Raw genomic sequence first — 243,793 nt, forward strand, 5'->3', positions numbered from 1 at the left:
TTCCTGAGCCTGAATTGGAACTGTGACTTCCCTAACAAACCGCATAATCGTTGAGTATGGTGTGTGAGTTCTGTGTGGCCATTGCAATGAATTATCAAACCCAGTAGAGCCGTAGAGAATGCTGTGGGAGGTATAGTTGGTGTCAGAATTGATAAAACGGCAAAGAGAGGAGGCATGACTGACCTCTCCAAGGGTTAGCCTTAGGCTGTTGATCTTGATTCTCCTTTCCCCTGTAAAGTTAGAAGAGGTCAGATGCCTCCCCCATGCCATTTTTCACCCATGCATGCATGTTGAGTGAGCTTCTGCCAGTGACTCCAGTGACCAAAGAGCCCCAGAGCAGGGAATGAAAATGCAGGGTGAATCCTTGAGGCAAAACATTGTCAGTTTGAAGTGTGACATAGCCCACACAAAACTATACACCCAGCCATAGCTGAAATCACAGCACAAGTTTTGTGAATGTTATGCTAGATGAGTCTACTAGAGAATGCACCCTTGTGTCTTTCTGATCTGAGGAAGAGAGTGTCGTGTGATGAATCCCTTTCGTGTGGCCTTTCACACCACAGACTTCTAACTCTCACCCAAGTGATTGGGGCAGACTGTGCAGATAGGGTAATCATGGCCCACCAAAGGGATAGGTCAGTTTTGCTATGCTGCTGGGCTTGAGGTGAGCTATCTGAAGTGAGATTAGTGGCAGTTATGTTAATGAGGCAGGACTCAATATACAAGATTAGGTAGTGTATTAAGCCAATTTCTTTTGAGATATAAAAGAGAGAAGCGAGCAGAAAGACACAGCGACCTCATACCACCAAGATAGTAATGCCAGGAGCAGAGTGCATCCTTTGGACCTGAGGTTCCTATGCTGAGAAGATCTTACACCAGGAGAAGATTGATGACAAGGACCTTCCTCCAGATCCAACAGAGAGAGAAAGTCTTCCGCTGGAGCTGGTACCCTGAATTCGGACTTCTAGCCTACTAGGCTGTGAGAGAATAAAATTCTGTTTGTTAAAGCTGTCCACTTGTGGTATTTCTGTTATAGCAGCACTAGATAACTAAGACAGAATTTGGTACCAAGAGTGGGGTGCTGCTCTAACAGATACCTAAAAATGTGGAAGCAGTTTTGAAAATGAATGAGGAGAAACTGGAAGAGTTTTCAAGTGCCTAATAGGAAAATCCTGGAGCCCTGGTGGTAAAGTAGTTAAGAACTCAGCTGCCAACCAAAAGGTTAACAGGTCAAACCCACCATCCACTCTTTGGAAACACTATGGGGCAGTTGGAACTGACTCAACAGCATCTAACAACAACAACAACAATAATAGGTTGACTTGAAGAGAAACTCCTAGACCAGGGAAAGGTTGATGAAGAAGGAGCTTCCTCCAGATAGAGAGAGAAAGCCTTCCCCTGGGCCTGGCACCCTGAATTTGAACTTCTGAACTACTAGACCATGAGAGGGTACATTTCTGTTTGTTAAAGCCAGCCACTTGTGGTATTTCTATTGCAGCAGCACTAGATAATTAAGACACTATCCAAGAGGTGGGAGGAAGAGAGGATCCCACCACCACCAAAAAAGGAGAGACGAACAGCAGAGATTGGCAGCAGATGGCATGGTGAGCTTCCTGGCCCATGGAGCAAGAAAGGTGAGTGCCTTTGGGCAGGAGAATTATTAGTGGAGTAGGGTACCTCCAGGCAGTTGGTGGAGTTAGGTTTGCCAACCCGCGCAGCTAGAGCTGAGCGCCTTCTGGCTGAGGTTTACTGGTAGAGTGGGGTGCCACCAGGCACTCATCAGAAGAGCTAAAAAGAGCTTTGTAACACTTGCCTGAGTGTGGCAGAGGCCGAGGGCCAGAGAGACACCTGCCTGCAAACATGGCTAGGAGGGGCCGTCCTGATGAAAGCACTGTATGCTGAACACTCCTCAGCCTGAATTATAACCTGTTACTTCCCTAATAAACCCATAATCATGAGTATTGTCTGTGAGTCCTGTGTGACCATTGCAATGAAATATCAAACTCACCAGAGAAGTAGAGTGCCCTGGGACCGTTGGTGTCAGAATTGGTAAAGACGGCAGAGAAAGGAGGCATGTCTGACCTCAGCCTCATAGGAATCAGCCCTGGGCTGTTGATCTTGATTCTCCTCCCCTCTTGTGAAGTTACAGGAGATCAGACACCACCCCCACACCGTTTTTACAGAAAGTTTTCAACATCTCAAGATTAAATATGATGTTTGTTGTGGGTCTTTGTAGATACCTATTAAGAACGAGTTACCCATCAATTCCTAGTTTTCTAAGATATTTAAAAAATCTCAATTTTAAAATATCAACTGTTGAGTTGATCATAGGATTTTCTCCTTCTGTTAATTTGGTGGGTTACATTGATTAGTTTAAAATGTTGTGCCCATACTACACTCTTGGAATAAACTAAATTTGATATATACATATAGATATGAAATAAGTTTATATATTTTTAAGTACATATACACAGGAGACCTTGAGTGGTGCAGTTAAGTTCTCCGCTAGCAACTGAAAGGTTCAAACCCATCTAGAGGCTCCTCAGAAGAAAGGCATGGTGATTAGCTTCTGAAAGGTCACAGCCTTGAAAACCTACAGAGCACAGTTCTACTCTGCACACATGTGGTTGCCATGAGTCGGAACTGACTTGGTAACTGGTTCTACATATATACATATACATATATATGTACATTCATCATTTCTTCCATTTGCTTTAGCTACTCTACATTCAAAAGCAAATTTCAGTCTCTTCTGAGGCCCACTTTGGCATTTTCTTTCTTTCCTGTCTTTTTAATGATCTTTTGCTTTCTTCATGTATGGAGTTCTTGATGTCATTCCACAACTCATCTGGCCTTTGGTCATTAGTGTTCAATGCTTCGAATCTATTCTTGAAGTGGTCTCTAAATTCAGGTGGGATCTACTCAAGGTTGCACTTTGGCTCTCCTGGACTTACTATAATTTTCTTCAACTTGAATTTGCATACGAGCAATTGATGGTCTGTTCCACAGACAGCCCCTGGTCTTGTTCTGACTGGTGATATTGAGCTTTTCCATTGTCTCTTTCCCCAGATGTAGTCGCTTTGATTCTTGTGTATTCCATCTGGCGAGGTCCACATGTATGTTGTTGTTGTTAGGTGACTTCAAGTCAGTTCTGATTCATAGTGACCCTGTGTACAACAGAACGAAACACTGCCCACTCCTGTGCCATCCTCACAATCGTTATGATTGAGCCCATTGTTACAGCCACTGTGTCAATCCATCTCATTGAGGCTCTTCCTCTTTTTCTTTGACCCTCTACTTTACCGAGCACAATGCCCTTCACCAGGGACTTGTCCCTCCTGATAACATGTTCAAACAATATGAGACAAAGTCTTGCATTCCTTGCTTCTAAGGAGCATTCTGGTTGTACTTCTTCCAAGACAGATTTGTTTGTTCTTTTGGGAGTCCATGTTATATTCACTATTTTTCACCAACACCATAATTCAAAGGCATCAATTTTTCTTCAGTCTTCTTCATTCATTGTCCAGCTTTTGCATGCATATGAGGTGATTGAAGACACCATAGCCTGGGTCAGGTGTACCTTAGTCCTTAAAGTGGCATCTTTGCTTTTGAACTCTTTAAAGGGGCCTTTTGTAGCTGATTTGCCCAAGGCAATGTGTCATTTGCTTTCTCGACTGCTGCTTCCATGGGTGTTGCTTGTGGATCTAAGTAAGATGAAATCCCTGACAACTTCATTCTTTTCTCCGTTTATCATGATATTGCTTATTGGTCCAGTTCTGAGGATTTTTGTTTTCTTTATGTTGAGATGCAATCCGTACTGAAGCCTTTGATCTTCATCAGTAAGTGCTTCATGTCCTCTTCAATTTCAGCAAGCAAGGTTGTACCCTCTGCATAAAGTAGGTTGTTAATAAATCTTCCTCCAATACAATACCCTGTTCTTCTTCGTATAGTCCAGCTTCTCGGATTATTTGCTCAGTATACAGATTGAATAAGCATTTTAGAAGGATACAACCCCAACGCACGCCTTTCCTGACGTTAAACCATGCAGTATCCCTTTGTTCTGTTCAAAAAACTGCCTCTTGGTCTACGTACAGGTTGCTTATGAGTGTTCTCGTGTTCCTGTTCTTCCCAGTGTTATCCATAATTTGTTATGATCCACACAGTTGAATGAATCAGTCAATGAAACACAGGTAAACATCCTTCTGGTATTCTCTGCTTTCAGCCAGGATCCATATGGCATCAGCAATGATATCCCTCATTCCATGTGCTCTCCTGAATCTGATTTGAATTTTTAGCAGTTCCCTGTCGATGTACCGCTGTAACCGCTTCTGAATGATCTTCAGCAAAATTTTAGTTGCCCGTGATATCAATGATATTGTTCAATAACTTTAACATTCTGTTGGATCACCTTTCTTGGGAATAAGCATAAATATGGATCTCTTCCAGTCAGTTGGCCAGGTAGCTGTCTTCCAAATTTCTTGACACAGAGGAGTGAGCACTTCCAGCGCTGCATCCATTTGTTGAAACATCTCAGTCGGTATCCCATCAATTCCTGGAGTCTTGTTTTTTTACCAATGCCTTCAGTGCAGCTTGGACTTCCTTCGGTACCGTCCGTCGTTGACCCTGTGCCACCTCCTAAAATGACTGAACATAGACCAATTCTTTTTGGTATAATAACTCGGTGTATTTCTTCCATGTTCTTTTGATCCTCCCTGCATCGTTCAGTTTTTTGCCCATAGAATTCGTCAATCCTGCAACTCGAGGCTTGAATTTTTTCTTAAGTTCTTTCAGCTTGGGAAATGTGGAACGTGTTCTTCCCTTTTGGTTTTCTAATTCCAGGTCTTTGCACATGTCATTATAATACTTTACTTTGTCTTCTCGAGCCACCCTTTGAAATCTACTGTTCAGTTCTTTTACTTTATCATTTCTTCCATTCGCTTTAGCTACTCTGTGTTCAAGAGGAGTTTTCAGAGTCTCTTCTGACATCCATTTTGGTCTTTTCTTTCTTTCCTGTCTTTTTAACGACCTCTTGCTTTCTTCATGTAGGATGTCATTCCACAATTCATCTGGTTTTTAGTCATTAGTGTTCAATGTGTCAAATTTATTCTTGAGATGGCCTTACGATTTGCAGCCTTGGAAACTCTATGGAGCATTTTTACTCTATCCTATAGGGTTGCTATGTGTGGGAATCAACTTGACAGCAATGGGTTTGGTTAGGGTTTTTGGTATGTTTAATATTTTTGCATCTATGTTTATAAGTGAAATTGGCCTACAGTTTTTCTTTCTTGTAATGTCATTGTCACATTTTGGTATCACAAGTTATGCTTTCCTCATGAATTGAGTGGCACAGTTTTCCTCTTTTTCTATTCTCTGAAGAGGTTTAAGATTAGGACTCTTTCTTTTTTAAGTCTTTGCAAGAATTCACCATTGAAGCTATCTGGACCTAGAGTTTTCTTTGTGGAAGGGTTTTAAATTACAGATTCAATTTATCTAAGAATTAGAGGATAACAAATACATTCTCCCTGTATCATTTTTGGTTGGTTGTATATTTCTAAGTATTTGTCCATTTCAACTAAATTTCCAGATATATTGGTATAAAGTTATTCATAGTATTCTCTCATAAATTTTTCAATATCTACAGGATCTATAATGATGATCTCTTTTTTGTTTCTGATACTGCTTACTTTTCCTTCTCTTTTTTTGTCTTGATCATTCTTGTAAAGGTTCATCAATTTTATTAGTCTTTTCAAAAGACCAGTTTTTGGCTTTGTTGATTGTTTTTATTGTAGGTTTGATTTCTATTTCATCAATTTCCATTCTCTTTAATATTGGCTTCCTTCCTCTTCCTTTGGATCAAATTACTGTCCTTTAAGTTTTTTCTTTCTTGAAATGGATTCTTACGTCATTGACTAACATGTTCTTCTTTTCTAATATATAATTAGGACTACAGACATTGCTTCTTGCATGGATTTAGAGGAATCCCATAAAATTTGATACGTGACATTTTCAATATCTACAGTTCAAAAACTTCTCTAATTTCCATTGTGATTTTTTTCTTTGATCCATGGATTCTTTAGATGTGAATTTCTTTATTTCCAAATATATAGATCTCTTTATATTGTTTGTTTTTTATAATGGTTATTTTCTGTTATTCAGTTCCACCTAGCCTGCTTTGAAATCAGTTTGCATTATTGTCAATTTTTGTAAATGTTTCATGTGTACTTGACATTTTAACAACAATGAGTCTTTCAATTCATGAACATGGTGTAGCTGTCTTTTATTGAGTCTTCTTTAATTTCTTTCAGCAGCATTAAATAGTTTTTCTGTTTCAAAGTCTTGGACATCTTTTGTTAGATTTGCTCCTAATTTATGATTTTGTGGGTAAATAAAATATTTAAATTTTATTTTTTAATTGTTTGCTAGTATGTAAATTACACTTAATTTTATGTAGTCACCTAGTATCTGTCATTCAAATCTGTGTGTTTACTGAATTTTTCTTGTAACTACTCTATCGAGTGCTAAGAAAAGTATATTAAAATCCTCTAATATGATCATGGATTTCTCTACTCTTTTTAATTTTGTTAGTGTTTGTTTCATGTATTTTGAAGCTCTGTTACTAGGTGAGTACACCTTTATAATTAGTGGGTTTTTTTTTTTCTGATGGATTATCTTTTTAATCATCATCAAAAGGAAAAGCCAATCAACTAGTCAAATTAATCAACAGGGCTTGAGCAAGAAGCTGTTGGAAAACAGGGAGCATCCACAAAGGGGGCTTGTTGAAGCAGCACAACTATAGGATTTTAAAGGCATTTAGGGTATTTCCGGCAATGAAATTATGATTGGGTTTTAGGTATGTCTTTAATTGAAGGGGAGAGTTTTACAAAGCAAGGGTCTTTCTGTCTTTGGTTTCAAAGGTGTACTTGTTTGGTGGGAATTGGTTGTGTCTGAAACATCCTTCAATATCCGGTTGTATTTCTGGGAAAGTCCCTGCAATTGTAACATCTTGATAACTTCCTATTCTTTCAAGGCTTGTACCTGGCACACATGGCCATTTTGATTTATTGTTCCTGGAATGTCCAAACCCAACACAGTCATTTTGTTCTTTACTTAACATCATTATTGATATGTACCTCTTTATCTATGGTGATGCTTCTTGTCTTAAAATCTATTTTATCTGATATTAATATACCAAAAAAATTCATTGCCATCAAGGTGATTCCAACTCATAGCGGCCCTACAGCACGGAGTAGAACTGCCTCCATAGGGTTTTCAAGGAGAGGCTGGTGGGTTCCAGCTGTTGACCTTTGGGTTAGGAGCTCTTGCTTGCCACGGCTCTTAACCACTGTGCCACCAGGGCTCCTGATATTAATTAAAAAAATATATTAATATAGCCACTCCAATTTCCTTTAACCTATTCGTGTCTTTGTATCTAAAGTGTCTCTCTTTTAAGTAGCATATAGTTGAGTCTTGGTATTTTACCCACCCTGACAATCTCTGCCATTTAATTGGAATGGCTAGGTCATTTGTGGTTAATGTAATTATTGATATATTTGAGTTTAGGTCTACCATTTTTTTTTTTCCTGTTTCTGCCCTCTGTTTCTTGTTTCTTTGTTCCTTACTTCTGCCTTCTTTTGAATTATTTGAATTTTTAGTTTTCCACCTTAATTCTTTTATTGCCTTCCACATGTTCTGGAAAAGAATGTATATTCTGCAGTTGTTTGGGTTAGTGAGTGTTCTGTATAAGTAGATTAAGTCAGTTTTATTAATTATATTATTTAAATATGCTGTATTTCTACTGAATTTTTTTTTGCTTGTATCAATTCCTGAGAGAAGTATTTTTAAAATTTCCTATTATAACGTGGATTTAATTATTTCTCCTTGTACTTCTGTTCATTTTGAGGCTATTTTTATTTGGCAATACAAATTTAGAATTATTATAACTTCCTGATATATTCACCTTTTGTCATTATGAAGTTTCCCTCTTTATCACTAACGTTTTTATTTTTTGCCTTGAAATCAGATGGTTTGTAATTAATGTAGCTATACCAGATTTCTTTTGATTAGTGTTTTTGCAACCATTTTCCTATCCCTTTGCTTTTAACTGGGGCCCTTACGTTTAAAGTGTGACTGATGCAAGCAGCATAGAATTGGGTTTTTTTGTACGCAGCCTTACAATCTTTGTCTTTTAAAGTGAGCACTTAGTGCATTTATACTTAATGTAATTATTGTTATGCTTATATATGAATTTACTATCCTGCTGTCTATATTTGTCCTGCTTTTTTTAATTTATACCTTTCCTTTCTTTTTTCTTTTGCACTAAGTTTGCTTATTCCATTTTCACTGTCTTCTAGTTTGGTGGTTGTTATGGGTTGAATTTTGTCCCCAAAAGATATGTGTGGTATATCCTGAACTCTATACCTGTGGTTATAGTCCCATTTAGGAGTGGGTGTTCTCTGTTAATGAGGCAGTATCAATTTAGGGTGTATTTTAAATCAAACTCTTTTGAGATATAAAAGAGATTAATCAAGCAAGGAAGAAAGCAGCAATGGAGGAAGATAAATGCCACGCCACATGAAGATCACAAAGGAGCCAAAGAATAGAAGCTGAAGTGACAAGGAGCTTCCTCCAGAGGGGACAGAGACAGAAAGCCTTCCCCTAGAGCTGCCACCCTGAATTTGGACTTCTGGCCTCCTAACTGTGAGAAAATAAATTTCTGTTTGTTAAAGCCACCCACTTGTAGTATTTTTGTTATAGCAGCACTAGGCAACTAAGACAGTAGTTGTACACTCTTTTACTATCCTTTTAGTGGTTATTTTAGAGACTAAAATGTGTATCTTTTACTTGCCAAAGACTTTTAAACTTAAACATTAGTATTTTTTGTCTTCCTAAACAATGGAAGAGTCTTAATGCCTTTTATTCCCTTTCCAACTTACGTGCTATACAAGTTGTATATGTTTTACACTACAAATATTATTCTGTTGTTGTTTACTGTCAATATGTACTTGTATTCACACACCTGTTTTCCCCTATTTGTAGCTCTTTATTATTTTATTCATCTTTGAGGCTCATATGTCATCATGTTTTTTCTGCCTGAGGAATAGTCTTTAGTATATCCTTTAATGAAGGGCTACTAAGAATGGATTCTATGTTTTATTTTGTTATTGTTGTTCAAAAAATATGTTAGAAACAATGTAAATGTCTATCAACATGAAAAGGGATACAAATCATGGTATACCTCAGAATTGAATACCATGCAAAGCTCATATTGAATTAGAGCTACCTAAAAGAAGATGGAAGGAATACACAGAGCCACAATACAGAAGATAATTGATTGGCATTTAACCATTTCAGGAGGTAGCACATGATCAAGAACTGGTGGTATTGAAGGAAGAAGTCCTTCGTTTGTGGAAGAGATCCATATTTGTGCCCATTCTGAAGAAAGGTGATAAAACAGAATGTAGAAATTATTGAACAATATCATTTATATCACAAGCAAGTAAAATTTAGCTGAAGATCATTCAAAAAGAGGTTACAACAGTACATTGACAGGCAACTGCCAGGAACCAGGGATATCATTGCTGATGTCAGATAGATTCTGGCTGAAAGCAGAGAATAATAGAAAGATGCTTCCCTGTGTTTTATTGACTATGAAAAGGCATTCGACTGTATGAATCCTAACAAATTATAGATAACATTGCAAAGAATGGGAATTCCAGAAAACTTAATTGTACTTGTTAGGAACCTGTCCATAGAATAAGAGGAAGTCATTCGAACAGAACCAGGGGATACTGTGTGATCTAAAGTCAGGAAAGGTGTGCATCAGGGTTGCATCCTTTCACCATACTTATTCAATCTATATACTGAGCAAATAATCTGAGAAGCTGGAGTATATGAAGAAGAATGGGGCATCAGGATTGGAGGAAGACTCATTAATGACCTGCGATATGCAGATGACACAACCCTACCTGCTGAAAGTAAAGAGGACTTGAAGCACTTACTGATGCAGATCAAAGACCACAGCCTTCAGTATAGATTACACCTCAACATAAAGAAAACAAAAATCCTCACAACTGGACCTATAAGTAACATCATGGTAAAACGAAAAAAGATTGAATTTGTCAAGGATTTCATTTTACTTGGATCCACAATCAACACCCATGGAAGCAGCAGTTAAGAACTCAAATGACATATTGTATTGGGCAAATCTGCTGCAAAAGATCTCTGTAAAGTATTGAAAAGCAAAGATGTCACTTTGAGGACTAAAGTAGGCCTGACTCAAGCTATGGCATTTTCAATTGCCTCATACACATGGGAAAGCTGGGCAATGAATAAGGAAGACCAAAGATTTGATGCCTTTGAATTGCGGTGTTGGTAAAGAATATTGAATAAATCCTGCTCTGCTAGAAGAACGAACAAATGTATCTTGGAAGTACAGTCAGAATGCTGGTTAGAAGCAAGGAGGGAGGGACTTAGACATCCTTTGGATATGTTATCAGGAAGGACCAATTCCTGGAGAAGGACATCATGCTTATCAAAGTAGACGGTCATTGAAAAATAGGAAGACGCTCAATGAGTTGGACTGACACAGTGGCTGCAACGATGGGCTCGACCATTACGGTTGTGAGGATGCTGCAGGAACAGGCAGTGTTTCATTCTGTTGCAGGTAGTTTAGACGTGAGTCAGAACTGACTTGACCACACCTAACAACAACGACAACCTTTATCAATACGGTTAAATCGGAAAAACATAATGTTTACTAAGGAATCATGTTGTAGAATGGTATGTGTGATACATTTGTACAGATTGTGAAATATACAAGGCAATATAAAAGCAAAAATTATAGGGCTGGGTTAGGGTTAGGGATTGACTACAAAAGGACATGAGGACGATTTTTGGAATGATAGAACTGTTCTATATCTTGATCCTGTGATGTGGTAGTGGCTATAAGACTATATATTTGTCAAAACTCATAGAATTACACACTAAAAGGGTGAATTTTATAATATGTAAATTATGCCTCACTAAATCTAACCAAGTGTTAAAAAATATTGCATGAGAAAGAAAATTTAGGGTACTGGTAACCTCTGGGAAAGCAGAGGGGGACTGGGATGAGAGAGGGACTGACGACACCAAGTTTTGGCAAAGATGTGGAGGAACTGGAACTTTCATACATTGTTGAGAGGAGTGTAAAACAGTCATTGCCTCTAGTGGGATGCTATTGACAGGAAGGGGGCCTGAGGGAACTTTCCGACGTGATGAATCTGGGATGAATATTTTGCTTGGGGTAGTAGTTACATGGATGTGTTTGTCACACTTATTAAACTCTACATTTACAATCTGTGCATTTTATTATGTGTAAATTATACTTAAATCTGTCCTTCAGTCCCTGCAGAGGATAGTCTACAATTGCCTTTACTCATAAACTGTAGCCTTTTTTGCACCCCATCCCCAAACATTGGAAACCCTGGTGGCGTAGTGGTTAAGTGCTATGGCTGCAAACCAAAGGATCGGCAGTTTGAATCTGCCAGGCACTCCTTGGAAACTCTGTGGGGCAGTTCTACTCTGTCCTATAGGGGTCACTATGAGTCGGAATCGACTCGACGGCGCTGGGTTTGGTTTCGTTTTTTGATTTTCCTCAAACACGGAAGCAGGGGCAATATGTAGAGGCAGAGATGGGAGTGATGCAGCCACAAACCACGGCACACCTGCAGACACCAGAAGTTGTAAGAGGCAAAGAACAGATCCCTCCCTAGAGCCTCCAGAGGGAGCGATACCCTGTTGACAGCTTTATTTTGGACTTCTGTCCTCCAGAACTGTGAGAGAATAAACTTCTGTTATAAGCCCTTCTGTGATTTATGTTTATGTTGTATCTCTTGTAAGCAGAATATGGTTGGATTTTCTTTTTCAAATCCATTTAGGCAATCTTATCCTATTAATTGGAGTGTTATTTCATTTATGCTAATATAATTACTGATATATTTAGGTTCATATCTACCATCTTTGTTTTCTATTTGACCCATTTGTTTTGTTTTCTTTTTCTCTCTTCTTTCTTGCTAGATCATTCAGTATTCTTAATTTAACTAGCTTTATTTAGTTTTTTTTTTTTTTTACTAAACTTTTGGTAAAAGACAAAAAAACCCAGACCCACTGCTGTTGAGTTGGCTCCGGCTCATAGCAGCCCTATAGCACAGTTAGAGCTGCCCCATAGGGTTTCCAAGGAGCACCTGGAGGATTCCAATTGCTGATCTTTTGGTTAGCATCCAAGCTCTTAACCACTACATGAAGAAGAAAGGGGCATCAGGATTGGAGGAAAACTCATTAACAACCTGCGTTATGCAGATGATACAACCTTGCTTGCTGAAAGTGAAGAAGACTTGAAGCACTTACTGATGAAGATCAAAGACCACAGCCTTCAGTATGGATTACACCTCAACTTAAAGAAAACAAAAATCCTCACAACTGGACCAATGAGCAACATCGTGACAGATGGAGAAAAGCTTGAGGTTGTCAAGGGATTCATTTTATTTGGATCCACGATCAACTCCCACAGAAGCAGCTGTCAAGAAACCAAAATATGCATTGGTTTGGGCAAATCTGCTGCAAAAGACCTCTTTAAAGTGTTGAAAAGTAAAGATGTCACCTTGAGGACTAAGGTGAGCCTGACCCAAGCCACGGTGTTTTCAATCGCCTCATAGGCATGCAAAAGCTGGGCAATGAGTAAGGAAGACTGAAGAAGAATCAATGCCTTTGAATTGTGGTGTTGGCAAAGAATATTGAGTATGCCATGGACTACCAGAAGAACAAACAAATCTGTCTTGGAAGAAGTACAGCCAGAATGCTCCTTAGGAGCAAGGCTGGCAGGACTACATCTCACATACTTTGGACATATTGTCAGGAGGGAGAGTCCCTGCAGAAGGATATTATGCTTGGTAAAGTGGAGGATCATCAAAAAAGAGGAAGACCCTCAATGAAATGGATTGACACAGTGGCTGCAATCTTGGGCTCAAGCATATTAACAATTGTGAGGACGGTGCAGGATCGGCAGTGTTTCGTTCTGGTGTGCATAGTGTTGCTATGAGTAGGAACTGTCTTGACAGTACCTAACAACAACAACGTTTTAGTAGTTATCCTAGAGATTACAACATGCAATCCTTGACTAATGTCTAATTCAACTACTTTTATTGCTTCCTTGAAAATGCTAGAACTTGAAAATAATTCAATTTCGTTTTTCTGTCACTCACCTTTTCTATTACAGGTATCATGCGTTTTAATTCTACATGTATTATAAACACTTAGTAAAGAATTATTGCTTGGTTTCCAACATTGACCTTTTTTTTTTTATGGTCAATGTTGGAAACCCTGGTGGCGTAGTGGTTAAGTGCTATAGCTGCTAACCAAGAGGTCAGCAGTTCAAACCCACCAGGCGCTCCTTGGAAACTCCACGGGGCAGTTCTACACTGTCCTGTAGGGTCGCTATGAGTCGGAATCGACTCGACGGCACTGGGTTTTTTGGTTTATGGTCAATGATAGTGTATTTTCCCCACATATTTAGCTTTTCCTTTAATCTTCATTCTTTTATTACCATCTGGAATAATTTTCCTTCTGTCTAAAGAAGTCCTTTTAGTATTTCTTTCACTGTAATACTGCTGGCAATAAATTCTGTCCATTTTTGTTAGTCCAAAAATACCATTGTTTTACCTTTATTCTTGCATTGTATATATATTTTCCTAGGTAAAAAAAATTATAGGTTGGCAGTTTTCTTTCAATGAGCCTCTGTCATTCCACTGTTTTCCAGCTTCATTTATGTCAAGAAGTCAACTCTCAGGAACGTGGTGGCTCCTTTGAAGGTATGTGAATATTTTCTCTGCTTTTAAGATTTTTTCTTTGTCTTTATTTTTCGGCAGTTTGAATATGATGTGCTTTGGTGTAATTTTGTTTGTATTTATCCTAGTTGGGGTTCACTGAGCTTCTTTTTTTTTTTAATTTTTATTGAGCTTCAAGTGAATGTTTACAAATCCAGTCAGTCTGTCACATATAAGTTTATATACACCTTACTCCATACTCCCACTTGCTCTCCCCCTAATGAGTCAGCCCTTCCAGTCTCTCCTTTCATGACAATTTTGCCAGCTTCCAACCCTCTCTACCCTCCCATGCCCCCTCCACACAGGAGATGCCAACAGAGTCTCAAGTGTCCACCTGATACAAATAGCTCACTCTTCATCAGCATCTCTCTCCTACCCTCTGTCCAGTCCCTTCCATGTCTGATGAGTCGTCTTCGGGAATGGTTCCTGTCCTGGGCTAACAGAAGGTTTGGGGACCATGACCACCGGGATTCCTCTAGTCTCAGTCAGACCATTAAGTATGGTCTTTTTGTGAGAATTTGGGGTCTGCATCCCACCGATCTCCTGCTCCCTCAGGGGTTCTCTTTTGTGCTCCCTGTCAGGGCAGTCATCGGTTGTGGCCGGGCACCAACTAGTTCTTCTGGTCTCAGGATGATGTAGGTCTCTGGTTCATGTGGCCCTTTCTGTCTCTTGGGCTCATAGTTATCGTGTGACCTTGGTGTTCTTCACTCTCCTTTGATCCAGGTGGGTTGAGACCAATTGATGCATCTTAGATGGCCGCATGTTAGCATTTAAGACAGCAGACGCCACATTTCAAAGTGGGATGCAGAATGTTTTCATAATAGAATTATTTTGCCAATTGACTTAGACGTCCCCTTAAACCATGGTCCCAAAACCCCCGCCCTTGCTCCGCTGACCTTTGAAGCATTCAGTTTATCCCGGAAACTTCTTTGCTTTTGGTCCAGTCCAGTTGAGCTGACCTTCCGTGTATTGAGTATTGACCTTCCCTTCACCTAAAGTAGTTCTTATCTACTAACTAATCAGTAAAAAACCCTCTACCACCCTCCCTCCCTCCCCCCTCATAACCACAAAAGTATGTGTTCTTCTCAGTTTATACTATTTCTCAAGATCTTGTAATAGTGGTCTTATACAATATTTGTCCTTTTGCCTCTGACTAATTTCACTCAGCATAATGCCTTCCAGGTTCCTCCATGTTATGAAATGTTGCACAGATTCGTCACTGTTCTTTATTGATGTGTAGTATTCCATTGTGTGAATATACCACAATTTATTTAACCATTCGTCAGTTGATGGACACCTTGGTTGCTTCCAGCTTTTTGCTATTGTAAACAGAGCTGCAATAAACATGGGTGTGCATATATCTGTTTGTGTGAAGGCTCTTATTTCTCTAGGGTATATTCCGAGGAGTGGGATTTCTGGGTTGTATGGTAGTTCTATTTCTAACTGTTTAAGATAACGCCAGATAGATTTCCAAAGTGGTTGTACCATTTTACATTCCCACCAGCAGTGTATAAGAGTTCCAATCTCTCCGCAGCCTCTCCAACATTTATTATTTTGTGTTTTTTGGATTAATGCCAGCCTTGTTGGAGTGAGATGGAATCTCATCGTAGTTTTAATTTGCATTTCTCTAATGGCTAATGATCGAGAGCATTTTCTCATGTATCTGCTAGCTACCTGAATATCTTCTTTAGTGAAGTGTGTGTTCATATCCTTTGCCCGCTTCTTGATTGGGTTGTTTGTCTTTTTGTGGTTGAGTTTTGTCAGAATCATATAGATTTTAGAGATCAGGCACTGGTCGGAGATGTCATAGCTGAAAATTCTTTGCCAGTCTGTAGGTGGTCTTTTCACTCTTTTGGTGAAGTCTTTAGATGATCATAGGTGTTTGATTTTTAGGAGCTCCCAGTTCTCTTCGTCATTTTTGGTAATGTTTTGTATTCTGTTTATGCCTTGTATTAGGGCTCCTAGGGTTGTCCCTATTTTTTCTTCCATGATCTTTATCGTTTTAGTCTTTATGTTTAGGTCTTTGATACACTTGGAGTTAGTTTTTGTGCATGGTGTGAAGTATGGGTCCTGTTTCATTTTTTTGCAAATGGATATCCAGTTATGCCAGCACCATTTGTTAAAAAGACTATCTTTTCCCCAATTAACTGACACTGGGCCTTTGTCAATACCAGCTGCTCATATGTGGATGGATTTATATCTGGGTTCTCAATTCTGTTCCATTGGTCTATGTGCCTGTTGTACCAATACCAGGCTGTTTTGACTACAGTGGCTGTATAATAGGTTCTGAAATCAGGTAGAGTGAGACCTCCCACTTTCTTCTTCTTTTTCAGTAATGCTTTACTTATCCGAGGCTTCTATCCCTTCCATATGAAGTTGGTGATTTGTTTCTCCATCACATTAAAAATGACACTGGAATTTGGATCGGAAGTGCATTGTATGTATAGATGGCTTTTGGTAGAATAGACATTTTTATAATGTTAAGTCTTCCTATCCATGAGCAAGGTATGTTTTTCCACTTAAGTAGGTCCTTTTTAGTTTCTTGTAGTAGTACTTTGTAGTTTTCTTTGTATAGGTCTTTTACATCTTTGGTAAGATTTATTCCTAAGTATTTTATCTTCTTGGGGGCTACTGTGAATGGTATTGATTTGGTGATTTCCTCTTCGATGTTCTTTTTGTTGATGTAGAGGAATCCAAGTGATTTTTATATGTTTATCTTATGACCTGAGACTCTGCCAAACTCTTCTATTAGTTTCAGTAGTTTTCTGGAGGATTCCTTAGGGTTTTCTGTGTATAAGATCATGTCATCTGCAAATAGAGATAATTTTACTTCCTCCTTGCCAATCTGGATGCCCTTTATTTCTTTGTCTAGCCTAATTGCTCTGGCTAGGACCTCTAGCACAATGTTGAATAAGAGCGGTGATAAAGGGCATCCTTGTCTGGTTCCTGTTCTTAAGGGAAATGCTTTCAGGCTCTCTCCATTTAGAGTGATGTTGGCTGTTGGCTTTGCATAGATGCCCTTTATTATGTTGAGGAATTTTCCTTCAATTCCTATTTTGGTGAGAGTTTTTATCATAAATGGGTGTTGGACTTTGTCAAATGCCTTTTCTGCATTAATTGATAAGATCATGTGGTTTTTGTCTTTTATTTATATGGTGGATTTCATTAATGGTTTTTCTAATATTAAAGCAGCCTGTATAAATCCCACTTGGTCATGGTGGATTATTTTTTGATATGTTGTTGAATTCTATTGGCTAGAATTTTGTTGAGGATTTTTGCATCTATGTTCATGAGGGATATAGGTCTGTAATTTTCTTTTTTTGTGATGTCTTTACCTGGTTTTGGTATCAGGGAAATGATGGCTTCATAGAATGAGTTGGGTAGTATTCTGTCATTTTCTATGCTTTGAAATACCTTTAGTAGTAGTGGTGTTAACTCTTCTCTGAAAGTTTGGTAGAACTCTACAGTAAAGCCATCCGGGCCAGGGCTTTTTTTTGTTGGGAGTTTTTCGATTACCGTTTCAATCTCTTTTTTTGTTATGGGTCTATTTACTTGTTCTACTTCTGATTGTGTTAGTTTAGGTAGGTAGTGTTTTTCCAGGAATTCATCCATTTCTTCTAGGTTTGCAAATTTGTTAGAGTACAATATTTCGCAATAATCTGATATGATTCTTCTAATTTCAGTTGGGTCTGTTGTGATGTGGCCCATCTCGTTTCTTATTCGGGTCATTTGTTTCCTTTCCTGTATTTCTTTAGTCAGTCTGGCCAATGGTTTATCAATTTTGTTAATTTTTTCAAAGAACCAGCTTTTGGCTTTGTTAATTCTTTCAATTGTTTTTCTGTTCTCTAATTCATTTAGTTCAGCTCTAATTTTTATTATTTGTTTTCTTCTGGTGCCTGATGGATTCTTTTGTTGCTCACTTTCTATTTGTTCAAGTTGTAGGGACAGTTCTCTGATTTTGGCTCTTTCTTCTTTTTGTATGTGTGCATTTATTGATATAAATTGGCCTCTGAGCACTGCTTTTGCTGTGTCCCAGAGGTTTTGATAGGAAGTATTTTCATTCTCATTGCATTCTATGAATTTCTTTATTCCCTCCTTAATGTCTTCTATAACCCAGTCTTTTTTCAGGAGGGTATTGTCCAGTTTCCAAGTATTTGATTTCTTTTCTCTAATTTTTCTGTTATTGATTTCCACCTTTATGGCCTTGTGGTCTGAGAAGATGCTTTGTAATATTTCGATGTTTTGGATTCTGCAAAGGTTTGTTTTATGACCTAATATGTGGTCTGTTCTAGAGAATGTTCCATGTGCGCTAGAAAAAAAAGTATATTTTGCAGCAGTTGGGTGGAGAGTTCTGTATAAGTCAATGAGGTCAATTTGGTTGATTGTAGTAATTAGGTCTTCCGTGTCTCTATTGAGCTTCTCACTGGATCTTCTGTCCTTCTCCGAAAGTGGTGTGTTGAAGTCTCCTACTGTAATTGTGGAGGTGTCTATCTCACTTTTCAGTTCTGTTAAAATTTGTTTTATGTACCTTGCAGCCCTGTCATTGGGTGCATGAATATTTAATATGGTTATATCTTCCTGGTCAATTGTCCCTTTTATCATTATGTAGTGTCCTTCTTTATCCTTTGTGGTGGATTTAACTTTAAAGTCTATTTCGTCAGAAATTAATATTGCTACTCCTGCTCTTTTTTGATTATTGTTTGCATGATGCATTTTTTTTCCATCCTTTGAGTTTTAGTTTGTTTGTGTCTCTAAGTCTAAGGTGTGTCTCTTGTAGGCAGCATATAGACGGATCGTGTTTCTTTATCCAGTCCGAGACTCTCTGTCTCTTTATTGGTGCGTTTAGTCCATTTACATTCAGCGTAATTATAGATAAGTATGTGTTTAGTGTCACTGAGCTTCTTGAAAGTGTAAGTTCCTTTAATCAATTTTAGCAAAATTTGCTTCTGTGACATTCTCTTTTCTCTCCTTTTGGGATTCTAATTACATGCTTGTTAGACCTTCAACGGTGTCTTATATGTTGCATATGTCTCTTAATCTCTTTTCTGTATTATCCATTCTTTTTTCTCTCTGCTACAGCTAGAATATTTGCTATTGACTTGTCTTCCAGTTAACTAATTCTCTTTTGTACTGTGTCTAATCTATTACAGGCAGTCCCTGGATTATGAAAGAGTTCCCCTCCTAAATCTGTCTTTAAGTCAAATTTGGACGTAAGTCAGAACAGTTAGGCACGGTTTGTATCTAACATCAGCTAGTCAGATGTCTGTCTTAGCATATAGTGTACATTTCTATGTGTAAAAACATTAAAGAAACACTTCCAGATACACTAAAACATCTTTAAGACACTAATATAGTAATAATGGTAATAATCTTTCAATTTGTATATCAAACTAGCACTGCTTTGTTATTATGCACCATTGCGCGTACCTCAAATTTTTAATGTAATGGGCTTTATGGTGGTTGGTTTGAAACTATGGGTTGTACACAAGCTGGACAGTCATAACCCAGCAACTGACTGTAAGTTAATTTATTGAGTTCTTAATTTCTGTCATTTTATTTTTCAGTTCCAGATTTTACATTTAGTTTTATTAATAGATTTCAGTTGTCAGGTGTGACAGTCTCCATCCTTTCATCCATTTTTGCCATCTTTTTCTATGTTTTCTTTAACATATTAATCATAGTTATTTTACTGTCCTTGTCTTCTAACTCCAATATGTAGATCACCTGTGGGCCTGCCTCTGTAATCTTTTTTCTTTTTTAGTCAAATGGCCTGGTGCCATGTTTTTAGGGCAATAAAAGTATCCTGTTTGATACTGTAACGGTGAACTTATGGCATTTGTCAAAAACCCATAAGCGTGTACAACACAAACTGAGCCCTAATGTAAACTATGGACTTTAGTTAATAAAAATGTATCACTGTTCGTTCACCAATTATAACAAATGTATCACAGGAATGCCAGAGGTTAATAGGAGAAGCAGTGGGCAGGGGAGAGGGAGTCTACCTTTACAAGTCTATGGGAGCTCTCTGTACTTTCTGCACAATTTTTCTACAAAACTGCTCGAAAATACTCTACTGAAAATTGCCCCATGCCTTTATATGCCTTGATATATTGAATTAAACGCTGAATTTTGCATATAAAAAATTGTAGAGGCTACAGATGCTATCTTCCTCTGCTAGGCAAATAGAATGGGAGCGGATCACCTTAATCCAATCACAGATTAAGCTGAGTTAGGGCTGTGTTGCAGTTTTGGTAAGGCTTTTTCTGCTTGTGGTTCACTTCCCAATAAGGATATCCTTCAGGGCTTCCCACTGAGCTCCAGGGCACCTCTCCCTGGTTAGTCCCAATCTCTATCCTTGTCTGAGCGCTAATCCTTTGGCAACCTGAGAAGACTAACAATACTTCTGGTCTGCTTTTCAGGGTCTTTCTGCCTTTTCTTTTTTTGCCTCCTGCCTACAGAACGTCAAGATTTGGCAATGTCTTGAGGGAGAAAATGGCCATATGTCAGGCTCAGAGATCTACTCATTTCATCTCACTGGGATGTTAGCTTCTAGTCTCCAATTTTGTCTCTCCAGCAAAACTACCACCAGTCTGCCCAGCCATGCCCTCTGCCCAGACAATGTCTGGATTCTCAGTCCATTGCCCTGAGAAATGGAAAACGGCCTCGGGGAAAACTGGGCTCCCTCTTCTGGTATAAGGAGCTCTGGTGGCGCAAAGATTAAGCACTTGGCTGCTCACTGAAAGGTTGGTGGTTAGATCCCACCCAGCAGCTCTCTGGGAGGAAGACCTGCTGATCTACTCAGCCCAGGAAACCCTGTGGGGTAGTTCTGCTCTGTCGCAGGAGGTCACTGTGAGCGAAAATGGACTCAACAGCACCCAGCAACAACAGCAGTTCTGGTAGAGTGCCTGGGTGGTGTAAGTGGTTAAGTACTAAGCTACTCACTGAAAGGTTGGTGGTTCAAACTCACCCAGAGGTACCTCATAAGAAAGGTGTGGTGAATCTGCTTCCAAAGGGTCACAGCCACCAAGCCCCGTTCTATTCTGACACACTTGGGGTGCCATGAGCTGCCCAGAAGTGGACACTAGTTTACGTTTGGTTTAAAATGTGTTTTGGGAGAGAAGACAGATGGTCATTTTCCCTTGCTTATCTCATTTCTAAAGAAAATGCAGATATTATTATTTCCTGATCAATTTTGCACATCATCTACTGACTTCCTGTTGCGATATAGGTGGATTTGGTTCTCTTACAGCACCCGACCCCTCCTTCCTTCCAATATACACGTATCGCTGTTTTAGTTTAATTAACACTCATGTTTACATCATGACTATGTACACTTCCTTATCAGATAGCACTTCGCTGATATGTTCCCTCAGATCTGCCAACGTTCTGTCCTTTTATCGCAATTTCAGGTAATATCAAAAAACTTCATATATCAATTATTGCTCTGAGTGTCCTTTTTCCACACAGCCTTCCAGCCTTTTTATCCAGTTTGGACTGGTTTCTTTCTTTGGCTCTTTATTTTGAGTCCTTGTGAGGCAGAAAGGATATGAGTCATCTCAGGGCAAGGCTTTTGAAGCCAGGGTCCCTTCTCCATCTCTCTCAAGATTGGGTGAACCTTGAGGTCACATTTCAGTTATAAGGTGGAGGAAGGTTATTTAACTGCTTCTGATTTTACGTGAGAAATAGACCCATTAGGATTTTAGAGTTCATTTGCCTGTTTTTTTCTTTCTTTTTACATAGTTTATTTTTGTTGTGGTTGTTGAGAATATATGCAGTAGAACATAGACCAACTCAACAGTTTCTACATGTACAATTCAGCGTCATCGTTACATTCTTCAAGCTGCGCAACGTTTTTGACCCTCCTTTTCCAAATTGTTCCCCCTCCATTAACATAAACTCCCTGCTCCCCCAAGATTCCCATCTAAACTTTCAAGTTGCTGTTACCACTTTGATCCCATGTAGATAGTTCTTTACAAGAGCACAATGCTATACAGCCTGTCTTTTACTGATAGATAGACCCCAATGTCCGAAATGTTGCTTGTCCCCACACGTAAGTAATTGACAACTTGGCTCGTGATAGAAATCTAAGTTGTAAATAATTTTCTCTCAGAATTTTGAAGGCTTTGCTCTACTGTTCAGCATCGAATGTTACTGTTAAGAAATTTAGTTTTTTTTTTTTTTTTACCTGCTTTTTAAAGAATGTAACTTGCTCTTCTCACCCTGAATGTTTCAGGCGCTTTTGTGTGTCCCTGCTTTTCTGCCATTAATGAGCACCCTAGGCAGGCCTCTCATGGATTCCCATGCCCTTTGTTTCTGAGGAATTTTATTATTTTTTTAAAAATTCATTCCCCCTCCCACCCCCCCACCCCCAATTTTTCCCCTGGAAATTCCTCTTAGGAGGTTGTCAGGCCTCTTGGATTGAGGTTTTAAGTCTCCTTTCTCTCCCCCCCACCTTTTTTTTTTTTAATTTTTATTGCACTTTAAGTGAAAGTTTACAAATTAAGTCAGACGCTCATAAAAAAATTTATAAACACCTTGGTATATACTCCTAATTGCTCTCCCCCTAATGAGAGAGCACACTCCTGCCCTCCTCTATTTCTTTTGGAGTCCATTTGGCCAGCTTCTGACCCCCTCTGCCCTCTCATGTCCCCTCCAGACAGGAGACGCCAACGTAGTCTCATGTTTCTACTCAGCCCATCTCGCCCACTTTCTAGCTTAGTGTTTTTGTTCCACTTTCTGCAAACCTTCTGTTGAATTTCTTTTAAAATTTGGCTATATTTTTAATTTCCATGACTGCTTTCTTATAGCTCTTGGAGGCTATCATCATTTTCTTTGGTATTTTTTTCTATTTCCGACATTAACAATTTCTTTGCCTGCCTCCTCCTTCCTTTTTTTTTTTTTTTTGGTGTCTGACTTTAAGGCATTTCTTAAATGTTGTGATCCTTGACTTCGTGTTCATAAGTGACATGTTTAAAAGTTGATTTGATGCTCCATGTGGGCAAAACTTACGGAACTGTGGACTTCAATTCTGGGTGAAGATCAAGAACTGTCTGATTCTTTGGGTTCCCCAAACACTAATGTTCCCATATCTCTTCTGCATTGTGGTGTCTGCGGAGAATTCCCGGTGCCTTACCCAGGGTGGAAGCCCAGGTGCTACGGTTTTGCTTGGGGCGGAGGTGGACAGTAGTGTCAACCATTTTTTCCTGCAGACTTTTAATAAAGTGAGGCATTAGAAAATGACGGCTTTTTAGGTAATGATTCACTATTATGGAGTGCTTCCTGGCTATGAATTGTGAGATAATTAACTTATCTTATTTCCCTTATAAAATTATCCTGTGTTGCTCGCACACATTCATATCTTGGTTAATAATATTTACTGCGCTTGAACACAATAAAATAGGACTTTTACAAAAATATCCAACATATGCCACATTTTCCTGGGAGCGAGTTCAGAGAGTGATCCAGGATTGGGAGAGTGCTCTGAGCAGCCTGGGATCCTCTCCAACGTTGCTGCCCACCCTCCCCTGTGACTGGCCCTGCTGGTGGCCACGCTAGTCACCTCCCACCCTGTCACACCAGCTACTGTCACTTCTCAGAATGTGCAAGACCCCTTTGGGCCCTATGCCATGCAGTCTCCCTCCAGAGGACGAACACTGGTTCTTAGGGGGGAAAATATCACAAATAGTGAAATGGTTTGTGTCTGTGGTCCTCCAAATTCGACCCTACCAGGCAAAATCTTATTCCTTAGTGTCTTAGTCATCTAGTGCTGCTATAGCAGAAATACCACAAATGGATGACTTTAACAAAGAGAAATTTATTTCCTCACAGTAAAGTAGGCTAAAAGTCCAAATTCAGGGTGTCAGCTCCAGGGGAAGGCTTTTTCTCTCTGTCAGCTCTGGAGGAAAATCCTTGTCCTCAATCTTCCCCTGCTTGAGGAGCTTCTCAGGCGCAGGGGCCCTGGGTCCAAAGGATGTGTTCTGCTCCTGGAGCTGCTTTCTTGGTGGTATGAGGTCTCCAGCTCTCTGCTTGCTTTCCTTTCCTTTTATCTCTTGAGAGAGAAAAGGTGGTACAGGCCACACCCCAGGGAAACTCCCTTTACACTGGGTCAGGGAAGCGACCTTAGCAAGGGTGGTGTTACCATCCCACCCTAATCCTCTCAACATAAAATTATAATCACAAAATGGAGGACAACCACACAATACTGGAAATCAGGGCCTAACCAAGTCGACAGCATATTTTTTGGGGGACACAACTCAATCTATGACACTTAGTATTTAACTTCTTTCCTTAACTTCTTGTAAATTCTTCTTTAGGGGAAAGTAATGAAAAAGGGGTTGAGAATACTACTTTATGCCTTTGCTTCATCAGTCTGTCTACAAGAGCATCCTTTCCACACTCTTCAAGGACTCCTGCCCCTAAGAGGCATTGTTGCTGGTCTCTCCGCCTTCATTCTCGCTTCTTTGGAGTCCATTCTCCAAGTAGTGGCCAGAGTTCTCTTAAAAGTGCACATCACACCATGACATTCCCTGCTCAGAACACTTCATGGCTCTTAGCTTTATTTATAATAAAACCCAACAACCTTATGAGGCCTACAGTTTCTGCCATTCTCACTTGCTCCAGCCACACTGACTTTTGTAGGGTTCTGTGACTTGATGAGCCTTTTCCCTACTCCAGAGTTTGCATTGCTGAAAAAGTCCTTTTCTCATTTCTGCCAGCAACTGGCTCTGGCTCACCTCCACTCCCCAGAGGCCTCCCCTGTCCCGAGTCCCCAGAGGAACTCTCGATTGCATCACCTTTTGCCCAGTGGGTACCCCACAGCCACACCTGAGTCATACCTGCGTTGGAATCTGTGCCCTGCTTCTGACTCCCTGGGTGACATCTCATCCATCACACAGGGCAATTGGTCCCTATCTTGAGAGTTGTGGTGTAGATTAACGGAGATGACACAGCAAGGCAGGAAGCAGGGTGGCTGATGCATAACTGCTTAACTAATATGGTCGTCGTATGTCATCCATTCATTCAGCAAATACTGCAGTGCTGTGTGCCCAGTCCTTTCCTGGTGGGAGCTGGGTTTTAGAGGTGCCTGAGCAGCACTCCTGGGCCTGCCCCCACCCCTGGGGATACTGGTGAAGACTAGGAAACCACTGTGCTAGGAGGAGGGAGAGCACAGGGGATGTGTGACCCTGAGGTGCCTGACCCCAGCCCCTGTGGGAGGAAGAGGGAGGGCAGCCCAAGACCCTGCCCATCCCAAGGAGGTCTCAAGCAGCCATCCCCTCCAACCTTTCAAACTCCAAGTTCAGTGGCAGGATCATCCAAGACTCTCCTGGTGGGCCATGTTACAGTGGTTGTTGGGTGCTGGCAAGTGGATTGATTTCTATTGAGCGACCCCATGTGACAAAGTACAACTGCCCCATAGGATTTTTAGGCTGTAATCTTCACAGGAGCAGATCACCAGGTCTTTCTTCCACAGAACCTCTGGGTGGGTTCGAACCTCCAACCTTTCAGTTAGCAGCCACCAGGGCTCCTAGACCATGGCGAAGGACCCATTATTCTGCCACAACCTAAATCTCAAAGGATTTTAAGCACCGATTTGACCACGTTTGCTTTAGAAGGCTCATCTGGTTGTGGCAGGAAGAATGGGGTCACAGGGCTGGAAGGCCCTGGCTGCAGAAGGCTGGGAGTAAGGGTAAGGCAGTGAGACCCGGGCAGGCTGGCAGGGGCGCCTAACCACTGTGGGGCCGCGAGAGGGTGCCCGTGGAGGTCGGCACATCACACAACCCCATACAAGCTCTGCTGCAGCTCGGCCCTGTACCGGCCCGTGGAACCAGAAAGGGGGTAAAATGCCTTTTGTGTCTCAGCATTTGTATAAGCAGGGCCCTGGAGAGCGCACGGTCCAGGCAGGGGTCCCTCTAGCCGGGATCTAATCTAAAGGCAGAACTGTACCTGGGGCGGGGCTGGCAAGGCGCCATCAGGAAGGGGCTGGAGGGTGCAGGCAGCGGCCATGGGTGCCCGCAGCGAAGGGCGTGGTGCAAGGCCCGAGGGGGCCTGGCCGGTTCCAGCTGCCCGTGAGGTGGGTGGATGCGCGGCAGAGTAATGGCTGTGCAGTCCTGGGGCTGTGCGGGTCGCCAGGCACGGGCAGCCCTGGAAGGCGCCCTAACCAGGGTGCAGGGAGAGGGTGCGCTCGGGAAGGGCGGCCTTTCGGGCAGAGGGTTCCCGAGACGTGGTTCTCGGTTAACGGACGCCTCTGCCCGGGCCCCGGGCCTGGGTGTGCGCTCTCCCGCTAGCCGTCACAGCCAGGCCCGTGCCCGCCAGGCCGGGGTGCTCTCGGGGAAGGCGCGCCCGGGCGCTGCTGGGCCACACGCTTTCCGGGCGCCCCCTTCAGTCCCGCACGGCCCCAGAGGGCAGGTAGCTCTGAGGTCCGCACACAGTAATCTGAGCCTCGGGCTACGGGCCCTGCCCAAGGTCACGCAACCACAGAGCGGCGGAGGCGGGTTCGAAGCCGCGGTTAGACCAAGGTCATCGGCTTCACTTCGGGCAGGGCCGGCGCAGGGGCTTCCCGCCTGTCGCATGAAGGCCGGGCCCTCAGCCCGGAACCTGGACCAGGTCTGCGGACCTCCTGGCCGGCCGCGCGGGGGCGTCTGGGTGTCTGTCCAAGAGGCGGAACTGCTCGCCTCTAGCCCTGTAGTTCGCCATCCCGGGCAGCGCCGCGGCCTCTCGCCGGCCCTGCCCCCGCTCGACTACAACACCCACAAGGCTGCGCGGCGCGGGGCGCGGCCGGCGGCGAGGAGAACGCGGTGACGTCAGCGCCGATCCGGCGCTCCCTCCTCAGCCCCTCCCCCGGCCCGGCCCCTCGGCCGCGCACGGCCTGACGGGAACTGTGGTCCTCCCCCCCGGTGCTCCCAGCGGCGGCTCCGGCAGTATGGACTTCAGCTCCCGGCGTGCCCTGCGCGCCGGGCGCTTGTTAACGGCGGGGGGAGAGGGCGAGGAAAGGGGATCCGGCCCTGGGGGGAGGAGGGAGGCGGGGGGAGGGCGCCCACACCCCTCCCCCTCCCGCCGCTCCTTCCCCCTCCCCGACGTAAACTGGGATCCCTTTCCCCTTGTGTCCGCCATATTGGACTCTAACTCTGGTCAGCGGCAGCGCCGGGCCCGCCGGACTCGCCGCTCCTCCTGCCCAGCGGCCTTGCCCGCAGCTCCTGCCCGCCCCAGGCCTCCCCGCCCGGCCGGCGACCCGCGCCGCCGCCCCCGCCCTCGGCCGGCCGGAGCGCCCCGCCGCCGCCGCCGCCGCCGCCGCCGCCTCAGCCCGCCCGCCTTCCCCGCCCTCCGCGCCCTCCGCCGCCGCGGCCCCCGCTCGGCGCTCCCTCGCCGCCCGCCCGCCCGCCCGCCCGCCCGCCATGAGTCCGGCCGACGCCAAGCGCGGGGCCAAGCGCCGGAAGAACAAGCGGGGCGGCGGCGGCGGCGGAGGCTCGGGCGGAGGCAACGGCGGCGCGAGCGGCGGCAAGGCCGGCCCGGCGGCGGCGCTGCGCGGCTCCCAGGCCGCGGCCCTGGCGGCCCCGGGCGGCGCGGCGGGCCTCCTGGGCGGCTCGGCGGCGGCCAACGGGCCCCACGGCGCGGGCGCGGGCGGCGCCGCCCCCGGAGCCTACTTCGAGGTAAGCGGCCGCCGCCCCCTCGCGGAGCCTGCCCGGCCTCCAGCTCTCGGCCGGCGCGGGCCTGGGGCGCGGGGGTGCTGCGCGCGGCGGGGAACGGGCGCGGCTGCGGCGGAGGGAGGCCGCGCCGCGCGGGCCCGAGCCTCGGGGCGCCCCGGAGCGCGGGCAGCTGCTGCGGGCCCCGGGCTGGAGGCAGGCCGGCTGCGGGCGCGCTGCTCGGACGTGCCCGTGACAGCGTTCTCCGGGGCGGGCGAGCGGGCGCGCGCGGTGCTGGCAGCGCAGACGGCTCGGGCAGGGCCCGGTGCCTGCGCCCGGGTGCTCGTCCTGCGGCCGCTCTGAGCAGCGGAGCCTGGGCCGCCTCCTGAACGAGGGGGACGGCTCCCAGGCCCTGCGCCCTGCGTGTGGCTGCTCGCCGCCTGCTGTCACAGCCCGGCGGGGGGATGCCCTGCGGGGACCTGGGCGCCCGGGCGGAGCGTCTTCCCCGCTGCAGAGCTAGCCATTGAGATGACTTCATGCACAGTTTGGGAAGGGTTAGGGTCCACGGGGTCAGCAGACCTCTCCTTTACAGTTTCTGGTGCTTTGGAACGCTTCTCTCTCCTCCCCACCCCCCACCTTTTTGATGCCTTTGCAAATAACACCTGGAGAAGTGCCTATCGAAAGTTTTCTTTTTCAGTGTGGCCATTTTTTAAGATAGTGTATTATAGTGTTTTAGGTGAAAGTTTACAAGGAAATTAGGTTCCCCTTTAACACTTTTTATACAAATTGTTGCATGCCGTTGGTTACAGTATTCACCATGTGTCAGCATTCTCCTTACTTCCATTCTGTTTGTTCTGTTTCCATTGATCTAGCCTCCCTTCTCCTCCTCGCCTTCTCATCTTTGCCTTGGGTAATTATTGACCGTTTGGTCTTACATAGTTAATTGTTTAAGGGAGCACATCACTCACAGGTGATGTTTATTTTATCAGCCAGTATATTTGGCTGAAAGGTGACCTGCAGAAATAGCTTGAAATCCAAGTTCAAAAAGTATCTTAGGGCAATACATAGTCTGGGAATTTCTCTAGATAACCCCCTCCTCTCTGCTGGTTCAGTAGGTCTGAACTTTTTCAGGAATTTAAATTTTTGTACATTTTTCTCCCAATCCATCTGGAACCTTCTATTGTGTCCCTGGTCAGAATGGTTGGTAGTGATATCCCAGCACCATCTAGTTCTTCTGGTCTCAGGTTGGAAAGATTGCGGTTCATGAGGGCTACTAGTCCTGTGACTGATTTCTTCTTTGAGCCTCTGGCTTCCTTCGTTCTCTTTTGCTCCAAGTGAGTAGAAACCAGTAGTTGTCTCTTAGATGGCTGCTCACAGGCTTTAAAGACTCCAGATGCAACTCACAAACCAGGATGTAGAACGTTATCTTGTGTACTATGTTATGCCAGTTGACTAAGTTGTCCCCCAAGACTAGGGTCCCAAGCCTTTTGACCCAGTAAACCAGTCCAGCAAGTTGTTTGCATATGTGTAGGAAGCCTGTGTAACTGCCTTTCCCATCACCAAAAGTAACGAGTGTCTACTGTCTAGAAAGTGATTCTTGTCCCTACCGTCCCTGGTAACCCATCAAAGAACTTTGCTTTCCATATGTGTATCTCTTCTTGACTTTTTGTAATTACAATATTTCTGTTTTTGTGATTGACTTATTTCACTCAGCATAATGTCCTCCAGGTTCATTCATGTTATAAAATGTTTCATGGACTCCTCATTCTTTATAGTTGCATAGTATTGCATTGTATGTATGTATGACAGTTTCTTTATCCATTCATCTGTGAGGGCACTTGGTTGTTTCCATCTTTTTGCTATTGTGAATAGTGCTGCAACGAACATAGGTGTGCATATGTCTGTTTGTGTCACTGCTCTTGTATCTCTAGGTTGTATACATAGGAGTGGAACTGCTGGATCAGAAGATATCTCTATTTCTAGCTTTTGAGGAAGCGCCGTACTGTTTTCCATAGTGGTTGTACCATTTTACAATCCCACCAGCAATGTGTAAGAGTTCCAGTCTCTCACAACCTCACCAGCATTTATGTTTTCTGTTGTTTATTTTTTTGTTTCCATCGCTATTTTTGCAGCGGTGAGATGGTATCTCTTTGTAGTTTTGATTTGCATCTCTCTAATGGCAGTGGGAAGCCCGGCTGGCGTAGTGGTTAACCAAAAGTTCGGGAGTTCGAATCCACAGTTTCTCCTTGGCAACCCTATGGGGCAGTTCTACTCTGTCCTGTAGGGGCTCTGTGAGTCAGAAAAAACTCGATGGCACCTAACAACAGCAGCAGCCATGGCAGTGGGTTTGGTTTGGGGTTTTTGGTAACGGCTGATGATCATGAGCATCTCTTCATGTATTTACTCTCTGCCTGAATGTCCTCTTTGGTGAAGTGCCCATGTCCCTTGTCCATTTTTTGATTGTCTTTTTGCTGTTGAGCTGTTGACATTTTTTGTATTTTAGACATTGGAACCTTATCAGATATGTTGTTGCCAAAGATTTTTTCCCAGTCTGTAGGTTCTCTTCTTAATCTCTTGGTAAAATTTTTTGATGAGCGTATCTAGTTTTTAGGAGGTCCAACTATCTAATTCATCTTGTGGTGCTCTTGGCATTTTTTGTTTTGTTTGTTAGACTATTTATGCCGAAAATGAGGTCCCCTGGTTTTGAGCCTATGTTATCGTCCAGGAACTTTATAGTCTTAGCTTTAACGTATAGGTCTTTGACCGATGTTGAATTTGTTTCTTTGCATGGTGTGAGGTGCCCGTCCTGACTGGTTTTTCCGCCAGTGGATATCCAGTTTTTTGCCAGCACCGTTTGTCGAAGAGACTGTTTCGTTCTCATTGAACAGACTTTGATCAGCTGCCTGTAAAAAAAAAAAAAACCAATTTGAGAATTCAGAAATAAATCCACCTGCCTGTAGATGGGTGGATTTACTTCTGAATTCTCAATTCTATTCCATTGGTCTGTGTGTCTGTCGTTAAACCAATACCAGGTTCTTTTGATTAATGCTGCTGTGTAGTAAGTTTTGAGATTGGGAAGGTCAGGGCTGCCTGCTCTGTTCTTCTTCGGTATTGCTTTAGCTATGTACGGCCTTTTTCCTTTCCATATAAAGTTGGAGATTAGTTTTTCCATTTCAATAAAGAATGTTGCTGGGGTTTGGATCGGAATTGTATTTATGTATAGGTTGCTTTTAGTAGTATTGACCTTTTTTCACAATGTTAAGTTTTCCAGTCCATGAGCCTGGAATGTTTTTCCATTTGTGTGGATCTCTTTTAGTTTCTTGCGGTAGCGCTTTACTTGTATAAGTTTTTTACAGCCCTGGTTAAGTTTATTCCTAGGTCTTTTATCCTTTTGGGGGCTGTCGTAAACGGTATTGATTTCTTGATTTCCTTTTCAGAATCCCCTTTGTTAGTGTAGAAGACCCAACTGATTTTTGTGTGTTGACCTTATAGTCTGTCACTCTGCTAAATGCTCCTATTAGTTACTGTAACTTTCTTGTGGAGTCTCTGGGATCTTCTATGTATAGGATCATGTCATCTGCAAGTAAGGATAGTTTTACTTCTTTCCAATTTGGATACCCTTTCTTTCCTTATTGCTCTAGCTAGGACTTCCAGTACAATATTGAATAAGAGTGGTGATAAAGGATGTTCTTGTCTTGTTCCCATTCTCAAAGGGAATGCTCTCAGTCGTTCTCCACTGAGAATAATGTTGGCTGTTGGTTTTACATATGTGCCCTTAATTATGTTGAGGAATTTCCCTTTGATTCCTGTTTTGCTGAGCGCTTTTATCACAATGTGACCACGTTAAGCTACCCAACAGTTATCTTGAGGAGGCAACCTTCGCCCTCCATCCTCTGCTGTTTTGAAGTTTTTAGGGGCAATTACTGACCTAGTTACTCAGACATGTATTTAGTGTTTGAACTTCAGGAATTTGAAAAGTCATTTTTTTCTGTTCTGTGAAGGCAGCTAGCGCACACTGCATCTATCGATTATGGATTGCTACCACTTGTATTCAGCGATTGGTTACAGCCTTTCAAAAAACACAGCACTTCTTGTATGACCGTGTGGAATTGGCGTAGTCATGTCAGGTCATCGTGTGAACTGAAAGATACATAGGATTTTTTGGAAGTTGTGTCAGTTCTTGCAACGTTGTTAGAACAGTTACGTTAATGTTACTTTAAAGACATTTATAGTTAAAAAGATAAATAAAAACAGCCACACCAGGAGTATTTGTGCCAAATTGTGTGGTAGAAATTGCAGGTTTCCAAGTAACGAGCTGGAACAGTGTTGCCGTGGAGTGAATCCTGTCCCCAGGTGAGTTGTGAATCCTAGCCTCTGTGCCTGTGGTTATAATCCCCCTTGGGAATGGGTTGTTTTGTTAATGACAGGATTTGTGTAGGGTGTTTCTTAAGTCAATTTCATTTGAGATATAAACCGCCCCTCCAAAAAAAAAACAAAACAAACTCGTTGCTGTCGAGTTGATTTCAACTCATAGTGATCCTGTAGGACAGAGTAGAACTGCCACATAGGGTTTCCGAGGCTGATAAGTCTTTACGGAAGCAGACTGCCACATCTTTCTCCCATGGAGCAGCTGATGGGTTTGAAGTATTGACCTTTTGGTCAGCAACTGAGTGCTTTAACAGGGATTAAACAAGCGAGAGAAGCAGAGATGGGGGAAGACACATGCTAAGCCACATGAAGATTGCCCAGGAGCAGAAGCTCAGAAGAGAGAAGGACCTTCCTCCACAAGCCTTCCCCTAGAGCTGGGACCCAGAATTCGGACTTATAGCCTCCTAAACTGTGAGAAAACAAATATCTGTTTGTTAAAGCCATCCACTTGTGGTATTTCTTTTATTGCAACACTAGATAACTAAGACAATTTGGTACCAGAGGAGAGGGGTGCTGCTGTAACAGATACCTAAAATGTGGAAGCAGTTTTGGAATTGGGTAATAGATAGAGGCTGGAAGAGTTTAAGGTGACTCGGTGGCAATGGGTTAATAGTAAAAGCCTAGGTTCCCTTGAAGAGACCGTTGATAGAATCATGGATGTCAAAGGCAATTCTGGTGAGGGCTCAGAGGGAAGTGAGGAGAGCTGTAGAAAAGTTTCTGTTGTCTAAGTGAATGCACACGGTGCCAGCAACAGACTGTTGCTAGAAATGTGGATGTTAAACGTGCTTCTGATGAGGCTTTTAAAAAAAACGATCGACGTGTGATTGGAAAATGGAGGAAGAGCCATGTTTTTTATGCAGTGGCAAATAAGTTGTCTGAATTATGTCCAGATGTTTCCCGGAAGGTAGAGCCTTTTAGTAATGAACTTGGCTACCTGATGAGATTTCTAAGCAACATTTTAAGGGGGCTGTGTGGTTTCTGCTTGCTGCTTAGAGTAAAATGCGATAGGAGAGAGATAGACTTAAAAATGAACTGTGTAAAATGAAAACAGAACTTAAAGATTTGGAAAATTCTGTTTTAGAAACTAAAGACATGTGTCCTAGAGTGTTCACCAAGGACGTGGCCACGCAGTCTTTTGTTAAAGAGATGAAGCCTGTGACTGATGGATCTAACCAACTACTGCAGCAGAAAACCCATCAGCTTAGACTGAAGGGGACAGAGAAAGAAAAAAGGAAAGAACACCGTCTGACTCTTGGAATTCTGTAGGCAGGAAACGGGCCAAAGGACCTACATTTGTTGTCCTCCAAGAAAAAAAAAAAAGGAAATACCTGGAGCAGCTGGGAGATCAGCAGAACTGTTGGAAGGAGCACAGGAAGCACGGCCTTCTTGGTTTCAAAGGGTGGGATCACAGCCTCCTAGGTTTCAAAGAGTGAAATTTTTGTCAACTCAGTTGTGGAGTGTGGGGCTGCTGTTAAGGTGTGCCAGGGGGATGGGACATTGCCCAAAGCTGATGGGGTGGGGCTGCCATGTCCAAGGGGCAGGAGAACGGGGCCTGCCGGGGCTGAGGAGGTGAGATGGCCATTCAGAAGGCCTCAGAGAATGGGGGTGCCCAAAACCTAGGGAGCAGAGTTGCCATCACAGTGGGCCTGGAAAGTGGAGCTGAGTCCCAGGGCAGAGAGGCCCCCACCCAGAATCCAGAGGGTATGACCAACACTCAGAGTCTGGAGGGTGGGGCAGTTGCCCAGATGGTCCTGGAGAACATAGGATTCTTTTCAAACCTTGAGAGCTAATGTAAATTGTTCTGCTGGGTTTTGGACTTCTTGGTGCCCATTATCCTTATTTCCCTCTATTTGCTCCCATTTGTAATGGAAATGTCTACCTTGTACCTGTTCCACCATTGTACTTTGGAAGCAGATAAGTTGTAGTCAAGATTCCATAGGCTCACAGGTGAAAAGGCACTTTTCCCTGGGATGGAATAAGTCCGAAGTCTCTCTGATAGTTGGTTTCGATGATTTGGAAGATGAGATTTTGAAAGTGGAGTTGAGTTAAGATTTCTGGGGCGATGTGATGGGGTGAATGTGTTTTGCATGTGGCAAGGACATTTAATTTTGGGGGGCCAAAGGGTGGAATGTTATGGGTTGAATTGTGTCCCCCCCAAAATATGTGTTGTAAACCGTAACCTCAATGCCTGTGGTTATACTCCCATTTGGGAATGGGTTGTCTTTGTTATGCTAACGAGGCAGGAGTAGTGCAGGGTGTGTTTTAAGTCAGTCTCTTGAAATCTGAAAGAGATTAAACCAGCAAGCCAAGAAAGCAGAGATGGGGGAAGGTACACCAAGCCACATGAAGATCACCGGGAACCGAAGCTCAGAGGAGGCCAGGACCTTCCTCCAGAGCCGACAGAGAAAACCTTGTCCTAGAGCCAGGACTCTAAATTTGGACTTCTAGCCTCCTAAACTGTGAGAAAATAAACTTCTGTTTGTTAAAGCCACCCACTTGTAGTACTTCTGTTATAACAGCACTGGGTAACGAAGACAAGCATTCAGTGAGAGCAGATAAGAAATCATTGCATTTGGCACGGCTTTCTGAGGCGTACACGTGTATGTGTACTTCAGTTTCTGTGTGAAGTCCTTCCAGTGTTGTCTGCCATGACTGGAGCTTCCTTCAGATGCCTAACATTTATTTAGTGTTCTGGATCATAGCCCCAGACTTCATTCTCCAGGGTTGCTCTTATCCAGTACACTTGGGAACAAGGACGAGGCTGGTATACTTGGGTCATTGGGGTTTTTTTCCTTTATTTTTAAATTGTGGTAAAAGATACATATAAAACAAATATTTGTCATTTCAACATTTTTTTAGTGTACAACTCAGTGACGTTAATTAGGCTCCTCGTGTTGTGTAACCATTGTTTTTCCTTCGCCCTTAACAGAAACTCAGTGACCCCCAAGCGGGGACTCCCTCGTCCCCCTGCCTCCCACCCCAACAGAAACTGAGTGCCCCCCAAGCGGGGACTCCCTCGTCCCCCTGCCTCCCACCCCAACAGAAACTCAGTGCCCCCCAAGCGGGGACTCCCTCGTCCCCCTGCCTCCCACCCCAACAGAAACTCAGTGCCCCCCAAGCGGGGACGCCCTCGTCCCCCTGCCTCCCACCCCAACAGAAACTCAGTGCCCCCCAAGTGGGGACGCCCTCGTCCCCCTGCCTCCCACCCCAACAGAAACTCAGTGCCCCCCAAGCGGGGACGCCCTCGTCCCCCTGCCTCCCACCCCAACAGAAACTCAGTGACCCCCAAGCAGGGACTTCCTCGTCCCCCTGCCTCCCACCCCAACAGAAACTCAGTGCCCCCCAAGCGGGGACGCCCTCGTCCCCCTGCCTCCCACCCCCGGTAACCACCAGTGAACTCTGGCGTGGGTGCGTTTGCCTGTCCTAGATGTTCTGTGAGAGCCGGATTACACAGCATTTGCCTTCTGTGTCTGACTTATTTCCCTCAGCATCCTGTGTTCTAGGTTCACCTGTGTTGTGTCATTGGGTTTTTAAATGCAGTGTATGCTACCACTGCGGAGGGGAGGCCAGGAGGCCAGGAGGAGGGCTGTTCCGACGTCAGCACAGTGTGGATTAGATTAGGTTAGCTGTAGCTGGATGTCGAGTACCCAATCCTGTTGATTCCGTAAAAACAAGTTGATGGCACAGTAAAAACCCTTCCTCCAGCTTTTCATACCATCTCAGGTTTTAATAATTCCCGTTTAGTTTGCTACGTTTAGCTAATCTATTCTAAGTTGTTATCCTAATCGCAACACAGATAATCACATGGCTAGTATTTTTGACAGAACTGTCTTACCGTATTAAACTATTATGCATGAAATTTCTTGACCATGGCCCACTGTAAGAAATAAAATGTGCCTTAAGTCCCAGTGTGCGCATGTACGTGCACAGATGTCAGTCTTTCCGTGTGTGTGTATATATGCATGCACGCGTGTATGTATGTGTGTATGTGCGTGTGTATGTATATATGCGTGCACGTGTGTATGTATGTGTGTATGCGCGTGTGTATGTGTATATGCATGCGCGCGGGTATGTATGTGTGTATGCGCGTGTGTATGTATGTGTGTATGCGCGTGTGTATGTATGTGTGTATGCGCGTGTGTATGTGTATATGCATGTGCGTGTGTATGTGTATATGCATGCGCGCGGGTATGTATGTGTGTATGCATGTGTGTATGTATGTGTGTATGCACGTGTGTATGTATGTGTGTATGTGTATATGCATGCGCGTGTGTATGTGTATATGCATGCGCGCGGGTATGTACGTGTGTATGCGCGTGTGTATGTGTATATGTATGTGCGTGTGTATGTATATATGCATGTGCGTATGTATATGTGTATGCACGGATATATAGGAGTCCCCGGGTGGTGCAAACGGTGAACGTCCGTGGCTCCTAACTGGAAGTTTGGAGGTTTGACTCTACCCAGAGGTGCCTCCAAGGAAAGGCCTGGCGATCTCCGTCTGGAAAGGCCTGGCGATCTCCGTCTGGAAAAGCCAGCCTCTGAAAGCCCCGGGGAGCGCCGTCCTTCTCTGACACGCATGGAGCTGCAGCTTTCTCTAACGTGTCTCTGTATGTGTGTGTTTATATGTGAAACACGTGTTCCGGAAGGTGGCGTTCTGACGGGCACTTTGAGACTTTTCGTTTGCTCTGTTTCATTGGTGAAGTCTTGGCTGCAGTTCCCGGAGTTTCTTCAGTGTGTGCTGTTGAGTTGTGACCTGCGCCTTGAGAAACATCTGCTCTTCCTGTATTTTAAACTTTTAAACCTGTCTTTTGTTTTTAAATTTCTTCGTAAACGTGTTGTTTTATTGATTGTGGATTTAGAAGTATTCTTAATGTAACAGGGCTAAAGACGTTCTTGACATGAGTCACAAAAAGCCTTCAGGCTGTCTTTCTGAAGGCTTTGACTCCTTTCCCACAGATGGTGAGCTCTTTGGGGTACATTGTCTGGATTGGAACAGGATCCCGAAGCATGGTTGTCAGCAAGTGACAGCAAGTGTGTACTGGCCCTGCGGCTCCCAGAGAGGCTCTCTGATTCCTGGGCTGGCGGGGGCGGGGGGGGGGGGATCCTGTCCATTCTGTGTGGAGTCACAAAGCCAGAAGGTGTCTAAAGAGAAGCAAGACTGGAGGACTGTCCTGATTCTCAGGAGTGGCCTTGAGCCGCACTGCCCGTGTGCTGGGCAGTACTGCATGTGATTACTGAGACCTCCTTCACCAGTGACTGCCTGAGGCAAAGAGGGAGGGACGGCTGTGGGAGATGTAAGAAAACATAACTTATAGCATCTTTGGCCCAAAACGAAACTCTGGTCCAGAAAGCTCCAGGGGACACACATTTATTAGGCTTTGGGACCTTGGGCAAGGTTTCAGCCTTGTGCTGCCTCAGTTTTCTAAATGACGATGACCCCCAGATCCTAGATTATTGTAAGAGTTAAAGAGAATTAAATGCAAGAAAAGTGCTTAGACGATTCAGTGACAGTACACGGTGACCTACTGGCACCTGGTATGTGCAGCGTGTGTTTACAATCATTTTTCAGGAGGCTAAGCTGGACTTTATTTGGTGCTCTACCTCAGGATTCTGTTGATCAAACGTTTTCTATTTGTGGAATGGGAACACTCAACCCAAAAACCAAACCTGCTGCTGTCAAGGCGATTCTGACTTCATACCAACCCTGTAGGATGGTGCAGGAGCAGGCAGCATTTTGCTCTGATGAACACAGGGTCACTGTGACCAGAACCGACTCAAAGACACCTAACAACAAGACAGAGCAGAACTGCCCCGTAGGGTTTCCAAGGCTGTAATCTTTATGGAGGCAGACTGCCACATCTTTCTCCCACGGAGTGGCTGGTGGATTCAAACCACAGACCTTTCAGCTAGCAGCTGAGTGCTTAACCACTGCACCACCTGGGCTTCTGTAGGGAACAAGTACGCACAGTGAAAACGTTAGGCGGGTTTTGGATGAGCTCTGCTTCACCATAGCCTTGCATGGTCGTTTGCCCTCACGTGGGCAGTAAAGGTGTTGCTTTTCTCCCCTTAAATGAAAAGTTGGTAGGTGAAGGATAGCCTGAGTATATTTTATGTTCCATTTCAAGTTTATGATTTTCGTAGTATTCCTGATAATTTAAGTAAAAAAAAAGCTCACAAAACAGAAAACCGTGTTTGTAGCATAGACCCATTTCTGTAAAATATCTGTCTGTGTGTGTGGATGTCTTTGCATGGGGAAGTCTGGTAAGGATAGATGTCAAAACACTTTGTAGTGGGAATTCTGATGACTTGATGTTTTTGCTTGTTGGTCGTTCCTCAAGTTTTAAAACTTTACTACAAAGAATATACTGTACTTATGGAGTAAAAGGAAACCCCGGTGGTGTAGCGGTTAAGCACTACGGCTGTGAACCAAAGGGTCGGCAGTTCAAATCCACCAGGCGCTCCTTGGAAACTCTATGGGGCGGTTTTACTCTGTCCTACATGGTCGCTATGAGTCAGAATCGACTCGACGGCACTGGGTTTGGTTTGGTTTGGTTTGGGATGGAGTAAAAAGGTAAACTGTACTTTTACAACCTGATACTATAACACTTTTCCTTTTTTAAATAAAACCAATTTTGGCTCTTTATATCTTTTGGCAGGCATTGCATATAGGATAAAAATATTTATACCATCAGAGTTCAATTTTCTGAACAAGCGTGCGAAATTAAGTCATACATTTGTTACTTATAAAAGCCAGTACTCCTCTATTAGGGAAGCGGACTGTGTCCCAGACTGTTGGAGTATCAAACTGTATATATAATTTATGCTTATGGGGTGCTCACATGGGAGTTTAGGGCTCTTTTGGGGATGCTGTTAGAGGTTCATGAAAGGAAGCTATGTGGGGAAGAGGTCGTAGTACCTTTAGACGGCACTATTAAAATTTTAATGTCAGAAACACAAACTGACTGGAGTGTAGGAGGCATTTGTAATAATGTAAATCTATTTTCATTCAAGGTGATAAGAAGGAGAGTACGGCTAATAATGTTTAAAGGCCACCATACAGGGTATCCCGTGATTGGCAGCTGTGATTATGGCTCTGCAGGTTTCACCTGGGTGTGCCTATAGGCCTGCCCTGTGTTGTAGATACAGAACCTTTGTGCTTTAACTAAAATTGATAACTTAACAGTTGAAATTATTATCAGTGGTGGATCTGGCGATAGCTCCTCTGCGGTTCGTTATTTTTATGTGTGTGCACACTGTGTAACCGCCTCCTGTGTCAAGACACAGAGCATTCCCAGTGCCCCAGAATGCTGCCCCCATACTCATCTGCATGGCTCTTCTGATCTGTAGCCTTCAGATTCGCTTTGCCTGCTTTTGAATTTCGTGTACAGGTTTCCCCTGCTGTCTGAAAGTAGAGCATTCCTGTGAAACCTTTCAGAAACCGAGAGGACATCAAGTGAAGCAGCAATTACCGTTAATTTATATGGGAAGAATCTGAGTGTTCCCAGACCCCACATCGTACCAATAACGCGTAAAGCCCAGAATACCACTGCCATGCAGTACAAGCAGGAACGATGGGGTGAAGGGAGTTGGGCAATGCCACTCTCGCTTCTCGGGGTGGGCGCAGCCTCTTCAATGGCTCCCTGAAAAGCAAACGCTGACTGCTGTTTCCGCCTTTTGCCTTTTTTTCTAAAAGCAAAGTTTACTTAGGATTTCTCTTGGTTTGCGAAAACAGGTACTAATGTAGGTATTTTGTAAAACTCGTTATTGTTGTTAGGCGCCGTCGAGTCGATTCCGACTCATGGTAACACCATGTAAAACAGAACGAAACACTGACCGGTCCTGAGCCGTTCTCACAGTCGTTATGCTTGGGCCCGTTGTTGCAGCCACTGTGTCAGTCCACCGCATTGAGGGTCTTCCTCTTTTCCGCTGACCCTGTGCTCTACCAGGCATGATGTCCTTCCCCAGGGACTGATCCCTCCTGACAACATGTCCAAAGTACGTAAGACGCAGTCTCGCCAACCTTGCTTCTAAGGAGCGTTCTGGTTGTGCTTCTTTCAAGACATTTATTCGTTCTTCTGGCAGTCCCTGGTATATTCAATATTCTTCGCCAACACCACAATTCAAAGGCATCAATTCTTCTTCGGTCTTCTTTATTCATTGTCCAGCTTTCACATGCTTACGATGCGATGGAAAACACCATGGCTTGGGTCAGGTGCACCTTAGTCTTCAGGGTGACATCTTTGCTCTTCAACACTTTAAAGAGGTCCTTTGCAGCAGATTTACCCAATGCAGTGCGTCTTTTGATTTCTTTATCGCTGTCTCCATGGCTGTTGATTGTGGATCCAAGTAAAATGAAATCCTTGACAACTTCAATCTTTTCTCCGTTTATCATGATGTTGCTCATTGGTCCAGTTGTGAGGATTTTTGTTTTCTTTATGTTGAGGTACAATCCATACTGAAGGCTGTGGTCTTTAATCTTCATTAGTAAGTGCTTCAAGTCCTCTTCACTTTCAGCAAGCAAGGTTGTGTCATCTGCATAACGCAGGTTGTTAATGAGTCTTCCTCCAATCTCGATGCCCCATTCTTCTTCATATAGGCCAGCTTCTCATATTATTTGCTCAGCATACAGATTAAATAGGTATGGTGAAAGAATACAACCCTGGCGCACACCTTTCCTGACTTTAAACCAATCAGTATCCCCTTGTTCTGTCCAAACAACTGCCTCTTGATCTATATACACGTTCCTCATGAACATTATTAAGTGTTCTGGAATTCTCATTCTTCGCAATGTTATCCATAATTTGGTATGATCCACACAGTCGAATGCCTTTGCATAGCCAATAAAACACAGGTAAACATCTTTCTGGTATTCTCTGCTTTCAGCCAGGATCCATCTGACATCAGCAATGATATCCCTGGTTCCACATCCTCTTCTGAAACCAGCCTGAATTTCTGGTAGTTCCCTGTTGATATACTGCTGCAGCCATTTTTGAATTATCTTCAGCAAAATTTTGCATGTGTGTGATATTAATGATATTGTTCTATAATTTCCACATTTGGTTGGATCACCTTTCTTGGGAATGGGCATAAATATGGATCTCTTCCAGTGAGTTGGCCAGGAAGTTGTGTTCCATATTTCTTGACATAGACGAGTGAGCACCTCCAGCGCTGCATCCGTTTGTTGAAACATCTCAATTGATATTCCATCAATTCCTGGGGCCTTGTTTTTCGCCAGTGCCTTCAGACCAGCTTGGACATCTTCCTTCAGTACCATCGGTTCCTGATCATATGCCACCTCTTGAAATGGTTGAACACCGACTAATTCTTTTTGGTATAGTGACTCTGTATTCCTTTCATCTTCTTTTGATGCTTCCTGCGTCATTTAATGGTTTCCCCATAGAATCCATCACTATTGCAACTTGAGGCTTGAATTTTTTCTTCAGTTCTTTCACCTTGAGAAACGCCGAGCGTGTTCTTCCCTTTTGGTTTTCCGTTTCGAGCTCTTTGCACATGTCGTTATAATACTTTACTTTGTCTTCTTGAGCTGCCCTTTGAAATCTCCTGTTCAGTTCTTTTACTTCATCAATTCTTCCTTTTGCTTTAGGTGCTCGACGTTTGAGAGCAAGTTTCAGAGTCTCCTCTGACATCCATCTTGATCTTTTCTTTCTTCCCTGTCTTTTCAGTGACCTCTTTCTTTCTACATGGATGATGTCCTTGATGTCATTCCACAACTTGTCCGGTCTTCGGTCTCTAGTATTCAGTGTGTCAAATCTATTCTTGAGATGGTCTCTAAATTCAGGTGGGATATACTCAAGGTCATATTTTGGCTCTCATGGACTTGCTCTGATTTTCTTCAGTTTCAGCTTTAACTTGCATATGAGCAATTGATGGTCTGTTCCACAGCCGGCCCCTGGCCTTATTCTGACTGATGATATTGAGCTTTTCCATCGTCTCTTTCCACAGATGTAGTCAATTTGATTTCTGTGTGTTCCATCTGGCGAGGTCCATGTGTACAGTTGCCGTTTATGTTGGTGAAGAAAGGTATTTGCAATGAAGAAGTCGTTGGTCTTGCAAAATTCTATCATTCGATCTCCGGCATTGTTTCTGTCACCAAGGCCATATTTTCCAACTACCAATCCTTCTTCGTTTCCAACTTTCGCATTCCAATTGCCAGTAATGATCAATGCATCTCTATTGCGTGTTCGATCGATGTCAGAGTGTAGCAGGTGATAAAAAAATCTCCGGTTTTTTCGTCTTTGGCCTTAGTGGTTGGTCCGTAAATTTGAATAATAGTCATATTAACTGGTCTTCTTGTAGGCTATGGGTATTATCCTATGACTGGCAGCGTTGTACTTCAGGATAGATCTTGAAATGTTCTTTTTGATGATGAATGCAACACCATTCCTTTTAAGTTGTCATTCCTAGCATAGTAGACTATTTAATTGTCCTATTCAAAATGGCCAGTACCAGTCCATTTCAGCTCACTAATGCCTAGGATATCGATGTTTATGTGTTCCATTTCATTTTTGATGATTTCCAATTTTCCTAGATTCATACTTCATGCATTCCAGGTTCCCATTATTAATGGATGTTTGCAGCTGTTTCTTCTCATTTTGAGTCGTGCCACATCAGCAAATGAAGATCCCAAAAGCTTTACTCGATCCATGTCTTTAAGGTCGACTCTACTTTGAGAAGGCAGATCTTCCCTAGTCATCTTTTGAGTGCCTTCCAACCTGGGGGGCTCATGTTCAGGTGCTGTGTCATACAGTGTTCCGCTGCTATTCATAAGGTTTTCACTGGCTAATGCTTTTCAGAAGTAGATTGCTGGGTCCTTCTTCCTAGTCTGTCTTAGTCTGGAAGCTCAGCTGAAACCTGTCCTCCATGGGTGACCCTGTTGGTATCTGAATACCGGTGGCATAGCTTCCAGCATCACAGCAACAACGCAAGCCCCCACAGTATGACAAACTGACAGACACGTGGGGGTTTGTAAAAGTGAGATGGCGTAAAGCAAACTTTTGAAAAACGGGGATCCTGTAAAAGGACCTCCTGTCAGGGCTCTTTGGCTCAACATCATATCTGAGATGCATCGGTGGCGTTCCATGTAGCAGTGGATTGTTCTTTTTCATGGCATGTGGTTTTCCAGTGTGTGACTATTTATTTATCTATTCCAATATTGACAGACATTGGGTTATTTCATTTTTATGGCTGTTAGGAATCAAGGCGATATGCACATTTCCATACATGTCTTTTGGTGGACGTGAGCACCAACGTATTCAACTAAGTTTCAGTTGAATATGTAACTGGGGGTGGAATTGGTGGATATACACATGGGATGACTGTAGCAGATTCTGCCAGGTAGTTTCCCTAAGTGGTTTAATGTTAAATTTTACAAGTTAATATATAGTACCGTTGGTTGTGTGTGTGTGTGTACAGTCGTTTAGATTTTACCTCACGTCTAGATTTGTATAACCATTATCACAGTTAGGATACAGAACAGTTTCATTGCCCACAAACGCCCTCCTGCTCTCCCTGTTCAGCCACACTCTCCCCACCCTACACCTCATTTGGCAACCACCGATCTGTTCTCTGTTATTACAGTTTCATCTTTTGGAGAATGTTGTGTAAATGGAATTATATGTTACAGGTAGTCCTCGATTTACTATGTATTCCAGTTACAATGAACCACACTTAGGGTCATCCCTTTTTTTTTTCTTTTTGGTGTATCTTATTGTTAGTAATATGTATTACGTGCAGTGTTGCAACATGTAATTTGCTGCTGTTATTCTCAGACGTAATGTTTCGAACCCCCAAAGACAAATAAAGGTTGGATTTATAAAGATACTGGTAATAAAGGCAATGATGAAAACTAAAAAAAAAAAAAAAATGAGGTATTTGACTTACATCAGAACCAACTTGCTACGAAGTAGCCTTCTGAATAATGCAACCTCGTTGTAAGTAATTATCCATTGTGTGGATGTCCCACAGTTTATCCCATCGGGGTTGTTTCTAGTTTTTGGTGGTTATGAATTGAGCTCCTATAAATACTTGTGTGTGGGTTTTTGTGTGAAAGTAAGTTTTTATTTCTCTAGGGTAAATGCCAAGGAGCGAGAGCTGGCTCATATGAAAATGTAAGAAACAAACTCTTTTTCAAAGTGGCTGTCCCATGTTGTGCCCCCACCAGCAGTGTATAAGAATCCCAGTTGCTCCTCATCCTTGTCAGCACTTGGTATCGTCAGTAGTTTTTATTGTGATAAATAAGCACGTAGTGGTATCTGTCATAGTTTTAATTTGCATTTCCCTGATGGCTAATGATAATGAACACTTTTCATGTGTTTATTTGCCATTTCTCTCGGGTGAGGTGTTTGTTCGAGGCTGGCTTCGCTATCTAGTGTTGCTGTAACAGAAATGCCACAAGGGGATGGCTTTGACAGACAGATTATTCTCTCACAGTTCAGGAGGCTCGAAGTCTGAATTCAGGGTGCCAGCTCAGGAAAAGGCTTTCTCTCTCTGTTAGTTCTGGGGGAAGGTCCTTGTCATCAATCTTCCTCTGGTCTAGAAGCTTCTCAGCACAGGGACCCCAGGTCCATAGGATGCACTCCGTTCCTGGCGTTGCTTTCTTAGTGGTATGAGGTCCCTCTGCTCTCCGCTCACTTCTCTCATATCTCGAAACAGATCAACTCAAGATAAAACCTAACCCTGTAGATTGAATCTTGCATCATTAACATAACTGCTTCTAATCCTACCTCGTTAACATTATGTTGTTACTTAGTCTTGAGTCAGTTGCAACTAGCAGCGACCCTGTGTACAATGGAATGAAACACTGCCTGGTCTTGCGCCATCCTCACAGTTGTTGTTACGCTTGAGCTCATTGTTGCAGCCACTTTGTCAATCCATCTTGTTGAAGATCTTCCTCTTTTTCACTCACCTATTTTATCAATCATAATGTCCTTCTCCAGGGACTGGTCCCCCCTGATAACATGTCCAAAATATGTGAGATGAAGTCTTGCTGTCCGTCAGTTCTAAGGAGCATTCTGGCTGTACTTCTTCCAAGACAAATTGGTCCATTCTTCTGGCTGTCCGTGGTATATTCAGTATTCTTTGTTAACATCATAGAGGGTTAGAATTTACAACACATGGGATAGTCATATCAGATCACAAAGTGGTGGACAACCACATAACACTGGAAATCATGGCCTAGCTAAGTGGACACACGTTTTTAGGGGAATCAAGTCAATCCATAATAAAGACTTTGCCTATCTTTAATTAGGCTCTTTGTTCTTTTCTTCTGAGTTTTGAGAGTTCTTTATATATTCTGGACACAAGTCTTTTGTTGGGTACATGATTTGCAAACATTTTCACATAGTCCATAGGTTACCTTTTTATTCTTGTTAACAATATCTTTTGCAGAGAGAAAAAAAATTTCGATGAAGATTAATTTATTGAAAAAAAATTTTTTTAATGGATCATACTTTTGGTTCCATATCTAAGAACTTTTTATTTTAGCTCCAGGTCATGAATTTGTTCCCCATTTTTTTCCTAAAAATTTTGTAGTTTCACATTTTACATTTAGATATATGACTTGTTTTGAGTAAATTGTATAGGGTGTGAGATTTAGGTAGGTGTTTTGTTTTTTTCGTATATGAATGTCAGGTTGTTCCGACCCATTCGTTGATAGGACTACCCTTTCTTTACTAAATTGACTTTTCACCTTGATCAAAAATCAGTGAGCCTTATTTGTGTGGGTTTAATTCTGATTTCTGTTCTGTTCCATTGATCTGTGGGTCTAGCCCTTTGTGAATATCACATGATCTTGATTATGTGTTTCTTTTTTTGGTAATTGACCATGAGCATGCTGAGTAATACGTGGGTTATTTTCCCTCTTTTTTTTTTCCTTGTACCTCTGATGAAAGTTTACAGAACACATATTGTTTTATGACATTGGTTAACAGTCCCATGACACGTCAATACTCTCTCTCCTCGACCTTGGGTTCCCTATCACCAGCTTTCCTGTCCACTCCTGCCTTCTAGTCCTTGCCCTTGGGCTGGTGTGCCCCTTTGGTCTTATTTTATGGGCCTGTCCAATCTTTGGCTGAAGGGTGAACATCAGGAGTGACTTCATTACTGAGTTGAAAGGGTGTCCGGAGGCCATACTCTCAGGGTTTCTCTAGTCTCTGTCAGGCCAGCAAGTATGGTCTTTCTTTTTGAGTTAGAATTTTTGTTCTCCGTTTTTTTCCATCTCTGTCTGGGACCCTCTATTGTGGTCCCTGTCAAAGCAGTTAGTGGTGGTAGCCAGGCACCAGCTAGTCTTACTGGACTCAATCTGGTGGAGGCTGTGGTAGATGTGGTCCATTAGTCCTTTGGACAAATCCTTCCCTTGTATCTTTAGTTTTCTTCATTCTTCCTTGCTCCCAAAGGGGTGAGACCAGTGGAGTATCACAGATGGCCGCTCACAGGCTTTTAAGACCCCAGACACTACTCACCAAAGTAGAATGTAGAGTGTTTTCTTTATAAACTGTTATGGCAGTTGAGCTAGGTGTTAACCAAGACCATGGTCCCCACAGCCCTCAGCCCAGCGGTTCTGTCCCTCAGGGAGTTTGGATGTGTTTATGGAGTTTCCATGACCTTGCCTTGTACAAGCCGTGCTGGCTTCCCCAGTACTGTGTAGTGTCTTACCATTCACCAAAGTTAACCACATAACTGTTGTCTGTTTAGTGTTTCGATGATGTCAGTCTTAAAATAGTGTCTGTGGGTGGTGCAAATGGTTAACATGCCCAGCTGCTCACTGAAAGGTTGGTGGTTCGAGTTCACCCAGAGGCACCTCAAAAGAAAAGCCTGTCATTCTATTTCTGATAAATCAGCCATTGAAAACCCTGTGGAGCACAGCTCTACTCTGACACGAGCCCAAAGCGGCACAGCAGCCCTGGGGCAGGGACTGGAAGGCAGGAGGGGTCAGGAAAGCTGGGAATAGGGAACCCAAGGTTCAGAAGGGAGAGTGTTGGGACATGTCGTGGGGTTGTTAAGCAATGTCATGGAACACTGTGTGTACTAACTGTTTAGTGAGAAACTAGTTTGTTCTGTAAACCTTCATCTAAAGTACAATTTAAAAATAAAAAAAAGGGCAACACAGGAAAAAAAAATTGTTTTGGCTATTTTAGTTTCTTGATTTTCCATACACATTTTAGAATCAGCTTGTCTGTGGTGGTGGCGTTGTTAGGTGTCATCGGGTCAGTTCTGACTCATAGTGACTCTGTACGACAGAAGGAAACACTGCCTGGTTCTGCGCCATCCTCAGAATTGTTGCTCTGTTTGAGCCCATTGTTGAAGCCACTGTGTCAACCCATCTCACTGAATATCTTCCTCTTTTTCGTTGACCCTCTCTCTACCAAGCATGATGTCCTTCTCCAGGGACTGGTCCCTCTTGATAACATGTCCAAAGTATGTGAGAGGAAGTCTTGCCATCCTTGCTTCTAAGGAACATTCTGGCTGTACTTCTTCCAAGACAGATCTGTTTGTTCTCTTGGGAGTCCTTGGTATATTCATTATTCTTTCACGTGCATATGAGGTGATTGAAAACACCAGGTCTTGGGTTAGGCACATCTTAGTCCTTAAAGTGACATCTTTGCTTTTTAAGCCTTTAAAGAGGTCTTTCACAGCAGATTTGCCCAATGAAACGCATCGTTTGGTTGCTTTACTGCTGCTTCCGTGGACGTTGATTGTGGATTCAAGTAAAATGAAGTCCTTGACAACTTCAGTCTTTTCTTCATTCACCATGATGTTGGGCATTGATCCAGTTGTGAGGATTTTTGTTATCTTTATGTTGTAATCCATACTGAAGGCTGTGGCCTTTGATTTTCATCAATAAGTGCTTCAAGTCTTCACTTGCAGCAAGCAAGGTTGTATCGTCTGCATATTGAAGGCTGTTAATGAGTTTTCCTCCAATCCTGATGCCCGTTCTTCTTCATATAGTCCAGATTCTCAGATGATTTGCTCAGCATACAGATTGAATAAATATGGTGAAAGAACACAACCCTGGCACGTACCTTTCTGTCTTTAAACCATGCGGTATTCTCTTATTTGGTTTGAACAATTGCCTCTTGGTCTAAGTAACAGGTTCCTCATGAGCACAATTAAGTGCTCTGGAATTCCCATTCTTTGCAGTGTTCTTCATAATTTCTTATGATCCACGTAGTTGAATGCCTTTGCGTAGTCAGTAAAACTCAGGTATTCATTTATGGTATTCTCTGCTTTTAGCCCAGATCCATCTGTCATCAGCAGTGATATCCCTGGTTTCACGTCCTCTTCTAAATCTGGCTTGAGTTTCTGACAGTTCCCTGTTGATGTATTGCTGTAACTGCTTTTGAATGATCTTCAGCAAAATTTGTGCGTAATATCAATGATAGCGTTCAATGATTTCTGTATTCTGTTGGATCATCTTTTTTTGGAATGGGAACAAATATGGATCTCTTCCAGTCAGTTGGTCAGGTAGGTGGCTTCCAAATTTCTTAGCATACATGACTGTTTCCAGCACTGCATCTATTTGTTGAAACATCTCAATTGGTATCCTGTCAATTTTGGGGGCCTTGTTTTTCACCAGTGCCTTCAGTGCAGCTTGGACCTCTTCCTTCAGTACCATCAGTTTTTGATCATATGCTACCTCCTGAAATGTTTTGAACATCAACCAATTTTTTTTTGTTGTTGTCTAGTGACTGTGTATTCCTTCCATCTTTTGATGCTTCTATGTCATCTAATATTTTCCCCGTAGAATCCTCAGTGTTGCAACTTCAAGCTTGAATTTTTTCTTCAGTACTTTTCAGCTTGAGAAATGCCTAGTGTGTTCTTCCCTTTTGGTTTCTTATTTCCAGGTCTTTGCACATGTCATTGTAATACTATAGCTTGTCTAGATCTACAAGCAATTCTGTGGGGATTTTGATTACAGTCGCCTTAAATCTATAGATCAGTTTGGTGGAAATTGATATGCATACCCTTTGAGCCTTCTAATCCATGAACACAGTATGTCTCCCCATTTATTTGGTTTTCTTTAATTTTTTTAACCAGCATGTAGATCCAGCATGTGTTTTTTGTTAGATTTATATGTATTTCATATTTTTGAGCTCTTTACTATTCTAAAATTTGTTTTTAATTGTTCATTGCTAGTATATAGAAAAATACTGTGTGGTCACCTATTTTTTGACCTTCCTAAGCTTATGTATTAGTTGTAGGAGTTTTGGTGTGCATTTATTGGGATTTTCCGTGTACACAATCATGTTGTCTGTGAATAGGAACAGCGGTTTCTCCTTGCTTTTCAATCTGTGTGCCATTTACTTCGTTTTCTTGCATTGTTGCACTGGCTAGAACTTCTAGTGTGATGTTGGGTAGTAGTGGTGAGAATGGGCATTATTACCTTGTTCCTGATCTTAGGGGGAAGCATTCAATTTTTCACCGTTAGTGTGATGGCTACTGTATATTTTTTGTAGATACCTGTTATTGAGTTGGGGCACAGTGGTTAAGAGCTATGGCTACTAACCAAAAGGTCGGGAGTTCAAATCCACCAGCTGCTCCCTGGAAACTGTATGGGGCAGTTATACTGTGTCCTACAGGGTTGCTGTGAGCCAGAATTGACTCAGTGGCAGTGGATTTTATTATCAAGTTGGGAAAGTTTCTGTTCCTAGTTTGTTGAGAGTTTTTGTTAATGTATATTGAATTTTGTTAAGTGCTTTTTTTTTTTTAATTTTTATTGAGCTTCAAGTGAATGTTTACAAATCAAGTCAGTCTGTCACATATAAGTTTATATACACCTTACTCCATACTCCCACTTGCTCTCCCCCTAATGACTCAGCCCTTCCAGTCTCTCCTTTCGTGACAATTTGGCAGCTTCGAACCCTCTCTACCCTCCCATCCCCCCTCCACACAGGAGATGCCAACACAGTCTCAAGTGTCCACCTGATACAAATAGCTCACTCTTCATCAGCATCTCTCTCCTACACACTGTCCAGTCCCTTCCATGTCTGATGAGTCGTCTTCGGGAATGGTTCCTGTCCTGGGCCAGCAGAAGGTTTGGGGACCATGACCGCTGGGATTCCTCTAGTCTCAGACCATTAAGTATGGTCTTTTTGTGAGAATTTGGGGTCTGCATCCCACCGATCTCCTGCTCCCTCAGGGGTTCTCTTTTGTGCTCCCTGTCAGGGCAGTCATCGGTTGTGGCCGGGCACCAACTAGTTCTTCTGGTCTCAGGATGATGTAGGTCTCTGGTTCATGTGGCCCTTTCTGTCTCTTGGGCTCATAGTTATCGTGTGACCTTGGTGTTCTTCATTCTCCTTTGATCCAGGTGGGTTGAGACCAATTGATGCATCTTAGATGACCGCTTGTTAGCATTTAAGACCCCAGACGCCACATTTCAAAGTGGGATGCAGAATGTTTTCATAATAGAATTATTTTGCCAATTGACTTAGAAGTCCCCTTAAACCATGGTCCTCAAACCCCCCGCCCTTGCTCCGCTGACCTTTGAAGCAATCAGTTTATCCCGGAAACTTTGCTTTTGTCCAGTCCAGTTGAGCTGACCTTCCATGTATTGAGTATTGACCTTCCCTTCACCTAAAGTAGTTTTAAGTGCTTTTTCTGAATCAACTGATACAGTCATGGTTTTTCTTCTTTAGACGGTTGTTATGGTAGATTGCGTGGGTTTATTTTTGAATAGTGAACCAGCCTTGCTTTAATGAAATATACCTCACTTGGTTATTATTCTTTTTAAATTGCTGGATTTGGTTTGCTCATATTTTATTGAGGATTCTTATCTATTTTCATAAGGGATATTTGTCAGTGTTTTCTTATACTGTCTTTGCCTGTTTTTGGCATAAATGTAAGGGTGGTCTTGTAAAATATGTTTTAATTGTCCCCTTCTCTTCTATTTTGGTAATTTGTGGTTTTTAAGGAATTGGTCTGTTTCATTAAGTTGTTGAATTTATGTGTGTAGAGTTGTGTGGAGTATTTCCACATTATCCTTTTAATGTCTGTGGGGATCTGTAGTGATGTCCCCTCTTTCACTTTTGATAATGGTAATTAGTCTTCTCTCTCTTTTTTTCCCTTTGTCAGTCTTGCTGGAGGTGTCTCAATGTTATTGATATTTTTGAAGAGGCAGCTTTTGGCTTTATCGATTTTTCTCTTTTTGTTATCAGTTTCGTTGATTCTTATTTTTTTTAAGTCTGCTTCATTACTTGCTTTGGGTTTATTTTGATTTTCCTTTCCTAATTTCTTGAGGTTTTGTTGTTGTTGTTACTTGCTGTCCAGTTGGTTTCGACTCATGGCAACCCCAAGTGTGCAGAGTAGAACTGCACTCCATGGGGCTTTCAAGACCGTGACCTTTAGAAGCTCAGACTATTGGTGTGAGGCCTTTCTTCTTTTCTAATGTCAGCGTTTAATGCTATAAACTTCTCTCTAAGCCATTCTTTTTATTTTTTTAATTTTTATTGTGCTTTAAGTGAAAGTTTACAAATCAAGTCAGACTCTCATATAAAAATTTATAAACACCTTGCTATATAATCCTAATTGCTCTCCCCCTAATGAGACAGCACACTCCTTCCCTCCACTCTCTCTTTTCGTGTCCGTTCGGCCAGCTTCTGACCCCCTCTGCCCTCTCATCTCCCCTTCAGACAGGAGATGCCAGCATAGTCTCATGTGTATACTTGGTTCCAGAAGCTCATTCTTCCCCAGTATCATTTTCTATCCCATAGTCCAGTCCAATCCCTGTCCAAAGAGTTAGCTTAGGGAATGGTTCCTGTCCTGGGCCAACAGAAGGTCTGTGGGGACCATGACCTCTGGGGTCCTTCTAGTCTCAGTCAGACCATTAAGCCTGGTCTTTTCACGAGAATTTGAGGTGTGCATCCCACTGCTGTCCTGCTCCCTCGGGGTTCTCTGTTGTGTTCCCTGTCAGGGCAGTCATCGGTTGCAGCTGGGCACCATCTAGTTCTTCTGGTCTCAGGGTGATGGAGTCTCTGCTTTATGTGGCCCTTTCTGTCTCTTGGGCTTGTAATTGGCTTGTGTCCTTGGTGTTCTTCATTCTCCTTTGCTCCAGGTGGGTTGAGACCAATTGATGCATCTTAGATGGCTGCTTGCTACCTCTAAGCCATTCTTTATCTGCGTTGTACAAATTTTGATATGCTGTACTTAACACTTTCATTTAATGCAAAACATTTTCTAATTTCCTTTTTGACTTACGGGTTACTTAGGAGCATGTTGTTTAGTTTCTTGTTACTGGTTATTGAGTTGTAGTCTAATTTCATTGTTTGAAAACATGCTTTGTATGATTTTAATTCTTAAAAAAATTTTAGGTTCTATGGTCTTTTTTGGTGGATATTACTCATGCACTTAAAATATGTGTATTCTGCTATTATAGGATGGAGTGTTCCCTGAATGTCAGTTAGATCCAACTGGTTGTTGGTTTTGTTCAGTTCTTGCATATCCTTGCTAATCTTTTGTCCACCAGTTCTATCGATGCTGAGACATTTTGACCTTTCTGATAAAATGGTGGGTTTATTGATTTCTCCTTACAGTTTGTTTAGTTTTTGCATCATGTATTTTGAATCTCTGTTGTTTGGTGCATATACATTTAGGATTGTCCTGTCTTCATGGTAAATTGACCCTTTTTTGAAATTGTGGTAAATACGTGTGTTCCAGACGTCGCCATTTCAGCATTCTCAACGTGTACAGCTTAGTGACGTTAATTGTATTCATCATGCTGTGTAACCATCACCATTACCTTTTCTCAGCTTTTTCCGTTACCATTAACAGAAGCTCAGTGTCTCCTACGCAGTGAGTCCCTTTTTATCCCTCCCTGCCACCTACCTCTGGTAACCCTAATAATCTCAGGTCTGTATATATTTGTCTGTTCAAATATTTCCTATAGGTGGAATCATACAATAGTTCTTTTTGAGCCTGACTTATTTCCCTCAGGTTAATTGGTGGTGTAGCATGTACCAGGACTTAATTTCTCTTTGTGGCTGAGTAATACTCTGTTTTTTCATCCATTTGTAGATAGACATCTAGATTGTTTCCATCTTTTTGCTGCTGTGAATATTGCTGCAGTGGAGGTTGGTATATGAGTATCTGTGTTCCTGCTTTCTGTTCTTCCGGACATATACCTAGGAGTGGATTTGCTGGATGGTATAGAACTCTATATTTAACGTTTTGAGGACCCTCCCTGCTGTTTTCCACAGTTACTGTACCATTTCACGATCCCACCAACTGAGGGTTCCAGTGTCTCCACATTCCAATACTTGGTGTTTTTCGTTTTTTTTAAATCATAGCCATCTTAATGGATGTGAAGTGATAATCTAATTGCGGTTTTGATTTACATTTCCCTAATGACTAATATGGAAACCCTGGTGGCGTAGTGGTTAAGAGCTGTGGCTGCTAGCCAAAAGGTCAGCAGTTCAGGTTCACCAGGCACTCCTTGGAAACCCTGTGGGGACAGTGCTACTCTGTCTTACAAGGTCTCTATGAGTTGAAGTCGACTTGATGGCAGTGGGTTTGGTTTTTTGGTTTAATGACTAATGTTAAGCATCTTTTCATGTGATTTTTGTCCATTTGTGTATCTTCTTTGGTGAAATGTGTCTTTATGAACTGACCTTTTTACTGATTAAGTTATAACCCTCTTTGGTAATTTTCTTGCCTCCGAAGTCTACATTGATAATAATATGGCTATTCCAGCTTGCTTTTGATTAGGTTTTGCATGGTATATATATTTTTTCTCCTTTTACTTTTAACCTACATATGTAATTATATTTAAGGTGAGTTTCTTGTAGACAGCTGCTTGATTAACTTTCATTAATTATGTATATCCATATTTCCACTTTTAATTGTAATGTAGATGTGAAATATGCTTACTAATTTGAGGTCTTTTTTTGTCTGGCTTAACTGCTAATTGAATATCTGTTTGGTGCTAGTACAGGATATATACTAGGATATAGCTTTCATTGTTGGACTTTTTGACCCTATAGACTTTTGGACATTGTCTTGCTGAATTGCACAAGTGTGAAAACGCAAGTGATCTTTATTTCAGAGGGAGTCTAACCGGTATGGCTTGGAGTTGAATAGCTTCTAAGGGCATGTGCCTACAAAACACATACTTTCTTTTTAATATAGAAATAAATTTTACTTTTCACTTGTGTTTGTGGCATTGAATGATCGTATTTGTTTTCCAGGGAAATTGACCTTTTTTTGCATACATTTGCAGATTGTGATATCAAGTGAGGAACATTTTTCTCTTGAATCATTGAGCACAGTATTAGTTACAGGTTGAAACTGAATGAGAAGATGGGAAATCTAACGTCTTATGACCCAGAATTATTTTTTTAATAAACTTTTTATCTTGGAATGCTTTTAGATTTATAGAAAAGTTGACAAAATTTCCATATTTTCTTCACCCAGTTTTCCCTAATGTTAACATCTTGTGTAACCTTGTACATTTATAAAATACTGTTAACTAAATTGCAGACATTATTTGGAATTGACTGATTTTCCCACTAATATCCTATTTCTGTTCTAGGATCCTATCCAGGATACCACGTTGCATTTAGTGCCCCCAGAATTTTAATTGTAATTTTTTTGGCTGCCTCATCTATGAAATGGGTAGATTAATTTTTGTCTTCCTCAAATGAGCCCTGCAAAGGATAATTAATATTCAAAGTTTGGTAGTGATTTTATGTTTATACTAAAATTCAGTGAAATTATTAACTATTTAATAGTTTACTACAATCTAATTTTTTTCTCTGGAAATATCTGGCAGTTTTTCTACTGTGGTCTGAAGGACACACACTCTCTAGAAGTTACCGTGGAGAGGACAGCTCCCTCCTCCGAGGCTCCTGGAGGGTGGCAACCTGCTCGTGCAGACGCTGCCCTAGTAGTGGTTGGGACAGCTCAGAGAAGGGAGGTAGTAGCTCCTTGCCAAAGCTGTTTGGTGGCCTTGGGTGAAGAAAATTCCATAGATGAATCCCTGACCATGTTCATAGTATTGCTGTCATTGTTTCCTGTTTTTAAAAGCATAAAAAAAATCATCTGTTGATTGGCTTAAATGTAAATTTTGGCCACTGTCAGTATTCTTCCTTCCATTAAAAAACCATAGAGTTTGGGTCTGTTAACCAGTCATTACAGCCAGACCCCCATCCACACGCAGTTTTTGAGTTGAACTGTTCCTTGTAATGTTTGCAGATTTACAGATGCCCCATTAGTATTCCAGTTGGAATGTGGGATTGGCAGTCCAGAGAATTATAGAACTTTAGATCTAGAAGGAATGAAAAACAGAATACTTATTGCTGAGACAGATTCTTTTATTTACTAGCTTGAGGAAACTGAGGCCCAAAGTGTTGAATTCAGCAAATTCCTCTAGTCTTTTTAGTCAGTATCCTCTCTTCCACCTTTCAACTCCTGGTGGTTTTTATCCCTGATCAGTAGTTACCGTAGATATCAAGACCCTTGTTTCATCTTATTCTTCCTTACTCTCCCTTTCCTCTCTCTCAGTCAGTCTTCATGTGCACACCCTGCTGCCTTCTCTGCCCGGGTTCTTCTGCCTGCTTGCCTGAAGGCCTGAAATGTTTTCCATCTCTTTGATGGTGCCTTCCTTACTCTGACCACTCCCTCGCCTGTCAGGCTTCCTGCCCAGTGGGGAGGAGAGGTCAGCGTCCCTCTGCACTCAGCTTCCTGCCACAGCTGCATGCATACCTGGTTTTTTCTGTCAGGTTGCTGTCCTGTGTGGAGGCCCTTCCTTCCACTGTACCACACACACACACACGGCTCTGCTGTCACGTTGCTGTCCTGTGTGGTGGTGTTTCCTTCCACTGTACCATGCACACCTGGCTCTTCTGTCACACACACTTGACTCTTCTGTCACACTGCACGCCTTATGTGGTGGCCTGGTACAGCCAGTGGGGCCAGCCTTTCCTCCCCTCTGCACCTTGCTGGGTGCTGGGTCTGCCTGGTGGTCTTCCCCTTCTTTGTGTAGGTGACTGCTGTTTCTCTCCTAAGATGTTGGCTCTTCTGGGCAGCCTTCCTTCACCATCCTAGGCCTGGTTGTTGCCTTCTTTCTCTGCTCCCTCAGTGCCTGTCCTTGGTTGGGTCACAGTGCTGAGGCTAGCTTGTCACTCCTGGTTTATTGGAAGATTTTTTCCCAGCTACTCCAGGACTCACTCAGTGCATGGTAAGTGCTCCTTACATGTTGCACTGAGAACAAGGCCAACTGAGATTAGCGCCTGCAATTCCTTTCTCTTTACCTTTTGTCATGGATTGAATTGTGTCCCCCCAAAATGTGTGTCAACTTGGCTAGGCCATGATTCCCAGTATTGTGTGCTTGTTCACCATTTTGTCATCTGAGGTGATTATCCTGTGTGTTGTAAAATCTGATGGGATTATCCTCTGTGTTGTAAAATCTGATGGGATTGTCCTGTGTGTTGCAAAATCTGATGTGATTATCCTGTGTGTTGCAAAATCTGATGTGATTATCCTATGTGTTGTATTTACAACACATAGGATAATCATGTCAAATCACAAAATGGTGGACAACCACACAGTATTGTCATGCATCTGTCAGTTTGTTGTACTCTGGGGGCTTATGTATTACTGTGATGCTGGAAGCTATGCCTCCAGGATTCAAATGCAAGCAGGGTCACCCATGGCAGACAGGTTCCAGCTGAGCTTCCAGACTAAGACAGACTAGGAAGAAGGACCTGGCAGTTTACTTCTGAAAAGAATTAGCTAGTGAAAACTTTATGAATAGCAGCGGAACATTGTCTGACACAGTGCTGGAAAATGAGCTCCTTGGGTTTGAAGGCACTCAAAATACAACTGGGGAAGAGCTGCCTCCTCAAAGTAGAAACCAAATCAAACCAATCCCACTGCCATGAAGTCAATTCTGACCCATAGCAACCCCGTAGGATGTAGTAGAACTGCCCCATAGGGTTTCCAAGGAGCGGCTGATGGATTTGAACTGCAGACCTTTTGGTTAGTGGCTGAATGCTTAACCACAGCGCCACCAGGGCTCCTTAATGACGTGGATGGAGTCAAGCTTTCGGGACCTTCTTTTGCTGATGTGGCATGACTCAACATGAGAAGAAACAGCTGCAAACATCTATTAATACTCGGAATGTGGGACGTACAGAGTATAAATCTAGGAAAATTGGAAACCGTCAGAAATGGAATGCATAAACATCGATGTCCTAGCCATTAGCGAGCTGAAATGGACTGGTATTGGCCATTTTGAATTGGACAATCATATAGTCTACTATGCTGGGAATGACAGCTTGAAGAGGAATGGCGTTGCATTCATCATCAAAAAGAATATTTCAAGATTTATCCTGAAGTACAGTGTCGTCAGTGATAGGATAATATCCGTACGCCTACAAGGAATACCAGTTAATATGACTGCTATTCAAATATACGCACCAACCATTAAGGCCAAAGATGAAGAAACTGAAGATTTTTACCAACTTCTGCAGTCTGAAATTGATTGAACATGCAATCAGGATAGACTGATAATTACTAGTGATTGGAATGTGAAAGTTGGAAACAAGAAGGATTGGTAGTTGGAAAATATGGCCTTGGTGATAGAAATGATGCTGGAGATCTCATGATAGAATTTTGCGAGACCGATGACTTCTTCATTGTAAATACATTTTTTCAGCAACATCCACTTGTGGTATTTCTGTTACAGCAGCATTAGATGACTAAGACAAATGGAGACTCCAGAACGCTTAATTGTGCTCATGAGAAACCTGTACAAAGACCAAGAGGCAGTCCTTCCAACAGAATAAGGGGATGCTGCGTGGTTTAAAGTCAAGAAAGATGTGCGTCAGAGTTTTATCCTTATACCGTACTTAATTCAGTCTGTATGCTGAACAAATATTCCGAGAACCTGGACTATATGAAGAAGAATGGGGCCTCAGGATTGGAGAAAGAATCATTAACAACCTGTGATATGCCGATGACACAATCTTTCTTGCTGAAAGTGCGGAGGACATGAAGCACTTACTGATGGAGATCAAAAACTACAGCCTTCAGTACGGCTTATACCTCAACATAAAACAAAATCTTCACAACTGGACCAGTAAGCAACATCATGATAAACAGAGAAAAGATTGAAGTTGTAAAGGATTTCATTTTACTTAGATGAATGCCCACGGAAGCAGCAGTCTAGAAATGAAAGGAGAATTGCATTGGGCAGATCTGCTGCAAAAGACCTCTTTTAAAGTGTTAAAAAGCAAAAACATCTCTCTGAGGACTAAGTGACGCCTGAGCCAAACCATGGTGTTTCCAATCGCCTCATATGCAGCGAAAGCTGGGCAGTAAATAAGGAAGACCAAAGAAGAATTGATGCCTTTGAATTATGGTCTTGGCGAAGAATATGAATATACCATGCATTGCCAAAGGAGTGAACAAATGTGTCTTGGAGGATGCTCCTTAGAAGCAAAGATGGTGAGACTTTGTCTCACTTACTTTGTACGTGTTGTAAAGAGGGATCAGTTCCTGGAGAATTATGTCATGCTTGGTAACCAAGTTAGAGGGTCAGTGAAAAAGCGGAAGACCCTCAACACAATGGATTGACACAGTGGCTGCAACAGTGGGCTCAAGCATAACAATTGGGAGGATGGTGTAGGACTGGGCAGCTTTTGTTCTGATGTACGTAGAGTCACTGTGAGTTGAAACTGACTTGATGGCACCTAACAACAACAATGCGACGTTGATAAGGCAGGATTAGTGGCTGTTATTTTAATGAGGCAGGACTCAGTCTACAGGATTAGGCTGTATGTGGAGGGAGTCTCTTTTGAGATATAGAAGAGAGGAGTGAGCAGAGAGGAGTGAAGAACCAGGAGGGGAGCATGTCTTCAAGGTCATAGCTGTCTGTCTCTTGGTTCCAGGAGTTTCTCAGGTGGGAATCCCGGGTTCAGAGGACATGCTGGCTCCTGGGTGCTATCTGCACACTCCTGCCCCGGTGACCATGGCTAGAAGGGTCACACAACAGTGATCCATTGTACCACATACTCACTAGAATGATGGTTGGGCCTTTTTTTTCTGCCCATCTGTGGCAAATGAACTCAACTTGTCCATATTTAAACTAAACTTTCTATACTAGAATGCAGTGGTTGGGAATTATTGGTTTGTGTGCTAATTTACCCAAAAGCGTTTTTGCTTAAAAATCTCAGTTCAGCTCTATTGGTTGTGTCTGTCATGAGAAAGTTGTATCCGATAATCTTGAAGGTCTTCTACAACCTTGTGATTCTATGATTGTCACACTTTTGGTCAGACTATTTCCGCGACAACTCATCATTTCTAAAGTGGGGCGTACTTCAGATGCTTGCTGGGGATTGTCGAAACTAGTGTTAATATTGTTAAATAAGAAATTTGTGAATGTTTAGCTTGTGGATTCAGACTGGTGTTCGCACCTGATCTGTGTTTCAAAGGTCCTAGGGTATCCTGAGACAAGAGAAGATGCCCCAAACGGCAGAGGCGATGTTCTTGCCTGGGGCAGTTAGCGAGTGCCCATTAAGTACATTTCGGAATCCTACTGTCTAGTTTTAATTAAGCTGGCCCCCATAAAATGGGCAGGTAGTCTGAAAAGAAACCCTGGGTTGTCGAGAATGCTAGTATTGAAAGAGCCAGGAAATACCTCCCTGCACAAACATTAGCCACAGGATGAAGTTCAAAAAATGATCCAAGCAGACCTGAGAATCGGCTCTCAAAGATTGCTCACCTTAATGAATGGTGACCCATGCCTGAAGTGGATATCTCTCCCTGAGATACTAGGCAAGGAAAGAATATAAAACCCACTGCCGTCGAGTTGATTACAACTCATAGCGACCCTGTAGGACAGAGTAGAACTGCCCTCTAGGGTTTCCAAGTCTGTAAATCTTTATAGAAGCAGACTGCCACATCTTTCTCCCACAGAGTGGCTCGTGGGTTTGAATCACTGGCCTGTTGGTCAGCAGCCATGTGTCTAACCATTGTGCCTCCAGGGCTCCTTAGGAAAGTATGTAGCCCTTCTTAAGAAAGTCAGCAAGGCAGTTGCAGTGCTGGTTAAAGTAATCATTGGGAAGAGGGACATCAACAGCTACAGTTACGCAGCAGTGTTTAAAGGCTTACGGTACTCAGTCCACTATTTTATAGAATTTCATTAAGCTTAAAGGTAAACCCCTTTTGAGGTTTCTAACTTGCATTTTTGAGTTGGTTAGGGTTCGGTTGCAGAAACTAGCTAGTTCTCATAGACAGGCATTTAATTTGGAGAGTTAGGAGCATATCACGTGTTCGAAAGGGCTGGTGGAACAGGCTCTAGGCTGGGTTTCCAAGAATGACTTACAGAACAAAAGGACAGCACTCAGCTGTAGAGCTGGCTGAGTCATATATAACACCTGCCACACACCACTGGGAAATGCTTCTTCCCCCAGCAGGGGCCGGGGAAGTGGGGGAAGAGGGGTGAAATAATAGACTGAAAACAAGGTGGCAACAAAGTAAATCCGTTACTTTGTCAGCAGAGTCTTTCCGATTGTTCATCAGAAGTATCCTGGAAGATTTGAAAAAATAAATTATTAGAATAAACCATGATATGTGGGTGGTTTGGTGTGTGATTGGATGGAGGTACAGGTATTTCTAACACCCTTCAACTTGTACTTTTTGCTACATTCTGATTGAATACTTTTTTTGTGAGTCAACTGAAGGAAAAATCTCCTAGAGCATGTATGTTCCTCAGTGATAAATGATTTCTTCGATAAACTAGATGTAACCAGCAATGGAGCAGTTATTTTGTAACGAAAACACACTCACTCACTCACTCACTCACTCACTCACTCACTCACTCACTCACTCACTCACTCACTCACTCACTCACAACTGTTCAGGGGTAAGGTAGGGTTACAGAAAGCAGCACATGTGAAATTCACTCACTGCATCATGCATGGATATGTTCGTACAATGAATTGGAGCCAGAAGTACATAAGGGCTCAGCTTGAGACCTTTAAAATGTAGTAAACCTTTGCAATATTTTGTGTTGAACTAGGAAGTAACTATGAAAATATTTGGCAAGATACAGAGATACGCTGGTTATCTTGTGGCAAAATACTTTAAAAATGTTGCTATTTAGAAAGTGAATTGTTTTTCCTTTACATAAACATAAGTGGTCTAAATTTGCTGACCTTTTCTGTAGTGAGTGGCTGCCACTAAGAACACTACCTAGAAAATGCAGTATTTTTGAAGAAAATAAACACTTAATCTGCCCCCACAAGAAGAATGGTGACACTTTAACAGCGCGTGAAAAACTGAAAGAAACTTGCTGTAGAGAAGGTTTTGACAATGGGTGTTTTAGAATTTTCCCCATTATTTATTTTTTGCTAAAAATCATGTGAATCATCATCTTATCCGAGCACTTAAACTTGGAAATGAATTCTTCAGCCCATTTAAAAGCTTCCTGTTGTAATGTTTAGTGGAGTTTTAATGTGTTTGTTAAAAATACAAAAATGTGATACCTTATGATATTATGTAAGAACCACTAACTCAGGAGGAAGATGTAAATTTACTTGCTGAATTTGTACAAAAACCCCTGCCTAACTGATTGATAGAATTGACAAGCATGATTTAGCATCCTTTAAACCGTTGCCGTGGCTTCGATTTCAACTCATGGCAAACCATGTATTGCAGGGTAGAACTGCTCCATGGGGCTTTCTTGGCTGGCGGCACAATGACTAAGTGCTCTGCTGCTAACTGAGAGATCAGCAGTTCTAACCCACCCAGTGGTTCCTTGGGAGAAAAGACCTGGCAGTCTGCTTTCGTAAAGATTACAGCCTAGGACACCCTGTGGGCAGTTCCACTCCGTCACATGGGGTTGCTCTGAGTCATTATTGACTGGCTGACACCCAACAAACAATAAGGTTGCCTGGCCTTTCTTCTTCCATACTGCTGTTTGGGTTTAACCATTAACCTTTAGGTTAGTAGGTAAGTGCAAACTGTGTAACAGATTATGGACAACACTGTGAAGAATGGGAACTCCGGAACACGTCATTGTGCTCATGAGGAACCTGTACATAGATCAAGAGGACAAGGGGATACTTCGTGGTTTAAAGTCAGGAAAGGTGTGCGTCAGAGTTGTATCCTTTCACTGTACCTATTCAGTGTGTATGCTGAGCATATAATCCAAGAAGCTGGACTATATGAAGAAGAACGGGGCATCACGTTTCGAGGAAGACTCATTAACAACCTGCATTATGCAGATGATAGAACCTTGCTTGCTGAAAGTGAAGAGGACTTGAAGCACTTACTGATGAAGATCAAAGACCACAACCTTCAGTAGGGATTACTCCTCAACATAAAAGAAAAATCCTCCCAACTGGACCAGTAAGTAACATCGTGATAAACAGGGAAAAGACTGAAGTTGTCAAGGATTTCATTTTACTTGGATCCACAATCAACACTCATGGAAACAGCAGTCAAGATCTTGCCTTGATCTATGTACAGGCTCCTCATTAGCCCAATTAAGTGTTCTGGAATTCCCATTCTTTGCAATGTTACCCATAATTTGTTTTGATCCACACAGTTGAATGCCTTGCGTAGTCAATAAGACACAGGTAAAGATCTTTCTGGTATTCTCTGTTTTCAGCCCAGGATCCATCTGACATCAGCAGTGCTATCCCTCGTTCCACGTCCTCTTCTGAATCCGGCGTGAACTTTTGGCAGTTCCCCATTGATGAACTGCTGCAACCACTTTTGAATGATCTTCAGCAAACTTTTAACTTGCGTGTGATATTAACGGTATTGTCTGAGAATTTCTGCATTCTGTCATATCACCTTTCTTTGAAATGGGTACAACTATGGATCTCTTCCAGTTCATTGGCCAGGTAGCTGTCTTCCAAATTTCTTGGCGTAGATGAGCGAGCACTTCCAGCACTGCATCTGTTTGTTGAAACATCTCAATTTGTATTCCGTCAGTTCTTGGAGCCTTGTTTTTCACCAATGTCTTCAGAGTAGCTTGGATATCTTCATTGTTTATATATGTCTATATTTTGTGTACTTTTTACTATACATAAATTACATTCCTTACCTGCCTCTGAATGCTGCTGTTACCAGTACGAGATATATGGTGACCTAAACTCCATGGTCCTGAGCCTCCAGCACAGTGTGTTATGGGGACACTGTCATCTGTGCTCAGGTCCCACTGCCAGAGTACTTCCAGAAAGGTGAGCCTGCTGGTGACCAAGCAGTGCCTTCTCGTGCCTTCTGCCAGCTTCCCAGTGGCCTCTTCCTCCTTTGCCTATATCCCGCTCCTGGGAAGTACATCCACTGTGGTTTCTTATCGAGTGTGTCCTGTGCTTTCTCCACTGGCACCTCTCTTCCCTGCCGTGGTTCTCCAGGAACCGTTTTTTCTCCCACTTGCCATCCCCTTCTCCCAGCTCTAAGAACCTGCCTGTCTGTCCAACTCAGCTGACCTTCCCTCAACTTCTGATGAAATACAACCCATTTGTATTTACCTACATCTTAATCGTCCTTGACCAGATTGATTGTAAGTTCATTGAGTGCAGAAGTTTTTTAAGGGATAGTAACTTGTTCATAGCTAGTCTGTGTTTGTTGAATGAATCAAATGAGATGTAGAGTTAAGACTTTAAGTTATTTAAAAATTTTGGCATGCCATTTGAAGTGTATTTTGGAATTTTCTACCTCGTGAATATAGAGTACAGGCAGATTATTCCTGATGTTCAAATATACTAGAGTAAAAGGTGCAGTAAAACACTTCAGCCAGTGTTTCCTACAGTGAGGGGTGTGTGGTATTATGAGGTACAGTGACCACATGTAATGGGGAGAATGAGGAAAACTGAGAGGTGGTACTGTGGAAAAAAACAAAAACCAGTTTCTGTCTGACTGAGGGCACCCTACGTGTGTCAGTGCGGAACTGTCCTCTGTAGGGTTTTCAGTGGCTGGTTTACTTGTAGATCACCAGACCTTTCTTCTAAGGTGCCTCTGGGTGGACTTGAACCTCTAGCCTTTCAGTTAGCAGCTGAGTGTGCTAATGATTTGCACCCCCCCCCCAGGGACTCCCACTTTGAAAAAGGAGGGGTCTTACTTGGAGAATTAGAACGCAGATCTTAGGAGATACTTGCGGGGATTTGTTTGTTGTGCACAGCAGCGTTGGTTCCAGTTTGAGTTAGCTGTTGTGGCTTACAGAAGGGTTGCTCTAAGATCATGCCCTTCCCTTCCTGTGGCGTGGAAACTCATGGTTGGGTAGGATTAAATTGTAACATCGTTTCACAAGTAAAAAAAGTTGGTTCAGTATTGTCCTTGTTATTTCTTGAAAGGCTTTTATGGGCTTACCCTTTCTGTTCCCGGTAAAGAACCAGCTGATCAGAAACCCATGTGTGGGAGTGAGAAATTGTAAGGGAGGTTCTGTTGGAATGATAGAATATAACTTTCTAAAAATTTGATTTTTCTTAGCAATAATACAAAAGCAGCCCAAAAAGAATTTATTCATAATTATGCAGATATGAGCTTTGTGCTGTTTATCAGTTTTGATAGTGAGAATTCTGGCGTTTAGTGGCCTGAGATACTCATGACAGCGTGGGGAATATCTGGGCTGGGCATACCTGAGATGGGGCTTCATTAACGGCTTGTTCATTTGTCATGTGTTCAGAGCATCTCTCATGTGTCTGGAGTTGCTGTGGCAGAGCATGTATCAGTGAACAAAACAGAAGAAGCTTCCCCTCCACTGTCCAGAGGGAGATGGTGAGTGCAGAGGTGAGAAGAGGAGAGGGGCAGAGATGTCTGCAGGGAGATGGTGAGTGCAGAGGTGAGGTGAGGAAAGGGGCAGAAATGTCTGCAGGGAGATAATGTGTGCAGAGGTGAGGAGATGAGAGGGGCAGAGATGTTTGCAGGGAGATGGTGAGTGCAGAGGTGAGGAGAGGAAGGGCAGAGATGTCTGCAGGGAGATGGTGAGTGCAGAGGTGAGGAGAGGAAAGGGGCAGAGGTGAGGAGAGGAAAGGGGCAGAGGTGAGGAGAGGAAAGGGGTAGAGATGTCTGCAGGGAGATGGTGAGTGCAGAGGTGAGGAGAGGAGAGGGGCAGAGGTGAGGAGAGGAAAAGGGTAGAGATGTCTGCAGGGAGATGGTGAGTGCAGAGGTGAGGAGAGGAGAGGGGCAGAGATGTATGCAGGGAGATGGTGAGTGCAGAGGTGAGGAGAGGAGAGGGGCAGAGATGTCTACAGGGAGATGGTGAGTGCAGAGGTGAGGTGAGGAGAGGGGCAGAGATGTCTGCAGGGAGATGGTGAGTGCAGAGGTGAGGCGAGGAGAGGGGCAGAGATGTCTGCAGGGAGATGGTGAGTGCAGAGGTGAGAAGAGGGGGCAGAGACGTCTGCTGGGAGATGGTGAGCGCAGAGGTCAGGTGAGGAGAGGGACAGAGATGTCTGCAGGGAGATGGTCTGTGCAGAAGTGAGGTGAGGAGGGGGCAGAGATGTCTACAGGGAGATGGTGAGTGCAGAGGTGAGGAGAGGAGAGGGGCAGAGATGTCTACAGGGAGATGGTGAGTGCAGAGGTGAGGCGAGGAGAGAGGGGCAGAGATGTCTGCAGGGAGATGGTGAGTGCAGAGGTGAGGCGACGAAGGGGGCAGAGATGTCTGCGGGGAGATGGTGAGTGCAGAGGTGAGGCGAGGAGAGGGGCAGAGATGTCTGCAGTGTTAATTGGGGTCAAGGAAGGAGAAGGAAGCAGCTAGCAAATGCCCAAAGGGAGTGAGGAAGCAAAGCTACGCCGACATCTGGGCTTATGGTATTCTAGACACAAGGAACAGCAGCTGCCAAAGCTCTGTCACGGCCAGCCTTGTTCTTTTAGCTCATGCTGTTAAAATAAACTATACTTTCCTAAGTAGTTGGACCCAAACATTATCTAGAACGTGATCATAAAATCACAGATTTCAGGATGGAGCTGGGACTCATATGTTCATTTCCAAAATTTTAGGACTGGCCTGTGATTGTCGTGACCACTGTTTGATTTCATCTCATTCAGTTGCTCTTGAAAATTGAGGCACACTCCCAGGGATAATTTAGATGCATCTTGAAGTTTTCCTACCTAAATATTTAAGTTACAGAAACTGAAAGCGTAACTTCCAATCTTCACTTCTGCATACCTTGTGAGATTGTGACTGACTTCCCGCTGAACAGCCCAGCAGCTCTTCGGGACTCGTGGCCGAGCTGTTTGGGCATCAGGAATCGGGGCTCCAGCCGCCATCTGCTCTGCCCGTGGCTGGGTTGTAGCCTGCACTTCTTGCATAACGTCTGTTACTCTCATTTTAACTGCAGGGTTGAATTCAGCATGTTCAGATATCTTATCTTTGTCAGAACGTAGTACATTCTTGTGAGCTGTTGTGAGTTGGATGGTTTAGATTCTTAAAGAGCCATTTAAGTTCAGAGAGTCATTCTGAGCCGAAGAAGCAACTCCTGTAAATCTTGTCAATAAAATTTGATGATGTGGCTCAGAAGATACCAAAATAAACCAAGTCTCCACACATCCTTAGCTTTTTCTAAGCATTCCATGAACTGGAGAAGGATGTGAACACTCTTGGCCACTTTGTTATTGCTCATCACAGGAATGCAGACTCTGGCGTGCGGAGCTCTGAGCACTGTCCTACTGGACACGCTACAGGAGAAGGGAACTCAGCCCTCGCTGTGCCAGGCGTCACTGACATCACAGGTGTTCCCTTCTCCCGTTCATCGTTCCAGCCCATAGCGACATGTGACGGCCGCTTCCCCAGGTGCTCTAGATGTGAGGCCGTGTGCAGGTGTGAAAAAGGGCTCTGTAGGTGGACCAGCTGCCCTGGCGCAGGACTTGGCCAGCTGTCGGCACCTCTGAAGAACGACGACACTGCTTCCTCAGAGCAGGCGTGGCTAAGGGGCTGGCTTGGTTTTTCTTTGAAAGAAGAACTGCTTTGCTCCTGTCTCAGCCTCAGGTAGGTTTATGGGGGTGTATTTTTAGTCGTGCACTTGGCCCTCCACGTGCTCAGCAAGGCAGCGTGGCGCTGAGAAGCCACCGAGTCTGACTTCAGAGCAGGTGGGGTGGAGCGGAAGAGAGGCTGTGGACAGCAGCCCTGGGCACCAGCTTCTCTGTGTCCTGTGGCTCCTCGCTCCGTGTTGACTTCTCTGAGCCTCTTCTGGCGGAGAGCCTCTTCTGGTGGGCTCACTTCACCCATAGGCTCTGCTCTTGGTAATTTAGCTCAGCCTGGCTCACCTCTTCCTGGCAGCCTCCAGTGATTACTGGTTGGTTTTGCTTTGTATTTCAGTTCACATTTCCCAGAAGGGGACCTGATCCTGTTGGTATGATGGCTGTGATGGGCTGCCTCGGGGCTGGTTGTTGGCCTGATGTTGAGTTCATTCCTTCCTTGAGGCCTGCAGTTGAGGGCAGGGCCTGGGAACCAAGCAGAGGACTGTGGGGGCATGTTCCCTGATGAGGCGCCCCCTGCAGGCAGGTGCGGGGATCGACATCTCTGTCAGGACCGTGAACTTTGGTTTGATTTTGTGTAAAGATTGTGTTAATATAAATTTGAAAGCGTGTGGCTTCCGAGGTAGAACACCTAATTTTAGTTAAAGGCGTTTTGGAAGAAGAGGATCTTGAGGGGCATGCATAAAGCGAAATTCTAGACCCAATTTTTACCGCTTTCTAAAACTTGGTGAGTACATCAAAGTAGATTATAAAGACTGAATTTTAATTTTTCATTTAAAAGTTAACCCCAAAGCAACATTTTAAACTTTCTGTCTGATGCTCTTTCCCCCTAAAGTGAGGTCGTATGTAGCCCCTCACTGAACCCAAGATTCTCTGAGAACACAGCCCAAGAGCACCAGGCTGGGCTGAGTTCTTAATCCAGCTTTGCCAGTATCTCACTGTGTGCCCTGGAGTAAGCCTCAGCCTCCTCTGATTTGTAATTTGTAAAGTGAGAGATTTAGGCTGAGTGTGGGTTGGAGTAGTCAGTGTTCCCGGTAGACGGGGAGGCATGTGCCACAGTACTGATGGTGAGAGGACACCGTGTCCCTTGGCTCGAAGCTAAGAAAGGGGCATAAAGGACGAGGGACTGGGAGCACTTGCTCACCTAAGACCTTGTGGGCAGGGTAAGGATCTTGGAAACAGTTGAAAGGCTTCACGCAGAGAAGGACAAATGTTTTCAAGGTCTCTGTGGCTGCAGTGAGGATAACACCGCTCACAGGGAGACACGTAGGAGACTGTTCAGTAAGCCATGGTGGTGGCACATGGTGGTGGCAGCAGAGGTGGGAGAGCACGGGACATGTTTAAGGGACACAGGAAGAGCGAGCGAGCCAGCACTTGAACGTGGCTTCACTATGCCAGGGTATAGCTAATTCTGAGGATCCTGACCTCCAGTGCTACTGTTGCCCCCAGGACAGAGAATACTAAAGATGGGCTAGAGTTGCGGGACAGGTTATGCGTTTTGTTAGTTTACATTCGTTTTGACCCCCATATTCTCGGTTCATAGCATACTCTCAGCGTCAGAGGAGAACGGGTCTCTTTTTTTCTTCACTTTTTCTCTGCTTCATTCTTTATACCCACTCCTCTTCCCCTCCTTCCGGATTTGTTCTCCTTGAATGGGGTAGTGTATTTGGGTGTGTTTGAATCTATGTTTGAAAAAAAAACCCTTGCGTGTATTTGTGTGTTTAAATTACCAAAACGGAGAGTGACGTGGATCTTACTCTTTCTTTTTCATGCAGCGTGAATTTTAAGACCTGTGTGTTGCTGTGTGCACAGCTCGTTTGCCCGTTCGTTCCACGAGTATCTGTTGAGTGCCTGGCTCTCAGGCACTACCTGTTGAAGGTGTCCTGCCTTCATGGAGCTTACCTTCTGGCGGCAGGAGTCTGATGGTAAATGACAGTGTACCCTGTCCCTCCGTGAAAGACAGAAGCAGAAGGGGTGGCGGCAGGGCTCAGGGAAGGTCTCGACAACGTGGTCCTGTTTGAACACAGGCCTGCAGGAAGTGAGGGGTGTCCCACGTTTCTTCTGTTCTTCTTTTGTAATCTGGGGAAGAAGCTTCCAGGCACAGGGAAAGCAGTGCCCAGGCCTTGGGTGGGAGCAGCCTAGGTATTCAGGTAACAAGGAGAGCACGTATGCTTTGCCTGGTGTGGTCACAGTTACCAAGATGTGACACGTGGAGCGGAGTTGGCCGTCAGCAGTAAGAGATGTAGGTAACAGTCCAGAGCTGTAATAGAAGAGGAATCAGAAGTTAGTTAATGTGGGCATTTTGGCGTTAGTTAACTGTATAGGCAATAATTACTGAGGAGCTCTGCCACAATCCCAGTGATTGATACCTGTTAACCTTAACTGACATTTATATCACACTTCCTGTCTGTCAGGCGCCGCTCTAGAAATTTGCGTGGGTGTCAGTATGCACGTGTAGGTGCCTTTTTAGCCTAATGGTAATCTAAAGACAGTGGTGTTGTTATTGCCATTGTGTGATGATACTGCCATTGTGTGATGAGGAAACACTCAGAAGGCAGAGGGGGACAGGAGCTGGTTGAATGGACCCGGGGAATACAGGGTGGAGAGGAGGAATGTGCTGTCTCATTAGGGGGAGAGCAGCTGGGAGTTCACAGCAAGGTGTATGTAACTGTACGAGAGACTGACTTGATTTGTAAACTGTTACCTAAAGCACGCACGCACACACACACGCACGCACGCACGCATGCAAAGAATGTCAGCAATCTTTTGTAAACAATAAATTGACTTCAGAATATCCATACTTAGTGGAACAATGCTGTAAACTAATAAGAAACATGGCCTTGGAATGTATGTGTACATTCTGCTTTTGAGGTAGATCAGTGTAGTGATAATATCAGTAGGCATTCAGTTCTGTTGTTGTTTGGTGCTGTTGAGTCAATGGCAACTCTTGGCGACCCCATGTATAACAATGAAATGTTGCTCAGTTCTGTGCCACAGTGGACGTTTGCAAGCTGTCCTTCTCATTTTGAGGCTTGCCACATGAGCAAACGAAGGTCCTGAAAGCTTTATCCCGTTCACATCATTAAGGTCCACTCTACTTTGAGGAGGCAGCTCTTCCCCAGTACTATCTTGAGTACCTTCCACCTAAAGTCGGTATTGACTTGATGGCAATGGGTTTGGGTTTTTTTTCCCTCCACCTCAATGGCTCATCTTCTGGCACTGTACCAGACAGTGTTCTGCTGCTATCCATAAGGTTTTCATTGGTTAAATTTTTTTCACAAGTAGGCTGCCGGGTCCTTCTTCCTGGTCTGTCTTAGTCTGGAAGCTCAGCTGAAACCTGAGTGACCCTGCTGGTATTTGAATCCCAGTGGCATAGCTTCCCGCATCACAGCAACATGCAAGCCCCCACAGTACGACAAACTGACAGGTGGTGGAGACGTTCAATAAATGGTAATTATTTTTATGTGCCATTCATCATTCAGAGATCTTTTTGTGATAGAGTATTTATTCTTCAACCCTATGTTAGCCTTTGGAAATATTCTCTTCCTTAAAAGATAACTATTACCTATTAAGCTAGGCCTGGAACTTTTAAGGGGGCAGGTCTTTGGTAATTTTTTCAGTTTCTTCATGGTGTTGGTTTAGGTTTAGTGATTTTTCCTGAGTCAATTTTTGTTTTTTTAAATTTATTGTGGTGAAAATATACACAAAATACTTGCAGTTTCCTGAATCAATTTTGATAATCGTTCACTTATGTAAAAAATTAAAAAAAGGAATTTACTTACTTAATCTTTCTTTTTTATTGTGGTGAAAATATACATAACAACATTTGCTAGTTCAGCGTTTTTTACACGTACAGCTCACCGACGTTGTGTTTGTCATGTTGTGCAGCTGTCTCTATGGCCTGTTCCACACTATCCCACCACAGTTAACAGAAACGCAGTGCCTCCTGAGTGGAGTCTCCCTTGCGCCCTTCCTCCCACTCCTGGTAACTACTAACAAACTTCATCTCTGTACATTTGCCTCTGTCACAAAGTGAGATCATAGAATATTTGTCCTCTTGGAACTCTCTTATTTCATTCAGCACAATGTTTTCAAGATTCATCCATGTTGCAGCGTGTTACTAGAACTTCATTTCTCTTTATGGCTGAATGATACTCCATTGTGTGAATAACCACGTTTTATTTATCCATTCATCAGTTGATGGACACTTGAGTTTTTCCACCTTCTGGCTCTTTGAATAATGCTGGAATGAACATTGGTGTAGAAGCTTCTGTTTGCGTTTCTGCTTTTAGTTCTTTTGGATATACACCTAGGATTGGGATTGCTGGGTCATATGATAGTTCTGTGGCTAACTTTTTGAGGAACCCCCAGACCCACAGTGGCTGTTCCATTTTGCGTTCGGACTAGCAATGGATGAGCGTTACGGTTTTTCCACATCCTCACCAACACCTGTTATTTTTCATATGTATTTTTAGATGTTCGTAGCAGCCTTATTCCTTATAGTCAAAAGCTAGAAAGAACTCCAATGTTCATTGACAGGAGAGTGGAGACTAATCCGTAATACGTAAGAACTCCGGTGTTCACTGACAGGAGACTAGAGACTAATCTGTGATATGTAAGAACCCCAATGTTCACTGACAGGAGACTAGAGACTAATCTGTGATATGTAAGAACCCCAATGTTCACTGACAGGAGACTAGAGACTAATCTGTGGTAACGTAAGAACCCCAGTGTTCACTGCCAGGAGACTAGAGACTAATCTGTGGTACGTAAGAACCCCAGTGTTCACTGACAGGAGACTAGAGACTAATCTGTGGTAACGTAAGAACCCCAATGTTCACTGACAGGAGACTAGAGACTAATCTGTGGTACGTAAGAACTCCAGTGTTCACTGACAGGAGACTAGAGACTAATGTGTGATACGTAAGAACCCCAGTGTTCACTGCCAGGAGACTAGAGACTAATCTGTGATACGTAAGAACCCCAGTGTTCACTGACAGGAGACTAGAGACTAATCTGTGATACGTAAGAACCCCAGTGTTCACTGACAGGAGACTATAGACTAATCTGTGGTATGTAAGAACCCCAGTGTTCACTGCCAGGAGACTAGAGACTAATCTGTGATACGTAAGAACCCCAGCGTTCACTGCCAGGAGACTAGAGACTAATCTGTGATACGTAAGAACCCCAGCATTCACTGACAGGAGACTAGAGACTGATCTGTGGTATGTAAGAACCCCAATGTTCACTGACAGGAGACTAGAGACTAATCTGTGATACGTAAGAACCCCAGTGTTCACTGCCAGGAGACTAGAGACTGATCTGTGATATGTAAGAACCCCAATGTTCACTGACAGGAGAATAGAGACTAATCTGTGATATGTAAGAACCCCAGTGTTCACTGACAGGAGACTAGAGACTGATCTATAATATGTCCAATGGAACACAACACGGGAGTAAAAAAGGTTGACACTCTGATACCTCGACAACATGGTGAATCCCATAGGTACTATGTTGAACGAAAGAAGACATACATAAAACTATGATTTCATTTATATTAAGCTCTAAAACAGGCAGAATGAATTGATGTTAATAGAAGAGAGAACTTTTTTTTTAATAATTTTTATTGTGCTTTCAGTGAAAGTTTACAAATCAAGTCAGTCTGTCACATATAAGCTTATATACACCTTACTCCATGCTCCCACTTACTCTCCCCCTAATGAGTCAGCCCGCTCCCTCCTTCCAGTCTCTCCTTTCATGACAATTTTGCCAGTTTCTAACCCTAGAAGAGAGAACTTTTAAGTGATTGAAATATTTTATATCTTGATTTGGGTGACGATTACTCAGATGTATACATATGTAAAAATTCATCAACCTGTACACTTGAGATTTGTGCACTTTCCTATCTCATTATATCTATTTTGGACATTAAAAATATGCTAAACCTCATTAATAAAAAAACGGAAATTTAGCCCTGACAGGGAACACTACAGAGAACCCCTGAGGGAGCAGGAGAGCAGTGGGATGTAGACCCCACATTCTCATAAGACCAGACTTAATGGTCTGACTGAGACTAGAGGGACCCCGGTGGTCATGGCCCCCAGACCTTCTGTTGGCCCAGGGCAGGAACCATTCCTGAAGCCAACTCTTCAGACATGGATTGGACTGGACAATGGGTTGGAGAGGGATGCTGGTGAAGAGTGAGCTTCTTGGATTAGGTGGACACTTGAGACTATGTTGGCATCTCCTGCCTGGAGGGGAGATGAGAGGGCAGAGGGGGTTAGAAGCTGGCGAAATGGACATGAAAAGAGAGACTTGGGGCGGGGGGGGGGGGGGCGGGCAGTCTCATTAGGGGGAGAGTAATTGGGAGTGTGTACCAAGGGGGATATGGGTTTTTGTGTGAGAGACTGACTTGATTTGTAAACTTTCACTTAAAGCACAATAAAAATTATTTTTAAAAAATGGAAATTTAAAAATTAGATTATATTATCAATCAGATTGGCAACGGTAAAATGTAGGCATTTGGGAGAAGATAGTCTTTTGTATATTGCCAGTGGTAGTGCAAAATGGTGCAAATTTTTAAGAGACAAATTAGTAATATAAATCAGAACCTTAATATACATACTCTTTGGCTCAGCAATTTCACTTTTAGCAATGTACTGTAGGGAAATAGTCGTACAAGTACTCAATGATAATCACTGGATCATTATTTATAATAGAAAAAAGGTTGGAAAAAACCAAAAATGCAATCAATAAGAGAATAAAGAATGTCCATGAAATGGAATATCTTACAGTCATTAAAAAACTCAAGGTACTTCCATATGTTTTGACTTCATAGAAATGAGACTATAAACTGGGTAAACCAAGATGGAAAAGCTCAGGGTTCTAGCCCCCACTCTATGCCTTATCCAGTCACTTAGCTATTCTTTGTCTCAGTTTCTTTATTTGTAAAATGAAGTTGATAATATTATTCCTCTTTATTCATTACGCATGTGAGGATCAAATGTAAGACGTGCTTGAAAAACAGAAAGCGAGGCAGTCTTTTTTTTTTCTTATTGTGCTTTAGGTGGAAGTTCACAGCTCAAGTTTATTTCTCATACAAACATTTATACACATATTGTTTCGTGACGTTAGTTGCAGTTCCCACAATGTGACAGCACACTCCCCCTTTCCACCTCAGGTTCCCTGTGACCATTCAGCCAGTTACTGTCCCTTCCTATCTTCTCATCCTGCCTCCAGACAGAAGCTACCCATTTGGTCTCTTGTGTCTGCGTGAACTAGGAAGCACACTCTTCACGAGTGTTATTTGATGTTTTATTGGCTTGTCTAATCTTTGTCTGAAGAGTGGGCTTTGGGAATGGTTTTAGTTCTGGGTTAACAGAGTGTCCGCAGGCCATAGTTTTGGGGGTTCTTCCAGTCTCTGACTGTTATCCTGGTCTTCTGCCTGCCTGGCTACCACTAGTGACTGCCCTGACAGGGAGCACAACGGAGAGTCCTGGATGGCGTGGGAGAAAAGAGCGGAGCAGAACTCAAATTCATGTATTTTTCGTATTTTTTGAGCATAACCGTTCTAGTGGGGGGTGAAGTGGTATCTCGTTTTGGTTTTGATTCGCATCTCTCTAATGATGAATGGGGCCTTGGTTGCACAGTGGTTAAGAGCTACGGCATGCTACGGCCGCTAACCAAAAAGTCAGTAGTTCAAATCCACCAGCAGCCCCTTGGAAACCCTGTGGAACAGTTCTGCTCTGTCCTGTAGGGTCGCTATGAGTCAGAATTGACTCAAGGGCAATTGGTTTTTTTTTTTTTTTAAATGATGAATGAAGGAGCCCTTGGTGGCATGGTGGCTAAACGCTTGACTGCTAACCAAAAGGTCAGTGGTACAAATCCACCAGCCACTCTGCGGGAGAAAGATAAGGCGGTCTGCTTCCATAGAGATTATAGCTTTGGAAACCCGTGGGGCAGTTTTACTTTGTCTTAATGGGTCACTGTGAGTCATAATTGACCTGATGGCACAGAACAATGGTGATGAATGACGTCAGGCATCGTTCTGTGTGCTTGTTGGTCATTTGTATATCCTTGTTGGTAAAATGTCTGTTCAAGTCCTTTGCCTATTTTTTGACTGGGTTGTTTGTCTTTTTGTTGTAAAGTTTTAGAAGTTCTTCATATATTCTGTAGATCGTCTCTTCATTTTGTTGATAAAGTCCTTCCATGCACAAAAGTTTCTAATTTTGGCAAAATTCAGTTTATCTATCTGGTCTTTTGCTGCTTGTGCTTTTGGGGTCATATCTAAGAATCCACTATTAAAAATTAGGTCCTGAAGCATTATCCCCGTTTTCTTCTATGAGTTTTATGATTTTATTTCTCACAGTTAGGCCCTTTATCCATTTAGAGTTAATTTTTGTATATGGTGTGAAGTATGGGTCCAGCTTCATTCTTTTGCATGTGGAAATCTTGTCCCGGGTCCATTTATTAAAGAGACTGTTCTTTCCCCACTGAATAGACTTAGCACCCTTATAAAAAAAAACAGTTGATCAAATATGTGAGGGTTTATTTCTGGATGTTCAATTCTATTCCATTGGTCTGTATATCTACCATTATACCAGTACCAGGCTGTTTTTATTACTGTATCTTTATCATATGTTTTGAAATCAGGGAGTGAGAGTCTTCGTATTTTGTTTTTCTTTTTTCAATATTGTTTTGGCTCTTGGGGGCCCCTTGCATTTCCATATGGATTTGAGAATTGGCTTTTCCATTTCTACAAGAAGGCTGTTGGGATTTTGGTGAGGATTGCATAGAGTCCATAGATTGCTTTCAGTAGTATTGTCATTCGAACAGTGTTAAGTCCTTTAATTTATGAACACAGAATGTCCTCACATTTATTTAGGTCTTCTTTAATTTCTTTTAGTAATGTTCTAGAGTTTTCAATGTACAAGATTTAGCAATGCTCTATAGTGTACGAATTGACACGACGGCACTGGGTTTCTATAGTATACAAGTCTTTCATCTTCCTGATTAAATTTATTCCTAAGTATTTTGTTGTTTTAGATGCTGTTATAAATGGAACTGTTTGCTTAGTTTCCTTTTCAGAATGCTCATTGCAGATGTATAGAAACCCAATTGATTTTTGTGCGTTGACCTTGTGACCTGCCACTTTTCTGAATTCATTTACTAGTTCTAATAGCTTTCTTATGAAATCTTTGGGGTTTCCTATGTGTAGGCTCATGTCAGCTGTAAAAAGGAATAGTTTTGCTTTCTCTTTCCTGTTGAGGGTACCTTTTATTTCTTTTTCTTGCAAAATTGTTCTGATCGTTAATCTTTATTTTTGAGATGTTAATATACTAAGACTCATCCATGGATTTGGTACTTAGGTAATATTTTCACTCTTTTTTTATCTGTTGTTTTTCCTTATTTCAGTATTCTCCCTCCTATTTAGATGTGCCATGTTGTGAATACTCTTCGTTGTTTAGCAGTTCTATTTTCTAATTTATTAACTTCTGTTTTAATATTTATTAGTAACTTGTTCCCATTTCTTTAGGACCTTTTAAAATCGATTTCTAATCTTGAGTTCAACATTTATTTTTTTCTCTTAAAATAGTTAAATGCTTAAAGATATGAACTTAACTTTAAGTACAGCTTTGGCCAGACATCTAAAGTTTTGATACATCTTTGTATCAAAGACATTGGCCAGACATCTAAAGTTTCTTTTGTTGTTTTTCTGAAATGATTCATTAAGCAAACATTCATTTAGTACCCCCACGTGTCTGTCAGTTTGTTGTACTGTGGGGACTTGCATGTTGCTGTGATGCTGGAAGCTATGCCACCAGTATTCAGAGACCAGCAGGGTCACCCATGGAGGACAGGTTTCAGCTGAGCTTCCAGACTAAGACAGACTAGGAAGAAGGACCCGGCAGTCTACTTCTGAAAAGCATTAGCCAGTGAAAACCTTATGAATAGCAGCGGAACACTGTCTGATATAGTGCTGGAAGATGAACCCCCCAGGTTGGAAGGCACTCAAAAGATGATTGGGGAAGAGCTGTCTCCTCAAAGTTGAGTTGACCTTAATGACGTAGATGGAGTAAAGCTTTTGGGACCTTCCTTTGCTGATGTGGCACGACTCAATGAGAAGAAACAGCTGCAAACATCCATTAATAATTGGAACGTGGAATGTACGAAGTATGAATCTAGAAAATTTGGAAATTTTAGAATTAGAATTTAATTTAATTTTAGAATTAGAATTTTGCAAGACCAATGACTTCTTCACTGCAAATACCTTTTTTTCACCCACATAAACAGTGACTGTACATGTGGACCTCACCAGATGGAACACACAGAAATCAAATTGACTACATCTGTGGAAAGACAAGATGGAAGAGCTCAATATTACCAGTCAGAACAAGGCCGGAGGCCGACTGTGGAACAGACCATCAATTGCTCATATGCAAGTTAAAGCTGAAACTGAAGAAAATCAGAGCAAGCCTACGGCAGCCAAAACCTGACCTTGAGTATATCCCACCTGAATTTAGAGACCATCTGAAGAATACATTTGATGCATTGAACACTAGTGACCGCAGACCAGACAAGTTGTGGAATGACATCAAGGACATCATGAAGAAAGCAAGAGGTCACTGAAAAGACAGGAAAGAGAGAAAAGACCAAGATGGATGTCAGAGGAGACTCTGAAACTTGGTCTTGAGCGTTGAGCAGCTAAAGCAAAAGGAAGAATTGATGAAGTAAAAGAACTGAACAGGAGATCTCAAAGGGCCTCTCGAGAAGACAAAGTAAAGTATTATAATGACATGTACAAAGAGCTGGAGATGGAAAACCAAAAGGGAAGAACATGCTCCGCATTTCTCAAGCTGAAAGAACTGAAGAAAAAATTCAAGCCTCGAGTTCCAATAGTGAAGGATTCCATGGGGAAAATATTAAATGACGCAGGAAGCATCAAAAGAAGATGGAAGGAATACACAGAGTAGTTATACCAAAAAGAATTAGTTGATATTCAACTATTTCAAGAGGTGGCATATGATCAGGAACCGATGGTACTGAAGGAAGAAGTCCAAGCTGCTCTGAAGGCATTGGCGAAAAACAAGGCTCCAGGAATTGATGGAATATCAATTGAGATGTTTCAACAAACAGATGCAGCACTGGAGGTGCTCACTCGTCTATGCCAAGAAATACGGAAGACAGCTTCCTGGCCAACTGACTGGAAGAGATCCATATTTATGCCTATTCCCAAGAAAGGTGATCCAACCGAATGTGGAGATTATAGAACAATATCATTAATATCACATGCAAGCAAAATTTTGCTGAAGATCATTCAAAAATGGCTGCAGCAGTATATCGACAGGGAACTGCCAGAAATTCAGGCCGGTTTCAGAAGAGGATGTGGAACCAGGGATGTCATTGCTGATGTCAGATGGATCCTGGCTGAAAGCAGAGAATACCAGAAGGATGTTTACCTGTGTTTTATTGACTATGCAAAGGCATTCAACTGTGTGGATCCTAACAAATTATGGATAACACCGGGAAGAATGGGAATTCCAGAACACTTAATTGGGCTCATGAGGAACCTTTACATAGATCAAGAGGCAGTTGTTCGGAGAGAACAAGGGGATACTGATTGATTTAAAGTCAGGAAAGGTGTGCATCAGGGTTATATTCTTTCACCATACCTATTTAATCTGTGTGCTGAACAAAGAATACGAGAAGCTGGACTATATGAAGAAGAATGGGGCATCAGGATTGGAGGAAGACTCATTAACAACCTGCATTATGCAGCTGACACAACCTTGCTTGCTGAAAGTGAAGAGGACTTGAAGCACTTACTAATGAAGATCAAAGACCACAGCCTTCAGTATGGATTACGCCTCAGCATAAAGAAAACACAAATCCCCACAACTGGACCAATGAGCAACATCATGATAAACGGAGAAAAGATTGAAGTTGTCAAGGATTTCATTTCACTTGGATCCACAATCAACAGCCATGGAAGCAGCAGTCAAGAAATCAAAAGACACATTGCATTGGGCAAATGTGCGGCAAAGGAGCTCTTCACAGTGTTGAAGAGCAAAGATGTCACCCTGAAGACTAAGGTACGCCTGACGCAAGGCATGGTATTTACCATCGCATCATATGGATGTGATTGCTGGACAATGAATAAGGAAGACCGAAGAAGAGTTGACGCCTTTGAATTGTGGTGTTGGCGAAGAATATTGAATATACCGTGGACCGCCAAAAGAATGAACAAATCTGTCTTAGAAGAAGTGCAGCCAGAATGCTCCTTAGAGGCAAGCATGGCGAGACTGCGTCTTACGTACTTTGGATATGTTGTCAGGAGGATCAGTCCCTGGAGAAGGACATCATGCTTAGCAGAGTACAGGGTCAGCGGAAAAGAGGAAGACCCTCAATGAGGTGGACTGACACAGTGGCTGCAACAATGGGCTCAAGCATACCAACTATTTTAAGGATGGCCCAGGACCGGGCAGTGTTTCATTCTGCTGTGCATAGGGTCGCTATCAGTTGGGATCAACTCGACGGCACCTAACAACAACAACAACGTGCTGGTAGGAAACCCTGGCGGTGCAGTGGTTAAGAGCTATGGCTGCTAACCAAAAGGTTGACAGTGTGAATCCACCAAGCACTCCTTGGAAACCCTGTGAGGCAGTTCTGCTCTGTCCTGTAGGGTCGCAATGAGTCAGAATCGTTGACTCGACAGCTATGGGTTTGGTTTTTTTGGTTTGTGTGCTAGTAACTGTGATAAGTACTGGGATGTAATGACTTTTCCTGTCCCCTGGTATTACATACTGGTGGAACTGTAATTGTAGATTTGATAATTTCTTTGTTACCGTATTTATTGAACAGAGCTTTGAATATGGAAGTGAATCAGATTTTAAAATATGTGGTTTCAGCTTCCTTATGTCTGACATTTCCCTTGCTTTTTGTTTTTGTTTAAGTGGATATAGCCTGTATAACTGGTGCGTTTTGGAATATAGGGTTTTTTTTTTTTCTTTGTTTTGGTAGCATAGTGTTTCATCAGTTTTTATGTTTTGTGGAGGTTGACAAAAACAGTATCTGGTCGAGTTTAAAGCTTGACATATATCTAACAATTAAGCCCTATTTAAATCTGCCATGTTATGTTTCAGTCTAAGGAGCCCTGGTGGTGCAATGGCTAAGCTTGGCTGCTAACCGAAAGGTTGATGATTCAACTCACCCAGCAGCTCCATGGCAGAAAGATCTGGTGATCTGCTTTGGTAAAGATTAAAAAACCCAAAATTACAGCCTAGGAAACCCTGTTGGGCAATTCTGCCCTATCACATGGGGTCACTGTGAGTCGAAAATTTAGCCAGTGGCACTTCACAACAACAATGTTTTGGTCCACTTGGTTTATTATCGATTAATAAATGCTTGTTTAACTGTTGGTAAATTCTGTTAACTTTTACCCAGAACTCTGACTTTTGCATTATAGAGTTCACATTATTTTGTATGTTAAGAATCATGAGTTTTATGTCTTCATTAAGATTACACCTTTTATTAACAAAGTAATCTTTGTTAATAATGTTTTTCTGATTTTAGTATTGCTAAACCTGTTGCCATTGGAATGTAAAAGCTGGAAACAAAGGAGAGGGAACAGCAGCTGGAAAATATGGCCTTGGTGATAGAAACCATGCTGGAGATCGCATGATAGAATTTTGGAAGACCAACGATTTCTTCATTGCACTTACCTTTCTTCGTATACATAAATGGCGACTATACACTTGGATCTTGCTGGATGGAACACACAGGTATCAAATAGACTCCATCTGTGGAAAGAGATGATGGGAAAGCTCGATGTCATGAGTCAGAACAAGGCCAGGGGCTGACTGCGCAACAGACCATCAGTTGCTGGTGCATAAGTTCAAGTTGAAGCTGAAGAAGGAAATTAAAACAAACCCATGAGAGCTGAAGTATGACCGTGAGTGTATCCCACCTGAATTTAGAGACTATCTCAAGAATAGATTTGACACATCGAATACTAATGACTGAAGACCAGACAAGTTATAGGATAACATACGTAAAAATCAAGAGGTCATTGAAAAGACAGGAAAGAAAGAAAAGACCAAAATGGATATCAGAAGAGACCCTGAGGGATGCTGTGGAACGTAGGATAGGTTAAGCAAAAGGAGTAAATGATGAAGTAATACAGCTGAACAGAAGATTTCAAAGGGCCACTTGAGAAGAGAAAGTAAAGTATTTTGATGACATGCGCAAAGAGCTGGAGCTAGAAAACCAAAGGGGAAGAACACACTCGGCATTTCTTAAGCTGAAAGAAATGAAGAAAAAATTCCAGCCTTGAGTTGCAATATGGAAGGATTCTAAGGGGAAGATTTTGAATGATGCAGGAAGCATCAAAAGAAAATGGAAGGAATACACAGAATCACTGTACCTAAAAGAATTGGTTGACATTTTACCATTTCAGGAGGTGGCATATGATAAAGAACCAATGGTACTGAAGGAGGAAGTCCAAGCTGCACTGAAGGTGTTGGCGAAAAACAGGCTTCAGGAATTGACGGAATACCAGTTGGGATGTTTGAACAAACGGATGCAGCACTGAAGGTGCACACAGAACTATGCCAAGAAATTGGGAAGACAGCCACCTGGCCGACTGACTGGAAGAGATCCGTACTGTGCCCATTCCAAAGAAAGATGGTCCAACAGAATGCGGAAATTATCAAACGGTATCATTAATACCACACACAAGCCAAATTTTGCTGAAGATCGTTCAAAAGCGGTTGCAGTAGTACCTCTATAGGGAACTGCCAGAAGCTCAAGGCGAATCCGAAGAGGATGTGGAATGAGGGCTATCGTAGCTGATGTCAGATGGATGTCGGCTGAAAGGAGAGGGGATACCAGAAAGATGTTTACCTGTATTTCATTGACTGTGCAAAGGCATGTGACTGTGTGGATCATAACAAATTATGGATAACATTGTGAAAAACAGGAATTCCGAAACAATTGTGCTCGTGAGGAACCTGTACATAGACCAAGAGGCAGCGGTTCGAACAGAACAAGGGGATGCTGAATGGTTTAAAATCAGGAAAGGTGTGTGTCAGAGTTGTGTTCTTTCACCATACCTGTTCAGTCTGTATGCGGAGCATATAATCTGTGAAGCTGGACTATATGAAGAAGAACGGGGAGTCAGGATTGGAGGAAGCAGATAACACAACCTTGCTTGCTGAAAGTGGAGAGGACTTGAAGCACTTACTGATGAAGATCAAAGAGTACAGCCTTCGGTATGGATTACACCTCAACATAAAGAAAACAGAAATCCTCACAACTGGACCAATAAGCAGCAACATCATAAATGGAGAAAAGATTGAAGTTGTCAAGGATTTCATTTTACTTAGATCCTCAATGAATGCCCATGGAAGCAGCAGTCATGAAATCAAACGACGTATTGCATTGGGCAAATCTGCTACAAAAGACCACATTGAAGTGTTGAAAAGCAAAGGTGTCACATTAAGGCCTAAACTACACCCGACCCAAGCCATGATATTTTCAATGCCTCACATGCGTGTGAAAGCTGGACAATGAGTAAGGAAGACTGAAGAAGAATTGATCCCTTCGAATTATGATGTTGGCAAGAATATTGAATATACCATGACCTGCCAGAGGAACAAACAGGTCTGTCTTGGAAGAAGTCTAGCCAGGTGGTTCTTAAAAGCAAGAATGGCAAGAACTTCATCTCACATACTGTGGACATGTTATCAGGAGGGAGCAGTCCCTGGAGAAGGACATCATGCTTGGTAGAGGATCGCCTAAAAAGAAGACGACCCTCATCGAGATGGATTGACACTGTGGCTGCAACAATGGGCTAAAGCAACCAACTCGACATCACCTAACAGCAACAACAAACCTGTTGGCCATCGAGTCAATTCCGACTCCTAGTGACCACATAAGCCAGAGTAGAACTGCTCCAGGGGTTTCCAAGGCTGTAAACTTTATGGAAGCTGACTGGCTTCCGACTCCTAGTGACCCCATAAGGCAGAGTAGAACTGCTCCAGGGGTTTCCAAGGCTGTAAACTTCACGGAAGCTGACTGGCACATCTTTCTCTTAAGGAGTGACTGGTGGGTTTGAAGTGCTGGTCTTTGATTTGCAGCCCGGCTTTTAACCACTGCACTAGTGGGGCTCCTTTTAGCATTGTTACTTGTTATTTTATTTCCTGTGCCTGCTTCGCTTATTCTTTTTAAAGTTCTGTTATTTTAGTAATATGAAGTAGCTGCCGTTTTGACTGAATGATTACTTTTTTTTTATATACTGTATTAAGCCCTTTCCTTACAATACCTCATTTAATCCTTATGAAACTTTTTGAGGTACTTTGCCCCCCTTCTTATAGATAAAGAAACAGGCTTAGAGGAGTTAATGACTTGCTCAAGGTTAAACTGTGAAAGTAGATTTTAGCCAGTTATACTGTTGAGTATTTTTTATATTGCAGTAAAATACAAAATTTACCTTTTTTTTTTTTTACCAGTTTGAGCTTACAATTTAGTAGCATTAATTAAGTACATTCAGAATGTTGTGTAACCATCACTACTATTTCTAGATCTTTTTTATCCTCCTAAACAGAAATTCTGTAGTCATTGAACAAAAAGGTTTTTTTTAAGGGTTGAACTATTTAGACGTTATCTCAAAAGCAAAAGGAGAAGGGAATGTAAAATTTAATTTTCACAAGATGGCTTTGGTCAAGATTTCAGGAATAAATCATGCAAGCAATAAATCTGATTTAGTAATACAACGGGCCCCCCTTAATGCCGTTTCGGTTTCCGTAGGTTCAGTTGACGCAGTAACTGAAAATTGGAAAATGTTTGACGACTCCATAACGTGGTGAAATCTCACATTGTACTTCTCCATCATTCACATAGCTGTGATGACAGTGTATTGGTACAATTGTTCTATTTTATTATTAGTTATTGCTGTTAATCTCTTACTGTGCCTAATTTATAAACTTTATCGCAGGTGTGTATGTATAGGAGAAATCATAGCATGTATAGGATTTGGTATTATTTGAGGTTTCAGGCATCTACGAGAGGTCTTGGAACATATCTCCCGCAGATAAGGGGGGACTGCTGTACCACATTTTTATGCAAATAACACACACCTCCTGTTTGTTTGCCAACTGCGCCTTCCCCTCCTGAGGTATTTTCATAAATGTCACTCTGCCAATTTTTTTTTACATCTTTCTTTAAAAAAAAAAAAAAAATGCACAGTGCGGTTACAGAAATACCTGGAGGGGGCAGGGCATGGTTGGCAAACAAACTTAGAAGGCACATGTTATTTGCATAAAAATGTGATAAGGTTGGGAAATGATAGGAATGGAGTAAACTGTTGAACAAAAACTCTTGAATATCTCTTCTCCTCAGATCCAGGTAACCTCTATTCTACTTTCTGTCTTTAAGAATGTCCCTATTTTAGGTACCTTATGTAAGTGTAATCATACTATACTTGTCCTTTTGTGTCTGGATTATTTCACTTAGCATTTCCTTGAGGATTACAATTAATATCTGAAATTTATAACAACCTAATGGAATAATAACAACTTATAGTGTTATACATACACCCTACCCCACGCATTTCATCCCTCCTCCTTTGTATTGTTATTGTCACAAATCACATTTCATGTGTTGTTTGACCACTAACAGATTTATAGTTTTTGTTTTATGCATTTATCTTAAATAGGTTAAAAAAAAAAAAGGAATTACGAGCCAAAAGTACAACAATACTGGCTTTTATATCTACCATATACTCTATGGCGCAGCTCGACTCTGTCTTATGGGGTCGCTATGAGTCAGAATCAACTCGATGGCAGTGGGTCTTATATAGTTCCCTTTACTATCGTTCTTTATTTTTTCTTATGTCTTCAAGTACTGTGTGGTATCTTTCATTTCAGCCTGAAGGTCCCTTTAGTGTTTCTTGTAGGACAGAACTACTGGTAATAAATTCCATCAGGTTTTGTTTATCTGGAAATGTTTTAATTTCTCTCTCATTCTTGAAGCGTAGTTTTGCTGGATATAGAATTCTTGGTGGACAGGTTTTTTTCTTTCAGAACTTTAGGTATCTCATCCCACTGCCTGCTGGCTCTTATGGGCTCTGATGAGAGTTCGGCTGTTAATCTTACTGAGGATCCCTTGTACATGGTGATTTGCTTCTCCCTCTTGCTGCTTTAAAGATTCTCTTTGTCTTTTGTTTTTGATGATTTGGTTATAATGTGTCTTGGTGTGAATCTTTTTAGGCTATGCTGGTTGGATTTTGTGGAGCTTCTTGGATGTGTAGATTCATGTCTTTCATTAGATTTGAGAAGTTTTTAGTCACTGTTTCTAACTATTCCTCCTGCCCCTTTCTCTCATTTTCTGGTACTCCTGTGATGCATAAGTTGTCTGGCTCTGTGCAAATTTTCTTCATTCTTTTTCTTTTTAATTTTCAGACTCGATAATTTCAATTGCCTGTCCTGTCAAGCTAATTTCAAGCTAATGTCAAGCTCGCCTGTCCTTTCTCTGCTTGCTCTAATGAACTGTTGAAGCCCTGTAGTGATTTTACATTTCAGCTCTAGAATTTCTGTTTGGCTTCATTGTATAATTCCTATGTCTTTATTAATAGTCCCATTTTGTTCACACATTGTTTTTCTACTTTAGGCCTCTGCCCATGGTTTTCTTTAGCTCAGTGGGCATACTTAAGATGGTTGATTTAACATCTTTGTTTGGTAATTCCAATGTCTGGGCTTCCTCAAGGTTGATTTCTGGCAAATTTTCTTCATGTGGATGGGCCATTCTTTCCTGTTTCTTTGTATGTTTTGTGATTTTTTTGTTGTTGTTGAGATCTGAACATCCTGGGTATTATAATGGGTATTATAATGTGATAGCTCTGGAAAGCTGATTTTCCCCCTCCTCAGGGATTGCTGCTGTTATTTGGTAAAGGCTGCAGCTGTCTGTTTTATTTAGTGACTTTGCCAAAGTACATTTACAACGTGTGTATTTCAGTTGTGTGTGGTCACCGAACTTTCTGTTCCCTCATTTCTACAGTCAGTGTCCTGACAGATTTCTCTCTCTCACTTGCACATCCATGGGCACCTGTGCACGTGTGTGTGTACACACAAAACACACACACACGCAGAGGCACGCTATTCCTTTAACCTGCTATGGTCAGGAGAAGTTCTTGCAGTGAGAGGGCTGAAACTACAGCATTGGTCTGCACTGGCCCTTCGGGGAAACACCAGACCAACCCAGCTGTGCAAACTGTGCCACCCCAAATCCTTGGAGGACCTCGTCCCATTCCCCTCCTGTGTTCCAGCCAGCCATTCTAGGAACCTGGCAATTGTCCCCACCACTGTGGCTGGGGCTGAGGTTGGTAGCGAGTGGAGTACACAGCTCACCTAGGAAAGATCAACAGCCTGTCCTTCATCAGGTACTCCTCTGGCTGGTAGAAGTGTCAGATCAGGTTCCAGAGTTCCAAAATGATTGAATCCAATTGCTCATTCCAGTTATTTTGTTTTGGTGGAGGGACTGGCTCCCAGAGCTTCCTAGTCAACTATCTTGTGTGACATCACCCAATTGCCTATTTTATTATAAGTATATGTTTTCTAAACAGCCATTGGACTCCACGTTTCTTTAAAAAACAAACAATGTTCTCAATGCTTTGAGATATCTCTTTCACAGCAAAAAAACTTGAGTTCTACAAAGCTTAAGTAACTTCTGGAGGTTACGCAACCTACTAGGAGATGGAGTTGGGATTCAAATCCAGGCAGCCTGGCTTCAACGTCCCAGGCTCTTAACGCTATACTGCCTTTCTGAAATATCTCCTTTTGGAAGCCCTGATGGTGTAGTGGTTAAGAGCTACAGCTGCTAACCAAAAAAAAAAAAAAGGTCAGCAGTTCGAATCCACCAGGCACTCCTTGGAAACTCTATGGGGCAGTTCTACTCTGTCCCATAGGGTCGCTATGAGTCAGAATAGACTTGACGGCAGTGGGTTTTTCTTTTTTTTAATGTTCAAACTATCTGTGTTAGCCTGCCATTGATGTGAATGGCATTGATACAGAATGGAAAAGCATTCTGCTCATCTGCCCCTATTAATTTATTCCAATATTTTCTTGATATATTTTAAGGCATATTGTATTTTGAAGCATGTGTATGTATAAAAACAAAATTGTAGTTGACTAAATTTTGTTTGGGGAGGGACATATGGTTCAGGGGTAATGCTTTATTATTTTTTTTTTCACTCTGTTTTATGGCAAATTCAGATGGTTAGGAAAAAATCTGTTAGCATTCATGTAGCTGTTCTTGGAAGATGTGTCAACATTTTGGAAGGAAGCTCAGTATAGAAATACATTTTTCTGTGACATACTTTTGGGGTTTCCACTATCTGTGTCATGTTCTGTTTACCCATAGCTCTCACCACATCTGGTCAGGGTACCTTCCAGAATATAATTCCCAAACATTTGTCTTTCGTCATTCTGCCTGCTTAGAATTTTTTCATTCTTTAACTGTAATCATTCCAGTCAGCATATTAAAACAACCTTTTTACCTGTGGATTCAGAGGCACAAGGAGTCCTGAATGTTTAGGCAGCAGGCTCAACTTCTGGTTTACTGAAACTATTACCACCTGGTGCTAGTATTTTCAACTCTCGGGTACTAAGAATTCTAAATGACCAGAGCCCAGAGCTGTGGGAATGAGAAGGAAAAATTTCATATATGCGTCATTAAGTATAACAGTGAAAGATGCTATTCTTGTTTAAACCCTTCTTCCTGGATCTATCTTTGTATCTGGCTTTTTATAGAGAAGTACCATGTATTGGTCATTTGTTCAGAATATATGCTGCATCTTGTGGGACAGCTCTTTAACCTCAAAAGGTCACCCGTCTGGTGCTGTTACTGAGTCCCCAGTAGGCCATTCCATCATTCTCTAAGGCCATTTGCTTCTAGGCGATGGAGTATATGACAAGACCATTAAATCTCATGATGATGAGCCCATTGCCTCATTTTTATCACAATACTCCTTGTTCAAGATGGTGTCAGTGAGTAAGGCATTCAATAAGTCCATGTTGTTAGGTGCCGTGGAGTCAATTCTGACTCATAGTGTGACCCTACGTACAAGAGAACAAAACGCTGCCCAGTCTCGCCTCATTCTCACAATCGTTGTTATGCTTGAGTCCATTGTTGCAGCCACTGTGTCACTCCATCTCGTTGGGGATCTTCCAGTTCTTCGCTTACTGGAGTAAGTCCATAGACAGCGACTTTCGGAAAAACATGGTGTATCAGTATGAGTCCAATCTGGAGACTAAACCATACAGTAATTTAAACAGGTTAAGTTTGAAGCCCTGGTGGTGCAGTGGTTAAGAGCTTGGCTGCTCACCAAAAGGTGGGTAGTTTGAATCTACCAGCCTCTACCTATGGAAAGTTCTGCCCTGTCCTATAAGGTTGCTGTGAGTCAGAATTGACTTGACAGCAATGAGTTTTTTCTTTTATTTTGTTTTCAGTTTAATGTATAAAGAGTTAATAATCCATGATAGGAAAATTAACTGTAAACTGGAATAATAACCCTAAAGGATATTGTAAAGTTGGGGGAGAGTACCCAAGGTAGGACAAATTTAGAAGGGTGCTTCTCCCCAAGGCTAGCTAGCGTTCAGACTTTGTGGGAGAAAGTATAGTTGCAGTCTACTGCTTGGCTGGGTTTCTTACTATGTTTTCTTCTATAAGTTTTATAATTTCAGGTTTTACTTGTAAGTCTATGATCCATTTTGAGTTAATTTTTGCATATGGTGTGAGATATCCGCCATATGGGTATCCCGTTGTATATCATCTATGGAAAAGCCTGTCTTTTCTTCATTGAGTTACCTTGTCCCTTCGTCAAAAACTGATTTATTTTGAGAAAAAATTTTGTTGTTATATATTCGAAAAATGTATAAAATGAGTGTATAGCTTTGTGACTTATTTATTTTTCACTATTATGGGGTTTATTAGGGAAGCAACAGGTTACAGTTCAGGCTCAGGAACACTCAGGATAATTCTTGCATCAGAACAGCCTCTTCCCAGCTGTGCTTATAGACACATCTCTTTCTGTCCCCTTGGCCTCTGCCCTACTCAGGCAAGTGTTACAAAGCTCTTTTAGCTCCACCAGTAAGTGCCCAGAGGCACCCCACTCTGTCAGTAGGCCTCAACCCCAATGTGATTTATTTTTTAAAATAATATTTTGTTGACATTTTGGTGAAAGTTTACACAAGGTTGGTTCCCAGTTGATAGTTTCCACACATATTGTTCAGTGACATTAGTTACATTTATCTCATTGTGTCAATATTCTCTTTAATTGTGTTCTGCTTGTTCCATTTCCAGTGCTCTGACTTCCTTGTCCCCTCATCTTCTCGTCTTTGCTTTTGAGTAGTTGTTGGTCTTTTGGTCTGATAGAGATGGTTTTTAAGTAGGTCACCGATCTTAAGAGTAATATCCTTTATTTTGCGTGCCACTCTGGTAACCTCAGGAGGTAAGTCTTGGTTCTAGTTTTAAAGAGGGTCTCAGGGTGATAGTCTCAGAGAGTCCTCTGTTCTCTACTGTTCCAATTTGTTTGGCTTTTTTCTTTTCTGTTTTTAAGAATTTGTGTTCTGCTTCATATTTTTCTCTTATTCTGTCCGTCACCATCTATTGTGACCCTGGCCAGAAAGGTCATTGGTAGCTGGACACCATCTAGTTTCTTTGGTTTCAGGGTAGATGAGGTCATGGCTCGGAAAGACTTGTTTCTTCTTTGAGCATTTGTTAACTTTCTTACTCTTTCGCTCCTGGCGAGTAGGGATCAGTAGTTGTATCTTAGATAGCTGCTCACAGCTTTTAAGACCCCAGACACTACTCGCTTCACTAGGATGCAGAACGTGGTTTTTGTGGATTATGTTATGCCAGTTGACTTGCATTGTCCCATGAGACCATGGTCCTAAGCTTTCAAACCCAGAAAACCAACCTTGGAAGGTGTTTGGTTTCAATGAATACGTGTGCTTGTACCCACATACATGTATTTATATGCACCTGTGTATACTCTGGAGACCCTGCTGGCATAGTGGTTAAGAGCTACAGCTGCTAACCATAAAAGGTTGGCAGTTTGAATCTACCAGGCACTCCTTGGAAACCCTATAGGGCAGTTCTACTCTGTCCTGTAGGGTTGCTGTGAGTCGGAATTGACTTGACAGCAATGGGTTTGATTTCTGGTTTGGTTTAGGGTACCTAGCTGAAAGGTCAGTGATTCAAACCCACCACCTGCTCCATGGGAGAAAGATGTGACAGTCTGATTCTGTAAATATTATAGTCTTGGAAACCCTATGGGGAAGTTCACCTCTGTTCTATAGGGTTGCTATGAGTCAAAATAAACTTAACGGCACTGAGTTTTGTTTGGTTGGGTAGGGTATATATGTACGACAAAGTAAAGTAATATAATGAAACGTGCAAAGAGTTAGAAAACCAAAGGGAAGAACACGCTCGGCATATCTCAAGCTGAAAGAGCTGAAGAAAAAATTCAAGCCTCAAGTTGGAATATGGAAAGATTCTCTACGGGCAAAATGTTAAATGACGCAGGAAGTGTCAAAAGAACATGGAAGAAATACACAGAGTCATTATACCAGAAAGAATTGGTCAATGTTCAGCCATTTCAGGAAGTAGCGTGTGATCAAAAACAATGATATTGAAAGGAAGAAGTCCAAGATCAACTGAAGACATTGGTGGAAAACAAGGCTCCAGAAATTGATGGAATACCGATTGAGGTGTTTCAAAAAAGAGATGCAACATTGGAAGTGCTCACTTGTCCAGGCAAAGAAATTTGGAAGACAGCTACCTGGCCACCTAATTGGAAGAGACCATTTTTGTGCCCATTCCAAAGAAAGGTGATCCAACAAAATGTGGAGATTTTCCAACAATATCATTAATATCACATACAGGTGAATTTTGCTGAAGATCATTCAAAAGCAGTTGCAGCAGTTCATCAACATGGAACTGCCAGGAATTCAAGCCTGATTCCAAAGAAGATGTTGAACAAGGGATATCATACCTGATGTCAGATGGATTTTGACTGAAAGCAGAGAATACCAGAAAGTGTTTTACTGACTATGCAAAAGCATTTGACTGTGTGGATCATAACAAATTATGGATAACATTGCAAAGAATGGGAATTTCAGAACACTTAATTGTGCTCTGAGCAACCTGTGCATATACCAAGAGGTGGTCGTTCGAACAGAACAAGGGGATACTGCCTGGTTTAAAATCAGGAAAGGTGTGTGTCAGGGTTGTATCCTTTCACTGTAGTTATTCAATCTGTATGCTGAGCAAATAATTTGAGAAGCCAGACTTTATGAAGAAGAAAGGGGCATCAGGATTGGAGGAAATTCATTAATAACCTGTGATAAGCAGTTGATACAACCTTGCTTGCTGAAAGTGAAGAGGACTTGAAGCGCTTACTGATGAAGATCAAAGACCACAGCCTTCAGTATGGATTACACCTCAACATAAAGAAAACAAAAATCCTCATAACTGGACCAATAAGCAACATCATGATAAACGGAGAAAAGATTGAAGTTGTCAAGGATTTTCTTTTACTTGGATCCGCAATCAGTGCCCGTGGAAGAAGCATTCAGAAAATCAAGTAACGTATTACATTGGGCAAATGTACTCCAAAAGACCTCTTTAAAGTGGTTGGGTTTAATTCTGAATTCTCAATTCTGTTCCACTGGTCTGTGTGTCTGTTGTTGAACCCATACCAGGCTATTTTGATACAGTGGGTGTATAGTATGTTTTGCTATCAGGGAGTGTGAGGCCTCTTGCTTTGTTCTTTTTCTTCAATATTGCTTTGGCTTTTCGGAATTTTTTCCCTTCCGTATGAAGTTGGTCACTAGCTTTTCCATTTCAGTAAAGAATGTTGTTTGGATTTATATTGGGACTGCATTTTGTCTGTAGATCCCTTTAGGTAGAATTGACATTTTTACTGTATTGTTGTTGTTAGGTGCTGTTGAATTGGTTCTGACTCACAGCAACCCTCTGCACAACAGAATGAAACACTGCCTAGTCCTGTGCCATCCTCACAATTCTTGCTATGCTTGAGCCCATTGTGGCAGCCACTGTGTCTCCATCCATCTCGTTGAGGGTCTTCCTCTTTTTCGCTGTCCCACTTCTCTACCAAGCACGGTGTCCTTCTCCAGGGACTGATCCCTCCTGATAACATGTCCAAAGTATGTGAGACGTAGTCTCGCCATCCTTGCTTCTAAGGAGTGTTCTGGTTGTACTTCTTTCAAGACAGATTTGTCCATTCTTTTGGCAACCCATGGTATATTCAATATTCTTCTCTAGCACCGCAATTCGAAGGTGTCAGTTCTTCTCTGATCTTCCTTATTCATTGTCTACCTTTCACATGCGGTGAGGTAATTGAAAACACCATGGCTTGGGTCAGGCGCACCTTAGTCTTCAAGGTGACGTCTTTGCTTTTCAACACTTTAAAGAGGTCTTTTGCAGCCGATTTGCCTCATGCAATATGTCATTTGATTTCCTGACTGCTGCTTCCATGGACATTGATTGTGGATCCAAGGAAAGTGAAATCCTTGACAACCTCAGTCTTTTCTCCTTTTATCATGATGTTGCTCATGGGTCCAGTTGTGAGGATTTTTGTTTTATGTTGAGGTGTAATCCATCCTGAAGGCTGTGGTCTTTGAGCTTCATTAGTAAGTGCTTCAAGTCCTCTTCACTTAAAGCAAGCAGGGTTGTATCATCTGCATAACGCAGGTTGTTAATGAATCTTCCTCCAATCCTGATGCCCAGTTCTTCTTCATATAGTTCAACTTCTCGGATTATTTGTTCAGCATACAGCATACAGATACAGCATAAACCATGCAGTATCTCCTTGTTCTGTTCAAATAACTGCTTCTTGATTCATGTACATTTTCCTCGTGACCACAATTAAGTGTTCTGCAATTCCCATTTTGTGCAGTGTTATCCATAATTCGTTATGATTCGTCCGCACAGTCAAATGCCTTGGCGTAGTCAATAAAACACAGGTAAACATCTTTCTGGTATTCTCTGCTTTCAGCCAGGATCTATCTGACATCAGCAGTGATATCCCTGGTTCCACATCCTTTTCTAAATCAGGCTTGAATTTCTGGCAGTTCCCTGTCGATATACTGCTGCAGCCGATTTTGAATGATCTTCAGCAAAATTTGGCTTGCATGTGATATTAATGTTTGATAATTTCCACATTTGAATGGATCACCTTTCTTCAGAATAGGCATAAATATGAATCTCTTCCAGTTGGTTGGCCAGGTAGCTCTCTTCCAAATTTCTCGGCATAGACAAGTGAGCACTTTAGCGCTGCGTCCGTTTGTTGAAACGTCTCCGTTGGTATTCCGTCAATCCTGAGCCTTGTCTTTCATGAGTGCCTTCCGTGCGGCCTGGACGTCTTCCTTCATACAGTCGGTTCCTGATCATAGGCCACCTCCTGAAATGGCTGGACATCGACCAATTCTTTCTGATATAGTGACTCTGTGTTCCTTCCGTCTTATTCTGACGCTTCCTGCATCATTTAATATTTTCCTTGTAGAATCCTTCAGTATTGCAGCTCAAGGCCTGAATTTTTTCCTCAGTTCTTTCAACTTGAGTAATGCCAACCGTGTTTTTCCCTTTTGGTTTTCTATCTCCAGGGCTTTGCACATGCTATCATAATACTTTACTTTGTCTTCTTGAGCTGCCCTTTGAAGTCTGTTCAGCTTTTTTACTTCATGGTTTTTTCCTTTTATCTTAGCTACTCGATATTCAAGAGCTAGTTTCAGAGTCTCTTCTGACATCCATTTAGGTCTTTTCTTTCTTTCCTGTCTTTTTAATGACCTCTTGCTTTCTTCATGGATGATGTCCTTGATGTCATTCCACAACTCGTCTGGCCTTCGATCATTAGTGTTCAACGTGTCAAATCCGTTCTTGAGATGGTCTCTAAATTCAGGTGGGATATACTCAAGATTGTACTTTGGCTCTCGTGGACTTGTTCTAATTTTCTTCAGTTTAAACTTGAACTTGCATATGAGCAGTTGATGGTCTGATTCACAGTGCGCCCCTGGGCTTGTTCTGACTGATGATATTGGGCTTTTCCATTGTCTCTTTGCACAGGTGTAGTTGATTTGATTCCTGTGTATTCTACCTCGTGAGATCCATGTGTATAGTTGTCCTTTATGTTGGTGATAAAAGGTATTTTTAATGAAGAAGTCATTGGTCTTGCAAAATTCTATCATATGATCTCCAGCATCATTTCTATCACCAAGCCCGTATTTTCTGACTACCGATCCATATTCTTTGTTTCCAGCTTTCTTACTCCGATCACCAGTAGTTGTCAATGCATCCTGATTGCATGTTCGATCAATTTCAGACTGCAGAAGTTTGGTAAAAACTTCAGTTTCTTCGTCTTTGGCCTTAGTGGTTTGTGTGTAAATTTGAATAATAGTGGTAATAACTGGTCTTCCTAGTAGGCGCATGGATATTATCCTATCAGTGACAGCATTGTACTTCAGGACAGATTTTGATGACGAATATTACGCCATTCCTCCTCAAGTTGTCATTCCTGGCATAGTAGACTATATGATTGTCCAATTCAAAATGGCCAATATCAGTCCATTTCAGCTCACTAATGCCTAGGATATCGATCTTTATGCATTCCATTTAATTTTTGACGATTTCCAATTTTCCTAGATTCATATTTTGTGTATTTCAGGTTCCGATTATTAATGGATGTTTACAGCTGTTTCTTCTTATTTTGAGTCGTGCCACATCAGCAAATAAAGGTCCTGAAAGCTTGACTCCATCCACGTCACTAAGGTTGAGTCTACTTTGAGGAGGCAGCCCTTCCCCAGTTGTAGTTTGAGTGCCTTCCAGCCTGTGGGGCTCATCTTCTGGCATGGTCCTGCTGCTATTCATAAAGTTTTTATTGGCTAATTCTTTTCAGAAGTAGACCACTGGGTCCTAGTCAGTCTTCGCCTGAAAACTCAGCTCAAACCTGTCCGTCATGGGTGACCCTGCTGGTATTTGAATACTGGGGCATAGCGTCCAGCTTCACAGCAACACAGAGGCTTGTGTGCTGGAAGGTATGCTACTGGTATAGTCAGTCACTATATTAAGTCTTCCAATTGATGAGCACAGGTATCTTTCCAGTTTCGTAGGTCTCTTTTAGTCTTATTTTCTTATTTTGAGTTGTTGAAATGTTTTATCATTTTTATTGTATAAGTCTCTTATGTTCCTCTTTAGGTTAAATCCTGGCTATTGATTTGGGGGCCGTTGTACATGGTATTGCCTGGAGTTCTGAGATCTCAGTCTGAGGTTGTTTTTATTCATTGTTCAGTGGGTTAGTTGCTGTGGGAGTAATTGGGAGCATGCACTCACTTCGCCATCTCTCTCCACCCTTTTGCAACGTATTTTTTTCTAAACTGTCTTGAGACTGTACGCAGCAAAATATACACCAGTTCACCAGTTTCTGTGTGTACAGTCTAGTGATATTGACCCTGTTCTTTTGAGTTGTGCAGCCATTCTCGCCTTCCTCTCTGAGTTTTCCTTCCTCACTGACATGGACTCACTGGCCCCTGAGTTTCCTTTTCTAAGCTTTTGAGTTGCTATTGTCAATTTGATTCCATATAGATAGCTATTAAAAGAGCATAATGTTCAAAGCAGACTTTTTTCTACGAGTTTTTTACTAGTTAAGCTAAACTATTGCTTGGTTGTAAGAAGACTTCATAAAGATTATATCAGAGTAGCAGTTTCAGGGGTTCATCCACCCTTTATGGCTCCAGGAAGTGTGGAGTGCATGAGAACTTGAAAACCTGTTCTGCATTTTCCCCTATTTTGCCAGGATTCTCCTATGGATCTTTTGATCAAAGTGTTCCGTGAGAGCAGCTGGCACCATCCAGGTCTTCGGGCCTCAGGCAGAGGAGGCAGCTGTTCATGGAAGCCACACATTCCATACCCACCTCCTAGTCCTGACTCTCCTTCCTCTGTTGCTTCGGTTGAATAGAGATCAATTGTTGTTCCTTGGATGGCCGTTTGCAAGCTTTTAAGACCCCAGGCACTACTCAACGAATTAGGAGGTAGAATGGAAGTACTAAACATGTTACTGAGCTAATTATCTGGGATGTCCGATGGAACTGTGACCCTAAACCTCCAGACCAAGCAGCCACATCCCATGAGATGTATGGTTGTACGTAAGCAGCCTCAGCAGCTACCCCTCCCTTTTTTTGTCGTCATTATAAATATATCTGTGACACACCTTTTGCCTATTCAACGTTTTACAGACGTGCAACTTATTGACAGCAATTGCAGCAGTTGGCTGTGCAACCCTACCTTAATCAACGTGGTTTTTCATCATTGTTAGCTCCCCTTTGCCCCTCCCTCCCGCTCCGGTAACCACTTATAAGATTTGGTCTGTGTATATCTGCTTTTTCTTTTCTTTTTAGGTAAGTGAGGTCATACTATACTATATATATATATATATTTATGATTGACTTATTTTCCTTAGCATGATGTCTTCAGGCTCCATCCATACCAGCAGTACACCTATCAAAATCAGAACATTACCATGATACAGTATTTGCTTCTAATCCATAGATTCTGTTCCGATTTACCAACTGTCCCAAAATATCCTTAATAGCAAAACCAAAGAAAGGAACTTCCTTCCCCGTTTTCTCTTTTCCTTTGTGGTGCAGAATAAGTCCAGGGTCACAGAGTGCATTCATTGCGATATTTTGTCACGTCTCTCAGTTCCCCTAATTCTGGAAGAGCACCTTAGTCCAGTCGTTCATGACGAGAGCAGGACGACCCTCAGCTTGCGTGTACTTGGTGTTTCCTCATGATCGGTCTCCAGTTTTGTGATTTCGCGGGAGTAGCCCACAAGCAGTGCTGTGGTCTGCGCAGCGCATCCTGGCAGGAGCATAAGGAGATTGATTTGTTCTGTTACAGGCGGTGATAACTATTACCATGTGGTTAAGGTGGGACCTGACTGGCTTTCCACCGTAAAGTCCATAGGAATTTTGTACTTAATAAGTAATTAATATGTCATTTGTAGGGAGATACTTAGAAATCAGTGTAAACATTCTGCTATACTGTAGCTTTTTCATAAGTCTTAGTAGTCCTGCCTCGTTCTTCAAGAGCATTTTGGCTATTCTTGGCCCTTTGTGTTACCATATACGTTTTAGAAGCACTGAAATTGATTTATTTGTATCTGAGCTGATGTGAGTCTTCGGGCTCACAGCTGCCCCCTTCTTGGGAAATTTGCCTTCTGTGAAGGAGCCACCTTCCCCCAGGGGGTTACCCCAGCACCTCCTCCAGTGGCCTGGAGCCAGCCTGTCTGGATATGAATCCCTTACCTGCTGGGACACGTTTCTTAGGCTCCACGCTGGAGTTTCCTCCTCAGTGAAGTAGGGGTAATGAGGGCACTAACAGACAGGTTCGTTTTGCTAGAAAACTCAGAGGTTCCCAGCTTACTGCAGACCCATACAAGTATGTGGTGCAATAGTTAAGTGCCCGTTTGCTAACCGAAAGTTGGTAGTTTGAACCTACGCAGCAACGCTGGGGGGGAAAAGACCTGGTAGTCTATTCCTGTAAGATTACAGCCTAGGAAGCCCTATGGGGCAGTCCTACTCTGTCCTATAGGGTCTCTCTGAGTCAGAATTGACTCGATGGCACACAACAACAGCAACAACTGTGTAGGGCTGCTGTGCTGGTTAGCAACCACTACGTCTATGTAGGAAATGAGCCTGCTCCCAATACTGTGTTTGTTTTTTTTTTTAAAGCTGTTTATGCCCTATCAAAAAAAAAAAAAAAAAAAAAACCCAGTGCTGTCGAGTCGATTCCAACTCACAGCAACCCTATAGGACAGAGTAGAACTCCCGTAGAGTTTCCAAGGAGCACCTGGCGGATTCAAACTGCTGACCCTTTGGTTAGCAGCTGTAGCACTTAACCACTACGCCACCGGGGTTTCCTATGCCCTATAGAAGTTTTAAATTCCTCTTACAAGAAAAATCTTTTATGACTTCTGGGTTTAAAAAAATTAAGCATAATATAGAGAGCTGTTGGCAGGTACAGGTCACTTCCGATTTTCTCACTGCTGCTTTTCCTGTTTATAAATTAATCGTTCCGCGCGCGCTTTTCCGGGCTGGCACTCCCACTCAGTGTGGGACACTTTATTCTTTGTCAGCACTCAGAAGATGCGACAGGGGAGGAATAGTGACACGCCAGTTTTGCACTGCGCGATGGAAGGAACGTAAGCCACGTGTGTAAAGCTTTCTGGTAACTGTGTTATAGAAGTAAGAAGAAGTTGGTATGATCGGTTTTTCCACATGAAATAAAAATAAAAATTATTACTGAGATATCTTACATTCTTCACAGGAAATCTCTGAAACATAGTGTGTCTTTTACACTTACCGTCCACCTCCGTTGGGGCTGCGGCCACATCCAGGTGCTGTGTGGCCGCCGCACGGCGTGAGCAGCTCTAGTCAGTTGTTGGTTTTGTTTTTTTTTAATATGTTAGCTGTTGTGTCAGAGTTGGGGATGAGCTTAAAGGTATCTAAGATTTCTTTTGACTTCGCTTTTTTTGAGTCATGGTACTATTATTGATTGAGATACGAGTATCAGGGTTAAAAATGATAGATTTCAAAGCTATTTGGAGTAAGTTTTTGTTAAACTTTTTAATGTTTATGTATAGTAGTGAGTATTGTTTTTTACAGGTATGATTTTATGCATAACGATGTAACACACTTAATACCAGAACAAAAGCTTAAGCATGTATAAAAGAAAATGCTTTTTTTTTTTTTTTTAATAAAAATACCGATTCCAACTCGTAGTGACCCTGTAGGACAGAGTAGAACTGCCTGCCCCGCAGGGCTTCCAAGGCTGTAGTCTTTGCAGCGCAGACCGCCACACCTTTCTCCCACAGAGCAGCTAGCTGGTGGGTGCTAAGCACCAACCTTTCCCTTAGCAGCAGAGCACTTAACTGTTTCGCCACCAGGGCTCCTTAATTACCTAAGTAAGGTTACTTAATTTTCAAATGTTGCCGTGCCCAGTTTAGGGGTTCTGGTTAAAAACCTGTCCCAGCTCTGTTAGAGTTTTTGTTTCTCTCGTAGTGATTTCTGGGTGTTGCTGCAAAGATGTTAACATCCTGTGCAAAATGATGTTACTGCTGTTTTCAGATACCTGCAGGTTTTGAAGGGGATACAAACTGCAGCCATTTAACCTTAGTAGATTGGTTGTATTTTAAAAATTAGCAAAGAGAAATATGTTATAAATAGGTTATTTCCAGAGCTGTAAGCTTTGTAACAGTCTGATTTGCTGCGGCTGATACAAGTCATTTGTACTCTCGCCGTATGCAGCTCAGACGCAGAGACCTGAAGGATTTTGTAAATAGTTGAAGGGACGATAGCTGTCTTGTCAGATTTCAGAGCAAGGGTGCTAAACTTGCCCTGACACCCTTACTTGTTAGGGGGCTTAGACATTCTCTTCCTCTGCGTGAGGGGCATCAAAACACACAGGGATTATATTATTTCATAGACTTGAAACGTTGCAACTACATTTGCTTAGTAACAGTTAGATGCTTAAAAACATTGTGTATAGCTGTCGTCCTGGCACATGGCAATTGCCAGTATGCCTTCATTAATGCTATTAAAAAAAGAAAACAAAACCAAGTCCATTGGCCTTGAGTTGATTCTGACTCATGGCAACTCCGCGTGTTACGTAGTAGAACTGAGATCCCTAGGTTTTCTTGGCTGTAATCTTTATGGAAGCAGATCACCAGGTTTTTCTTAGATGGTGCCGTGGGGCGGGTTTGAACCACCAACCTTTTGGGTAGTTGCTGAGTGCAAACTGTTTGTGCCACTCAGACCTCAAAAGCCATCCCTATCTATTTCCATAGAACCACTGACGGTTTAATAGCTAGGCTGATGCAGGAGATTAACTTGTAGCAGTAAGAAAAAATGGTTGCAGTTTTATGTTTTTAATATGTAAACTAAAATTAAAAATAAGTCCTAAAGAAAACTTATTTCCGCATTAGCTGTAAAAAGGATGCTACAATAATAATATGAAATCTTTATTAAATTTCTCGGGAACAACCTTAAAATCTGTAAATTACTAAAAATTTACTCTGCCAGATTGCATAAATTATAGATGAAATACTAAACACAGAGTAACTTTGTAGCGCGTCTAATTCACCTTGGATTCTGTTACCAGTTTTTGTAACCAGTTAGAAGGGAACATCGACGTATGATATTTTCAAGCCTATAATTTGCCGGTTGCAAGAGGAAGTACTTAATAAAATTGTGACTCTTACTGGCGGAGAAATCTGAGAGACGGAGTATTCCTGTTAATGATTATTTCACAAGCAGTGTCACTTGCTCAGACTCCGTGTGTTTTGGGAAAACCGAGCTCAGGAAGGGAACAGAACGTGGCAGGTGTTTTACTGACTGCCCGTGAAGCGGCCCCTGGACTTCCCTTCAGCCAGCCAGCCAGCCAGAGGTCACGTATGCAAGTAAGGAAGGGAGACTGTAATTTGAAGTAGGGAGGCAGGACGTGTGTGTGCAGAGCAGCCCAGCCGGGACTGTGCGCCGGCCGGGTGGAGGAGAGGGGCGGGGGCCATGAGTACAGAGCGGGGCCAGGAGGCTTCCGGCGGCCGTGGGCACGCGCCTTACCTCGACTGTGCTGGCGGTCTCACTGGTGTCTGCAGATGCTGGCTCTTTGGATTGTCTGCTTTAGATACTTGCGGTTTATTGTACTTCAGTTATACTTCAGTAAAGCTGTAGAATTAAAAAAACAATGTAATATGTATATTCGCAGCTCCCATTTAGCCCAAGTTCATTAGAAAACCAGTCACACTGTAGAGCGTTGGTATCGGGTAAATTTGATTTTTAGCCAGGTACTAGGAGACCTGGTGGCACGACCATTAAGCACTGGGCTGCCAAACAGAATGTCAGCGGTTTGAACCTATCAGTGACCCCACAGGAGAAAGACCAGGCTCCTATAAAGATTACAGCATGGAAAACCCTGTAGGGTGGTTCTACTCTGTCATGTGGGGTTATTAGGAGTTGAAGTTGACTCAGTGGCGCCTAACAACAACAACAACATTAGTTGCATACAAACGTGTGCATACTTAAATTCGTAACCTGTTACTTGCTTGTCTGAAAAAGATACGGCGAGTAGAATTCTAGCCCTCTCGAGGGCAAGCTTCGTACATGAGCGCAGTGGTCAAGCCTTGGACTTTTGCTTACATTCAGAGCCTTGTCTGCCCTCCCTCCCTCCCTGAGCGATCTCCTCTGGTCCCATGGCTTTAGAGATCATGTGTACCGGTGATTTTCAATTCATACATCCAGCTGTATGTAGCCTATGCCCTGAGTTTCTTACTCATGCAAATAAAAAAAAAAAAAGGCTCCATCTTGTTGGATGTTTAATAAGCATTTCATCCTTAGGGTAGCCAAAGCAAACCCTTGGTTCCCGCCACCGCCTCATCTCCAGTATCTCTGTTTTGGCACCTCCGTGGCTGGGGACACCCCCTGAAGTATTCGCTGCCCTTGTTCCATCCCCGAGTCCTGTGGCTGTACCTCACAACTGTCCTGAGGCTGACCGCTCTTCTTCCAGCCGAAACCACCCCAATCTTCTGCCTGGGTAGAATTCTAAGCCTTGCTTAGAGCTTTGCCTCCCCAAAGTCCGTTTTCATACAACAAAGTTTCCTTTTCACCTGAAAATTGGGTCATGCTATCCCCCTTCTTGGAAACCTTGAAACCTCATCGCAGGACCCACAGCCTGGGTGACCTGGCCCCACCTGCCCGTCTGTGCTGGCAGCTCCTGCCCCCTCCTCCCCTTGGTCCTGTTCCTTGCGTTGCCCCAGTGCACTGGGTGGTCTCTATGCTTTTGGACTGCTTCTCCTTGGCAGCCCTCTGTGGCTGCCCTTCCCGTCCGGCCCTGGGGCTCATCATGGCTTCACGCTCGTTACACCCACCGCTGGTGGACAGCGCCTGGCTCCACCTGTGTTTGGCGTATCGTGACCCCTCTGGAATGAAGGCCGGAGCAGGAGCTTTGTTTTCACCACTGTTGCATCCCTGTCATCTGATTCAAAAGAGTGCCCGGCACATAGTGTCTTTCAGTGTTTTTTGAAGGGGTCTTCCTCATCTCAGTTACTGGTGCCTGCGTTGTTCCAGCGTTGTTCCAGGTCTCAGCCTGAGAACCTTGGAGTGGTCCTTCACTCTCCTCATTTCTTGATCGCTGATGATCTTGTCAGCTCTTCCTTCAGAATATACCCAACATCTGGCTGCTGCTTTTTGCTGCCCTGGTTGAGCCACCACCTCCCTGCTCCTGACTGCAGATACCTCATCCTCCTTCCTTTCTCCCATTTGGTCTCTTTACACACAGCCACTCCTCAGCTCCAGGGGCTCTCGCCCTGTCCCCCCATTTCACCTACTTCTCCCTCCTTGTCCGCTCCGCTCTTCCCCCCAGGTATCTGTGCAGCTTCCTCCCTCACTCCAGGTGTCTCTTCAAGTCATCTTCTCAAGGAGGTCCTCGTGGGTCACCCCACTTCTAAAAGGACACCTCCCCAGCCCCAGATGTTCGTGTTCCCCTCCCTGCTTTGGGTTTTTGTCCTTAGGAGTTAGCACTATCTAATATTCTGTATTTTGTATTTATTTGTCTTAATTATTTTCTTTGCCTTTGCCAAGGATGTTGGCTCTACAGGGGCAGGATCTTTGTCTTACTCATGGTGTCCCCAGTGCCTGGAGCAGTGTCTGGCATGTGGCCAGCTCCCAGTACTGACTGACAGCGTGAACAAACAGATAAGACCCGAGCTGAGTGCTCTCAAGTTGGCTCTGGCTCTCACCGTATGACTTCAGGTGTGGGGACTTGTGTGGTGGTGTAGCTCAGCATCTCCTCTGTGGGCAGAAAGGCAGCCTAGAGAGGCCTCATAGCTGTTACGTTGGTGATGGGGGCTGATGTCTGGGACTGGGGGAAGGAGATGGCTTTACATAGAGTTGAATCAGGCTGATTCTTTGTCATGATTTAGACTCCTCTGATCTGTTGGTATGGAGGAGGACATCTGCTCCCTGGTACTCTGTGGCTTGGGGAGCAGCCTTGTGCTTTCTAGAACATGGCTGTGAGGTAATTCCCAGTTCTCTTCCCTTTGGCCTCTGACGTATGTGTGACTGCTGAGCTGGCTTCATTTACCCCGTAGAGCCCTGGCACATATGATGCAAGTCCAGCAGTTTTGAGCGCTGGTTTGTAGAAACACGTAGAAATAGATGTGAAAGTCTGGGAGTCTTCGTGGTGCTGTCGTTGATTCTTTCAATCGCTCATTCACTCCTTCGGCCTCATGTCTGAGTACCTGCCCTCTGTGACCAACACTTTGAGGTGTAGCAGTATAGCCTGGGGTTCACATGTGGCGTTCTCAGCTGTGTGCACGCTTGGTTGACATCCAGGTGAACAAGCGCAGTCAGAGCACGTGTTCCAGTGCCAGTGACCTGAGGAGAGGAAGTGAGCGAGTGGCTGGGGACACACCAAGAGACTGGCTGGACAGGGTTGTTAGACGTTGGAGGAGCCACTGGCTGGAGCTGTAGACTTTGTCCAACCCCTGCCATTCTAGCCAGAAAGCCTGGGCTCAAGGTCCTCTCTGCCGTTCCACTTGAGGGTACTGCAGTAGGGGTACCCCAGATGGTGACAGACAAAGAGAGGCTTTCTGCCATGGCGCCCTGCCAGAGGACACTGGCTCTGCGCGTTCTTCCCCTCCGCCCTTAGAATGCAGAGCAGGTGTTCTGTTTGGGAAGGCCGTGCCTGCTCTGAATGGTGTCACCCAGGTGACAGCGGGGTTTTTCCTGTGGGGGCAAGGCAGTGCTGGGTCATCCTGGGTCATGCTAATTTAGGCTAAAATCGGCCCCACTGCTTACTAGCCCTGTGACTTCAGGCAGGTTTCCAAGCCTGTGAACTGCACTTTCTTCTTTTTAAGGCTAATTTCAGTTTTCTGATAGGGTAGTTGATAATCTTTTGGGGAGGACCTAGGGTTATAATCTTGTCTCTTCTTCCTGGCTCTGAGGCCCCTACCTCGCCATTACCCCTAGCCTGTGGCTGAGGACCTACTGGAAAAAGTAGACATTGAGATCCGATGGCCAGAGCTGAATTCAGAGTTTCTACTGCTGAGCCTGGGAGGGGGGCTACATGGATGATGGGCCACAGTCAGGTCCCTGGACATCCATCTGGAATCCAGAGCTTGGACAGCCCATCTGATTGCGTTTGGATCTGCAGACACACTTAGCCTGGACTACTGCCTCAGGTCCATGCCCTCGTGTGCAGATCCTTCTAGAATGGCTGCTTTCTAACCTCACTGGTGATAAAAAGTACTGGTGCTTTTGGGTCGATGAGGCTGGCAGTGTCCAGCATGTGGCAGGAAGTGATACAGAAATCTAGGTGAGGGGATTCACTGGACTATTTCCTAGCTCCTACTAGGGTTTTCTTTATGGCGTTACTATCTTACTTGAAGTATTACCAGTTTCTAGAACACTAAACCCATCGCTGTTGAGTTGATTCCGACTCTCAGCGACCCTGTAGGGCAGGGTAGAGCTGCCCTGCAGGGCTTCCAAGGCTGTCGTCTTTACAGAAGCAGACTGCTACACCTTTCTCTCACGGAGCCGCTGGTAGATTTGAAGCGCCAATCTTTGGGTTGGCAGCTGAGCACTTCACCACTGTGCCACCAGTTGTATCCAATAAGCTCCCTATTTTGTGTTTTATGTAAACATACGTGTGGGTTTTAATTTTAGAACTCTATGTGGTACTTTTTAAGGATCTTGGGTTCGTGGATCCCGTTTTGAAAATGGAACCTTTTTTTCTTCTGTTTCAGACTCCTTTTAGTTTCGGAATGAACCACAGAACACCACCCTACCCCGCTGGGGATTACTGTCTTCTGTGCAGAAGTGAACGGAAGGACTCTTCATTCCTGGAGAGTGGGATTAAGACCGCGAGTAAGCTGGCCCTCTCCATGGCCCCCAAAGGCAGCAATGTGCTGCACCTGCCGCTGTGGGTGTGCCCAGACTGCCGGCGGACGGTGGAGAAGGAGGAGAGGCAGGGCCTCGACCAGACTGCGGTGAGTCGGCAGCAGGTAGCAGAGCGTGGTGAGAGCGCATTCAGCTGCTTCTCATCCTTTCAGTGACATCCTTAATTGGCCAGGGAAATAAATTTGGTTTTGCTTTCTGGAACTCCCTCCTGCACCATTTCTCAGACCCTTGCTCCACCCACTGGGAAGTTCTTCCTGGGCCAGACACAACTTTGTCAGCAAGCTGTGGGGTACCCGTAAAAAACCCATTCCCGTCGAGTCGATTCCGACTCTAAGCAACTCTATAGGTCAGAGTAGAACTGCCCCATAGAGTTTTCAAGGAGCAGCTGGTGGATTTAAACTGCTGGCGTTTTGGTTAGCGGCCGTAGGTCATTGTAGCTCTTAACCACTGTGCCACCAGGGCTCCAAAGGCACAAAGGGGGCACAGAGGGGGCTTTTAGCTTTTTCCTCTGGTCTGGACTGAGGGTTTGTTACCTTGAACAATACAGTTTCCTCAAAAGCTAGTGGACTTTCCATGTATTTCCAAAAATAAGACCAAACCCTAATGTCAAGTCGATTCCAACTCATAACGATCCTGTAGGACACAGCAGAACTGCCCCATAGGGTTTCCAAGGAGTGAGTGGTGGATTTGAACTGCCCACCATTTAGTTAGCAGCCGAGCTCTGAACCACTGTGCTACCAGGGCTCCCTCATGTATTTCCTTCTAGTCAATTCCATGTGTTATCAACTCAACTGAAATTCTTTCCCTGATGCCATTCTCGAGTTTGTTTTTTGTTTTCCTTCTTTCCTTGATCCCTTGCCCCAGTTTAACGGAGGCCACCTCTAGGCCATTAAGCTTGCGTGAGAAGACCAGATCCTCAATGTGATGTTTTGATACAGACCAAGTCTTCGTGTGCCCTTGTTCCAAAGTCTTCCAGATCTCCTATTTGGGTTTTAGGAGGAGTTGGTTTTGCAACCATTTGAGGCCCCATATTCGAAGGCTCTTCGGTTCCCTTTGGTTTTTGCTGGGTTAGTCTCTTTCTTCTAGTTCCTTGCAAAATGCAACCAATAACAACCAGCACATGCTACTAGTGTTTCCTAACCGGGTAGTGCTAGCCAAGTTAGTCCTAGTGGGGCTCTGTCTTTCTGGAGTCATCTATGTTTCCCTGCTACCTGCCAGCCAGCTGCTAAGCCACTGGCTCATGGCTTTAGTTTTCCTTAAGGCAGCACCCAATTCCAGTGGCCAGTTTCTGTGGTCATTAAAGTAACACTAACTTGCCTTAGTACCTAAACCCTGAGATCTCTTTGCTTATTAAAATAGAAATTGATTTCTCACTCAGCCCCTTCTCACCTGCCCCCTTTTTTTTTTATCTCTGGCACCCTGTATTCATTTTGCTTCTCTTCCTTTTCACTGGACTATAAACACCAGGAGGGCAGCAATTTTTGTCTGTTACCAAGAACAGTGCCTGGTCTGGGATATATTAGGCATTCAGAATATTTGATGAATAAGTAAATGAATGGCCAAAGAATGAGTGGACCCTGAAATTCTCCTCATTAATCCCTTAGGAAGTTGACATAAAAACCCATTGCTGTTGAGTTAATTCCTCCTCGTAGTGACCCGGTAGGAAAGAGTAGTTTCCAAGGTTGTCAACTTTACAGAGGAGAACAGTGGTGGCGTAGTGGTTAAGAGCTGTGGCTGCTAACCAAACGATCAGCAGTTCAAATCCACGGGGTGCTTCTTGGAAACTCTGGGACAGTTCTGCTCTGTCTCGTAGGGTTGCTGTGAGTCGGAATCGACTTGATGGCAGTGGGTTTGGTGTTGTGATCTTTACAGAAGCAGACTGCCCCATCTCCCCCATGGAGCAGCTGGCAGGTTCAAACCACCAGCCTTTCTGGTTAGCAGCTGAGCATGCTTACCGCTGCGCCGCCAGAGCTCCCTAGAAAGACGGCATAGTCGGTCCTAAATGTTCTTACCTGAACATCGTTTTGCTTTATCATTCTCCTATTCTGATTTCGTTTACTTTCTGTATTTGATCTTTTCCCCGTTGTTTCATAGAAGGCTGCTCAATATTATTTAAATTCACTTCGATTAGCATTCCTGAGTCTTTCTGCCGACTAATGGATTTTGTTTTCTTCGTTTCCTAAACTTTATTGCCTTTTCTTCTGTTTACTGTCCTACTCTCATGTTTTAGCCTGAGTGTACCCCTGGGGAGGCGATGGTATTGCTCACCCTGGTGTCCGAGGCAGGGACACTGCCTGGTTTCCTGTCACTGGGCTCTCCGCTTATCCTGGGTAATGGATTGTCTGTCAAGTGAGGCCTTCTCTCCTCACCAGATACAACCTCAGGGACCACAGAGGGGTAGCACTGACCTGTATTTGTAGACTGAGACCTTCTGTTACTTTTGTAAAATTGGCTTCTTTATTCTATTTGGTTAAAACTGCTGGCCTGTTTTTTTTTTTTTTTTTAATAAATGATATATAATTTGCATTTAGCAAAATTTATGTAAGTATCCAGTTCACTGAGTTATGACAAGTGTGTACAGTCATGTAGACACCACTACCACAGTCAAGACCGCGCTAGTATACAGTCATGGAAACAACCAGTACCACAGTCAAGACCGCGCCAGTATACAGTCATGGAAACAACCAGTACCACAGTCAAGACCGCGCTAGTATACAGTCATGGAAACAACCAGTACCACAGTCAAGACCGCGCCAGTGTACAGTCATGGAAACAACCAGTACCACAGTCAAGACCGCGCCAGTGTACAGTCATGGAAACAACCAGTACCACAGTCAAGACCGCGCCAGTGTACAGTCATGGAAACAACCAGTACCACAGTCAAGACCGCGCCAGTGTACAGTCATGGAAACAACCAGTACCACAGTCAAGACCGCGCTAGTATACAGTCATGGAAACAACCAGTACCACAGTCAAGACCGCGCTAGTATACAGTCATGGAAACAACCAGTACCACAGTCAAGACCGCGCCAGTGTACAGTCATGGAAACAACCAGTACCACAGTCAAGACCGCGCCAGTATACAGTAACGGAAACAATCACTGCCACAATTAAGACTACGTTAGTATATAGTCATGTAGACACCACTACCACAGTCAAGACCGCGCTAGTATACAGTAACGGAAATGTCACTGCCACAATTAAGACTACGTTAGTATATAGTCATGTAGACACCACTACCACAGTCAAGACCGCGCTAGTATACAGTAACGGAAATGTCACTGCCACAATTAAGACTACGTTAGTATATAGTCATGTAGACACCACTACCACAGTCAAGACCGCGCTAGTATACAGTCATGGAAACAACCAGTACCACAGTCAAGACCGCGCTAGTATACAGTAACGGAAATGTCACTGCCACAATTAAGACTACGTTAGTATATAGTCATGTAGACACCACTACCACAGTCAAGACCGCGCTAGTATACAGTCATGGAAACAACCAGTACCACAGTCAAGACCGCGCTAGTATACAGTCATGGAAACAACCAGTACCACAGTCAAGACCGCGCTAGTATACAGTAACGGAAATGTCACTGCCACAATTAAGACTACGTTAGTATATAGTCATGTAGACACCACTACCACAGTCAAGACCGCGCTAGTATACAGTCATGGAAACAACCAGTACCACAGTCAAGACCGCGCTAGTATACAGTCATGGAAACAACCAGTACCACAGTCAAGACCGCGCCAGTATACAGTAACGGAAATGTCACTGCCACAATTAAGACTACGTTAGTATATAGTCATGTAGACACCACTACCACAGTCAAGACCGCGCTAGTATACAGTAACGGAAATGTCACTGCCACAATTAAGACTACGTTAGTATATAGTCATGTAGACACCACTACCACAGTCAAGACCGCGCTAGTATACAGTAACGGAAATGTCACTGCCACAATTAAGACTACGTTAGTATATAGTCATGTAGACACCACTACCACAGTCAAGACCGCGCTAGTATACAGTCATGGAAACAACCAGTACCACAGTCAAGACCGCGCTAGTATACAGTAACGGAAATGTCACTGCCACAATTAAGACTACGTTAGTATATAGTCATGTAGACACCACTACCACAGTCAAGACCGCGCTAGTATACAGTCATGGAAACAACCAGTACCACAGTCAAGACCGCGCTAGTATACAGTCATGGAAACAACCAGTACCACAGTCAAGACCGCGCTAGTATACAGTAACGGAAATGTCACTGCCACAATTAAGACTACGTTAGTATATAGTCATGTAGACACCACTACCACAGTCAAGACCGCGCTAGTATACAGTCATGGAAACAACCAGTACCACAGTCAAGACCGCGCTAGTATACAGTCATGGAAACAACCAGTACCACAGTCAAGACCGCGCCAGTATACAGTAACGGAAATGTCACTGCCACAATTAAGACTACGTTAGTATATAGTCATGTAGACACCACTACCACAGTCAAGACCGCGCTAGTATACAGTAACGGAAATGTCACTGCCACAATTAAGACTACGTTAGTATATAGTCATGTAGACACCACTACCACAGTCAAGACCGCGCTAGTATACAGTCATGGAAACAACCAGTACCACAGTCAAGACCGCGCTAGTATACAGTCATGGAAACAACCAGTACCACAGTCAAGACCGCGCTAGTATACAGTCATGGAAACAACCAGTACCACAGTCAAGACCGCGCTAGTATACAGTCATGGAAACAACCAGTACCACAGTCAAGACCGCGCTAGTATACAGTAACGGAAATGTCACTGCCACAATTAAGACTACGTTAGTATATAGTCATGTAGACACCACTACCACAGTCAAGACCGCGCTAGTATACAGTCATGGAAACAACCAGTACCACAGTCAAGACCGCGCTAGTATACAGTCATGGAAACAACCAGTACCACAGTCAAGACCGCGCTAGTATACAGTAACGGAAATGTCACTGCCACAATTAAGACTACGTTAGTATATAGTCATGTAGACACCACTACCACAGTCAAGACCGCGCTAGTATACAGTCATGGAAACAACCAGTACCACAGTCAAGACCGCGCTAGTATACAGTCATGGAAACAACCAGTACCACAGTCAAGACCGCGCTAGTATACAGTAACGGAAATGTCACTGCCACAATTAAGACTACGTTAGTATATAGTCATGTAGACACCACTACCACAGTCAAGACCGCGCTAGTATACAGTCATGGAAACAACCAGTACCACAGTCAAGACCGCGCTAGTATACAGTCATGGAAACAACCAGTACCACAGTCAAGACCGCGCCAGTATACAGTAACGGAAATGTCACTGCCACAATTAAGACTACGTTAGTATATAGTCATGTAGACACCACTACCACAGTCAAGACCGCGCTAGTATACAGTCATGGAAACAACCAGTACCACAGTCAAGACCGCGCTAGTATACAGTCATGGAAACAACCAGTACCACAGTCAAGACCGCGCCAGTATACAGTAACGGAAATGTCACTGCCACAATTAAGACTACGTTAGTATATAGTCATGTAGACACCACTACCACAGTCAAGACCGCGCTAGTATACAGTCATGGAAACAACCAGTACCACAGTCAAGACCGCGCTAGTATACAGTCATGGAAACAACCAGTACCACAGTCAAGACCGCGCCAGTATACAGTAACGGAAATGTCACTGCCACAATTAAGACTACGTTAGTATATAGTCATGTAGACACCACTACCACAGTCAAGACCGCGCTAGTATACAGTCATGGAAACAACCAGTACCACAGTCAAGACCGCGCTAGTATACAGTCATGGAAACAACCAGTACCACAGTCAAGACCGCGCTAGTATACAGTCATGGAAACAACCAGTACCACAGTCAAGACCGCGCCAGTATACAGTAACGGAAATGTCACTGCCACAATTAAGACTACGTTAGTATATAGTCATGTAGACACCACTACCACGGTCAAGACCGCGCTAGTATACAGTCATGGAAACAACCAGTACCACAGTCAAGACCGCGCTAGTATACAGTCATGGAAACAACCAGTACCACAGTCAAGACCGCGCCAGTATACAGTAACGGAAATGTCACTGCCACAATTAAGACTACGTTAGTATATAGTCATGTAGACACCACTACCACGGTCAAGACCGCGCTAGTATACAGTCATGGAAACAACCAGTACCACAGTCAAGACCGCGCTAGTATACAGTCATGGAAACAACCAGTACCACAGTCAAGACCGCGCTAGTATACAGTCATGGAAACAACCAGTACCACAGTCAAGACCGCGCCAGTATACAGTAACGGAAATGTCACTGCCACAATTAAGACTACGTTAGTATATAGTCATGTAGACACCACTACCACGGTCAAGACCGCGCTAGTATACAGTCATGGAAACAACCAGTACCACAGTCAAGACCGCGCTAGTATACAGTCATGGAAACAACCAGTACCACAGTCAAGACCGCGCTAGTATACAGTCATGGAAACAACCAGTACCACAGTCAAGACCGCGCTAGTATACAGTAACGGAAATGTCACTGCCACAATTAAGACTACGTTAGTATATAGTCATGTAGACACCACTACCACAGTCAAGACCGCGCTAGTATACAGTAACGGAAATGTCACTGCCACAATTAAGACTACGTTAGTATATAGTCATGTAGACACCACTACCACAGTCAAGACCGCGCTAGTATACAGTCATGGAAACAACCAGTACCACAGTCAAGACCGCGCTAGTATACAGTCATGGAAACAACCAGTACCACAGTCAAGACCGCGCTAGTATACAGTAACGGAAATGTCACTGCCACAATTAAGACTACGTTAGTATATAGTCATGTAGACACCACTACCACGGTCAAGACCGCGCTAGTATACAGTCATGGAAACAACCAGTACCACAGTCAAGACCGCGCTAGTATACAGTCATGGAAACAACCAGTACCACAGTCAAGACCGCGCTAGTATACAGTAACGGAAATGTCACTGCCACAATTAAGACTACGTTAGTATATAGTCATGTAGACACCACTACCACAGTCAAGACCGCGCTAGTATACAGTCATGGAAACAACCAGTACCACAGTCAAGACCGCGCTAGTATACAGTCATGGAAACAACCAGTACCACAGTCAAGACCGCGCTAGTATACAGTAACGGAAATGTCACTGCCACAATTAAGACTACGTTAGTATATAGTCATGTAGACACCACTACCACAGTCAAGACTGCGCTAGTATACAGTCATGGAAACAACCAGTACCACAGTCAAGACCGCGCTAGTATACAGTAACGGAAATGTCACTGCCACAATTAAGACTACGTTAGTATATAGTCATGTAGACACCACTACCACAGTCAAGACCGCGCTAGTATACAGTAACGGAAATGTCACTGCCACAATTAAGACTACGTTAGTATATAGTCATGTAGACACCACTACCACAGTCAAGACCGCGCTAGTATACAGTCATGGAAACAACCAGTACCACAGTCAAGACCGCGCTAGTATACAGTCATGGAAACAACCAGTACCACAGTCAAGACCGCGCTAGTATACAGTCATGGAAACAACCAGTACCACAGTCAAGACCGCGCTAGTATACAGTAACGGAAATGTCACTGCCACAATTAAGACTACGTTAGTATATAGTCATGTAGACACCACTACCACAGTCAAGACCGCGCTAGTATACAGTCATGGAAACAACCAGTACCACAGTCAAGTCCGCGCTAGTATACAGTCATGGAAACAACCAGTACCACAGTCAAGACCGCGCTAGTATACAGTCATGGAAACAACCAGTACCACAGTCAAGACCGCGCCAGTATACAGTAACGGAAATGTCACTGCCACAATTAAGACTACGTTAGTATATAGTCATGTAGACACCACTACCACAGTCAAGACCGCGCTAGTATACAGTCATGGAAACAACCAGTACCACAGTCAAGACCGCGCTAGTATACAGTCATGGAAACAACCAGTACCACAGTCAAGACCGCGCTAGTATACAGTCATGGAAACAACCAGTACCACAGTCAAGACCGCGCCAGTATACAGTAACGGAAATGTCACTGCCACAATTAAGACTACGTTAGTATATAGTCATGTAGACACCACTACCACAGTCAAGACCGCGCTAGTATACAGTCATGGAAACAACCAGTACCACAGTCAAGACCGTGCTAGTATACAGTAACGGAAATGTCACTGCCACAATTAAGACTACGTTAGTATATAGTCATGTAGACACCACTACCACAGTCAAGACCGCGCTAGTATACAGTAACGGAAATGTCACTGCCACAATTAAGACTACGTTAGTATATAGTCATGTAGACACCACTACCACAGTCAAGACCGCGCTAGTATACAGTCATGGAAACAACCAGTACCACAGTCAAGACCGCGCTAGTATACAGTCATGGAAACAACCAGTACCACAGTCAAGACCGCGCTAGTATACAGTAACGGAAATGTCACTGCCACAATTAAGACTACGTTAGTATATAGTCATGTAGACACCACTACCACAGTCAAGACCGCGCTAGTATACAGTCATGGAAACAACCAGTACCACAGTCAAGACCGCGCTAGTATACAGTCATGGAAACAACCAGTACCACAGTCAAGACCGCGCTAGTATACAGTAACGGAAATGTCACTGCCACAATTAAGAGTACGTTAGTATATAGTCATGTAGACACCACTACCACAGTCAAGACCGCGCTAGTATACAGTCATGGAAACAACCAGTACCACAGTCAAGACCGCGTCAGTGTACAGTCATGGAAACAACCAGTACCACAGTCAAGACCGCGCTAGTATACAGTCATGGAAACAACCAGTACCACAGTCAAGACCGCGCTAGTATACAGTCATGGAAACAACCAGTACCACAGTCAAGACCGCGCTAGTATACAGTCATGGAAACAACCAGTACCACAGTCAAGACCGCGCTAGTATACAGTCATGGAAACAACCAGTACCACAGTCAAGACCGCGCCAGTATACAGTAACGGAAATGTCACTGCCACAATTAAGACTACGTTAGTATATAGTCATGTAGACACCACTACCACAGTCAAGACCGCGCTAGTATACAGTCATGGAAACAACCAGTACCACAGTCAAGACCGCGCTAGTATACAGTCATGGAAACAACCAGTACCACAGTCAAGACCGCGCTAGTATACAGTCATGGAAACAACCAGTACCACAGTCAAGACCGCGCTAGTATACAGTCATGGAAACAACCAGTACCACAGTCAAGACCGCGCTAGTATACAGTCATGGAAACAACCAGTACCACAGTCAAGACCGCGCCAGTATACAGTAACGGAAATGTCACTGCCACAATTAAGACTACGTTAGTATATAGTCATGTAGACACCACTACCACAGTCAAGACCGCGCTAGTATACAGTCATGGAAACAACCAGTACCACAGTCAAGACCGCGCTAGTATACAGTCATGGAAACAACCAGTACCACAGTCAAGACCGCGCTAGTATACAGTCATGGAAACAACCAGTACCACAGTCAAGACCGCGCTAGTATACAGTCATGGAAACAACCAGTACCACAGTCAAGACCGCGCTAGTATACAGTCATGGAAACAACCAGTACCACAGTCAAGACCGCGCCAGTATACAGTAACGGAAATGTCACTGCCACAATTAAGACTACGTTAGTATATAGTCATGTAGACACCACTACCACAGTCAAGACCGCGCTAGTATACAGTCATGGAAACAACCAGTACCACAGTCAAGACCGCGCTAGTATACAGTCATGGAAACAACCAGTACCACAGTCAAGACCGCGCTAGTATACAGTCATGGAAACAACCAGTACCACAGTCAAGACCGCGCCAGTATACAGTAACGGAAATGTCACTGCCACAATTAAGACTACGTTAGTATATAGTCATGTAGACACCACTACCACAGTCAAGACCGCGCTAGTATACAGTCATGGAAACAACCAGTACCACAGTCAAGACCGCGCTAGTATACAGTCATGGAAACAACCAGTACCACAGTCAAGACCGCGCTAGTATACAGTCATGGAAACAACCAGTACCACAGTCAAGTCCGCGCTAGTATACAGTCATGGAAACAACCAGTACCACAGTCAAGACCGCGCTAGTATACAGTCATGGAAACAACCAGTACCACAGTCAAGACCGCGCCAGTATACAGTAACGGAAATGTCACTGCCACAATTAAGACTACGTTAGTATATAGTCATGTAGACACCACTACCACAGTCAAGACCGCGCTAGTATACAGTCATGGAAACAACCAGTACCACAGTCAAGACCGCGCTAGTATACAGTCATGGAAACAACCAGTACCACAGTCAAGACCGCGCTAGTATACAGTCATGGAAACAACCAGTACCACAGTCAAGACCGCGCCAGTATACAGTAACGGAAATGTCACTGCCACAATTAAGACTACGTTAGTATATAGTCATGTAGACACCACTACCACAGTTAAGATTGTGCTAGTGTACTGTCATGTACCAGCACTCCTCTGTCAATGTTGTACTGTGGTGGCTTGCGTGTTGCTGTGATGCTGGAAGCCACCAGTGTTTCAAATATCAGCAGGTCACCCTTGGTGGACAGGTTTCAACAGAGCTTCCAGAGTAAGACACACTAGGAAAAAAGACCTGTCGATCTACTTGTAAAAATAAAACACCCAGTGAAAGCCTTATGAATAGCAGCAGAACGTTGTCTGATACAGTGCTGGAAGATGGACCCCTCAGGGTGGAAGGCAGTCAAAAAAGATGACTCTGAAAGTGGTATCGACCTTAATGACCCGAATGGAGTAAAGCATTTCGGACCTTCATTTGCTGATGTGGCATGACTCAAAATGAGAAGAAAAGCCACAAACATCCATTAATAATTGGAACCTGGAACGTATGAAGTGTGAGTCTAGGAAAATTGGAAATTATCAAAAATGAAATGGAACACATAAAGATTGATACCCTAGGTATTAGTGAGCTGAAATGAACTGGTATTGGCCATTTTGAATTGGACAATCCTACGGTCTACTGTGCCAGGAATGACACCTCGAAGGGGGATGGCTTCGCATTCATAGTTGAAAAGAACATTTCAAGGCCTATCCTGAGGTACAACACTGTCTGGTGACAGGATAATATACATACACCTGCAAGGAAGAGCGGTTAATTCGACTGTTACTCAAAATTTACGCACCAACCACTAAGGCCAAAGATGAAAAAACTGAAGATTTTTGCCAACTTCTGCAATCTGAAATAGATCCAACATGCAGTCAAGATGCATTCATAATTACTGGTGCTTGGAATGTGAAAATGGGAAACACAGGGGATTGGTAGTCGGAAAATATGATCTCGGTGATGGAAGTGATGCCAGAAATCGCGTGATAGAATTTCAGAAGACCAATGACTTGTTCATTGCAGATATCTTTTGTCAACAGCATACACAGCAGCTATACACGTGGGTGTCGCAAGATGGAATATATAAGAATCAAATTGACTACATCTTTGGAAAGAAACTATGGAGAAGTTCAATATCATCAGTCAAAACAAGACTGACTGTGGAACAGACCATCAGTTGCTCTTGTGCAGGTTCAAGTTGAAGCTGAAGAAAATTCAAACAAGCCCATGACAGCCAAAGTACAACCTTGATTATGTCCCAACTGGACTTAGAGACCATCTCAAGAATACATTTGACGCATCGAACACTAACGGCTGAAGAGCAGGTGAATTGTGGCGTGACGTCGAAGACGTTATGCATGAATAAAGCAAAAACCAAACCAAAACCAAACCCACTGCCATGGAGTCAAATCTAACTCATAGCAACACTACAGCACAGAGTAGAACTGCCCCATAGAGTTTCCAAGGAGCGTCTGGTGGATTCGAACTGCCAGCCTTTTGACTAGCAGCCATAGCTCTTAACCACTATGCCACCAGGGTTTCCAGAGAAAGCAAAAGGTCATTAAAAAGACAAGATAGAAACAAAAGACCAAAATGGATGTCAGAGAGACTCTGAAAGTTGCGCTTGAATGTAGGGTAGCTAAAGCAAATGGAAGAAATAGTGAAGTAAAAGAGCTGAATAGAAAATTTCTAAGGGTGACTTGAGAATGCAAAAAGTAAAGTATTATAATGAAATGTGTAAAGATTTGGAGTTAGAAAACCAAAGGGGAAGAACATGATTAGCATTTCTCAAACTGAAAGAACTGAAGAAAAATTCAGGCCTCTAGTTGCAATATTGAACAATTCTGTGGGCAGACTATTAAACGATGCTGGAAGCATCAAAGAAGGTGAAAGGAGTACATAGTCACTGCACCAAAAAGAATTGGTCGATGTTCAGTCATTTCAGGAGGTAGCATGTGATCAAGAACCGATAGTATTGAAGGAAAAAGTCCAAGCTGCACTAAAGGCCTTGTCGAAAAACAAGGCTCCAGGAATTGACGGAATACCAATTGAAATGTCTCAATAAATGGATGCAGCGCTGAAAGTGCTCACTTGTCTGTGCCAGGAAATTTGTAGGGTAGCTACCTGGCCAACCGACTGGAAGAGATCTATATTTGTGCTCATTTCAAAGAAAGGTGATCCAACAGAATGTGGAAATTAAATTATCAAACAATGCCATTAATATCACGTGCAAGTAAAATTTTGCTGAAGATCATTCAAAAACCGTTGTAGCAGTTCATCGGTAGGTAGCTGCCAGAAATTCAAGCCACATGCAGAAGAGGATGTGAAACAAGGGATATCGTTGCTGATGCCACTTGGGTCTTGGCTTAAAGCAGAGAATACCTGTGTTTTATTGACTATGCAAAGGCATTCGACTGTGTGGATCATAACAAATTATGGATAACATTGTGAAGAATGAGAATTCCAGAACACTTAATTGTGCTCCTAAGGAACCTGTACATAGAGCAAGAGGCAGTTGTTTGAACAGAGCAAGGGAATAAATACTGTGTGGTTTAAAATCAGGGAAGGTGTATGTCAAGGTTGTATCATTTCACCATACTTTTTTAATCTATATACTAAGCAAATAATCTGAGAAGCTGGACTATATGAAGAAGAATGTGGCATCAGGATTAGAGGAAGATTCGTTAACAACTTGTGATGTGCAAATGACCCAGCTTTCTTTGCTGAAAGTGAAGAGGACTTGCAGCACTTACTGATGAAGATCAAAGACCACAGCCTTCAGTATGGATTATGCCTCAACATCAAGAAAACAAATATCCTCACAATTGTAAACAATATCATGATAAATGAAGAAAATACTGACGTTGTCAAGGATTTCATTTTACTTGGATTCACAGTCAATGCCCATGGAAGCAGCAGTCAAGAGATAAATTGATGTATTGCATTGGGCAAATCTGCTGCAAAAGACTTCTTTAAAATGTTTAAAGCTAACGTGTCAGTTTGAGCACTAATGTGCGCCTGACCCAATCCATGGTATTTCCACTCACCTCACATGCATGGGAAAGCTGGACAGTGAATAAAGAAGACTGAAGAAGAATCGATGTCTTTGAATTATGGTGTTGGCGAAGTGTATTGAATTTACCATGGACCGCCAGAAGAGCGAAGAAGCCTGTCTTAGAAGTACGGCCAGAGTGCTCCTCAGAAGCAAGGATGTCGAGTCTTTGTTTCATGTCCTTTGGACTTCATGTTTGGTGAGGTGGAGAGTTAGCAAAAAAGAGGAAGACCCTAAACACAGCAAGAGGCCATCTAAGATGGATCAACTGGTCTCAACCCACCTGGAGGAAAGGAGAATGAAGAACACCAAAGACAGAAGGTAATTATGAGCCCAAGAGACAGAAAGGGCCACATAAAGCAGAGACTACATCAGCCTGAGACCAGAAGACCTAGATGGTGCCCGGCTACAACCGATGACTGCCCTGACAGGGAACACAACAGAGAACCCCTGAGGGAGCAGGAGAGCAGTGGGATGCAGACCCCAAATTCTCGTGAAAAGACCAGACGTAATGGTCTGACTGAGACTAGAAGGACTCCAGTGGTCCTGGCCCCCAGACCTTCTGTTAGCCCTAGATTGGAACCATTCCGTGACTCATGGCAGAACAAACAGCATGAGTGTTAGCATATTTTTGCCATTTCTCCTTGTGCTACCTCCCCGCTAAGTCCTGTAGAGGTGACACAGAAGGGCCTACGTATGTGCCGCATGCTGTGGACACAGGGAGTTTGTGTCACAGCTTAGGAACACTGAGCTTAGGGAATCCATTGCTCTTATAGTAAGCTCCACTTTTATAGTAAGCTTACTTTTTGTTCGAGGGGATGTGTTACCTCGTCTCTCCAGGTTATCAGCTGCATAAACAACCCTGAGAAATAGCTGAAGGAAAAGAAAGGTCAGATCCTCACACCTTGGCATTTCCAACAAGACTTGGAGGAGCACAAGAAATGCATGGAGCATTGTCACCCAACTGTCCTCTTAGCAGACATTAAAACAAAGTCAGCCAAGAAAAAACAGAAGGTATTTAACGTGGCAACAAAGAGAGTGTTTCTGACCTTGGCTAGATGTTGTTGGTGTAGGGGTGGGAGCAGAAGCCGGCTGAACTGTGTGGAGAATAACTTAGTGGGGCAGTTGCTGAGGTGCTGATTCTCAGCTGGACTGATGGTAGAAGAGGGCAGACCCAAAGGAGAGGGTGGAGCTGGAGGAAGGGGCTTGGAAATGCTCAAAGAAAGAAAGAGCTGGGAGTTGGGGAGGGGTCTTCCCCCATTCAAATTTTTATTTTTTAATTATGTAATTTTGATGTACACATGAATACGTGTTTATGAAGCTAGTAAGAAAAAAAAAACGCCATCCTGCGTAAGAATCAAACCATTCCTCACGCTCCAGCTGTGTACAGTCAGTTCTCGTTATTCGTGGTAGTGATGTTCTGTAAAGTCCCGGCGAGCAGGGAACTAGCCAATGCCAAACCCAGCTTGTTTGACCTCTGGGGACTCTTGCCCACTCTCACACGCGCTTGTCTGTGAACGACCGTGAAAGCATGGTGCGTATTTCTAGAAGACAGGCAAATTGGTAAATATGGGGTCTGTAAAGAGTGAGGATGAATATTTCTCCCTTTCCCATCCTTCTGCCTCCCCATCTCCAAAAACCACTGACCTGAATTTTGTATTTATCATTCCTTACTCTTAAAAAAGATTTCCTTTTAAATGACACATCCTATCAGCTACATGTGTATCGCTGAATGATATTTTGTTCAACTTTGAACTTCATAAAAATGGTGCTATGCTTATGTTGTCTTCTGTGTCTCGCTCTTTTTTGATTCATTCGTACTGTGTAGGCAGCTGCATACCCACTCCTCACTTAGTGACATAGTTAGGTTCCAGAGGCCACGTTGTTATGTGAAAATCGGTGTTGTGTGAAATACTCCTGCCCCGGCTCCCCACATCCCTGGCCCAACCTTCTCAGCTGGGTGGCGGCACCTCTGTAGCTGCGGTGGTCACTGGCTGACCCTGGTTCTGCTTGCTGGAACCGGGATCCATGCTATATATAGGGTGCTGGCTGAGCATCCAGACTCGGACTGTGTGATCCACTCAGTGTAGGAAACGGGGTGGCACAGGTGGGTGGGGCATGGCGGCCTCATCCAGGGGCGGCTCCACATGTGCCCACTGCCTTTGCCCCGCTCCCGGCACCTGCGGGACGGTGTCTGCTTGTAAGGTGAGTGTGGGGTGGAGGGTAGGGCACACTGGGAGAAAGCCAGGAAGGGGGAGGAGCGGCTCAAGGAACCGGAGCCTCAGGGTCCTGGGGTTCTAGACTGAGGTTAAATACCTCGGGGTGGTGCTGTTCCTACCTCTGCGTGTGCTGGACTAGCTGCTCACGGCGAAGGTGTTTGGGTCTGGGGTCGTTGATGTGCAAAACAGTTCGGTGGTAGATTTTTTACTATTGGTGTTAAGTGTAAAATGCCAGGTAATGAGACAGTTGACAAACGAAGAGCAGGCGCAGTTCATTCATTTCCCTTAGGACACTTCCCTGTGTGACTGCACTTCAGTTTATGCATGAGTGCTTTTTTTGGTTGGCATTGACTGACTTCCAGTTTTTTTACAGTTACAAGAAATGCCATAAGGGATATTTGTATACCTGTCTCTTGATGCTCACGTTTTGTGGGGTGGGAATGAGTAAGGGTGGACACGTTATGGTGCTAATGAGGCCCATGAAGGTAGGACAGGCTGTCTCCCCTCTCTTTCTGTCCCTGTGAGAGAATCATCCCTTTTGTTGAGACAGGAGGGAAGCAGGCAAGGCTGATAGGGGTATGAAGAAGGTGGGGATGGGGAGTGTACCAGTTGAGAACATTGCTGCCACAACTCCTATTTTTTGTGCATTTTTATTTTGAGGTGGAGAGTGTATTTAGTGGGGCAGGGAAGAACAGATCTTGCAAGAAATGGGTGAAGTGTGCTGGGAGGGATCTGGGATCGCTGGGCTGCCTCAGTCCCGGAGGACCTAGTGCCACCAGCTGCCTGGTGGCGAGGATGTCTCTGTTCTTTCTTCCTCCTCAGTAGCAGGTGTTGCACAAGGCGGTTGGGGTGGGCCGGGGTCAGGGTGTGCTGGATAGACTTAGTGGAAGAACAGCATATAGGGTGTTAGAGAGCAGTCACCTGCCTCTCCTTGGCCCTCTGGCAGCTCCCAGCCCCGTTGCTGTGAGTTCTCAGTCAGTCTGGCAGATCTCCTACCCAATCGGTTCACCCTGGGGCGTTTCTGCACAGGCCAAGCCTCCGCCGATGGTGCCAGAGATGGCTGCTGAATGAAGGGAAAAGCTGCCCTTGCTGAATCGTTGAGGAGAGTGTTGAAAATACTCCTCCTGACTAGTAGAGGCTTTGAGGCCTTGGGGGCCTGTAATGCACGTTCATGGGTCTGTCAGCTCTCTGATAGTTTTTAGAAATTTTGTTTCTTTTCTGATAGTTGAAAAAAATACATAAGCATATTCAGATCACCTGAAAGAATTCCCTGTATCAGAGGAAGTGGCCCTAAGTCCTGTGTCCTGGTGTGGTTTGACGTGCTTTCGGTTCACAGGCCACTAAGGAAAGAACAGAGGTGCTCTTAATACTACGTTCTCTGCTAAGGCCAAGGAAAGACCGGCTGCAGGCCTGGCCTGCTCTGTGCAGCAGAGTTCCCAGGGGAAGGGGCAGGAGGGCGGAGACACTGGCGGAGACCCAAGGCCCAGCCCAACACCCTGCTGCTTAGTAGCCAGAGCCAGACCTACATTGAATTTAGCAACTTAGTTTCAACTAAACATTCATCTGTTTCTTTAAAATAATGTTAATATGAATTTTATTGATTTTCAGTTTTGTTTGTACTAAATTATAAATCAGCTTTTAAAAGATAGTTGTATAAAGATTAAAAAGCATGAGTTTATATTGCATTTAAGTTTGTGTATGTTTAAGTACCCCCACGTGTCTGTCAAGTTAGTTGTACTGTGGGGGCTTGCGTGTTGCTGTGATGCTGGAAGCTATGCCTCTGGTATTCAGATACCAACAGGGTCATCCATGGAGGACAGGTTTCAGCTGAGCTTCCAGACTAAGACGGACTAGGAAGAAGGACCTGCCAGTCTACTTCTGAAAAGAATTGGCCAGTGAAAACCTTATGAATAACAGCGGAACATTGTCTGATATAGTGCTGGAAGATGAGCCCCCCGGGTTGGAAGGCATTCAAAAGATGACTGGGGAAGAGCTGCCTATTCAAAGTGGAGTCGACCTGAATGACGTGGATAGAGTAAAGCTTTTGGAACCTTCATTCGCTGATGTGGCACGACTCAAAATGAGAAGAAACAGCTGCAAACATCCATTAATAATTGGAACCTGGAATGTATGAAGTATGAATCTAGGAAAATTGGAAATCGTTAAAAATGAAAGGCATAAACATCAATATCATAGGCATTAGTGAGCTGAAATGGACTGGTACTGGCCGTTTTGAATAGGGCAATCAAATAGTCTACTATGCTGGGAATGACAACTTAAAGAGGAACAGTGTTGCATTCATCATCAAAAAGAACATTTCAAGATCTATCCTGAAGTACAGAGCTGTGAGTGGTAGGATAATATCCGTACATCTACAAGGAAGACCAGTTAATGTGACTATTATTCAAATTTACGCACCAACCACTAAGGCCAAAGATGAAGAAATAGAAGATTTTTATCAGCTGCTGCAGCCTGAAATTGATCGAACATGCAATCAAGATGCATTGATAATTACCGGCGATTGGAATGTGAAGGTTGGAAACCAAGAAGAAGGATCGGTAGTTGGAAAATATGGCCTGGGTGATAGAAGCAATGCCGGAGATGAAATGATAGAATTTTGCAAGACCAATGACTTCTTCACTGCAAATACCTTTTTTCACCAACATAAACGGTGACTATTTTTTTTTATACACATGGACCTCGCCAGATGGAACACACACAAATCAAATTGACTACATCTGTGGAAAGAGACGATGGAAAAGCTCAATCTCATCCGTCAGAACAAGGCCAGGGGCCAACTGTGGAACAGAGCATCAATTGCTCATATGCAAGTTCACGCTGAAATTGAAGAAAATCAGAGCAAGTCCACGAGAGTCAAAATATGACCTTGAATACATCCCACCTGAATTTAGAGACCATCTGAAGAATAGATTTGACACATTGAACACTAGTGACTGAAGACCAGATAAGTTGTGGAAGGACATCATACATGAAGAAAGCAAGAGGTTATTGAAAAGACAGGAAAGAGAGAGAAAACCAAGATGGATGTCAGAGGAGACTGTGAAACTTGCTCTCGAACGTCAAGCAGCTAAAGCAAAAGAAAGAATTGATGAAGTAAAAGAACTCAATGAAGGTTTCAAAGGGCGTCTCGAGAAGACAAAGTAAAGTATCATAATGACATGTGCAAAGAGCTGGAGATGGAAAACCAAAAGGGAAGAACACGCTCGGCATTTCTCAAGTGGAAAGAACTGAAGAAAAAATTCAAGCCTCGAGTTGCAATACTGAAGGATTCTATGGGGAAAATATTAAACGAGGCAGGAAGCATCAAAAGAAGATGGAAGGAATACACAGAGTCATTATACCAAAGAGAACTGGTTGATGTTCAACCATTTCACGAGGTGGCATGTGATCAGGAACCGATGGTACTGAAGGAAGAAGTCCAAGCTGCTCTGAAGTAACTGGCAAAAAACAAGGCTCCAGGAATTGATGGAATATCAGTTGAGATGTTTCAACAAACAGATGCAGCACTGGAGATGCTCACTCGTCTATGCCAAGAAATATGGAAGACAGCTTCCTGGCCAACTGACTGGAAGAGATCCATATTTATGCCTATTCCCAAGAAAGGTGATCTAACCGAACGTGGAAATTATAGAACAATATCATTAATATTACATGCAAGCAAAATTTTGCTGAAGGTCATTCAAAAACGGCTGCAGCAGTATATCGACAGGGAACTGCCAGAAATTCAGGCCGGTTTCAGAAGAGGACGTGGAACCAGGGATGTCATTGCTGATGTCAGATGGATCCTGGCTGAAAGCAGAGAATACCAGAAGGAGGTTTACCTGTGTTTTATTGACTATGCAAAGGCATTCGACTGTGTGGATCATAACAAACTATGGATAACATTGCGAAGAATGGAAATTCCAGAATAGTTAATAGTGCTCATGAGGAACCTTTACATAGATCAAGGCAGTTGTTTAGACAGAATAAGGGGATACTGATCGGTTTAAAGTCAGGAAAGGTGTGCGCCAGGGTTGTATTCTTTCACCGTACCTATTCAATCTCTATGCTGAACAGATAATACGAGAAGCTGGACTATAAGAAGAAGAACGGGGCACGAGGATTGGAGGAAGACTCATTAACAACCTGTGTTATGCAGCTGACACAACCTTGCTTGCTGAAAGTGAAGAGGACTTGAAGCACTTACTAATGAAGATCAAAGACCACAGCCTTCAGTATGGATTGCACCTCAACATAAAACAAAAATCCCCACAACTGGACCAATGAGCAACATCATGATAAATGGAAAGACTGAAGTTGTCAAGGATTTCATTTTACTTGGATCCACAATCAACAGCCATGGAAGCAGCAGTCAAGAAATCAATAGATGGATTGCATTGTGTAAATCTGCTGCAAAGGACCTCTTTAAAGTGTTGAAGGGCAAAGATGTCGCCTTGGGGACTAAGGTGCGCCTGACCCAAGCCATGGTATTTTCAATCGCACCATATGCATGTGAAAGCTGGACAATGAATAAGGAAGACCGAAGAAGAATTGACGCCTCCGAATTGTGATGTTGGCAAAGAATGTTGAATATACCATGGACTGCCAAAGAAGGAACAAATCTGTTTTAGAAGAAGTACAACCAGAATGCTCCTTAGAAGTAAGGATGGCTAGACTGCATCTTACATACTTTGGACAGGTTGTCAGGAGGGATCAGTCCCTGGAGAAGGACATCATGCTTGGCAGAGTACAGGGTCAGCGGAAAAGAGGATGACCCTCAATGAGGTGGATTGACCCAGTGGCTGCAACAATGAGGTCAAGCATAGCAGCGATTGTGACGATGGCTCAGGACTGGGCAGTGTTTCGTTCACTTGTGCATAGGGTCGCAGTGAGTCGGAACCGACTCGATGACACCTAACAACAACATGTTTAAATAACAGAATAGGCTGGGAGGGGTGATGCTTTAGAGAATTACTTGTTTTTTAAAGGCATGTGTATGACACCCATGCTTACTCTCACAAGGAAGACTACTTAGCAGATTATATTCTGTTTTTCTGTTTTCAAGATTAACCTTTTTGAAAGCTCTGTTTTGACTGTGGGCGTTAATAGTTGGGTCTGTGTTCTCCTATACTGTGAAAATGTAACAATTGCTTTTTTACACTAACTTAATCTAACTATTAGATTCTCTAATAGTTGTGGTGCCCATACCTTTAGTCAAAGCATATGGTCCCAATTTAAACCAACCGTTTAAAAGTTTACTCATATTCTTCCTTATTATGAATGTTTGGTCTTTTGTTTCTGGGATCACAATCACCAGAAAAAAATTCCTTTCTAATGAACTTGATAAAAGTGGTTGCTGATGTATTCTGTAGTACTAGCTAGAACTGGGCAGACTGAGGACAACTCTCACAGAAAGGCTGATCTTGAATGGTAGTGTTTGACATTTGTCACTTAAAGTATTGCTTTGAGATTCATCTACGTTCTTGCATGCTGTTGAGTTCTTGTTAGAGTTGGCAATGTTGTTGTTGTTGTTAGGTGCCTTCACCCAATTCATGGTCATCTCCGTCACAACAAAATTGGAATGTTTTCCAAAGTAGACTGCCAGGCCTTTCCTTCTAGTCTGCCTTAGCTTGGAAACTCCGCTGAGTCCTGTCCGGCCTCATAGCAGCATGCAAGCCTCCGTGGACAGGCGGGTGGCAGCAGTGCTGACGTGCATTGGCCAGGAATTGAACCTGGTGTCTGCAGCATGGAAGGTGAGACTTCTTCCACTGAACCACCAATGCCTTTGTAGTTATATGAAAAGTAGTTTTTTTTTTTAATTAATTCACCAGTAGTTAGATAATTGTGTTTCCCGTTTTTGGGTATTTTGAGAAAAGCTACTAGTAACATTTGAGTACAAGTCTTTGTGTGGACATAAGTTCATTTTTCTGTGATAAGTGCTGGTTTATATTAGAGTCAGTGTATGATTAACATCATAAGAAAATGCCATGCTGGTTTCCAAAGCCAGGTATGAGAGTTCCAGTTGATCGACACCCTTGCTGGCGCCTGATATTGACAGTCCTTAATTACAGCTGTTGTAGTGATTGTAGTGTTCTCTCACTATGGTTTTAGTGTCTTTCTTTTTTTTTTATTGTGATTTATTTTTCTAAGTTTAAACCAATCTTTTATTTGTTTATATTGCCTTGACTTCCTCTCCGTATGAAATACGTATGACTACATTATTTAGTTCCTAGTTTTTGTTGTCGTCTTTTAATATGGACATCTGTGTTTCCCTATTTTCAGTGTTTTAGCTTTGATTTATTTGTTATTTCTCTATCTGGTTTGATATCTCGATGTTCTGTCCTGCGTTCTAGTCTCGGGTTGTTATCTGATGTTACTGATTTTCTAACTGCAGGACTACCTTTAGTATTTCTTGTCATTTTAGTTTGGTTTTTACAAATTCCATATACTTAACGTTTATCTAGAAATCTCGTAATTTCCCCTTCATGTTCGAGAGACAGTTTTGCTGGATATATAATTCTTGGCTGGCAGTTTTTTTCCTTCAAAGCTTTATATATGTTATCCATTGGCTTCTTGCCTGCACGGTTTCTGCTGAGTAGCCTGAGCTTAGTCTTAATTGACTCTCTTTTCGTAGATTACTTTTCGCTTTAACCCTAACCGCTCCTAAAATTCTCTCTTTATCTTTGGTTTTGGCAAGTTTGATTATAATATGTCTTGGTGACTTTCTTTTGGGCTCTACCTTGTGTGGGATTTTATGAGCTTCTTGGATAGATATCTTCTCATCTTTCATGGTATCAGGGATGTTTTCTGCCAAAAAAATCTTCGACAGTTCTCTCTGTATTTTCTATTATCCTCCCTTGTTCTGGTACTCCCATCACTTGTAGGTTATGCCTCTTGATAGACTCTCACGTAATTCTTAGGATTTCTTCATTTTTAAAAAATTCTTTTATCTATTTTTTCCTCAAATAAGTTGGTATCAAGTGCTTTATCTTCAGTCTCACTAATTCTGACTTCCATTGCCTCAGTTCTGCTTCTGCGACTTTCTATTGAGTTGTCTAATTTTCTTGTTAATCTTTTGGATTTCTGTTTGCTGTCTCTGTGGATTCTTGCGGCCTGTTCAATTTGTCATTATGCTGTTGTATAACCTTCTTAAGTTCCTTTATTGCTTTGTGTGTTCCTTGACTTGTTATACATTTTGCCTGAACACCTTTCTGATCTCTTGAAGAGCTCTGTATATTAATCTTTTGAATTCTACCTCCAAGAGGTTCTCTTCACCTAGAAGATTTCTTGATTCTTTGTTTTGGGCACTTGCTGAAGCCATCATGGTCTCCCTCTTCATGTGATTTGATACTGACTGTTGTCTCGGAGTCATCAATAATTTATTTATTTTATGTTTGCTTACTGTGTCCTAGCTTCTTGTTTTGTTTTGATATGCCCAAATAGGCTGGTCATGTGATACAGTTTGATTATTGGTGCCTTCAAAGCGCTCATGTTCTGTCACCAGCTGGTTAGAGCTGTTACCAGGTATGTGAGGCCAGGAGTCTGTTTACTTCTCTTGGATGGATTCACCTCAGGTGTCCAGGTAGTCTGTCACCAACTGTATAGTATAGGCTCTCACCTAATGTCGTAGATGTGCAGGGGTGATTGGAGTAGGCACGGGTACCTGGCTGCAGTAGGGGGTAATGTGTTGAGCAAGGCAGGGGGCTGACAGCTGCTCCTGAGTGTCTGGCAGTGATGTGTGTCCTGTTCCCTAGAGCACGTAGGTGGGTGGGTTTTGCAGCTGGACTGTGGGCATCCAGTGCTGTTGGGTGTAAGGACTGGGAGGCACCACTTATTCTTGAATGCTTCGTGGGTGACTAGGTGGTGTGGGTGGAGCCACCAGTCCTCAGGCCCCTGATGTGGGTAGGTACGGACTCTGTTGAAAGGGCAAAGTGGTGTCAAATGTACGAGCCTACCACTTTACCTAATAGCTGATACAGTTGAAAATAGGCTTCAGGTATATACCCTATTGTAGTGTGCTTACGTGGGCCTTTGCTGTTGAAATGGGCCCACACAGGTCTTTGCAGGCGTCAAAGGCATTCAGAGTCTGTGGACCCCTTATGTCTGTGCCTCAGCAAAGGGGCTGTGGCTACCTTGAGTTCCTGGCTTAGGGGAGCTGGCAGATTATTTTTTCCTGTTTGTTAATTAGTTCCCTCTCCAAAGCTGGGAGAATGGCTCAGGGTGCATGACGAGTCCTACCTACTTCTGGTCCAGGGGATGCAGCAATCTCTGAAGCTTGTCTCAGACCCGGTGTAGAGGAGGGGGGACAGGTTAAATGGTAGAGAAGTTCTTCCCAGAGCAGGGTGTTTTTTGATCCACACAGTTGGTTAGACAAAGGTACTTGTCTTTTGCCAATTGAGCACCACTTTTCACTGGTTCTGGAGGCTTGAGTAGAATCTGTGCTGCTCAGTCTCTCCTGATGTGGAAAATACGTCCCAAGCGCCACTGTTTGCCTCAACACGCATGCCAGCAGATCCAGCCTGCAGGGTGCTGGTTCCCACTGGGTCAGGTCTGGTAACTGCTTGCTGGTTCTGAACCATCTTTCCCTCACCCTGCCACTCAGTCCCGTTCCTCAACTTTGCCTTTGATGTTCAGGGCTCCTAGATTGTCGTATATAATTGGTTCACTTGTTTTTTTCAGGTCTTTATTGTAAGCGGTACCACAGGAAGCGCCTGATTACTCCATCATCTTGGCCCCACCTCTGTTATTATACTTTAGATGAAGGTTTACAGAGCAAATTAGCTTCTCGTTTAACAGTTAGTATACACATTGTTTCGTGACATTGGTTACCAGCCCCACGAAATGTCAACATTCCCTTCTCGATCTTGGGTTCCCTATTACCCTTCTGTCCCTTTCTGCGTTCTAGTCCTTACCCCTGGGCTGGTGTGCCCCTTCAGTCTTATTTTGTTTTATGGGCCTGTCTAATCTTTGACTGGAGGGTGAATCTCAGAAGTGACTTCATTACGAAGTGGAAAGGGTACCTGGGGCCATGCTCTCGGGGCTTTTCCATTCTCTGTCAGACCAGCAAGTCTGGTCTCTTTTTGTTAGTTAGAATTTTGTTCTACATTTTTCTCAGCTCTGTTGGGACCTTCTATTGTGATCCCTGTCAGAGCAGTCAGTGGTGGTAGCTGGGCACCATCTAGTTATGCTAGACGCAGTCTGATAGAGGCTGTGGTAGTTGTGGTCCATTAGTCCTTTGGACTAATCTTTCCCTTGTATATTTGGTTCTTTTCATTCTCCTTGATCACGACAGGGTGAGACCAGTACAGCATCTTAGATGGCCGCTCACAAGCTTTTGAGACCCCAGGCAGACACTACTCACTAAAGTAGAATGTAGAACATTTTCTTTATAAACTATGTTATGCTAGTTGAGCTAGATGATCCCCGAGACCATGGTCCCCAGAGCCTTCAGCCCAGTAATTTGGTCCTGCAGGGAGTTTGAATGTGTCTATGGAGCTTCCATAACGTTGCTTTGGAAAAGCTGTGCTAGCTTCCGCAGTATTGTGTACCATCTTACCCTTCGTGAAATTTACCACTTATCTATTTTCTATTTAGTGTTTTTCCATCCCCATTAATGTGCATTTTTTAATGACTGTTGATGTTGAACATCTTTTCATGTGCTTGTTTTCCCATTTTTGTCTCTTTGATGGTGTAGCTGTTCAAATGTTTTGCATGTTTTTAATTGGGTTGCTTATCTCATTATTGGATTCTGAGAGATCGTTATATATTATGGAGATAAACCCTTTATTAGATGTATTTTACAAATATTTTCTCCTAGTATGTGGCTTACATTTTCATTAACAGTTTCTTTTGAGGAGCAGAGGTTTTAAATTTTATTAAGTCCAAGTTTATGACTTTTAAATGATCTGTGCATTTTGAGTTCTGTGTAAGAAATATTTTCTACCTGAGGTTATAAAGATTTTTTGCCCTGTGTTCTCTTTTAGATGTCTTATAATTTTAGCTTTTCTTCTTAAGGTCTATGATCTATTTTCAGTCAAGTGGTTTATTTGTTGTAAAGTAAGGGTTCAGGTTCTTTTTGGAGTATGTATTCCAGTTGTTCTGGTACTGTTTATTGGAAAGACTATATTTTTTTCATTGGAATTACCTGCATACCTTTGTCAAAGATCATTTGATCCTATGTGTAATTCTGCTTCTGGACTCTGTGTTCCACATCGCATAAATGTCTATCCTTTTGCCTATTTTGATAAGTGAAGTTTTTATAGCAAGTTATGACATTAAGTATTAGAAGTCCTCCAACTTTGTTCTTTTTCAAAAGTGTTTTGGCTATTCTAGCTCCTTTGCATTTCCATATAGATTTTAGAATCAGCTTGTTAGTTTTAATTCGTACTGTGTTGAATCTGTAGTTCAGTCAGTTTGGGGAGAATTGACATCTTAACAATAGTGGATCTTTTTGTCTGTAAACGTAGTAAAACACTTCATTTACTTAGGTGTTTTAAACTTATTCTCAATATTTTTTTGTAGCCTTCAGTCTTACAGGCTTTGCAGATTTTATTGAAAAATTGCCAGAGTATTTCATATCTTGTTGCTATTTGAAATGGTACTTTAAAAGATTTCTATGTCCAATTGTTCATTGCTGGTGTAAGGAAATACAGTTGATTTTTGTGTATTGACTTTGTATCCTGTGAAAACTCATTTATCCTAGTTGTCTTTTGGTAGATTTCTTAGGCTTCTCTACATAGACAATCGTGACAATCGTATCTACAAATAATTTATTTCTTCCTACCCAATCTGTATGTGTTTTATTCCTTATTCCATTGGCTAGGACTTCCAGTAATGTTGACTAAGAGTGCCGAGAGTGGACATCCTTCCCTTGTTTCCAGTCTCAGGGATCAAGACAGCATCAGGTTTTCACTAAGTATGATGTCAGATGTAGAATTTTTGTAGCTGTTGTTGATCGGGATGAGGAAGTTCACTTCTATTTTTAGGGTTTTCTTTGTGCGTTAGGTGAAAGTTTACAAAGCAAATTAGTTTCTCTTTAAACAGTTGATACCACAACGTGTCTGTCAGTTTGTCGTGCAGTGGGGGCTTGCATGTTGCTGTGATGCTGGAAGCTATGTCACTGGTATTCAGATACCAGCACAGTTACCCTTGGTAGACAGCTTTCAGCTGAGCTTCCAAAGACAAACTAGGAAGAAGGACCTAGTGGTCTTCTTCTGAAAAGAATTAGCCAGTGAAAACCTTATGAATAGCAGTGGAATACCGACTGATATAGTGCTGGAAGATGAGCCCCCCAGCTTGGAAGGCACTCAAAATACAACTTGGGAAGAACTGCTTCCTCAAGTAGAGTCAACCTTAATGATGTGGAAGGGGTCAAACCTTTGGGATGTTTGTTTGCTGATGTGACATGACTCAAAATGAGATGAAGCAGCTGCAGACATCCAATAATAATCAGAACGTGGAGTGTATGAAGTATGAATCTAGGAAAATTGGAAATTGTCAAAAATGAAACACATAAACATTGATATCCTAGGCATTAGTGAGCTGCAATGGACTGGTATTTGCCGTTTTGAATCAGACAATCATACGGTCTGCTATGCTGGGAATGAGGAAGAGAAATGGTGTTGCATTCATCATCCAAAAGAACATTTCAAGATGTATCCTGAAGTACAACGCTGCCAGTGATAGGATAATATCCATATGCCTGCAAGGAAGACCAGCTAATACAACTATTATTTAGATTTATACACCAACCACCAAGGCCACAGGTGAAGAAACTGAAGATTTTTACCAGCTTCTGCAGCCTGGAATTCATCAAACATGCTGTCAGGATGTGTTGATACTTACTGCTGATGGGAATGCAAAAGTTGGAAACAAAGAAGGAGGATCCATAGTTGGAAAATACGGCCTTGGTGATAGAAACAATGCCAGAGATTGCATGATAGAATATTGCAAGACCAAGGACATCTTCCTTGCAAATACCTTTTTTCACCAAGACAAACGGCAGCTATACACATGAAACCTGACAGATGGGATTCTCAGGAATCAAATTGATTGCATCTGTGGAAACAGACAACGGAAAAGCTCAATATCATCAGTCAGCACGAGGCCAGGGGCCGACTGTGGAACAGACCATCAATTGCTCATATGCAAGTTCAAGTTGATACTGAAGAAAATTAGAACAAGTCTGAGAGGCAAAATGTGACCTTGAGTATATACCACGTGAATTTAGAGACCATCTCAAGAATAGCTTTGATGCGTTGAACACTGATGACCAACAAGTTGTGGAATGACATCAAGGACATCATACATGAAGGCAGCAATACGTCTTAAAAGGAAAGAAAGAAAAAACCAAAATGGATGTCAGAAGAGACTCTGAAACTTGCTTTTGAATGTCGAGTAGCTAAAGCAAAAGGAAGAAATGATGAAGTAACAGAAGATTTCAAAGGGTGGCTTGAGAAGACAAAGTGAAGTATTGTAATGACATGTGCAAAGAGCTGGAGATGGAAAACCAAAAGGGAAGAACATGCTCAGCATTTCTGAAGCTAAAAGAACTAAAGAAAAAATTGAAACCTCGAATTGTAATAGTGAAAGATTCTACGGGGAAAATATTGAACTACGAAGAAGATGGAAGGAATACACAGACAAACTATTCCAAAAGAATTGGTCGACGTTCATCCATTTCAGGAGGTAGCATATGATCAGGAACCGATGGTACTGAAGGAAGAAGCCCAAGCTGCAGTGAAGACATTGGCAAAGAACAAGGCTCCAGGAATTGACGGAATACCAATTGAGATATTTCAACAAATGGATACAGCCCTGGAAGTGCTCACTCGACTATGCCAAGAAATTGGGAAGACGGCTACCTGGCCAACCAACTGGAAGAGATCCATATTTATGCTTATTAGCAAGAAAGGTGATCCAACTGAATGCGGAAATTATCCAGCGATATCATTAATATCACGTGCAAGTAAAATTTTGCTAAAGATCATTCAAAAGTGGCTGCAGGAGCATATCGACAGGGAACTGCCAGAAATTCAGGCCCGATCCAGCAGAGGACGGGGAACCAGGGATATCATTGCTAATGTCAGATCTATCCTGGCTGAAATCAGAGAATACCAGAAGCATGTTTACCTGTGTTTTATTGACTACGCAAAGGCATTCGACTGTGTGGATCATAACAAACTATGGATAACACTGCGAAGAATGACAATTCCAGAACACTTAATCGTGCTCATGAGAATCCTGTACATAGATCAAGAGGCAGTTGTTCAGACAGAACAAGGGGATACTGAATGATTTAAAGTCAGGAAAGGTATGCATCAGGGTTATATACTTTCACCATACCTATTTAATCTGTTTGCTGAGCAAATAATCCGAGAAGCTGGCCTATGTGAAGAAGAATGGGGCATCAGGATTGGAGGAAGACTCATTAATAACCTGTGTTATGCAGATGACACAGCCTTCCTTGCTGAAAGTGAAGAGGACTTGAAGCACTTACTGATGAAGATCAAAGACTATAGCCTTCAGTATGGATTACACCTCAACAAAAAGAAAACAAAAATCCTCACAACTGGACCAGTAAGCCACATCATGATAAATGGAGAAAAGATTGAAGTTATCAAGGATTTCATTTTCCTTGGATCCACAGTCAACACACCCATGGACGTAGCAGTCACAAAACCAAAAGACACGTTGCATTGTGTAAATCTGCTGCAAGGGACCTCTTTAAAGTGTTGAAAAGCAAAGATGTCACCTTCAGGACTAAGGTGTACCTGACCCAAGGCATGGTGTTTTCAGTCGCCTCATATGCGTGCAAAAGCTGGACAATGAATAAGGAAGACTGAGGAAGAATTGATTCCTTTGAATTGTGATGTTGGCGAAGAGTATTGATTATACACCATGGGCTGCCAAAAGGAATGAATAAATCTGTCCTGGGAGAATTACAACCAGGTTGCTCCTTAGAAGCAAGGATGGTGAGACTGCTTCTTACATAGTTTGGACATGTTGTCAGGAGGGACCAGTCCCTGGAGAAGGACACCATGCTTGGTAAAGTAGAGGGTCAGCGGAAAAGAGAAAGACCCTCAACGAGATGGATTGACACAGTGGCTGCAACACTGGGCTCATGCATAAGACTGATGGTAAGGACAGCGCAGGACCAGGCAGTGTTTCTTTCGTTCTGTGGTACATAGGGTTTCTATGAGTCTGAACTGACTCGACAACACCTAACAAGAATAACATATGTTTTTCATCATGTTCAAAATATTTTATAGTTGCCCTTATTGCAATTTATTCTTTGTCTCAAGGATTATTTGGAAAAATGTTGATTGGGGGATTTTTCAGATATCTCTTTAATTCTGTTGCTGTCAGAAAACATACTTTATATAATTTATTTTTTTCAAAAAATTTTTGAGATTTGTTTTATGGCCAGTGTTGGTTAATATTCCATGTGCCTTTGAACGGGATGTGTATTCTGCTGCTGTGGAGAGGAGCTGTAATGGTTAAGGTCATGTGTCAACTTGGCTAGGTTATGATCCTCAGTGGTTTGGGAGATACTGTGTAATCATTCTCCATTTTGTGACCTGATGTGAACAGCCAGTCACTTGAAAGTGGAGTTTGCTTGTGGGTGTGGCCAGCACCCAATATATATGGATGTTCTAGCAAAGCTCGCCCCTCTCGATCCCGCATTTGACTCGACATCCTTTGACCTCTGATTCTTGGAATATGAGCCAGCATGCGTCTGCCTGACCCTCTGACCTTGGGTACGTCAGACTCTGCAACCACGTGAGTCAGGAGATGCCGCCAACCTGATGCCTGACCCACAGATTTGGGGCTTGGCATTCATTCAAACAGAGACAAGGGGATACTTTGTAGATTAAAGTCAGGAAAGGTGTGCGTGAGGATCCTATCCTTTCACCATGCTTATACCGTCTGTATGCTGAGCAGATAATTTGAGAAGTTGAGCTATATGAAAGAGGAACTCACCCTCAGGATTGGAGGAAGACTTATTAATAATCTGCGATGTGTAGATGACACAACCTTGCTTGCTGAAAGTGAAGAAAACCCGAATCAGTTACTGATGAAGATTAAAAGACCACGGATTTCAGTGTAGATGACACCTCAACATAAAGAAAACAAAAATCCTCACAACTGGACCAGTAAGCAACATCATGATAAAAAAGGGGTAAAAATTGAAGTCATCAAGGAATTCCTTTTACCTGGACTCAAAATTAGTGTTCTGGAAGCAGGAGTCAAGAAATCAAAAGACGCATTGTATTGGGAAAATCTGCTACAAGAGAAATGTTCGAAGTTTTAAAAAGCAAAGATGTCACTTTAAGGACTTAGGTGTGCCTGACCCAAGTCATGGTGTTTTCAGTCACCTCCTATGGGTGTGAAAGCTGGACAGTGAATAAGGAAGACCAAAGAAGAATCGATGCCTTTGAATTATGGTGTTGCCAAAAAATAGTGAATATAACATGGACTACCGAAAAAACAAACAAATTTGTCTTAGAAGAAGTACAGCCAGATGCTCATTAGAAGCAAGGATGGTGAGACTGTGTCTCATATATTTTGGACACGTTATCAGGAAGGGACTAGTCCCTGGAGAAGGACATCATGCTTGGTAAAGTAGAGGGTCAGCGGAAAAAGAGGAAGATCCTCAGTGAGATGGATTGACACAGTGGCAGCAACAGTGAGCTCAAATACAACAACAATCATGGAGATTGTGCGGGACCAAGCAGTGTTTTGTTCTCTTGTACATAGGCTTGCTATGAGTCGGAACCCACTCGATGGCCCCTAACAACAACAACTACATAACAACCTCCACAACTGCATGAGTCATTTCCTTGAAATAAATCTCTATTTATATACATGCTTCACTGATTTTGCTTTTCAAGAAAGTCTAGCTTAAGGCAGGAGTGTACTATGAATGTCAGATAAAATTGATTGGTGGTGGTGTTCATGTCTTCTATATCCTTTCTGATGCTTTTTCTAGTGCCGTTAATGGAAGAGTGTTGAAATTTCCACATGTAATTTTGGGTTTGTCTATTCCTCCTTCTAGTTCCTACTTTAGTGTATTTAGAAGCTGTGTTATTTGTGTGCTTACCTGTTTAGCATTGTTATTTCTTCAGTTGTTTCTTTTGTCATTACTATTATATTCCACTCCATCAGTGGTAATATTCCTTGTACTAAAGGCAGCTTTGTCTGATACTGTTATAGACCCACCAGGATTTTTTTTTTATTAGTTTTTGCATGGATTATTTTTCTCAACCTTTTTTTTCAATCTATGTCTTTATATTCTCTTGCAGAGAACATAGTGGATCTTGCTTTGTAATCCAGCCCAGTCGTCTCGCCTACTTGTAGGAATGCTTGAACGATTTCCATTTAATGTAATTACTACTGTGTTTGGGTTTACACCTGCCATCTTGTTATTATTATTATTTTTTTCATATTTTTTCTATCTGTTTTTGCTGGTCTTCATTTCCTTTCCTTTTTTTGATTAATTGAATTTTCAATTACTGCCTGCATCACTTCGTTTCATGTTTTTTAGTGGTTACTCTAGGGCTGATAGTGTACATTTTTTACTTGTCAATGTCCACTTTCAAATAATATGCTACTGCACATGTAGTATAAGAACCAGCCTTATGGCGTTATACTTCGATCCCCACCATTTTTATTTTTGCTTTAAATAGTTAATTACCTCTTTAAAAAGACTTGTACATTGAGCAAACTGTCTTTAGTGTTTATCCACACCTTGACTGTGTCTGGCACTCTTCATTCCTTTGTGTGGATCCGTGTTTCCATCCGGTGTCCTTGTCCTTCTCACCTAAGTACTGTCTGGAACATTCATTTCTTATAGTTCAGGCAAACTTCTGTTTGTCTGAAAGCTTTTATATCGCCTTCATTTTTGAAAAATATTTTTGTTAGGTGTGAGAGTCTAGGTTGTTGATCCATTCTTTTCTGGCTTTACTAGTTTCTGAGGAAAAGTCTGCTGTCATCGTTCTTTGTTTCCATATGCGCAACGTGTCTCTGTGCACCTGCTTCCAAGATTTTTACTTTGTTACTGATTTTCAGCAACTTGATTATGATGTACAATGGTTTTCTTTGTATCCATTGTGCTTGGGATTAATTGAGCTTCTTATAGATGTCAGTTTTCAAAAAATTTGGAAATTTTTTGGGTTTGTAAAAACACAGCCTGTTTTTCTGGGGCAGCACTACCTGTGTGTTACACATCTTGATTTTGCCTCATAAAGGCTTTGTTCATTGTTTCAGTGTTGCTTTTCTCTGTGCTTCATTCTGGATTTTTATTGCATGTCTTCAGTTATTGATACTGTATTGTTTCTAATTTGCTCTTAATTCTATCTAGTGTATTTTTTCTCTTCTGATGTTTTATTTTTCATCTCTAGCAGTTCTGTTTTCTTGCTTTTCTATTTTGGCTTTCCTCTACTTTTTTGCACATAGGGAGCTTATTTATAACTGCCATTCTCAGATTCTTGTCGGTTAGTTGCGTCATCTCTGTTATTTTTGGGTCTGTTTTTTATTGATTGGTTTTCTTTCTGGGTCAGATTTCTCTGCATCTTTGTTTTGCTGTTGGATGCTGGACATCGTGAGTTTTATGTTGCTGAGTGTTGGATTTTGTTGTATTCTTTCAAAGTGTGTGGACGTGAACAAACTTAATGACAGATTAAATTTGCCTAAGGTGAGTACAGAAGGGTGACACATGTAAGGATTTATTGGATAGTAGCTATGCTTTCTATCTTAAAAGGCTTACATTTATCTCTTATCACCAGGAATGTTACTTACAGGTTCTTGATCACTCTTCAGACATTCCACAAATACTAATTGAGTCCGTTCCATGTGCCAGGTGCCCTTGTAGGTGCTGAGGTACGGGATGAACAGGTCAGAAAAGGTTCCTGCTCTCATGGAAGTTCTATTCCAGTATTGAAGGTGGACAAAAAACAAGCAAGCATGTGAAACGCCAGGATTTCAGATAGCAGTTTGTAATATTGGAGAGTTTAACTAGAGTGGTTAGGATTGGTGTGTCAACCAGAGCCAGTCAGGAAACGAAACCACACTGGTAATTTGAACAGGGAAATTTTAACAAAGAATAATTAACTAGTAAATAGGGTTTAGCTACTCAGATCTGTGACGCCAGTGCTGAAGAAGGTAATCATCGCAGGTTTAGGGAGCGGCCACTAACTTTGGGGCATAGGGAAAGAGATCAAGGAAGGTACAAGCCTAGAAGTGTCTTTACTTTCAGGCTTTTCCATGTGGAAGAAACCAGTGTTTTTGTGACCCCAAACTCCAATGGACACAGGCCCTTTGAAGAGCTTCCTTGTGCTTTGTCCAGTAGCAAAATGGGGTGGTACTCTGATTTCTGTATCTGAAAAAGCATTGAGTGATGAGTGAGAAGCCAGGCTCCTCCATGACAGGCTGATGCCTCAGTCTCTCTTAGGGGATCATCTAAAGGCTTTCAGTTGGCTTCAGGAGATGGATTCCTCCGTCCACCTTCCCCTTGTGGGGAGAGGAGAAGAAGCAATATGGTTCTCCTTACTTCTCTGCATCCGCTTCAGTAAGCTGGTCTCCCATACATCTCCAGTGCCTTTCTTTCAGGCCTTTGGGGTGATGACTACACAATGGTTGCCCTGCTAGTGAGCCCACTGGGGAGGCATCCATCACCTCTCTTCACACTGATGGGTCCTCACCTCCACTCTCCTCAGCCCCAAGACTTGAGCCAAAGCTCCTAGATGCCAGAATCCTGCTTAGGGGCCGTTCCTAGAGGACCCAGGATGCCTTCTGGGTTTTTGTGGGCAGCTCGGTGGAGAGTGATGTCAAGTTCTGAGACACGGAAAACAACACAAGGTGTCATGGGGGAGGAATGCCTGAGGCTGTATTTATGTTCTCCTTACTGGTTGGTAAAACCTTGGCTGACGTTAAGCTCGTGTTGGGTATTGAAAGGAAGAAGGCCTGGTTGTGCGTCCTCCTGCATCTTTACCCGGGAGTCCCAGGATTTAGTTTAGTGTTGGCTTTCTCACACCTCTGGATTTCTTACTTAGAGCAGGCAGCATGATTCTATGGGGCAGAGGGGCTTCTATGCCTGCTGTCCTGGCTAGGTCATAGGACGGTGCAGCATGGTCACTAGGCTTCACTGTGACAGACAGTGGGTCACTTCGCAGAGGTGCGCGCTGGGGGGTCAGCACAGGTGCCAATTAGGACATTGGAAGTAGAATTATTTTTTAAAGCATGGAAGAGATACATTGAACATCTTCACGTGATTATCATTAAAATGTCAGAGGGTAGAAAAGAATTGGTTCCAACAAAATTCTTGGATGTTAGAGAGAAAAAGTTTTCTGTGTAATGGCAGTTAAAGTATTTTTAGTGTCTAGGTTTTAAAATTTTTCTGAAAGGCATTTTTCTGCACAGATAATAAAAATTGTTGCCATGAACATTTGAACATAACTGGTCTATTAATAATCTATTTTCAAAGCAGGGCCAAGATTTTCTCCTGCACAACCCCCTTGGTGGATCGCCGCCGGAGGTAGGAGGCACCGGGAGACTAGCTCTGGGCGCTGAGACAGTCCCCTCCTCGGGGCTCAGCAACTCCACAGGCGCCGACGCAGCCTGCACTTGTGAGGCCTGCAATGAGCGCAGGTATGTGGTCTGTGTGTCCTGCTTTCAGGGCCTGATGCCACTCCTTCTTGTCTAGGAGGAGATACAGGTTCCAGAGAGGGTGAAACTAATTCTCGTTGGAGCTGTATCAGAAATCTGGGATATTTTGATAAATAACACAAACATTTCCTGCCACTCCTGAGAATAAGACAGTAGCCTGGTTATTGTGAGGAATAGCCAGAGGAAAAAGGCAAAGTTCTTGCCCTTGAGGAAGTTACACAGGAAGCCAGTCCTCTGAAAGGAGAGAAGACAGACATAAATAATTAGAGTAATAAGAGTAGTAGATTCGTGCAAGTAAACGTTAAGCGAACTTGAAGGAGAGGGAAATGGCTTCTTACCCGGAGTGATGGGTTAAGGCTGGTAAACAACCAAGGAAGAGAGACCCGGGGATGGGTGGGCTGCAGAAATGGACCTCTGTCCAGCTGGGGAAGGAAACCAAGAGGACCTAGTGCTGACCAAAGGGTTGAGAGGCACAGCCTTTGTGGAGAGTGAGAGCTGCTCGCATAGCCCCCTTGACAACGATGACCAGGTAGAACTGAAGGGACCATACGCATTCCCCTGTTGGGAAGGTAGTTGTAACGTTCACGTGGTGTGAGGAACTGAGAGAATGAGGGTGCCCTGGAGCTGTGCCTGGGGAAGCCGTCAGTCCTTACTGTAACGGAAGACTGAGATGCTGGCTCCTAGGAGTGGAGGAGATGGAGGAATGCTAGTAAATGGGAGTTTAAATTGAATGGGGAAAAGGTGGCTTCAGTGAAAGACATGAGCTTGAAAAAGGATGGGAATGGCATTTTGGAACAGGACGTGTGAACTGTTTCTCTGTCCTCCCACTTTGGGGAGTGCTTTGAGAAAAGTCTTCATACCCTGAGGTAGTATGTTAGGGTAAGGAGATAAAACAGATACGCTAACTTGTCTAATCCTAACTGTCTCTGTTCTTAACGTTGTTTCACAGAGAAATTTCAGCAGAGACAGACCGAGAATCTCAGCAGCTGCAGAATTACTGGTCAGAAGTACGCTACATGGTGCGCTGTATATACCGCCAGGCCGGGACCCCGCTAGCAGATGACCAAGACCAGACTCTCGTACCTGACAAAGAGGGAATGAAGGAGCTAGTGGATAGGTACGTGTGGCCCCTGAACCAGCTGCCCTTGTGTCGACGACAGTGTATCTTGTAGGGAGTCTCTCTCTCCCACTTGGAATGGGCGTTCTTTTCAGTATTTGGCAAAAGATCTCTGCTTGCTTAGGCCTTGGTGCTTTTCAAGGTCTTTAGCAGACAGGCTGGCAAAAGCAAGCCCTCTGGGTAAAAAGTTTTAGATTTCCTAATTCTAATGAAAATATTATTACCTGTAGAATAAAAAATGAATGGAAATGTTTATATCATTTTTGAGAACTAAAACCGTGTTCAAGGGACTATGCTAAGTGCTTTCATGAGCATCTTTGTATTTATCAACCCAAGGAAAGGAAAATGTAGACCTACCCACTTATGAGGTGAGAAAACTGAGGCTCAGTGAGGCGCGGAGCAACTTGTGAGTGAGCACATAGCACACAAGTGGAGAGCTACCTGGAGTCAGGTCTGTCCGTCTGTGTGTTTTCTCACATGCCATGCTGATTCTCCCAGGCTAAGTAGCACAGAAAATAGCAGGGTTAGGATAGGCTTAAGACACTGCATTTGTTTTTTAGCAGATAAATCATTCTCAGTAGCAGTAGAGAATTTGAGGTGGGCATAATTTTTGTTTTTCCTCATAGTTTGAATATAGCATCTTTTTAAATTTTTTTGACGTATTTCCAATGAAGGCAGTAAATTTGAGCCAGACGTTTAGTGGATCAATTCTCATTTTGGTGTCTTTTTCTCCCACATTTTGAATTCAGCTACTTCTGAGGTTTTATAAACTCTGGTTTGCCGTATAGTAGATTTTACCCCATAGACAGGAGTAGTCATTAGCTTTGGGTTATATTAATGTATTAATTAGTTGATGAATCTAGCCAGTGTGTCCAGGGTTGCAGGTGGTATGTGCCCTTATTTAGAAGTTAGGCTTGTTAATGAGTATCAGGAGAAAATATATAACCTGCACACCAAGCCCATGACTAAGTAGATTGTGAGTGCTCAGGGAAGAGGCTAAAATAAAGTTAAAAACAAAAAAAAAATAACAAAGTAACATCACACAAAATGGTGCAGTAGGAGGCTGTCAAGGTCAGTCCTTCCACCAAAGCAAAAACTGAACTGAAAAGAGCAATTGGGATCAGCTGTTTTGGAATTCAGGGAACTGATTGGACACTTCTAACACCTAGAGGAGTGCCTGATGAAGGAAGAAACTGCTGATCATTCGTAAGTGAGCGTCCCTCAGCCCTGCCGTAGTGGTGGAGTCGGTCTGCATCTTGGAGCGGCTGGCTGGTGCCAGGACAGGTAGTGGGGACCTCATCCTCCGAGGATTTACGGCTGTGAATCCTGGTTGGTCTGGTCACGTACACACTTGCTGCAGTTTCAGCCATCTTGACAGCAGTAGCATCACCTAGCAGCAGCTGCTTAAAGGGTCTGTATGCCCTTGCCTCCCTTTTTTTCTGATGAAATTCATGTCTGGTCACGGTCTGACTGCAGGAATATATACTTGAAAAAATGGCTTGGAAAAGTCACTAAACAGATGATTGGAACCATAATAAAGTACCAACAGCAATCCTTGAGGAGTGGGATAGTCAGATATCCAGAGTTAACACATATACGTAGAATGTCTAGCTCTCAACAAAAATATACAAATATGTACATATTTATATAAAAAAATGCGTATAAACACAAAGAATTAGGAAAATATGGCCCATGCTAGTAAAAAAGAATTTGACAGAAATCATCCCTGAGGAGACTCAGAAATTAGAATTGCAAGTCAAAGACATTAAATCAGCTATCTTAAATATGCTGAATGAGGTAAAGAAAATCAGGAAAACAGTGGATGAACAAAATGAAAATATTAATAAAGAGAAATTTTACAAAAGAAGCAAACAAATTCCAGAGCTGAAAAGTACAATAACTACAGTGAAGAATTTACAAGAGGGGTTCAACAGTCCATTGTAACAGGCAGAAGAAAAGATAAGCAAACTTGAAGATAAGACAGTTGAAATTATTCAGTCTGAGGAGCAGGAAGAAAAAATAATGAAGAAAAATGAACAGAGCCTGAGAGGACTGTGGGACAACCTCAAGACCAGCGTATACATTATAGGAGTCCCGGAAGAAGAGAAAGAGAAAGGGGCAGAAAGAATAGCTGAAAAAAATAGTAGCTGATGAAAGACATGAAATTACACATCCAAGAAGCCAAACGAACCGCAAGCAGCATGCAATCAAAGAGATTCACACTGAGACACATTTAGTCAAATTATCAAAAATCAAAGACAATCTTGAAAGCAGTTAGAGGGAAGAAGCAAATTGTCAGGTACAAGGGATGCTCAATAAAATAAACAGCTGAAATCTCATCAGAACTGACTGAGGCCAGAAGGCAGTCCTGAAAGAAAAAGAAAATTTCAATCAAGAATTCTGTATTTTCCAAAACTATTTGTCGAGAATAAAGACAAAATTAAGACATTTCCAGATAAGCAAAAGCTCATGGAGTTTATTACCAGTAGACCTGCCTGTTCAAAAAATACTAAAGGGAGTTTTTATGGCTGAAGTGAAGGGTCACTAGACAATAACTGAAGCTGTAAGAAAAAATAAATAATGATAAAGCTAACTACATAGATAAGTACAATAACCAGTATTGTACTTCTGGTTTGCAATTCCTTTATTTTTCACACATGATTTAAAAGGTGAATATGTAAAACAATAAGTATAAATTCATGTTAATGGCCACACGGTGTACAAAGGTGTAATCTATGATGATAACAATATGGGGGGGGGCAGAGATGTATAGGAGCAGAGTGTATACTAACCCAGTGCCGTCGAGTCGATTGCGAAAGATGGGTGTATACTAGTCATACTAAATTGGCATTATTTAAAATAAGTTGTTATGAGTTTAAGATGTTAATTGTAATCCTCAAGGTTAACCACTAAGAAAATAATTTAAAAATACATGGAAAAGGAAATAAAGGAATCAAAAAGATACACTGCAATAATCCAAAAAATAAAAAAAAGGTAGTAATGGAGGAAATGAGGAACAAAATATATAAGATATAACAACAAAAAAAAAATAGCAAAATGGCAGAAGTAAGTTCTACCTTATCAGTAACTACTTTAAATGTAAGTGGAATAAACTCTCAGATTAAAAGGAAGAGAATTGCAGATTGGTTTAAAAAAACATGCTCCATCTATCTGCTGTCCACAAGAGACTCACTTTAGGTACAGAGACACAGGTTGAAAATAAAAGGATGAAAAAAGATATTCCATGCAAAAGTGAGCCAGGTAGCTATACTGTTATCAGACAAAATAGAAATTAAGTCAGAAACATTTACAAGAGACAAAGCAGGACATTACATCAATTATAACAATGATAATCCTCTATGTATGTAACAACAGAGCCCCAAAATATAGAAGCAAAAATCGGCAAATTGGAAGGCAGGAATAGACAGTTCTACAGTAGTAGTTCGGACACTTCAGTTTCCCACTTTAATTACTGGATAGAACATTTACCTGAAAGATCAGTAAGGAAATAAAAGGACTCGGAAACACTACAAACCAGTTATACTTAACAAACGTATATACTACCCAACGATAGCAGAATACACATTCTTCTCCAGTGCACGTGGAATAATTTCCAGGATAGACCATGTATCAAGCCACAAAGCAAGTTTTAAGAAATGTAAGAAGATTAAAATCTTACAAAGTATCTTTTTAATCATTTTAGATTTTATATTTAGGTCTTTGATCCATTTCGAGCTCGTTTTTGTGCATGGAGTGAGGTGTATGGGTCTTGTTTCATTTTTTTGCAGATGGATAGTTATTCCAGCACCATTTGTTAAACCCCACCCCAGTGCCGTTGAGTTGATTCCGACCCATTTGGTAAAAAGACTGTCTTTTCCCCATTTAACTGTTTTGGGACCTTTGTCAAATATCAACTGCTCATATGTGGATGGATTTATGTCTGGATTCTCAGTTCTGTTCTGTTCCACTGGTCTGTGTATCTGTTGTACCAGTACCAGGCTGTTTTGACTGCTGTGGCGGTATAATAGGTTCTAAAGTCAGGTAGAGTAAGGCCTCCCACTTAGTTCTTTTTCAGTCATGCTTGTCCGGGGTTTCTTTCCTTTCCATATGAAGTGCTGATTTGTTTCTCCAGCTCATTAAAAAATGTAGTTGGAATTTGGATCGGAATTGCATGAAATGTATAGATATCTTTTGGTAGAATAGACATTTTTATAATGTTAAGTCTTCCTATCCGTGAGCAAGGTATGTTTTTCCACTTATGTAGTCTCTTTTGGTTTCTTGCAGAAGTGTTTTGTAGTTTTCTTTGTATAAGTCTTTTACATCTCTGGTAAGATTTGTTCTTGGGGGTACTGTGAATGGTATTGATTTGGTGATTTCCTCTTCGATGTTCTTTTTGTTGGTATAGAGGAATCCAACTGATTTTTGTATGTTTATCTTGTATCCCCATACTCTGCTGAACTCTTCTATTAGTTTCAGTAGATTTCTTCATGATTCCTTAGGATTTTCTGTATATAAGATCATGTCATCTGCAAATAGAGATACTTTGACTTCTTCCTTGCCAATCTGGATGCCCTTTATTTCTTTATCTAGCCTAATTGCTCTGGCTAGGACTTCCAGCACAATGTTGGGTAAGAGTGGTGATAAAAGGCATCCTTGTCTGGTTCCCCATCTCAAGCAGAATGCTTTCAGACCCTCTCCATTTAGGATGATGTTGGCTGTTGGCTTTGTATAAATGCCCTTTACTACGTTGAGGAATTTTCCTTCTATTCCTGTTTTGCTGTGAGTTTTTATCATGAATGAGTGTTGAACTTTGTCAAATGCCTTTTCTGCATGCATTGATAAAATCATGTGATTCTTGCCTTTCGTTTTATTTATATGATGGATTATATTAACTGTTTTTCTAATGTTGAACCATCCCTGCATACCTGGTATGAATCCACTTGGTGATAGTGAGTTATATTTTTGATATGTTGTTGAATTCCATTGGTTAAAGTTTTGTCGAGGATTTTTGCATGTAAGTTCATGAGGGATATAGGTATGTAATTTTCTTTTGGAATGAGTTTGGGAGTATTCTGTCCTTTTCTATGCTCTGAAATACCTTCAGTAGTAGTGGTGTTAACTCTTCTATGAAAGTTTGGTATATAACTCTGCAGTGAATCTGTTTTGGGGAGTTTTTTGATTATCTTTTCAATCTCTTCTTTTGTTATGGGTCTATTATTTTACCTCTTTGTGAGCTTAGGTAGGTAGTGGGTTTCTAGAAATTCATCCTTTTCTTCTACGTTTTCAAATTTGTTAGAGTACAATTTTTCATAGTAATCTGATATGATTCTTTTAATTTCAGTTGGGTCCGTTGTAATATCGCCCATCTCATTTCTTATTCAGGTTATTTGCTTCCTCTCCGGTTTTTCTTCTGTCAGTTTGGCCAGTGTTTTATCAATTTTGTTGATTTTTTTCAAAGAACCAGCTTTTGGTCTTGTTAATTCTTTCAATTGTTTTTCTGTTTTCCATTTCATTTAGTTCTGCTCTAATTTTTATTATTTGTTTTCTTCTGGTGCCTGAGTGCTTCTTTTGTTGTTCTTTTTCTGTTCACTCAAGTTGTAGGGATAATTCTTTGATTTTGGCCCTTTCTTCTTTTTGTATGTGTGCATTTATTGATATAAATTGACCTCTGAACACTGCTTTAGCTTTGTCCCAAAGGTTCTGATAGGAAGTGTTTTCATTCTCATTGGATTCTCTGAATTTCTTTATTCCATCCTTAATGTCTTCTATAATCCAGTTTTCAAAGTATCATTTTTCATTGCAATCGAATAAAACTAGAAACCAACAGAAGGAAAACTGGAAAATTCACAAATACCTGTAATTTAAGCAGCATACTCTTAAATGTTTAAATCAGTGAATCAAAGAAGAAATGATAAGGGAAATTAGAAAATACCTTGAGATGAATGAAAACAAAAACAAAACATACCAGAACTTATGGGATGCAGCAATAGCAGTACTAGGGGGGAAATTTATAGCTGTAATGCCTACATTATAAAAGAAGAAAGATATCACTAATCTAACATTACACCTTAAGGAGCTAGAAAAAGAAGAGCAAACTAGACCCAAAGGTGGCAAAAGGAAGGAAGTAGTAAAGATCAAAGCAGAGATAACAAGAAGAGAATAGAAAAAGAGTAGAGAATATTAATAAAACCAAAAGTTGGTTCTTTGGAAAGATCAACAAAATTGACAAACCTTAGCTATGTTGACTAACATAAAAAGAGAAGATTCATAATGAAAGTAGGAACATTACTACTAATTTTTCAGAAATAAAAAGGTCAGTGGGCAAAAAAAAAAAATGGACTCGACCATAGTAGTGATCATGAAGATGGTGTAGGACCGAGCAACATTTTGTTCTGTTACATATACGGTCACTAATAGTCAGAGCCAACTCAACGACAACTAACAACAACAAAGAATATTTTAAGATATTACTGTGAACAATTGTATGCCAACAAACTGGAGAACCTAGATTAAGTGGACAAATTTCTAGAAACAAACTATCAAAACTGATTCAAGAAGAAATAGAAATCTGAGTAGATATATAACAAGTAAGGAGATTGAATCAGTAATCAAGAACCTCCCAACGAAGAGTCCTGGATCAGGTGGTTTCACTGGTAAATTCCGTCAGTCCTTTTCAAACTCCCCCAAAATATTGAATAGGCATGAACACTTACTGAGTCATTCTGTGAGCCAACATTACCCTAATAGCAAAGCCGGAGAAAGGCACCACATAAAAGAAAACTAAAGACTAATATTTCTATGCATACAGATGTGAAAATTCTCGAAATACTGACAAACGAAATTCAGTAGCATATTCAAAAGGTGTATATGCCATGACCAAGTGAAATTTATTCCCAGAATGCAAGGACAGTTCAAAATATGAAAATCGATCAATGTCATATACCACATTAACAGCATAAAGTGGAGAAAAAATGCGTGATCATCTCAGCTGATGGAGAAAAAGCATTTGCATAATCTAACACCCTGTTATGATAAGAACAGTCAGTGGACGGGCATAGAAGGGAAGTTCCTCAACATTATAAAGGCCTTATATAAAAAACCCACAACTAACATCATAGTCAGTGGTGAAAGACTGAAAGTTTTTTCCCTAAGACAGGAATAAGACAAGGATACCCTCTTTTCACTACTTCTATTCAACATAGTATGAGGAATTCTAGCCAGGGAAACTAGACAAGAAATATAAATGAAGGATATTCCGTCTGCAGACAACATGATCTTATATGTAGAAGAGCCTACAGAATACACAAACAAGCACAAAAATGAACTTTCAGAGTCAATAAATTTAGCAATGTTGCAGGCAGCAAAATAAGGACAATAACAAGTGTTGAAGATGTGGAGGAATTGGAAGCCTTGTGCATTACTAGGAACCCTGGTGGCGCAGTGTTTAAGAGGTTGACCACTAACCAAAAGGTCGGCAGTTCAGATCCACCAGCCACTCCTTGGAGGCCCTATGGGGCAGCCCTACTCTGTCCTACATAGTAGCTATGAGTAGGAATTGACTCAACAGCGATGGGTTTGTGCATTACTGGTTGGAATGTAAAGTGGTGCAGTTGCTGTGGAAAACGGTTTGGGAATTCCTCAAAAAAAAAAAAAAAACAGAATGACCATATGATCCACCAGTTCTGCTCCTAGGTATGTACCCAAAAGAAATTGAAAGTAGCAGCACAGACAGACTGATACTTGCACACCAGTATTCATTGCAGTATTATTCACAATAGTCCAAAGGTGGAAATGATGCCAGTGTCTATCAGCAGATGAATGGATAAATTATGTCATATATATATAACGAAATATTATTCAACGATAAAAAGGAATGAAATTCTAATACTTGGTATAGTACAAAACAAGGCTTTAAAGGTAAATGAGCTCCAAGTCTGGAAGGAAATACATGAAAATGTTCGTTGCAGTTGTTGCCTGGTAGTGGGACATGTATTCATATTTCCCCTACTTTTTAGCTTACAAATTTTATTCTGTATGCTGTTAATTGCTTTTATGGTGAGGTAATTTAAGAATAGGATGAACCTTCTCTAAAGTTTCCTCTGATTATAAACATAATACGAACTCATTGGAGAATGCTCCTGCCTTCTGCAGTCCACTGTTGTCTCTGCGCGTGTTGTTGCCTTTTCATTTGTTAATGTATAAATATTCAGGAATCATTGTTTCAGTGTGTTATGTTTAATGATTTTGGGGTTGATCTAGCTTTGTTGTTGTTGTTGAGTGCTGTCAAGTCAATTCCGACTCATAGCGAACGTATAGGAAAGAGGAGAACTGCCCCAAGAGTTTCACAGGCTCTTATCTTTATGGGAGCGGATAGCAGGTGTTTCTTCCGCGGACTGGCTGTTGATTTTGAATGGCTGGCCATTTGGTTCACAGCCAAGCACTTAACCATTGTGCCACCAGGGCTCCTTCATCCTAGCTTAGTGGTTAGAACAGTGCTCTCAGAGCCAGGCTGCTGAGAGTGAGTCCACGCTCTGCCACCCGCTGGCTGTGGGATCTCAGAACAAATCACCCAACGTGCGTGTGCCTCAGTTTTCTCGTCTGTGAAATGGAGATGAAACGATGCCTGCCATGTGGGGATTCCGTGCATTAAGGCATGTGAAGAAATGGTGCTGCTCAGGGTACATTCTCAGCAGATGCTGGTTTTCAGTTAGTTGGCTGGTGACTTTGAACAAGCTCCTGAGGCACTCTGTGCCCGGGCTGCCTGCCTGTGAAGTGGGGTCCTGATCGCACCTCTCACAAGTAGTGAGGGTTAGGGTCATCAGCCCAGAATGTGACTCAGAAAAGGTGCTCACTACTACAGAACGTCATTCCCATCGTGCGGGCCGGCCCTGGGTGAGCCCTGACTCTCCTCTCTGTGCAGGCTCTGCGAGAGGGACCCCTACCAGCTGTACCAGCGGTTGGAGCAGCAGGCCAGAGAGTACGTGCTGGAGATGAAGGTGCGGCTCCTCAGGCAGCTTTCGGCAGCAGCCAAGGTGAAAGCGCCCTCAGCCCTCCCAGGCCCGCCCCAGGCGCACCAGTTCATCTCCCTGCTCCTGGAGGAGTACGGCGCCCTCTGCCAGGCTGCGCGCACAATCAGCTCCTTTCTGGGCACTCTGGTAAGAGAGAGACTCACCTTGTTTTGTTTTTAAGGCCTTTTAATGACGTGAAGACCATAGAGAGTGGCATATTGAAAGGCACTTGGCCACACTCCCCTGGCTTTTGTCCAGCAATTCAGATGCTAAGGCATCACCCCACCTTCAGGGCTCTCTCAGTCCTACCAAAGGAGACGGGCAGGTGTGTTCTCACTGGGGCCTCGGACCACCTCAGAAAGGCACTGAGTGAAGGTAACATGTGGAAAGAGATCTGGCCTCGAAATGTGGCTCACGGTCGCCGGGGGATCGAGCATAGACAGTCTCGGTGCACCTGCTGCTTGGCAGGAGGCGACCCCGCTCTCCAAAGACACATGCCTTTTAAGTTGTCCTAACTCTTACAGAAGCACCCCTTTACTAACAGTTTGCAGAAGTTTTCATCATCGCTTAAGATTTGTTATTACGTGACACTTCATTGTGCTACTTTGGGGCGCTTTCTTAGTGATAAAACTACATTTTAAAACGAATATCGTAGCAAGTGGCTACCACCTCACATTTTAAGCCCAGTGGTGTTTGAAAAGCAGACAAACAAAACGCATTGCTGTTGAGGTGATTCTGACTCATATCAACTCTAAAGGACAGACTAGAACTGCCCCATAGAGTTTCCAAGGAGCGGCTGGTGGATTCGAACTGCCAACCTTTGGTTAGCAGCTGAGCTCTTAACCACCATACCACCAAGTCTCCCAGTGATCTTTACCTGATTTTAAAGAAGTTAATGGATCATCTCTAGAAAAATTTATATTCATGCAGTTTTCACACAAGTAATTTCATGGGTTCTTGGGCTGTGATAGACCATTGCCATTGCTGTAGGCAATGTCCTAAAACCTTGGGGAAAGCATCCATTGTGAGGAAAGATAGCTAGGTAAATGTGTGTGGGGTTTGATTTCTGCTTCAAGACCCAAAGCTAAGAAATTGGAAATGAATCCCAGGTCTTTCCTTTGTGCCTGTTCCTTCATTTAGCTTTTCTTGTGGCATTCTGTCTCCCATCTCTGCCAATTGAAATTTTACCGCTTCTTCAGAGATCTAAGTCCAGTGCCACCTCCTCTGTGAGAGTACCTGGTCCCCCATCTCCTGGGAGGAGGCAGGGTGTGAGTACAGCCAGGGTCTCACCTGCCTGCCTGAACGTGGTGTTACAGAGAGATGCTGTTGTGCTGCTCAAGTCTAGACACTTCTCAGATGTTTGAGAAGAATGCTGCTTTATGAATTAATTTAAACCATGTTTATTGGCACCATCACCTACCAAATTACTCAGAAATGTTTTCTTGTGATTTGGAAAAAACTCCAAACTTTTAGTCCAAAATACTGCTATATTTTGGTCAGTGTTTTTACAGTTCCATTACAAATAGAGATATTCACTTTGGTTTCCAGTGCCATGGCAGACTAGATACCCTAAACTACTCCTTCCTCCAAGGGAAATAACAGAGTACTAGGTAACATAAAATCTTTTAAAACACATTGCTGTGATGGCACAAAAGAGAAGCCTTAGAAATGAAAAATAAGTTGAAAGCAGGAATCCTGAGAAAGACAACATTCACTCTGATGACTTCTGACCCCTGGAGACCCTCACTTTCTGCTTTGACAGCTGCATAGGAGACAGGAGATAAAAGCTAAGTCCAGCCCAAGGTGGGGTCAGCACATAATGCTGGTGCCACAAATGACTACAACCTGAGTATAGGGAGAAACTTTGCCCTGGAGGGGATGGCAAGGAAGCATGCCCATCGCGATCTGGTGGTGAGCAGAATGGGGAAATAAGACCTCCCCTGAGATTTCAGAGGGGTTTGTAGTCTGAGTTAGTGCTATTGGGGGTATGTGAGAGTTTCAAGCCTAGAAATTATTTAAAGTGGTCTGAGGTTGATAGAAATGTCAAGCACCTGGCAGAAGGTCATGCAGATCACCTCCAGAGGGCCCTGCCTTCAGTCTAGCTTTACAGAGTTTCCATAGATAAAAGTCCCAACAAAATATGAGCAGCTCTCAGTCAAAAAAAACAAAACAAACAAACAGAAAACCCAAAAAACAAACTACAGGCTTCAAGGAAGCATGATTGAGAGCCAGCATAAACAACAGGATCAGGTCCCAAAGACATTTAAATACTCAAAGAATATAAAATAACTATGAATTCTACATGTAAGGAAAAAAAAAGTTTGAAATTGAGTCAAGCATCAAGACTGTGAAGAACAGTCAAGCAGATTTGAAAAAGAAACAAAACTTAGAAAATACACAATTGTTAACTTGAAAACACTTATTGAATATATTAAACAGTGGAATAAAAACAGCTGAAGAGGGAATTAAGGAACTGGAAGAAAAGTAATTATACAGAATGTAGCTCAAAGAGACAAAGAAATGGGACGTATAAGAGATAAAATATATTAAGTCGTAAGGATTTAGGCTTAACCATAGCTCATCAGACTTTTCAGAGGAGATTAGAGAGAATAAATGTTTAGATCAAGGAAGCCTATCAAATTTCCTAAATAAGATAGATAATAAATCCTTACCTAGATACAGCATTGACAGGAAATTGCCAGAAATTCAAGCTGAATTCAGAAGAGGACATGGTACGGGGAATATCATTACCGACGTCAGATGGATCTTGGCTGAAAGCAGAAAATACCAGAAAGATGTTTACCTTTGTTTTATTGACTACTGAAAGACATTTGACTGTGTGGATCGTAACAAATTATGGATAACGTTGCTATCTTAGTTATCTAGTGCTGCTGTAACAGAAATACCACAAGTAAAAAAAGTAGATTGCTTTAACAAGGAGAAATTCATTCTCTCACAGTCTAGGAGGCTAGAAGTCTATATTCAGGGTGCCAGCTCCAGGGGAAGCCTCTCTCCCTCTCTTGGCTCTGGGGGAGGGTCCTTGTCATCAATTTTCACTAGTCGAGGAGTTCTCAGTGCAGGGACCCCAGGTTTAAAGGGCATGCTATTCTACTGGCTCTTGTTTCTTGGTCCCCTTGTCTCTCTGCTGGCTTCTTTTATATTTTGAAAGAGATTGACTTAAAACACAACCTAATCCTGTAGATTGAGTCCTGCCTCATTAACATAACTGCCTCATTAACATCGTAGAGGTAGTATTTACAACACAGGAAAATCACATCAGATGACAAAATGGTGGACAATCACACAATACTGGGGATCATGGTCTAGCCAAGTTGACACATGTTTTGGGGGGACACAATTCAATTCATAACAATTTTGAAGAATGGGAATTCCAGAACACTTAATTGTGCTCATGACCAGACTGTACATAGACCAACAGGCAGCCATTAGAACAGAACAAGGGATGCTGTGTAGTTTAAAGTCAGGAAAGGCATGTGTCGGGGTGCATCCTTTCACCATATTTACTCAATCTGTATGCTGAGTACATAATCTAAGAAGCTGGACTATATGAAGAAGAATGCAGCATCAGGATTGGAGAAAGACTTATTAACAACCTGCAATATGCAGATAACACAGCCTTACTTGCTGAAAGCCAAGAGAGCTTGGGGCACTTACTGATGAAGATCAAAGACTGCAGCCTTCAGTATGGATTATGCCTCAACATAAAGAAAACAGAAATCCTCACAACTGAACCAATAAGCAACATCATGATTAACAGAAAAGATTGAAGTTGTTAAGGATTTCATTTTACTTGGATCTACAGTCAACGCCCATGGAAGCAGCAGTCAAGAAATCAAACAAAGTATTTCATTGGACAAATTTACTGCAAAAGACCTTTTTAAAGTGTTAAAAAGCAAAGATTTCACTTTGAGGACTAAAGTATGCCTGACCCAAGCCATGGTATTATGCATGGGGAAGTTGGACAGTGAATAAGAAAGACTGAGGAAGATTGGATGCCTTTGAATTGTGGTGTTAGCGAAGAATATTGAATGTGCTGTGGACTGACAGAAGAACAAACAAATCTGTCTTGGAAGAAGTACAGTCAGAACGCTCCAAAGAAGCGAGGATGGCGATACTTTGTCTCACATACTTTGGACATGTTATCAGAAGGAATCAGTCCCTGGAGAAGGACATCATGTTTGGTAAAGTAGAGAGTCATCGATAAAAGGAAGATTCTCAAGGAAACGGATTGACAAGCGGCTGCAACAGTCAGCTCAAGCATGGCAACGATTGTGTGGATGGCGCAGGTCCAGGCAGGGTTTCATTCTGTTGTACGTGGGGTTGCTGTGAGGCAGAATTGACTCTGCAGCATGTAACAACAACAAAGATACAGCATAATGACAGCTACAGAACACCCCAGAAAAAGCTATCTCAAGAGCCAATTATAGGAATTCGTTTAAAATTGCCAATAAGATGTGATATGAAAAAACCAAACCCGTTGCTGTTGTGTCGATTCTGACTCATAGCGACCCTATAGGACAGAGAAGAACTGCCTCCATCGAATTTCCAAGGACTGCCTGGTGGATTTGAACTGCTGACCTTTTGGTTAGCAGCCGTAGCTCTTTAACCACTATGCCACAAGGGTTTCCATAAGGTGTGATATATGAGTGTAATTCTGGATTCAGGATAGAGAGCAATATAATGGATTTCTGTACGTCCCTTATCTAGATTAAGCAGTTATCAACATTTTGTCGGACTGGCTATGTTAGCCTTCTTTTCTTCCTTCCCTTCCACCCTCTTTCTCTTTTTGATGTAGTAACAAGTCCTGGACAGTGTGCCATTTTTTTCTAAAACCATTTCAATATGCATCTCTAAAAATGGACTATTTTACATAATCATAGTACCATTACCACAGCTGTGAAAACTGATAGTAGTTCCTTAACAGTGGCGAATGTTAAAAAATTTCCAATTATCTCAAAAATGCTCTTTTATAGTTGGAGCATTCAAATGAGGGTCCAACAAGGTTCAGTAGTCCTAGCAGCATTCTTAAAATGTTGTCCAGTGATCTGAGGTATATAGAGCTGTGGTAAGGCAAACTCGGTTCCGTCTCTTAAAGTCCATTTCTCAGAGCATCAGTTCTCGACATTGTGGTCGCAGGACCCTGTACGCTTAACATTGAGGACCCCAATGAGGATGTGATCTCCCGGGCAAGCTATGTGAGAGAGTTCCACTTTGATCCAGTGCATGACCTGCCGTTTCTCCTGCCGTGCCTCCCCCAAGAGTGTAATGCACAATTCATTGAAAAAATGAGATGTGCATTCCTGTGCTTCGGGACAGACAAGGCACCATGACTGCTCATAAACAGCACCCTGGGCAAGCGGAGATGGTGCAGACCTGTGTGTGCTGGTACATGTCGGGGGGTGGGGAAACTTCCCTCTGGGAATCGTTGAATCTTCATCAGTTCAGTATATCTTTATTATTATTATTTTTTACTCTAGGAAAACGAGCATTTGAAAAAGTTCCAGGTGACGTGGGAGCTGCATAATAAGCACCTGTTTGAGAATCTGGTCTTTTCGGAGCCTCTTCTCCAGAGCAACCTGCCAACGCTGGTGTCACAGATCAGGTACGAGGCTCCATTTCTGTAAATCCCATGTGGTCGCAGCATGTCGTTTCTCCGTGACGTAGCGTCCATGTTCCTGAAAATCCTTGCGGTGTGGAATTTCTTGCAGTAAAAATAACAGGGCTTAGGGAAAACATACAGTGTGGGCAGAAAAGAGTATGTGAAGAGTAATACAAGTGAACTTCCCTACCCAACCAGTTCAACCGTTTGTACGTGTGTAATTTAGGGACATTGATTACGTACTTTGAGTTGTGCAGCCATTCTTATCACCCTTTTCTGAGTTGTTCCTCTTCCATTAATATAAACTCACTGCCTCCTAAGGTTCCTGTCTAATCTTTCAAGTTTCTTTTATCACCTTGATCCCAGATAGATCTTAAAAGAGCGTAATGCCCAAGCCAGACTTTTTTTTTTTTTTTTTTGCTAATTAAGCTAGACTGTTGTTGTGAGGTGCCATTGAATTGGTCCTGACTCATAGTGACCTTATGCACAACAGAACAAAGCACTACCCTGCCCTGCACCGTCCTCACAACTGTTGTTATGCTTGAGGCTGTCATTGCACCCACTGTGTCAGTTCATTTTGTTGAGGCTCTTCCTCTTTTTTGCTGCCTGTCAACTTTACCAAGCATGATGTCCTTCTCCAGGGATCGGTCCCTCCCGATAAAGTGTCCAGAGTACGTGAGACGTGGCCTCTCCAGCCTTGCTTCTAAGGCACATTCTGGTTGTACTTCTGCAAAGACAAATTTGTTTGTACTTCTGGAAGTCCATGGTATACTCAATATTCTTCGCTAACTCCATAACTCAAAGGCGTCAGTCTTCTTCAGTCTTCCTTATTCATTGTCCAGCTTTTGCATACATATGAGACGATTGAAAATACCATGGTATGGGTCAGGTCAGCGTGAAATGGTATGTGGGATGGTATCTCAGCGTGGTTTTGTTTTGCATCTCTCTGATGGCTAATAACATTGAGCACATTTTCATGTGTTTGGTGGCCATTTAGAAACCCTGGTGGCATAGTGGTTAAGTGCTATGGCTCCTAACGAAAAGGTCAGCAGTTTGAATCCACTAGGCGCTCCTTGGAAACTCTATGGGGCAGTTCTACTCTGTCTTATATTGTCGCTGTGAGTCGGAATTGACTCAGTGGCAACAGGTGACCATTTTACAATTGGGTTATTTGCCTTTTTTATTGTTAAGTGTCGAAGTTTTATATATATATATTTTGGTTATTAGATTCTTATTGTATGTATGGTTTATGAATATATTCTGCCAGTCGATAGCTTGTCTTTCCACTTTTTTGGTAGTCTTTTTTTTTTTTTTTTTAATTTTTATTGTGCTTTAAGTGAAAGTTTGCAAATAAGTTAGTCTCTCTCACAAAAACCCATATACACCTTGCTACATACTCCCAATTGCTCTCCCCCTAATGAGACAGCCCGCTCCCTCCCTCCACTCTCTCTTTTCGTGTCCATTTTGCCAGCTTCTAACCCCCTCCGGTAAAGTCTTTTGATGAACAAAAGTTTTTACTTTTTATTATGTCCCATTTATTTACTTTGTCTTTTGCTGCTTTTGCTTTTTTAAAATATATTCGATTATCCATTATTAAAAGCTAGGCCCTGGAACGTTGCCCTTGCATTTTCTTGTAATAATTTTATGGTTTTAGATTTCACATCTCTGTCCTTAATCCATTTTGAATTTGTTTTTGTGTATGGTGTGAGGCATAGATCCTATTTCATTATCCTGCACATGGAAATCCAATTTTCCCCACAATATCTCCTTGCTAATTGAGTGGACTAGCACCCTTGTCAAAAATCAGTTCATCGTAGAAGTGTGGGTTTATTTCTGGACTCTCAGTTCTGTTCCATTCATTGGTCTTGTGTCTGTTGTTATACCAGTACCAGGCTGTTTTAATTACTGTAGCTGTATTGTGTGTTTTAAAATCAGGAAGCATGGGTCCTCCTGTTTTATTCTTATCTTTCAACATTGCTTTAGTTGTGTGGAGCCTCTTGCCATTCCATATAAAGTTGAGGACTGGTTTTTCCATTTCTGTAGAGAAGACTGTTGGGATTTTGATTGGAATTATATCGAATCTATGGATTGCTTTGGGTAGTATTGATAGCTTAAGTCTTCCAATCCATGGATGTGGATGATCTTTCCATTTTCTTAAGTGTTCTTTAATCTCCTCAGCAGTACTTGATAATTTTCATTGTTTAAGTCCTTCATGTCCCTGATTGGATTTATTCCTAATATTTTATTCTCTTAGATGCTGTCATAAATAAATGCTAATTTCCCTTTCAGATTTCTCATTGCTGGTGTATAGAAAACCAACTGATTTTTGTTTGTTCACGTTATACCCTGCAACTTTGCAAAATTCCTCTATTAGCTGTAGAAGTTTTCTTGCGGACTCTTTGGGATTTCTATATATAGGATCGTATCAGTCACAAATAAAGATAATTTTACTTATTTTCCAGTCTGGATACCTTTTACTTCTTTTTTTTTTTGTCTTACTTCCTTTGGCTAGTAGGACTTCTAATACAATAGGAATAGAAGTGATGAGAGCACACACACTTGTCTTGTTCCCGATTTTAAGGGGAAAGCTCCTGTCTTTCTCCATTAAGTGTGATGTTGGCTGTTGGCTTTTCATACGTGCCTGAGTCATACTGAGGAATTTCCCTTCTAGTCCAGTCTTCTTTAGGGTTTTTTTTCAAGACAAGGTGTTTAGTTTTGTCAGATGCTTTTTCTGCATTCACAGAGATGATCATGTGGCTCTTTTCCTGTGTTCTGTCGATGTGGTGTATTAACACTGATTGATTTTCTAATGTTGACAAGTGAACTTTCAAATAATAAACCCAGTATAAATGCTACTGTGGATTTAGCCCCACACAGCCCTCACAAATAAAGGAAAGCTACGGGAAATACGGCACTTTACTGTGACTGGAGACTGCTCTGCTGCCTGGTGGCGAGTGTGTTTCCACTGCAGCCTTGAGCCTGCAGGTGAGCTGGGGAGGCCCCAGTGTGTGTAGGGTGGGCTCCCCTGGGCCACGACATCCGCAGTAGGTGGATACTTGTAGTTCCATGGCGTTCCTCTTTGTTCACATTCGGGCTCTTCTTACTGGTGTGAAGACCCCTCTAACTCCCTCCTATTTGGGATGCTGGACTGTGTGCTTTTACCAAGACAGGTGTACCAAGTGCTCAGGACCAGACATTTGCACATGGGTACCTGGGGCTCAGTGAGATTGAGAGAGAAAGGGGATGTCATGTGTGTGTTCTTTGGGGCGCTGGGCTCCGTTGGGGGCATTCTCGGTGATCGGAGCAGAGCCTCCTGTGCAAGGTCACACCAGCGACCATGGCTGTGCATTTTGGTGGCTTTATTTCTTATCTGTTTACCTCAGATGGGCAGATTCCCACATTGTAGACACATTATAAGGCGCACTAGTGGTGCAACAGTTAGGTGCTTGGCTGCTGACCAGAAGGTTGGCGGTTCAAACCCATTTAGCTGCTCTGCTCAAGAAAGACCTGGCAATCTGCTTCCTTAAAGATGACAGTCAAAAAAACCCTATGGGGCAATTCTGCTCTGTCATGTGGGGTCATTATGGGTCGGAAGTGATTCGGTGGCACCCACCAACAGTCATGTTACAACAGAAGAGACTACAGTCCTCTTTGCCTGTCCATATTGAAATATATTGAGAGCAAATGCAGAAAAAGGGGGAATGGTAAGTAGATCAAATATTGTGGCATTTACTTATACACCAGTCACTGCTTTTCTCCCCTTCTTAAGCCCTTGTATTAACCCAGTCCTTGTTTTCTGTATTCCCAAATTCCATGTGAGGGTTCCCCCTGTCCACACCTCTGGAGAAGGAGGTATTCCCAAGCAGCTGGGGAACAGGCGACTGAGGAGAAAGATACCAGAACGAGATGTCATGTGGATGTGACTTGCCCTCTGCTTTGTTTTTGATCCTTCCAGCCAGCCTTTTCACAGCCTGCTTCCTGTCATACCGTGTCCCTTCCATGTCCACTGTTTGAGAGCATCCATGACATTCCGTAGGAATATGTGAGACCTGAACGCTCTCACCCCCATCCCACGGAAGAAAAGGAGTCAGGAGAACTCAAAGTAATGAGTTTGAAATGCAGAGCATGGTCTTGTCCCTAATCTATGAAGTTCAAAGTCATCAGGAGCATGCAGGGTCGTGTCCCTAATCTGTGACATGTGGAGTCATGAGGAGCGTACAGGGTCGTGTCCCTAATCTGTGACATGTGGAGTCACGAGGAGCCTGCGGGGTCATGTCCCTGATCTGTGATATGTGGAGTCATGAGGCGCCTTCAGGGTCGTGTCCCTGATCTGTGACATGTGGAGTGATGAGGAGCCTTCAGGGTCGTGTCCCTGATCTGTGACATGTGGAGTCGTGAGGAACCTGCACGGTCGTGTCCCTGATCTGTGACATGTGGAGTCATGAAGAGCCTGCAGGGTTGTGTCCCTGATCTGTGATGTGTGGAGTCAAGAGGAGCATACAGGGTCGTGTCCCTAACCTGTGACATGTGGAGTCATGAGGAGCGCACAGGGTCATGTCCCTAATCTGTGATATGTGGAGTCACGAGGAGCCTGCGGGGTCATGTCCCTGATCTGTGACGTGTGGAGTCATGAGGTGCCTTCAGGGTTGTGTCCCTGATCTGTGACATGTGGAGTCATGAGGAGCCTGCATGGTCGTGTCCCTGATCTGTGACGTGTGGAGTCATGAGGAGCCTGCGGAGTCGTGTCCCTAACCTGTGACGTGTGGAGTCACAAGGAGCCTGTGGGGTCATGTCCCTGATCTGTGACATGTGGAATCATGAGGAGCCTGCAGGGTCATGTCCCTGATCTGTGATGTGTGGAGTCATGAGGAGCCTGCAGGGTCATGTCCCTGATCTGTGACATGTGAAGTCACAAGGAGCCTGTGGGGTCATGTCCCTGATCTGTGACACGTGGAATCATGAGCCTGCATGGTTGTGTCCCTGATCTGTGATGTGTGGAGTCATGAGGAGCCTGCAGGGTCGTGTCCCTGATCTGTGACGTGTGGAGTCACAAGGAGCCTGTGGGGTCATGTCCCTGGTCTTTGACGTGTGGAATCATGAGGAGCCTGTAGGGTCGTGTCCCTGATCTGTGACGTGTGGAGTCATGAGGAGCCTGTGGGGTCGTGTCCCTAATCTGTGACGTGTGGAGTCATGAGGATCCTGCAGGGATATGTCCCTGATCTGTGACGTATGGAGTCTTGAGGAGTGTACAGGGTCGTGTCCCTAATCTGTGACATGTGAAGTCATGAGGAGCATACAGGGCGTGTCCCTAATCTGTGACGTGTGGAGTCACGAGCAGCCTGCTTGGTCATGTCCCTAATCTGTGACGTGTGGAGTCGTGAGGAGCCTGCGGGGTCGTTTCCCTGATCTGTGACGTGTGGAGTCATGAGGAGTGTACAAGGTCTTGTCTCTAATCTGTGACATTGCAGTCATGAGGAGCCTGCAAGGTCATGTCCCTGATCTGTGACGTGTGGAGTCATGAGGAGCCTGCAGGGTCATTTCCCTAATCTGTGACTTGTGCAGTCATGAGGAGCCTGCAGGGTCATGTCCCTAAACTGTGACGTGTGGCATCATCAGGTACGTGCATCTTCCAGGACAGTGTGCATCCTGCAGGGCTTCTTCAGGCCAGATGCCAGCATATTTACCTTTCACTGACCCTTTCTCGGTGTGCCAGTGTGTTCACTGGGTCCATCACCAAACTGCGGGTGGGTAACAGAGTGCATTGGAAGCCCAAAGTGTCTGATAAACTTCATTTTTTTCTGTGTCCTAGTTCTGGATTTTTCCATTCTTTCATCTCAAACGATGACCAGACTGCAAAGATGAGCAGTGTTTTAGGGTCTTGAATGTCAATTATGGGATTTAAGCTGCAGTAGGTAACCCTCGACTCCGCAGGGACAAGTGAGGGAGCAGGATTAACACAGATGGGGCTCGTGACCTCTGGAAGAGTGGTTTCCTGGGTGCTTCTCAGGCAGAAGCCCCTTACAGCCTAGAGGGCCAGGCAGGTACACTTGTGGACCTGAGTACAACCTGAGTCTTTAAAATCTTTAGAATTCACACAGGAGCTTTCAGTGTACAAGTATACATTTAGTAACTCGTAACGTTTTGTTGACAAATTATATGTGTACACTGCCCCCTAAAGTAATGTATTTTAATATTAAAACTTTATGTCTGGGCCTACTCATATTTGTTTAACTTTTTTTTATTATAGAGTAAGATACAGTTGGAGAAAACCACACAGAGCAAATGTATAACTAAATGAAGTGTTAGAAGGTGAATATCCCAACAGCCACCACCCAAGTCAGTTCCCCTGTGCGTCCACCCCAGGCGCTGATGACTCGGCCCAGGTGGTCACCACGCTGGCTCTCACTTCCATCATGCCTTGCATTTCTTTATTCTCTAAGCACCCATGTGTGCCTTTTCATCCTTAGCCTTGCCTGGTTTTTTATCTGGTGTGTCTTTGCCCTCACCCTCTGTCTAGGAAAGAACCAGGTTGATTGTCCTGTGTAGAGTCGCACAGACTGGGTTCTGCCAAGTGAACGCTCACGGTGCCGTCTGGCATGTCCTTCTGTCCTGGCTGCAGGGTGGCAGCGGGGTCCAGGGGGCTCCACCAGACACAGCTTCCATCTCTTGGGCAGGACTCTCGGAGGGTGTGCCTTTATCAGGAGTGCAATGCACATGCAGTTTGCCTTAAAGGCTGTCTCGGGATCCCAAGTGGCCACCAGAATGCTGGGGTGAGACTTCCACCCAGTGGCACCATTCGCTCCACGGCGTTATGTCCTTTCAGCCTGACCAGGTCATAGACACGAGCCACGTACGCAGTGTGGGCACTAGCAAAAACCGTTGTAATTACTCAGACGACAGACGGAGTGCCACAGGAAATGCTCCATGACCAGCAGCCCCCTGGCTGGAAAGCTATCAGGTGGAGATGGGAGGCTCTTGGACGCGTTCCCTCACTTTTGCACCTGTAGGCTGAAGGATCCAAAAGGGCCTACCTCCTGCCAGCTCCCACCCACTCCGGACAGGTAGGCTTAGTTAGTGGGCTGAGGGCTTGTGCTGTGCTCGCTCACCCTTTCACCATAGCTGAGCCAAACCAAACCAAACCAAACCCAGTTCCGTTGAGTCAATTCCGACTCATAGCGACCCTATAGGACAGAGTAGAACTGCCCCACAGAGTTTCCAAGGAGCACCTAGCGGATTTGAACTGCTGACCCTTTGGTTAGCAGCTGTAGCACTTAACCACTACCCCACCAGGGTTTCCCAGCATAGGTGAGGGGACAGAAAATTCCTTCCCCAGCTACTCTTCTACTTCCAAGCCTGTGTGACCCATTCCACACCTGCCTGACTGCCCAAGGAGAGGGTGGAATTATGTCTCTTTCAACTGCTGACATTTAGACAAACCATTCTGCCTCAGAGGGGCCAAAAATGCCTGCTTTTCCCTTTGTTTGTTCAAAATAGAATGTGTAGTCTGTAACTTGGAAGGAGCGCATCGAGGACTTAAGGCAGAGTGCACCGCAGGCGCTCCCTGCAGCCTCTGGGCAGGGCAAGAGGGCAGCGTGGAATTACAGGGGACGCGGGCTTGGCGTCCAGAAGGGACATGGTAATGTGAAGTGAGGAGACAGATTAGCAGGAGTGCTGGACCTCATTCAGAGATTGCCGTGTGGTAAGAGGAAGACTCTGTTCCCCCAGGCGTGTTGTCGGTTTGGGGCTGGGGTCACACCAGGCGTATTGCAGAGTCCAGGAGAGACACGGCTTCAGGAGTTTTGTTTCCTGTAAAGCAGAAGTTGTCTTAGGAGAACAGCCTTGATAGTTTAGATCACCTCAGTCACTGTGTGAGGTAATATTTTCTTCTTCCTTCCCCCCCCCACCGCCCCCGCCCCGGGCTTCCTTAATTCCTCAATTCTATCTTATTTCTGCTTGCTCCTGCTTTGGAGGGATTTGCATACGTGAAAACACGTGGGGACAGCTTCCGCAGCCACAGTTTGGAGGGGCTCCAGTTGTGCCCAGTATTCCCATGTGGTCACTCGACAGCAGACACAGGAAGGAGAAGGGGGTGATTTCCTCCCATCAAAGTGCTTTAACTTGAAAATAGCTCTTTTTTTTTAATATTACAATTTTATTTATTTTGTCGTTGAGAATATATACAGCAAAACATACACCAATTCAACAGTTTCTACATGTACTGTTTAGTGACACTTATAACATTCTTCAAGCTGTTTAACCATGCTTACCCTCCTCCTAAAAGAGCTCTTTAATGTTTGTTTCTTATTGTAAAATTTTGTTACATTGTTTTTGCAAATAAAATCCTGAAAATACAGAAAAGCGTGGGAAAACGGAGGTATGTAGTGAACAGTTTGGTGTTTCTTCTAGACATCTTTCCTATTTTTGCTTCTCTTAGACACATTTCTACTTACATGTTCCTGCACTCACGTCTCCACTTACGTGCCCCCACAGTCACGTCTCCACATACATGCCCCCACAGTCTAGTCTCCACATATATGCTCCCACAGTCTTGTCTCCACTTATATGCTCGCACAGGCAGGTCTCCACATACATGGCCCCACAGTCACATCTCCACGTACATGCCCCCACAGTCAGGTCTCCACATACATGCCCCCACAGTCACGTCTCCACATACATGCCCCCACAGTCAGGTCTCCACATATATGCTCCCACAGTCTCGTCTCCACATACATGCTCGCACAGTCAGGTCTCCGCATACATGCCCCCACAGTCACGTCTCCGCATACATGCCCCCACAGTCAGGTCTCCACTTATAGGCTCCCACAGGTAGGTCTCCACATACATGCCCCCATGGTCACGCCTTTACTTAACACGTGCATACGTTCATTTCGTAACCTATGTACTCACGGATGTGTGCGGGTATGTAGGAGTATATGCAGTTATTACATTTTCGATAGCCCATAACACCCGTTTTCTAGCTGCACTGTGATGTGTTTAGGGATCCGCTGTGGGAAGACTCCAGTTTTTACATGAACAACACTGATTGCTGGCCCGGCGCAGCCTCTCTGTGCTCTTTGGTGATTACACATGTCGTCTTTACTTTTGGAAAATTCTTGTCGTGATGTCTATTCAATCATTTTGGTTCAAATATTGATATATTTAGGTATTGTCTTAGTTATCTAGTGCCGCTGTAGCAGAAATACCACAAGTAGGTGGCTTTAACAAACAAGTTTATTCTCCAACAGTGTAGGAGGCTAGAAGTCCAAATTCGGGGTGCCAGCTCCAGAGGAAGGCTTTTTCTCTCTGTTGGCTCTGGAAGAAGGTCCTAGTCATCAGTCTTCCCCTAATCTAGGAGCTTCTCAGCACAGGGACTCCAGGTCCAAAGGATGTGCTCCCCCACTACTTCTTCGTTCTTGGTGGTTGGAGGGCCCCCTCATCTCTGCTCGCCTCTCTCTTTCATATCTCAGAAGAGATTGACTGAAGAAACAGCCTGATCCTGTAGTTGAGTCCTGCCTCATTAACATAACTGCTTCTAATCCTGCCTCATTAACATCATACCAAAAAACCAAAACCACACTTGTTGCTGTCCAGTGATTCCAACCCATAGTGGCCCTACAGGACAGAGTAGACCTGCCCTATAGGGTTTCCAAGGAGCGGCTGGTTGATTTCAACTGCCGACCTTTTGGTTAGCAGCCATATCACTTAACCACTGCACCACCAGGGCCCCCATTAACATCATCCCCAAGACCCAAAAACCCACTGCCATCGACTCGATTCCGACTCATAGCGACCCTATAGGACAGAATAGAACTGCCCCATAGGGTTTCCGAGGAGCACCTGGGGGATTTGAACTGCTGACCTTTTGGTTAGCAGCCGTGGCTCTTAACCACCATGCCACCACGGTTTCCCATTAACATCACAGAGATTAGGATTTACAATACATGGGATAATTACCTCAGATCACAAAATGGTGGACAACCACACAATACTGGGAGTCATGGCCTAGCCAAGCTGACACACATTTTGGGGGTACACAATTTAATCCATAACAGGTATTAAGAAAAATTTTTTATTTCTGATGGTAAAATATATATGTCTCCCCTCTTACCTTCCTCCTTCCTGTCCCCTCCCCGTCCTGTCTCCTTTCCCTGAACCACCCTCTTTTTCCAAAACCAAAGTGGATTTTCTCACGTCCACCTTGTGTGTCCTTTGTTTCCTGTTACATTCTCATTTTCCAACAGGAGATAATGCAGAATAAATTAAAACTGTCTTGTTCCTTCGGTTGATTCTAATTTTATATTTTACTTAATTTAAAAAACAGATCCAGATTTTATGTTTCTCATGAAATGCTGTATATTCTCTGGATTGGTGGGTTTCAAGAGGGAAAGCTCGTTGACAGCTCCATGCTTTAGTGACCTGAGTCGCCAGGACTTCGTCTTTTCTTCGTCACTGGTTGTTTTCTTAGGAGTGCTTGTTTCTTGATTATGTCCTCTGTGCCATGCTCGGTGCTTGGTGTGCCGCGTACATAATTATCGATCCGTCTCAGCAGGTAGCCTGGTTAAGTGCGCCTTGCCGTCCCCCTCACTCAGACTGGGAGGAGAGGGTCAGGACTAGACTCACTGGAGCAGAAGTAGCCTGGGCACTGAGCACCAAACGCTCTGTTCCCTTGTTAGAAGGCCTTCTCTCTTGCAGGCTGGGCACTACCACGCACGACACGTGCAGTGAGGACACCTACAGCACCTTACTGCAGCGCTTCCACCACGCGGAGGAGGAGCTGCACCACGTGGCTGAGGAGTGGCTGGAGTGCCAGAAGAGGATCGACGACTACGTGGACGAGCAGGTGAGCCAGGCGGGCACTCCTGTGCTGCACGGTGGGGCCTCACCTGTCCTGGCGAGGGGCTTAAGGTGAGCGCTTGGGGCAGTGGCAGTGGCTAGTCAGGTGCTGTGTCTGGCCGGGTCTTCGCAGTCTCCTTGGCACAGGCTGCTGCCCAGGCTGAGTGGCAACCCTGCTGGGGCCTGGACCCAAACAGCACCTGCCTGTCCCCATCTACTTCCTGACCCTCCCTGTCCAGAAAGGGGGTGTAGATAGACATGAGCTGCCACCCAGCAGGGGCTGAAAAGGGATTGAGGAAACAGAAGAGGGAGGGGAATGGTGGGAGGGGATGGTGGCACCGAGGGAAGTTGCCACACGTCCACAGACACCGAGCAGGGGCCTGGAGAGGGGGTGGGTCAGGTGGGAATGACCTGCTGGCCACCCTGCTGGTGGCCCCCTCCCTCAAACCTCTGGCCGAGTCAGGCAGGAATACATTAGGAGTGGCCTGTTTTAAAGGGGACACTGTGAGGAACATCCAAGAGGGAGTGACAGAGCTCTGCATTACACTCTGGGTGATGTTTGCAGGAAGTAGGACTCCAGTCCTGGCTCACACTGTGCAGGTCCCGGGTCCACCTGGGATTGTTGGTGCACTTGGATGCTGGTGTGACCCCTCACACTGCTGCCTGCCTGGGCCTGTGGAGATGCTGGGGAGGGGGCTGTCCTCACAGCACTGCCTGCCTGGGCCTGTGGAGATGCTGGGGAGGGGGCTGTCCTCACAGCACTGCCTGCCTGGGCCTGTGGAGATGCTGGGGAGGGGGCTGTCCTCACAGCACTGCCTGCCTGGGCCTGTGGAGATGCTGGAGAGGGGGCTGTCCTCACAGCACTGCCTGCCTGGGCCTGTGGAGATGCTGGGGAGGGGGCTGTCCTCACAGCACTGCCTGCCTGGGCCTGTGGAGATGCTGGGGAGGGGGCTGTCCTCACAGCACTGCCTGCCTGGGCCTGTGGAGATGCTGGGGAGGGGGCTGTCCTCACAGCACTGCCTGCCTGGGCCTGTGGAGATGCTGGGGAGGGGGCTGTCCTCACAGCACTGCCTGCCTGGGCCTGTGGAGGTGCTGGGGAGGGGGCTGTCCTCACAGCACTGCCTGCCTGGGCCTGTGGAGATGCTGGGGAGGGGGCTGTCCTCACAGCACTGCCTGCCTGGGCCTGTGGAGGTGCTGGGGAGGGGGCTGTCCTCACAGCACTGCCTGCCTGGGCCTGTGGAGATGCTGGGAAAGGGGCCTTGTAACAGCACTGCCCACCTGGACCTCAGAGAACCTGGGGGCGGGGGAGCCCTCACAGCGCTGCCCACCTGGGCCTTAGAGGGAGGGGGTGGGTCAGGTGGGAATGAAAGAAGGGGCTGGTATGTGCCGGATACCTTACATGATCTTGTTCCGCTGAGTTACAAAAAAGATGATACAAAATTTGGTATAATGTTTCTCTCACCACATCTACTACAACTGTGGCTACAGACGGCCTCTTGTTCAGAACGTGGGGAGAATTTCTCGTACCATCTTCTTCTGGTGTTGCATTTAACCTCTGTCAGTGTCAGTGGAATGAATTATGTAAACATCAAGATTTACTCATTCCATAGCCTGCCCCCTCCCCAGGAAGCCAATGCCCCGAGACGCCTGGTTTCCTGGTCCCTTCCCCTCGGTGTGTGGGTCTTCCTCTGCTGTAGTCTGGGAACTCCTTCGGTGCCAGCGTGGGGCACTAGGTGACTGTTGAATGTTCACCCATTGTATCGACTGATCAGCTAGAATACCTTCATTTCTCTTTTGAATGTGAACCCATCTCTGTAGTACTGCTCTTTTATTTTGTCTACATGTAATGTTTCTTGTATACGCCCTCTGGAAAGCTCCTCCCTTGGAAGATATCCTGTAAAAATATTGCTGTTGCTAATTTTTTTTTTTTAACATCCCCTCATTAGATGACGATGAAAACCAAACAGCGCATGTTAACGGAAGACTGGGAGCTTTTTAAACAGAGGCGATTCACTGAAGAGCAGGTGAGGCTGCAGAGAGGAAGGGGCTGAAGGTTTGGGAAGCAGACACCCTTGACTGCAATGTGGACGGCTCTCGTGTGTGTCGATGTGCTCTGCCGTGACAGACCAGCATTTGGAGACAACACAGGGCTGGCAGGCCACACTCATAAGTCCTCAGGGTCAACCCATCGCACCGATTGACCCATATCCTTACGTTCCATTACTCCTCACGGAAAACCCGTGTGTACTGGGCAGCTTGTTACAGCCTGTGAGGCTGCTGTCTCCTCTCTGCCCTTGATGCCTGCAACCTCCACCCCCGACCTGTGCACCGCTGAGGCCGTTCTTCCCCTCCTGCCTGCTGCTGGTTCCCACTGGGCCTCTCTGACCCATCTTGGGGCTCACTGTCCAGGTCTCCGTCCCGTGTCACCCTCTGGCCTACAGCTCCTGTCTGCAGCCCCGTGTCCTGCCGCGCAGTGCTCTCATTGCCGGCCCTTGATTTCCGTGTCACCCGTGAGTTCAGCCCAGGTGTCCTAGAATCTGCCAGTGTGTGCCTGGCCCAGTGCTCCTCCCCTTGTCTGAATTGCCAGCCTCAACTCCTGTCTGACCACTGGCTCAGGCCTCCCAGCCCCTGCCCCGTGGAGCCTTCTTTTCTGCTTCCCCGTCCCTGATTAGGTTGTAGCCCTAATACTCTTCATTCATCCTATCTTTTTTTTTTTTACATGACCTCTGGTTTTTGTCTGTTTCTCTGCCACATTGTAACCCCCTTGTAGGCGATGATTTCGTTCACCTCCCTGTACTCCTGGTACCTAGCCGGTACTTGCAGACACAGGGTAAATGGCAGGTGTCCGCTGCAACCCTGCCCTCCAGGGTGTTGGTGTGAGGTCACATGACAGCTAGTTTGCTTGAGAGGAAGCTTGTAGGGATTCCTGGCTCCCAGGGTCTGGGGTTCAGCCAGTGACCCTGGCTCCAGTCATCTGCCCCTGTCTTCCTGGCCTCTCCACCGTAGGACTCTGAGACCACTGGTTTCTTGATGAACATGACGTATGTTACCATAACAAAACAAAACCAAACAAAACCGTGTTGCCGTAGAGGCGATTCCGACTCATAGCAACCCTATAGGACAGAGTAGAACTGTCCCATGGCGTTTCCAAGGAGCACCTGGTGGATTCAGACTGCTGACCTTTTGGTTAGCAGCTGGAGCACTTAACCACTGCGCCACCAGAGTCTCCTGTATGATGTATTTATATAACTGTAGCTGCTTAAAAGTACAAGCTGTGTAATCGAGGGGCAGTGCCTGGCCGGGTTAGAACACTGTTTTGTAATTTCCTCTAGTTAACTAATAAGAAAGCAGTAGCTGGCGAGAACCACTTCACAGACACCATGAGGCACATGCTGTCGTCACGGCTGGGCATACCCGACTGCCCCAACTGTAACTACAGGAGAAGGTGAGCTCAGAGTCTGAGGCAGCGGGGGCGTGTGGCCGTGACCCGGCGTGACGGCTGCAGAGCACGTGTCTGCCCTTCCTATGGCTCTTGTGGTAACTGTCCTTCCTTCCCGATCAGATGTGCTTGTGATGACTGCAGCCTCTCACACATCCTCACCTGTGGTATCATGGACCCCCCCGTCACTGACGACATCCACATTCATCAGCTGCCGCTGCAGATGGACTCTGCTCCCGACTATCTCTCTGAGATGCGCCCACCGAGCGTGTCCTCAGCAAGCTCAGGGTCGGGCTCCAGCTCCCCCATTACAATTCAGCAGCATCCCAGACTCATCCTCACAGACAGTGGCCCTGCACCAACTTTGTAAGTTGTGACTTTGTCATAAAGGTTCAGTAATCCAACCGTGCACAATACAGACAGTAATGTCTACAGCAGTACGCCTGTCGTTTCAGTGCTTTTAATGGAGAAAGGACCCTTGTGTTTTTCAGGCAGCTTTCTAAACACATGAGATCAGCAAACCCAAAGTCTGACACTATTTCATTACCTGAGGAAAAAAATATGGTCAATTAATAAGCACCAGTAATGGAAAAAAGCATGTTTGTATGCAGGGGAGTGTCTATTCAATTATGGTTTCCCATTTTATTTGAGCGTAGCAAGTCCGCTTTTTTTACCATCTCATTGTCAACAGCCTCCATGCTTGCTCCGTGTCCTGCCGAGCACTCAGATGGTCGTGTTGGTGTGTGGTCTGCAAGGTTCTGTCTCCAGAGTTCCCACAGCGCAGAAGTCATTTCACGTTAGTGAGGGGGTTTTGCAGCCGTCACCAGTAGACATTGCAGATGTGGGTCCCACATTTCTTCTGTTACGACCCTGTCACTTGTTGAGGCTTCCCCCTCTAACTTCTGAAGGACTGCATACGGATATGTTTTTATCTGAGTCAGCCGAGGTGTCCGCTACTCACATGCTAGAGTGTGCGTGTGCCATGAGCCTGAGGAGAAGACTGGGCCCTGCTGCTCCCTGGTGCGGTGGTCACCCAGCCATGGGCACCTTGGCTCTTCTCACATTTCTCTGACAGATCCAGGTGTATTGTTACTACATCGGGCTCTCATGGCGGCTCTGAGGCTTTCCTTCAGATTTCTTTCCACTCTTAATTGGGACTCATTATCAACCTCAAAATAATTCCAAAGGAACAGGCCTGAACGTCATGGCTCTCTTTGTTCATAGTGAAAGACTTCACACTGTTTTGTAGCTTTAGAAATGCTGTGTGCTCTCTGGGAGCACAAGAGTCCTAAAGGTCTTACCATTACTTGTTACCCAAATCTTTATAGGAACATGTAGAAGTTAAGTAAACGTATGTTATCTAATAAAATTTCAGTTAGAGAATTCCATCTCTGTCCGCTTGATATAGCTGCTGATATAGGTTCTGAAGCTCCTGGGCTGCGCTTAGTGGGGAGAGCCTTCCGGCTATGGGGGCCTGCAGGTGCTGGGTGCCGTGGCTGCCCACTGCTGCTCTTGGAGGCAGCTGGGCTTGAGGCCGTCAGCAGATGTTGGTGAGGGCCTTCCTCATGATAAACTGCTATGGTTTGAAAACCTTTCAGGCTTATCTGGTTTGTGTTTTCCCTTTCTTGGTGCCATTTCTAAATTAAGTGAATTAGAGCCATGCTATTTTAGTAACTGTTCCTCAGTGCCTTCTGGAGTGTTTGGGATCTCATGTTGAAGAGGCCTGCATTTGTCACTAGACAGTTACCTACGTTTCTGAACCTCAGTTTCCTCATGGGTGAATGGTGGTGAGGATGGTGCCTCAGGAGAGGGTGTGTGCTGACCACAGGCCCTCAGCAAACCCGAGCCGTGTTCCGGGCAGCCTGCTGTTTGTCCTTTGCTTTGGTGAGCTCTCAGTTGTGTGTTGATTCTTGTTTTCTTAAAATGAGTTAGGTATTCCTGGACGTGTTTCTGAAGGAGATGAGGACACCAGCCCTTAGGGTCTTCACCCACTGTGTGGCATGTATGTGGGGACTGAGGGACGTTTGTTCGTGGTCACATTTTGACTATGGGCTCTGTGCCAGCTGTTTTCACAAACCAGGAAATCATACATTTTAAGCACCTTTCTAGAGAATAAAGCCTTGAAATCTGCTGGAAAAAAAAAATTAAATACAGTGAAACCTGTCAAAGTTGGAACCTATAAAGGCAGAAGCCTGTCAGAGAAGGAAAACACCAGTATTTTCCACTAAAAGGAGCAATAGAAGGTGTTGAGACTGCACCCTGTCAAAGGCCGGAAACTTTCGAGACCTGGAAAAACAAGGTAGTCCTGTCAAGTTCCGGCTCTCGCAGGTTTCACTGTATCCCATTTCCCATTGCTTTGATGTCTTGCTAAAGCGAATTTTTTGTTTAAGGTCCTGACTGACTTGACCACTGCTCCCTTTGTGGTAAAAGAGTATTTTGTCACTAAATGGCTTTTAAAGTTTTGTTCAACTGGCTATTTGTGAAATAATTTTGGTGGTTATAAAAATAAACACCCCTCTATACCCCTTTATCTGTAACTGAAAATTAAATGTTTCTGTTTAGGGATGGCAGAAGAAAATAGTTCTACATCAAGGCCTTTCAAATGTAGTGTTAAATGGAAATGTATCAATATATACGATCAAGTTTTTGTTGTTTAATAGTTGTACTTTGGGAGCTTTGTTTTCCTTGATTCGTTCAAGTAGTCCAAGTATTTTGTGTTCTGGTTACTAAGCAATGTTTAGTCTGAGTGGTACTTGACATAAAACTTTGTAAACGAGGACCTTCCTCTGTAAAGGAAACGCCCGTGCCCAGGCAATAGTTCACCCACTGTCCTCCAGCCCATGGCCTCATGGTGACTCTCTGCTTGGTCTCAGTTGTAGTGATGATGAAGATGTTGTGCCATTGTCGGCTAAATTTGCTGATATTTATCCGTTGAGCAACTATGATGACGCTGAGGTTGTGGCCAATATGAACGGAGTTCACAGCGAGTTAAATGGTGGCGGGGAAAACATGGCCCTGAAAGATGAGGTACGGGCTTGACTTTCTTTGTCGATACAATAAATGTCATGAAGTGGTGGTCTGACATTTTAATGTTTTATATAAATCTTCTGTTTTGAAAAGCATAAATTACAAAAGGTTGCTTTTAAAGTCCCCTCAGGTAAGCAGTACCAGTAGTAGCTCTTCAGAAGCTGACGATGAGGAAGCAGACGGCGAGAGCAGCGGGGAGCCTCCAGGAGCCCCAAAGGAAGATGTAGCTCTAGGAAATGGGAGCCTCGGGAAGGAGGAAGACAAAGTGGATAGTCCACCCCCGTCATACCCAGCTCCACAGGTACAGTTTTATTATTTTCACATTTTCTGTTTTGCATTGTGTGTATATTTTCTTTAAACATGAAACTTATTGTTATACGAGATTATTGCATTTCTAATAGTTTCTTTAAACATGAAATTTATTGTTATATGAGATTATTGCATTTCTAATAGTTTCTGAAGATTAGAAAAATGAACAAATATGGTTCGACTTATAACTCCATTGCGATATTGTTTCTCTTGCTTGAATCTGTAATCATCAACCTTGACTTGGCAACACCCCAGGGTAGCCCCCTATTATCTAGGTGTCATGGACCTTTTAGTCTGTTCAAAAGCAAGGGGAGATTTTTCATAAAGTAAAATGATGGAATATTAAAATTTCAGAAAAGGTTGGTATTAGAAGGGGACGTTTATTTCTGTTGGATATCTGTTTTTCTGTTAATGAAAAGTGAGCTTAACTTATTGGACATTCTTTTTAAAGACACAGAGTTTTAAAGTAGATGCTCAATAAGTAACTTTTAAATGAAAAGATGAACAAAAGGTTAAGATGCTTCTTAATTAATTTTAAAAGGTAATGTAAATAAATGGTTCAAAAGATAAAAATGATGTTAAAAAGTGCTAAGAAGTCTCGCTCCTTTCCCTACCCACCCTTGTACCTCGTCCAGTCAAAACCACAAACCAAACCCGATTCTGACTCATAATGGCCCTATAGGACAGAGGAGAACTTCATAGGGTTTCCAAGGAGCAGCTGGGGAATTTCAACTGTCGACCTTTTGATTCGCAGCTGAGCTCTTAACCACTGCACCATCAGGGCTCCCCCAGTTCCAATAGGCAGCTCGTTTTATTTGCTTATTGTGTGTCCTTTCAGTGTTTATTTAAGCAAATACAAATATTCTTCCTTCGTTATGAAAAAGGCTATCTACTATTACACACTCTGTTTTTCTACCTTGCTTTTTCACTTGACAGTGTATCCGGAGAGCCTTTCTCCATCTGAACCAAGAGCAGTTCCTCACTCTCCCTCACTAACCTCACTGTATTATATCGTGTGGCCATTTGGTTGGAGAGTACTCCCTCGTTCTCCATTACTGACCTCGCTGTATTACATCGTGTGGCCATTTGGTTGGTTGGTTTTTGTTTTTAATGAGTGCCCTGCTGATGGGCACTTCTGTGGTTTTCCGTTTTTTGTCATTATGAACGATTTCCTGAGTACCCTTATACATCTGCCATCTTGTGGAAAAGCAGAGGTACCTTTGGGACTTACCACCAGCAGTGAGTTTGCTGGGTCAGAGCATCTAGGGGGAGTGGGTGATTCACCATAGCCCCCCCACCAACAGGGCCCGTGCCCCCCTACCCCACCCGACAAGCAGGAGCACCATAGCTCTGATAGACAAGAATTGGTAACCCCTGTGATTTCAGCTTTCATTTCACTTTCTGTGGGCAGAACTGAGTGTCCTTTGATGTTTAAGGGCCATTTGTCTCCTTTTCCTTATCACCTGCCGCCCAGCTTTTGTCCTTTGCCCATTTGTCTGCTGAGTTGTCTTTAGCCTCTGTTCTGCGACCTCTTTGTGTATTTAGAGTGACTCGCTTTGCATAGCATAGTATTCGTTTATTATGTAATAGCACATGATCCTGTCCCATGAGTATTAACTATAGTCTCCTTTGAGGTTGTACCCCTTTCAATATATAATTGTATATATTGAGGTTTATATCTAGCTGGCTTAGAATTTGGCATTAGACTTTTAAAAAAAATGTTGTTTGGTGAAAGTGGCATTAGACTTCTTAATTTAATGACCCTTATTTTAGTGGTTGGTGACGTGGACTGAGTCGGTATTCCAGGTTCCCTTCCCAGTTATTAATTGGCGTATACTTGTGGGCAGTTTCCTCTCCTCTTCCTGCCTTCAGAGTTGGAATCACCATGAATAACATGTTCAAGAATTGTATAAGGTTGATAAACTCACCTGGAAACTGCACCAAAGGAAGCGGACTGATCTGATGCTCTTGCTGTCTCCTGTTCAGAGACGGAGCTTACGGCCTCTGCTTTAGCCCCTCTTGCATTGCTCACTTAAGTAATTAGAGGTTTGAATGTTTGTATTCAGGATTGTGGTATTCCACTTAAGTATGTCTGTCCCATCCTTTTTCTGACGAACACACGTAACTTTTGGCTATAAGAGTATCATTTTATGGAAGATCTTATTTTCTAAAAATAAGCCTAAAACAATACCAATTCTCCCTTTAGATTATGGGATTCGAATAAACCTGTTTTCAAACTTCTTTACCCAACTTTTCTTATAAATTTGCACACTGACTGAATTCTGGGTTTATAGGGTTTCTTGGCATCTTCTCCAGCCTGATCCATGCGGTCTAGTACATTAAATTTTAAGGTAAAGAGCCTGATTACTGTGTCACTCAGGGGTCGTGTAACTTTTGGAAAATGCGAATTCATATGTTTTTAACAGCTTTATTTATGGTTATGCAGCCATTACCACAATCTGCTATTAGGGTAGTTCTGTCACAGCAGTGGGTTTTTGTCACCCCAGGAAGTTTCCTCATGACCATTCAGCAGTCTGTCCCTGCACCTTCCCTCACCCTCCCACCGCCCGCTGCCGTCAAGTCGATCCCTCACCCTCAGAAGACCACTAATCTGCTTTCTCTCTATATCAGTTGGCCTTTTCCACCAATTTTATCCCAGTGGAATCATACACTGTTGAGCTTTGTATGTCTGGCTTTTTGAGTTTCATCCATGCTGTTTTATGTATCGATTGTTTTTTACTTGCTGGATATTATTCCGTTGTGTGAATACACCACATTGTGTTCATCTCTTTACCACGTGACGGACGTTTGGATGGTTTATAGCTTTTGGTTATTATGAATAATGTTATCGTGAACATTTGCGTGTAAATCTGTGTAGATACGTGTTTTGGTTTTTCTTGGGTGTATACCTTGGAGTGGATCGTATGGTAAATACGCACTTGATTTTTGAGGAACTGCCAAACTGTTTTCAAAACGATTGTGCCGTTTTACATCCCCGGCCGTAACACGTACAAGGGTTCCATGCTGTGCGCATCCTCAGCACTTGGCGTCAGGTGTCCTCTGGATTGTAGCCAGTTTAGTGGGTGAACAGTGGCATGACGTGGCTTTAATTTGTATTTCTCTAACTGTTAATGATGATAAGCATTTTTTCGTATGCGTATTAGCCATTAATGTATGTTCTGGGGTGAGAAATGTTCATTCGTACCTTCTGCCCATTAAAAAAATTGGGTTGTTTGTCTTCTTATTGAGTTGTGAGAGTTCTTTATATAATAGATACAAATCCTTTATCAAATATATGATTTTCGCCTACTTTGTGGCATGTCTGTTAATTTTTTTATTGATGTCTTTTGAAGAGCAAAAGGTTTTAATTGTAATGCATACCAAGTTACTAAAAAAAATTAATAGGCATGTTTTTGATGTCATATCTAAGAAAACTTTGCCTAAACAAAAACTTTGTTTTCTTCTAGAAGTTTCATAATTTTAGCTCTTAAAGTTAGGTCTATGATCCACTTGAACTTAATTTTTGTTTTTGGTGTGAGGTTAGGGTCTAAGTTCATCTTTTTTGCAGCTGGGTATCTAATTGTCCCAGCACTATTTGCAATGAAGATCCTTCCCCCATAGAATTGCCTTGATCATTTGTTGAAAATCGGTTTATTTGATCTCTGTTTATATCCTTACAGCCATGCTGTACTGTCTTGATTACTTCTGCTTTATAGTAAGTTTCGAAATTGAATAAGGTATGTCCTCCAGCATGGTGCTCCTTCCTTAAATTGTTTAGATTATTCGAGGTCCTTTGCATTTCCATGGAAACCCTGGTGGCGTACTGGTTAAGTGCTGCGGCTGCTAACCAAAAGGTCAGCAGTTCGAATCCTCTGGACATTCCTTGGAAACTCTACGGGGCACTTCTGCCCTGCCCAAAGGGTCGCTGTGAGTCGGAAATAACTCGATGGCAGCGGGTTTGGTTTTTTGGGTTTTACATTTCCGTATAAGTTTAGAATCACCTTGGCAATGGGTGTTTTCTTTTGTTTTTTGTTTTTTTTTTTTGGCAGTCTCTACAAAAAAGCCTGCTTTTTCACAGGAATTGCAATGACTTAAATATTTTATGTAATTCACCAGTGAAATTGTGTGAAGATATTGATCAGTTCAGGAAGAATGAAATCTTAACAGTATTGAATATTCCAGTTTATAAACATGGTGTATCTTTCTAGTTAATTGCTGGTATTGTGTAGAAATACAATTTCTTTTTTGAATGTTGTGCAACCTTGCCAAATTTGCTTATTGATTCTCGTAGGTTTATTTCTTGCTTCTCTCTCTCTCTTTGGTTAGATCTATGGATTTTCTACATACAAGATCATGTTGTCTGTGAATGAAAACAAATTTACATCTTCCTTTCCAGTCTGGATAGCATTAATTTCTTATTCTTGCCTTATTGAGTTGGCTAGCGCCTCTAGCGCAATAATGACTTAGAAGTGTTACTAGCGGACATGGTCGCCTTGTTCCCAACCTGAGCTGGACAGCATTCAGTCTTTGAACACTAAGTATGGTGCTAGCTGTAGCATCATATATGCCATTTTTCAGGTTGAGGAAATTTTCTCCAATTCCTAGTTTGTTGAGTGTTTTATCATGAATGTGTGTTAGATTCTTAAAATGACTTTTCTGTGTCTTTTGAGATGATCTTATAGTTTTTATCCTTTATCCTGTTACTGTGGTGTATTACGTCAGTTGATTTTTGGATATTAAAACACCCTTGCATTCCTGGAGTAAATTCTGTTTGATCACGATGTTTCCGTGTTGCTGGATTGGTTTGCTGACGTCTGTAGAGGATCTTTACATCTGTGTTTATAAAAGATACTGTTCCGTGGTTTTTAATTTTTGTGATGTCCTCTGGCTTTGGTATCAAGGGTAAAAATGGCCTCCTGGAATGAGTTGGGAAGTATTTCTTTTCTGAGGCAATGTGTGTGGGATTGGTGTTACTTCTTTCTTAGATGTTTTTTAATTCATGCATTTTGGGACTATGTTGTTGAATGTGTATATATTTTTTATAATTATTATATTTCCTTGGTATGTTGATGCTTGTCATTATGAAACGTCCCTCTTTTTCTCTAGTTATATTTCTTAAAGTTCATTTTATTGTGTATAGATATAGCGACTCCAGCTGTCTTATAGTTACCGTATGTGTGTTATGCCTTTTTTATCCTTTTAACCTATTTGTATCTTTGATTTTAAACTTTATTGCTGAATCTAAAATAATTGGGTCTTAATTTTTCATCTCAGTTTTTTGTTTGAAGTGCTTATTCCATTTACGTTTAATGAGTTATTGATTAGTGATATTTACATTTGTCATTTTGCTATTTTCTATATCTCATGTTTTTTTGTTCCATTTTGTAGTAAAAAAATTTTTTTAGTGTATCGTTTTAATTTCGCTGTTCAGTCTTTTTTTTTTTTTTTTAGTTATTTTCAGCTCTAGGAATTACAATATACCACTTATCATAATCAGCTTCAGGTTAATACAGACGTAACTTCAGTAAAATGAAGAAGCTTCGTTCCAATATAATTCCATTTCCTTCTTCCTCCTTTTACTGTTATTGTCCTTTGTATTGCATTTGTATACATCATAAACTTAGTAATACAGTGTTACAATTATTTGTAGAATTTTATAGTTTTCTAAGAAGAGAAAAAATATTTATACAATCTTTGATATTTACGAACTTATTTACCATTTCTGGACTTCTTCATGTCTTCCTTTTGACTCAAGTCTACTATCATTTCCTTTAAGCCTGAAGGACAGCCTTTAATATATATTACAGGGACAGTATGCTAACAATGAATTCTTTCGATTTTTGTCTGGAAATGTCTTTACTTTGCCTTCATTTTTAACGGATAGTTTTGTTGGAGATAGAATTCTTGGTTGTTTTTTTTTTTTTTTTTTCTTTTAGCATCTCGAACATGTCATTCCACTGTCCTCTGGTCTTCAGTGAGTTTGATGAGAAGTTAGCTGTTAATTGTATTGTTGTTTCTGTGATCACGATGAGTCATTTTTCTGTTGCTGTGCCTGCTCAGGATCTTCTCTTTATCTTTCAGCACTTTCACCATGATGTGTCTAGGTGTGTATATTCATATCTGTCTTAGGGTTCTTTGAGCTTCTTGGTTCTGTAGGTTGATGTTTTTCATCAAGTTTGGGAGGTGAAATTTTCAGCTGTTATTTCTTCTTATACTTTTCTTAAACCTTTGTCTCTACTTTCCTTCTGGGGTTTTACTGCATATATGTTGATACTCTTGATTCTTTCCCACAGGTCTCTGTGCCTCTGTTTACTTTTCTTTAATCTTTTTTTTTTTTTTTCCTTTTTGTTCCTTAGATGGGATCATTTATATTCCTTTGTCTTCAAGTTCATAGTCTGTCTCTGCCATCTCAAATCTTCTGTTGAGGCCTTCTAGTGAAGTTTTCATTTTGGTTATTATATTTTTCACCTCTAGTGTTTATATCTAGTTCTTTGTATACTTTCTTTGTTGATATTTCCTATATGTTGGATCTTTGTCCCCATATTTTCCTCTAATTCTATGAACTTAGTTTCTTCTCATTCTTCCAATATATGTATAATGGCTTCTTTGAAATCTTTGTGTACTGAATCCAGTATCTGGGCTCAGTCAGTCAGTTTCTGCTTTTTATTTTGACTCTTTTTTTGTGTATGGGTCACACTTTACTGTTTCATTGCATGTTTCGTGCTTTTTTGTGGTTGTTGAAAACCAAACATTTTAGATAATATAGTAAGCTTGCGTTCTGATAGTCCCCTCTGAGGGTTGTTTGTTGTTTTATTGTTTTTGTTATTTTCCAGAACTTAAATTGAAGAATTTGTATATACCTATTTTTATGTGGCTGCTGAGGTCTCTGCTCAGGCTGTTCCTTCTTTTTGTTTTTAAGCTTTGCTTTCTAAAGGTTGCCATGTGTCTCCATAGCTTATTGGTCATCCAGTGATTTGGGCAGAGGTTCACTCATATACATTGAGCCCATGGGACCTCTGCTTTTTGCTCATGCATATACATATGGGTTGGGAAATGCACCAAATTGTCAGCCAGCTGTCAAGTCAACCCAGGTGCTAATTTTCCTCTGGGCTTTCAGGTTTCCCCTGTACGTGTGCTGTGATCTTGTAATCAGTTAGTGATGTGTGGAGAGATAGGCAGTTCTTCCATTATGCTCTCCTTTCCAGGTCTTCCTGTTAGATTTCCCTCTGGCCAACCTCTCATGCCAGCCAGGACCCTAGCCTCCAGCTAACACCTTTTCCTAACAACATTGCAGTGGTCTTTTGCTGTCTGCTAAAATCAAGCCCACTCTGTCTGTCAGCAGGCACTCTGCTCTGGTGGGGCTGCTATTTCTGCTGATTAAACTGGGAGGGGAGCCCTCGCGAGTGGAACAGCTCCAGGCAGGAAGGCTAGACCCCTGTTGTTCTAGACTTTGGTTGATTTCTAGAGTCTCAAAATGGTTGTTCTGGGCAGTTTTGTTAAGTTTTACATTTGTTTTGGGAGAGAGGGTTCACTGGCCTCTTCACCATAACTGGAAGTCTTACCTCTCTGCTCACATTTTGACAAATCTCTGTGTAACTGTTGGTCAAGCAGTGTGATCCCAGTGGAGTATAACCATCTAATGGTTTTGTTTTTCTTGATCACAGCTCTCCCCTTTTCACTGTGCTCTCTTTCCTATTCTTTTCTCCGTGCTCAGATAGGCACAGGACACAGATTCCTATGGCTTCTACCTCAGCAAATACCCAGCAGGGGGCCAAGGTGCTCATCTTGCCCTTACAGGCTTCTTCAGTCCCAGTATCTTGGAACCCCTCATTTTTCCTCTCAGGGAGGGACCTGGTCTACTCGGGGAATCGGGACGAGCCCTGCTCCTTTGTGTTTGCTGTCTAACTGCTCTGCAACTTTTATTTGTCATTTTCAGCAGGTACCTATTACAGATCTAAGCCAGTACTATTTTTTCTCTCCTTTCAGGCTGAACAAGCTCAGAACACTTGTGAATGTCATGTCTGTAAACAAGAAGCCTCTGGGCTGACGGCATCAGCAACAACAGCAGGAGCTCTTCCTTCTGGCCACCAGTTCCTGAGCCCCGAGAAGCCTACACACCCTGCACTTCACCTCTACCCCCATATCCATGGACACGTACCTTTGCATACCATCCCACATCTGCCTCGCCCTCTTATCCACCCCACCTTGTATACTGCGCCCCCCTTCACGCACAGTAAGGTAAGTCAGGTCAGAGAGGGCCCGCGTGTCACCCCTTGCTTAGAGCTTATAGGAGCACATATTTAAAAAGACAGAAATCTATAAATTGGCAACTTGAATGGGACAGCATCTGCTTTTGATAGGAAGGTCTGCAAATGTTTTCTTTTACCATAATCTCTTAAGCTCTTGGAATTTGAATCTTTAGAGTTGTAAACCCAGTTATTGAAAAAAAAAAAAAAAAGGAAGTCATGGCTTGTTTATTCAGAATTAACTAGACTGTAAAGAGTTTTTCAGGTGATGCTGGTGATAACAGGTTATACTCAGGGATACTTCATGGACGTGGCTTCTGTCTACCTGGGCGTCATTCCCATTCTCTCAACTCCGAGTCCCAGTGACCTGGTTCTTTTTCTTAATGAGATGGGTAAAATTGTTTGAATATAGGATGGATTCCCTAACACTGGCTGGGTTCTACAAAAAAAAAAAAAGTTTTTTTTTCAGGCTCTGTTAAATGATTCTCTATTCTAAGCACAAAAACTAAGGGCTTTTAGAAACACAAAGCTTAAAGGAGGAACAGTCCAAACCCATCTTATATTTTGCTTCTGGAGTGAAAAGTCTGCTATTTTCTACTTTAGTTTGGAAGACTTTGGTAAATTTTGCATAGCAGAACCTTTGTCCTGACCCTGTGTTGGCCATTGGGAGAGCAGCAGTGCAGTAGAAAACTGTGATGCCGTGTGGCTGACCGAGAGGTAGCTAGAGGGCAGGCAGCGTGGAGCCTGCCGGAAACCATGGTGCTAAAAGCCTTTGCAAGAAATAGAGTGAGGATCTCCAAAACCTACGTGTTTGATTTTTGTGTATTCGGAGGACCCCATGCTGTGTATGGTCCCTTCAGCTTTGCAGGGAAGTTTTTAGGTTGATTTCATTTTTGTACCTTAGCTGGCTTTTGGCTTTGCCTCTCTAGCTGTTTTAAACTGACCTTTGTTGACTCTTATCATGAATTCTGATTTTTTTTTTCTACCACTGATTTCGATTCAATGGTAGTGGTAATTAATCAAAATTTCCCCCAAACTCTGCTAATTTACTATTTGTCACAGTGATTCTCAACTGGGAAGGAAAGGAAGAACATGGCACAGAATGGGCTTTTCGAAGCTACACGTTGGTCTTCCTTTCCCAGGAAGCATTGCTGGGAACAAGCTCACATTACCAGTGGGAGTCTGTAGCCCATACCTGGGGTTTGTTGTTTGGATGGGAGGGACCCAGGTGGGAGATCAATAACCACTGGTTTAGAATAGAATAGAATCAGTCACTTTCCTTTATGAATACTCAGTACTATCGTGATTTATACTTAAATTTTATCAGATTGAATGTTGCTCACTCTGGACATTTTTATGATGTCTATTGATAGGACATTTTTAAACAGCAGTTTTCAGGTATGCATTTAAAACCAGGCTGTTTTCATGGTCTGCGTAACCTATAGGCTCTTTTCTCTTGGTTGAATGTGTGAGATTAGGATGCTGTGCATACCTTATTCTGACCTGACTGGAGCTCTATTTTCTAGCACAAAGGAACTGCCTCAGGTGAAGATTATAGAATGTTCTGTTGTACTTCTTTTCTGGTATAAACTATTCAAGAATCTGTTTCCTAAAAATCTTTAAATGAACTAGTGAAATCGAGTATTCCTAAAGACTATTGGGATTCCATAGCTTACTTAAAAATCAATTCTTTGACATGATTTTTGGCTTTTTCTCAGAAAGTTATGGGTAGTCTGCATAAGGGTAAAAAGAGAAGAAAAACATTTTTTAGAAGCATTATTTGTATCTAGTATCTATTTATTTTATACCTGTTAAGCTCTGATCTAGTAGATAGATGTGAAGGATTCATGGGTAGGGAGGCAGATAATGGAGCTGAAGCCACGTGTGTGATGGACGTAATATAGAGATTTTGGAATTTATGATTTTTAACCTTTTTTTGACACTTTGCTATTAATGCCAAAAATGTTTATCAGTTCATTTCAAAATACATTAGCTGGGTGACATTTTTATTTGGAAAGATGAGATTTAATTGGCAAAATACTTAGCAGATCTTGCAATAAGCAGTGTTGTTTGAGTTTGTTCGAGTTAGCTGAAACGCTATGGATGTGTGTGTCGTGATGACACAATGTGTTAACAAGCCCGTGGGAGTTGGTAGAAGCCCCTTCTAGAGAATGAATGCGCTGTGTTTCGATGACACAAACTTATCTTCAGTTATATCAGATGACAGTGGATTGTTGTTGTAATGTTTGAAATATAAGGCTTCCAGTTGAGGCCAATTCAAAGGTGGCAGGCAAAGATGGGTGCTGAAGATGGGGTAGCCGTTGCGTTGAGGCGCTTCTGACCTGCCTCTGTGTCTGCAGCCATTTCTGCATTGCTGGGGCTGTACAGAGTTTCTGTCCTGGTGAAATCTTAATGAACTCTTTTAAGACTTTATTTCATAGTAGTTTTAATTCATACCTTGGCCATTGTGGGCATATATTTAATACCTCAAATGCTTAGAATGAGTACTATGAAAATTTTATTTTCTTGAAAACATTTTGATATTTTGAAGACTCTTTTCAAATTTCTTACTACCAATGATACTTTTAATTTATATGTTGAGATATAGTTTATTTAAAAGTTAAATATAGTTGGAAGTGAAAAGTATAATAATGACTTAATAGAATAAAAATGGTCCCATGGAATTTAATTTCCAAATATTTGGGGATTTTCTAGCTATCTGTTATTTATTTCTAGTTTAATTCCATTGTGATCCAAAAAGATACTTTGTATGATTTCTGTTTTCTTGAATTTGTTAAGGTGTACCTTATGGCCTAGAATGTGGTGTCTCGAAGAATGTTCCATGTGAGCTTGGGAAAAATGTATATTCTGCTTTTGTTCAGTGGAGTGTTCTATCAGCGTCTGTTAGATCAGGTTGATTGACAGGTCAATGTGTTCTTAACTGATTTCTGATTGCTTGATCTCTCAGTTCCTGACAGGGTGGCGAAGTCTCCAACTGTAGTACTGGGTGGATTCATTTCTTTTTCCTTTCCGTTCTGTCGCTTTTGCCTCATGTATTTTGATGTTCTATTGTTGCTAGGTGCATACACGTTTAGGATGTTATGTCTTCCTGAAGAACTGACCCCTTTATCGTTATGTGATGCCCATCTTTATCCCTGATAATTTTCCTTGCTTTGAAGCCTGCTTTGTCTGAAATTAATTAAATGAATTAATCAAAGCTTTCCTTTGATTAGTGTTAACATAGTGTAATTTACTCTGTTTACTTTTAATCTACCTGTATCTTTATACGTAACGTGGGTTTCTTGTAGGCAGTATATATTGGGGTTTGTCTTTTTATCCACTCTCATAGATAGTCTCTGTCTCTTAATTGGTGTATGTAGACCATTCACATTTTTTATTATTGATATAATAGGGTTAATATCTACCATATATGTAACTGTTTCTGTTCTTGCCCTTGTTCTTTGTGTCCTTTTTTTTTTTTTTCCAGGCTTTTTATGCCTCTCTGCTTTTAGATGAGCATTTTATATTACATGTTATCTCCTCCCTTAACTTGCAATTATACTTTTAAAAGTATTTTTAGTGGTTGCTCTAGAGTTTACACTGTATGTGTTAAACTTCACTAAATTTATCTTCAGATAACGTTATTTCACGTCTCATGCTTCATCTAGGGCATTCCCAGGGCCTCCCTCTCATCTCTTGTGACATCATCATCATTTTCACTTATCCATATTTTATAATCACACAATGTGCTGTGGTTATTATTCTAAACAATCATTTTTAGATAAATTAAGAATAAGACAAGTAAGCTATTTTGTTTTACTTTTGAAGGGTAATTTCACTGGATACTGAATTCTGGGTTGGTTCTCTTCTTTAAACACATTAAATATACTTTATTCCACTATCTTCTTACTTGCGTGGTTTTTGACGGGATACCTGTAGTAATTCTTATCCTTCTCCACTATAAGGAAGGAGGTTTTCCCTCACTGGCTACATTCGAGATTTTGTCTTCGGTTTTCTGCCCCTGAATATTTACCTAGTTGTAGTTTTTTGTTATTTATTCTGCTTGGTGTTTTCTGACCTTCTTGCTCTGGTGTCTGTCCTTAATTTTGGAAAGGTCTTGGCCATTATTCAAGTATTTTTTCTGTTCTCTCTTCTCCTCCTAGTATCCCAGTTACACACATGTTGTGCTTTTTGAAATTGTCCCACAGTTCTTAGATATTTTGTTCTTTTTGGTTTTGGGGGGGAGGGGCATTAATTTTTTTTTTTTTCTTTTCACTTTTTGTCTTGATTTGAAAAGTTTCTGACCTGTCTTCAAGCTCACGGATTGTTTCCTCAGCTTTGTCCAGTTTACTGATGAGCCCTTCAAAGGCATTCTTCATTGCTCTTATAGTGGTTTTGTTTTCTAGCATTTCCTTTCAAATCTTTCTTAGAATTTTCATCTTTCTGCTTAAGTTACTTGTCTGTTTTTTCATGTTGTCTGCTTTTTCTGTTAGAGCCCTTAATATGTTAATCATCCAAAAAACCAAACCAAACCCGATGCCATTGAGTTGATTCCGACTCATAGCAACCCTATAGGAGAGAGTAGAAATGCCCCATAAGTTTTCCAAGGAGTGGCTGGTGGATTCAAACTGCTGACCTTTTGGTTAGCAGCCAAGCTCTTAACCACTCTGCACCAGGCCTCCATGTTAATCATAGTTATTTTAAATTTCCCATCCGATAATTCTAATACCTGTGCCATATGCGAGTCTGGTTCTGATGCTGGCTTTTGTCTCTTCAGGCTGTGTTTTTTCTTACCCTTTGGCATGTCTTGCAATTTTTTGTTGAAAGTCAGACATCTTGTATTGGGTAATATGAACTGAGGTAAACAGACTTCTAGCGTGGGAATTTATATTAATCTGACTAGGAGTTGGGCTTTGTTTAATGTTTGCTGTAGCTGTAGGTGCAAGAGGCTTCATACTTCTCTAGTGTTTGTGTTTGTGTTTGTGTTTGTGTCTTGCTTCCCTGAGTACCCCCCTTAGAGAAGAGTGTGTCTTGCAGCTCTTGCAATTCACTTGTTGTTATTTTGGAGCCTTTGTTATGAAATATCCCACAAGGGCGTCTCTCTCAGACCTTTACCATGAGAACTTGGTGGGGTTCCTGGAAGTAAAACCCATGAAAGTGTGGGGATCCCCCTAAAACTGCAGCTCCAGGAGTTTCTCACTCTCACATGGTCCACACTTAGTCTCTGGCAGTTGGTGAAAATTATCATTATGTGTTCCTGCCAGTTTATGGCTCCAGCTTCTCTGCTTCAGGTAAGCAGATAACTGCTGTGACTGTGGGTTCTTCTGTCTCTCCAGATTTCAGAGCAGCAGTTTGCCCTGCAAGCCAGTTCTCTCATGGGTCCAAGAAAGGTTATTGGTTTTCAGTTTGTCAAGCTTTTTCTTATTGTAAGGATGAAACTTCCAAAGTCTTTACGTGTTGGAGCTGAGACTGGAAGCCTAAGTGCCATGGAATTTAATTTAATGTTTTTTTACACATCGTTTTTTCCCCCTTGAGATTCTAAGGGCCTACACACAGAATTTTAGATCTTTCTGGTTCATCTGTTGATTTCTTTCTACCTGAAGGTGTACGTGATATGAATTATCTTGAATCAGCTTGATTATTCCAACTTAATTTTGTTCTATATTTGTATTGAATTTCCTTTTTGCCATCCTTTTGCTTTTAAGTTTTCTTTGTTTTTATGTTTTAGGTATGTCTCTTTTAACAGCATATTTCTTTTCACCTAGTCTGACCATCCCTGTTTTAATGAGGCAGTTTAGCTCATTTATATTAGTTGTGCTTATTGATGCACAGGCAGTCCAGTCCCCGGATTACAAACGAGTTCTTTCCTAAGCCGGTCTTTAAGTTGAATTTGTACATAAGTCAGTACAATTTGTATCTACTGTCAGTCAGATGTTTGTCGTAGTGCACCTTTCTGTGCATAAAAAACATTAAAGAAACGCAGATACACTAAAAATCTTCAGCATGATAATAACAATGATATTTTGACGTGCATCACAAAGTAACATCCGTTTGTTTTTACGAACCATTGTATGTACCTGGAATTTTTAACATAATAGACTTGACGAGGTTTGGCTCGTAACTTCGGGTTGTACATAAATCAGACTTTTGTAACCTGAGGTCTACCTGTATTTGGAATATGCTTGCTGCCTTCTCTTTTTCTTGCTTTTTAAACTATGCTCCTTTTTTGTTTCTTGCCTTTTTTTGTTTTTTGAGATTTCCCCCATTATACCATTTCCCCCCTCTACTAACTTGAAAGTTATATTGTTCTATTATTTCTGTTTTATTAGTTACTCTTGAAATTTTACCATGCATTTTTGCCCTCAGATCCTAAGTTAACATCTCAGCCCTGCTTCCAAATAAAGAAGACCTTAAAACACTAACTTAATCAGGGCCCTTCTAGACTTAGGTGTTGTCGTGGTCTAATATTTTAGTTTGGTCCTTTTTGAACTCACTACTTTATTATTTTTAATTATCATCACCATTACCAATATTATTAGTAATGCCATTATTTTATACAGATAGTGTTTAAATTTACTTATGTGCTTACCATTTTATTTGCTCACCATCCTTAAGTCTCAGACCATACTTATGGGACATTTTACTTTTTCATCGGAGTATATCACTTAGAAGTTCCTTAAGTAAAAATTTAATTCTGGTAAAACTCTGGTTTAGTTTGTCTGAAAATGTCTTTATTTTGCTCTTGAATGATTTGCTTTGCCGAGTATAGAATTCTAGATCGATAGTTATTTTTACTTACTACTTGGAAGATAGTCCACAGGCTTTCATTATTTCTGTTGAAAAAAATCTGTCTTTATTTTAATTGTAAAAACAGGGACATAAATCTGTTCCAATTTGGAGATGGTATCATAATCTTTGGTCTGTGTCCTATTTTAGAGGTACTGTTCATTTCTTTGGGCCTGAGAAATAGCAAGGCCAAAGCAAAGGTGGTACTTCCTGCCTCTTTATCATCTCTGGGAGAAATATTGAAAAACCTCAATTGAGCAGTAATGCAGAATAGTCAGCCATCTTCATTTTCTGGTTAGCTGGGGTATAGTTAGAGCCCCTTTTTGTTTGAATGTGCAGTGTTGGACGCCTCTCTCCAGTGTGCGTGCACCTCCTGACTTGGTCTTCCTCTCTCTTGGCTCATGTTTGAGCACACAGGCCCATGGTGTCTGGAGAGGTGCAGGAATGTGTACTTCATGAAAGCATCTGTCTTTGTTTGAGCTTGTGTCAGAGGTATCACTTAGAGCAAAAATTTGCTTTCCTGTGAATAACTTCTTTGTGTCAACGTTGGAAGACAATTTAAAACCACTGTTAATTGAAGCTTTGTGTATTTGTATAAAGAGTGAAATCAGTGTTCTAATTCAATTGCATTATCCATTTGAGAGACTTATTTTATGGCTAAATTGTTGCTGTACTTATGTGACCCAAGAATGGTCTAGTTGACAGATACTTTCTTTTCCTGAAGAAGACCCTTAAGCTGTTGAGGTCAGTAGGCATTTTGTGCAGAATTGTTTATAAAAATACAACTTGTTGTTACTGACCCCTCCTCGTTTCTGCCTTTTGTCTCTACAACTAGAATTGCTTTTGAACAGATGGGCTTCTGAAGAAGTATATATATGGAATTGTAGAGTCATTAACTTAAGTTTCCAACATTACTGTTTTGTAGATGCGTTCCTATAGAACACCTGCCCTGCACAGTCATGCTGCTTTATTCTTCTCAGCTAAATCCTGCTCAGCAAGCATTTATTGAACATCTAGTATGTGCCAGGCCCTGTGCTACATGCTAGGAAAACAAGAATTAGTCAATCCTGGTCCCTGTTTTCGATGCGCCTGCAGTCTAAGGAGAAGACAAAATAATAAGCATAATAATAAATTTAAAAAACTAGAAACTATGACAGGTCCTAATAGAAACTGTAGCTGCAAAGTAAGAGTAACACCAAAGAGGGGGACTGTTGAAATGAGCGCAGGGAATGGTGTTGCAGAGGAGACAACGGCAGATGGGGCTTTGAAGGGTGAACAAGAGCCCTCTGGACACCAGCTGTCCATTCAGAGTGGCCAGCCGGCCCTGAGCCGTGACATCCACGTATTAAAAGCAGACAACTGACGACCTCTCTTAGGAGGCTCTTGATAAATATTTAAGTAGCTTCAGAGCACTGGCGTTGCCTCTGCTGTTCAGAGTTTACCAGCTGGACCAGCTTGGGGGAGCTGCTCTGAAACCCAGAGGCATGCAGTGCGAGGACGCTGACTGGTTTACATCTGTCAGGAATTTCTGCCGCTCCTATATAGTCCCTACTTGTCATCACTTCCCTCTTAGCTAGGCAGCACTTAGCTTATCACTCCTTTGTAGAAACTGGTATCTCTTGAAACACGATTTTTTTGTCTTCCTTGCTCTTTGCCCTATGGGACTCCCCTGCCAAAATAATATCAGGCCCTTGCTTTTATCCTTGGTGGCCACAGAAACAGGAAGACCTGTCTTTTTCGGGTTTCCAGTCTTAAGATGTCTGCTCCAGACTCCCCTCCCCTCATTCTCCTCGCTGAGTCCTTTCCCGGTCAGTGGGTGCCCTAAGTCATCCCAGCCCCAGGTTACTCCCAACTTCATCCCTGCGTTCAGAGCACTGGCTAGAGCTCGTTTTTTTGTTTGCTTGTTTCTTCCTTTCTGTTCAGGGAATGCAGTCGTGTAAAACGATGATAACCCTCCTTAGCACTCATGAACACTTACTTCGGGTTAGATAGTGTGCCAGACCCTCAGTATATGCTGTCTGTTTATTCTTACCACCACCCCTGAGGTAGGTACTACAGATGAGAAAACTAAAGCCCAAAAAGACTGAATAATTTGCCTGAGGTCACACACAGTAATTACTGACCTAGACGTTCAGCCGGTAGCTGTCGTCTTGGTAGCACCAGGGTTCACCCTCTCCTCTCCGCCTTCACCCCATTGCGTCATCACTGTGTGTCCCCTGACTGACTCCGTAATCGCTCACCCTCTGGCTCACCTACCGTGTTTCTCCCAGCTGATATTGCGCAAAAAACCGTCAGATCCTGTCACTCTGCTACATAAAACCCTCTGTGGGTCCCTACCCCCTTCAGGACAAAAGTCATACAGAGTTGCCCCTAATTTGGCCCCCACTGCTCTTGCCCTGGAGTGTTCTCAGTGCAGCCAAGCAGAGCTGAAGGGCACCCAGTCCTCACCCATCTGAGCAGTGCTGCTGTTCACATACACGTGCCATCCCTGTCCTCCAGGCCTCTTCCCTGCCACCCTCTCCCCCCAAGCCTGAGCCCTCAGGATCTGCTGAAGTGTCACCGCTCTTGGGAATCCTTCCCAAACCCTCCCACCAGAGTTTATAGCACTCACTGCTCCTGTCTGCCGCAACTGAGGGTCATCCTCTAGGGCAGGGTCTGTATCTGGGCCTTCCTTTGTTCTTGCAATAAATAAATACCTGTTGAGGAAAAAAGTGTGTGCTTAGCGTTGACACATGGCTGGGAACAGCGAGGGCCAGCAGCCCCCAAATGTTCGGTTCCTTCATGATGCTTATGTAATTTGGAAGCTGAAACCAGTAGGTATACAGTGAGCCTTGAATTAGAGCTGTGGTACATGCTCAGAGGGAGAAGTTTGGGTTTCAGTGTGTTCTGTGGGCCCTGGGCTGGGGAGGGAGGGAGCAAGGGCAAAGCAGCTTCTCTGGGGCAGCGCTGTGTAGGCTGAGGCCTGAGTGGAGCACAATGTGGGGTTGAGAAGGAGCTAGAGAGCTCAAGGGCCGAGAGGTAGCCGAGGTAGCCTAGCGGGGGCCGGGCTCCGTAGGTCCTCTCGGCCACGTTAGGGACTTTGGATTTTATCTTACGCGCAGTGGGAAGCCATTGCCGCCTTCTAAGCGGGGGAGTGACATGATCGTATTTACATTCAAAAAAGATCACTCTGGCTGCTGTGAGGAGGTGGATTGGGAAGAGGCCCGAGTGCAAATGTGGAGGCTATTGCGCTAGTGCAGATGGAGGCAGTGGAGCTGCCCAGAAGCGGACGCTCAGGAGCTCCTAGGAGGTAAACAGACAGGGCCTGGTGCCTGGGGGTGGAGGGGGAGGGCGGGCCCGAGCAGCTGGCCACTCAGGCAATACTTGAGGTGGCCGCTGGGCCACCGTCACCCTCCCTCGTCACCCTCCCTTGGTGCCTCCAGACCAGGGTCCGCCCAGCAGGCCCCAAGGGGATGTGGTGACGAGGTGGCTCCTGGGCAGCAGCCTCGGCTTCAGAGCTCGGCGTAGACCCGGTCAGTTCTTCAGACCTAAGTGGTACCCTCCCCCACGCGTAAGAGAACAGGGAACAGGATTTACCATTTTCATCAGTGATTCCAAAGCTGACTTTTTAGCAACGATCATTAACATGTCAGATGGAGAATAAGCCACAGGAGCAGATCTTCTGCAAGTGGACCATGTCGGAAGTGTGATGAGGGAGGACCATTAGACATTACCAAATTGTCGCAAGCTTGTTCAGGTGTGTTCCTTGAGGCATCGCTGCTTTCAAACCCTTGTCCGGTTGGAATCTGATGTGTGATGTAACTTAGAAACACCTCACGCCAGCACTTTGTGAAATGCTCCCCTACACGGGCACCGGCGCCCGTGACCACGCGTCTGCTTGTAGCGTAACGACGTAGGTGAACAGAATATTAATTTTGATATGTGATTAGAACATTTTTTTTTGTAGGCTTTACCGCCAGCACCTGTTCAGAATCACACAAATAAGCATCAGGTATTCAGTGCATCTCTTCAAGACCATATTTATCCGAGCTGTTTTGGGAATACTCCAGAGTGGAATAGTTCTAAATTTATAAGTCTTTGGGGATCAGAAGTGATGAATGATAAGAACTGGAATCCTGGCACTTTCTTGCCAGATACAATTTCTGGTAAGGAATTTGTTAAAAATTTCTTAAAAAGTTTTAAAGTAACCCGAGCTGAGTAGACTGCCACCATTGTTGTTGCCTTCCGGTAGAAGGCCTAGAGCTGTCCAGAGCCGGCATGCAGCGGGTCTGGGCTGTGTCTCGCCCTGGACTCTGTGTCTAGTGGGGGCCCCATGGGCCCCGCCATCCCGCTCCGTCCCCGCGAGTCTGCCCAGGCTGGCCCACCGCGCTCACTGAGCAGAGCAGGCTGTGGGCTGCATGGTGCTTGGAGGCACAGTGAGCCTTTCCCTCAGCCCCGCCCCTATTGGGGCCTCTCCCCCCACCCCCCCTTACTAAGGGCTGTGTCTCCAGGGTTCTGAGTTTGGCTTTTGACATTAACTTGGCTTCCTAGCAGTGGTGACCACCAGACCCAAACCCCATGCACAGGAGGTGGGGCACAGGCAGCTCAAGTCCTGGGACTTGCCTTCCGTCCTCTGATGCCTGCACTGACCCTACATGGGACCTGTCCCCTCAGACAGCTTCCCCCGCACCCCTCCCACATGGCCTCAGCTGCTGAGGCTCAGCTGTTACCGCAGTGGCAGGGCCAGTGTACACTCAAGAGGGGCCAGCACCCACGCCTCATCTGTTTTCATGTGGCGGGAGCCTGCGGGGGTCTCTCCCAGCCCCTGCATGTGCTCAGAAAACAAGCTGGACTGTGCATCCTGATCTGTGCTTGGGAAGGATTTCTAGCTGTGTGACCTTGGGCAAGTTGCTTAGCCTCTCTGAGCCTCAGTTTCTTCATCTTTTGGATAAGAATAATAGTACTGACCTCAGAAGTTAGTTTCAAGACATTCAATGAAATAACTTTTGAAAAGCACCTAGCACGGGAATTGGCACATAGTAGGTGCTCAATGAATCTGTCTTAGATGAAGAGCTAGTTGACTAGCACTATCCCTGGAACCCCAGCTCCAGTAGCAGCCCCAGCGTTAACGTTTAGTCAGCAGCATGTTCTTTAGGTTTTGGCTAAATTTTATGTCTCTTTGGAGCCTTAATTTTCCCGTTCTTCTCTGAAGGGAGTGATCTGTTAGGGGCAACGCTCTCAGAAACAAGGCCTGAAGCCCTTCCACCTCCATCTAGCAGTGACACACCTGCAGTCTCGGATAGTAAAGAGAAAAAAAATGCTGCAAAGAAGAAATGCCTGTACAATTTCCAGGATGCTTTTATGGACGCTAACAAAGTTGTCATGGCAACCTCGTCTGCCACATCCTCCGTCTCCTGCACGGCCACCACAGTGCAGTCCAGCAACAGCCAGTTCAAGGTGTCGTCCAAGAGACCGCCTTCCATAGGTAAGGCTGCCGGCTGCTGGGGTCCTGGCCGTTGTTCTGCCTTTTTGGTTCCTTCTTTGTCATTGGCCTAGCCAGAGGTGTGAATGTCCTCAAAGTTACTCACCTGCAAAGAGTGTGGTAGTTAGGACTCGGGTGGGAATTTTAGTGGTGGTCCCTTGAGGCTCTGCGATGCAGTATCTGGAGGGCCTCTGTACCAGTTGTTCTGTGATGAGAGAGGCTGTCGTTACCTTTTGGGCACAAGGAGGCCTTCACTGGAAGCTGTGTCAGGAAGACAAGATGGGTTGTAGCATACTAAATAAAGTCAGGGACCAGAGGACCTGTGAGGACACGCGGGAGGGAGTAGGGTGTGCAGGCTGCTCTTTGCAGAAGCTTGCCGGCCACTAGCAGCATCAGAGAAGTAGGGACGCAGAAGTCACCATCACGCAGCCATCATTGATTCAGGTAAGTGCCACCTGTGACGTTGAAACCTCTGGATATCCGCTTGGGAACGCGCTTGATCCACAGTCTGAGAGCACGGCCCTCACATGACTGGTCAGCAGTATGTGAGCAGACGCATCCGCACCAGCATGGACCAATGGACAGAGGTGCTCCCTGTTGCAGCTGGGTGGATTCACACCAAAAATGACTCACACGAATCTACCTAAATTGATTAACGAGGAGACAGGGAAATCAGATTGTGGGGCAGCTGGCCCAGACTCAAAAAAACGTCAGTGTAGTGAAAGGGGGAGAAAAAATGGTTAAGAGGCTGGGTTTGGGAAAAAAGCTGAAAAGGACACTTGGGATAATTGGAAGCGTGAGCGCGGACTGCACATTAGGCAGTCACATTGTGTCCCTGGTAAATGCCTTGACGTGGCGATGGTACTGTGATCACACAGAGAAAAGGCTGTCTTCTCAGGCTCACACCGCAGTGCTTAGGGGTGAATACAGCTTCCTTCCAAATATTACACCAAGAAAAAAGTGGGTATGAGAAATACCATGAACATGACAAAGTGTCAGCAACCAAGGATGTTAGGTAAGGCTTAGGGGTGCTCATGTGTTGTTCCTTCAGATTGCCTGTAGGTCAGAATATTTCCCAAACAAAAAGTTGGTGAAAATTTTTTCATTAAGAAAAATATGGATGACTGATGTCTTTTCTTCAGCCATCAGAAGTGACTCTCGTGGCATCTTTAAACACAGGTGAGGTCTTCCACGGCATCAGCAAGGAGGACCCCAGACACTCGGCCCCAGCCGCGCCAAGGAGCAGCCCCACAGGGCTCGCGCCACTTCCTTCTCTCTCTCCTGCTGCGCTCTCACCGGCTTCCACGCCTCATCTCGCAAATCTCACATCCCCGTCGTTCCCCAAGACTGCTACCCCAGCTCCTGGCTTCGTGGACGCACGCAAGAGCTTCTGTCCTGCCCCTGTGGCACCCCCACCCCCCACCACGGACGGCCCCCTCAGCGCACCTCCCAGCGTGTGCAGGTGAGCCCTGGAGGCCCTTCCGGAAACGGAGTGTTGTTCCAGGACAATGCAGTGGGGGGCAGGCAGGGCACCCCAGCAGAGGCCACAGTCAGGGTCAGGCCCTGTGGAGGGCAGTCTGCCCACAGGCAACAGCAAGGTGTGTGCCTGGCGTGGCCCTAAGCTGTATTTGTTGTACATTGAATAGAATCAGAGGCAAATGTGTAAAGTGTGTCTAGAGAAGCACCAGGTGACAAACACCCAGGAGTTTACAAAGAAAACCACCCTACCCTTGGACTCCCCTGTTTGACAGCCCTCCCTTTGAGCCCCCTGTTTGAAGTGGTGGTGGGAGGGGCCGTCGCGGAGAGCAGACACCGTGCCGCAAGCCTTTCCTGAGCGAGACGCCTGCCTGGTACGCATGGTGTTTATTTTCTGTAAAGCCCTGGTGCTGAGTCCACCTCGCCCACATCCCCATATCGCCCTTCCTGTGTGACTGTGGCCGCCACTGGCCTTCTGCACCCACCACTGCTCTGGGAAACAGGCGCGTGGCAGGTGCTGTGGGGCGGGGCGTGCTGCTGCGTCGTGGTCCTGCGGGGCGGTCTGCTCGCTTACCAGCCTGTGCGCCTTTGCAGCGACCCTGACTGTGAAGGGCATCGGTGTGAGAACGGGGTCTACGACCCACAGCAGGATGACGGGGACGAGAGTGCAGACGAGGACAGCTGTTCCGAGCACAGCTCCAGCACCTCGACCTCCACCAACCAGAAGGAGGGCAAGTACTGTGACTGCTGCTACTGTGAGTTCTTCGGCCACGGCGGGGTAAGTGTCCCCCCAACTCGGGGCTCCATGCGGGGGCAGGGTAAGTGTCCCCCACTCAGGGCTCCATGTGGGGGTGGGGTAAATGTCCCCCAGCCAGGGCTCCATTTCACGTGGGGGCAGTGTGAGTGTCCCCCCCACTTAGGGTTCCATGTGGGGGAGGGATAAGTGTCCCCCCCCGCCACTCGAGGCTCCATACGGGGTGGGGTAAGTGTCCCTCCCACTTGGGGCTCCACACCAGGGTGGGTAAGTATCCCTCTCATTTGAGGCCCTACCCAGGGGTAGCATAAGTGCCGTCCCCCACTCAGGGCTCCATGTGAGAGCACCAGTTGGGACTCACACTGGGGGCAGGGTAAGTGCCATCCCCCCCACTTAGGCCTCCATGCGGGAGGGGAGGTAAGTGTCAGCCTGCTGATCAGGGCTCCACGTGGGGATGGGGTAAGTGTCCCCTCCACTTGGGGCCCACACGAGGGACGGGGTAAGTGCTGCTTACGGCTCCGTCCGTGATGGGGTGTGGGTGCTGCCCCAACAGTCAGGGCTCCATGTGAGGGGTGGGGGCAAAGGGGAAGGGGCAGGTCCTCCTGCGTGTTTTCTGAGTTTCCCGAAGAAGCCAAATGCGTGTTCAGGGATGAATGTTTTTAAATTGCATGTTGTACTTAAATTAGAGTAGAATCAGGGTATGGTTATGTTATGTGTAAAACCATTTGCTCTACAGTTAAAATCAAGATATGATCTGAACCAGCAGTTCCACTGGTAGGTTATGTTTATCCTCAAGAAATAATTAAATACTGGTCCAGAGATTTAGCTAAAAGGATTTTCATCACTGCATTTTTTTTCTTCATTTGTGTTTTTTTAAATAGTTGGTGAGGTGGGGGACATACTGAATGCCAAACAGTAAGATATTGCTGAGTTACAGAACAGCCACACAGTGGAATACCACGTAGCCAATTGCAACAGTTTTCTGTGTGTACAGTTTGATTCCTCGTATTTCAGTATGAGGATATTAGAACACATGCGGTTGATCCTTATTATTTGTAGATTCCGTATTTAGGAATTCACCTACTCTTGAACATTTACAACCCAAATCAATACCTGTGGGGCTTCCACGGTCCCTCGCGGACGTGAGCAGCACAGCAGAAAACTTGAGTTGCCCGACACGCACGCCTTTCCCGGGTGAGGGTGAAGGAGGCTGGTTAGGTATTCACTATGTTGGCGTCCACAGCACCTGTGTAGAACGTAGCTACTGAGAATGACGGGTATCGGCTGTATGTACTTGCAGGCCTTTGCTGAGCAGTGATTTTATATAAGAAAATGCTGGCCATGGTTCCTTCTTTGGCAAGAGGCAATAGGAAAGGTGCGAGGCTTGTAGCTTTTCTTTCTTACCTCAGTCCTGTTTGCCTTCTCTAAACGTGTGTGTGTGTTTTAATAGTCAATAAGAAATAACCTGGCAGTGGAGTTAAAGGTATTTTTTTCTTTTCTGGCCCTAGACAGGAAGCAATAAATGGACACAGAGGCACTATAGACACCAGCCGTTGTCACGGGAGGATAATCATAATAAGTGAAAAATAATCAGTGTACATAATTGTTTCTTTGTCAGGTTAAAGTATCCATTTGTGTACATAGATGTACATATTCTATCAGACTTCCCCTGAGTACGTAAAAACTGGGGGGTAAGTGCCAAAATGCAGCCTTCCAGCGACTTGGTGGCGAGCATGTCGTGCCGTTGGCTCACCTTGCAGCCTTCCTTTCACAGTGAACACGTATTACTTGAATAATAAGAGTGATTTTTAAAGGTGTGGTCTGTAATTGTTACATTCAAAATTGTTAAAACGTGGAGCTTCATTTAGTTGTGTTCTTATTTAACTGTCTTAGCCTCCAGCTGCACCAACAAGTAGAAATTATGCAGAAATGAGGGAAAAGCTTCGTTTACGCCTGACCAAGAGGAAAGAAGAGCAGCCTAAAAAAGCGGATCAGATCTCAGAAAGGGAAAGTGTTGTTGACCATCGAAAGGTAGAAGACTTGTTACAGTTTATAAACAGCTCAGAGACCAAGCCGGTCAGCAGTACCCGAGCAGCCAAGCGAGCGAGACACAAGCAGAGAAAGGTAACAGCACACCTGTGCTTCTGTGGCCACTGCCCTGCGGGCGTTTCTCCAGGGCGCTGCGCGTGTCAGGAGGTCAGGGTTGGGAGAGCCCCTATCTGTCCCTCGAGGCCTGAACTGGAAGCTGATTGAGGAGTCCCCTTTGTTCATGTTTTCAGAAAACCACTTGCCCTTTGTTAGCAGAGATTTGTAAACAGCTGAAAGCAAGTCTTTAAGTCCTTGTCCCACGGGGTGGATCTTCATGGACTGTGGAGACTAGGGGTGAAGAAGGGGTGACTTTGCCCTGGGGCTGTGACAGGGCCTTTGCACGGCGGCTCCTCCGGGCGCAGGCCGAGGGGCCCCACACCTGCACCTCTGATACTGCCACAGCTCTCCTCAGAGCAGAGAAGGATCAGGCAGCCACTTTCCAGAGGGGACACTGGGTGGCGTGGGCATGAGGGCTGCAGAGTAAGGTGAGAGCCCCGGGGAGCCAGGAGTCCACACTTCCCGAGGGGCAGTAGTGTCACACAGGCAGCTGCCTACTGAGACCAGACAGGTCATCCAGTGGTTGTGGCCCGGGGGCATGAATCGACTGGACCTGAGGTCTGACGACCAGTCATGACGTGCAGAAACTGCCTTTTGGCAAATGGGATGTTGTGTTCCTCACTTCACATTTTGTGGAAAGTGATAGAAACAGCATCTGCTCTGTGATTCGGTGTGACTTTTTTTGTTTGGGGATTTCCCACAGAGCAGTTCCTGGGTTCCTGCTGCCAAAAGTTGCCCAAGAGCCAGACCTCAGAGATCTGGGCTCAGTGTGAGGGAATGTGGGAAAATGACAAGGGCACTAGCCGTGGAATAGATGGCTTTGGGGAGAACTGAAGGCCCTGTCCTCAGCGTGGGCAGTCTGCCAAAGGCACTGACCAGAAGATGCCCGTGGAGGCCGGGCCTTGTGACCCGTGGTGTTGCTTCCAGCCCAGCAATGTGAGATTCTAGGATTGTTGTGATTATTCTGCCCAGTGGATTAAACATCCAGGGCTCTGCTTGTGCCTTAGGATCCTACGCTCAGTCTGCACTGGCTGCCGGGTATGTGTGGAAGGCTGTGGGGAGAAGATACACAGGGATGGGGGAGAACCTGCAGGAACCCAGGGACGTTACAGCATTGGGGGGCCCAGAGGGGCTTCTCCAAGCCTACCGCTCTCAGCCCTTGCCTCCCGTCCCCTGTCCTGTGGGCCGTCTGGGCAGAGCCTCGTGCTGCAGTCACATTGGGCTCACTGAGGCCAGGCTGTCTTTCTAGCAGGTGCCATAGGCCCTCCCTAGCAGCCGGTCTCACCAGGGACACTTCTTGGGTATTCTTCGCCTTGCACCAGTTTTTAAGTGCCTCCCCTAGACCTGTTTTGAGACTTTGACGGCAGGCTGGTTGTTGAAATAAGGCAGTGGACACTGAATTCGCCTCTAGGTTCTGTACTGTAGCAGCTCCCCCTGCAGGCCTGTGTGGGAGGTGCACTGCTGGGTGCCGGTGCGGAAACAGGCTGTGGTTGTGACTGGTCCAGGGCTGAGAAGGAGTTTGCCCTAGAGCCGAAGCTACTTCCAGTGCTCTCCGTGGAGACAGTCTTACCGTGAGGAAACACATCTGGCCGGGGTGTGCCAGCGTGCGTGGTGACAGAGCTCCTCACGCTCAGGCGCCAAGTCCGCGGCTCGTAGCAGACGTGGCCAGTGACCGCCCCAGGGGCCTCATCTCTGTGACCGTTTCCCGAGAAAGGCTTCCCTTTTACCATGGAGGAGCAAGGGCTTTAAATCGTTTTCACCTAAATTAGCATACTAAATTAAAAAAAAAAAGCGTGCAACCGTTAAATCTTTTGACATAACTTTAATAAGATGAGTAAATTTGTCTCTTAAAATATATTCCTACTGAAATATTAAGGCATCGCGAGAAGATAATTTAAACTTGAAAGGTCCTTTAAAGCTTCCCGCAGAACCTGTTTTTGCCAGAGTTTCTCATAAACCCACCTTTTCGGGACTGAGTAACCAGAGGAGCTGGGTAGGAGGGAGGACGCCTTGATGACTCCTGTTTGTCTTCTAAACAGAAGAAGCGGCTCCCCTTGCGCCCCGGGTCCCCGTCACTAGTAAACACACACTGGGGCGGACGGACTCCGGGGGCTGGTGGCAGAAGCACGCCAGTCCATTCGCCCTGTAGTAGACGCTGTTGCGTAAAGCCAGGTACTCTGTCGCGCTAGTGAAGACACACCGGAACCTTTGCTTATCTACTAGGTGCGAAGAAATAATCTTTAGTCTCTTCGGCCACACGTCCTGCATGCCCTGTTTATCCGTGGTGATGCGCTAGCGTGACCTTCATCTGGAAAGGTGTGCTTGCAAGGCGTTCTGGCGGGACACGGGCAGCCGTTTAACTGTGGCCCAGAGAATCTGCAGTACCGCGGACCTCATCACACAGGCCGCCGGCAGGCTTTTCTGCCCGGTCATGGAGGGCAGAGCCGGTGGGAGGGGTGGCCACGAGCACAGTGGCTGACGGGACCTTGTTCAGTGCCCCTCACCCCAGGCCAGAGGCTGCGAGGAGCTGTTGGCTAAGCCCCCCTGTCCCCTGCCCCAATAAAGGAAGTGTACAGCATGGTAGATTTATATACCATGGTAAACCCAAAACCAAACCTATTGCCATCGAGTCAATTCTGACTATAGTGACCCTGTAGGACAGAGTAGAACTGCCCGACAGGGTTTCTAAGGGGAAGCTGGTGGATACCATGGTAGGTAGAAGGAATCTCACCACTCTGTAGAATAAAATCATTTGGGGTGTGTCTTAGTTGTCCAGTGCTGCTATAACAGAAATACTACAAGTGGATGACTTATAACAAACAAATTTATTTTCTCACAGTTTAGGAGGCTAGAAGTCTGAATTCAGGGTGCTGGCTCTGGGGGAAGGCTTTCTCTCTCTGTTGGCTCTGGGGGAGGGTCCTTGTCTCTTCTGAGCTGCTTCTCCTGGGCACCCTTCATGTGGCTTGGCACGTCTTTCCCATCTCTGCTTCCTTTGCTTGCTTGTTTAATCTGTTTTATATTTCAAAAGAGATTTACTCAAGACACACCCTATACTAATCCTGCCTCATTAACATAACAGATAACCCATTCCCAGATGGGATTATAACCACAGGCATAAACCACAAATCCCCTTGCCATTGAGTCAATTCCGACTCAAAGCGACCCTATGGGACAGAGTAGAACTGCTCCACAGGTTTTCCAAGAATGGCTGGTGGATTCAAACTGCCGACCTTTTGGTTTGCAGCCAAGCTCTTAACCACTGTGCCACCAGGGCTCCACCACAGGCATAAAGGTTAGGATTTACAACACACATTTTTGGGGGATACGACTCAGTCCATAACAGGGTAGGTGCAGTGTAAGCTTTCCGTTGATTCTAGCCCCTTCCAGAGTTGGTTACTGTCCTGTTATGTGGGTAGCTCCTGATATTACTTTGTGTTGTATGTGTCTTAATCTTTAGACTGCACACCGTGGTCCTAAGTTGCCTTTTCTTTTCCCACCTGCAGCTGGAGGAGAAAGCCCGCCTTGAGGCCGCGGCCCGGGAGCGGGAGCACCTGCATGTCCTGGAGGAGCAGCGGCGGCGGGAGGAGGAGGAGGAGGAGCAGCGGCTGCAGGAGGAGCTGCAGCGGCTGCAGGAGCTTCAGCAGCTGCGAGCGGTGAAGAAGAAGAAGAAGGACAGGCCTGGTAAAGACTGTCCCAAGCTGGACATGCTGGCTCGCAGTTTTCAGACAGCCGCAGAGCCTGTGCCCAGGTCTGAAAGCATCCCCAATGGCTCGCTCGCGCACACTGAAGAACCAGAAACTTCACCTCGCTCCCCTTCCAGACACGTGAACCACGCAGAGCCGAGGCCAGGGCCGGATGCAGATGCCGCAGACCCCGCGGGCACCAGAGACTCCAGGCTCTTGCTCCGGAAGGAGATCAGCGGGAAGCCGCACGAGCCACTCTCTTTCCTGTTTGATATCATGCACCACCACAAAGACGGGAGCAGCAAAGCCAAGCTTAGGCAGACTGGCAAGGCCAGCCCCAAAGCCACAGAGGCACCGCCCAGAGCCAGGCCCCAGACTGACGCGAAGGCCAAAGCTGTTGAGCTCACTTCCCTCACAGAGCAGAAGAGAGAGGAGAAGAAAGCCAACAGTAATAACAACAACAAAAAGCAGCTGAATCACGTCAAGGAAGAGAAGTCCACACCAGTCCCAGCTGAGCCCACCTCTCCCAGCGAGTGTCAGCAGAACGGCAAGCTGATCCTGGCCGAGTCTCCTCAGCCGAAGGGCAAGAACAAGAAAAACAAGAAGAAGAAAGGAGACAGAGCCAACAATTCAATTGGTAAATACAGAACAGGAGGCAGTATTTCTAGCCTGAGGCCTTTCATGTTCTGGGTGAATCAGATGACTGGAGGGCACAGTGGTTTGACACCCTCCTGCAGCCTGTCCGCCTCCTGCCCTGGCGGCTACCTTATCCGTCTTTGGCTTTGTGCTTTTTATGGCCTTTTCACAACAAGGGGGGACAAGTAGCCTTTGTTGTTACACTAACTTTTTATAATTTTACACTTGCCAAAAGCCTGCAGAAATAGTACAAAGAACTCGCATACGCTCAGCCACCCGTCGTCAGCATGGGGCCACCTTGGCATTCCCTCTGTCCCCTTCTCTCCCTCTCTCTCCCACTCTCTTCTTTTTCTGAACTGAGAGTAGGCTGTAGATGTTATGCCCTTTTACCCCTAAATATCTGGGTGTGAATTCCCTGAAAACAAGGACATTCTTTTACAAAACCACAGTGTAATGATCAAAGTCAAGAAATTTATCACTGATTTGATACGATCATCTAACTATAGACCGCACCCAAATTTCTCCTCTTGTTCCATTAGTGTCCTTTATAGCAAAAAAAAAAAAAAAGAGTGTGTTGTTTTCCTGGCCTGGATCTAGTCCGGGATCACAGGTGGCACTTAGTTGTTGTTCCTCCTTAATTTCCTTTAATTTGGATCAGTTTCTTTGCTTTTTATGACCTTAATATTTTTGAGGAGTACAGCCATTTATTTTTTTAGAAGGTCCCTCGATTTGGGTTGGACGGCTCCACACTATTGGATTCAAATTCTATGTTTGTCGCAGCAGTACCCTTCAAGTGGTGTGTCCCAGTGTGTTGTATCAGGAGGAGGTGACGTCTGTTTGTCCTATCACTGTGGATGCGGATTCTGGTCCTTGGGTGGAGAGGCACGTGTCCCACCATGAAGTTAACCGTTCCCCCGCTGCCAACTAGCAGACGTGCTGTGGGGAGAGGAATCCCCTACTTCTCATCAAGCGCTAACCACTAGGATTAGTGTCCTTGGATGGTTCTTGCCCCAGGTGATTGGTACTTTGTCGTTTGACAAACGGTGGTTTTTCTGATTATTCCTCCTGTTTCTGTGGCGTTCTGCTATACAGAAGAGCTTTCCTTCTGCCTATTTTTCATTGGTTTATTTGACTCCAGTTGGGTTCACAGGTTGATGTTTTATGCCAAAGCTGATAACCCTTTACTAACTCTTTGGATCTGGTGCTCTAGTGTCCCCGGTTTAATCAGTGGGCGCCTCCTGGGTCCCTTTGACACTTTCTGCCTTTCCTTGAGCACATCCTAACTTTCTGGCATAGTTATCTTAGACTTGGCCTGTCCCAGCCCCATAGTCAGGCGTTTCTCCAGGGAGCCTTGGTTCTTTTTAGTGGAGTGTGGGATTTAGAGATTGAGATCTAGGCGCTACCAGTGTGTCGTTCCTGCTAGGCCCACTCAGTCAACAGAGCTAGGAAGAGTGTGCGCGTGCATGTGTGCACATGTGTGGCGTGTGTGCGCGTACGCGTGTGGTGTGTGTGCACTTGTGGCGTGTGTGTGCACGTGCGTGGTGTTGTATGTGTGTGGTGGTGTGCGTGTGTGCCCCACAACACGTAGATCTATATCCATTTCTGTATCTAATTCTGAAATTAAAAGGCACGAGTTCGTACTGATACCTGCAATTCCACTCCAGTACCACAGGGTTCAAGAAGCCCTGTTTGCACAGTTAAGCACTTGGCTGCTAACCCAAGGGTTGGTGGTTCGAACCCACCCAGCAGCTTTTCAGGAGAAAGACCTGAGGACCTGCTCCCATAAAGATTACAGACTAGGAAACCCTATGGGGCAGTTCTGCTCTGTCACGTGAGGTTGCTCTGAGTCGGAATTGATTCAGCGGCACCTGACAGAGTTCGTTCTAACCTTCCCCCTTTCCTCACTTGTAACTCTGTTCTCTGACGGTAAAAAGCCAGGTTCCCCTTCCCCACAGTGTGTTTGCTTACTTGTTCACTCCTAGAATGTACGGCTTCTGAGCTGCTCCCCTTATTTGTCACCATGAGAACGTATGAACTCACTTTTAGTGTTTGCTCGCAACTCATTTTTAACTTTAGCCTGAGAGCAAGCAGTCAGAATGCTGGGTTAAAAGTCACTTGGATTATCCGCACCCCCCCCCGCCCCCTCCCCCCCAGTACAGTTATGGGATTCATTTGAAGTAAAGCTAGGCTCATCTGTTTCTGGTGTGTTCCATTCTGGTTTGGGTTCTCACCACATTCCCTTTTTCCCCCACCTCATTCCCATCCACCCCTTGTAGACAACTAATCAATTATTTTCTTACTTCCCTTTTTTTTTAAAAAAAAGAAACACAGAAGGTAATATAGATACTCTTGCCGTTTGCTCTTCTCTCCCCACTTAACATATTCAGGAGATCATTTGCTGCCACTTCACCGAGATCTTCCTCGCCCTCAGAGCTGCGTAGGACTCTCCTGCAGCTGCGTGGCTGTGTAGCCCCCCCTTCTCCTCTGTACAGGGATTTAGGGGGTTTCCAGTGACTTGTCATTGCGAACAGTGCTGCAGTGAGCAGGTCTGTGCGTCTGGGTTTTTGTTGTCAGGAGGAGTACCAGGAGAGGGATTTCTGGGTCAAAGGTACGTGCGTTTGTAGTCCTGCTGGATCGCACCGGTTCTTCTCCAAATCCCACAGTGGTGTAGGGCGCCTGCCTCCCCAGCCTCGCCAGCTGGCGTCTCCCCACCATTGTAATTTGTGAGGAATCGCACCTCGATGTAGTTTTAACGTGCATTTTCTTGTAATTAACAGTGAGATCATACTTCTTAGGGCTGTTTCCTTATTTCTTTTGGAAATTTTCTGTTCACATCTTTGTAAAACATTTTTAGTCTTTTTCCTTCAGTTGCTGCAGGCAGTTTACATTTTAGGGTTACCAGCCTTTTGACTGTTACACGCTGCAGGTATTTCCCCCCATGTCATAAGTTGTCTTTTGATTTTGTTTCTGGTGCTGTTGAGCCGTGCTGCTTTTGCGTGGGGGCAGTGGGGTTCAGTGGTGGGAGGCCCAGCTCAGTAAGTGCACCTCACGTGCATCCACCACCCGTCTGTCAGTCGTGGAGGCTTGTACGCTGCTGTGAAGCTGAATAGATGTCAGTGGAGCTTCCAGACTGAGACAGACTAGGAAGAAAAGCCTGGCAACCTGCTTTAGAAAATCAACAAATGAAAACCTTACGGATCACAATGGTCTAATCCCACAGCGCAGGAGGGACCAACTTGACAGCAGCTAATGATAACACTTCTATGCACAGGTAGCCCTTGACTGAGGACGGAGTTCAGTTCCGACAACTCTGTCGTCAGTCAGTCCTGACTTAAGTTGAATACCTCCTTTTTTAGTTTTCATTATCGTTGCCGTTTGTTAACAGCATCTGTATAAGTCTAATCCCTGAACATCTGAAAGTGAACATCTGGAATGATGACATCAGCAAATCACGTGCTACAGCATTGTTTGTTGTAGATATTACTAACAATAAGATGTCCAAAAAACCCAAAAAGAGATGGTCTTACTTGCGGGTCATCATCAGTTGAGGACTACCTGCTACCCGTAGTCAGTTCATCCATCTTTTCTTTTATTGCCTCTAGATTTTGAATAATCGTTAGAAAGCTTTTCCCTACACCAAGGTTCAAGAGGAACGCACCTGTGTTTTGTTTTCTCTGAGTATCGTGTGACTTTTTTTTTTCACTCTGAGTCTATTCTTAAAAAAGGTATGGATCCAGTTTAATCTTCTTCCAAATAATTAACCAGTTGTCCCACCACCAGTTACTAAAAAGTTTATCTTGCCCCAGTGATTCAAAATATCACCTTTATCATACACTAAATTTCCATGTGTAATTAAATCTGTTTCTGGAGTCTGTTCTTTTCCACTTTCTTTATTCATATGTCATCATTAATTAAAAAAATTATAAAAATTAAAAAAAAAAAGTCATCATTACACTGAGTCGTTTTTAGAGGCTGTCTTAGCTATCTAGTGCTGCTATAACAGAAATACCAAAAGTGGGTGGCTTTAGTGAACAAGTGTATTTTTTTCACAGTTTGGGAGGCTAGAAGTACAAATTCAGGTCCCCAGCTCTAAGGGAAAGGCTTTCTCTGTCAGCTCTGGAGGAAGGTCCTTGTCTCTTTAGCTTCTGTTTCCTGGTTCCTTGGAGATCTCCATGTGGCTTGGCATCTGGCTTCCCCCATCTCTGCTTGCCTAATCTTCTCGATTTATCTCTTACAAGAGATTAACTCAAGACACACCCTACACCAATCCTGCCTCATTAACATCACAGAAAACTTCTTGGCAATTATCACCACAGATACAGAGGTTGGGACTTACAGAGCGGAGTTTGGGGAGACACAATTCAACCCGTAATGGAGGAGTGAGAGTCTGTTTATGTGCCTCGCAGGGCTGTTCTTCTGATAGCTTTTCTTCCTCAGTGTTTTCCTGCCTGTCCTTTCAGGTTTGCCTTTGATTTGAACTCCCAGTGTCAACCTTCCTATGTTTGTAAGAAAGCCTGCAGGCGTCTTTATCAGGATTGCCTAACATTTATAATTTAGGAAGAACTAATGTCTTCATGATGTTGATCATCTTACCAGGAACAAGTGATGTCTTTCCGTTTGTGGAAGTCTGCTTTTGTGTCTTCAGGAATGTTTTATGTTTTCTCTCATAACGGGTTTTTCACATTTCTTATTCAGTTTGTTTCTGAGTGGTTAATCTCCTTTGTTTCTGTTTTCAATGGGGTCTTCTCTACTGTTGTATCTCCTGGCTCCAGAGTCCACTACAGTGGCGCTCCTGGGCACTGAGACGGGCTGGTCCATGTGGAGATGTGCAGTTAGTCTGCAGTGTACACCGGAGTCTGTAAGACCTAGGAGAAAAAGGGATGGAAAATACCTCAGTTACAATTTCTCATATTGATTATATGTTTACTGCTTTCCAATAAATTGAGTTAAGTAAAATATATTATTAAAATCAGTCACTTTTTTTTTTTTACTTTTATGTGGCTACTAGAAAATCAATTGTGAGGTTTGAGCAGGACCAGGCAGTGTTTTGCTCTGTTGTAGAGGTCGCTATGAGTCAGAACCAACTCAATGGCACCTAACAACAAAAATTAGAAAATTTTAAACTAGACAAGCAGCTCATGTTATATTTCTACTGGATAGTGCTGCACTGTTTGTCTATATTAAAGCTGTTTATTCTTGTTACCTTTATCTCTTCTGCCTTACTGAAGCCTGTCCCAGGATGGTATAAACAGTTACTCGCTCGACTACTAGCTGAAAGGTTGGTGGTTGACACCCACACAGAAGCGCCTCGGAAAACGTCCTGGCGATGGGCTTCCAAAAGGTGACAAGCTTGAAAACCCGGAAGAGTGGTTCTACTCTGCACACCTGGGGTTGCCACAAGTCAGAACCCACTTGATGGCAGCTGACAACAGCCTTAATGAATTATTTTACTGTTTGAGTCTTAATATTGGTTCTCTAGGATTTTCCAGATACTTTATCAAATATCTACAAAAAGAAAGCTTCACTTCCTTTTTTTTTTTAATTCTTCTGCCTCTAATTATTTTCTGCCTGTTTTGTTCCTGATATTAATGGAAATATAGTAAGAGGCTGGCTTTAGTACTAAAGTTTCTGTGTTTCATCATGCTAAGATACTACTGATTTCTGTTTTTCTTGGGTATTTTAATCAGTAATGTGTTGAATTTTATCAAAGGCTTTCCCCAACATCTGTGAAGATAATCATGATTTTTTTTCTTACCCATACCACTTGCCATCGAGTCGATCCTAACTCATAGTGACCCTATAAAATAGAGTGGAACTGTCCCATAGGGTTTCCAAGGCTGTAATCTTGGCGGGAGCAAACTGCCACATCTTTCTGCCACACGGGGGCTGGTGGGTTCAAGCCATCTTTTCAGTTAGCAGCTGAGCACTTAACCACTGTCCCACCAGGGCTCTTTTTTTCTTAGACGTATTTATATGGTATAGTATATAATTGGATTTCCTAATATTGTCCCAGCCTTGCATTCCTAGAATAAATACCACTTGCTTGTGGTGTATTACAGTCTTTATTTAGTTTCGAGTTGCTATTATTGAGTGTTTTTTTTTACATCAATATTCATGAAAGATAATGGTGTATAATTTTCTCCTTTTTTGTACTGTCTGTATTAGCTTTGGAAACCCTGATGGTATAGTGGTTAAGAGCTACAGCTGCCAACCAAGAGGTTGGCAGTTCGAATCCACCAGACGCTCTTTGGAAATCCTATGAGGCAGTTGTACTCTGTCCTGTACAGTCGCTATGAGTCAGAATCAACACGACAGCAGTCGGTTTGGTTTTTTGTTTTATATTAGCTTTGAGTATCAGTGTTACACTTACAAACAGGAAGTGTTCCTTCATTTTCAGCGTTCTAAAACCATTCACGCTGCTGTAACTGTCTGGGCTTTGAAGGTGTGATAGAAACCCCCTTTGTAACCGGCAGGGCCTGGTACTTCTCTGCGGGGTAGTCCTCGGTAACTCTCTCCTTCCTCTGTGGAGATTGGTCTGTTCAATGTTTCTGTCGCTGCTGAGGTTAATTTTGAGAGGCAGTATTTCCATAGTAAATTACCATTTGGGCCAGGTTTTCCAGTTGATTTGCATAGATGTCTGCAAAGTAGTCTGAAGACTGTAAACATTTTTCCAGTGATGATTTTTCCCCTTGTTGTTTATTGTCTTGTAGGTTTGTGCTTTCTCCCTAATTTTCTTCAAGTTAGTTAGTGGTTGGTCTGCCTTAATTTTTTTTTTTTTTAATAACCGGCCTCTTGATTTATTAATTATGTTTTACTTTTGTTCTTTCCTCTATACCATTAATTATCTTTATTTCCTTCCATGTGCTGCTTTTGTTTTACTTTGTTCTTTTTCTGACTTTTTGAGTTAGGAATTTAGATTGTTTCCATGCCTCCATTTTTGTTGAGAAAAGCTCTTTGAATTTTCCTCTGAGCATTGCTTTAAGCCTATCTCATAGCATCTGATAGGTTGTTTCCATTAATAATTATTATTAAATAATTTCAGAATTTCTGTAATTTCCATCTGTTTTCCCTATTTCAGACAATCACATGACTTAAATTTCCAGTTGGGAGAACCTTTTTTTTTTTTTTTTTGGCTAATAGTTTTTTTTACGTTGTGATCAGAGATAACCATTTGTAGTATTTCTGCTTCGTGAAATTTACTGATGTTTTCTTTGTGAGCAATATGTGCTCAACTTTGGTGAATGCTTCATGTCCACATCAGAGGAAGGCACATCCTCTCTGTTATCATGGTAGAAAGTTCTGTTGTTGTTGTTAGGTGCCCTCCAGTCAGTTGCGACTCACAGCTACCTGATGTACAATAGAAAAAACACGACCCGTCCTGCGCCATCCCATAATCATTGTTACGCTTGAGCCCAGTGTTGCAGCCATTGTGTCAGTCCATCTCCCTGAGGGTCTTCCTGTTTTTCACTGACTCTGTATTTTACCAAGAACGATGTTCTTCTTACAAGGACCGATCTCTCCTGGTAACACCTCCAAAGTATGTGAGACGCAGTCTCGCCGTTCTTGCTTCTAAGGAGCATTCTGGCAGCACTTCTTCCAAGAAAAATTTGTTCATTCTTTTGGCAGTCCATGGTATATTCAGTAGTCTTCACCAACACCACAATTGAAACGCATCTGTTCTTCAGTCTTCCTTATTCATTGTCCAGCTTTCACGTGCATATGAGGCGATTGAAAACACCATGGCCTGGGTCAGGCACACCTTACTCTTCAGGGTGACATCTTTGCTTTTCAACACTTGAAGGAGGTCCTTTGCAGCAGATTTCCCCAATGCAACGCGTCTTTTGATTTCTTGACTGCTGCTTCCGTGGCTGTTGATTGTGGATCCAAGTAAAATGAAATCCTTGACAACTTCAATCTTTTCTCCATTTATCATGATGTTGCTCATTGGTCCAGTTGTGAGGAATTTTGTTTTCTTTATGTTGAGGTGTAATCCATACTGAAGGCTGTGGTCTTTGATCTTCATTAGTAAGTGCTTCAAGTCCTCTTCACTTTCAGCAAGCAAGGTTGTGTCATCTGCATAACATGGGTTGTTAATGAGTCTTCCTCTAATCCTGATGCCCCATTCTTCTTCATATAGTCCAGCTTCTCAGGTTATTTGTTCAGCATACGGATTGAATAGGTATGGTGAAAGAATACAACCCTGCCGCACACCTTTCCTAACTTTAAACCACGCAGTGTCCCCTTGTTCTGTTCAAACGACTGGCTCCTGCTCTGTGTACAGGTTCCTAACAAGCACAGTTAAGTGTTCTGGAATTGCCTTTTTTTGCAGTGTTGTCTATAATTTGTCATGATCCACACAGTTGAATGCCTTTGCATAGTCAATAAAACACAGGTAAACATCCTTCTGGAATTCTCTCCTTTCAGCCAGGACCCATCTGACATCAGCAACAATATCCCTGGTTCCACGTCCTCTTCTGAATCCTGCTTGAATTTCTGGCAGTTTCTTGTCGATATACTGCAGCAGCCACTTCTGAATGATCTTCAGCAAAATTTTGTTTGCATGCGGTGTTAATGATATTGTTTGAGAATTTCTGAATTCGGTTAGATCACCTTTCTTGGGAATAGGCATAAATGTGGATCTCTTCCAGTTGGTTGGCCCTGCAGCTCTCCCCAAAATTTCTTGGCATAGATGAGTGAGCACCTCCAGCACTGCATCTGTCGAAACATCTCGGTTGGTATTCTGCCAATTCCTGGAGCCCGTTTTCACCAATGCCTTCAGTGCAGCTTGGACTTCTTCCTTCAGTACCATCAGTCCCTGGTCATACACTGTCTCCTGAAGTGGTTGAGTGTCCACCAGGTCTTTCTGGTGTAGTGAATCTGTGTGTTCCTTCCATCTTCTTTTGATGCATCCCACATCGTTTACTGTTCTCCCCATAAAATTCTTCACTATTGCAACTCGAGACTTGCGTTTTTCTTCAGTTCTCTCACCTTGAAAAATGCTGAGCGTGTTTTTGCCTTTTGATTTTCTATCTCCAGCTCCTTGGACGTGCCGTTGTAATACTTTGTCTTCTCGAGCCGCCCGTAGAAATCCTGTCCAGCTCTTTGACTTTATCACCGCTTCCTTTTGCTTTAGCTGCTCGGCGTTCGAGAGCAAGTCTCTCTTCTGACGTCCGTTCTGGTCTCTTCTGTCCTTCCTGTCTCTTTAATGGCCTCGTTTTCTTCATGTACGATGTCCTCGATGTCACTCCACAATTCCTCTGTTCTTCGGTCATTATTGTTCAGTGCGTCAAATTTATTTTTGAGGTGGTCTCTGAATTCAGGTGGGATGTACTCAGGGTCGTACTTTGGATCTCATGGACTTGCTCTAGTTTTCTTCAGCTTCAACTTGAACCTGCGTTTGAGCAGTTGATGGTCTGTTCTCCAGTCGGCCCCTGGCCTTGTTCTGACTGATGATATCAAGCTTTTCTATTGTCTCTTTCCACAGATATATTCAATTTGATTCCTGTATATTCCATCCAGTGAGATCCACATGTATAGTTGCTGTTTATTTTGGTGAAAAATGGTCTTTGCAACAAAGAAGCCAGTCTTGCAAAATTCTCTCATGCGATCTCAGACATCGTTTGTATCACAAAGGCCATATTTTCCAGCCAGTGATCGTTCTTTGTTTCCAACTTTCGCGTTCCAATCACCAGTAATAATCAATGCATCCTGATGGCAAGTTTGATCAATTTCATACTGCAGAAGTTGGTAAAAATCTTCAGTTTCTTCATCTTTAGCTTTAGTGATTGATGGGTAAATTTGAGTAATAGTCATATTAATTAGTCTTCCTTGTAGGCGTATGGATATTATCCTATCATTGACAGCGTACTTCAGGATAGATCTTGAAATGTTCTTTTTGATGATGAATGCAATGCCATTCCTCTTTGAGTTGTCATTCCCAGCATAGTAGACTATATGATTGTCCGATTCAAAATGACCAATACCAGTCCATTTCAGCTCACTAATGCCCAGGATATCAATGTTTATGCATTCCATTTCATTTTTGACGATTTCCAGTTTTCATGGATTCATCCCTTGTACATACATTCCAGGTACTGATTATTAATGGATGTTTGCAGCTGTTTCTTCTCATTTTAAGTCGTGCTACATCAGCAAATGAGGGTTCCAAAAGCTTGACTCCATCCACGTCATTAAGGTCGACTCTACTTTCAGGAGGCAGCTCTTCCCCTGTCGTGTTTTGAGTGCCTTCCACCCTGGGGAGCTCATCTTCCAGCACTATATCAGACAGTGTTCCGCTGCTATTCATAAGGTTTTCACTGGCTCATGCTTTTCAGAAGTAGACTGCCGGGTCCTTCTTCCTAGCCTGTCTTAGTCTGGAAGCTCAGCTGAAACCCGTCTGCCATGGGTGACCCTGCTGGTCTTTGAATATCGGTGGCATAGCTTCCAGCATCACAGCAATACGCAAGCCCCCACAGTACAACTAACTGACAGACTCGTGGGGGAAAAGTTCTGTGTGTTGCCTTCTTACTCTTCTGATAAAATCTTTTGATGACCGTAAGTATTTAATTTTTACCAGTTCCCTGTCACCTGTTTTGTTTTCTGCTGCTTGTGCCTTCATTCTGTCATTGAAAAAAACTAAGTCCCATAGCTTTCCTCTTATGTTTTCTTGTAAGAACTTTACGGTTTTAGGTTTCACATTTATGTCCTTTACACATTTTGAGTTAGCTTTTGTGTGTAGCCTGAGGTATGGATCTTGCCTAATTTTTTTGCATGTGGAAATCAGTTTTGCCAACACTTAGTTAGAGACTGTTTCTTTCCCATTGAATGGATTTAGATCCCTGCTCAAAAATCAATTCCCCATGGATGTTTGGGTTTTTTTCTGGGTTTTCAGTTCTGTTCCATTGGTCTATGTGTCCATCACTAACCCAGCACCAGGCTGTTTTGATTACTGTAGCTATGTAATATGTTTTGAAGTCAGGAAGTGTGAGACCTTCTACTTTGTTCAGAATTACTTTGGCTATTCAGCGTCCCTTGTCTTTCTGTATAAAAATGAGGATTAGTTTTTCCATTTCTGTAAAGAGTGCTTTTGATATTTATATCTGGATTTCGTCGTATCTGTTTTGGGTAATATTGACATCTTGACTATATTAAGTCTTCTAATCCACGAGCACAGAATGTCTTTCCATCTGTTTAGGTCTTCCTTAGTCTCTTTTAGCAGTGTTTTTAAATTTTCGTTTTGTAAGTCTTTCACATCCCTGGGTAAATTTATTCCTAGATATGTTATTCTCTTAGATGCTATGGGAAATGGAGTTGTCTTCTTAATCTCCTTTTCAGCTTTCTCATTGCTGGTGTGTGGAAACTGTTATGTCTTTTATTCTGCTGCTCAAATCTTTGAAACTCGAGGCTCACCTTCCAGAGTGGCTTTAAGTGGCCTGGTATGTCTGGGAGCTGTCCTCACATTCCCATTCACATGTGCCACCCTGTGCTGTGCAGTGAGGCCAGAAAATGGTCACTGGATGCATTTCCTTTGAACCTCATCTTTCCCATTCGTCCTCAGTTGAGATTCCCAAAGGATGATGCTCCTAGGCCTTGTTGGTCCTTCTCTAGAGGCCCAGCCTATGACGTGAGGCCATGAGTCAAACGTGGGGCGTCAGGTCAGCTTGGGCCTCAGACCAGCTGTGTGGCCTCCTGGAAGGGAATGATTTCCTGAGCCTTTTTCTTTTCATCTAGTAGAGACTGTCACAGCAGCCACACGATGGGCTCTGAGGGACTCCTAGTCCTCCACTCACCAAGAAAGAAGGGACAGCAAAGTGCCAGGCCCCAGCCCAATGAGGGTATGATGAATGGGAAACAGGAGGATCATTTCTAGGTCAGTGGTGTAGAGGTGTGGTGCTCAAGAAGAGGAGCAGGCTTGTAGCCAAGTACTAGGGATGCTGTTTTGCCCTGGTTGGGGGTCAGGTGGCTTTGTAGATGGAGTTCTGGGGTGTGTGTGGAAGCTTGGGAATTGTCAGAATCGGGAATTGTTGAAACCATGGGGATACAGTGGAGAGAGGGAGGGCCAGTGCAGGGTAGGATGAGAACTGAGAGTGGGAGACCTGGATGCCAGCAGGCCTTCATGGGGGCTTGTCTGTGTGGAGGGACTGTGCTCTGGGAGCTTTCTCAGGTGGTGTTGCTGTGAGCTAACAGGTATGAAGGCATTTTGCCTGGTGTGCTGTGTGGGTCATCAGAAATCTTACCTGTGATTTTTCAGGGAAGACATGCCTTAATTGTGCTGGGAAAGGCCCAGCGATGGGAATAAAAGACGGCAGTGGGTTTGTTTGTGAAGGATTCCTTAAAATCATCTCCATGCTAAGGTATGGTGGGCAAGTGCAGACGCACCTTTAACGTAGAAGTTAAGTGGTTTCTACGTCCTCCCTCTGAACATGTCAGGTGCCATACCTGCAGTAGCAACCTGAACTCGTGCTCACGGGGTCCTCAACTGGCACATGAGGCCCAGACAAGGCCTGGGTGCCAGAGAGTTGGCCTGCTGCGAGGCCTTGCCTTCCCACCGGCCCAGACCACGCGGGTGGCATCTGTAGTGAGTCGTTAGGGTGGGCAGAGCAGAAGAGAGAAACTGAGATCCTCTAGGACCAGAACTTCTGTAATTGAGTAATCCTGCATCAACAATCACCCTGCTCTCCTCTATTTTTAAAGAAGAGGATTATTTAACTGCAAGGTGGAAAACAGCCTGGCTTCTAATTTAGAACAGCCTGAAAAGATTTGATGAAGTCCCTGGCAAATCCTGAAATCTCTGGCGTGTTCCCACTGTAGACTGAATGCCTCATCTTTCCCATTCGTCCTCAGTTGAGATTCCCAAAGGATGATGCTCCTAGGCCTTGTTGGTCCTTCTCTAGAGGCCCAGCCTATGACGTGAGGCCATGAGTCAAACGTGGGGCGTCAGGTCAGCTTGGGCCTCCGACCAGCTGTGTGGCAGAGCCTGGGCAGAGCCGTCTTCACTGGAGAGGTTGACACCTGTGTCCTGACTGCAGTCACATTCTTTTACCTGACATGTGCCTGCCCTCTGGGTAGCTCCTGTGGATGGCTGGCCCTCCTGCCCCTTAGCGGGGACATAAGGAGGCCTCTGCCCTAAGCAGCTTTGTTGTTGTTAGGTGCCATTGAGTGAGTTCCAACACACAACAACCAAAAGTAGAAGAGAACGAAACACTACCCAGTCCTGTGCCTTCTTCACAGTCGTTGCTGTGTTCAAGCCCATTGTTGCAGCCACTGTGTCAATCCATCTCGTCGAGAGTCACTGACCTTCTATTTTACCAAGCATGATGTCCTACTCTAGGGACTGGTTCTTCCTGATAACATGTCCAAAGTACGTGAGATGTTTCTAAGGAGCATTCTGGCAGTACTTCTTCCAAGACAGATTTGTTTGTTCTTCTGGCAGCCCATGGTATATTTAATATTCTTATACAACGCCATAATTCAAATGCATCAATTTGTCTTTGGTCTTCCCTATTCATTGTCCAGCTTTCACGTGCATCTAAGTCGATTGAAAATACCATGGCTTGGGTCAGGTACATCTTGGTCCTCAAAGTGACATCTTTGCTTTTGAACACTTTAAAGAGGTCTTTTGCAGCAGATTTGCCCAATGCAATACGTCATTTCATGTCTTGACTGCTCCTTCCATGGGCGTTGATAGTGAATCCAAGTAAAATGAAATCCTTCACAACTTCAATCCTTTCTCCATTTATCATGATGTTGCTTACTGGTTCAGTTGAGGCGTAATTCATACTGAAGGCTGTGGTCTTTGATCTTCAGTAGTAAGTGCTTCAAGTCCTCTTCACTTTCAGCAAGCAAGGCTGTGTCATCTGCATGTTGCAAGTTGTTACTGAGTCTTCCTCCTATCCTGATGCCCTGTTCTTCATATAGTCCTGGTTCTTGGATTCTTTGGTCAGCATACAGATTGAATAAGTATGGTGAAAGGATACAATCCTGATGCAACCTTTCCTGATTTTAAACCATGTGGTATCCTCTCGTTCTGTTGGAACAACCACCTTTTGGCCTATGTACAGGTTCCTTATAAGTACAATTAAGTGTTCTGGTATTCCCATTCTTCTCAGTGTTATCCGTAATTCGTTATGATTCACACAGACAAATGCCTTTGCATAGTCAATTAAACACAGGTAAACGTCTTTCTGGTATTCTTTGCTTTCAATCAGGATCCATCAGACATCCTCAGTGATATTCCTTGTTCAGAGTTCTGCTCTGAATCAGCTTGAATTTCTGACAGTTCCCTGTCAATGTACTGCAATCGTTTTTGAATGATCTACAGCAAAATTTTACTTGCATGTGGTATTAATGATATTGTTCGATAATTTCCACATTCTGTTGGATCACCTTTCTTTAGAATGGGCACATATATGGATCTCTTCTAGTTGGTTGGCCAGGTAGCCGTCTTCCAAATTTCTTGCCGTAGATGAGTGAGCGCTTTCAGCGATGCATCCGTTTGTTGAAACATCTCAATTCCTGGAGCCCTGTTTTTCACCAGTGCCTTCGGTGCAGCTTTGACTTCTTCCTCAAGTACCATCAGTTCTTAATCGTATGCTTCCTCCTAAAATGGTTGTATGTCAACCAATTTTTTTTTTTTTTCGTACAGTGACTCCATGTATTCCTTCCATTTCCTTTTGATGCTTCCTGCATCATTCAGTATTTGCCTGTAGAATCCTTCAGTATTGCAACTCGAGGCTTGAATTTTTTTCTTCAGTTCTTTCGGCTTGAGAAATGCTGAGCATGTTCTTCCCATTTGGTTTTCTAACTCCAGGTCTTTGTAGATTTCATTATAATACTTTGTCTTCTCAAGTCACCCTTTGAAACTTTCTGTTTAGCTCTTTTACTTCATAATATCTTCCATTTGCTTTAGCTGCTCTTATGTTCAAGAGCAGGACTTGGAACCAGGGGTGTCATTGCTGATGCCAAATGGATCCTGGCTGAAAGCAGAGAGTAACAGAAGGATGTTTAGCTTTGTTTTATTGACTATGCAAAGGTATTCGGCTGTGTGGGTCATAACAAATTATGGATAACATTGCAAAGAATGGGAATTCCAGAACACTTAATTGTGCTCATGAGGAACCCGTACATAGATCAAGAGGCAGTTGTTGGGACAGAACAAAGGGATACTGATTGGTTTAAAGTCAGGAAAGGTGTGTGTCAGGGTTGTATCCTTTCACCACATCTATTCAACCTGTATGCTGAGCAAATAATCCGAGAAGCTGGACTATATGAAGAAGAACAGGGAATCAGGATTGGAGGAAGGCTCATTAACAACCTGTGTTATGCAGATGACACAACCTTGCTTGCTGAAAATAAAGAGGACTTGAAGCACTTATTAATGAAGATCAAAGACCACAGTCCTCAGTATGCATTGCACCTCAACATAAAGAAAACAAAAATCCTCACAACTGGACCAATAAACTATATCATGATAAACGGAGAAAAGATTGACGTTGTCAAGGATTTCATTTTACTTGGATCCACAATGAACAGCCATGAAAGCAGCAGTCAAGAAATCAAAGGACGCATTGCAGCATCGCATTGGGCAAATCTGCTGCAAAGGACCGCTTTAACGTGTTGAAAAGCAAAGATGTCACCTTGAAGACTAGGGTACGCCTGACCCAATCCATGGTATTTTCAGTCACATCATACGTGTGTGAAAGCTGGATAATGAATAAGGAAGACTGAAGAAGAATTGATACCTTTGAATTGTGTTGGCGAAAGATGTTGAATATACCATAGACTGCCAAAAGAATGAACAAATCTGTCTTGGAAGAAGTCCAAACAGAATGCCCCTTAGAAGCAAAGAGGGCAAGACTGCACCTTATGTACTTTGGTCATGTTGTCAGGAGGGATCAGTCCTGGAGAAAGACATCATTCTTGGTAAAGTACAGGGTCAGCAGAAAAGAAGAAGACCCTCAATTAGGTGGATTGACACAGTGGCTGCAACAATGGGCTCAAGCATAACAACAATTACAAGGATGGTGCAGGACGGGGCAGTGTTTCGTTCTGTTGTGCATGGGGTCGCGATGGCACCTAACAACAACAACATGTTAAGAGCAGGTTTCAGAGTCTCTTCTGACATCCATTTTGGTCTTTTCTTTCTTTCCTGTATTTGTGATGACTTTTTGCCTTCTTCACGTATACTGTTCTTGATGTCATTCCACAACTCGTCTGGTTTTCGAGCATTAATATTCAGGGCATCATATCTTTTCTTGAGATGGTCTCTAAATTCAAGTGGGATATTGTCATGGTTGTACTTTGGTTCTGATGGACCTATTTTAATTTTCTTCAGCTTCAAATTGAATTTGCACATGAGCAATTGATGGCATAGCTTCCAGCACCACAGCAATGTGCGAGCCACTACCATACCACAAACTGACAGACAAGTGGTAGCTAGGGGAGGAAGCACGTCCTCCCAGAGTCGTCTTCTCACAGGCTCTCTGATGGGCTGGCCGTGCTTAAATGACAGCCACATCAGAGTCTGGCTTCCAGCAAACAGTTGTTTTCTAGTAGAACTGGAGGCCTATGCTTACTTTGCTTAAGAGATGTGAGCTCTGTAATTTCCAGGCTGAACCTGTGCCTTCAAGGCACATCAAATAGATTTGCACTCCCTTTGCCTTATGTAAGATCTCATTAAAAATATTTTTTGTTGTTGTTTGGCGAAGTTATTAAAACTTTGGTAAAATCAAATGATTTTTTCTGTTCCGGTAAAATGACCAGTTATTGTAGTTTGACTGACTTTTTACCTCTTTTATTTTGCAGATGATGTCTTTCTGCCTAAAGACATTGACCTAGACAGTGTGGATATGGATGAAACAGAGAGGGAAGTGGAGTATTTCAAAAGGTAAACATTAGGACAGTGTGTCTGAGTAACGATGGTTTGGTGACCATCCCATAGCACTTCCAGGTCTCCTGAACGGAAGTTCCATCAGCCAGTCGGATAGCCTGGCTACCGAGTCATATTCTAGATGACGGGCCTGCCACCCATGTGCCCCCCGCACCCCAGCCCCACATTTGCGCATACCTGCTCTCAACTTCTCATTCACCTCTCACACTTGTACCCCTCCCCGCTTCACGGGTGCAGAGAAGCCTTTGTGGCAGTGGCTCTTAAAGTGGCCCTGGAGCAGCAGCATCACCAGGAGCACAGGGAAATGCAAATGCTCAGGCCCCCCCACACCTGCCAGATCCTGCTTGACTGAGCCCAGCAGCCTGTTCTGTTGAGCCCTGATCACCTGCTGGACTCAAGTTTGACCACACTGATATGCCGTACTTTTAATAGAAAGTAACATTGATGTTTGGGCAGACTTAATCAGTGCTGCGTTCAGCAATTATCTATTATGTGAATATGGTGAAGAAATTTTATTTTATCTTTGAAAGTACTTTATCCTGTTTATTTCAAATAAAAACACACACAAAAGGAACAGTTTGCAGTGCAAAACAGTCATTAACTCATATTTTAAATATTGTAAAATCCTAATTGTGGTTTTATATATACATATATAAAACAAAACAAAAAAAAAACAAACCCGTTGCCATTGAGTTGATTCTGACTCATAACAGCCCTATAGAACAGAGTAGAACTGTCCCATAGGGTTTCCAAGGAGTGCCTGGTGGATTTGAACTGCCGACCTTTTGGTTAGCAGCCATAGCTCTTAACCACTATGTCACCAGGGTTTCTGTGTATATGTGTATATATATATATGCACACACACATACACACACACACACACACACACACACACACACGATGATTATCACAGTAGGTGGTGAAAAACAATTGTTAAACATCCATTCATAATAAAATCTCTTAAACTGGAATAGGAGGGCATTTCCTCAATATAATATGAAGGTATCCATAAGAAAAACTTCAACAAATATCATACTTAAGGGTAAAATGTTAAAACCTATCCCTTGAGGTTATTTTTTTTTTAAAAAAAGACAAGAATGCCTATTACCACAACCTCTATTTATAAAAGCAAAAAAAGAAACAAAGGGGATAAGAATTGGAAGAAATCAAATTGTCATTATTCTCAGATATCATGTTTTAAAAAAACTCAGAAGTATATAGGTACATTTCTTGTGATATTAAGGTTGGTAATGTTGTTGGATGCAAAGTCAGCATACAGGATTCTCCTTCTGATATGGACAACTAAGGAGCTCAAAAGAGACCTTTTCCCCCACCCACAGCCCTTAAATCGCACTCTTCTACTCCTTGAGGTATTTCTGGTCTTACAACAAGCAAGAAAGTTTTCTGGGAACCATCTCCCATCCCCAAAGAAACAGATGTGAGTTGAGCCAGGATTGGGTGGGATAAGGGTGCTGGGGAGACTGGAAGCCTGGGTTTCCTAGAACCAAGGCGGGAATACCAAGTGTACTGGGCCAATAATACCTGAGAATGGGTCAGGACCTCAAGGAACCAAAGCCAGGAGAGAAAGGAGCCAGGGCTGGAGCTAAATCAGCAGGGAGGGATGGGCTCACTCTGAGGCTGGATTTTGGAGTATTAGAGGGCACTTGCTGGTTATAGGTAAATTTTAGAAATAATTTTTCTCAAGGTAGGCCTGTAGGATTCCCACACTTTAAAATCATGCATGACCATATAAACAAAGATTCTCAAACACCCAAAACTTAGGGAAAATAATGAAAAAACTAGAAATAAAAAATAAAGTTGTTAAAATCAAAACTCAATAGATGACAGATACCTTAGACACTGTTGAAGAGGGAATTAGGGAATTGGAGGGCATATCTAGCAGATGTATCAAGAATACACAGATATTAGGAAAACAGAAAATATGAAAGAGGTTAGGAGACAGAGACAAGTAGGTTTAACAAACATTTAATTGAAGAGTGCTCTAAGAGAAAACGCAGAGATACGGGAAGAACCAGCAGTCAAAGAGATGGTGCCTAAGGATTTTGTAGAACTGATGAGAAATATGCGTCTACAAAGCCAAAATATAACAAGATAAACAGAAAAATCCACTCCTAGACAAGGCATATGAAACTAAGGGACATCAAAAAAGAAAAGAAAAGATCACCTACAAATGGTTAGAATGAAACAAACTTCTTAGCAACAAAAACTAGAAAACAGTGGAGTGGTATTTACAAAGTGTTGAGTAAAAACTGTCTAACGTTTATGCACCCAGCAAAATTATTCTTCCAGAACAGGAATGAAATAAAAATGTTTTCCCATAATAAAGAAAAACTGCTACCAAAATACCTGCATGAAAGGAAGTGTCTCAGATTATACTTCAGGAAAAAAGAAAGATGCTCCCAGAGGAACAGTGTGATGTGCAGGGAGAACAAGAAATGCAGGGGCCATAAGTCTAGGTTAGCATGGACATGGTAATGCTTTCTCATTGGCAGGATTGAAAGGAAAAGAACTGCAGTATTAATCACAGTGTACGCAAGATAGTAAAGATCGGAGCTGAGCCTTCTCTGGTCCTGTTATTGTTCAGGTGGGCAGTTAAGATACTTAACGTTCAGACTTAAATGGGCATGGTAAAAATTCAAGAGCAGCTATTAAAACTATTAAAAGCGTAGAAATAGCATGTATAAATTGCTAACCAGTAGGAAGAAAAAATGGGATAAGGTAGAACAAAACAACAAAAAAATCAAAATCCAAAAAGAGAAAAAAAAAAATGTAAGAATAGTGGTATAAATAAAAATTTAAAAACATGGTAGTCCTAAGTCCAGTTATATCAGTAGCTACAATAAATGGTAAGCAGACTAAAATAAAAGTAAATAGATTGTCAGACTGTGTTTTATTTATGTACACACACACACAGTTTACAAGGGTATACCTAAAGTATAATGAAATGGAAAGATGGAAATAAAGAAAAAAGGTAAAGGTAAGTTAGCTACAAGGAAGCTGTTGTAGCTATGTAATAGGAGACAGAATTAAAACAGGCATCATTAGAGATTAAAAAAAAAAAAAAAAAGTTTCCATCCAGTTGATTCCGACTCATAGCGACCCTATAAGACAGAGTAGAACTGCCCCATAGGGTTTCCAAAGCCGTAATCTTTACAAATGCTGACCAGCACGTCTTCCGCCATGGAGGTGGTGGTGAGTTGAAATAACCAACCTTTTGGTTAACAGCTGAGAGCTTAACCCCTGCACCACCAGGACTCTGTTATTGGGGATAGAGGCAATTACTATATAATGACAAAGGGTTCAGTTTATCTGGGAGAAATAGAAATTTTTTGAATTTGCAAATAATGAAATAGTCTCAAAATACAAAAAGCAAAAATTGTTGGAATGGCACAGAGAATCAGACGAAACCACACCCCTGGTTTGAGATTTCAGCCTATTTCTGTGCATTGTTGAAGGCTCAAGCAGTCAGAGAATCCACAGAGATGTAGGAGATGAGAATGGTGTGGCTAATGAATGTAGGTGGCGCACTGCACCCGAGAACGGTAGTTTGCATTCTTCTTGGGCAAACCGGGACGGTCGCAGAAACGCGCTAGGCCACGCAGAGGAGGGCTTCCACCGCAGAGAATGAGCACCATACAGTTTGTGTTCTCTAACCACAACAAAATCTTCAATTTTAAGATCCCTAAGTATTTGAAATTCTAAAAGTATATAATTTTAAATAACTCACGGGCCAAGTAAAAAACCACAGTGACGATTTTAAAACAGGAAGAACTAAAAGGTAATGAAAACATTGCATTTGAAAACTTATGGGATCCAGGAAAGATTCTCTTTCAGAGCCCTTTATATAAAACTTTAAATGCCAAAACTAGTGTAAAAACAAACAAACCAAGAAACTGAAAATTAGTGAGTTAAAGATTTCATTTGAGAAATTAGGAAAAAGACAACAGAATAAACACAAGAAAGTAAAAAAAAGAATAGGTAAGAGAAATCAATGAAATACACCACAAAGATATGCCAGAGAACATCAACAAAGCCAAAATTTGATTCTTTGAAGAGATTTATTGATAAATAAACTTTTAGGAGAGTGGTCAAGCAGAAAAAAAAATCAAATAAATAACAGTATTTGGAACAAGGAACAAGATGTTGATAATTGGTCGACGTTGGGTACCGGCTACACAGGGGCTCGTACTCTACTCTTTACTTTGGTGTATATTTGGAAATTTCCATAAATAAAAAGGTTTCATTTTTTAAATATGTAAGTGAAAAGGGGGATATAACTACAGATACTACAGAGATTATAATAAGAGAATACTGGGAAGAGCTTCCTGACAATTTTAAAAACTTAAATGCAAAATCAAGCCAAGGAAACACTAGACAGCCTGAGTGGCTCAGTAGCTGCTACAGAGACTGCAGTAGTAGCTGCGACTCGGCCCGAGAGAAGACTGCGTTCCAACAGCTTTACAGGGGATGTTACCAAACTTTCAAATAACAGATCGTACTAGTCTTGTACAAACTCAAACAGAGAGGGACCCAAGAAGATACTCTTCATTTCATTTTATGAGACCAGGAAAATTTTGGTACCAGAATCTGCCAAGGACTACACCAGAAAAAGAAAAATTACAGGTTTGTCTCACTCATGAACATTAGTTGCAAAATTTCTAAAGAAAATACTCGAACCAAATCTAACCCCAGAAGGCAGCAGACCATGAGCAAACTGGTTTAGCCCAAGAAAGCGAAGTGTTCAGTGTTAGAAAATCTGTTATGTTCTTGGCTATGTTAACATGTTAAAGAAGAGCCTTATGATTGTTTCAGTAGATGGAAAAACAGCATTTGATAGAACCATTACTCTGTGTATAATTTTAAAAAGTGGTGAACAGGTAATAGAAGGAAACATCTTAACCCGATAAAGCAGTTTATCAAAAGAGAAATCTCGATGAAACCTTATGCCCACTGGGGAGGTGTGCTAGCATGTACAAAGCACAAGTGCTCTCCCTTCCTGCTTCTGTTCAGCCTTAGACTGGCCAGCACAGTAAGACAAGAGAAATGAAGTCTTCGGGAGTGGGAGGCAGGAAAAAACGGCGGTTTTTCAGATGATACAGTTGTCTGCATAGTCAGTACGGAAGAATGTGAAGGACAGTTTAGTAAGGGGCTGGCCTTAGCAGAAGTGTACGGAAGGTGTTTTTCTCTACGCCATCAGCGGAAAATACAATAGCATCAAAAGCTAGGTGTCTGCTGGTAAATCTTAACAAGAGAGGCACAAGATTGGGGCACGGAAGATGATGAAACTTTCCTGAAGAACATTAAAGAAAACAGAAATAAAAGATGTGAGATTTGTATTCACAGATAGGAAGAGTTCATGTCGTCGAGCTGGTGGATTTTCCTTAAGTTGCTCTGTGGATTTAATCCTCCCGCCCCCCGCCCCCAGTCAAAACCCAAGGGCTGTGTGGAGCTGTAACACGGTGCTTCTGAAACGTGTTAGGACGGCCAAGTTGTGACACACCCATAGACTGGAATGCCATACGGCAATGTAAAGGGCCGACCGGAACAGCCTACGACACAGATGACTGTTAGCAATCTGAGTGTTAAGCAAGATACCCAAAGCAAAGCACAAAAGAAAAAGTGTAGCACCAAGGATTGCCCTGACATGTCTGAGAAGAACTGGAAGAACAAGGAGGGACAGGTATCCTACCCATTATAAAGACTTATAAAGTCATGCCGTTAAAACATTTTGATACTGGTGCAGTGATGGGTGGTCAGCGGACAGAAGACACAGCCTAGAAGCAGACCAACCCTGACCGTAACAGACAGGATGTGTCGGCAGGCCACCAGGAAATGAGGTCCTGTTTATGAATGGAGCTGTGAAAAGTTGCTCTCTGTGTTGGAAAACTGAAATTGGATCTCTGTATCATGTTGCACTCAAGAGGTCAGCTCTAGGCTGTAAAAATAGTATGGCGCCAGAGACCTCGCCTAACTTAAGGAGGAGAGAGAATGAAGATCACCATCAGCCCACAGCTGGCTCCCATGAGGTGGAGGTCAGACACACCTCCACTCTCCAACCTGTTTACCAATTCTGACACGAGCCATCCCTCCTACAGTGCTCTCTACTGGGTTCAGTAATTCATTGCAGTGGTTACACACAATCACAGACCATACTCACGATTATGGGGTTTATTAGGGAAGTAACAGATTATAATTCAGGATCAGGGTCGACTTGGAAGTAAACAACTCAGGGTACAGTTCTTCGATTAGGACAGCTTCTCAGTCATGGCTGCAGGCAGGCCTCTCTCTTGGCCCTCGGCCTGGCCTCTGCCCTGCCCAGGTAAGTATTACAAAGCTCTCTTTAGCTCTCCCAAGGTACCCCACTCTGCCCAGAAGCCTCTGCCCAAAGATTGTCAGCTCTCTCTCCACAGGCCAGGAAGCCACTGTAGCCACCTCACTCGGTGGGTTGAGAAGCCTGCCATGCCATCTCACACTGCCGCTGCCTACAGTGTTACAGCTCTCTTTGTCTCCTGGGTCTAGTAGGTTCTCAGTGCAGGACTCTAGGTCCAAAGGACACATTCCGCTCCTGGCTCTTCTTGGTGGTAATAAGGTCCCACTTGAGCCTCTGGAATTGGCTCCCTTTAAGCCTAGCAGGATGGCAAAACTGACCAGTCCCCTACAAGGGTTCCAGGAACCTTATTTGCATGCTCCAACCCCTGCAAGGGTGCCGTGCTCTTTATTTGCATTACTGGCAGGTGATCCAGCCCCCTTGGTGGGCCACAGGCACTTTATCTGCAGAGTCCCACCCAGTCATTCTGTGAGAGTCACAAGACCATGGCTGGAAGGGCTGTATGAAGTAATTCACTGCACCAACAGGGGGACTAGGATTTTAAATGTCAAACACAAATCTTTCTGACCTCAGGGAAGGGGAAATTTTTTAAAACATCAATCATAAAAGATCGATAAATTATAGTACATTAAAATTAAGGGTTTAAAGGAAGTTACAGCACATAACAAAGGGTTGTTGGTTGCTATCAGCTCCGACTCACGACGACCCCAGGTGTTACAAAGTAGAGCTGCTCCGTAGGGATTCATTGGCTGTAGTCTTTATGGAAGTAGGCTGGCAGTGGAGCACAGACCATTACCTCTGCCTAGGGACCTAACAAAGGATTAGTATCAATAAAGAAATTTTACAGGTCAGTAAGAAAAAGACAAACCAATTGAAAAATGGGCAGACAAAAACCACTAACAGGAATTCCCGGAGCACGTTTGACCAATAAAGTGCCAGAGGCCAGCCTGGCAGAGGCCAGGAGTCTGTCCACAGACTGGTTTAGGTTACCTCTGGGCAAGGGCACAGCCCCTGGGAGCATGGACTGGTGAAAGCCACGTGGGCCAAAGTTTGGCAGACTCTAGTAGAATTGAGGTGGTACGTTCCACGTGCGAGTGTGTAGGTAGGGGCGACTCCTGTGGGCGTGCTCCAGGAGGCAGGACAAGGAGAATGGCGTCCCCAGATCAGGAACCCCTCAGCCCGCCGTCAGGACTGGGATGGATACGTTCTTCTTCATACAGCCTCAGCAATGGACAAGCTCCTGCCTCGGGGAGGAATCTCACAATGTCGAGTGAAAGTGGCAATAACAAAAGAGAGTGCGTAGATCTCAGAATTCAGCAGCCAGACTACTTGCTCAGGGTGTGTTCAGTCATGGGATGTTAAGGGGACTGATAACTACAAAGCTGGACAGCAGTCTTCTCCTGGGGGAGGGCGGGCACTGCAGCATGGTAGTGTTATCGGTCACCTGTATATACAGCACCCTGTACCTGGGGCCTGTGGGGGCAGCCTGGGTTTTATGCCCAGTGCCAGGGGAACCGTGGGCAGCTCTCCTGTGGTGTGGACCAGGCTCCCCTGACCACCCTTCAGCAGGATGTAACCCACTTGGTGTTTGGAGACTTCTGAGTGGTGCCCATGGGGGTTCCTGTGGAAGAACCCTGCCTGGCAGTGGGCACTGCGGTACTCTGCTCCCGGCCTGGCACTTGACACCCAGTCTGTGCTTGAATGGTTGAGCAACCCTAAATTCTGTCTCCCGGGTGAGTGTCAACACCACCCACTGCAGGTGGAGTTTGTGCTCTGCAGCTCACAGGGAGTTAGAGCGGCTTCGGAAGGTGTGCCGAGAAGGCTGTGAGGGAAATAGCCTCGCCTTCTGTACAGGAGGTCAGCAGCCCTTCGCCTGGGAGGCTGGCGTGGTGTGGGCTGCAGCACCGGTGGGCATGGCCACTGCCTTCCATGACCCTTTGCCTTTTTGTCTCGTAGATTCTGCTTGGATTCTGCGCGACAGACCCGGCAAAGACTGTCCATCAACTGGTCCAATTTTAGCTTGAAAAAAGCCACGTTTGCTGCCCACTGAATGAGGACCGCTGGAGAGGGCGCAGGCGTGAGCCCGGCCAAACCGCTGGCGTGCTGACCCTCGCTGGCCCGGCCCTGGGGTGGCGTGGCGGCTCCCCGAGTCCAGCTGGTGTGCCTGTAGTCTGTGAGTGCGACTGTGACTGTAGCTCTGTGCATTGGGGTTGAACAGTAGCTTCCCGCCAATTCCTCCAGCCGCCTTGGTCTCGGACACTTGAACCCGCCTCCCGGGCCTGGCCGGCCCAGCGCGAGTGTGGCCGTCCGCGTGGCTCCGTCGCCTCTGCATCTCACCGTCCTGTCACCCGGTCCCCTGGGGGCCAGTCGTCACTCACGCTCGCGCCCCGCGTCCCCACCCGATTCGCGGGGTCCAGGGCAGGCGATCTTCCGTCTCCTCCACAACGTCCTGTTTGAGAGTGTACACGTTCCGCTATTTGTGTTTGACCCCCCGACTCGTAGCCAGCTTGTGTAAGATCCCTGCAGAATGAGAAAGTTAAAAACGAAAAATCCACCCAGTACTCACACCGTCATCAAGTCTGTTATAGAGTGTACAATTGTATTAACACGGAGGCCTGCCTGGCTACTTTTTTAACATATTGTTAAGTAATATTAAAATCATGTCTTTCTTTTTGAAAGATGGAATACATTAGTAAGGCAGAAGACCTCGTCTGGCTGCTTTCTGCTGGGGTGGGGGTGGTCATGGGGAGGTGGGAGTGTGGGGGGTAGTCATGGCCTTTTCTGTGGACCCCAAGGTCACCCCAGGCAGCAGCCTAGGGTTCCTGCTGGCCTGACAGCCCTTCCAGGTGGGTGCTAGGTGCTGGGACAGAGCAGAGGTTGGAGATGGCAACAGTGTGTGGTGTGTGCAGTAGAGGGCGTGGTGTGTGCAGTAGGGGGTCCTGTGTGTGCAGTAGGGGGCGCTGTGTGTGCAGTAGGGGGCGCTGTGTGTGCAGTAGGGGGCGCTGTGTGTGCAGTAGAGGGTCCTGTGTGTGCAGTAGAGGGTCCTGTGTGTGCAGTAGGGGGCGCTGTGTGTGCAGTAGGGGGTCCTGTGTGTGCAGTAGAGGGCGCTGTGTGTGCAGTAGGGGGTCCTGTGTGTGCAGTAGGGGGCGCTGTGTGTGCAGTAGGGGTCCTGTGTGTGCAGTAGGGGGCGCTGTGTGTGCAGTAGGGGGCGCTGTGTGTGCAGTAGAGGGTCCTGTGTGTGCAGTAGAGGGTCCTGTGTGTGCAGTAGGGGGCGCTGTGTGTGCAGTAGGGGGTCCTGTGTGTGCAGTAGAGGGCGCTGTGTGTGCAGTAGGGGGTCCTGTGTGTGCAGTAGGGGGCGCTGTGTGTGCAGTAGGGGTCCTGTGTGTGCAGTAGGGGGCGCTGTGTGTGCAGTAGAGCATGCTGTGTGTGCAGTAGAGGGTCCTGTGTGTGCAGTAGGGGGTGCAGTGTGTGCAGTAGAGGGTCCTGTGTGTGCAGTAGGGGGTGCTGTGTGTGCAGTAGAGCATGCTGTGTGTGCAGTAGGGGGTGCAGTGTGTGCAGTAGACCCTGCTGTGTGTGCAGCAGAGGGTCCTGTGTGTGCAGTAGAGCATGCTGTGTGTGCAGTAGAGGGTCCTGTGTGTGCAGTAGGGGGTGCTGTGTGTGCAGTAGAGCATGCTGTGTGTGCAGTAGGGGGTGCAGTGTGTGCAGTAGACCCTGCTGTGTGTGCAGTAGAGGGTCCTGTGTGTGCAGTAGGGGGTGCAGTGTGTGCAGTAGAGCATGCTGTGTGTGCAGTAGAGGGTCCTGTGTGTGCAGTAGGGGGTGCTGTGTGTGCAGTAGAGGGTCCTGTGTGTGCAGTAGGGGGTGCAGTGTGTGCAGTGGGGGCGCTGTGTGCAGCGAAGGTGCTGTGTGTGCAGTAGAGGGTCCTGTGTGTGCAGTAGGGGGTGCAGTGTGTGCAGTGGGGGCGCTGTGTGCAGCGAGGGTGCTGTGTGTGTGGTAGGGAGCACTGTGCGTGAGGTAGAGGGCACTGTACATGGGGTAGAGTGCGCTGTGTGTGGTGGGGGCACTGTGCGTGCGGTAGGGGGTGCTGTGTGTGCATTGCGGGGTGCTGTGTGTGCAGTAGGGGTCGCTGTGTGCAGTAGAGAGCGCTGTGTGTGCAGTAGATCCTCCTGTGTGTGCAGTAGAGGGCGCTGTGTGTGCAGTAGACCCTGCTGTGTGTGCTGTAGACCCTGCTGTGTGTAGAGGGCGCTTTGTGCAGTAGAGAGCGCTGTGTGCAGTAGAGGGTGCTGTGTGTACATTACAGGGTGCTATGCGGGCAGTAGAGGGTGTTATGCGTGCAGCAGAGGGTGTTGTGTGTGCAGTAGAGGGTGCTATGTGTGCATGACAGGGTGCCGTGTGGACAGTAGAGGGTGCTGTGTGTGTACTAGAGGGTGCAGTGTGCACATTTGTGAATTGGTTTGCCCACCAGTGGGTGTGCTAAGAAGGAACATGCCCAGGTCAGGGAAAGGCTGTTGGAGCAGCAAAGTTTCAATTGGCCGCCTGGGGAAGCTCTTGCTGAGAAGGGGTCAACGTGGGACAGAGCAAGCAAGAGAAGATTCATCAGGGCGACATCACATGGCCTTGGAGTCTGGTGCTGATCTATGCTTTGGGGGACAGGTTGCTTTATCGTAAATGTTCCAAAATTATAAATAATAAGCTACATGCAAATTAGGTATAAAGTATCATTTAAAATGAAAAAAGAAATCCTAACTTGATGTGCCAGGAAAGCACACCAAGAGCAGCCTCTGGCTGTGGTCTAGCTCCTGCTCATCTCTTAGAACACTCCATGGCTAGGATAAGCTGCCTCTGCTGTGCACTTTTCCCATGGGGAGGGGTGTGGAGGAAGGACTGGGCCATGGCCCTGAGAAGGCCAGGCTTCTGGAAATATTTGATGGCAGCACTTCAGGATTCCCTAATGGCCTGGATGAGGGTGGGAGAGCAAGAGGGGTGGAGGATGGCAGTAGGAAGGACTGGGATCATGGTTCTGGGCAGGTTGGGTCTGGGATGCTCACCAGACAGAAACCCAAGGGAGATGCAAGGGCAAGGAGGACACCAGAGACACATGACGTGTGTCTGGAATTTGGGGGGCGGGGTGCTGGAACACTCAGGAGCCTGTGTGAAACTCTAGGAGCAAGCAGACATCAGTGGCTGAGCTAGGGGAGAGGGGGCAGGAGGGCTTGGCACTTGGCACCACAGTGACCTTGACCAGAGCCCAGCTGGTTTGCGAGAGAGTATGGTGGGGTTGGGTCAGCAGGTCCTGACAGCTCTGAGTTTGGCTGCACAGGGAGCAGAGAACGGGGCAGGAATGGGGCTGGGAGTGTGTGCTTGTTTTTGTTCACTGTTTGTTTTTTCCAGGTGAGAGGAAGAACAACATATTCCTTTACTCATGAGATGATTCAGAAATGGGAGAAACTAAGGCTGGGGCATGGCCACAGTGGGAGCAGCATTCTCAAGTGGACAAGAGGGGCCTGAGACCCGCGTGGGCAGTCGGAGCAGGGGAGCAAATGCCGAGTGGTACACAGTGGGGCCTTCACCCTCGCAGAGCTGCCTGCCCAGCTCCCTGGCCCCTGGTTCCACAGTGGTACGGACAGTCATGAGGCTGTACTGGGGGCCAGGGCCACCTTAGACTCAGCTTCCTTGTCTGCTTAATGAGGACTCCCCAACTGCTAAGATGGCAGTGAGTGGTGGGAGGGGGAGAAAATTTCTTTAAGACCACCCGCTTATGGTATTTGTTAGAGCAGGACTAGGAGACTAACACCGGGGAGACCCATAGACCAGCAGCCTCAATGAGCTGAGGAAGCAGAGACTGGCTAGAATTTGTGGGGCAGAGTTCCAGACAGCAGGGCATGCACACAGAGCTCTGGAGACCTGCAGAAAGTCTCTCAAATATTTGGCCATGTACTTACCTGGGCATGTATGCGATAAAACTCCATAAATCCTGGGGAAGAATTACCAGAAAGCTGAGACTAGTTTGTTTCCATCAGCCAGGGTGGAGAGTCCTCAGAAGGGTCATCTTAGTGATGGGGTTAAATTAACCCTAGAATAAAAGTTACTATACCTGTCCAAGCAAAGCCAAAAGCAAGCCTCAGAAGGATCAAACTGATCCTAAGTAACTTAACTGCCTGCTAGAACAAAGTCCAACACTCTTTAAAGGAATACAAAAATATCCTACACTCAAACTAAAACTGACTATGTTGACATCCAGTCAAAAACTAAAAGGTCGTACCAACAAGAAGGAAAATACAAACCATGAATCAGGAGAAATATCAATCTATACAAATAGACCCAGAAATGACAGATGATGAAATTAGCAGAGAAGAAATTTAAAATACTATATGTCTTATAAATATGCTCAAGAATACAAAAGAAAACATGAACAAGATGAGGGAAGAAATAGAATATACATATACAGACCCAAATGAAATTTCTAAAGAAAACTACATCTGAAATGAAAAATACCCTGGGTAAGATTAACAGCAGATTAGAAACCACAGAAGAAAACATCAGTGAACTTGATAACACACCAACAGAATCAAAAATAAAGCACAAATAGAGAAGAGACTTGGGGGTGGGTGGAGACCCATGGAACAATATCAAGAGGTCTAACATACCTGCTACTGTAATCCCAGAAAAGGTCGGGGGTGGTGAGAATGATCAAAGAAATGATAGAAATATTCCAAATTTGATGAAAACTAAAAAACTAGAATCTCAACAACGCCTAAGTGGAATAAACATCAAGGAAACCACACTAGAGCACATCACAACCTAATTGCTGAAAACCAGGATTAAGAGAAAATCTTTAAAGAAAAAAAGACACAAAGATAAGAACTGAGCAGACTCATCAGATACTGTGCAAATCAGAAGACACGGGAGTGTCATGAAAGTGCAAAGAAAAAACAAACCGTCAACTTCGAATTATATACTGAGTGAAAACACTCAAAACCGAAGATGGAGAAAAAAGAAGACAGAAATCACATCCTAATTCGACAACTCCAGGAACTAGAGCAAACAAAGCATAAACCTGCCAGAAGAATGGAAATCACAAAGATCAGAGCATAAATAAATTTAAGAACAGAAAACAACAGAATCAATAAAACCCGAAGTTGGGTCTTCAAAAAGATCAATAAAATTGACAAACCTTTAGCTAGATTGACCCTCCGCAAAAAATGCAAATAACCGAAATAAGAAATGGAGGAGGACATTACAACTGACTCAATAGAAATGAAGACAATTACGACAGAATATTACGAACACCTGTATGGCAACAAACTGGATGACCTAGACGAAAAGGGCAAGTTCTTATAAGCACACAACCTGCCCAATCTGACTCGAGGAAATAGAAAGTCTCAACAGACCCACAACAAGTGAAGACGTCAGATCAGTGATCAAAAACCGCCCAACACACACAAAAGTTCTGAACCAGATGGCTTCGCTGGGGAATTATACCAACCATTTAGAAAAGAATTGACACCAGTACTGTTTAAACCCCTCCAAAAGATAAAGTTGGAAGGAAAACTCCATAATTCATTCTATGAAGCAAACATAACACTAATACCAAAACTAGACAAAGAGACCACAAGAAAGAAAACTACAGGCCAATATCTCTTATAAATATAGATGCAAAAATCCTCAACAAACTACTAGCGAACAAAATCCAACAACTTATTAAAACAGTCATACACCATGATCAAGTGGGCTTTTATTCCAGAAATGCAGGGATGGTTGGTTCAACATTAGAAAATTAATCAATGTAATAGACCACATCAATAGAACAAAGGAAAAGAACTACACGATCATCTTTATGGATGCAGAAAAAGCATTTGATAAAATCCAACTCCCTTTCTTGATGAAAACCCTAAAGAAGATTAGAAGGGAACTTCTTCAGTATGATTCAAGACATATATGAAAAGCTAACAGCCAACATTATAGTTAATGGACAAAGGCTGAGAGATTTCTCCTTGAAATCAGGAACAAGACAAGGATGTCCTTTCTAAACACTTCTATTCAATATTGTGTTTGAAGTCCTAACCAGAGAAATAAGAAATAGAAAAGGTATCCAGATTGGAATAAAAGAAGTAAAATTATCTTTACTTGCAGATGATATGATCCTATATGGAAAAAATCTCAAAGAATCCACGAGAAAACTTACAGAGCTAATAAAGGAAGTTAGCAAAGTTGCAGGGTACAAGGTCAACAAAAATCAGTTGGGTTTCTATACACCAGTAATGAGAAATATGAAAAGGGAAATTAGGGAAACAATTCCATTTACAATAACATCTAAGAATAAAATACCTAGAAATAAATTTAACCAGGGACGTGAAGGACTTATAAATGAAAACTATAAAGCACTGCTGAAAGATTAAAGAAGACTTAAAACAAATGGAAAGATAGTCCATGTCGATGGATTGGAAGAAAATATTGTTAAGATGTCAGTATACCCAAAGGCATCTATAGGTTCAATGCAATCTCAATAAAAATTCCAACAGCCTTCTTTACAGAAGTAGAAAAACCAATGCTCAACATTATATTGAATGGCAAGAGGCCCCAAATAGCTAAATCAATGGTGAAAGAGAAGAATAAAGTAGGAGGACTCATACCTCCTGATTTTAAAACATACTATAAAAGGAGCCCTGGTGGCACAGTGGTTAAAACGATCGACTGCTAACTGAAAGGTCAGCGGTTTGAAACTGCCAGTGGCTTTACTGCACAAAGACGTGGCGGTCTGCATCCACAGAGATTTACAGGCGTGGAAACTATGGGATCGCTCTAAATCAGAATCAGCTCAACGGCAGGGGGTTTTGATGTTGAGTTTATACAGCTACAGTAATCAAAACGGCCTGGTACTGGTATAACAACAGACACATAGACCAATGGAGGAGAACTGGGAGTCCAGAAATAAACCCACAGATCTATGGTTAACTGGTTTGTGACAGGGTGCCAAGACCATTCAACGGGGAAAGAACAGTCTCTTCAATTAACGGTGTTGGGAAAATTGGATTTCCACGTGCAGAAAAATGAAATGCCTCACGCTGTACACAAAGATAAATTGGAAATGGATTAAGAACCTAAATGTGCAAACTAATACCATAAAATTATTAGAAGAACATACAGGGGCAGCACTGTCAGGCCTAGCTTTTAACAATGGGTTATCTAATATAAGAACAAAAGTACAAACACCAAAAGACAAAATAAATGGAACCTCATAGAAATTAAAAACTTTTGTTTAGCAAAAAAGCTCAAAGACCATCTACTGACTGGAAAATATCTTTGTTGTTCTTAGGTGCCGTCAAGTCAGTTCTTATTCATAGCGACCCTATGTACCACAGAACAAAACACCACCCACACCTGTGTCATGCTCTTAATCGTTGTTACGCTTGAGCCCATTGTTGCAGCCACTGTGTCAGTCTGTCTCATTGAGGGTCTTCCTCTTTTCCGCTGACCCTGTACTTTACCAAATATGATGTCCTTCTCCAGGGACTGATCCCTCCTCACAACATGTCCAAAGTATGTAAGACGCAGTCTCGCCATACTTGCTTCTAAGGAGCATTCTGGATGTACTTCGTCCAAGACAGATTTGTTCGTTCTTTGGCAGTCCGTGGTATTCTTCATCAACACCACAATTCAAAGGTATCAGTTCTTCAGTCTTCCTTATTCATTGTCCAGCTTTCGCATACATATGATGCGATTGAAAATACCATGGCTTGGATCAGGCGCACCTTAGTGTTCAAGGTGACACCTTTGCTTTTTAACACTTTAAAGAGGTCCTTTGCAGCAGATTTGCCCAATGAAATGAATCTTTTGATTTCTTGACTGCTGCTTCCATGGGTGTTGATTGTGGATCCAAGTAAAATGAAATCCTTGACAACTTCAATCTTTTCTCTGTTTATCATGATGTTGCTTATTGGTCCAGATGTGAGGATTTTTGTTTTCTTTATGTTGAGGTGTAATCCATACTGAAGGCTGTAGCCTTTGATCTTCATCAATAAGTGCATCAAGTCCTCTTTCAGCAAGCAAGGTTGTGTCATCTGCATAACACAGGTTGTTAATGAGTCTTCCTCCAATGCTGATGCCCTGTTCTTCTTCATATAGTCCAGCTTCTCAGATTATTTGCTCAGCATACAGATTGAATAGATATGGTGAAAGGATACAACCCTGATGCACATCTTTCCTGACTTTAAACCATTCAATATCCCCTTGTTCTGTCCAAACAACTGCCTCTCAATCTATGTACAGGTTCCTCATGAGCGCAATTAAGTGTTCTGGAATTCCCATTCTTCGCAATGTTATCCATAATTTGTTATGATACACTCAATCTAATGTCTTTGCATAGTCAATAAAAAAAACAGAAGTAAAAATCTTTCTAGTATTCTCTGCTTTTAGACAGGATCCATGTGACATCAGCAGTGATATCCCTGGCTCCAAGTTGTCGTTAATCATCTAGTACTGCCATAGCAGAAATATCACAAGTGGGTGACTTTAACAAAGAGAAATTTATTTCCTCACGGTAAAGTAGGCTAAAGTCCAAATTCAAGGCATCAGCTCCGGAGGAAGTCTTTCTCTCTCTGTTGGCTCTGGAAGGAGGTCCTTGTTCTCAGTCTTCCCATGGTACAGGAGCTTCTCAGGTGCAGGAACCCCAGATCCAAAGGAAATGCTCTGCTCCTGGTGCTGCTTTCTTGGTGATATGAAGTCCCCAACTCTCTGCTTGGCTCCCTTTCCTTTTATCTCTTGAGAGATAAAAGGTGGTACAGGCCACACCCCAGGGAAAATCCTTTTAAGTTGGATGAGGGATGTGGCCTGAGCAAGGGTGTTAAGTCCCATCCTAATCCTCTTTAACCACAGGCAGAGATTATGATTTATGTACACAGGAAAATCACAAAATGAAGGACAACCACACGTGGCCTGAGCTGACACGTATTTTGCAGGGGGACACAATTCAACCCATTACACACGTCCTCTTCTGAATCCAGTCTGAATTTCTGGCAGTCCCCTGTTGATATACTGCTGTAGTCATTTTTGAATGATCTTCAGCAAAATTTTGTTTGCATGTGATATGTATCATATGGTTCAATAATTTCCCCCATTCACTTGGATCACCTTTCTTGGGAATAGGTATAAATTGGATCTCTTCCAGTCGGTTGGCCAAGTAGCTGTCTTCCAAATTTCTTGGCATAGACGAGTGATCACTTCCAGTGCTGCATCCATTTGTTGAAACATTTCAATTGATATTCCGTCAGTTCCTGGAGCCCTATTTTTCACCAATGCCTTCAGCGTGGCTTAGAGTTCTTCCTTCAGTACCATCAGTTCCTGATCATGTGCTACCTCTTGAAAAGGTTGAACATCGACCAATTCTTTTTGGTATAATGACTCTGTGTATTCCTTCCATCTTCTTTTGATGCTTCCTGCATCATTTAATGTTTTCCCCATAGAATCCTTTAGTATTGCAACTTGAGGCTTGAATTTTTTCTTCAGTTCTTTCAGCTTGAGATGCCGAGCATGTTCTTCCCTTTTGGATTTCTACCTCCAGCCCTGTACCCATGTCATTATTATACTTCGTCTTCTTGAGCCCTCATTTGAAATCTTCTGTTCAGTTCTTTTACCTAATCATTTCTAATAACCAATATACAAAACTCTGATAAAATTATCTGCTAAAAAAAAATCATAAAATGGGCAAAGGATTTGAATAGATATTTCACCAAAAGACGTTCAAATGGCCACCAAACACATGAAAAGATGCTCAGCATCATTAGCCATCAGAGAGATGCAAATCACAACCACCATGAGATACTATTTCACCCCTGCTAGGATGGCTGGTGGCTCAGTTGTTAGGAGCGTAGCTGCTAACCAAAATGTTGACAGTTCATATCCACCAGCTGCTCCTTAGAAACTCTAGGGGGCAGTTCTACTCTGTCCTGTAGGGTAACTATAGCTGGAATCAACTCAAGGCAACAGGTTTGGTTTTTGGTTTTGGTTTAGGAAGGCTACCCCACATGTCTGTCAGTTTCTCATAATGTGTTGGCTTGCGTGTTGCTATGATGCTGTAGTCTATGCCACCAGTATTCATATACCAGCAGGGTCAGCCTTGGTGGACAGGTTTCAGCTGAGCTTCCAGATTAAGACAGACCAGGAAGAAAGACCTGATGGTCTAATTTTGAAAAACATTAGACAGTGAAAAACTTATGAATAGCTGCAGAATATTGTCTGATACAGTGCCAGAGGGCAAGCTCCTCAGTTGGAAGACATTCAAAACATGACTGGGGAAGAGCTGCCTCCTCAAAGTACAGTTGACCTTAATGATGTGGATGGAGTCAACCTTTTGGGACCTTCATTTGCTGATGTGGCATGACTTAAAATGAGAATAAACAGCTGCAAACATCCATTAATAATAGTAACGTGGAATGTAAAAAGTATGACTCTAGGAAAATCAGAAACCGTCAAAAATGAAATGGTATGTGTAAACATCAACATCCTAGGCATTAATGAGCTGAAATGGATTGGTATTGGCCATTCTGAATTCAATAACCATATGGTCTACTATGCTGGGAATGACAGATTGAAGAGGAATGGCATTGCATTCATTGTCCAAAAGAACATTTCATGATCTACCTTGAAGTACAATGCTGTCAGTGACAGGATAATAGTCATACACCTACAAGGGAGACCAGTTAATATGACTATTATTCAAATTTACCTACTAACCACTAAGGCCACAGATGAAGAAATTGAAGGTGTTTTACCAACTTCTGCAGTCCGAAATTGATCAAAGATGCAATTAAGTTGTATTGATAATTACTGGTGATTGGAATGCAAAAGTTGGAAACAAAGAAGAAGGATTGGTAGTTGGAAAATATGGCCTTGGTGATAGAAACGATGCCAAAAATCGCATGAAAGAATTTTGCAAATACCTTTCTTCAACATAAAAGATAACTATACACGTTGACCTCAACCAAATGGAATAAACAGGAATCAAATTGGCTACATCTGTGGAAAAAGACAATAGAAAAGCCCAATATCATCAGTCAGAACAAGGCTGGTGCCAACTGTGGAACAGACCATCAGTTGTTCACATACAAGTTCAAGGTGAAGCTGACGAAAATTAGAAGAAGTCTGTAAGAGCCGAAGTACAACCTTGAGTATATTCCACCTGAATTTAGAGACCACTTGAAGAACAGATTTGACACATTGAACACTAATGACGAGTTGTGGGTGACATAAGGACATCATGCAAGAGGTCATTAAAAAGACAGGAAAGAAAGACCAAAATGGATGTCAGAAGAGACTCTGAAACTTGCTCTTCAACATCAAGTAGTTAACGCAAACAGAAGGAATGATGAAATAAAAGAGCTGAACAGAAGGTTTCAAAGGGTGGCTCAAGGAAAGTATTATAATGATACATGCAAAGACCAGATGTTAGAAAACCAAAAGGGAAGAACATACTCGACATTTCTCAAGCTGAAAGAACTGAAGAAAAAAATTCAAGCCTCAAGTTTCAATACTGAAGGATTCTAGGGCAAAATGGAGTCCTCGTGGCACAGTGGTTAAGAGCTATGGCTGCAAACCAAAGGATCGACAGTTCAAATCCACCAGCCACTCCTTGGGAACGCTATGGGGTGGTTTTACCCTGTCTTATAGGATCACTATGAGTCAGAATCAGCTCGATGGCAACGGGTTTGGTTTTTGGTTTTATGGGCAAAATATTGAATGATGCAGGAAGTATCGAAAGATGATGGAATACACAGAGTCACTGTACTAAAAAGAATTGGTCAGCATTCAGCCATTTCAGAAGGTTGCATGTGATCAAGAACTGATGGTACTGAAGGAGTCCAAGCTGCACTGAAGACACTGGTGAAAAATAAGGATCCAGAAATTGACAGAATACCAATTGAGATGTTTCAACAGATGGATGCAACGCTGGAAGCGTTCACGTTTTCTATGGCCAAGAAATTTGGAAGACAGCTACCTGGCCAACTGACTTGAAGAGATTCCATATTTGTGCATATTCCAAAGAAAGGTGATCCAACAGAATGCAGAAATTGTAGGACAATTTATTATATGCAAGTAAATTTTTGCTGAAGATAATTCAAAAACTGTTGCAGCAGTGTATCAGCAGGGAACGTCCAAAAATTCAAGCCGGATTCAGAAGAGGACCTGGAGCAAGGGATATCATTGCTAATGTCAGATGGATCATGGGTGAAAGCAGAGAATACCAGAAAGATGTTTACCTGTCTTCTGTGGAAGAGATGATGGAAAAACTGAACATCATCAGTCAGAACAGGGCCAGAGGCCAACCGTCAAACAGACCATCAATATGCAAGTTTAAGCTGGAGCTGGAGAATATTAGAGCAAGTCCACTAGGGCCAAAGTACGACTGTGAGTAGATCGCACTTGAATTTAGTGCCATCTCAAGAATAGATTTGACGCATTGAACACTAATGACCAAAGACCAGGCGAGTTATGGAATGACACTGAGAACATCATACGTGAAGAAAGCAAGAGGTCATTAAAAAGGCTGAAAAGAAAGAAAAGACCAAAACATGTCAGAAGAGACTCTGAGACTTCATCCTGAATGTTGAGTGGCCAAAGCAAATGAAAGAAACGATGAAGCGGGAGCCAGCAGAAGACTCCACAGGGCAGCTCAGGAGGACAAAGCAGAGCGTTACAATGACGCGCTGGAGCCAGCAGAGGACTCCACAGGGCAGCTCAGGAGGACAAAGCAGAGCGTTACAATGACGCGCTGGAGCCAGCAGAGGACTCCACAGGGCAGCTCAGGAGGACAAAGCAGAGCGTTACAATGACGCGCTGGAGCCAGCAGAGGACTCCACAGGGCAGCTCAGGAGGACAAAGCAGAGCGTTACAATGACGCGCTGGAGCCAGCAGAAGACTCCACAGGGCAGCTCAGGAGGACAAAGCAGAGCGTTACAATGACGCGCTGGAGCCAGCAGAAGACTCCACAGGGCAGGTCAGGAGGACAAAGCAGAGCGTTACAATGACGCGCTGGAGCCAGCAGAGGACTCCACAGGGCAGCTCAGGAGGACAAAGCAGAGCGTTACAATGACGCGCTGGAGCCAGCAGAAGACTCCACAGGGCAGCTCAGGAGGACAAAGCAGAGCGTTACAATGACGCGCTGGAGCCAGCAGAAGACTCCACAGGGCAGCTCAGGAGGACAAAGCAGAGCGTTACAATGACGCGCTGGAGCCAGCAGAGGACTCCACAGGGCAGGTCAGGAGGACAAAGCAGAGCGTTACAATGACGCGCTGGAACCAGCAGAAGACTCCACAGGGCAGCTCAGGAGGACAAAGCAGAGCGTTACAATGACGCGCTGGAGCCAGCAGAAGACTCCACAGGGCAGCTCAGGAGGACAAAGCAGAGCGTTACAATGACGCGCTGGAGCCAGCAGAGGACTCCACAGGGCAGGTCAGGAGGACAAAGCAGAGCGTTACAACGACGTGCTGGAGCCAGCAGAGGACTCCACAGGGCAGCTCAGGAGGACAAAGCAGAGCGTTACAATGACGCGCTGGAGCCAGCAGAAGACTCCACAGGGCAGCTCAGGAGGACAAAGCAGAGCGTTACAATGACGCGCTGGAGCCAGCAGAGGACTCCACAGGGCAGGTCAGGAGGACAAAGCAGAGCGTTACAATGACGCGCTGGAGCCAGCAGAGGACTCCACAGGGCAGCTCAGGAGGACAAAGCAGAGCGTTACAATGACGCGCTGGAGCCAGCAGAGGACTCCACAGGGCAGCTCAGGAGGACAAAGCAGAGCGTTACAATGACGCGCTGGAGCCAGCAGAGGACTCCACAGGGCAGCTCAGGAGGACAAAGCAGAGCGTTACAATGACGCGCTGGAGCCAGCAGAGGACTCCACAGGGCAGCTCAGGAGGACAAAGCAGAGCGTTACAATGACGCGCTGGAGCCAGCAGAGGACTCCACAGGGCAGGTCAGGAGGACAAAGCAGAGCGTTACAATGACGCGCTGGAGCCAGCAGAGGACTCCACCGGGCAGCTCAGGAGGACAAAGCAGAGCGTTACAATGACGCGCTGGAGCCAGCAGAGGACTCCACAGGGCAGCTCAGGAGGACAAAGCAGAGCGTTATAATGACCGCTGGAGATAGAAAGCAAAAGGGAAGAACATGCTCAGCATTTCTCAAGCTGAAAGAAAGGAAGAAAAAATTCAAGCTTAGAGTTGCAATATTGAAGGATTCTATGGAGAAGATATTAAATGGCGCAGGAAGTATCAAAAGAAGATGGAAGGGATACACAAAGTCACTATACAAAAAGAATTGGTCGACATTTAACCATCTCAGGAGGCAGCATACGATCAGGAACCAATGGTAACAGAGGAAGATATCCAAGCTGCACTGAAGGCACTGATGAAAAACAAGTCTCCAGGAATAGATGGAGTACCAACTGAGATGTTTGAAGAAACAGATGCAGTGCTGGACGTGCTCACTCGTCTATGCCAAGAAATTTGGAAGACAGCTACCTGGCCAACTGACTGGAAGAGATCCAAATTTGTGCCTATTCCAAAGAAAAGTGATCCAACAGAATGCGGAAATTATTGAGCCATATCATTAATATAACATGCAAGCAAAATTTTGCTGAAGATCATTCAAAAGTGGGAACTGCATTTTGCTGAAGATCATTCAAAAAAGGGAACTGTCAAAAATTCAAGCCGGATTCTGAAGAGAACGTGGAACAAAGGATATCATTGCTGATGTCAGATGCATCTTGGCAGAAAGCAGATAATACCAGAAAGATGTTTACCTGTGTTTTCTTGACTATGCAAAGGCATTTGACTGTGTGGATCATAACAAATTATGGATAACATTGTGAAAACTGGAAATTCCAGAACACTTAATTGTGTTCATGAGGAACCTGTACATATATCAAGAGGCAGCTGTTCGAACAGAACAAGGGGATACTGTGTGGTTTAAAATCAGGAAAGGTGTGCGTCAGGGTTGTACCCTTTCACTATACTTATTTATTCTGTATGCTGAGCAGATAATCTGAGAAGCTGGAGTATATGAAGAACAGGGCATCAGAATTGAAGGAAGACATTAACAACCTGTGATATGCAGATGCACAACCTTGCTTCATGAAAATGAAGAGGACTTGAAGCACTTACTGATGAAGATCAAAGACCACAGCCTTCAGTATGGATTGTACCTCAACATAAAGAAAACAAAAATCCTCAAAACTGGACCAGTGAGCAACATCATGAACAATGAAGAAAAGATTAATGTTGTTAAGGATTTCATTTTACTTGGATCCACAATCAATACATATGGAAGCAGCAGTCAAGAAATCAAAAGATGCATTGCATTGTGCAAATCTGCTGCAAAAGACCTCTTTAAGGTGTTAAAAAGTAAAGATGTCACCTTGAAGACTAAGGTGTGCCGACCCAAGCCATGGTGTTTTCAATCACCTCATATGCATGCAAAAACTGGATGATGAATAAGGAAGACTGAAGAAGAGTTGATGCTTTTGAATCATGGTGTCGATGAAGAATATTGAATATACCATGGACTGCCAAAAGAACAAACATCTGTCTTGGAAGAAATACAATCAGTATGCTTCTTAGAAGCAAGCATGGTGAGTCTCATATACTTTGGAAATGTTATCAGGAAGGATCAATCCCTGGAGAAGGACATCGTGCTTGGTAAAGTAGAGGGCCAGCAAAAAA

The 243,793-nt window shown here is 43.5% G+C and overlaps 1 protein-coding gene across 2 annotated transcripts; it reads left to right on the top strand.

The window, feature by feature from the left end:
• The first annotated feature begins 27,451 nt into the window (after positions 1-27,451).
• On the top strand, positions 27,452-228,753 carry FAM193A (family with sequence similarity 193 member A). 2 transcript variants are annotated; one of them, XM_064286156.1, is made up of 21 exons: positions 27,452-27,508; positions 104,721-104,963; positions 140,129-140,289; positions 141,257-141,424; positions 150,345-150,579; positions 155,931-156,055; positions 166,745-166,892; positions 168,832-168,909; positions 170,218-170,330; positions 170,448-170,690; positions 173,198-173,351; positions 173,473-173,652; positions 181,647-181,898; positions 192,639-192,837; positions 193,884-194,156; positions 195,333-195,615; positions 196,224-196,407; positions 198,277-198,507; positions 202,032-202,848; positions 219,651-219,732; positions 228,041-228,753. In XM_064286156.1, exons 2-21 carry the CDS (start codon positions 104,739-104,741, stop codon positions 228,132-228,134), a joined length of 4,245 nt encoding a protein of 1,414 aa, XP_064142226.1. In that variant the 5' UTR covers positions 27,452-27,508; positions 104,721-104,738; the 3' UTR covers positions 228,135-228,753. The 2 variants fall into 2 exon arrangements, with proteins under 2 accessions (XP_064142226.1, XP_064142225.1); XM_064286155.1 differs by lacking the exon at positions 27,452-27,508 and adding an exon at positions 37,006-68,775.
• Positions 228,754-243,793: the final 15,040 nt, after the last annotated feature.

Source organism: Loxodonta africana, chromosome 5 (genome assembly GCF_030014295.1).
Source record: "Loxodonta africana isolate mLoxAfr1 chromosome 5, mLoxAfr1.hap2, whole genome shotgun sequence".
NCBI lineage: Eukaryota > Metazoa > Chordata > Mammalia > Proboscidea > Elephantidae > Loxodonta > Loxodonta africana.

What these genes read in the sequence shown, in the direction of transcription:
- FAM193A (XM_064286155.1), top strand. An exon ending in AGTGGCCCTGCACCAACTTT is followed by an intron (nt 170,691 to 173,197) that starts GTAAGTTGTGAC and finishes GCTTGGTCTCAG; the next exon opens with TTGTAGTGATGATGAAGATG. An exon ending in CAAGAGACCGCCTTCCATAG is followed by an intron (nt 194,157 to 195,332) that starts GTAAGGCTGCCG and finishes CTTTAAACACAG; the next exon opens with GTGAGGTCTTCCACGGCATC.